General features: G+C 54.9%; 8 protein-coding genes and 1 long non-coding RNA gene across 12 annotated transcripts; 5 read left to right on the plus strand and 4 right to left on the minus strand.

The window, feature by feature from the left end:
- The first annotated feature begins 4138 nt into the window (after positions 1-4138).
- Positions 4139-31814, plus strand: GRK3 (G protein-coupled receptor kinase 3). The gene is made up of 21 exons (XM_063315321.1): positions 4139-4301; positions 10163-10239; positions 16716-16789; positions 20059-20160; positions 20437-20511; positions 20833-20894; positions 21568-21619; positions 22479-22570; positions 23308-23407; positions 24547-24625; positions 24987-25117; positions 25586-25680; positions 25986-26093; positions 26516-26582; positions 27472-27572; positions 28159-28225; positions 28696-28791; positions 29034-29196; positions 29972-30108; positions 30198-30311; positions 30970-31814. The coding sequence occupies exons 1-21, from the start codon at positions 4189-4191 to the stop codon at positions 31129-31131; spliced, it is 2067 nt and encodes a 688-aa protein (XP_063171391.1). The 5' UTR covers positions 4139-4188; the 3' UTR covers positions 31132-31814.
- Positions 27419-176250, minus strand: TFIP11 (tuftelin interacting protein 11). 2 transcript variants are annotated; one of them, XM_063315320.1, is made up of 13 exons: positions 176007-176250; positions 175718-175895; positions 175454-175610; positions 174923-175050; positions 174387-174539; positions 173608-174126; positions 173135-173241; positions 172605-172773; positions 172233-172476; positions 171376-171518; positions 170944-171109; positions 170379-170768; positions 27419-27431 (listed from the first exon to the last, which is right to left on the minus strand). In XM_063315320.1, exons 1-12 carry the CDS (start codon positions 176216-176218, stop codon positions 170413-170415), a joined length of 2532 nt encoding a protein of 843 aa, XP_063171390.1. In that variant the 5' UTR covers positions 176219-176250; the 3' UTR covers positions 27419-27431; positions 170379-170412. The 2 variants fall into 2 exon arrangements, with proteins under 2 accessions (XP_063171390.1, XP_063171389.1); XM_063315319.1 differs by lacking the exon at positions 27419-27431 and having other exon boundaries at positions 170101-170768; positions 176007-176249.
- MYO18B (myosin XVIIIB) lies at positions 40422-103690 on the plus strand. Its single transcript, XM_063315468.1, has 44 exons — positions 40422-40844; positions 42789-42869; positions 44282-44434; positions 44838-45548; positions 46220-46286; positions 47332-47444; positions 47667-47843; positions 47977-48175; positions 48320-48462; positions 48619-48719; positions 49757-49820; positions 49958-50102; positions 54321-54494; positions 56617-56707; positions 58447-58639; positions 59345-59425; positions 60307-60454; positions 60848-61007; positions 62192-62375; positions 62839-63034; positions 63990-64099; positions 65128-65193; positions 65285-65413; positions 65661-65804; positions 66476-66565; positions 72587-72706; positions 73855-73963; positions 75086-75210; positions 75634-75788; positions 76718-76841; positions 76977-77177; positions 77297-77407; positions 77490-77594; positions 78033-78188; positions 83773-83886; positions 83978-84094; positions 84757-84840; positions 85299-85436; positions 85857-86042; positions 91800-91933; positions 94897-94938; positions 95863-96036; positions 100344-101614; positions 103462-103690. The coding sequence occupies exons 1-43, from the start codon at positions 40422-40424 to the stop codon at positions 101611-101613; spliced, it is 7608 nt and encodes a 2535-aa protein (XP_063171538.1). The 3' UTR covers position 101614; positions 103462-103690.
- Positions 135104-149300, plus strand: SEZ6L (seizure related 6 homolog like). Its single transcript, XM_063315469.1, has 17 exons — positions 135104-135176; positions 135426-136058; positions 136407-136540; positions 137073-137262; positions 138196-138381; positions 138469-138634; positions 140735-140901; positions 142888-143082; positions 143170-143308; positions 145677-145873; positions 146408-146602; positions 147154-147345; positions 147498-147692; positions 147809-147841; positions 147942-148056; positions 148421-148523; positions 149225-149300. Exons 1-17 carry the CDS (start codon positions 135104-135106, stop codon positions 149252-149254), a joined length of 2943 nt encoding a protein of 980 aa, XP_063171539.1. The 3' UTR covers positions 149255-149300.
- ASPHD2 (aspartate beta-hydroxylase domain containing 2) lies at positions 155200-159676 on the plus strand. Its single transcript, XM_063315701.1, has 4 exons — positions 155200-155281; positions 157079-158270; positions 159121-159234; positions 159450-159676. Exons 2-4 carry the CDS (start codon positions 157457-157459, stop codon positions 159554-159556), a joined length of 1035 nt encoding a protein of 344 aa, XP_063171771.1. The 5' UTR covers positions 155200-155281; positions 157079-157456; the 3' UTR covers positions 159557-159676.
- On the minus strand, positions 161455-166957 carry HPS4 (HPS4 biogenesis of lysosomal organelles complex 3 subunit 2). Its single transcript, XM_063315541.1, has 13 exons — positions 166783-166957; positions 166616-166706; positions 166344-166487; positions 166027-166134; positions 165125-165241; positions 164887-164981; positions 164564-164636; positions 164350-164386; positions 164098-164218; positions 163586-163766; positions 162997-163129; positions 162756-162864; positions 161455-162388 (listed from the first exon to the last, which is right to left on the minus strand). Exons 1-13 carry the CDS (start codon positions 166797-166799, stop codon positions 162217-162219), a joined length of 1398 nt encoding a protein of 465 aa, XP_063171611.1. The 5' UTR covers positions 166800-166957; the 3' UTR covers positions 161455-162216.
- SRRD (SRR1 domain containing) lies at positions 167269-170042 on the plus strand. Its single transcript, XM_063315470.1, has 7 exons — positions 167269-167396; positions 167593-167633; positions 168015-168238; positions 168325-168423; positions 168559-168710; positions 169094-169139; positions 169445-170042. The coding sequence occupies exons 1-7, from the start codon at positions 167269-167271 to the stop codon at positions 169634-169636; spliced, it is 882 nt and encodes a 293-aa protein (XP_063171540.1). The 3' UTR covers positions 169637-170042.
- A 3038-nt stretch (positions 176251-179288) lies between the features above and the next one.
- TPST2 (tyrosylprotein sulfotransferase 2) lies at positions 179289-189068 on the minus strand. Of its 3 annotated transcripts, XM_063315399.1 has the most exons (6): positions 188979-189068; positions 183462-183545; positions 181852-182758; positions 180877-181075; positions 180543-180593; positions 179289-180006 (listed from the first exon to the last, which is right to left on the minus strand). In XM_063315399.1, exons 3-6 carry the CDS (start codon positions 182688-182690, stop codon positions 179977-179979), a joined length of 1119 nt encoding a protein of 372 aa, XP_063171469.1. In that variant the 5' UTR covers positions 182691-182758; positions 183462-183545; positions 188979-189068; the 3' UTR covers positions 179289-179976. The 3 variants fall into 3 exon arrangements, with proteins under 3 accessions (XP_063171469.1, XP_063171467.1, XP_063171468.1); XM_063315397.1 differs by having other exon boundaries at positions 179289-180593; XM_063315398.1 differs by lacking the exon at positions 188979-189068 and adding an exon at positions 187368-187434 and having other exon boundaries at positions 179289-180593.
- A 76158-nt stretch (positions 189069-265226) lies between these two features.
- LOC134505814 (uncharacterized) lies at positions 265227-267268 on the minus strand. The gene is made up of 2 exons (XR_010068752.1): positions 267189-267268; positions 265227-265642 (listed from the first exon to the last, which is right to left on the minus strand). It is a non-coding gene; the product is annotated as an uncharacterized LOC134505814 (long non-coding RNA).
- Between the last annotated feature and the right edge of the window lie 7634 nt (positions 267269-274902).

A 274902-nucleotide genomic window follows, 5' to 3' on the forward strand; every position in this document is an offset into this window, starting at 1 on the left:
AAGAGGGAGGAAGGGAGGCAGTTTCCTGCCTGCTGCCCTTCCCGCCCCGCTCCAGTCTTGAACTTTGCCTCTGCTGGACTCTCTGGGATTTTGTAAAAAAAACCCACCCCAGCTTCCCCCACCCCCAGATCTCCTGGAAACAAGAGAAGGGTACCAGCCTGGGTGGGGGGTTTCTCCATCTCTCCTCTCAACCTGGCAGGAACCCTGGGCACATTTCCCACAATGCCCAGGGCTTACAGGGAGTGGCACACGTTTGCTTTGCTTCAGGCGCTGTGGGATGCCCACCAGACCTGGGGCTGGAGCTCTAAGGTGGGGGTGCTGAGTCACCCCTCCCTGGATGCTGCCTTGCCCGGCCTTCCCTAGCCCACAGAGCCCAGGAGACCCTTAGGGGAGATGGGGGTCGTAGTCCACCCAGACCGATCTTTTGGAAGGGCCTCGTGGCTGAAGGGCTCAGAGGGGCACGCAAGAAAGACTGCCCTCCCTCCTCCTGGTTCCAGACTCTCTGGGCTTGGGATCTTATGGGTGGGTGGATGCCCAAGGACTTTGGTCACGGGGACCATGGAGATAGCTGGTTTCCCGCTGGAATGTGGGTCCTCCGCTTGGGAGGGGCAGTCTTGCAACCAGTCCTGTCCCTCCCAATTGCGCAGAGGGCTCTGCTTCTGGGCACAGAGGGGCCTCTGAGCAGAACTGGCTCCAAGGCCAGGGATACGGCTTGCCCAGTCCCTTGAAGTCCGGCCCTGAGCACCAGCATGTCCGTGCAGGTTCCTCCAGCAGCAGGCCTTGCATGCTAAGAAAGCCACGAGAACAAGGAGTTTTAAATAGCATTTTAATTGGTCTTAACTTGTATAATGCTCCCTGGGCATGGAAGACAGCAGGGCCTTGCAACCCTCGGCTCAGTCCCGTCACCCACGCGCCATGGCTGAAAGGCAGCCAAGCACCGGGCCCTGCCGGAGAAGCATGGCCAGGAAGAGGCTGGCCTCCAGGCAGCTCTGCCTTCGACAGAAGCACTTGGTATGCAGGATGCATCCATGCCGTCTGTCTGGAAGCAAATGATCCCAGACTGGCAGTCACAGCCAGCGCCTGTTGGGCAGCATCAGCAACTCACACAGACGCTCCAGGTGCCCCTGGAGAGAAGGGCCTTGGCGCCTCCTTGAAGGGGGAAGCAGCCAGATGGCAAGGCTGGCAGGACTCCAGGGAGCCCTTCCTCCTCAGCAGACCGTGCTTCCCTCCCACGGGAGGCCCAGTTCTCCATGTCGCCAAGGGCTTTGACCTGCATTGGCGGGTCAGCCACTTAGTGGGGCAGGAAGCTTTGGGACATCTGCCTTCAGCCGCACAATGGCCAGAGAAAGGCTGACGCAGCTGGCTTGTTAGCAAGGCCCTCTCATGCCCAGCCATGTGGAGGCCTGACAGGATTAACATGCACCAGCAGATTAGTCACTGGAAGGTAAACGGCTCCCAGCAGTTTGTCCCACGTCCAAATATGGCAGAAAAAATATGACCGCTGCAGCCAGGCTATGGGTCACTCTGGGTCCGTTGCAAAATATTTCGATTTGTTTTTAAATTCTGCACAATGGATGGACAGACAGTCTTCCCTGGGCAAGGCGGCCAGAAATCAGCCAAGGTGAGAACGAGCTGTGCTGCTGAACCGGGCAGAGGGAAGGGTGCCCTGATAGGCTTCTTTTTGCCCTCAGCCCAGCTCTGTGCCTGACCGTCTCTTGCTCAGTGGCCAGACCTCCCACCACCATTGGTTTTGCACCCTTCTATGTTCCCTTTTGCACATCTGAGATGCTAGCGTAGGAGGATGGTGGCACGTAGCTCTGGGAAACAAGTTGAGGAAAGGCTGTGCTATTAATTCCCGAGCCTTGAGCTTCTTGGCGGCCTCTGGCCGGAGGAAGGTAGCCCCTGGGCTCTGTTGGAGTCCCATCAGGTTGCCCTTCAGAGGGCCAAGGAGAAGGGCCTGATCCTTTGGCCCTCTTGAAGCTGGATCAGTTCTGGTCCCTGCACGTGGCAGTCGTGTCTGTCCTGGGTGGGGGGGATACGTGGTGAAAGAGCCATGAGCTCCAGGTTCCCTGTAATTTCCCCCAAGAGGGTGGGAGTACTGCAGCTGCCTTGGTGCCCACATGGAGAAGCAAGAGAGCCTGCCAGTTTGATCGCTGTGACCAGAGTTTTTTTCCGCTCCTGGTGGCGTATCTGGAGGTGGCTCTGGCATTGGCAGTGGACCCTTTTTGAATCCAAGGAGAACCTTTGGAGCTTTTTAACCAGTGTACTGGATGCATCTGCTTCCCTCACTCTGGGCCTGCCAGCTGTGCCAGGCTGGAATTGCCAGAGATCCCACCAGCAGAGAATTCTGGGAGCTGTAGGCCAACACTGCTGGGGGAAAGCAGCAGCAGCAGCAGCACGAAGGGAGAACAAAGCCAGAGCCAGGTCCCCCCCAGTCTTGTCTCAGCAGAAAGAGATTTGCTGGATTTTGCAAGGAGCATCCTTTGAGAAGAACACAAGCATTTTAAGGCCTTCAGCCTCAGCTGCCCCCAGAAACGCCTTTGCATTTGCAGAGAGGGTTGCGCTCTACGTCAAGGAAACCCTTTACAGTGAAGGGATCCAGAAAGGTGGTCCCCCATCGTACCCCTTCCCGCGACCCCCAGCAGCCTCCTTCTGACTCATTATTTTAAAGGAAAAAAAATCTGCATGCAGCCAAGCTATTGTGGTGGTGCTGCTGCTGCTGCTAATGGACTGCCGTTTGGAGCTTTTTAAATTCCTAATTGGGCACTACTTTTGATGTTTTGCAAGTCAGATTGGCTATGGTTCTCTCACTGCAAAACATGTTTCTGTAAAGGACAATCGCTTGGCTATTGTTCTGAAAAACTCTTGGCAGCCATTGCCCCCCCGTGGATGCAAAGGCTGAGACCAGAGAGGGAATACGCCCCTCTGCAAACTTGCAATGAAGAATCCGAAATATTTGCCTGAATCGGATGTGAATCTTTGACAGGAATCAAAATTGTAAGCCCTGCGCGAACAGAGACGTCATCCACTTGTTGCGGAGGTCGCTCCCCAGCGGACGCGGCCCTGCGGGAGTCAGCCGGCCTCTGGGTGCGGTGAGGGACTCCCGGCCTTTCCAGGCGGAGCGGGCGGCCCGGCCTCTCGTGGCCGGAGAGAGGCGGCCCGGGCTCTGCCGCCCGAGGCCGGCCATCCGGGGTGGGGTCGCTCTGGGAGGGGGCCCCCAAGCAGTCCCGGGGCCCGGAAGCCTCCCGACCTTACTTGGTGGCTGCGACCTTTTCCGGGCGGGGACAGCCCGAGCGGGCTCCCACGCAGCGCAGTCGTCGGCGAACCGCCGCGGAAGGCTTCCCTCGCCGCTCTGTGCCCGCGCTTCGTCCGGGGCTGCGCTCGCCCTCCGGCCCCTTCCGCCCCGCGGGACGTCAGGCCGGCGGCCCTCGGGACCCCGCTGCGCCGCCCTCTCTCGCTCCTGGCCCTGACCCGGGCCCCGGCCCGCGCCACAGCCGGCCGCCCGGGAGACAGCAGGTGCCTCCGGGAGCTCCTCGGGGGGAGGCTGGCCCGGGCAAAGGGCGGGGCCTGGCGGGGCGGGGCAGGCTCGCCCCTCGCGTCTCCGCACCCGCAGCCCGGTGCCCGGCCAGCCCCCCCTCGGCCCCCCCTTCGCTCCGCCTCGCCGCGGAGACGCAACCCTGCGCCGCCGCAGCCCCGGAGGAAGACGCCACCGCCGCCGCCGCCGGGGCCGGGAGGGGAAGGGCGCCGGGCCGGCGTCGCGAGCCGCCAGCTGAGCGCGCCGCCGGCCAGTCCAGCCGCGCGCCGAGCAGCCGCTGCGCCGGGCGGTTGCGCCGGAGGAGCGATGCTCGGGCCGCGGCGGTGGAGCGCAGCCCCCCGCCGCCCTGCCGCCTAGAGCCGCTTCCCGCCGCTCCGCTGCCTTCTTTCCGCCGCGCCGGCGCTGCCCTCCGCGGACGCCGTCCCCGCCCGCGTCGCCCCGGCCGCCGGAGCCGGGCGCAGGGGAGCGGAGGGCCCCACCGGGCAGCGCCCCCCTGAGAGGGTGCGCCGACGCCGGGGCCGGGGCCGGGCCGCCGGGATGGGGGCCGCCCGAGGCGGGGGGTAGCCGGGCCGGCGGGCGCGAGGGGAGGGGAGGGCGCGGGCCGACGCGAGGGCCCCTCCGGCCTGGCCCCCAGGCCTGCGGGCACCGCCAAGATGGCAGACCTGGAGGCGGTGTTGGCGGACGTCAGCTACCTCATGGCCATGGAGAAGAGCCGGAGCTCCCCGGCGGCCCGGGCCAGCAAGAAGATCGTCCTCCCGGAGCCCAGGTGAGGTGGCCGGGCCCGGCCGGCGGGGGCTCGGCCCCAGGGCGAGGGTCAGGCCAGGCCCCAGGTCGGCCCCCGGCGGGTTTCCTGGTCCAGGGGGACTCCCTGCCAGTGACCTACCTGGAAGGGGGGGGGACCCCTCCAACCCCAGCCCCAACCCGCCCAACTCTCTCTTAGCAGCAGCCCCCTTGCCCTTTGCACACCCCACCTCTGTTTCCTTCCAGCAGCCCCCCAAGGTGCCTCCTTTCTAGGGCCCCCTCCCCAGGTCAAAGCAGCAGCATCCTTTCCCCCTCCCAGTAACCCTTTGCTCACCCCCCAACAAGGACCAAAAGGGCACCATCTCTCTGGTTCTTGGCTCCCCACATCCCAGGGGGAAATCACTCACGGGTTTGATAGTCCACCCCTCCTTGTACTTGCCCCCACCCCAGGACCAGGATGTTGGACTGCCCCCCCCAAAGCAACTGCATCCTTCACCATATCACCAATCTCATTCCTTGACCGTTGCCCAAAAGGGGCTGGAATGAAGGGAGGGGCCTGGGGTGCATGTGCAGTGTCCCCAAAATCCACCTAAGCCATTCCAGGGCCAGCTTCTGCTTCCAGTATTTGTTGGAAGTTCTGTGGCATAAAGGTGGGATCTGGCGCTCATTTCTTGTCCTCTCCTTGGGATGCGGTTGGCTGACACCTGGAATGAATAATGTATGTCTTTTCATTTTGGGAGGCTCAGCTTAACCCCTGGCCATCTTTTCCTCCTCCCGGAGAATGTAAAAGCGGCCTCACTGAGGCCAAGGGCCACCCCAGTGCAGCGTGGTCCCTTCCCCAACTGGCCATCCCTCTCCGCACTTTAGTCGGAGGCCTTTATTTATCCTGGGGTGGCCTCTCCGTGACTGCCCAGTGGTGGAGTTGACCTCTTGCCCTTAGTCACGGCTGCCTGGGTTCAGCCATCACACTAAGCCATAATTTATGGTTTATCAATGGTAATGGCCGGCTTCAAACCCAGTCTGTTAAGCCGAGCCCCGACGATCCTTGCGTTGCGTGTGAATTCTGGTTATGGCCTGGGCCTTTGGGGTTCTTCATCTCTGCAGTGGCCCCCCTCAGTTCTTGGAGACAGGATCGTCTTCTGTCATCCTCAAGGCTGTGATTCTGTCTCTGGATTCACGGCTTATGAGATCCGCGCTGTGTTCCTGGCCAAGCCGACACCACGAAGGGTTACTGTATGAGGGATGCATTCCCCACTTCCGCGGAGACGTCTCCAACCGGGTGCCCGAATGGGGACCACCTTCCGTCCTGGCCCTCTCGCTCTGTTATCTCAGCACCCTCTGGGAACGTTGCCAATGTCATTTCCCGCCCGAGGTTCCTGTGCTCCTCTCTCGGGGGCTCAGGGGAGAGGGGTCCCCTTGCCAGCTCTTCAGTTCTAGAGCGATTTCCATGGCTTCAGTTCTGAAGAACGAGCCATGCCCGGCACTGATGTTTTCCTCTCTGCTGCAGAATGTGCGAAGTGGCGGTGAGGCAACTCTCGGCGCAGAGGTGTGTCTCAGGTGGCTTCCAGGGGCCTCCTGCAGTCCGGCGTCCTGGTGGGGGTGGGGGGGGCTAGCTCAGGCCAAGTGGATCAGCGGTGCCCTTCCTTGGAATCGAGGAGCTGAGAGGAGCTGCTCTGAACTGGTAACACTGGTCCTAATTGTTACTGGTCATAATTGGCCCCCGCCTCGGGAAATGGCTGGAGGTCTCAAAGCCTTTAGAAAGAAGTTTAAAAATGGCGTGGCCGGCGAAAGCATGCTGCTTGGACCGTCCAGGACCTCTGATGTTCAGAATGCTCAGAATGAGCTTTTGGCATCATAGGCCTTGATGCTTGCCAAGCGCACCGCCCTGTCGAAGGGAGGCTGTGCCCGTTGGCAGCTTAGTGGGGCATGTGCAGGAGGACTGGTGCTGCTTGCCCCTCTGCCCCACAGTGCCGTGCTCAACGGGCCTTGGCTCTCCTCCTGCCTTTCTCTCTCTCTGCTGCTTTTGGTGGCGGTTCTACACCGGCAGGTGTGGCGACTCACTTGGGAAATTTATGTTAAAATGTCCCCGTTAGGGAAGAGGCACCGGAAGCCACCCGGAACACAGGTGCAGGACCTCGGAGACTCTGCCAGATGGGGGCTGTCCTCTCCTGCTGCCCCTTTCTCTGAATACGGGCAAGTGCCTTGGCAGTTGGGAGGGCAGTGGGCAACCTCATGGCCTCCAGATGCTTTGGCTCACCAACTCTGCTGACTGGCAGGGTTTCTGGGCTTTGCTTTGCCGTCTCCTTATTTTTCAAAAGAAACCCTGGGCCGTAAATTTGACGGTGCTTTCTCTGAGTGTGGGCCTGGCGTCTGGCAACGAGGCTCCCTTGACATTATCTCCTGCAAAGAAACATGGCTGAGCATCTTGGCTTTGTGCGCCTGGCGTGTCAGTTGGCTGAAGCTGCTGCACCTGCTGCATGCCCTGTTTTCCTGTCCTAAATACATCTAAATGACTTAATTGTGTAAGAAGAAGAATTTGAGGGCCCTTGCCTCAAGTCCGTCTCTGGCACAAAGACAGGGCTCCGTAGCCCGGGAGAGTCGCTTGGGGTGCTGCTTGACCAGGAGAGCAGGGACTAGGCTGGAGTCTGTTGTGCAGCGGGAAAGACTGAAAGCACATGGGGAGGAGAACCGGAGCTGGGGGGTCCAGAGGATCCCAGTCCGGCTGCCCCCTCTTGCCCGTGTCCCTCTCTTCTTCCCATGGTGACGTAGCTCAGCTCTTCTCCTTGAGAATGAGATCAGCCGAGTCCGAGGGCGAAGTCCTCGTGGAATCCCAAATCCCCCCTTCAGAGACAGGAAGGGCGCTGCTCGGTGGCCTTCCCCCACCTGGGGCCCTCAGGCAGGCCTTGGGGCAGGAAGGCTGGACTCAGAGTAAGGAGAGGCCTGCTGGGGGCAGAGCGTGTTCGCCTTTTTGTTTGCATGCCAGCCGGACTGTTTGACTCGGGTGACCTCGGTGGTAGGTCGGGAGGGTTCTGGGTCATGGGGGGGCCAGTCAGAGCAAAGGGCCAAAGCTGATTCTTAGAGCAGAACTGCCCAACCTGGGGCCTCCGTCGTTGCCGACCACTGTGGAGAAGGACGAACCAAGAGAGCGCCATTCTTCAGGAGAACCGGTGTTGCTCTTGAAAGGGAACAGAGAGGCAGAGAGAGAGAAACAGAGGGTGAAAGTAATGGATGACTCTAATCAAGAACTGAAGGAATGAGGCTGGGGGATTTTCAAAGCTCCACTCAGACCAAATGTCCTGCCTGTATTTATTTATATTTTCTGCAGCAAGAGCACTTGGTCTGCTTTTTTCGCTTGCCAGTCAGCAGAACGGGACTTCTTCTGTGGCAGTCTTAGAATAATCTGTATGAAATGAGCATTCAGTCTGATGGCAGAATGGAGGCAGACTAGCTGTCATTTGGCCGGCAAGCACAGTGGTGGGAATGGTGGGCATTCCTTGCTTTGATGGGGTGTGTGTCTGTGTGTAGCTTGTCCATTACAGCATCTGCTCAGCAGTGGGGGAGATGGGCGGTGATAAAAATGTGATTAAATAAATAAGTGGAAAGGCCCCAGTAGTGGGAGGTGGGAAGGCGCTGCTCTTCTGCTTACGGTTTGGGGAGCACCCAGGGATCGGGAGGGGTTCGAGTTTTGTGCACTGGAATTTCTGCTCCAAATTTGCTTCTTCCAGCTCACAGAGAGATGTGTTGGAGGCTGGTGCAGCGCGAGGGGAGCGTGGGAGTGAAGCAGCCCACTTAGGCTTCCCCTGGGGCACAAGGGTACTTCTGCTTGGCTCTGGCAGGCTTAATGACAGAGGACGATGGCGGCATTAATTGACTTCATCCCTCATGCATCCTGTCTTTCTCCCTAATGCTACTTGTTGATAAAGGGACGGCTTAGAGGAAAACATTTATAGTTGCAAGCTGAGAAAGAGGTGGATGTTTATCGAGGGTGAATGAAAGCAAAAATCTGAAAGAAATCCACGCAGTGTGTAACTGGAGGTGTTTGTGCTGGGAGCCACAATAGGTGTGTTTGAGCAGCAGGGCTCACCCGGAAACTAATGCAGTGTAAACTACAAAGGGGAAAAATGGTCCCCTGCCTGGCTTCTTCCCCTGTTTCCAAAAACCTCTGGCACACGTTTGCTAGTGCTCTTAGCTGCCTCTCCTTTTCCCCCCTTTAGAAAAAGGACAGAACTTCGTGAGACTCCAGTCATTATCCTAAAAGAAAGTGAGAAAGGCCTTCCCTGGGGAAATGCCCTCCAGGCCAGGGCTGACGTGCAGTTGTGCAGATGTGCAGATGGCACTGCCTTCTCCCGCTATGCAGAAGAAGCCACTCTGTTTCTGGAGTCTCTTCCAGATGAGCAAGACGTGGTCCGATGCATTGCACGTGGCTTGAGCTGCTGATTTGCTAGACCCGTTTGGACAATGGCAGTTTTTGCCGATTTGGTGCCGGTTGAGCTGGACGACGTTTGCTCCCCATCCACTCCACTCCACGCTGAGCTGGGATGTGCCTTGCCTGGCATCTTCTGTCCCCATGGATGCCTTGTCTGCCCCGGTGGGGGAATTGTACCACCCAACCCAGCTGTCGTGAGAAATGAGTTGTGGTCGGTGGTTTAGTCTGAGTGTTGCAAGCGCTAACAGGTTCTGATCTGAAAGTGCCACGGAAAGGGCCACTCGATTGTGTGGTCTATCAGTCCTCAGCTGGGCCTGTGGTTTTCTCTGGTGCCCTGTGCTGCTTTTTCTCCCCCTCCCCAAACCTGCTCAGCTTCTTAGCTGGCATCAAAAAGATGGATTGTTCCCGCTGCCAACACAGGTGACTAAGTGAGCCAGGCACAGAGTCACCCAGAGGGGGAGAAATATGGCGATGAAACACGCTGTGGCTTTTGATTTATTGGAGGAACAGTATCTTTGAGCACCCTACAGGGAGGAGCGCCTCTCGGGATCCCTGCTGTAAAGCCTTCCCCCTCCACCCATGTGCAGTGGTTGCCTTTGGCAGCCGGCTCCTGCCCCAAGCCCCCCGGAAGGAAGGTCCCATTGGGATGGGGGGGCAGCCAGTCAACCCTCCCAAGCCGTGCTAATCTGTACTTGCTTTCTTATGACTGGAAAACTGTGAGGTGCCAGAAGTCAGTTCTGTTAGTGGGAAGCTGGAGCATCACGGCACACTTCTTGGCTTCCCCCATCGCTCTTCGCTCGAGGCCGGCTGGTGACTTGGTCCCTGAGCTACCCGTCCTGTGCTGCCGTTGTGCTGGCAGAGACGAAGGGCCGCCTCTGCTGGCAGAATGTCGGCCTTCACTCGCAGCGAGGGGCGGGTGGGTGCAGGGAGACGGCTTGGGTGGGGCAGAGGAGCCCCAGGGCTGGACAGGCAGCCAGGGAGGATTTGCCTGCCCTGGGAGTATCCAGTTCAAATGGGAGAACTTACTCCAGTGCTGAGGTGCTTCCTCAGCATTCAGGCTGGCCTGTCGGGGTCAGGAGCAGCCACAGTGGATCGGCTCCACTCCAGCGGGTGGGAAGGGTCTTTGCGCTGGATGAAAGCAAGCAGCTGTCGCCTCTGGTTGGTCCAAGCAACTTACAGGCGTTTTCTGTTTTTGGCTAAGTTGGCTATTCTGCAGCATAATTTTTAGGTTTCGTTATTTTTTCTGGCTGTCCTGAATTTTGTTCTTTTAATTGGGTTAGGATGCGACAGGATCCTTTTAATCATGCACATGCACCCCTGCACCATGCAAAACGACTCCATACAAGGGATGGCCCACGTTCCACTGATACAACATGACTTGGGGGGGTTCATCCATCTTTATTTCCTTTTGGGGCCAGAGGCAGTTAGGAGTAACCCATTTGCTCTTCTTTTCCTTTCAGCATCCGCAGCGTGATGCACAAGTATCTGGAGGAGAGAGGAGAACTGACCTTTGACAAGGTTTTCAGTCAGAAGATTGGTAAGTCTTGGGTGAGCTGAAGGTGAAGCAGGGCAGATGCCCAGCCTGAGTTTGGGGAGCAGTTCAGCAGGTGGGCTTTGCGGGCAAAGCGCTCTTCAGGTGCAACTGGATCATTTGGGGGAATGACAGGCTAGACGAGAAAAGCTGCTGCTTCTACTTCAGGGCTCTACCTCCCTTTAGGTCCTGCCATGCAAAGCCCCAGGGTGGCCATGGTCACTATGACTTCTTGGTGGCATGTGGCTCTCCTGGAAATGCAAACACACCTTCCAGGAGCCCCGTTTGAGTCCCACAGTCTGGAGGCCTCACAGAGTCGGGGAGATGCTCTACGTTGGCCTGTAGCCATCGTTTGGGGGTTTCCCCGTGGATTGAGGGCTGAAGTGACGTTTGCCGCTTTGCAGTCCTGGACTGAAATACCTGCCCTCATCAGACTACTCTTCGGCACCCCACTGCTTTCCGAAAGGGGATAACTAGAAAATTGAGGGAAGTGGCTAGAAATGTGCCCCCCAAGCGAGGAGAAGGGAGTCCCACGAGGCTTTCTTTTGTTTGCTCGCTCCTCCTCCCGAGTTCAGGCTGCGGCTGGCTGAGGTCCAGTGTGAGGCCGATTTGGGACTTCTTATACTCCGGCACCCTGTTCAGGGAGCCTTTTCCGGAGGGCTGTCATGCAAATTTGTTGCATTTCCACGGGGCTTCTGGAGCAGAGCTTCCCGTGGGTCAGATCTGCCCATCTTCCTCAGCCCTGTCCTTTGCCGAATGGAGTAGGAAGTGTGGGGGTGGGCGGCCCACGAGAGCGCCTTTTCTGGAAACCCTATTTTTATCCCTGGCGAAGCTGCCATTTTTGCACTGTGGCTTCCTCTGAGGCCCCCGCCCAGCTGGGGGCGGGCTGGGCGGGAAGCATGTTTCGTGCTCCCTCTGAAACCTGTGAACTCCGTTTAACTCCTCTGGCTGCCCTTGGCATCCTGTTTCCTGCAGTTGGTGGTTCTCCCAAGGAAAGGTTTGCCTGCGTCCTGTTGTGCTGACGGGCCCAGCAGAGCGCGTTTTCTGCCCCGGCCCCGGCATGCGATGTGGCTGCATCAGGAAGCCAGTGCTTCCGAGAGCCCAACGTGTGGGACTACAGCTTCCATTGGCCGGGGATGATGGAGTTACAGCCCAGCACTCCCACAGGCCTTGAGGAATCCAAGGCTGGAGTTAAAATCTCTGGAAGAAACATTAACAATCTCAGATATGCAGATGATACCACTTTGATGGCTGAAAGTGAAGAGGAACTGAGGAGCCTTATGATGAAGGTGAAAGAAGAAAGTGCAAAAGCTGGCTTGCAGCTAAACCTCAAAAAAACCAAGATTATGGCAACCAGCTTGATTGATAACTGGCAAATAGAGGGAGAAAATGTAGAAGCAGTGAAAGACTTTGTATTCCTAGGTGCGAAGATTACTGCAGATGCTGACTGCAGTCAGGAAATCAGAAGACGCTTAATCCTTGGGAGAAGAGCAATGACAAATCTCGATAAAATAGTTAAGAGCAGAGACATCACGCTGACAACAAAGGCCCGCATAGTTAAAGCAATGGTGTTCCCCGTAGTAACATATGGCTGCGAGAGCTGGACCATAAGGAAGGCTGAGCGAAGGAAGATCGATGCTTTTGAACTGTGGTGTTGGAGGAAAATTCTGAGAGTGCCTTGGACTGCACGAAGATCAAACCAGTCCATCCTCCAGGAAATAAAGCCAGACTGCTCACTTGAGGGAATGATATTAAAGGCCAAACTGAAATACTTTGGCCACATAATGAGAAGACAGGACACCTTGGAGAAGATGCTGATGCTCAGGAGAGTGGAGGGCAAAAGGAAGAGGGGCCGACCAAGGGCAAGGTGGATAGATGATATTCTAGAGGTGACGGACTCGTCCCTGAGGGAGCTGGGGGTGTTGACGACCGACAGGAAGCTCTGGCGTGGGCTGGTCCATGAAGTCACGAAGAGTCGGAAGCGACTAAACGAATAAACAACAACACCCCCACAGAGCAGCAGGTTGGGGAGGGCAAGGAGGGCCGGTGCTGAGCAGACAAAATCTGGCTTGCCTCTTCTCCAGGAAGTTGCCAGGTTTCAGGGCAGCCGGTTTTGAAGCGTTTCTCACAAACAGGCAGCAAATGCGAGGCGGGCTGCCCTCCTGAAGGACGGAGCCAGAAGGAGCGAAGAAGTGGAACCTTTTCGGCTGGCTGAGCCTTCCCGGCGGGGGAGATTTGGGGCTGCCAGCAGATCCTTTGGGGCCGGCCCTCTTCCCGGAAGTGATGTCTGGATGATCGAGCCTGGCTGTTGGGGGATTCCGAAAGTCCCTTGCATCGTGGCTAAAAGAAACCGTGGTTTTGCGTGGCTAGGATCACTGGGGAGCAGAAGTCAAGCCCTGCTTCCCAGATCCTCAGGGGAAGGGTGGGGCAGGATCATCATGCCGGCGTGCAGAGGTGTAGCCATGCGGCTGATGAAGAATGGCCTTGCCCTCTCTCCGGCCAGCAATACATGTAGGACCTGTGCAGCTGCTGCCTCTTAGTGGGGCTCAAAGATGCTGCTTGTCAAATGTTCTGGCTCAGGCCGGCATGCTTTGGCCAGCTGCGGTAGCTGCCTCGACAGGCCCGGCAGTGTGCAGAGGGGCAGCTCTCCTGCAGAGCCACAGTGAGGCAGGAGATGGCCAGCCAGACCCTCGCCTGCTCCTCGCCTTCCCAGTTTCTGGAGGGAGCTGCTGCATGACTGTGGGTGCTCGTATTACATGGAGTGCATGCGTGTGTGTGAGTGTGGGTGACATGCAGTGTAGGTTCACCCCTTTCTCTCTGTGGGGTTTGCCTCCAGAAACCTGGTTGGTAGAAATCCTGCGTAAGATCGCCCTTAGAAAAACACCCCAACAGATGCTGAGTGGCTGTGTAATGCTTGCGAAGCCAAACCTGTAAGCAGGGCTTTTTGAATAATCCACCCAATTGCTCCTGGGGTTTCTCTGTATTTACTAATCTTCCAGAGGGAGGATTTCCACCGTTTCCTTCTTGCTCCAATATGATTGTGTTGGGATTTAAGAACTGACAGGCTCACTGTTTGTCTCCTGTGCTGAGACAGTAGCTTGAGGCTGATCGTAGGAAGCTTCCCCAGTCCCTGGAAAAGATGAAGACTTTATCAGTAGCTTAGATTAGGTGCTCTGGTTTGAAAGTGGTCCTTCCTGCAGTTTCCTGTGTGCTGACGATTTTGGGGAGCTGTTTGTTTCAATCAGGGGAGCCCATCACTGTACGTTTATTTAAAACTTGGTTTGGATTTTGAAATGCTTATCATGGTTTTTGCAGCTGGTTGTTAGGGCAGTGGGGAATACGCCAATGGTTAGAGGGTGAAAAGTCAGTTTGAAAATGTTTTACTTAAATCAATTCCCCCACCATTACAATCAGGGGATAGGGGTTCTTAAAGGGATAACATGTTATGCAAAATCTTTTAAAATTAGCTGCTGCTTGCTTGGCAGAGGGTGAAAACTGTTGCAGTCTGGAAAGGTTGAAGAAGAAGCTGCTGAGCATATTTCTGCCTCACTTCCATCGATAGCTGGGTGTTGCCTTGTTGGTTGTGCTGGGTAGCCTGGCTTGTGGGTCCTGGACAGGCCATGTACATAATGGGAAGAAGGAAGAACCTCGAGGAACAGGAGGAAGAGTTGCAAGCAAGACAAGGGTCAGATAAAAGAAACCTGAGTCCGGGGCAGAGCCGTAATCGGAGGAAGCGTCTCAGACTTGGCCCTCCCTGGCTCTCAGGACGATAAAGGGAGGGAGGGGGAAGCGCATTCGGACCTGCAAGATTCTGTTACTGCAACCTTATAATAAAATACTCCTCCCTTTGGGGGGAGATAGGTGGTGGCTAAATTTAATAAAATAAAACAAAATAAAAGTAGCATTAGCATGCCTGACGCCGGTTTCCTAGTCTGGTCTACCTTGAAGGCTGATACATGGGCAGGTTCTGGGCCAGATGCGAGCAACTTCAGTGAGGCTGTGTGTAGCCTATCAGGGAGCACATCTGAGCTGGGCTGTTTGCTTTGCATTCTGGGGAGCCCTTTAGGGCAGCTTCCACTGGGATGCCCTCAGCCCTTAATGCAGGCCATTCCCCATACTCTGGAACGGCAGCTTTCCCAGGAAGCCTGACCGGTGGTGAGGGAAGCCGGCATCACAATTCTGCCGCGTGGGGTGCCTTTACCGCTGATCTGAGACTTACGGTTGTCGGGTCATGCTCCTTCTTGCTGTCCTGGTGGTGGAGACCTGCCAAGGATCGTCCAGCACACACAAGGGACACCAGGTTGGGGAAGAGGAGGCAAGCAAAGGTGCTGAATTTCTGGGCCAAATAAGGCTCAGAAAGAACAGGCCGGTCTTGGTGGACCTGTAGCTGATTGCGGGAGCATCTGCTTGTCTCACTGCCACGTTTTCGAAGGCTGAGTTTGTTCTTCTCTCTGCTAACGTTGGGGCAGGATTGCTTTGTTGTTGGGATAAGAAGACAGAAAACACAGTCTTCTAAAAAAAGACAGCGTAGATGAAACCCTGCTGCTAAATGAAGGAAACAGATGTGAAAATAAAATGGGTTTAAAAATAGCCCTGGCCTTTGGGTAAAGGACACTCGCTTTTCAAATCAAGACTTGTTTGTTGATTAATCAACTGTTCTCCTGTCCTGGCCATAGAAGCCTAGAGCGACCCCGCAGGTCCTCCCCAGGCCCTTTTTCATCAAATGGAGCCCAAGTCTAGGAAATACATTAAAGGACCTTAACCCTCCACTGGCTTTTTCTCTCCAGATGTGCTGGACTTAAGGTCTTACCAGCCCCAGATAGTTCAGCCAGATGGTCAGCACTTGAAGGCCACAGGTTGCCCACCTGTGTTAGGAAAAAAATGTTGCCAATCTGAGATGATTTTTTTTCTGTAATTTTTGTTTTATTCAGTTGTCTCGTTTACCATTTATTGTTTATCATAATGCTGTCATAATATTTTAGATAGGGGTTGCATTGTCCTCTGCATGAATTATTCCATTTGTTAATATGTAGGGAATGCCTTGGGAGAGTTAACCCCAAAAAGACAGCTTACAAATTCAGAAGTGAATAAGTATCCAAGACCAGAGACCAGAAACACTGAGGATTTTTATCAAAAGGAGTCGGGGAGGGTTGTGTTATGTTTACCCCCAGGGCAGAGAAGGCCCTGAAATAACTCAACGGTAAAGGCCAGTGTTAATGGAGGGTGGTATATTCTGTTAATAATTCAGTCCTGGCAAACAGTATATAGCCTATGTTGAAAAGCCTTGCCAAGAAAATTGCAATATTCTCCCTGCAAATATTTGCATTTCCTCTGCAAATAAAGCTTAGGCTGCCCCCAAATCCATCAGCAAATGTCAGACATTTCTTAATGGCATGCTGGCTTATGTCTTTTTCAGTCCTTTACAAAATGAATATATTCTTTGTGGTTTTGTGTCTCTGAGTGTTAATTGGCCATATGCTGAGACTGTGCGAGGCAGGGGTTTGTCTGCCATTTGTGACTCATCAGGCAGAGTCACCTCTGCCCAGGGTGGGTGAGTCAACTGGATTAATGTCCTTTCCATCTTCACTGGTATAGAAATGGGGCCCCCGGGGTGGGCTGCGGGCCAGGAGCAATTGCCATAGGAACAGATCCCTCGCCCTCCCTTTGAATGGGAAAGAGCGGGATCTGGCAGCTGGTGGATGGTCGGAGAAGCCCAGCTGGATCCGGGATCTCCATCATCTCAGCCTTTTCCCTGGGGCCAACTCCCAAAAGGGTCTGAGCCGGGGAGTTAGAAGTAGTGGACTACTTTTAATTTTACCATAATAGAAATTAAGCACAGCAAATGGGCTTATTTCCCATGTATTTGAACGGTGAATTGCTCTTCCACAACCTGGCATCCTCTGGATTTCTCTCTCCATCTGTAGCAGTGTCCTCCTTTTTGTTGCAGTAGTGCCAACTTTCGGTGGTGCTTGGAAGCTGCAGCTGTGTGTGTTTTGGGGACGGGGTACAGGGGACAGAGCTTGCTTCAGGTCAAGGGATGGGGGGGGCCATACCTGCAGACTGGCGTGCCTTGGATGGCCACCCCGGCTGGTGATTCAGTCCATGTGGTGTTTGTGCTTGCATTTAAGTAGGAACATCTCCCCCGTGACTCTTGGTGAACGTTTTTCTGCAGTTTCTTTTAATTCTAATGATGTCTAGGTAGAGTCTCAGTTTTCCCTCTCCTGATGTCTTCTTTGGCATCCCATCTCCTGCTGATGAAAGCTGCTGCTGCTCTTCCAGAACATGCCTGGCTATTAGCAGCTCCATGCAAGCTACCAGCTGTCTCTGTTTTTCATGGCCCTGACTTTTTGGACCATTTAATCCCATTCCTTGAGGGACAGATGCAGAAGATCAAAACTGGTCTCCTGGATGGCTGTAAGATGTCCTGCCTGGGATCAAATTTTGTGCTTCTTTCGTGATCATGACCTTGGTCTGTCTCGTAGGATTCCTCTTGTTCAGAGACTTCTGCCAGACCGACATCGAGGATGGCGTTCCGCAGCTGAAGTTCTACGAAGAGGTGGGACTGTGCGCTTTTCTGGAGTTTTTTTTTAAGTGAGGAAAAGGGTCTTGCTACGTTTAAGTATCTGTCCAGGAAGGAATTGCTTATTCATTCAGTTCATGAATGGTTTGTGCATGTAAAAATGTCTTTTTCTTGGTCATCGTTATATCCTGCATAAATAGCTTTCCTGTTTCGGTTCTGCCTTTTTTTTTTTTTTTGCTACAAGACAGAGCAAAGGAACTGAATATGTTTTATGCTAAGTTAAAAGACAAGGTGGATTCTTTGCAACATTACAACCTATGTTTGTGCTTCAAATTGTGATTGTTGAATTTACTCCCATATTGCATCCATCCATCCATCCATCCATCCTTCAGTGCTCTGGGAGGGTTTCCCTTAGCAAACTGGGACAAATTTTGGAGATGGACATACAACTGCGGAGCATCTCAGTCCAGGGTGGCTGGCCGATGGGTGCAACTTAAATAGGTTTGGCTGTGGATTAGTGACAGCTGAGCATGAGAGAATTGGGATGTAGAAACCACAGTTACGGTTCTGGTGTATTTGTGTCGTGGGGAACGCAAAATCATGGCAGATGAAACTGACTGGGATTGGTGGGGACCCAAAAGGGAGGAAGCCTTTTCCAGGGTGCTCCTGCGACCCTTTTAAAAATTGGGGCCTTTGTATCACCACCCATCCTTGTTTCTGTGCCACCTCTCTTTCTACTCTGATTTCTAGCAACACCAAGGCTATGTTGTGCAGTTCCTTCAGCATCTCAGAGACACGTTTATGCAGTTTTGATGAGAAGCAGATACTCTTAATTTTTATTGGTTAGTTGGTGAATTAAGGGCAGGTTTCTTGACAGCCTGGGATGAGAGGCCGGGAGGAGAGACAAGGACCTTTCACACCTGAGAAATTGGTGCTCTGGCATCAGCTGCTGTGCTCCTTGCAGCAAAGGTGGCCCCATCCATGAATTTATTGGTGGAATAATGGTACATTTAAGCGTAGAATAAATCTGATCAGAGGAGTGTGTTGCAAGAGCTTCCACTCTCAAGGAAACTCATCTGCTGCTCCATGAGTCACAGCAAAGTGTGTTTTGAGGAATGATTCACCCAGCTGTCAGTTAACCTGTGCTTTCCCTTTGTGGGTTTTAAGGAGTTGTGTGGGCTGGGTGCTGAGTTCTGTGAACGCTCTCTGTGGATGTCAGGGCCCTGGAAGATGCTGAGTTGAGGCTGCCAACTGAGTAAGTTCCACTGCACCCCATGGGACTTGCTATTTAGTGAGGCACTGTGAATTGCACAGTTGGCTTCCAGATGTTTCAGTCTTAGTCCTGGAAGAGGAGCATCCTGGAGAAGGGCTGGTGTTTGTTGGCGATTGCTAGGAAGCCTTTGACCCAGGAGAGATCAGAAAAGACACACACCAGGCATTTCTATAAAAATAATTTTATTTACAGAAAACGAACATATTTAAAGGCTGTTTGCTAAGAGGAGAGATTTCTCTCCGCTGCATATTCTCTGCAAGCCTACAGAGAAGGGAAACTGAAACTAAAACAAGTTCAGGCAAGTTCCTCCCTTAGGCAATGCAACCATTAACACGTGAAAAGGGGACAATTAAATTCAACCTCTTCACCTGGCCAAAATGATTAGTTACCATAGTAACCTTAATCTGTAGTAGAAAACATATTAACAGTGTTGTCTAGAAGCAGAAGGGCGGTCCAGGCACAGAATGGCACTCTGGAGAATGTCCAGAGCCATCAAAGGTTGCTGGTGGCACTCTAAAGCCCTCGAGCCCTTACAACATGGGCATTTTAGGTCTTGATGTGCCCTGATTGGTTGGCAGGCAGGTTCAGGCTGCGTGCAGGGCTTCCTCTGCCTGCCCCCGGGACCCAGAGCCTGCGTGGCTCTTGCAGAAGTAGGACTGAGTCTGGCAGCATCTGGTTAAGAAGACATGGCCTGCCGCCTGGATGTGATCAGAGGCACAACAGGCACCACCTGCAGAAAGCCTGCAATGGTGGCTTGGATGGCACCTTTGGAGTGCGGTGGCTGGAGGCTGGTCAGGGATGGCAGGATGCAGGAGCAGAGGGGGCCGCTTCATCGGACTCCCTCCCCTCTGGCTGGAGGGGGCCCTCCCTCTTCCTGGGAGATGAAGCGTTACAGTCTCCCCCCACCACACAACGAAGGAGCCGCCATCTCCAGCTGTCTCTCAGGCAGAGGCCCAGGAGGGCAGCCTCTTGGATGGATGAGTTCCCAGAGGCCGGAGATTTAATTGCTTATGGCTCAGGTTGGGCACTGGGGGGTGGGCTCACAGCTGGGATAACGAGGGATCCATTTCCTCATCAGAGGTTCTTAATTACAAGCTGAGAAATGCAGGAAGGCTCACGGGGCAGCCTGGCTGGTGGTAATGCAGGCGTTCACCAACAGCGGGATTTAAGCCTCACTCCATTGCCCCCCACCCCTTGAAGCCCCTTCTCAGATGTTGGCGCGGCTGCCAACCGGATGTGAAGACCAAAGTGGCTTTTCCATGGAAACCGATTCGAGGTGTAAACAGATGGAGCTGAGTCGGTTTTAAGCCAAGGCGCTGATTGTCACTTGAGCCTCTGCCCTGCCCTGCCAAGCAAGGAGAGCTTCTTGGGTGTTCCCAGAATAGGCCAGATGTGTCAGGAGGGACGACAGGCAAGGCGCTTGTGCGGTGGGCCTGGCCAGCACCAGTGCCCGTCGCTTAGAGAAACTGGAGCAGATGGCTGGCTTTCTAGAAGAAGAGAGAGAGCAATGCGGAGAGGCAGGCAGACAGGCGCTGTTTGCTAAGGCAGCCTTTGGCTGCTCGGTCCCAGTCTGATCTTGGGCCCAGAGAGAGAGAGAGAGAAACACGGAAGAAGACTGGCCTGGTCTTGGAGGCCCTGAGGATTCAAGGTCAGGATATGCACCTTCCGTTCTTCAAGATGGCTCACCAGCCTGGGGTCTGAGGAGAGGGAAGTGCAGATCTGCTCCTCAGCCAGGCTGTTCAGTTCCGTAAAATGCCTTGCAGGCAGCCCCAAGTGGTCCCCCCTCCCTCCCATTAAGGGTCCTTTCCCTCCCTTCGGCTGGCCCTTCAAGGGGGTTTCAGTGTGTCTTGAAACTCATGTCCTAAACAAGTGTGCCGCCTTGCCTGCTCCTCGCTTTTCTCCCATCTGCCCCCAACCTGCAGCCCCTACAGAGGGAATGCCCCCTCGGGCTGAGAGGCGCTCCCACCCTCAGTTAAAGAGCGGCCTCGGGCAAGGCCTGGGCTTGACCTGTTGGCACCTTTGGGCCTTTCAGATAAAAGAATACGAGGAGCTTGACTCCGAGGAGGAGCGTCTCATCAGGAGCCGGCAAATCTACGACGCCTACATCATGAGGGAGCTGCTGTCTTGCTCGCACGTGCGTGTGAACCCCCAGCAAGCCTTGCGGGAATGCGCTTGGCGTAAGGCGGCGGGGACTCCCCGGTTCTGGGTGCAGCTTGCCTTAATGCTCGTCTAGAAAAAGTGGCTTTTGATCTTTAAGCTGCAGTGTTGGTGCAGGGCATTGGAGCCCCCCTGTTCTGCCTCTCTAGCCTCAAAGGGTGAAGAGGGGTGCCCCAGCCCTGCTGCAGATGTTCTCAAGTGTCTTTGGTCCCCAAAATACAAGAATGAGTGCATCTAAGCCTTTTCCCTACAGCCGTTTTCAAAACAAGCCATCAGCCATGTCCAGTCCCGCCTCGCCAAGAAGCAGGTCCCGGCCAACCTTTTCCAGGTGAGCGTGGAATTCGTTCGTGCCTTTGCAGAGTGACAGTTTTAATAAATCCCTGGGCAAAAGTGACTTACTCTGCAGAAAGCATGGAATGGTTAAGACTTTGGTCCAAATGAGAGATGGACTCGGCGTTTAGATCAGCTTTTCCCAACTTGGCATCCTTCAAATATATTGGCATATAAAGCCCATCATCCTCAGCCAGTTTGGGCATAGCCCCAAATCATTCACCAGACTGGGGAAAGTTGATTTTAATCTTGATTTTATGTTATGGATGCCAACATGGTTTTGATAAGTGCAACGTATTTGATTTTTCCGCCCCTGTAGCCCTACATAGAAGAAATCTGTGATAGCCTGCGAGGAAGCATCTTCCAAATGTTTCTGGAAAGGTAGGGGTCGGGTGGCGTATTCCTCCTCTGCAGCCCCCTGCCTGATGGCCCTCGGGGGTCTCTGCAGGATTGGCTTGGGCCTGGCTTGCAGGAAGGAGCAAGGGCCAGCTGGGTGAGGCAGACGCGCTGCGTCTTCCGGAAGGGTGTAAGTTTAGCTTAGCTGTGGGAGTCTAAGCAGACCTTCTCCGACATGGGGCCCTCCAGAAATGTTGGGGCTACTTGCACCTCAGGCATTTCCTGCAAAATGAACAACAGGAACCATTGAATTATACGTGGGGTGGTTCTGCAGACTTTTCAGAAGTAAGCAGGCCTTTATTTTTGTAATTAAAACAAACACGAGTTCTCTGAATTGGAGCGTTCATGTTTTTCCCTCAGGATTTACTTAAGGACTTTTTAGAATGCATTTCAAGTGGGAATCTCAGGGGATTAGGAAATATGGAAGCCTGGTGCCATTTCTGCAATGATTTTACTGGAATCCCTCCATGCCGTTCAGAAGAAGCATCACAAACAACAGCTGCTAAAGTCCTGATTTCAGGACACCAGATTAGAAAAAGTGGCTAATCAACAGAGCTTTCAAAAATCAGAAACGTGTTTTTTTTCCCTAATTAATCTCAGGACAAAGGTTTATTTTTATTGTCCTGGACATAGCTATATCTCTCTCTCTTGTTTCCAGTGATAAGTTTACAAGATTTTGCCAGTGGAAAAATGTAGAGCTGAATATTCATGTAAGTATTTACTTAAGGTCCTTTGGGGCATGTTCCTGACATTTTGCTGGCTGTTCCGTGCACATTTCAGTGTAAAATCGGGGATGGGCAGAGTCACGGTCCAGTTTCTGGTGGACCGTGTAGTGGTGGCTGTTCACCAAGGGTTGTATAAACAGCGTTCATCTTAGGAGGGCTCGATGTGATCCAGAAACGTTCTTTAGCCAGAGTGCCAGTTTGGGATGACACAACAGAGATTAGTTGCGCCTTAAGTGTTCAGAATGTAATCTTGATTTGCAAAGTTTTGATGTCCATTGGCCATGGAATTTTAGTGAATTAACGAAAGTAGGCCACAGAACCCTTCAGAAGGACGGCTTCTTTTGTCTTCTTAGACAGTCCCCTGCTAGGTGTAATCCTGTGTTTGTTGACTTAGAAAGAAAGAATTGCCGCACCCCGCTGGTGAACCCCCCAAAGCAGAGAGAGTTGTTAGGACCTCTTGCTCTCTGGCCCCAAATCCACGGTTCTTTTTAAACCTGGTATGAAGACGCAGTTTCTGAGCATTGTAGGGAAGAGGCGTTTTAGACTGGGACCATTCCCCCCTGCACAGCAGATTCAGCTTTGAGCCCTGGTTCCTGTGCTTGACTGAATCCGCCCCCCCCCCATTTCACATGTGCCCTCTGTTCCCTGAAGCTCTTTGTGCGTCTGGCTCTTGGATCCTCCTCTGTGCCATCTCCAATCCCCGCAGGGATCGCCCCACGGGAAGAGTCGGTCTTTCGCTCAGGTTCTGAAGAGCAAAAGGGCAAAGGGGGCTTTTTCTGAACGCGTCCCTGAGAAGCTGAGCTTGGGAGGCAAATGGTTCCATTTTGCCCTCTTCTCTTTGCAGCTGACCATGAATGACTTCAGCGTCCATCGGATCATTGGGAGAGGGGGCTTTGGAGAGGTCTACGGCTGCCGCAAAGCAGACACGGGGAAAATGTCAGTTGAGTTGCTTGCATACACAATGAGAGAATCTGGGATTGTTCCAGACAAAAGCATTGAAAACAGAGCACTCAGAGGGGGTGGGGGCTGGCTACCACCTTGCGAATATAATTCTCCCAGTGCTCCAGAAGTTTGAAGAACATTTTCTCTTTGAAAGACATCTTGCCCTGTTGTTTGGGTTGTGCTTCAGCTGATCTGGGAAGGGTGGCAGCGTGGGAAGGTGTGTTCGTGTCTGTGTCTGTGTGTGTGGAGTGGTGGCCCATAGGTTTTCTCAACTTTTATGCCCAAAGCATAAAAATGCAACTGAATGCTTAATGGTTGGAAGGATTGTTGCATTGGTGTTGCCCACATGGACTCGCTCCTTCCACTTAGAAGCATGAATCTGGATGAGCTGGACCCTTGCGAAGGAGGTGGGTTGTGCGCAGCTGAATGCACAGCTTCTGAGGGGGCTCCGGTCAGGCATGGTGACCGATCAGGACAAATCAGCATGAACTCTGAATGTTTCTAAACAAGGAATGGGCAGAGCGATTGCTGTGCCCTGAGAAACCCCCGGGTTTAATTCTTTTTGATTCATAAAACAGCAAATCAAATCCCAGACCGAAGGATCTGGGAGCAGGCGAGGGGACGGGCCCTGCCCTTTCCATTAGAGGCTGCCAACAGGGTACTTTCGTGGCCTCTCAAGTGGCCTCCAAGGATTGGGGAGCTCCCCTTAGCCTCATTGTACAACTTTTTAGGTATGCAATGAAATGTTTGGACAAGAAGAGGATCAAGATGAAACAAGGGGAAACGTTGGCCTTGAACGAGCGGATCATGCTCTCCCTTGTCAGCACTGGGGTGAGTGCCAGGTTGGATCCAAGGCTGTGGTGCAAGGGAAAATGGGGAGATCTTGCCTCAAGGGAAGAAGCCACGCTCGGGGAGAGAGACTGGGCTGCCAACCTGGCCAACAGGAGCCAAAGCTAGACTTCCAGGCAGGCTTCTGCCGGGGCAGCCTGAGTCTTACAGTGGCTGCTTTCTGTTTGAGGCACGTTGACCTCCAACTGGCCCCAGTCAGTAGGGCCCAAGGCTGTGAGGGCTGGCAGTTGGGGGTAGTGCCTCTGGAGGGCGGGGATGGCTGCCATGGGTGCATTCGCAGTAGGGGAGGGACAGATCAAAGGGTGCTATTAGCCAGCTTAGCCATCTAGAGCCTTCTGGTGCAGAGGGCACCTGCTGCTTGATGCCAGGTCTGGGGGCCACAGCGTAGGAATTGACCAGCGGAGGAAGGACGTGGGCAGCTGGGCAAGATGGGCCTCAGCCGTGATCCAGGGAGGGCTGGCTTAAGTCTGTCCTGCTCTGAAGAGCCTGTTGGGGAAGGGTGTCTGATGGGTCAGCGTGGCGTGAAAGGACAGAGGGAGGAATCTCTCTGTGGTCCAGAGTCCTCATCCCTCAACTCAACTCAGGCCTCAGAGGAGCAGGGGCCAGGGCAGCTTTTATGCCCTGCTCCTCTGCGTGGGGGGCCTTCTCAGTTTCTAGAGAGAACTTTTTGGAGTGTTGAAAGTTTACAGTTGACTTGGGTGGATTTGCAGAAGGCTCTTGTGGAAAAGCCGCAGCTCTTTTTGAAGCAGCTGGCAAGAGCGGGCCTGATGCGCTTCTGCCCAACTTCCCCGATGTTACTCTTGCGGGAATCTTCGAGGATTATCAAGCTTGTCTATAACTCGGCCATCATTGGGGCCCCCAGCTTGGTCAATCCAAAAGGGTTTAGGCCCCATCTGGAGCTGGGCAGGCGTGTCCAAAGGCAGGGAGAAGAGCTGGCAGGGGCCTTCCTCTCACCGCTGGCTGGCCCCTCATCTTCAGCTTAGAGCCCTCATGGCGGGTGGGGGGCCATGTGTCTGTGGCCCCGTGAGGGGCTCCTGGATGTTCTCCCTGCAGATGGCACAGACACCTTGGGCTGGGAGGGGCTCTTTGGACTGTGCCAACCTCAGTCTCTCCCCGCCCAGGACTGTCCCTTCATCGTGTGCATGACATATGCCTTCCACACGCCTGACAAGCTGTGCTTCATTCTGGACTTGATGAATGGTAAATGGGAGCAAACGGGGTGGGGGGCTTGGAGGGGGGAAGGCGTTCAGATGGCTGGGCAAGTCCAGCCCTGCTGGGCAGAGACCGCCACCCTTCTGTACAGCAGGGTAAAGACAGGTGGGTCTGACTTGGTCTCCTGCATGCCAGCAGTAAGGGAGGCTTGGTGGGTCTCTTGGGCATGTGAAAAGTGGTTGATCCCTGGTGGAGAAGGCCCAGGCTTCTGGCTGCCACAGCAGGGACTCCCCATGGTTGTCCGTAAAGGCCGTCCCAAGTCCTCCGCGCAGGGTGGGGACAGTACGGATTGAACCCAGGGCTTTCTGCACGGAAAGCCGCTGCTGAAGTTGGACCTTCTTGGGCCTAGGTGGAGATCTGCACTACCACCTCTCCCAGCATGGGGTGTTTTTGGAGAAGGAGATGCGCTTCTATGCTACCGAGATCATCCTTGGTCTCGAGCACATGCACAGCCGCTTCGTGGTCTACCGAGACTTGAAGGTAACTCCTGCTGGGAGGCGAAACGGCTCCAGGGAGGCCAAGGCAGGTAGCTGGTGGCTTTGGCAAAGCGGCCTCCCTGAAGGTGTCTCATCCTGGCCATTCCTTGCTGTGCCCTAAAATGGAGGCGGCAAGAGAGCGACAGGATCGTGTTGGAAGAGGTGACTGTCGCCGTTTGTCCGAAGAACACAACAGGCCTGTCTGCCGAGGGAGCTCCTTCTCCAGGCCAGTGTTGGTTGGCACCAAAGTCTGCAAGGTTCTGGGTTTTACAGAAATCCCCCACAGTTGTTCTTGCCTACCCTGTTCCCAGAACTGGAGCTTGCTTAGACCCTCCTTGGGACACCTCCGTGGAGGGGCTTGGCATGGGGTTGTGCTGGTCTGTGACCGTTTGCACCTGCCTCTGGTGGGCTGCTCCATCAGGCAAGCGTCTCCTGGCTGCAGAGTAGCAGCGGCCTCTTGGTTTCTTCCTAGCCAGCAAATATTCTTCTGGACGAACATGGTCACGTGAGGATATCTGACCTGGGTCTGGCGTGCGATTTCTCCAAAAAGAAGCCCCACGCCAGCGTGTGAGTAGGCTGTGACAGGCTCTGCAGGGAAACGCCAACAGTGCTTCCCCTGCGGGCTGAGACCAAGCCCTGAGTTTGGCCCTCCCTCGGCAGCTACCTCTTGATGCTTCCAGTGGGCGATGCCAGGGTGTGGCCCCGGGGCCCCTTGGCCAAGGAACTGGCAGCTCTGCCGCTTCTGCTCCAAGAGGCTGGCCCAGGTGTCAGTGCTGAGTTCTAGACGGTCCTGCAAGGTGACCATGCAGACTGGTCTTGGCCACTTCTGTGGACCTCTCCAGCGACTGACGTCTTTTCCTCCCGTTACCCAGTGGAACTCATGGCTACATGGCTCCAGAGGTGCTGCAGAAGGGGACGGCGTACGACAGCACTGCCGACTGGTTTTCCCTAGGGTGCATGCTCTTCAAGCTCCTCAGAGGGTGAGTCCTGCGCTCTCGGACTGACCGAGCCTTCTCAGTGGGGATGTTGCCGTCGGGTCTGATTTTGAGGTAAGGAATGAGAGGGCAGAAGCTCGGATTTGCGGCTGAGCGAAAATGCAAGTTTTGCAATAGGATTCTGGGAGTTGAAGTCCGCACATCTCAGAGTTGCCACTGTTGAGGAACCCTGCACGAGAGCCGCCTTCCCTCTCCCTCGCGGTAAAGCCGGTGCAAACGCTTTGGTGTGCGAGTCGCTGGGCCCGTCTGTCCGGGAGGGGGAGTCCCCCAGTGCACCGCCTGGATTTACTCTCTGTGCCTGCGAGCCGGCTGCTCTTCCGCCTGTCTCGGGGAATTAGGGCGCTTCCCCCGGTTTTTCCTCCCTGCCCTGCTGAACTGGCGCCTTTACCGTTTTCTCCTCTCTGTAGGCACAGCCCTTTCCGGCAGCACAAGACCAAAGACAAGCACGAGATCGACCGCCTGACGCTCACCGTGGTAAGCGGCGGCCTGAGTGGTTTGTGTTTCAAGCTGGGTCGTGACCCTGTTTCTTTGCACGGACCCCTTTTTGAGTTGGCTTCAGACGTTTCATACGTTGCCTCTTTGTTACGATCGACTTCACCCAGCAGTTTTAAAAACGTGAACAAAAATATGATAATCATCGGCATCGTGCATTTTATTTTATTGTATTCCTGGGCTTAGGAGCTTTTCCTCCAAGTACAGGTAGTCCTTGCTTAACAGCCATAATTGGGACCAGAAGTTTGGTTGCTAAGTGAAACAGTCATTAAGCGAATCTGACCCGGTTTTATGACCTTTTTGCGGCAGTTGTTAAGCAAATAACCACAGTTGTTAAGCAAACCACATAGTCATTAAGTGAACCATGCGGTTTCCCATCGGTTTTGCATGCTGGGAGCTGGCTGGGAAGGTCGAAAATGGTGATCACGTGACTATGGGTTGCTGCGACAGTTGTAAACGCGAACTGGTTGCCAAGCACCCGAATCGTGATCACGTGACCGCAGGGAATGCTGCGACGGTTGTAAGTGCAAGGACTGGCCACAAGTTGTTTTTTCAGCACTGTTGTAAGACCGAACCATCACTAAATGATTGGTCGTTAAGCGAGGACTACACGTAAACTCACAATGTAATTAAAAGCATGAAGAAATTTAATCTGAATGTGCTGCAGCCGCCATTCTCCAGCCTGTGGAAGGTGCTCTGGGACAGGCTTCGGAGGGGAATCCTGTGCCAGAAGCCTTGTGGGGTACACCTGGCCCCCGTTCTGGGGGAGCTGGAGATCCACCGGGCACGCAGGCGGGCATCGGGAAGACCTTAAACTTGGGGTGGAGGCAAGTTCAGCTCCGGGAGCTTTTTGCCTCTGCTTTCTCCGCAGAATGTGGAATTGCCGGATTCCTTTTCTTCCGAACTCAAGTCTGTCTTGGAGGGGCTTCTCCAGCGAGACGTCACCAAGAGGCTTGGCTGCCAAGGTGGTGGGTGAGTCCTGCCTGGAAGGGACTTAAGTGGAGGGGCGAGGGCTGGGGCGGTTTAGTTGCTGACCTGGTTGGATTGGCTAAAGAATCCGTTCCTTCTTCCTGCTGAGGGGGGAGCTGCCTAGACGGGGCTGTGCTCTGCTGGGTGGGGGGCATGTCCCAGAAAACAAGGGGGTCCCAGACTTGGGACTGTGAGGCTGCTCCCAATTCAGGCCCAGAGGGCCGGGTGGCAGTCCTGCTCACCTGTGGAAGGATGTCCCGCTGACCGCTGCCGAGCAGAAATGCACAATCCACCGGCTGCTGTGGACTCTCTAAGGGACCCAAAGTCACTGTATTCCAAGGGAGACCCTTGGTGTGCCCAGCCCACATATTCCCAGAGCCCCCCCTTACCTGCCTGGCATATCAGGTGGATCCTGGCACAGTGGGCACTCCCTCTCCCACACCCCTGGCATTGGTCCTTTAAGAAGTTTACCGTCAGAGACCTCTTTTTCCTATGGTGGGGCGGAATCAGCCACTCTGAAGAGGAGACGGGGCAGGTGTGCGACTTCAGGGCGGTGAAGCTCGTTTTCTGCTTGTGCTGCATCCCACAGTGCCCAGGAAGTCAAAGTGCACCCTTTCTTCCAAGGGATCGATTGGCAGCATGTTTACCTGCAAAAGGTGAGCCATGGCTGCAAGCCTTCATGCCACAGATCGCCAGAGGATCTTCTGGTGCTGTTGCAGGAAATCCCCCTTTCCCCTGCCTTCCTCCTCCTCTGAATTTAACCCCCTGCCGGCCTCCGTCGTCGCTGTTGCCTCTGCTGATTCCTCTCCACCTTTGCTTCTGGCCCTCGGAGCCCACCGGGGACACTCCTGATGCCCTCCAGATGTGTTGGGCAGCCACTCAGCACATCTGGAAGTGGCAGGTCTGGAGCGCGTGAGGACCTCATTACCAGACGGACGATGATGCCATAGAAATTCCGACTGGCAACTTTGCTGGCGCTTCATTGCTGAATTGGAGCACGATTGCCAAGACCCGGTTTACGCCAAGGCCTTCTCCCCAACGCCGCCCTTCTAAGTAAATAAAAACCAGGGTTTTCCTCTCCCCCCCAGGTGGCAGATTTGTAACTCTGCTCCCCTTGCTTTGGCAGTACTCCCCACCTCTGATTCCCCCGAGGGGAGAAGTGAACGCGGCAGATGCTTTTGACATCGGCTCCTTCGATGAAGAAGACACCAAGGGCATTAAGGTGGCCAGGGTGCTTGGGGTGGGGGAGGATGGCTCTGTCTGGGGGCTGATAATGGGCGCCTCATAGAAGGGAGGTGCAGGAGAGGGGGAGGGCTGGTACAGTGCTGGGGCCTCCCGTACCACCTCAGCCTTGCGGGGCCGGGATGAGGCTGCTGGAGGGAAGGCTGGTGGGATCGCGGCTCACGGGGGTCCAAGGCCAGGGTGGCTCTGGAGGCGAGCCCTCTCCCCCTCCTTTCCCACCAGCTGCTGGAGAGCGACCAAGAGCTGTACAAGAACTTTCCCCTGGTGATTTCTGAGCGCTGGCAGCAGGAGGTGGCTGAGACGGTCCATGAGGCGGTGAATGCTGACACAGACAAAGCGGAGATGCGGAAGCGGGCGAAGAACAAGCAGCTGGGCCACGAAGAGGGTGGGTGCTGGGCTCGGGGGCCACTCACGGTGGGCAGGGTGGGCCACTGAACTGCCTCCTGCCCAGGATGGGGCTCTTTCCTAGGAAGTGCACAGCGGCCTGTAGCTCGCTGGGTGTCTTTACCAGACGTGCGTTCTCTAAAAGCCCCCGGGCGGGAAGGTACGTGCCCAGCCTTGGCTATGGCTCAGAAAGAGGTGGGGGCACTGGGGGAAGGGGCGAGCTGGGGGGGGTTCAGAGGACGGATGGAGAGATGAGCCCCTGCCAGGCTGGCAGTTCCAGGTGCCCCTTCGTAGGGGGCACTGAGAGGCATTTGGCTCCTGGGGGCTGCTGGGGCAAAAGTGTGCTGTCTTGGACTGCTGCCAGCAACAGCTCCCGGATCCAGCCGTGGAGGTCAGGAGGGCAAAGGAGCAGGGCCAGTGGGCACTGAGGGGCGTCCTTTGGCGCCCCTCCACCCAAGAACTGCGTCAGCTGAGAACCCTTCTACTGTTGGAAGGGAAAGGCCCCGGAGAGCCCGAGGCCAAAGACTGGCTGCTCCGGCCTCCTGCTCACCTGGTTGCCAGCGGCAGGAAGGCGGCAGGTGCTCTCCTGCTGGGCAGCCCGGGCACTGTCCAGAAGGCCTCCCCCCAGCTCAAGGGTGGCCCCGCCCTGGCCCCCACTTCTGGTCTGCCCTGCAGGGAGCTTTCCAGGCCTTCCAAAGCCCGCACAGCTGGCCGCGAGGAACGTCAGGGCGGGGCCCCTTTGGCTCCACCGCTCACAGTGTGCTTTTCTGCCGCAGATTACGCCCTGGGCAAGGACTGCATCGTGCACGGCCACATGCTGAAGCTGGGGAACCCCTTCCTGACGCAGTGGCAGCGGCGCTACTTTTACCTCTTCCCGAACCGGCTGGAGTGGCGAGGGGAGGGGGACTCCCGGGTGAGTGGGCACCCCTTGTGGCCCCAGGCTGCCCCCGCCACGCTCTGCTCCGAAGGGTGGCAAACCTCTGGGTTCCTTTCGCCCTGCAGCAGAATCTGCTGACGATGGAGCAGATTCTCTCCGTGGAGGAAACGCAGATCAGGGACAAACGGTGCATCTTGCTCAGGATCAAAGGCGGGAAGCAGTTCGTCCTCCAGTGTGAGGTAACCGGGGCGGGCTGGCTTGGGGTCATCTGCCACACCCCCGCGCAGGTGGCACGGAGCTTCCTCCTGGGAAAGCGCCAGTGCCGCCCCCTCCCACTGTGTGGCCCTTTTGCCGCCGGAAAGTGGAGTGGGCCCTGCTGAAAACGCAACACTGTTTTTCCTCCCTCGCCTCTGATCCGAAACCCTTACTAGCTAAAGAGCGTGCTGGGTTTGGTGGGCTTCGGAGTGGAGCCATCGGAAGGTTGGGGGGCCGTGCTTTGCGTGGCAGAGATGGTGGGTCCAGTCTGTGCCAAGCAGCGGAGCTCCCGGGCCACACGTCCCGGGGATGAAGTGCGGTGTGGCCCCACCCATCCCCAGAGCTCTGTGCTCCACAGCCAGGAGAGCAGCAAGTCTCCGGAAGCAGCGTTCTTTCGCTGCTGCATGGCAGCTTCCTAGAATACACCCAGTTTGCAGATGGGAGAACCGAGGCTGAGGCTAAAGCCCTCTGCTGCGAGCCTTGAACGGGGCGCACTGGAGGCCAAACTGGGTGGCACTTCAGCCAGGGCACCACGGATTCTGCCCCCAGTCCTGCCCTTCCCAGGCAGCGGTGTGTTGGCGCATCAGGACCGCTCCATTGCCAGGCTGTGGGTGCTGAAGCGCCGGTGTGTTCCTCTCCTAGAGCGACCCCGAGTTGGTGCAGTGGAAGAAGGAGCTGACGGAGGCGCTCATGGAGGCCCAGAAGCTGCTGCGGAGGGCCCCCAAGCTCCTGAATAAGTCCTGTTCCGCGGGGGTGGAGCTCAGCAAGCCCCCCCTGAGCCACAGGAACAGCAACGGCCTGTAGCGGCTTGTGGGAAGGAGACCAGCTGGCGGGCCTTGGTCACCCTGTGGCCCAGCTGTCCCCTCTTCTGGGCGAAGGGCAGAGCCCGGGGCAGTGCTGGGCAGGGAGGAGTGGAAGGGGCACTCGCCCACCAGGCGACGCAACCCAGAGGGAAAAGCTGCAGCACAGCCTGGAGGAGCCGAGCCATCTGGCCCTGCCATCGGAGGTGGCGACCGCCTGCTGAGATTTGGGGCCCAGGACAGGGATGGCGCTCTGGACCTTCGGGGCACGGTGATTCTTCCCCGGCTGGGTCCACCTGCCGCAGAAGAGGCCTGGGCCCCAGGCCCCACTGGGGTGTTCTCTTCACACGCTCTGAGCAACTGAACCTGACATGTTTCGTGTGGCTTCCAGTTTTGTGCTGCTGCTACTGCTGCTTTTTAGGCAAAAGTGACTCTGGACTCTCGCCTCGTCTCCCACCCATCTTGCCAGCCTCTGCCGCGGGTTCTGCTCCTTTGATCTGTGGCTGGACTGGTGCAAGTAGAAGCTTTGCTGGGGAGAAATGAGTGATTGTGCACTTTTTTGTGTGTCTGTCTGTCTGTCTGTCTTCCTCTTCTTACACAAGTGGTGCCACGGGAGAGGCACACGAGCACTCTCATGACTGTTCGCCGTCTCCAGTGGTTTAGTGGCACTTTAAGAACACGTCCTAGACAAACCCAGTAGTCAGACGTGGGGTGTGCGAATGCTAGACTGAGCATTCGGGCAGCTGGGTGACCTAGCTCGACCCTCTGGCAGTTCCAGGATACATCCTCCTGGTGTTTCCGCCCCATTCCTGGTTCGGTCTTGGGAGCCTGGGGCCTGCTAAGGACCCAGTCGCGGAGAAAGCTCAGAGCAGCTTGCCTGCCATCTGTGGGGTCTGTAGAAGCTGGCCCTGGAGAAGCCCACCCTCCCTCCCTGTGGGAAGATAATCTTGGAGCCCCCTTCAACAGGGTGCGCTTGATGGCCGTGTGTCAGCATTACTACTTGCTAGCTCTGAAACCTGGTTCTTGTTTTGCGGCAGTTTCTGTGGTTTGAACGTTTGAAGAAAGTTGCTCTTGCAGGGGGGCCCCAAAGAGCCCCCCAACTCTAGAACCGGAAGGTGGTTTGAGTGTGAATCAGCTAATGTGACGGTGCTGTGCCAGCCCTCCCCACCTTCTCCTCCTGTGCCACATTTGCTTGGGTGTAGTGAGTTGGCCTTGAGAAGTCCTCAAAGCCCGGTTCACGGCAGGTGGCCTTTGAAAATACTCTCCGAGGGGCCCGCTTGGGAGGCCTACCGTTGCAGGGCCCTAAATGCATGCGCACAAGTCACCACCTCCCTGGTCCTTTCTGTGGAGGGGCTGGAAAGGAATGTGGGGGTCGCTGCAGCCAAGAATCTGGCCACAGCGCCTGATGATCTCTGGCATTAAGCAGGGGACAGAGAGAATGATAGCCCTTTTTTTGCCTCTGCTAGGAACTTCAGTTCAGGCATCGCGAGTGCTGTCTGCTGAACAGCAGGGCTGTGTTTAAACTGCTGAAGACGCTTCTTGAGTCTGTATTTACAGCAAAACTGACATTACGGTGTTCGTTTAAAAACAGGAGGGCCTCCCCTTGGATCATTAGCTCTGTGTCCATCCCGGGGGCCAAGAGTTTGGGCCTGTCGGGATGGCTAGCTGGCAGCCTTCAACAGACCAGGTGGGGCTCGCTGGCTGTTCCCTGCCTCCCCCGATTTCTTCCACCAGAGAGAAGATGTTGTGGGGGGGCTCTTCCATTGCATTATTTAGGAGAGTGTCTTTTAGCAAGCACTGTGCTTTCTAGCCACATTTAAGGTCCCCCCCCCCCCGAGGTTTTTGTGAAGAGGAAGATGCAACTTGTGTGGAAGCAATGAAAGATTGCTTTAAGGGGGTAGGGGGAATCAGCTTTGCAGAGAGGAAGTGTTGCCTGGCTGAGACTCGGATGGACCGTGCTGCTGAATGTACTCCCCTCCTTGTGGCAGAGATTAAGCTATTGTTCAGGTTACTTTAGATAATTTAGATGTGTGTGTGTGTGTGTGTGTGTGTTCATTCCAGAGGCAGCTAAAGGGCACCCTGGGGAATAGCTGCTGACAGAAACCTGACAGACCTACGTGGCTTCAGATCTGCTACACTCTAGGCTGTCCGAGAGGGTTGTGTTTCGTGTGAGACTCTTAGTTCAACTGCTCATATTTACTATATTTTAAAGGATAAGCAAGTTCCCCTTCCCCGGTGCAAGGGGGCATTGGCTGCGTTTAAACCCCAAGGAGGTTGGGCAAGAATTCCTCTTCATTTCCTCTGCTTTGGTGTCAAGAAAGCGGTGTGCCCTTAACTTCTCCCTGGGTATGAGTAACCGTGAGGGAGCTCACGGAGGCATGCTTTATTCGTAGTAGACAAACATTTGGGCATTTGGTTTGCGGAAGAGGTGAAATATATTAACTCCTGAAAACAAAGGCTTGCAAAGCACGTTCTAAAACCACTTGCTCTCATAGATTCCTGGTGATTCAAATAAGCCCAGCCGGACCTTCTGGATGTCTGCTCTAGGAATCCTTGGCATGGCGGTCTTGATTCACTCAACTCATTGAGAGGGCAGCAGACCAGGGAAGAGTGTTTCCCCCTAAGTTGAATTCCTGGAGTCCTTTTCTCCCCTCCCCCTGCAAATGAATTTAAAGCCAAAGTGAGATTTCAGGGGGTCAGCTGTTCTTTGCCAAAACCCGTTTCTGTCAGAGTGATTACGTTTCAGCTAAGGAAGATTATTATGTCTGCCATACTGTTCAGTTGGGTGTTTGAGAGCATTTTTTTAAAGGTAGGCATTTGTTTTTCGTATTTTTAAAGCACAAAAATGCATTTTAGAGCTTCTGATGATGTTGGAAGAATGTTGTCATGATGATGATGATGATGATGATGATATCTGCTGTTTTTACCTGGAATGCATGTATGCGAGAAGGGAGAGGGGTGGCGGCCTGTTTGTGCTGCCTGCAAGGGTCTGTCCCTGGAAGGGGCCTCTGGCTGGAAGGAGCTTTGGGTTCTGTGGGACTGTCACGGCCCCTTCCTGCAGTCGATTTTCCAAGAGAATAACATCTGGCCATCTGCCCTTGATTTGGGATGGGGGCCTAGGGTTGGATGAGTGGCTTTTCCCAGTGTAAACGCTGTATTGACTTTAGTGCGAAGGGCCCCCTCTCCCTTCCAGGGGGCCCAACTGAGGCTGCTCCCAAAAGTGGGAGGACGGGGATGTTGGGTGGAGCCCCAGTTGGTCTCCAGAAGCCCATCTGCGGGCTCTCCAGGGGGCTGTGCAAAATGCTGCTTCGTGTATCTCTTTTAGCAAGTCCTACGCACCCCTGCAAAAGCAGTGAGAAATGTGAAGTGACTGTGATGAAAGCCCCCCCCCCAGTTGGGTTGGCTTGAAAAAGTAGTATTTCCTGGCTCTGGATGCCTGTGGGGCATAGAACGTTCCACGGGGGATTGTCCAGAGTTTCGCACATCATGGCACAACTTCGAAATCGTGCCACCTTCTCCTGTCTGTCTGTAACAAGCTGCAGTTCGTTTGTATGCCGGGCAAAGCAAAATCAGTTGGTCGAGCGGCTTCCTGCAAAACTAGCCCTCCCCCGTAGGATTTGGGCCGTTGTCGTAACCCCACTGATTTGGGAAAGTTTAAGAGCACCTGGAATAGCGCATCCGTGCAGCATCCGTGCAATTTGATGGCAAATTGCAATTTACAATTTTCTTCCCTTCTCGGGGAAGTGCACTATTGGAGATATGTTTTAGAGCACCTTAACTGACTTGGGTTACGATGTATGCATATTCTTTAAGTACACTTTTGGAAAGGAAATGTATTTCGAACTGCTGTAGAGAGAAAGGACTTCTAGTTAAGACCTGATAGGAAGCATTGACAGTAATATACATTTTTGAAAATCTCAAGGTTATATTGCTTACTTTCAGTATTACACAAAAATGGGAGAAATATATCTAAAAACATTGAAAAACATATGTATATCAAAAAGATCATAGGGAACTTTTTGTGCCTGCTACTATATTCCATGATGTAAATATTATGTGGTTTAGCACTACTGAATATGAGCATCTGATAATTTGTTGATTTTTTTTAAGTGTTAAACTAATAATCAAAGTTTTATTTTGGTACCACATTAAGTTACCTTTATCTTCAGAAGTATTAAAAAAAATCCAAGAATTGGGTTTTAACTAAGAGGCATTTTTATGTTATTTATTTTTAAGTCTGGACATTTTGGTTTACTTCGTTCCCTGTACAATTTCTTCTTCATCTTTTGTACATTATTTAAACAATGACAATCCTTTTCCCGTTGGACTCAGTAACTTTTTATTACAGTTTTCATAAACTTGGTGTTTAAACCAGATTTACTTTGCCCTACCATCTCGAATAAAACAAGCTCAGAAAAAAAGGTCTCTTTTCCCCCCTTTCCTCACTTCAGGCATCTTGCGAACACAAGGACCTTTTCACAAGTGGTGCGGTGTTCTGGCTTTTGGCTCCAGCACTTAGAGGACTGCAGATCTGCCAGGCTGGCTCTTGAACGTGAGTCCCCAGAGCTGAGCCTGAGCCTCAGCAGGGGCCAAACCCGGTCAGCCGTGTCTGGGCTTGAAAGCTAAGCAGGACAGAGCCTGGTTAATCCATGGACGGGAGACGGCAGGGTGTCCCGAGGCAGCAGGCAAGACTAAGCAGTGGAAAAACTTCCCAGAAGCAATCAAAGGCAGCCCACTTCCGTGCTGCTGTGGAGAGAACCAGATGGACATTCCGTGCAGTCTTCGAGGGGGGCGGTCAACTGGAAGAAGATGGATGCAATGGGAAATTCCACTTCTGGAATTCTTATCGAAGGAAAATTGCAGGAGGACAGAAAAGAAAGGCCTTTGCAACTCCAGGCCAAAGAATTGGGCAGCACCCTCCTCCTCCCCCACTTTGGAAATGTTGCAGCTGAGCATCTTTCAGATTTGAGCCAGCAGAAGATGGTCTGATCTGTTTGTTTGTTTGTTTTTCAGTAATGCCCTAGGCATGATTGTGAGGCGTGTCTGGGGCTGGATCCCTTTTCTGAACTAGATGAGGAAAAGAGTTCCGTCTTACGCTGAACCATCCGGAGGTCTCCTCTGCGGATTCTTGGCTTTGGATGGCGGCCTACTAACCGTAGAAAGGAGCACCTGAGAGTTTTACGTAAGCTTCCCTTCACCCAAAAGTTCATGTCTGCTGCCATCTATTGGATATTTTTTTAAAACCACATTTTCACGTGCTGCGTGAGGCTGGAAACATTAGAGGACTGGGACCTTAATGACTACATTCCAAGTTCTCGTGTGGACTTTGCACGTGGAGGTCCTTGATGAGGAAGGTAGCTTTAGGGTCCCCCTTAGGAACTTCTTCTGTGGGGCTGGAGAAGTTTGCCCATGTGAGAGGGCTGTGAGTGCATGGTGGATATTCTGCTGCTGCCCTCCATTGGGCCCATGTTCCTCCTGTGTGACTCATCCCGTCGGGGTCACGTGGCCGGCCATTTTGGGACACTAGAGGCTGGACCAGGGAGGCCTTTGGCCTGATCCGTCAGGGCTGTTCTTGTTCCCATCAGAGATCCAGGCTGGCCAGTTTGGTTGTTTTTAGCAGCCAACTCATAGGCTCAGGTACTTTGCCCGTTCTAACCAAACCCCGAAGTTGGCCAATGCCCTGACTGTGAGCATGATGCTTCTAAGGGAGGGGCAACAGCTGGTAGCCAGTTGCACAGTTGAACCAGCTCCCCCTCCCGATGCTTTTGAGGGGCCCGGCCAAATTCCCCGAAAGCAAGCGATGGCTCAGTTTTTCAGTATCTAGTAAACTCAGATGTCATCTGAAACATCCCAGAGAGCTCTCAGAAGCTTAAAGAAGAGGGGAAATGTTTTTGTAAGTTGGAAGGCTAGAAGAGGGAACTTCTTGGACAGCCACCTTTAGGAGGCCTCAGCCCATCACCCTTTCCTTCCTGAGAGGAAAGTTGAGCACTTTCAAGACCGTGTTTACGCTTTTGTCGTACATGATTCTCGCTGGCATTTCTGGCACCTGAAGCGGGGTGGCGCTTGTGTCCGCGTCAGGGCTGTTTCTGAGCTGGGTCACTGGTTCATCCCAAGTGGTGGTCTCAAGGCACGAGCGGCTGCGCTGGGCATTGTGGAAGAGGTGAAGTGACTGAGATGGGCAGTGGAAGCAGAGTGACTCCTGGGGAGTCCAGTCGCACATCTTGATCATCCAAGCAAGCCATTCTCGTTCCCTGAGATTATGCTTGCTCCCAAGAGTAGTGATGGGCGTGGTCTCGAAACGATGAGCTGTGTCACAGGCTAAGACTTCGATCCAACTGCTGTAACAAGCGTTGGAGCAGGGGTCAGCCGAAAGTGTGGCTGCCACACACCGTCTGCTTGGCAGAGGAACCCTCTCTGGCCCAGCAGAAAGGGGCACAGCCGTATTGCTCTGTTCCGGGCGAGGGTGGTCGTGACCACGGTGTTCCTCCCTTGGGATTTTGCTTGGAAAAGCAAGTAGTGTGGGAGTGGGTTGGGCTGTGCCTGGCTGACGGCCAAAGGGGGGCTTTGGAAAAGGACCCCATTTGGGAACCAAACTTCTGGGCCACAGGTGGATCTGGGACCCTGCTTAGCCCTTGGCGAAAGTGGGATATTCATTCCCCCCCCGATGTTCCTGGAGGAAGGAGGCTGCTGGAGAAGGTGGTGACCTAAGTCTGCGCAAACAAATATGAACAGCCAGAGGTCCTACATCTCCGGAGTGAGAGGTGAGACCTAGAAGTGGGGGGCGATGTTATTCGACCTTACTCTTTGCGGTTAATTGCGACCCTTGGCTTGATGGCTCAGAAGGTGCCCCCATGCTGGTCCATGGGGTTCCGCCTGGGCAGCTGCCGCCAGACCCACTTCTGCCCCCCCCTGTTCTTCTTTTAGGGGCCAGGTGTGTGTGTGTGCCAGGGCCATACGTGCAGATGCTGACCCCCAGGATGTGCCAGGGAGAGGGCCCCAGCCCCCACTCCCTGGGCCCAGCTGGTTGGCGGGTTGCCTCTCTCTCTCTGGCTCTGTCACTCAGCCCTGGCAGCCTGACACCCAGGGGTATTTTTAGCCATGACGGGCCCTCCTGTTCAGCTGCTGGCTCTCATCTGGGGAGGGTGGAAGGGGAGGGGACCGCTCAGCCACTTCCCCCCGTCCTTCTCCTCCTCCTCTGTTTCTTCCTGCCTGGTAGGAACCTGCGGCTGCTCCCAGAGCCGTGGGCCGGCTGTGTGCGTGGGGAGCTGCCTGCTCTGTTGTTGGCCAGGTGGCTGTTAGAGGAGGTAGGTGACCCCTGCGGCTGCACGGGGGGCGAAGCTGGGGGGGATCGGGAGGTGTCGGGGTGGGCGTCCGCCTTGGGCTCCCAAATGCAGGCTCAGGGTCAGCAGGTTTCTATTTTTAGAGAGGCATGAAGAATGGCCCGCGGGACCGCCTGAGAGCAATGGCCGAGCAAACCCTTAGCCATGCAGCCTGGGGAATTCTGAACCGGGAGGGCGGTCCCGTCCCATCGTCCTTCCTCCCAGGATGATCGTCCTCCAAAAGCGGACTGGCCTTCTTCTCGTGGCTCTCGATCCCCTTGGAAAACTGGAGGAACCGGCCCAGGAGGGGCACGGCCCTCATTTCCCGAGCCTGGGAAAACAGTCCCAGGAGAGTGCCCTGTGTGAGAACAGACCAGCTCAGATGCTGGAATGTTTAAAAACGCTTTTCCTGAAAATCTGAAAGCTGGGGGGTGGGGGGAAAGGTCAGGTGTTTCTGAAGAAATTGAAATGTTTAAAATTCTGCCTGATTAATCAGAAGGGGCCACAGGATCCGCAAGAGGGCCCTCCCAGGCGCAACGCACTGGCCAGATCATCTTTCAGCAGCTGATCCTAGTTTGGCCTTTGGAGATGTGGGTGGCTGGGGTCCTCCTGGGTCCTGTAGAGATCGACATCATGGAATATTTGGTGTCCAAACTTTGTTTTCCTTGCAAAAGTTACTTTAACGTGTTTTATGGAGGGTGCCTGGGGGTGTGGGCCTTTCTGCACCTCAAATCTGGAGAAGTCAGAAACTGAAAAATGGCAGAGATGCCGTGATTTGTGAAAAGAACAAGGGCTCTGGGAAGAGACAGCCTTGCGGATGGCAGAGCCCCGAGGCTTGCAGTGGGCACGAATTGCGGCAGACTTGTGTTTCCTTGGAGGCTTTTAGGATTTCACAGCAATCGAGTTTGACAGAACACCAAGTTTTGCCTTGGTGATTGTTTGCTTTGCTGCTCCCGTGTGGCAGGAACCCGCAATTGCTGTTAGCATGTTGTATTCCCTGTGGGGTCGTGGCTGATGTGCCGAGCCAAGGAGCATTCGCTCTGGGCTCCTTCGAGGATGGGTGGGAGGTCCTCTTTGCCCACTGAAGGCCCAGATTCAGGAACAGGGTAGCCGAGTTGGGGAAAGACAGGCGGGCAATAGCCAGCTTTCCATCAAGCCCCTTTGCAGTGTTTCTCGCTATTGGTAAATCCACGTGAAAGGCAGAAATACATTTTTAAAAATATTTGCCCCCCTTTAAGTCATGGTGCCCCCTGCCCAGCAAATGGATTTTCAATTGCTTCCCAATTCTCAGCCATGAATTGAGATACGTTGGTCATCTATGGCGCATTTTTAGATTTCCTCCCATCAGAGTTGTACGTGTTTGGAAATGGAAATAGCTGAACCACCTTTTTCTCTTTTCACAAAGGCGTGGATAAGGTATTGTTAATGGGTTAACCGTGTTTTGTTTCTAACTGATATAGATGCCTGGTAAATGAAATAAAATAAGACACTGTTTTGCTCCAAGGAAAGCAGGAAATGCATTCCCGTGAGCTAAGTTGCCCAATATTTTTTCCTGGTGAATTTCTCATGCGGTGTGTTCTGTAAAGGCAGAAAATAGGTTAAATCAGGAAGCAAATACGGTAAGGCCTATTGTACAAACACAATCTGCGTGTGACAGATTCACGCACTGCTCAGAGCTTTAATGGATAATCTGGTTTTGGCTCAAGGCATTTTGTGAACTCAGCCCGTGGTATTTCAACCAGGACTGTATAAGCCCAGTTACTGCGTAATAGCCAATTGTAGTTTAGTCCAGAAGGCAGGAGGAAACCAATAGGGGTGTCAGTTTTCTTTCAAGCAGGAAATAGCGGAGTGGGGAGCTGAAGCCCAGAGTTTGCAAGCAGAGACTTGATTGTGGACTGTGGGGACTCTGAATGAGTCTGGTGCCGGTTGGCCAGTTCAGAGGAATGTGGCTGGACCTGAGATCGCAGAAGTGGCTATGTGCAAGGTCGTGTCCTTGCCGGACTGGGAGAGCATTTTCAGGATGGTGCAGTGGGGGCTTCCCATCCCTGGTTTCTGGCGGGCCCCCCCCCGCCATGGCTGGAGGCCTGGGGTTCGAGCTGGGAAGTCGGTGCAGGTGAAGGAAGCATTTGCCGACCCAAACTCTGCACGACGAGCTTCTCTGCAGAAAAATCCAGCCAGCTGGCCCCAGTCTCCAGGGCAGCAACCGCCAGCTTCTCTCCTGGGAGTGACAGAGAGAGATTGGTTGGGTTTCCTGGAGAATTCTCACCTCTTGCCCTGGGTGAAATCCACCCACCAGGCTGCCAGCGGCGAAGCTCCAATTTCAGGGCCCAGTCCTGCCCAGAGAGGTGTGCTGGAGGTGGCGGCCCGTGGTGGCTTTGCCAAGGGGCGAGGGCAGGCAGTGACCAGGTCGCCATGGGACTTCTTTTTCAGATTTTTATTCTCATGTGTTCTGGCTGTTGCTGCTTTTGCTGTTTGGTATGGATGTGTTTGAACTGGGTTTTTAAAGAGCTTCGTGTGTGGTCAGGGGACCGAGCTGGCCGGTAGTTAGAAATATCTCCGTGGTTATGGGGGGAAGAGAGCCACCAGGAAGACCCGGTGGTCGAAATGTACAGTTTGTTGTGTTGTTTATTCGTTTAGTCGCTTCCGACTCTTCGTGACTTCATGGACCAGCCCACGCCAGAGCTTCCTGTCGGTCGTCAACACCCCCAGCTCCCTCAGGGACGATTCCGTCACCTCTAGAATATCATCCAGCCACCTTGCCCTTGGTCGGCCCCTCTTCCTTTTGCCTTCCACTCTCCCTAGCATCAGCATCTTCTCCAGGGTGTCCTGTCTTCTCATTATGTGGCCAAAGTATTTCAGTTTGGCCTTTAATATCATTCCCTCAAGTGAGCAGTCTGGCTTTATTTCCTGGAGGATGGACTGGTTTGATCTTCTTGCAGTCCAAGGCACTCTCAGAATTTTCCTCCAACACCACAGTTCAAAAGCATCTATCTTCCTTCGCTCAGCCTTCCTTATGGTCCAGCTCTCGCAGCCATATGTTACTACGGGGAACACCATTGCTTTAACTATGCGGACCTTTGTTGTCAGTGTGATGTCTCTGCTCTTAACTATTTTATCGAGATTTGTCATTGCTCTTCTCCCAAGGATTAAGCGTCTTCTGATTTCCTGACTGCAGTCAGCATCTGTAGTAATCTTCGCACCTAGGAATACAAAGTCTTTCACTGCTTCTACATTTTCTCCCTCTATTTGCCTCCCTCTCCCCCTATTTAGCACTTCCCAAATGCCTTAAGACTTGGTACACTTGGTGACAACAGAGATCTTGCAAGAAGCTGGTCTCCTCTCTATTTTCTAGTGCATTGTTCATGACCGGGGTGGGTGGGTGTAGTGCTATTCAAAAGCCTCCTTTTTCTTTATTCTGAATAATAATAATAATAATAATAATAATAATAATAATAATAATAATAATAATAATAATAATACAGTAATATTAATAGTTATGCCCCTGATTCAGAGGCCCACCAGATTCTGGGAGCCTGGAATGATGCCTGATGGGCCAGTGGCCTTGGTGCTACTCCTGGCGAGACCCTTGCCTACCCCTGAGCCTGGCGGTCAAGAGGGAAAACCGTTGGCGCCAACCGCATTTGGGGAGAAGGATACGTCCGACATGGACGTTTAGGTCCACGTTTGCTTGTTTTGCAAGAGTCTCTGGATCATTTCTCCTTCTCTTGACAGAAAGCAAAGCCTCTTCCAGCTCTTAACCGCTACCCTCTCTTTCCAGCTTTAGGTTACACAGTCTCCAGTGGCCTTTTTTCCCCTTTTACCTTCAGCAAAGCAAAACGCACATTCCTCTGAGGCTTCCTGGTGCCCTTAAACAAAAACCTGCCTGATTCCAGTCCTTTAAAAGTAGAATGGCCGGCACGGGGTTGGAAGCGTGGGGCGTGGTCATGGCTGACTGTGGAAGTTGCTGCAGCAGGTCCCAGAGGCTGGTAGCCATTCGTGGTCTTGGGGAGCCTGTGCCAGTCGGGGGGAGTGTGGCGTGCCTGTTCTGAGGACAAGAGGGAGCAGCCGGCGGCTGAGGCGACGTCCTTGCCAGCCTCCTGTTTCCGAGGGCTCTCGGTACAGTCAGGCTTGTCCTGGTAGCCGTTTAAGGACTGGCTGAGAATATTCGAGGCGCCTTTCTCTCTGGGCAGAGGAGTTGCAGGCCCCCAGCTCACAGGATAGGACACGTGCCAGACCAGCGCCTGCAGATGTTCAGGGCTTCCTCCCCACTGCGTCCTGCAGGGGCTTCTTTCTTTAGAGGAAGGTGGAGCTGTGGAGCTTTTCCGCCCCCCTCCCTCTCTAGATTGCCCAAGAGGAGGAGCAACTGGGGCCTATCGGCTTTTCCTTCTGGGTCCGTGCGCAGTGCGGTGACTTTAACGCAGAGGTATTTGGTGGGGGTGCCAGGGGGCTGCAAGAAGCCGCGAAGGCTAGATTTCCAAAATGTCAGCAGGAGAAGGTCACCTGTTGTCTCCCGTGCTGTCCGGGGACCACAGCCGAGACGCCTGGCACTAGGAGAGGAGGGCTGCATGCCCTGGCATGGAGTCCAAGCTCAGAAGCCCTTGGAATACTGGGGAGGGTCCGAGGGGCTGCCTGGAAGCCATGGTGGGTTAGAGCAGAAGGAATGGCTAGTGGATGGGCCTGCCTGGCCAGGGAAGGCCCCTCCAGAGTCAAGGTTTCTCAGGTTGGAGACCTCTGGGGAGGGTTCAGATCAGGGGAAAGGGGACGCGTGGCATCTTTCCTCCTCAGCCGCCTTGTTTGGAAGGGTTGGTGAAGGTTGTGCCTGCGAGAAGGAAGGAGCATCGGCCGCCTAGAGCTCTGCTCCGAGATCCCCCCTCCCCACGGTCTGGAGAGGAAGGTGTGAGAACGAGGGAGGCCACCTCTCCTGCAGTGGGCCTGGGAAAGCAGAAGGAACCCTCCCAGGTGCTCGGCCCTGCCCGGGTCCCTGGACCGAGCGAAGGAATAAGGTGGATCCTGACCAGTCTCTCCTCTTCTTCTGGCCCCGGCGCTATGTGTGTTTCCCACCGGATGCAGGCTGCCGTTCCGCGTCTCCATCAGCTGTCCATCCTTCTTGTCTCCATCTGTGAAGCTCACCCCCCCTCCGGGTTGCCCGTCCCCACATCAGCATGGCCATCTCGTCACGACTGGCTCTGTGGGAGCAGAAGGGAAGTGGAGCTCCTGGCAGACGCTGTGCTGCATGGCTCGACCCGAGAGTGGCATGAGCTTGGGGCAAGCAGGGCGGGTGGGAGCTTTGGTGCCCTCAGAAGACTCCCACCACCCTTGCAGGCCTCAGTAAAAGGTGGCAGGTGCCTGCCGTGACCTCCGTGGCTCCTTTGCTGAGATCCTTCCTATTAACGGCTTAATTTCTCCTCTACATCATTGGCCTCTTTCATGAGCTTCTCTGCTTTTGACTGGCAACTAATTCTAATTTTCCCCCCAGAGCTGAAGGCTGTTGAAACTTCATATCTGGTCAAACAAGTTGGCAGTTTCCTGTACCTTAAAACTTGCAAATTCTGTTTGGGACAAAGGGGTGTGTGTGTGTGGACACAGGGAGCAGTGCTGTTCGGCAAGCATTTTTGGTTCAGTTCAAACCTTTGTCCTTCTGGAGCATGTGCAGACCCACAGTGCATCTGGGGCTTTGGCTGGGTCTCTGAAGCATCTCCTTTGTTGGGGGGGGGGGGCGCTTCTGTTGGTTGGGGAGGGGGGTCTTCCATTCCCTGAGGCAGGGCAGCTGGGAATCTGCTCCCGAGAAGGGGACTTCCTCTTCCCTTGAGTAACCGAACAACTTGATGTCAACAGATTAGGGAAGAGGACCGAAGCCCCCTGCCCACATCCCCACCACTGCCTTTCTCAGTCATTCCTGGGGGCTTCAAGCAGCTGGTGCGGAAGACTGAAAAGGAGTCAAAAGAAGTGAAGCTGAGTGAGAAAGTTACCTTAAATTCCCAGGAAGATGTGAGTACCGAGGAAAGCAAGGGTCCGTGGCTAAGCCGGGCAGTGGCCGTTGGAGCATCGGCCGCTCAGAGCTCTGCTCTGAGGTCCTCCCCCCATGGTCTGGAGAGGAAGGCGCATCACAGACACTGCCTTGCAGGCAGCCTCACGTGGGACTGGGTTGAGATCGCATCCTCACTGGGTGCCCAAGTGGGGCTAACCCGGGTCTGCCCTGCAGTGTGTCAGTGACGCTGGACTCCGTTCCAGCTCTCAGAATACTCGGGGGGCCTCATCTGATTGGGTTCCCTTGCTGCTGCATCCCACCTGCCCCTCCCCTTTGCTTTGCTCCCTGGGGGAAGCCTCTGCCCCCTTTGCGACCAATGGTCCTCTGGCCTAAAGCATTGATGGGCTTTGCTTTGCTTTGCAGCCTGTCATTGGGCCCGTGCAGCAGTTTGTGATCCAGGACACCGACATTTTGGAAGTGGGCAGGGGCATGGCCAGCAGCAAGGGGCGGCTGGTGCAGGGCAGGTTGAACGGGGAGAAGCCTGCAGGGGAAGGGGTGGCGGAGCTCAGGAGGGGCCCCCAGAGAAGGAACGCCAAGCTGTCTGGGCCTGATCCGGTTCTGGCGCCGTGTCCCAAAGCCTTGGCTGCAGAAGCAGGCAAAGGTGCTGCAGAGTCCGGGCCTGCCACCAAAACCACGAAGGGGAGGCCACCCCAGAGCCAGCGCTTCGAAAGCCCCGCAAAGGAGAACGCCAAAGGGAGGACCGAGTGGAAGGGCCTGCTCCAGCAGGGCAAGGGGGCAGAAGGGACAGGGAAGGGGAAGGAGTCAGGGGGAGTCCGAGAGAAGGTGGGAGAGAAGAGGAAACCGACGGAAGAAGGCCACAAGAGGCCCGGAGAGAGGGAAGGGGAGGTGGCTGAAGCCAAGAAGATGCCAGGAGAGGGGTTGGCAGTGACCAGCAGGGAAGGGGGAGATGCCAGGCAGGAACCTGAAGGGATCCAGCAAGCGGACCTTCCATTTGGAGGAAGAAGGGATCAGGGATCCTCCACAGCAGAGGCTAAGGACAAGTTGGAAGAAACAGAAAAGGTGTTGGCGGGAGAGAGGCAAGGCGATCCAGAAGGGACTCCTGATTCTAGCAAGGTGAGGCCAGAGGTGCGTTGGTTGCTGGGCGCCCACCCTTGAACCCAGTGGCCTGGCTTTGCCCGGGCAGGACCATGTGCTCGGAGGGCCTTCTGGGGTCTTCTCCCCAGATTGCCTGGCCTTCGCCCCCAGAGGCTAGGAGCAATGCTTAGGATTCTCCCGGTCCCCCTTTTTCTCCTCTTTCTTTCAAATTCCGCGTGCAGCTGTCCAGCTCCCCATCTGCCTTTCCATTGCTGATGCACACGTTTGCATCAATAAAACGCTGCCCCCCCAACCTCCCCCCCCCGTCCTGCTGGGATTGTAGGTGGGACCTTTTTGTGCAGCTTTTTGCACAGGAGTTAAGAAATGAAGAAATGAAACGAGGCGACGGCAGCAAATGCTCTGCGCTTTGCTCTTGTCTGGCCTTCTGCCTTTTGCACCCGGGCGTGATGCCTCGGGGGAGGCCCCAAGCAGGGGGGAAGGGGGACCCAGCCTCAGAGGTCTTCCAAATGTCTTTAACCAGGGGAAGGCCTTCATGGGTGAAGGGGGCGAGAAGGCGCAGTGGTGGAGATTCCTTGGAGGGCTTGCAAAGGGTCCCTGAGAGGTCCCATTCCACCTTGCCAGAAGAGCAGAGAAACTGTTCCCTTCCCAGTCTGGACCGGGTGTGCTCAGCCTCTCTCCTGCTCCAGCAGGTCCCCGAGGACGTGTGGTATGAAACGGAGAAGGTCTGGCTGGCCCAGAAGGATAAATTCACTCTTGGTAAGTTTGGTTTGCACAACTGAGGGGTTAAGTGGGAGTAGAGGCCCCTCCGGGGAGACCTGGCAGGCCCCCTCCCCGGTGACGTTTGGAAGGACGCGAAGAGCGGAGCGCTGCCGGGGAGCGCTCCAGCCGAGTCTCTGGCTTGTGCCATTTTTTATGCTTCGCCTTTATTTTCTTCGGGCGATTGTTGCTGAGACGATTTATTGTTTTAGGATTTTATGGTAATTTTTTTATGTGTAATGTACCATGGATGTTTTAATTAATTTTTCATATCGTGGAAGCTGCTGAGAGTCTTTGGACTGTTGTGGAATATCAATGCAATAAATAAATAAAAGGCAAAGATTATTCTCACCTTGCTGTTTGCATTTGTGACTGGTAGGGGTGTGTGTGTTTGTGTGTGCGTGCATGCGTGCGCTGTCCAGGTGAAGCTGACTGGAGCAGCTGAGGCAGGCTGGGAGAGGCCATTGTGGAATGGTGGGCAATGATTGGGACGTGCAGGGTCAGTGGGGGTCCTAGAATACTTTCAATTTAGCTGGTCCTGACCCAGAGTTGACCCTGTGTAACCTCCTTGTGGAAGGCTCATGGGCCGGGCACGGCTGCTACAACTGAGGTGGAGGAAGTTCCCTGCCAGCACTGTTCGACCCCCATCTTTTGGAGGCAATAGAAGGCCTTGAGAACAGCTTTCCCGGCATTCTGGAAGTTGAAATTCAGATGTGCTGGAGGCCTGCTCTAGGCTGCCCAAACAGCCTGGGGTAAATAACTGGGGTGTCCTCCTGGCTGAAGGACTCAGCTGCTCTCACAGCATTCTTCACTGATCAGGGATTCTGCCCATTTGCTGGGTTCGCACCGTATGTTGAGCCAGCACACAGAAAGCAACTGAAATTGACACGACCCAGGCTGGTGAGAATGCAGCGGTGGGCCTTCACCCGGCCGGTTCTGCGTGTGGTACAAACCCAACCTTTGTAGGACAGCAGTTCAGAGACTGGGTCCGAAGGACGGTCCACCTCCAGGGCTGTTGGTGTTATCGTTAGTCTTAATGTTGCAGCCACTGAACTAAAGCCAGATGTGGGGACTCTGGAGCTGCCTCCAGGAATCGTGCGGGTTCGCGTGGACGCTGATGGCTCCGTTGTTGAGGTGGATGAAGAAAACGTCCAGAAAGTGAGTTGTTCTATCCCACCGCCCCAACACAACTGGGTTTACAGGGATAATTTTGACAATATCCCCTGCCTGCTCTGTGAAAGCAACCCAGTTGGGGTCTCTTTGGTTCCTTTGGGCTCTTAAGATGGGGGGGAAAAGCAAAGGAGTCCCTGTTTCTTTGGGGCAGGCAGGACTGCTTTCTTCTGTGGCCTGGTGTTTCACTTCCTCTTCCTCTCTCAACAGGCCAATCCATCCAGCCTGGACTACGCTGAGGACCTGGCGGCTCTGGTCAGCCTGAACGAGGCGAGCGTCCTCCATGTTCTCCACCAGAGGTACCAGTCGCAGCTGCTCTACACGTACTCTGGTCCTCACCTGATAGCCCTCAAGCCGCCTTCTCCCGTGGCCAACAGCTCCAAAAAGGTACAGAATTTGACCTGGGTTCCAGGCGAAGGATGGCATCCTTTTTGGGGGCAGACATCGGTTTGTCCTGCAGTCCCTCTGGTGGGGGATCGTGGTGGTTTTGCAAGGAACACACAGGGCCATGTTTTCCCAGGCCTTCCAAGGCAGGAAGGACAAGATGTCTCCACACATCTTTGCCATGGCCCAGAGAGCCTACTGGAACATGCTGATTCAGCGGCAGGATCAGACCATTGTGCCCCTGGGCAGGAGCAACACCGGAAAGACCACCTCTTGCCAGAACATCCTGGAATACCTTGTGGCCACTGCAGGCAGTATGGACAACCAGGTCACAGGTATGACACTGTTGGGGCAGCCTCCCCTGACCCAGCAGCCTTCAGGTGCTTTTGGTGGCAACTCCCAGCCAGCCCAGCCCTGGCCAGAAGGAGGATGGCGGTGGGTCGCACAACTGCGTTCTCCAGCATATTTTGGCTTTGCAGTGGAGAAGATCCAGGCCATGTTCACAGTGCTCAGAGCCTTTGGAACAGTGTCCACTGGCCTTAACAAGGCCTCCACCCGCTTCTCCATGGTCATGGCGCTGGATTTCAGTGCCACTGGGCGTGTAACAGCTGCTCATCTCCAGGTAAGATGGCTAGAGGGGGCACCGGGTGGGAGTGTTGCTGGGGCATTGCACCCCCTGCCTTTGGATTTCCTCACAAGGGGGATGCCCTCTCTTTGCCCGAGTGGAGTTGGCAGGGAGGGACCTGGGTCCGGAGGTCTTTGTTCTCTCTCTTGCCAGACGATGCTGCTCGAGCGAGCCCGCGTGGCGCAGCAGCCCGAGGGAGAAGGCACCTTCAACGTCTTCATGCAGATGCTGGCGGGGCTGGGCTTGGACCAGAGGTAGGCTGATGGGCAGGGGGCAGGGATGCAGGTGGTGAAGTACCTGCAGTGCTGCTGGCAAAGGAGGGGTGACCTTGAGGCTCCCTCAGAAATCGCTGAACCTTGGGCACAGCTTGGAAGGGGGGCACGTAGGTCTCCCATGGGAACTGTGTGAGGAGCAAAGGGTGGCCTTGGCCACCACCTGAGGCCCGGCCTCCTCTGTCTGGTAAGCAGGGCTGCGTGGCTCTGAAGAGGCTTTGGCGTCTTTCCACCCCAGAGGTGAGGCTGATGCCCAGCAGCTCCTGCTCAGCCACGTTGGCAGAGGCACTCCCTTCCCCAGCAGAGGGCGCCAGAGAGCCAGGAAAGGCTCCCAAGTGCTCATGCCCAGGCATGGGGGGTGGGGGCTCGTCCTTGGCGGTGCCCGTGGGCGCTGAGTGGCCCTTTCCTGAGCCCCTGTTGTGGCCCCTCCGTCTGGGGCAGAAGACGCCGACCCGCTCCTAAACTCTTACAGTTCTATTGGGCAGCGAAGCAGGTCAAGAAGTGGGCATGGGGGCTCCCCCGGATCTCTCCCAGCCCCTCTTTTTTCTCAAGGGGAAAGAGCAACACTGGAAAGGTTTTGCGATAGCACTTCAGCAAGAGGGCAGGCGACCCTCTTTTTTGCCTGCTGTGGGGAGACAGCAACAAGAGTGGGGGAGCCCTTTTTGTGTGGCCCTAGTGCCCCTTTTATGCCTCCAATGAGACTGGCTGGTTTCCTTTGGGAGACTTATTTCTCTTCTTAAAGCAATAAGACCCCCTGGAGTTGGGCAGCCAATAAATTAAATTAATAATAATAAGAAGAAAAAGTAGAAATAAGGATACAGCGCCAGGATGCCCCTTGGAGCATCTTTAAATCCTTTGAAGCAAGTCAGAACACGATGAACTTCCTGGGTTCTATTTTACGCTCTTCTCCGACTTCCTCTGTGGAGAATCTGTGACTGCTGGGTGGTCCTCCACTGTGGAAGTGCCAGTACTTCCTGGAAGTGCTTAACTTTGTTCCCCCCCACAACCTCTGCAACTAGGTCAACGTTACATCTGCATCAGATGGCGGAGAACAGCTCCTTCGGCATCCGACCATGCCTAAACGTAAGCCGCCACATTGCCCTGCCTGCCCCCCCCGTCTCCCCTCTTGGCTCGGTGTCTCCTGTGAAAGGCTGGGCTTGAGCATGGCCTGATTGGGGTGGTATACCCTAACTTTCCCTCTTTTCCTCCCTTCCTCCCAGGGAGAAGAGAAGCAGGAGGCGTCTGCTGCCTTCTCTCAGCTCCGAGCTGCCCTGGGGACCCTGGGCATCGTGGCAGCGGAGCAGGAAGCCCTGTGGCGCGTCTTGGCTGGCATTTATCACCTGGGAGCTGCTGGCGCCTGCAAAGGTACAGCCAGGGACAGGGGAACTGTGCGGCTAGCGGCTGCCCCTTGAGGAACGTTGCCTCCCTCCTCGTTCCCTGCCCTGCAGTGGCATTGCCCTGGCCCTGCCAGTCTTTTATTTTGGAAACGACCCAGGATGCGTCCGTCTTCTGGGGCAGAGAAGTCACCTACCCTGGAGAAACGTTGTTCTGCTCTCCTGATCCAGATCTCCCCTTCCAGGACGCCAGTTTTTCCCAAGTTGCTCTTAACAGGCCAGAAAGGAGAGTGGGCTCATTTGCCCATCCATCCATCCATCCATCCATCCGGTCAGGGCTTTTAACCCTTTTTAACCCTTTTTAACCCTGAGTGTTAGATGTGGGTCAGCAAAAGCACTTCCTGATTCCCTTTGGCTGCTCCTTCCAGTCCAGTGAATTGGGGGTGGTGGTTTCTGAGGCATGCAACTGATCTGCAGAGCCCCTTCTTAAAGCCAAGGAGACACGAGTCGCCCAGGCAAGCGGCACCGCCTTGCTGGCTGAGGCTGGTGAAGCGACTCTCCGCCTCTCTCAGGCTTGGGGTTAAGCTAGAGCCGAACAGAAGAGGAGCCGTGGCAAAGGCGGGTGTCTGTCAATTCCGGGTTCTCCCTGGGCTTGGCTGGAGAAGCCCCCCAGCATCTTTCCTGGGTCTGCAGCTGGCCAAATAGGTCCAGCCCGGGAGGTCTCCCATGCCCTGAGCCCTTCCTGGGCAGGGGGAGTCGTAAGTTTGGACACAGCCGGGCTCTAGGAGAGGGTTGCCAGGAGGGTGGCATCTACGCTCAGGATGCAGACATGCGCAAGCACCCGGTTGGTGTGGCATGCGCCGGCTCCAAGCCTCCCTCCTATTTCCGTCTCCGAAGACCCCCAGGTGATGGCGGTCTGGCCTGGTCAGCGATCGTTTCTACTTTCTTCCCTGTTTCTTACTTGTGGGCTGTGTCGGAGTTAAACCGGGAGACTCTTTGGTGGAAACCGTTCTTGTCTGTGAAGACCTCTTGAAATGGTGCGTGTGAGAGAGAGAGTCTGTGATGTTCCTCGTAAATTCTTTGAAGCAGCGGGCTCCCACCTCTTCTGAAGTCAGCTCCTGATGATTGATGCACTTCTGTTCCAAAGAGCTGAGGTGCCCGCGGGGCTGGGAAATCTGCTGGGGCCCCATTCATAAATGTCTCAGTGGCACTCCACCGCACCTTATGCTAATTTCAGCCATGAATCGATGATCAATTGTTAAGAAATTAGGGAAGGGAGCTCCTTGGTCTGCTGAGCACAGGCATTCTGCTCATGCCCGCACCGCCATCAAAGCGAAGAACAGTGGGGAAGTTCTACGAGGGTTGCAGTGTCATGAGTTCACTTTTGGGGACCGCATGGAGTCTCTCTTTTTGGCCTGGGTGCTGCTTTGCTCCCTTTAGCAGATTCGCCTTTATTTTGAGCTGCCACCCAACAGCTGGGTCCTTTTGGGGGGGGTCTCCGTAGCGGGTGATTCTCAGGAAGAACTCCCAGCCAAACCAAGGCTCCTGTGCGGTTGCTGCGCCAGGACAGGGGTTTTATTGGCCTTCCTGGCTGATGCACACAGTTTAGGGTTGAAGCTCTGCCCCCCAGAGCTCCCTGCTGCAGGCTGGAGGGCCCAGGAGGGGTCCGTGGACTTGGCATGTCCTGTGCGTCTCAGGATGCCATCATGTAGCTTCTCATTGGATCTGACCAGGTCCAGGCCTTGGCCCGCTCCCCGCTTGCCCTGTGGGGTCCCCCTTCCCCCCGAGGTGGGGAGTTGGTTGTGGTTGGGAGGGGAGTGACCAGGCAGAAGGCTTCTTCCAAGAATGTGGGGGGGGGGCACCTGCAAGACCGTGAGCTGCTGGGCAGAATTGGGGTCCAGGGGAACAACAGGCTGGCAGCAGAACCCAAACAGATTCCTTTGGAAACCTGAAATGGTTGTGGGCTGTAGGGCTCCAGCATTGCGGGTTCATGCACACTTCAGCAGAAGAGTCCTTCCTGTTGGTTATGTGCGTGCTGGCTGCTCTGCCCGCACTCAGAGGCTCATTGCCCAGGTCCGCAACAAGGTCTTTGCCGCTGAGCCACGACCAGCAGGAAGGCATGTTGGTATCAGGAGCAGCAATCCTGGTTAAAAAGAGGGGCGCTTCCAGGCGATCCGAGACTGCAGCTAGATACGGGGGGGCGGTAATTGGAGTGTCAGCAGAGCTGCTGAAATGGGGGCACGTGGCAGCACCAGGCTGCTCCTGATTGCTGTTTCGCGCAAGGGCTGGGAACTGCCCTCGGCTGTGCCTCCCGAGCAGGCACAGGGGACCTCAGACCAGCTCGCCTCCCTGCCTCTCTGCCACACGGTGACCTTTGGCATCACAGGTGGGGAAATAGCGTCTCCACCAAATGCCCTGGTGGTGGGTGCTGGGAAACCCTTGGCCGGGTTTTTCTTCCATTCTGGAAGAGTGCTGAGCTTTGCTGCTGCTGCTGCAGGAAGTCTGATTTGCTGTCCCTTGCAGAGGGGGTGCACCATTTTGGGAGGGAGGGAGGGAGGGAGGGAGGGAGGGAAACCTCTGGGGCAGATGGCCATCGAGAGGAGAACTGCCCCCGCCCAAGCATCCACTCTGCCTCTATGGCCACAGGGCCCCACTTCTCCGCTGAAACCTCCCCGTGTTTCTCCTTGCCTGCCTGCCAGGGACGAAGATGGCCTTGCATTCCCCGGAGAGGGGGGGGTGGGGGGCGGGTCCACAGCAGGCTCAATCTGCAAGAGGATTTTATTCCTGGAATTGTGACTGATGCTTCCTGCCTTTTCTCTTCTTGGTCGGCTGATTCTGGCCCAAGTTTGCTTGGTTTTTAGCTTAGCAAGTTCTGTGGGTGCCCCAGTCACGGCTGAGGGTCAAATCAGCCTCCCTTTCCCCACTTCCTCTGATGGCTGGAGAATGGGGCCGCAGGGAGAGGGGCTGGCCTGTTGCTATCACCGCTTAGCCCCTCCTGGACTGCTCAGGTGAACCCACTCCCCCTGTCCTCTCGGAGACAGCCCTTTCTCTGCCTCCCCATTCCCAGCCTTTGGGAAAGGCGGGTCTCCTTAAAGATGCCACTGGGGATTTCTCCTGCTTGGGACGAAACGCGTCCCTCTCTGGGTCCTTTCTGCCAGATGTTGGATGAGTGCACAGCAAGTAGGACAGAAAGTATTTCTAGCCAGACAAATAATTGAAGGGTTTGGATGAAGGCATCAAATCCTGCAAACTGCAAGAAGTCAGCCATAAATTACGGGCGGGGTTTGTCTCTATCAGCTGAGCAGAATGCAAAATGAATCCAGCAAACGAGACACCCGAGATGCTGCATGGGGCGACTTCATCTGACGCTTAGCAGAGAGGCGGAATGCGGTTGGGCGATAAATCCCCTCGTGTTCGCTTTAAAAGGCTGCAAACTGTTAGCAAGAGAAAAGATGAGCAGTCTTTTCAAGCAGTGCTGGACTACAGCTCCCCTCATTCCCAGCTGGCATGGTCTCCATGTACTCAACCCTCTTTTCTAATTCCAATGACGTCACCCCTGGTTTCCTTGGAGGAAGGTGGCTGTCCTGGCAGGGAGCAGCTTCACCTTTTGCCAGGGGAAGAAAAACCATTGCTTGGGTGTATCTCCTGCCCTCCATTCGGGACAGTCTGTGAGGAGACCAGCCCCACGGGAGTTGCGATGGATGAGCTCACAGTTCGGCAATTAGCGGTCCTCTTCTGTGGATGCTGGGCTGCCGCTGAACCCCCAAGGGTCTCCTGAGGAGCCCCTGCCTAGATTCTGCCCCCTTGGGGTGACTAAGGGAGGAAGGGTGCCAGCTCCATGGTGCTTTTGCAGAGAAGATCCTCAGCCCACTGCTAATCTTGGTTTGGCGCACTTAGATAGTAGCCCTGCTGGAGACTGAGGTTCTTCTTAGTTTAGTCGGGGTTTGTAGGGGACCCGCTTCCAGGATCCGAATGTGACTCCCCTGAAACTGGCCAGGGGCCGACGGATGAATTTAGCCAGGCGCATTGTCCACAAGGCCGTGGGAGCCAGCGTGGCTCAAGGGCTGAAATGGGACCAGGGGCCCTGGGGCCAGGGCCCTCCTAAGACTCTGGGGAAGCCTTTCAGGGAGAGGGAAGGAGGGGGCTAAGGGTTGGGTATTTCCAGAAGTCTTGAGGGTCGCAGCGGGGACGGTACCACCATCGGTTGAGAAGGTGAAGTTCTTGATGGAAACACTCCCTCTTCCTCTAGTGGGTCGGAAGCAGTTCCTGAAGTTTGAGTGGGCTGACCGTGCGGCAGATGTCCTGGGCTGCGAGGTGGAGGAGCTGACGACAGCCGTCTTCAAGCACCACCTCCAGCGGATTATTGAACAGGTCACTGCTGGAGCCGGCGTGGAGCTCAAGCAAGACCAGGAACCGATGGACGGTATGGCTGCTCCCCGTCCCTTTGGGCAAAGCTCCCCCGAACAGAGTGCCGACATGGGGTGACTTCTCCTTGGTTTACTGTGAGTCAAAATGCATGGGCTTTGGCTGAACGTTAGCCAGTGCTTGGTGTGCAGGGGTACGTGTAAGGTATGAAGCATGGGCTCAGACATCCTGCGCCTTCAGGCAGCGTGTGGCCCCAGGTGGCAGGTTCGTTTTAGAGAGAAATTGGCTGCATCGAGCAGCCCTGAGCCCAGAGTAACTCAATTTCTGCATTTGCACGGTCCTCTGGGGCCTCTTCCCCCTTCCTCTTGCCAGAGCAGGACACGTAGGTGGCCTCTCTGCCCTCGCAGGCCGAGCCTCCTTGACTGAGGTAGGGTCCAAGCTCTGCTCCCTGACTTTTTCCTCTTCAACACAGGAGTTGCGTTTTCTCAGCAAGACACCTTCTTCTTTCTGCTTTTTCACCCCTTCCTGAAACCAGGCTGGAAGGTGGCAGAGCCCCCCACCTTTGAAGGGCAGTGCCAGGTACCTTCAAGCAGGGTGGCACGAACAGAAATGAAAGGACAGGGCAGCCTTTGAGCCCCTCCCAGGCCCCTTGTGCTCCTTCCTGGGCCTGTCCCCCTTCCCTTTTTTCAAGCTGCCTTTTCATCCCCCACACCCGGTCAGGCCTGGCTTCTGTGCACTGTGTTCCAACCAGCCCTTGGGCTGAGGCTTGCCAAGCAGCACCACTTAGAAGCTGCCAATTTGGAGGTGCCAGCAAGCCTTGGTTGGTCTCCTAGCAACCTGACCAGGTGCCAGGTGAGACTTGCTTGGCAAAGAAGAGCTGCACAGACAACCTGGTTCATTGCTGTCCCCTGGTCTGGATTGCCCGGCAGTCTTCTGCCTCCCACCCCCAGGCCAGGCCCTTCTCTTAGGAGGAGAAGGCAGGGGTGTTTTTGCCACATGGGGATTTCTTCACCTCCCTCAAAAAGCAAACGTCACCGGCTGGGCGGCTAAAATAAGGGGGGCAGTTTGTGATTCAGTGCCTGGTGGAGCCTCGCCTTTGGACCTGGCGCATAGCAAATGCAGCCACTGCTTTTGATTAAGCCCGATTTGTCGTGCTGTATGGCCCTTTTGCCGGAGGAAAAGAAGAAGGTGAGGTCTGCACCAGCCAAGCGCCGGAAGGGGCCAGGTTTAATACCATCAAATTATTCAGCGGGATGCTGGCTTGACAGAAGTGTAGAAATTGATAGCTGGTGCAGAGGAGAAAGCAGATGGATTGCCCCCGCCATCTCCCGTTTTATTAGCACCAGTTGTTTCCAAATGAGGCTGAGGGATAGTGTATTGTGTACTGTGTTCATTTGCTTCCTCCGCAGTTCAGGTCATTAATTTATGCATCGTCCCATCAAGTCAGCTGTGTGCTCAGTATAAACATCCGGAGTGCTATTGTAATAGAAAAGTCTTAAATTCTTAGTTCTTATTATGTTAATATGCATTATAATAAAAACTGAAAGGGCCACCTGTTTCCACCATTATATTGTTCAGTTGTATTTTTGACACTTCAGCTTATTATTCTGATGAAAAAAGAAATGTGTCATTACCTTTAACGATTAAGACCAATATGTTTTGCTAAATTCTTGGGATGCACCCCAAACCCGTTTCCTGCGGAGGGAGGGAGAGATATTTGCTGCAGTTACAGACCAGCCACAAAATCAGCACATCATACAGTATGCCACTGACATTATGTGTAAAACAATTTCGGAATCACTCCAATAAATCTTGGTTGGAGGGATCCACTGTTGATGCTGATATGCAAAACTGAAGCTGCCTTGTCCCCTTCAGATATGAAAATATGTTCTTCCAGATGTCTGGCCTTTCATTAGGCTAAAGTAGTGTGTCTCAACCTTGGCAACCATGCTGGCTGGGGAATTCTGGGAGTTGAAGTCCACACATCTTCCAGTCGCCAAGGTTGAGAAACACTAGGCTAAAGTAATGTGCTCAGCAGGGGAATCCCTTTGTGGGTGGGGGTGCTAAGCGGATTCTTAATGTCTTACCTTCCACATGGATTTCACTGGGGCTTGGGGGCAGCACGGCAGGGGGGGTCCCGATGGAGTAGATTTCCATCCCCTGGTCCTTTTCTTCATCAGGTCCGAAGCTGACCGGGGTGGAGTGCCTGGAGGGCATGGCTGCTGGGCTGTACGAGGAGCTGTTTGCGGCTGTCGTGACGCTGATCAACAGGTAGACACCCCTTTTGCACCCAGGATGGTGATGATGATGTTAAGTGATTAAACTTGTATGCTCAGTGACTCTGAGCAGCTCCCAAAAATCCAGTAAAGAAATTACAACAAAATTAGTAAAAGGTAACGATGAAGGCACATAAAAGACAGATCAGCAAGGGGCAGGCACAGTCAAGGAAGACTTTTTGTACCCCTGTCTTGTGCTGCTCCCCAGGAAGACGGGCTTCTGGTGAGCAGCGGAAGCAAAGCGGCCCATTTCAGACACCTTCAAAAGAGTGCGGCAGTGTCTCCTGGGCAGGTTTACGTCGGTGCCTCCTCCTGATGGGAGCCTCCCTTTCTCCTCTTGCCCTGTTCCCTTGCAACGTCGGTTCCGCCCTCTGTGGACGTGCACAAGGGCAGCCTCCCAGTCTCGCGAGGAGCCAGCAGGGCAGCAAGTTAGCTTTGCACGCGAGGTCGGGATGGTAGCTCACCCCCCCGAAGGCAAGCGTGCAGCTCGGGTACTTGAGTCGCAGTTGGCCTTCCTGGCTCATTAACGTGCTCGGAAAGTGCTTTTTCCAAACGGAGCGCTGCGGCCTCTTCTTGGAGGACAGAGGCTGCCGGCTTCGTTCCCCGGCTGGGCTGGTTCCTGCTGCAGATCCCTCCTCCGCCAGGGGCCATCGCCCCACCTGCATCCCGGCTGATAGGTAGAAGGGCTGGGGTGGGTGGGGAGTTGAGACCCAGGCGCGTGCAGGAGAGGGAAGCCGTGGGGCACGGGAGGCAGCCTGCTGGCTTATTAATAATAGATGTGACTTTGCAGGACTGAGGCGAAGGTTACTGGCTTAATGCTGGGATTAAGAATCTGGCTGGGAAAGTCAGGCAGACCCCTTGCGCTGTGGCCCCTTGGCCAGGTTTCCCTTTATTCCGGGGCAGAGCGAAAGGTCAGGGGGAGAGGTTGAAGCTGTCAAGTCTGTCCGACAAGTGGCCAGATGCCGTCCAGATGTGGGCTGGGGAAGATAGAGCCTCTTCTCCCTCTTCTAAGGCTGGAGCCCAACAGGGCAGGGAGGCTGGACAGAGAAACGGAAAGGCCATTTCACGCTCCACTGAGCTGGACGGTGGCATCGGCTGCTGCAAGGCTGTGGGCTGGACCCTTGTTTTCACGGCCTTAAAAGGGGAGGAGATCAGCTAATGGTGGAGAGTGTGGCCAGCAGCTTGGTGTGATGGCTGCGTGTTCCCTCCTGCAAATCGGGGAACAGGAGGCTCTTTGGCATTTACGTCTCCCTTGCGGATGTAATCCCGGGGCAGCTAACGGGCTGTGGGGAGAGCAGAAGGCCGGCCCGATCTCGCCTCTCCTGGAAGGGCCACGCGCCACAGGGCGTGGGCGTCCAAGAGGAACAGACCAGGCTTGGAAGCGTGGGGAGGCGGAGTGTGAGAGCCTTGGGAAGGGGGGCAGGGGGCAGCAGCCACACTCGCCTCTGGAGTCGGCCCCCCGCTGCTCGAGAACACCTGGGGGGCTTGGCCGAGCCCTGTTTCCCCGTCCCCTTGCTGTGGCGCCCCCTTCTCTCGTCCCCAATTCAGAAGGTGGGCAGTGCCTTCTCACACTCCTGGCGCATGGGGTCCATTCCTGTCCACCGAAACCCTGCTGCGGCTTTGGCTTCCACTCCAGTTTCGGGTTTCTCGTGCTGGGTGTCCTTGTGATGGGCTTCCGAGGGCTGGGCTCGCAGGTGGGGCGTAACGGAGCAGCTTTCACCCTCTCTTGCCCAGGTCCTTCTCCTCGAGCCACCTCTCCACGGCCTCCCTGATGGTGGTGGACGCCCCCGGCTTCCTCAGCCCCCGGCACCGGCAGAGCACGCGGGCAGCCACCTTCGAGGAGCTCTGCCACAACTACGGGCAGGAGCGGCTGCAGGCGCTCTTCTACAAGGCTGCCTTGGAGTCCAAAGTGGGGAGGTTCCAGGAGGTGAGGTGCCCCGGAGCCCCTCTGCCTGGCCAGGATCGGCCTCGCAGCGGCGGGGAGGGCCGGACCCTCAGAGGGGGAAGCTGGAAGTAGCTGGGCGAGTCCCGAGGCGAGGAACAGCTGGGAAGGGGAGCCAGGGGGCTCTGGACCCAGGCCCGTTCCCCGGCACGCAGTCTGCCACCAAACAGGTTGCCCTCCATTGGCTGCTGACGCTTCTTCCTCCATGCATCCTGGTTTGCACCCCGCCCCGGCATTTTGTACTCCCCATAAGAAGCCCAGTGGCTTCTTGGCCCCCCAAGCTCGCTCAGTTCCCACTCCTATTTTGGGGTGTCCCTTGGGACTTTCCCCCTAGAAACTTGTTTCTGCCTTGGCAGACCCTGAGGTTCCTCTGCTGTATTTCTCGGCTGCCCAGTTTTGCTCCCTGGGGGCGCTCTCAGGCTGGGAGCAGCAAGACCTCCTGCAGAGCCCCCCACCCCTGCTTCTGAGGCTCGCTGGACCTTGGCCTCACCGCTGGCCCCCCTCACGCCAAGCATGGCTTTGGGGATGGCGGAGATGACCGAGGGAGGGGCCTGTAGATCATGGATGCTCACGGCGTCAGGAAGTGATAGGAAAGTTGGGGGCCAGCAAGAAAGACCATCGCTGTTTCGAACGCAAGGGACTTCCTTCACTGGTCGCCTCTAAGCCCCACCTCCTGCCCATGTTCCCCAGGAAAATGTCGGAGTGCCTTTTGATCTGCCCGAACTCTCACCTGCTGCCGCAGTGGCCCTCGTGGATCAAAACCCGTCCCTGGTAATTAATAGGGCGGGGGGTGGGGGAGACCTCGCTGTGGGTTTGCTGGGGGAGTAAGGATTTTGGGTGCGTGGGTGGCACGAAGCACGAGGGGTGGGCGGGCGGGCAGGCTGTGGAGATAAAACGCACCCAGGGAAGCAAGTCTGGTGGGCAGCACTGGGCGTTTTCCTCCAAGCTCCTGGACGCTGGTCCACCTAGGAGGGAGCCCTCAAGTCAGAGCGGAGCTGCCGAGGTGGACGGAAATAGCCAGGGGCTGTGAGTGCCCTTTCCTGTCTCAGGGAACTGGCGGCCAGAAATGCAGTTCAGACAGGCTTTCCGTTCCCAAAGGGCCAGGATGCCCTGAGGCAGTCTGGTGCCAGTCCGTCCCTCAAAATGGCATCACCCGGTCAGGGCCAAATGGCGGAAGGATGGCATTAACTCACCAACAACGTGCTGCTGCTGCTGGTCTGTGTGGCTGAACTGCCCGGGGGGATCGGTCCTCATGAGTGGCGCCCCTGGGCTGCCCAGTCAGAGGCAGCGCTGCTACCGTGGCCTCCCGGGCGTAGGCTTTTCTCCTGGTCCTGCCGGCAGGAATGTAGGAAGTGAGAAACAGATTTTTTTCTCCCCTTCAGTGACAAAATTATTGAGAGGTGACAAAATGCGTTTTTTGCCCCCCTGAAGTTACAAAATTGTAGGTTGCTGGAAGGAAAATGGAATATTTCCTGTACAGATGGAATTATATAATGATACATACGTGGGCATCAATAAATCAAAGGATAATTGAAAATGAGTAATAACCAGCAATCAATAAACGATAGCTTAAAATCTGAGAAGGACCGGGAGTGTTTGGGGGCGATGTTGTGGGAGGTGGTCTGTAGCTGAGTTGGCCTTTCTGCCTGTAGACGCCTCTCTCTTCCGGGGGCTCGTCCGAAGACCCCAAGGGGCTGCTCTGGATCCTGGATGAGGAGGCCCTGATCCGAGGCTCAGATGACGGCAGGGCCCTCGACCGCCTGTGCTTGGCCTTTGGGAAGGAAGGGGTGAGCACGGAAGGTAAGGCCGGCAGGGGGAAGCTCGGGGGAGGCCAGCATCCTTTCTGCATCGGGAAGGGAATAAGGGTCTCCTGCCTTTGTAAAAGTCAGCCCAGCCTCAGGAGTGGTGCTCCCCCTCCAAAGAAAGGGCAGCCTCGTCCTTTGGATGCAGGCAAGGGGCTTTCCACATCCCCCCTTCGAATGGCATTTCATTTATGTGCTGCCCATTTCACGCCCAATCACGCCTTAGAACCAAGATGAAGAAACAGGACCATCTTGCAGCCTGCATTCAAGTTTAAGAGCCAGGAGGATAAACAGCCAATGTAGCCCAGTAACAAGACGGCTTAGCATCTTGGGGTTCTTCCTTTCTCCCCTTCCCAGAGTAACTAAACTTTACTAAGTCTTTTTGCTGCAGAGGAAGGAGTCCTGCGCAGGTGTGAGCAGCCTCTGCAGTTCGAGGTAGCCCACTGGCTGGGCAAGGACCCCGTCCGCTATGATGCCACCAGCTGGGTGAATAAGGCCAAGTGGAACCTCTCCGTGCAAAACGCCATTCAGCTCCTTCAGCAGTCCAGGATGTGAGTGGGGTGGGGGTGGGAGTATACCCTCCTCCCACTGTGCAGCTAAGGTAGAAGCGGGGCTGCAGAGCCTGGCTGGCTGGCGGGACGGGCTCTCCTTCCGCTGGAGCCACGGAGTGCAGCACAGACCCTCCTTCCTTCCTTGGGAATCCTGCTGTGCCTGCGGGGTTCTTGCAAATGGTGGATGCTGCTGTTTCCTTTTGCAGCATGACAGATTCCCGTTTAATTTGCTTTTAATTAAAAGCACCCTGAAGAAATGATCAGACGGCAGGAATGCAACCTGTTGCCTGAGATAACCACACCAACCCAGGGAGTGCCCAAAGGGCTGGGTGGGTGAACTATCAGCAGCCCCCTGTTGGAAGCAGGAAGCTGGGCGGGGTCCGGTCCAGCTTCAAGCTCCTGGGGCTAATTACTGGTCAGTTTCCACTTCTTTTAAGCATTGGCGCTTCCCATCGTTCTGCCAAGCTGTGCATGGCAAGGAAGTGTGTCTTTGGGGCACGGATGCCAGCTGAGGGTGGCAGTTGGCAGGAGCAGGGGATGATAGGAGCAGGGCCTGGCTTTCCTCCCTTTTTTGCCACACCGGCCTTGCCAGGAATGCCTTTTGCAGAGAAGGGTTTTCGGTGCCTCCTTTCCCAAACAAAGAGTCTTAATTGGAACTGGGACTGGTGATGAAAGTTTGTTCCTGAGGGTACAAAGGCTTTGTCAGCAGAGGGGAAAATAATTCTCTCGGCTTCCCTTCCATTCAGCCAGAAAGAAAGACGGGGGAAGCGAGTGGAAGTTGCCAAGCAAAATTCACAGCTTTTGTTACTTTTTGAAAATGTCACAGGTGGGGTCAACATCCAGTGATGCAGCTCAGCCTGGAAGGAGTGTTTGGTCTAGGGCAGGCTAAATGGAGGAAGGATGAGCTCTGATTACCTGCAATGTCCCGTTCAGCACAGCTGGAAAACGGTGGCCAGAGGGCGAGATTTTAAATGATGCATGTGGGAGGTCTCCTTTCCCCAAAGACCCAGGTGGTCCCCTGCACTCTATTCCCACAACAGCCCTGTGAGGTAGGCTAGGCTGAGAGACAGTCAGCGCTCTAACCCAAGGTCTGAGCAACCTGAGAAATCGAGGTGCCCGTCTGGGTAGCTTTGGGGAGGCCGAGAGGGCTCTCTTGCTGAAGAGCCACCCTTCCTTCCTGACAGAGAAGCTCTGAGAAAGGTCTTCCTGCCACGCTCCGGCGTGCCTCTGGTCTGCCGGTCGGTGGCAGGCTTGGAGGGGCACTCGCAGCAAGCTTTGCAGCGTATCGGCTGCGTGAGAAAAACGTTCACCAGCAGCTTTGCAGCCGTGAGGAAGAAGTCCGTGTGTGCCCAGATCAAGCTTCAGCTGGTGAGTGAGAGGCCCGGCCGGCCAGGCGAGCCGAGCTGAGATTTTGGCTAGGCTCAGAAGCCGCTCCTCGCGAGGAGCTTCCCAGGAGTGGCCAAGGGTTGCTCAGGGCAGCCACAGCATTTGCCTCCGTCAGTTTGCATTTAGAAATTCCCTCAGGGAGAACTGAGTCAGGTTGAGGGCAGGAGACGTTTTCCCTTCTCCTTGGCTTCCAGCAGACCTTTCAGCAAAGAATCCCTCGTGAATGTGATTGACGGGGGAGAAAACATCTGCTTTTCAATCTGAGCGATTGCTGTTGGAAGCGCAGCAGCCTCGTTTCCCAGAACGGCCCACGGTCCTAGAGACACACGCGAAGCCCCTTGGAAACGAGGCTCGGCTTCTCGGCTGCGCTTTGCCGCCTCATCGGGAGGAGGCCAAAAGAGACGAATTGCTCCACGGCCTTTACCAAACCTTCCTCCCATTACAGGATGCTCTCAGCAATTTGGTGAAGCGATCTCAGATCCACTTTCTCCACTGCCTGGACCCGGGAACGCTGGACGAGGCTCGGCCACCCACACAGACACCATCGGAAGCCACCCCGGTGACGGTGTGGGACACTCCTGCCCTGCGCGCCCAGCTCTCTGGCAGCCTGATCCTGGAGGCGTTGCGGCTCTACAGAGTTGGTGCGGAAGGAAGGAAGGAAGGGAGGGAGGGAGGGAGGGAGGGGTTCTGTGGCATGGACAGGTCAGGTAGCTTGCTTTGGCTGCTCCCTGCTGCGTGCAAGGCGCTGGACAGGGCTGGACAGCATCTGCCACGGTTGCTCTGTAGTACAGTTGCCGTGTGGGTGGGACAGACAGAGACTGGAGGACGTAGGGAAGTTAAGGAGAGATGAGGGATGGAGGTCAACTGGGATCTGGCTGTGATCCTGGCTGTGCAAGAAGGCTTCAGAACCCCCCGAGGCCAATGGCCAAGCCAGCTGGGACCCTGGGAGTTGCGGTCTCGAGATCTGGAGGGCACCAGGGTGTCCCCCCTCCCTGTTGCTCGCTGGCTTGCGCCTCCCCAACCTCTTCACTCTGCGAGCAGCTTGTTAGTGTTTGCGACAACAGGCCACCTCTCTTTGCCTGTTTGCTTTGGGGGAATTTATAAACTGTGTTTCAGCAACATGGTTCCCAGGACAGCACACTCTTTAAAATAATAAGTGCAAACACAATGAAATTCAATAAAAGAGCAGCATAAATCTCAAAAACAGCTATAATGTCAATAAAATCCAGCAGAAGCCATCCAAATGACACCATGTACATGCGGTTGGGCAAATTACCATGGATGCTGGCATGTAAGTGTGTTCCCTGTTGCACAAGATCAGGCTTGAAGCAGTTTCAGTGCCTGGGATTCTGCAAAGCACTCTTTCAATCCCCCCCCCCCCCAATTTCATTTCCAGCTGGGGGTGTGGATGGCCTCTGGGGACTTGTCAGGCCTCAGCGCTTTTGGGATTATAGGAACACGTTGAACCACTTTTGATTTTCCCCAGAAATGCACTAGGTTGAACTTGCTACTTTGGGCCTCTCGGGGGGCCTTGCGGTTCAATCGGGGCTTGGGGGTCTGAGCATTTGAGAGCCGCCACCTTTTCCATTTCTGCAGGATATGCGGATCGCATGGCACTGACCCAGTTCCGGCGGCGCTTCCAGATCTTGGCTCAGCCAGAGATGAAGAAGTTCACCTCAGCCTACGAAGGGACAGATGAGAAGAAGGTGAGCAGGTGATCTGCTGGAGAAGCAGTGGATGGATGGGCACAGAAAGACAGCAGCAGCAGCAGTGAACCACAGGGCTTGAGAAGGACTTGTGCTAAATTGTGTGGTGAAAGCAGCTGCTCCCTGTGGATTCTGTGTGCGTGTGTGGTTCAGACTTCAGGATTTAACAAGACGTGCTTGACAGTTGAGAAAGGTCATACTTGCTCCACCACGCGCAGGGAGACTCGTAGGACGAGCATCTGGCTTTGCCTTCACTCTGACTCTTTCATCTGTCCTGGGGGGTCTTGAGTCCTGGGTGGGTAAGTTGCACAAGGAACGCAGAGGGGTGACAGGGAAGATTCTCATGCTCAAGTCCAGTGGCACAGGTGGTTGGTTCAAGCCCTAGTCTCCCCACAAAGGCCAGCTGGGTACCCCAAAGAGCTGTTGCCCAGTGGCAGAACACCAGGACAGCAATGGTGTTCTTCTCTGCAGCACCTGCTGCCATTGTCTTGTCTTCTTAAAATGGCTGAAGTTTGAAGGGGGATTGAGGTTCACCCTGCAAAGACTTGAGGGCAGGCAAGCAGAGGAAATGACCCAGGCACCACCAGTGAGTTTGGGCCCTGCTGGGTGAATTTCTCCCCTATTACATACAAAATCATCCTGGCTGTGTTGGTCCACAAGGAAAAAAATCCAGATCCCTACTTTGGTACTTTTCCTATTAAGACCGATTGAAATGGGACAAATGGATGCTCAGGTTTTGGGTTTTCCAGAAAGAGGAAGTTCAAAACAATTAGTCCAGGTGTTATGTCTGGAAAGTCTTCGGTTTGGGGTCCATCTCTAGGTGAAGTGTTGACTGAACGCAGCAGTGAGAGATATCGGTGCCCTTGGTGCCAATCTGCCCTTGCAGCCAAGGTGGGGCAACACAAGAGCCCTTAGTGGGACTCCTGATGTGGGGCAGCCTGAGGGCTCCTCCCTTGAGGTTTCTGCCGCTTGCTGCAGGTCCCAGCAGGGCTGGGTTTCCTGAACATTTGTGCTGTTTCCCTCTGCAGGCTCTGGAGGAACTCTTCCAGGCCCTCAATTTGGAGAAGAAGAGCTTTGTGGTAGGCCACACTCAGGTACTGGAAAGCTGTCCTGGTTCTTCTCACCGGCCTGGTGGCAGCTCCTTTGGGAAATCAGTGGTTCCACCCTCTTTGCCCCTCTTGGCAGGTCTTCCTGAAAACAGGCGTCCTTCCCCAGCTGGAGAAGCAGAGAGAGAAGCTGGTGTCACAGAACTTGGTCTTTCTCCAGGCAGCCTGCAAAGGGTTCCTCTCTCGTCAGAAGTTCAAGAAATTAAAGGTAGCGCTGCTTTTCAGCAGAGGAGAGCAGCCTTGGTGGCCTGGCGGGGGCACCGTTGGGTCCACAAATGGTGCAGGGACCGGGGCAGGTGGGGGGATCCCCTTTGGGGAAGGAACTAGCAGGGGCTGGGCTGCTTTCAGCAGGAGCCAGCCTGCCTGATTCCTAGGGAACCCAGGCTCCCAGTGGGTAGTGGTCTTAGTCCTGGGCTTGGCTGGCCCTGAGGCTGCCTCCCGTCTCCCGCTTTCAGATCCAGGGTCTGGCTGCCCGGTGCATCCAGAAGAACTTGGCTGTCTTCCAAGCTGTGAAGAACTGGTGGTGGTGGCAGCTGATGTGCAGAGTCCGGCCACTCCTGACCATCAGTGTGGCAGAAGGCCAGCTCCAAGCCAAGGAGGTAGAGACCCCCTTCCATGAGTTGCCAGGAAGAAAAACGGGAACAAGGCTCCAATCCTGCTTTCCTGAAAGCTTTCCCTGAGCTGAATTAGGAGATCTCTAAAAGAGAGATTCTAGCAACTCCCCCAGTCGGGTGCCCCCAGATGTCTTGGCTGCAGCCTCCACCACCCCCCAACTCCAGGGCCATCCTGGCTGGGCTACAAGGGGAATCTCATTCCAACGTCTTAGAAGGATACCAAGTAGGGGAGCTGGTGAGAATGTCTACCTGCTTTTCGAAGAGGTAGCAATCTACCCAATAGCCTTAGAAATCTGTAGTTTTGGTAGTGCCCCGGCCCCGCCCCTTGGCATTCCCCAAGCTCCTGGCCCACCCTACTTCTATTCTTTGGAGGCTCTTTTAATTGGGAAGACTGAACAGGAGCTAGCCTGCTGCAAAGCCAAGCCTCACATTTCCCACAATGCTGTGGATCCCACCAGCATTCCCTGGGTGTGGATTTTCATCTGGTAGGTGGGCGATTGGCCACTCCTCCTTCGTGGTGACCATTTGGTGAGGGTGCCCATGCAGCCTCTCAAAATGCCAAGTTGACTGATTCTCAGCTAAAGGTCTGCAGATGGCGAACAAACCCTGAAGAGAACCAACCTCCCTCCCTCCCTCCCTCCCTTCCTTCTCCTCAGGAGGAACTTGCCGCACTCCGAAAGAAGTTGGAAAACTCAGAAATTTCTCGCCAGGAGCTTCGGCAGAACACCGAATTGCTGGAGACCAAGGTAGGAGGTGGAGCTGTGCCGGCAGGAGGTCTTTGGGGCCAGGAGAGGCTCGGGTTGCTTGTTCGGAGGTGCGCGTGTGAAGGACAAGGAATGTGGGGCTTAACCGTGGGGGGAGTCTTCGCAGCAAGGCTGGCTTTGGTCTGTTCTCCTGCCGGTGGAGCGCTCAATGGGTTGCGGGTTCTCCTGCTCTTGCCCAAAGAGGCTCCGCCTGAGGGGCCTCTCTCCCTCTGAAACCTCAGTCTTTGGGCCAGGAGTCTTCCTCCTCTCCCTCGATGGGTCTCTCCCCAGAATCCTCCTGAGGCCGAGCTGGGTCAGCAGCTGCCACTTGCAGCCGCATCTCGTTGGACTGGCGCTGTGGTCAGCAGTGCCGAGGGGCGCTTGTGCCCCCGGGTGATATGGGGGAGGGTGGGTTTGGCACGTCTGCAGTCACCTCTGGTTTTGGCACGGCAGCATGACCCAGCTGGGGAGCAGGAGTGCTGCAGAACACTCTTCTTGGCAGGATGTGAAGCGGAGGGGAAAGATGGCAGCGCAAATGCAATCTGTTTTCATGACTAAGGCAGTAACAAGTGGGGAAATTACAGCTAAGGACACACACTCCGGTTACGTTCTCTCAGTTACAGTCAGGTTGGCCTCTCCTGGCCTGGGAGGAACCGTGTGGGCTGAGATGGCGCCTAACGGTGGGCAGCAAAGGCCGCAGGGCGGTTTCAACCCTCCTATGGAAACCCATCCCTTCCCTTCTTTCTGCATCTCCTGGTTCCCCAGAAGGCCCTTTCCTGGAGTGCGCAGGCCGTTCCTGACCGCTTGGCTCCCTGCTCTTCCCTTGGTGCCCCTCCCCCCTTCACCTGGGCCTGCCAAGCCCCAGGCGGCGTGGGGGGAGCACTCAGGCCAAGAGGCCGGTGTGGCCAAGGTCTGCCTGAGAGCCTTTCCAGCCACTGGTCTCCAGCAGGAATGGCTGGGGCTGTGGACGGGTGCGCTGTGAGGCCGAGCCAGAAAGACAGTTCCACTGAGCCCATTTCTTGGCAGGCCCGGCTTGCCCGGCCTCTCCCTGCGGTACTGCTGAATGCTGGAGGTGGGGCAGGGGCTCGTCTTCCTCGGCACTCTGCATTTTCCTCTGCTGCAAGCAGGGTGAGATTCAGCACAGAGAAATGCTGTCATCGAGAGAAGGGCTGCTCACGCTTAGGAAAACAGGAGGTGTCGTTCCCCGAGAGGCGTCACATGGCAGGGGACCACACTCCGCGTTCGGGGCCACTCGGGCACCCCTCGGCCCGGCAGCCAGCAGAGAAGATGGGTGGCAGTCGCCGGTTTCCTCCTCTTCCGGCCTCCTGCTTTGCTGGATTCCAGCGCTGCCCAACCGAGGAAGGAGAACAATTTTGAAGCTGGCGTGGTGCCTTTCTAGAACATTTTGTGGGAGTTAAATGGCGTGTTTTAAGCTGCACAGCTGGAGCTGCTGGAGGAGGCCCTTCTGCTCATGCCATTTTCTGAGCCAGATCCTCCTCCTCGGGAACGTGGGCGTCGGTATCCCCTGCACCAAGGCAGGCTGGCAGCTTGCTCGGAGCACCACCTAAGCCGGGCTCGACCTTCAGCCTGTCAGCAGTCCTGAAGGGTGCGCATGGCTTGCGCCTGGCATCGCTTGGAGGTGCTGCCACGAAATGGTGGCTGCCATCCTCATGGGGCTCCAGAGAAGGGCATCCAGCAGAGGGAAGGCCCCAGGCATCTCCACCGCTGCTCTGAGGCTCCTGCAGGGCTGCCCTGGGGATGTTAAGTTGGGGTGGGCTTTGGGGTGTCTCGCTCCCACTTAACCACTGCCAGGAATCGGCAGCATCCTTGGACCTGAACCTGGGAATTGGGCCATGGGGCCAGGAAGGCAGACCCTCCAGAATGCCAGGGATGAGCGAAGGGGGCTTGTCCGGAGCAGCCAGCTAAAGTGCTCTCCCTCTCTGGCTGCCTGAGATCCAGCAGGTCCGGGGGGCGATCTAGGGTGACCTCTACCTCCTCGCAATCTCTCCCTTGGCTCGATCTGCTTCACAACTGACAGCTTTGAATGGCCCTACCCGTTTCTCCAGCCCCGCAGAGAGGAAGGGCTTGGAAGCACCAAGCGGTGTGTGTGTGTGTGTGCTTGGATTCCTGGCCAACTTGACTCTTTTTCAAATGGAGTTACGCAGCACAAAAGAGTTATTTTTTCATTATTTAAAGCATTGTTGTTGTTTATTCGTTTAGTCGCTTCCGACTCTTCGTGACTTCATTGACCAGCCCACGCCAGAGCTTCCTGTCGGTCGTCAACACCCCCAGCTCCCCCAGGGACGAGTCCGTCACCTCTAGAATATCATCCATCCACCTTGCCCTCCACTCGGCCCCTCTTCCTTTTGCCCTCCACTCTCCCCAGCATCAGCATCTTCTCCAGGGTGTCCTGTCTTCTCATGATGTGGCCAAAGTACTTCAGTTTTGCCTTTAATATCGTTCCCTCAAGTGAGCAGTCTGGCTTTATTTCCTGGAGGATGGACTGGTTTGATCTTCTTGCAGTCCAAGGCACTCTCAGAATTTTCCTCCCACACCACAGTTCAAAAGCATCTATCTTCCTTCTCTCAGCCTTCCTTATGGTCCAGCTCTCGCAGCCATACGTTACTACGGGGAACACCATTGCTTTAACTATGCGGACCTTTGTTGTCAGTGTGATGTCTCTGCTCTTAACTATTTTATCGAGATTTGTCATTGCTCTTCTCCCAAGGATTAAGCGTCTTCTGATTTCCTGACTGCAGTCAGCATCTGCAGTAATCTTTGCACCTAGGAATACAAAGTCTTTCACTGCTTCTACATTTTCTCCCTCTATTTGCCAGTTATCAATCAAGCTGGTTGCCATAATCTTGGTTTTTTGAGGTTTAGCTGCAAGCCAGCTTTTGCACTTTCTTCTTTCACCTTCGTCATAAGGCTCCTCAGTTCCTCTTCACTTTCAGCCATCAAAGTGGTATCATCTGCATATCTGAGATTGTTAATGTTTCTTCCAGAGATTTTAACTCCAGCCTTGGATTCCTCAAGCCCAGCTTGTCGCATGATGTGTTCTGCATACAAGTTGAATAGGTAGGGTGAGAGTATACAGCCCTGCCGTACTCCTTTCCCAATCTTAAACCAGTCCGTTGTTCCGTGGTCTGTTCTTACTGTTGCTACTTGGTCGTTATACAGATTCTTCAGGAGGCATGCAAGATGACTTGGTATCCCCATGCCACTAAGAACTTGCCACAATTTGTTATGGTCCACACAGTCAAAGGCTTTAGAATAGTCAATAAAACAGAAATAGATGTTTTTCTGAAACTCCCTGGCTTTTTCCATTATCCAGTGGATATTGGCAATTTGGTCCCTAGTTCCTTTGCCTTTTCTAAACCCAGCTTGTACATCTGGCAATTCTCGCTCCATGAATTGCTGAAGTCTACCCTGCAGGATCTTGAGCATTACCTTACTGGCATGTGAAATGAGTGCCACTGTTTGATAGTTTGAACATTCTTTAGTGTTTCCCTTTTTTGGTATGGGGATATAAGTTGATTTTTTCCAATCTGATGGCCATTCTTGTGTTTTCCAAATTTGCTGGCATATAGCATGCATTACCTTGACAGCATCATCTCGCAAGATTTTGAACAGTTCAGCTGGGATGCTGTCGTCTCCTGCTGCCTTGTTATTAGCAATGCTTCTTAAGGCCCATTCAACCTCACTCTTCAGGATGTCTGGCTCTAGCTCACTGACCACACCGTCAAAGCTATCCCCGATATTGTTATCCTTCCTATACAGGTCTTCTGTATATTCTTGCCACCTTTTCTTGATCTCTTCTTCTTCTGTTAGGTCCTTGCCATCTTTGTTTTTGATCATACCCATTTTTGCCTGGAATTTACCTCCGATGTTTCTAATTTTCTGGAAGAGGTCTCTTGTCCTTCCTATTCTATTGTCTTCTTCCACTTCTGCGCATTGCTTGTTTAAAAATAATTCCTTATCTCTTCTGGCTAACCTCTGGAATTTTGCATTTAATTGGGCATATCTCCCCCTATCACTGTTGCCTTTTGCTTTCCTTCTTTCTTGGGCTACTTCTAGTGTCTCAGCAGACAGCCATTTTGCCTTCTTGGTTTTCTCTTTCTTTGGGATGTATTTTGTTGCTGCCTCCTGAACCATGTTGCCAACTTCTGTCCATAGTTCTTCCGGGACCCTATCTACTAAGTCCAGTCCCTTAAATCTATTCTTCACCTCCACTGCATATTCCTTAGGAATATTAGTGAGCTCATATCTAGCTGATCTGTGGGTCTTCCCTAATCTCTTTAGTCTGATCCTAAATTGTGCAAGAAGAAGTTCGTGATCTGAACTACAGTCAGCTCCAGGTCTTGTTTTTACCGACTGTATAGATGTCCGCCACCTTTGGCTGCAAAGGATGTAGTCAATATGATTTCGGTGTTGTCCATCTGGTGCAGTCCATGTATAAAGCCGTCTCTTAGGTTGTTGGAATTTAAAGCATTACTATCGAGTTCTTTATCAAGCATGGCTCCCAAAACAGTGGATAAGATGGGTAAGAATGTAGAGTGGATGCAAAACGGTGTAGCACAAAAGGAAAGGAGAGGAAAGGAAATCCTTCTGACGGCTTATCCCGAGCAGTTCCTGCAGACTGCTCTTGCTGGAAAGGGAGCAGTTCAGAGGGAGGGGCAGGTGGCACTGGCATTGCCCTGGCTGTGCCCTCTGCCTGGGCCACGGACGAACCCTGTGGCTTCCGGAGCATGGACAGACTCGTGGGCTTTTCCAGAGAGAGGCCTGGTGTGAAATGCAAGGTGGGAGTCAAAGACTCCTGCAGGGGAACATGTCCTGGGAAGGTTGGGGGCAGGCCGTCTCCAGGCAGGTCCCTTGGGCACAAATGGGGTTCAAACTGAGTGCGTGGAAGGGGCGGGTGGAGGCTTATCTGCTGGTGGAAACCCCTGCAGGTTTTCTTCTTGAAGGGTGGGCCCAGAGGTTCTCTGTCCCCCGCACCCCCCCCCGCTTCAGTGGGCTGAGAATCGCTGTCCAGTCATTCTGTCAGCCCACTTGGGTGGGACTCAGCCTTACTTGCACTGGCCTTGGGGGCCTCCTGTGGTAAGGTTGTAGAAGGGGACCATTTCTGCCCTTGGCCTCTGCAGCCCCAAAGGGTCAGCCAATTGGGGACTCTTTGAGTGAAGGAGGGGGAGGAAGAGGGTCCGGCCCGTGAAAGGCGTTCAGCCTTCGGCCGGCTTGCTCTGTGCCCCTCGCCCAGAAGGGTCCCCATGGCCATTTGTGCTGCTCTGTTGCCAGGCCTGCTGGCCCTGCCCCTTCCCTCGCTTCCCATGCAGAGTCTGGAGTTTTGCCAGATCAGCTTCCCAGGCTTTTCTTCCCCCCCTGCACCCCCCCCCCCAACAACTTGGCAGGCATGTGTTGCACATTCGGCCGTGCAGGGAATTAGACAACAGTTGTTTGGCACGCTCCCGCAGAGGCCTCTTTTCAGCAATTAATTAATTAACACTATCATTATGCCCGGAGCACCCGGGAGATTATCAAATTGTCTCAGGTTTCCAATAAACCCGCGGAGAGGATTTGCATGAGCAGAGGAACTCTGAAACAACCATCCTGGTGCTGCATCCTCTCCCAAAGCTTAGGCAGGAGCCATGATGTCCTGGCTGAGGGTCCTGCCTGGGCACCGGGCTGAAAGAAAACGGGTTTTTCCCAAGTCCCAGCCAGCCTCTGGCTGCCACAGCCACCGCTGTGCGACTACTCTGGAAGCCAGTAGATGTTGGCAGATACTTGAAGAGCTGGCGTTACTGGCTGTGTGGATTTAGTGAGATCTATCTTCCATCCATCCAACCATCCATCCAATTGCACTCGATCCACAGAGGGGACCCAAGTTCTGGACAAATTACTCATCAACAGACAATTTTGAACAATGCAGCTTTCCTTATTTTTCCATTTATTTCATCTGTTCCAACGTATCTTTGCTGTAGTGGTGTGTGGAGAAGGCTCCCTCCCACTGCACGTTTCTGCTCTGTTTAGATCATCGACCTCACGGCAGAGCTGTCGGACGAGCGCTTGAAAGGAGACGTCGCCTGCCAAGCACTGCAAGGGGAACGGGCTGAGAGGCTCCGGGCATCGAAGGAGGCCAAGGAGCTGCAGGTGCGTGGGGGGCGGGGGGTGGGTGCAGAGAGACTCGGCAGCAGTCTTCAGCTCTGACCCCAAAAGTGCCCCTGCAGCAACCCCCTCCCCACCTCCCCAGCAATAATCTCCTCCTGCAGCTGCCTGCATCTGCCAAGGCCCTTCTTTCAATCCCCCGGGGTTTGTTCATTTAGTCTGCAGCTTCCTTCCACCGCCTGACTACTTTGGAGACATCAAAGTGGTGCCTGAACGCATCAAATATAAATACTGCCAAGCTCAGAGAATTTGGCCATTTAAAAGCAACAGTGGTGTCGAGTAAAGATTGCCTAGACATGAAAAACCAAAACAGCCATAAAAGAATCCCCTCGCTCTCCATCTTCAGTTTGGAGCAGCTGCTGAAAAATCAATTGAAGCCGGCCGCCTTTTGCAGCGCTGCAGAAACAGAATGATGTTCGTTGGAAAAAGGACTCTGAAAGGAGGAAGCGGAGCTGGCCCATTTCTTTGGGGCAGTGGGTCTGGCGTCACGGCCCCACCACCAAGGAGGCCCTGCTTGGGCCTTTCCCTTCCTTGCAGAGGAAGCAGTGCCAAGGCCTCATATCTCGGTCAGCCAGAGAGGGGGCTTCACAAGTCTTGCTCCACATGACCCGGGGCAGCCCTGGTTGACATGGTGGATGTGGGGCTGGGCCGGCTGAGCCCAGAGCAGTTTTGAAGGAGGCTCCATTTTGCAGCTGGGTGATGGTCAGTCTTTCCCTCAATCATTTAATGGTGGAGCTGACCTCTGCCGGCCTTTTGGAATTCCGCACCCCATTCAGAGGACAATTTCAGCGTTTTTTAAACAGCAGGACTCCCCTGGACTCTCAGCTTTTTCTCTCTGAAAAAGCCCCAGAGGAGAGCAAAGGCCACTGAGATAGGATTGGCAAGGGATGGGTATGGACACGCAGACCCACAGATCCTTGGTCCACCCCCACTTAGCAGACAGGCCAGTGCCACGCTTACTCCAGAAGGTCTCCTCTGGGATGCTCTTCTCCTCTGAAACAGTTTTGGAAAGCAAATGCTCTTTCAACAGATTGGCAGGAACCAGAGCTGCGTGTGTCTCTGGGTTTCCTGGCATTTCTGGGGACTTCATATTTAATAAACAGGCAGATTCCCAAGCATTTCTTTTCTTTCAGAGCAAGCAGCACCAACTTCAGAAACAGCTGGAGACGGCCGAAAAGCAGCTGGAGGAAGCACAACAGCAGCTTCAGCTACACGAGACTGGTGCCAACAGCTCTGGGCAAGGTGGGAGGCATCCCCCTGCCCCCCCAAAGCGTGCCAGCAGGATCCGGGGTGGCCATCAGCTGGCACTGGTTGATGCTGTTTCCTTCCTCCCTCCACTCCAAGCTTCCCTCTCACACCCAACCAGTTTTTGCATCTTGATATTGCGGGGTAACGATCCAAGGACAGTCTTGAACTTGCTCCTTGCCTCAATCTTAACTGGTAGCTTTCACAGAGTAGCAGCACCCTCCCTTCCCCACTGCTATGCTAGGTTGGGGTCTCTGACGGCTCCCCCAAGTGACACCTGTCTCTCCCCATCATTTCGACTGGGGGGAAGCACTGGGACGTGGGGGGTGGGTGGATTGGGGCATGTCAGTTTGAGTAAAGCCACGTAGCGCCCCGACTGCCCCGGAGAATCTCTGCTCCAGATATGTCAGGATATCTTAGGAAGTCTTGTGAGTTGGCTGAGTGCGACATCTAAGGTTATTGCGAACGTGGCATGAAAGGCGCCGAGCTCCCTTTCTCTCGAGACTTTGATGTGCCTGTGAACATTTGCTGAGGGTCCTCCCGGGTGGGGAAACCCAGCCCGGGGTCAGCACCACCGTATTTTAGTCTAGAGATGCTCTGTGCCGCCCGGACCTGGGCACAGGGGGTCCAGGATGCAAGTTGGTCCTTGGGGATGAGCCTTCTCCTAAGGCCGTTTCAGCAAGTGCAGCTCTTTTGGTGAGAAACCAGGCAGGTCCTTTCAACTGCGCTGCCCCCCGGCCTTGCTTCTGCTCTCCGTTCAAACCAGCGGCTTCAGAGGCTTGAGCGCTCCTGGGCTCTGGGGCAGCAGATCTCCCAGTGGTCTGGGGACCTTCCAGGGGCTCCACAAAGTCAAATAAGTATAAGTTCTCAGTTTTGATTTCTAATCCAGTAAGTATCTATAGATAGAGCCCACAGAAACTGAAACTCTTTGGGGTCCTCAGTCATTTTTAAGAATGCCAAGGGGGAACGTTTTTGGCATCCTTCATGGCAAGAAGGGCAGCTGGGGGCCCTGAAACCACCTCCAGGAACTGTGTCCCTGCTGTGTGTGTGCCAGCAGCCAGCGCTGAAGTGGGGCGGAACAGGCGGGCCGTGCAAGTGCTGGTCTTCTTGCGCCGACAGGGGGCGAGTGGCAGATGCGCCTGGACTGCGCAGAGACCGAGATTGCATTTCTGCGGAAAAGGGTCACCCAGCTGGAAGAAAGGCTGGAGCGGGAGCAGCAGTCCAAGGCGGACTTGGAGCAAAAGGCAGGCCACAGCGAGGGAGCGCGCGTGCAACGTGCCTGTGTGAATGTACAGGGAAGGCTGGCCGGGCAGGGCAGAGTTGATGTTTCCCAGAGCGCGGGACGTGTTCACCTTGAGGCCCTCCCTGGGTCTCCCCACCGCTGCCTGGCTGCCGTCCTGCTGTCTTTGGGCATCTCTGCGCGTGCCAGGCCTTGTGCCTTTGGCTAAGCCAGAACTTGCTTGACCACCGAGTCCCTTTGCCCCAGCTTGTGATCCACGCCAGGGACGGTCGCCCACAGCAAGGCTGGCTTTGGCATAGGGTTTCAAAGCAACCCTTTGGTGTGGCGGTGGTGAAGGTGGGAGGGTGTGTGGTGTATGCGGCATGCAGCAGAGGCGGTGGCTCTCCTGCCCGGCCCCTCTTCTCACGTGGGCGCTCCCGCTTGGCAGTTCAGCGAGGCCCAGCAACTCTACGAGGAGGCCCGGCGGACGGCCCGGCGGCTGAAACAGAAGTGTAAGCAGCTGACGTGCGAGCTGGACGATGCCCGGGTGCTGATGGAGAACCAGCAAAGCCGCAACCACGAGCTGGAGAAGAAGCAGCAGAAGTGAGGCCTTGGCGGGGAGGGCTGGGCAGGGCTGGGCCGGGCAGGGGGGCCTCCCAGGGCCGGGGGTCCATGCCCCGTTTGCTGGAGCAAAAGGAAAAAGCAACCCCTGAAGTGCAGAGGGAGCCTCACGAAATGGTCCACAACTGTTGAATCCTGGGAGTAACCTGGGGTGATGCTCCGTTTCCCGCGTGCTCCTTTAGAGAGGAAATTGTGGCCGCAAATAGTCCAAGTGCACAGGGCGGAGCAAGGCGTGAGGGCATCGACTGGGGCCCTTCCCTGCCCTTTCTTTCCCCTGACAAGTAGTGGGGGGGCTCTCTTGCGCAGGTCGCTCTTTTGCGCTTTCACAATTGGCTTGTTTAGGCAACACGTCGGGGGGCGGGGGGAGCCTTCAGCCACATGTTGATTTGTCATGCGTTGAGGGCATGGGAGAAGACCAGGGGTGGCGTGACTCCTACCAAGGACTGCACACCCCAGGGTCCACCCCCCGAGCCCTGCGGCCCCCTGGCCTTACTGCCACCGGCTGTTTGGTTGCCCCGAGAAGGAAGGGTGCTGCAGTGGGAGCTTTGAGACAAAGATGGGTCTTCCTTGCCCAAACTGCAGATTGGGCCCAGGAGGAGGAGGGCAGGTGTGCGGGAGCAAGAATCCAAGGAGAAGGAGGGAGGCCTATTGTGGAAGGGTCTCCCAGGGCGCCTTGCCCCACGGGCTCCCCAAAATTTGGACCAACTCTGGAAGAAGGTTGATTGATTCATTTTCTGTGCCCAGAAATGGCTTTTTGTTCTCAGCACTGGGCACTCAAGCCCTCAGTTCCTCTCTGGTGGGTAGAGCAGCCAGTTCTTGGGGTGCGGGGGGCCACCCTCAGCCCCGCCAGCTCCTGGGCACCAGGGGCCTGCCAGTGCAGATCCACCCCAGAGGCCGCGTTGCCTCGGCAGGTTCGACATGCAGTTGGCGCAGGCCCTGGGGGAGTCGGCCTTCGAGAAGGGCCTCCGCGAGAAAGTGGTGCAGGAGAACACCGGCCTCCAGTTCCAGCTGGGCAGGCTGCAGCAGAGCCTCGAGGTAAGGCCCGGGTGCGTGGGTTGAATCCTGGCGCCAAAATTGGGGCCCGCCAGACCCGTGGCCCCTCAGCCCTGGGATTTAGAAGTGGGCCCCAGCGGCTGGCTTTGCGAGGGCTTTTCTCCCGGCTCCCTGTAGCAAAAAGAGTTGGAAAAGGACGACCTCAGCCGACGGGTGGCGATGCTGAGCTCCCAAGTGGAGGAGCTCAGCTCCTCTGGCGGCCTGGATGCCAGCACCACGGCCGCTCTGCAGAAGAAGCTGTGGGACCTCGAATCCAGAGCCTCGGAGCAGCAGCAGGAGCTGAGCCAGCAGGCGAGCGCCGTGGAGCAGCTGGAGCAGGTGAGGCCCCTCGTGGTGGCACTTTGGCTGCCGGTCTTGGTAGCCGGGGAGGTGGGGTGCGCCCAGGTCACCTGCCCGGGGGATCCCCAGCAAAATGCGCTTCCTGTTTTCCCCTCCAGCTTCACCTGCGACTCGAATTGGAAATTGAGAGGACGAAGCAGATCCACCAGAAGGAGCTGGAGGACAAGGAGGAGGAGCTGGAGGACACCCGCAAGTCCTGCCAGAAGAGGGTAGGGCCTGCCTGAGGGGGTGGGTGTGCGCCCCCTCCCAGCCGACGAGGCCCCCTCATTTCTCCCCTGTGCTTGGCCACAGCTTCGCCAGCTGGAGATGCAGTGCGAACAGGAGTGTGAAGAGAAGCGGACGATCCTGCTTGAGAAGCGGGACCTGGAGGGCCTCGTTGCCACTCTCTGTGAGCAGGTGAGGAAGGGGCAGCTGCCCGGCGGGGGGGGGGGCTCCCTGCCAGCGTTGTGCTTTCTCTGCTCCATGCAAACCTGGGGCAGAGGGTGCAGGGGCGTCCCAGAGGCACCACACCCTGCAGGCCAACTGCAAAAAAGCATGGAGCCGCTGTGGGCACAGAGGGCATCTGGAGTCCCCCTTTTGCCATGCAGGAGGGAGCCCACATTGCTGAAGACCCTCCCCTCCCTAAAAGAGAATTAACATCATTATTGCAAGGGATCCTTGCTCCTGATGTGCTCAGTTTTCTCCTGGCTCTCTTGCTGGATAGGTGGTTGAAGGCTTTGCTTAAAAAAAGTGGATGCAGCAATTTAATTTTACAATGTTTTATGTTATCGCTTGGTTTGGGCCCGCCACATAAAGGCCCAGATGCAAGGCCTCTGACCTCTCCCCGTCCTTCAGATCGGCCACCGGGACTTCGACGTGGAGAAGCGACTCCGGCGCGACCTGAAAAGGACCCGCGCCTTGCTGGCAGACGTCCAGCTGCTGCTGGAGACCTCTGGGGCAGACCCGTGCCCATCGGGAAGTCCGGAGGAGTGGGCCAAGCTTCGCGGCCAGGTGAGCGGCGGCGCTTCCTGGGAGGGCAGCTCGCGAGCCAGACTGTGGCCCCTGCGAGAGGCGGCTGGACGTCTCTTGGCCTCACCTGGAGCCTGTTGGATGCTACCTCGAAATGGAGTCAGGTCTTCCCGTGGTTGGGTGGGGGGTGAAACTGAGCGGGGAGTCCCCCAGAATCAGGGGTTAGGTGACCCAGGCAGCTCCCTCCTGGGACTGGTGGCAAGGGGTCTAAAATGGTGCCGTGCCATGGATGCGTCCTCCTCCTCCTCGGAATCGCCTCAGCACTTTTAGAGCCCTCTAGCTCAGTGTTTCTCGACCTTGGCGACTTTAAGCTGTGCAGACTTCGACTCCCAGAATTCCCCAGCCAGCACATGCTGGCTGGGGAATTCTGGGAATTGAAGTCCACACAGCTTAAAGTCGCCAAGGTTGCTTGTCGGCCGTCCCCATATCTGGCAGCAGCGAGGTCCAAACGTTCTTCCCCCACGGTCGGAAGTCTTCTCCTGGGTCCGCCCCGACGTGCTCCACATCAGGCCGATGAATCGATCCCGGAGTTGAATGACAGCCTGTGCAGAGCTACTCCTCTGTATAGCCTACCAGGCTAAGGAGAGGTGCAGGTCAGAAGTTCTTTACTGAAAATTGAAACCTGAGCCACCGAGCCTGTAAGGAGCTCCTTCCCTCCCTCCCCTTTTAAGGTGTCTTTCTTTGCTGTAGAGAGGAATCCTTCCCAGGAAGTGTTGAGAATTCAATCAAGGCAATTAGTTAAATAGATTTTGTTCACTGGTGTCTGTCTCGCTAGGTGTAATTACCAGGCTTTGCTTTCGGCATCTGTTCTTGGGGGGAAATGGCGTTTCTGGAGGGGTTTGGTGCTTTGTATCCCCCGGGCAGGCCGGGGCTGAGGGGCAGAATTGGGCTAACGCCACAAGAGGGATCTCCAGGCTGACCTGGGGACCCATCAGTGACAGACTGAAGTTGGGGGTGGGATGGTTGTGTTGAAACTCTTGGCAGCCTTAGAAGTTCTTGCCCAGCGCTGAGGGCCAACGTGGCTGTCCCAGGGATGGGCCGCATCTCACCTGAAACGCAAGAATGCCTGTGCCAGCTCTGGACGTGGCTGCAGCCGAGCCGAGGGGCGCCAGGAGCAGAGGGGCGGGGGGAGAGGAGGGGATGCGAAGGCAGCCCGCAGCCTCCCCAGATCGGCCTTGGGAGGGAGGCGCATCCGAGCCCTGAAAGAGAGGGGGCATGGCTGGGGGCGTATGGGCAGGAAGAGTAATTCTGATTTAGTTGCACAAGCTTTTGGAGCCATTCAGTAAATAAACCCCCTTGCCTGTCTCCGTGGAGAACACACCATTCTGGAGACGCTGGTGCAGACGTTTATAATTGGGATAATAATTCTGTGTAAACAGCATCTGTGGGCTGCAGATGTTTCTACCTGGTTTGACAGAAGCAGGCGGGGGATCGCAAATCCCTTGCCGGTCTGCTGCCCTCCTGCCCTTCAGGAGCTAAAGAGATGCTGCACTTTGCGTGTGGGAGCCCTCGGGGGCCGGGGGGGAATAATAATCAGGGAGATGCTGGAATATATGTAAACCTTTCCTCTGCCTGCGGCCCTTCCCTCGGTTTGGCTTCAGGTCTGAGTTTGCGAGGGGGAGGAGCATCTTGCCCTGAAATGTATTTCCCCTCCTTTGAAGCCAAGGCGGGCAGCCCGTCTGGTCCGAGTCTCACAGGTGGCTGCGTTCCCACAGTTACCTGGTTGGCCACCTTTCTGGAGCGGCCCTGAACTGCGGTGCTCTGAGCTGCTTGTTTCCCACTATACGTCCTTCCGCCTCCAGTGCCGCCTTGTGCTGTAACGGTTTGTTCTCAGTGGGTGTCCCTGCAGTGCTAAATGTAGCGTGGGGTGAGGGTGAGGGTGAGGGGGCCAGTAGGGCAGCTGTCAAGAGGCTCCGTTCGCTGCGAGTTTGTCTCCTGGGTATTATCCTGGCTAGAGGCCCTGACCCAGGTCTTGTGCTTGCACGGCCTGGAAGAGCATGGGAATCACCTCGGGGGATGAAATCCCAAGCCCTCCCTTTCTGATGGGTCCCTTTAGATTCCTGCCAGTGGGCCTTGCAGAGATAGCCTCTCCTCATTTGTCCACATGGAGATTAGAGGTATACTGCTTCTGGATGTGGAGGGTCCATTTATTTATTAGGCTAACGTAGGAATGAATCCTAACAGATTCAGATATGGGAATGTAAGAGAGAGAGGGGTGAAAGGCCTGCCAGAGGTCTTGCTGTTACAGTCCTACCTTGCTGAGGTTCAGGGTCATCCCTTTTCCACTCCATCTTTAAGCAAACTGAGAGAGAAATCTTGTTTCAGCCTTTGCAGGCGTTCAAACACATTTAAAATTAATCCCAGCCTGTCTTTTGGGTCCTTTTTGGGCTGTTGGTAACAGTGATGTTCACTCGCTTGCAGGTTGGGTTTAATTAGGCAGTCTGTTGTGGTTTGATGAAGGCTGTGATGAAATAAACGCATGGTTGATTTTCTTAAAAAAAAATTGCAGCCGGCTTCTGTAACCCGGCACGGTAAGCCGTGGGCTTGGGGAGAACCAACACTGCCTGGAAAAGAAACCAGTGTGCAGATGGCGTGTGGTGGCACGTGTCTGTCGGTGGCCAACACTCCTCTGGCATGGGGGGCAAGTCCGTGTGTGCGAGCGCACCAGGGAGCACGTGTGTGGGCAGGGCCTCCCCCGGCATGAGACCAGGGCCCTGACTCCCATGGGGAAGAACCACTGTCCACGTTAGAGGTGGGCGGGAGACATGCCAGGGAAAGCCCAGGCTGAGAGTCGAGCTGTCCCCTTAGGCCCCAGGCCCCTGAGCGCCTCCAATGCTCACCGTAAGTCTCTCGGGCTGTCTTGAAGGGGCCCCAGGGCCCCCCGCAGCTTCTTCAGCTGCCTCCAGAATCAGGCATAAATCAGTGGTTGAGGTCCTGGTGGAAACAGGCCAAGGCTTCAGCCTTAGGTTTCCCCGTTCAGAGGATCATAATGGCACCTCTCCCCAGGTGGGGCAAGTGAGGGGGCCCTCAGGCCGGTGGGGGGCATTCTTGCCAGAAACCGGCAGGAAGAACCTCAGAGGAAAGGAGGAGGGATGCCAGGAATGGGCAGCTGGGGGCAACAGGCACTGCCGCTCCCTGGAATCGGGAGGTGCTCCTTTGAGGATCTGGGGCAAAGCCTGGCCCAGGGGCCCTGGAGAAGGAAGGCTGTGCCGGAAGGACGGAGGTGTGCGCAGCCCCTTGGGAAGCTCCAGTGCTTCTTGGTGTAAAGCTGGAATGGGTTTCAGGGGCCTCCCTGTGGACTTCTTCTCCCATCTCCACCATCCCCAGGAGGATTGAAGTGGGGGGGGGGGTGGCTGGAGGGCCAGAAGCCAGAGGAGGTTCCCCAGGGTAAGGATTAAAAACCAACCGGAAGGTACACCAGAAATGGAGCCTTTTCAGGAGGGAGCCTGGCGAACGTTTAAGAGTGGTATCGAACAGATGGCAGAACACTGCCAGCTCGACACCTTTGATCTGTTCATACATTATGTATCTTTTTTGATGGGAATTTCAGTTTGCTCCCAAGTGGGAAAAATTTATTATGCAGATTTAAAAGGAAAAAAGGAGGAAAGGAGGAAGCAGAAGTATGACAAATCAAGGGTGGGAGGAGAAGGGAGAAGGGGAGGCAATCAGAGGTGGAGGTTAACGGGTCTGTGGGTGGTGATCTGAATGACAAGTGCCGGATGAGAGTGCCCTGGATTGTCCCAAATCTGTCTGCCCTCACATGTCTGGACAAATAAGGCTGGAAACTGGGGATGTGAAACCTTCAGGCGAGACACGGAGGGGTGGCAGGGTATTGTCATAGCCATCGAACAAAGCCTGTCCTTCGCCTTTCAGTTCAAGGCGAAGGTGCCTTCTGGGGACTGGAAGAGGCTGCTTCAGACTGCTGCTACTGAACGAGGCTCACCCGAATGTAAAAAGGGCGCCATTTTCATCCCAGTGGCGGCCAACCAGCCTCCTTCAGGAGAGAAAGGCCCTGCGGGGGCTGCAGACATCTCTCCAGGCTGTCCTCTGCTTCTGGAATAGGGAGACCAGCAGCCTCTGGGAACGGAGGAGGCAGGCAGCTGCCGTGGCAAATAAGGGCTGAGGGCTGCTTCTGCATTTAGTGCCGGTCACCGCCTCTGGGCCGGTTGTGCATCGCACAGCGTCCTCTCTTTCTGCCCTGTCTGGGATCAACTCTGCTTCATTTCCTCTGAGGGAGCCTGCGCAGAAAGATCTTGGCTGTTTGACCATAGTGCTGCTGAACCACAAGGCAGCACTCACGACTGAGTTCCTCATCTGGGGCTCCCTCCAGGCTCGCAGGATGCCTGCGTCTTCAGAAGGGAGGGATGAACTTGCAAGTTCCACACAAAACCCTCTGACCGAAGAAGAGGGTCGCACAGCAGGGAGCTCTTGGTTTGCAGCTCCAGGCTGCAGCCCGCCTGAGTTCCTCATTTGCAGAACTGTCTGCTGTTGTTTCAATCCCTGTTATTTAATATCGCCTACAGCCCTCCCTCCCCAGGCAGGAGACTTTAATTATCGTCTCCAAAGCATTCTGCATACAAAGCCAAAGCTAATTTCAGGGCACAGAGCAAGTCCTTGCGGGGCGCTGAAACTTCGACACTCACTTGACCCTCTTTAAGCCTGCGGGCAAAGGCCCTGTAGGAAGGGTGGCTCTCCTGGAAGGTCCTGAGTTTTGGGGGCAGGGGGGCAGAGGGGATCTGGCCTCTGCCACTTGCCCTGGGAATGATCGGACTCTGGCAGAGATGCTCCAGCAGTGCATTTCTAAGGAGTATTTTCTGGCTGCGCTCCCAGGTGGGAAGGGAGACAAACATGGCCAGGGGTGGCAGGCCAGGGATTGATTGGGGGGCTTTCAGATGAAGCCCCAAGGGGGTCTTTCCAACAGCCCAGCCTCAGGGTCTCCAGTGTAAGGTCCAGCCTAGGTGGGCCAGGCATTGCCCCCATGACGAAGTGCTGGGAAACACCATGTGTGAACAAGAGAAGAAGAAGAAACTGGTCAAGGAGGAGGGACTTCAGGCTGCCCAGCCAGATCTCTCTGCAGATGTGGCAGGGGGCTGATCAAGAGCAGAAGGGCCCCTGCCCTTGCAGAATGCCACCCTGGGCTTGTGCCTGGGATTGGAGTCGATGCTGTTTGAGAAACAGCCATTTATAAACTCTGCCTTGTGAATTGCTTTAATCTCTGCCAATTGGAGGAGAGTCACCTCATTGGCCAATGAATGAGCCCAGCTCTTCAGCTCAACTGCTATGAAAGAAGTTGTGCTGTTGCTGCTGGAGTGTGGCCCCATTTCTCCTCCTCCTAAGTGCTCCCACCCAGGTAGGAAGGGGGAGGAGGAGGAGAAAGCCCCCCCCACCCCCAGGTTTCCCTTGCACTGGTGGCCAAAGCTGGATTTAGCTGTGTGGCAGTGAGGAGAAAAACGGAAAAATGGCAGCAGAGTGTCCAGGAGGTTGCTTAAAAGCGGGAGTGGGGAATGAGGTCAGCCAACGTCTCTCCCCTCTGTCTGGGGGGACTGACCCTTTCTGCTCTTGGCAGTGGGAAGAGAGCACAGCCAGATGTGCTGAAGCCCAGGAGTCCCAGAAGATGCTGTCGCTTGAGGTGGAGAATTTGCATTCGGAGCTGGAGGCTGCCACCAGGAACAAAAACTTGGTACAGGACTGGAGAATTGCATCTTGGCCCAAATGCCCCCCTCCCCGCTAACACAAAGCACGGACTATAGCACTGTTCCGTTTTGCTGCAGGTCGACGAACAGCTGTACCAACTCCAGCATGCGAAAGCTGACCTGCTCAAGCGCATCGAGGAGGACCAGGAAGATCTGAATGAGCTGATGGCGAAGCACAAAGCTTTGATTGCACAGGTGAAGGGGGTGGGGGAGAGGATCCCCTCCCTCCCCGCAACGGGTCTGGTCTTACCGGGGTGGCTGGGCACCCTCACTAATGGGTACGGAGCGGCCGTGCCTGGTCTGCTAGCCAGAGAGCGGCCTCGCACCTTTTGTTCCACTGTCCTCTTTGTGTAGGGCTGCAGGGTCACTAGGCCCTTCAGCCGGGGACCCCATAGGAGCTGGACGACTCATGTGCCCACAGAGCCCCCTCCCCTCCCCTCCCAAGGACCGCCTTTCCTTTCCTGAGATTGCGATTTAATTAAACAAACTACACAACGGGAAGCCTCTGCAACTCCAAGGCCCCATCCCCATTTCCAAAGCCAGAACCTGCCGGCATCACCCAGAGAGTAGCACCCACCTGCTCGGATAAAAGGTAAAGCTAACAGGGATCATCCTGGTGGAAACGAGGATTGAGCAAGCAAGGTTGCCTGCCAACTTTCTGGTAAATGCCTGCTGTGGCAAACATGTCTTGAGAGTACCCGCAACACGCATGTTTAGAAAGATTGCCCGCCCTTGCCATGGGCTGGCCAGCACATCCTACTTGCCAAAGGGCTCCTACCTGTGACCTTTCGCCTGTCTCGACCCTCCACCTGCAGCGGCTCAGAGTCAATGCCCTTCTGCTTTCTCCGTTTCTGCAGTCGGCAACTGACATCACCCAAATCCGAGAGCTGCAGATGCAGCTGGAGGAGGTGAAGAGGGAGAAGCATGCCTTGCAGGAGAAAGTAAGGGTCAGAAATGCGTAGTGCCTAAGCTGGTGAGGCTGGTGTGGGGTGCAAAGAGAGCTGGGGAGGGGAGTGGCTGGGGGGTAAGGAGGGCAGCGGCTGGAACGAGGGCCTTCCTGGGGCCAGAGGTCTCAACTCCTGCCCTGCGACAGAGCTCAACTCGTAGGTGGAGACGTGGCAGCGGTGCCCCTTCCCGCTCCACCTGCTGCATCCTCTGTTCCGGTCTAACTTTTAATGGCCCTTTGCTGCAAGACCACCCCTGACCCCCACCCAACCGGACAACCTGGGGGGCAGGAAGCATGGCACCTCGAGCTACCCAATCTTGTTAATCCTTGCATGACAGTGGATGGAAAGCTGCCCACACGCCCTTCTGGTCTGTGCACCAATTAAAGGCCCGGAGAGTGACTTGGAAAACGGCCAGCAGGGGCTGAGGTCCACATTCTCTTTTCCTCCAACAGCTGCAGGCAGCTCAGGCCCGGTTGTCCTACCTGGAGCAAGCCATGGTGGAGCGGTCCATTGTCAGCCGCCAGGAGGCCTTGATCTGCGACCTGGAGAACAAGATGGAGTTCCAGAGCGTTCAGATCAAGAGGTTTGAGGTATGGGGATGGTCAGCAGCTCAGCAGCCCAGGGAGGGGCAGGGGCAGGATCCCCCTGCAATCCAGGCACCCCAGATTGCCTGCACCGCATGCTCCTCACCACAAGAGTGGAGATATTCCCGTCAGTGAGAACTGGGCAGGCAAGCTGAGGCCTGGGGAGGGTGAGTGACGCGTGCTGCTTTTACTGCCCACTTTGTCCCCAAGAAGGCAGTTCGACCCCTTTCTCGGGGCAGCTGTCCCTCAGCTGGGATGGCCCAGGGGGCCTTCAGCCAGGTGCACCTTCTCAGCCCTGCCATTCCAGGGGATGCGGTGAAGATAAGTCTGTGTGCACATGAAGGGCGTCTTGAGGTCCTTGGGACAGAGGGAGCCATTCCTGGGCTGGCACTGCCCAGCTCCCCTGAGTGACCGGCCTCCCCGCAGGTGCTGGTGCTCCGTCTCCGGGACAGCGTGATCAAGGTGGGCGAGGAGCTGGAGAAGGCGAGGGAAGGCGAGGCACATGAGCGGGAGAACGCGCACTACTACCGGCTGCGGCTGGAGGAAATGAAGGCCCATGCAAGCGAGTTGGCGCAGAGGGAGCTGGAGGCCAGTCGCAAGCGGGTGGACCTGGTAAGGGCGGGGGGGGGGGTCCCGTTCAGTCTCTTGAGCCCCTCCAAGCCTGACAGAGGGGCAGAGGAGAAGGCTGGCATGAACATCACTCGCAGGCTGGATGAGGAGGTATAAAACTCCGTTAAGACTGAAGCAGGCGGAACTCTTTTATTTTTATGGATGACATACGTTGATGCTGCCTTGCGCCATAGGCCCCAGGATGGCTTACAGCACGATGTTTCCCAATAAGTGTGCTTATTTGCCTGAGTACCTAAGGCTGGTTTTTCTTCACAAATGGATGCATAAATCATGGTTCGTGCCTGTCTTGCTCTGCTATTTGGTAGCGGGTGGATTTTTCCCGGCAGAAGGGGCCGGATCCCCAGGCCCGCCTCACAAGGTCCCTCCTGCGCAGCTGAGCGTGGAAGGGCTTTCTGTCGGCAGGGATCTCCTCTGTGCCTGGAGGGACGGCTGCAGAGCGCCTTCCCGAGGGCCTCTTCTCTCCAGCGCAGGACGCTGGGGCCGGCCTGGGGGGCAGGAAGCATGGCACCTCAAGCTACCCGATCTTGTTAATCCTTGCATGACAGTTGATGGAAAGCTGCCCGCATGCCCTCCTGGTCTCTGCACCAATTAAAGGCCCAGAGAGCGACTTGGAGAAGCCACGTAGCTTTAGTGCCAACCTGCGATTCAGATCCGACCTCTTTGTTTGCCTCAAGGGCACTGTGGTGGAGCTGCAAAGGGAAGAGGGATGCTGAAGGTTGCCTGCTAGGACAGGCAAAGAGAAATCCTCCAATTTATCTTAGGCCCCGGGGGGAGAGATTAGAACAGGACAAAGATTAACAAAGCAAAGAAAACAAAGCAGGAAATAAACAACAGTGAAATCCTCCCCTCCCCCCTCCCTCTTGGGCTGCGATGCTGCTGCTGCCATCAGGCCCTTCTGGCAGCAGACATTTCTCCTAATTGCAGGAGCTGTTATCTCAGCGCGGGGGGGGGGGCGCGGGGGGGAAGCAAAGTGCGGTGTTTTCCTCCTTTTCGCCATTCGCGAAAGAAAGCCTCATTTTGTTCTCACTTTGCCTGCCTTAATTGTTTCTCAGCTTTAGCTGCTGGCTTGGTGGAAGGAGCCGCCAAGGATCCCGTGATTCTGTGAACTCCTTGGAAGGGCCCCGTATGTCCCCCTCTTGGAGTGGTGTGGGAGCCTCAGAGGGCCATGGAGTTTGCAGGAAATCATGCCACTGAATTCAGGACAGCTGGGAAAATGGCCAGTGCTCCTTCCCCATTTCCTGTGCAGAAGGAAGCTAATTTTCCTAGGCATCCTGGGGAGGAAACGCATGGGGCCCTTTCGCAGCCCAGCAGCAATCTGTCAGCCCTGCGGATTGCTGCCACGGCCTCCACTCTGAGGACTACTGTTGGCTTCCCTCTCCATCTCACCTGAGCCTTTAAAAAACTGGGAGCTTCCTCATTTCACAGCCAGGGAAAGAGAGAGAAGCCCCAGTGCCTTCAGCGGCAGAAATAAAATGAATCTGAAGAACCCAAACCCATTGGTTCTGCAGGAAGGGAGGCTGTGGGAAGACTTGGCTGCTGAGGATGGATCTCTGGCTACTCTTGAAAGCAGTGGGGCAGCAGCTGGCTGGATGGTTCCTCTGAATCGGTTTTGATTTTCAGCTCCCGCATGGCTCCAGCTCAACATCCCACCCCCATTTTGCTGATGGTGGGCAGATGCTTGGTGAGAAATGGGCAGGCAGCATCTGGCCCGGGCAGTCGTGTAGCTGAAGAAGGGGCTGGATTGACTACATCGCATTCACGCTGGGCGAGGAGAGGGTCTGGGTGGCGGTGTCTGTTGGCGGCAGCTCGCCAGAATGGAGCAGGCGTGGCTCACGTCGCTGCAGCGATGGAGGATGCTTCCTGCAGGGAAGTGTGTGAACGGGCTGTCTGCAAATAGTGCTGCGAAATGGGGCCAAGAGTGGAGGGCAAGAACTTGCGCCATCAGAAGGGAGAAGGAAGTTGAGCCAAAGATCCTGCAGGGACAGCCGGGAAGATTTTTAGGCAGGGTGCGATTTCTCGGTGTTTTTTTTCTCTTTGCTCTTTTACGGTTGTTTCTATAGGTAGGTTGGCCGTAAAAATACCGTTTCTCATCTGATGTCCCTCTGGGTAGGTACCACCTTTCCTTTCCTTTGGCTGCTGCAAAATCATTTCCAACGTCCTCTTTGACTGCTTAGGTTCAACTAGGCAGGCTTGATTAGTGCACCGACAGAATTTATGCTTTTCTAAAAAACTTGGATTGTAAATGGGACTGCTGAAGCGTTTTTACATAAGACACAACCCTAGTCGTCTCGCCACCGAGGTTTGGGAGTGCTGTTATGAAAAATCCTGTTTCCCCAGAGACGGCATCAGTGAAATAATTTGTGTGTAGGTGAACATGACAATGCTGTTGTGTCTCCTTTGTGAAAGGAAGGATGTTTCTCTTCAGCGTTGCTCGGTGGGTGCTCCTTTTTTAAGAAGGATGTTTAGTCTCCCCAGTTTTATAACCAGTCGTTTCCCAGAGGTGAGGGGTGGCCCTGGAGACTCCTCCACCAGGTAGGGGCCCTCCACGACCCGCAGAGAGAAATCTGCCCTTGGCTTTGATGGCGCCTTGCCCGGGGAGTGGGCCATTCGCCCTGGAGCTCAGAGCTGGCAGAGGCACACCCCTTGGGTGGAGGAGGGCTTTCCAGCCCTGGGAGCTGAGATTCCGGATCCCAGGGTGAACCTTGGGCCTGCTGCTGCGATGGGGGAACATCCACCTGGGAGACACAGCTCTTGTGGCTTGCAAAGGCTAAGAAATGTAGCTTCATGGGCAGAGGGCATGAGCTGGCCTCCTCTGTGCCTCTACCCTGCCCATTAGCAGCAAAATGCCTAAGGTCACACTGGATGGCCTCTTTGCAATGGGCAGAAAGAGGAGACAGAAAACAGAGTTCAAGATTATGGCCTTTGAATAACTTTGAAATTTTTTTGAAGGGCAGTTATGTGCCTTTACTTTAAAAGAATGAAAAACAGTAAGGAGTTTGAGGGAGGGTTGAGGTCCCACTCCATTTGCCAGGAAGCACCCTGAAAATCTTAAACCTGGGGTTCGCCCTTCAGCCCGGCCTACCTCCCAAGACTGTTGGGTGGATAGAGCGGGCGAGGGGAAGGGCTATCTCCAATCAAAGCTGATCAAAGCTTGCATGCTGCCCTTGGAAGTCCAGAGGGGTCCTTGAGGCTGAGCAGGTTGGAAGATTTGAAGGTATACTTAAAATAGCGAAGGGTAAAAAAAGAGAGGGAGAGATAAATATGTCTTTAGAAATGTGCAATTATGTCAGCCCCCTCGTCCCATCTCCCTGTCATCGCACGAACGCATCTTGGTGCCGTGCCATTAAAATACCTCTTGTTCGCACAGTGACCGCCTCCACGCGCAAAACGCCGAGTTTCCAAACCACCCGGAGGAAGCGGCAGTGGCCCTGCCGCCTCCCAAACATGAAGCCGCCTGCGGGGGGGGGGGGTGCGCCTTTTCAGAACCAACCCCGATTCCCAAGCCCTTAAAGAGCAACAACCACAACAACAGCACACCACCACCACCACAATGACTTCCGTTTTGGACATGGAAAGAATAAGTCAGAAGATAAACATCTGGTGGCTAGTTCGTCCCCCCTTTCCTGGAAACCTCTCCCACTCAGGCAGGGTTTCATCCTTCACGAGGGACGACCCCTCTCGCCTCCTTGGAGCTCCCTGTGGGGTGCAATGGGGTGGGGAAGAATGCCTGTTTTAACCCTCCTAACAACTGCACAGGGCATGTTCTGTGCTTGCGGTTGCACCTGGCACAGGGGGCTTCAAGGCCAAAGGGAGGATTGGGGCCCCAATGTCCTGGGTCCATGGAGGTTGCTCTGGGCCACCTTCCCCACTTCTGGTAGGTGGGAGTCATTGTTGGTCCCAGGCATCCAGAAGGCACAGGGCCAATCCTGGTGTCTCTCGGGCTGGAAGGGTTCAGCTGGTGGCTGCTGGGAGGAGCCGTCCCCATTGGCCACACCGGGCTGGTCAGAGTTGACCCGAAGGGTGAGCAAAACCCTTGCTGTCCTGGTCATCCTGGTTCCCTTGTTTTACTAGCGTGGCTGGCTGGGGTGGGGTGTAGCTAAGCTGGCCGAGACAAATCCTCTGGATCCCATGGGGTGTGTGTGTGTGTGTAGCATCACCCCCATTTCTTGCAGGTCTGCTCCAAATCCAGCTCTGGCCTGACACCAAATGTGACCTCTGTGCCTCTGCTGGCCATTGCTCAGGCTGTCTGGCATGATGCTTGTGAGGCCCTGGCCTTTTCCTTTGAGGGCGAGACCCCCCAGCAGCCCTGGCCTTCACTCCTTGATCCCAGCTGCAGAGCCCCTGGCTGCCTTCCCTTCTGGGTTCTTCCAAGCTCCTTGGAGCATCTCTGCTTTGGTGGCTTGGTTCACGCTGCTTCCATCCATTTTGCTTGCATGTCCCTGAGACCTTTTGGAAGCCTTCTGGCCCTGGGGTCCCACAGAAGACTGTGACCCGCCCTTCCGAAAGCAGGGACACCACCGAAAGACAGGCAAGCCTGGAGCAGAGGTGGCTTCCCAGAGGAAGGGCAGAGTGGGCATGGCTGGGGCAGCACTGGAGAGTCCTGCCTTCCCTCCATTGCTGGCTCCCGGCTAGGAAAGGAGGCAGGGGCAACGTTTCTGAAGTGGGCCAAGGGATTTTGCCCCATGGTTGTTGGTAGGCAGGAATTTCCGGATGCCAGGAAGAAGGACTGAGATTTGAATTTCTTCTCCTGGAGGACAGGGAGTGATGAAGTTGTGTTTGTGGTGGTGGCTATTGGCCAAGCGTCTTTAGGATCAATAGGCTGTTTGCCTTCTTGATTTTTCATTTGTGAATGGCTAATTATCACTCCTGCTCTCCAGGAAAGCTGGGCTGGTTTTCCCAGAAGAGGCATCTTTCCGTGCTTGTTTGTATCTCTTGGTATAAACGAGGCTGCCCTTCCGCAGCAGGGTCAGCTTTAAAGAGCCGCTTTCCTGGCCATTCCTCAGTGGCTCTTCTGGCAGTAGCAGAAGTTGGGGCAGATGCTCTTCCCGGATCCTGCTTTTGCCCCAGCAGAAGGCCCCCAGCCCCTTCGTGCGCACTCCATTTCTTGTACTATTTTGTATTAAAACAAAAAAAATCACCATCATGTTTTCCTTCAGCTCATCCAGCCCACAACCCTTGGGCCTTCTCGGATTTACTCTCAGGAGCTGCAGGTCTGGGAAGGCCTGCAGCTGCTTTTGTGGGGGGCTAGCCCTCCTGGTCCCCTCCGTGATGATAATTTGATCGCTGGCAGTTTCAGTCAAGTGGAATTGCCAGGCTCTGCAATGCTGGTGACATTCACTGCTCTTAGGGTGGGAGGGAGGGGGAGGAAGGGGCCAAATCCCACTTTCTAAGGACAAGAAACTTGAGATTCGGCTGCTTTTGCAGCATTGCCAGCAGGAGCCGGAAGGACAACTGGCTGAGGCGCTGCTGCTTCAGGGTAGTACAGACGACAAGGTGCTTGTGCGAACCTGCCGCTTTCATTCATTTATGGTCAGCCTCAGGTTAAACTCAGAAAATGGGTTCATGCAGTGAACAAGTTAAGGCATTGTGTGAACCCAACTGAGCGTTGCACTGCTCCTGCTTCGTCATCTCTCTGCATTAATTGCTGAAAGAGAGGCAAAGCCCCGCAGGCCTGTCCGGGGTGGGAGCAAGCCGCCTGTATTGCCTCCGGCTGCCTGAAACCTGCTCCCCTTTCCTCAGGAGAAGCAAGTGGATGAGCTCTCAGCGGTGAGACAGACTTTGCAGGCGGACCTGGAGACCTCGATCCGGCGCATTGCGGACCTGCAGGCCGCTCTGGAGGAAGTACAATCAAGCGATGAGAGCGAGGCAGAGAGGTGAGTGTGCGGGAGGCCGGCTTCCCAACCCCCCACCCCCTGGTCCTGGCTCGTCTGTCCCCTGCGACGGTCTGTGTGGCTTCTACAGATTTCCAGCCATGGGTTGACCTTTCTCTGGGCTTTCAGCTTTCCCAAGGGGTGTAGCCAGCGCATGGCTACATCAGGTGGGAATCTGCTCCAGGGAGCTGGTTGGGGCCTGGTGAACCAAGAGGCGCCATTCTGCCCCTTTGCATTGATGAGGTGTTTTAGCACCATGGACAGGGCCCTGGGACTAGAACTTCTCCAGGTGATGCAAGAACCCTCCTCCTGACTGTTATTGGGGTGTAGTGGAAGTTGCCCCCACCATGTGCTTTTGGGGAAGGTTTGGTAACTGGTTCCATCATCTAGACCAGCCTGGCATTTCCCTTCAGCTGGAAATGTGATGGCGCAGCGACCGGCCCACCTTTGTCTTCTAAGTAGGTTAGAAGGTTTCCTTGGACAGGTGCTGGCCCATGTGCTGCACCCTGGGATCTGTGGGTTAGGGAGTGGGCTTGGGGTTGCGTTTCCCCTCAGGTTTTCCTTTGGCTAGCTCTGACTTCATTCTTTTGAAGCCTCTGCTTAATGCCAAACTATACTCCAAAGTATGTTTGCTTGAAATTCGGTCACTTTCTTAGCAACCGTGATGGCTGCCCTCAGCAGGGGGCTTGGGGAAAGCCAGCCCAGACATAGGGCCTCTGTTTTCCCAGTGCAGCTTCACTGTTTCTCTCCTCCACTGCCCCAGCCTTCCTGTTCTCCAGCTCTGGGGTTTGTGTAATGAACAGGAAAGGGGACTGATCCCAGGAGCCAAAACCACAAAGGAATCTTTTTCAAAAGCAGGCTGCCTAGATTGACCAGTGTGCGTGTAAAGACTGGGTTGATTGTGATCTGAACCTTGCCGAGCTGCGGAGCATGACTGAAATGGAAGCTGGAGAAAGAGGGAAGTGGGGTGTGTGCTGGCCCAGCCCATGTGGTCCTTGCCACAGACAGTCATGCGTTGACTTCCTCCTGCCTGCTTCAGTCAGATTACTTTAGGGAAAGACCAGCAAGCTGGTAACTTGGAGCTGGGGATGGAGGGAATGGGGGCGGTTGCAAAAAATATTGGGGGCCACAGTATTTGGGGTCACGCCTGTAGAGAAGTATGTTATTTGGAGAAAATGCCCTTCCAGTTTGGATGTTTGAGGGGCCAGTAGTTCAGGCCAAGATGCTTCTTTGAGTTGCCAGAAAGAAAAACATTTTCACAATTTACTGGACCTTCCTGATGGCTGTAACAAGAAGATGGAAGAGGAGTAGCTATCTATACCTTCATATCGAAGCCACTGTCCATTTATTTCTCTGATGTGTTGACATCAGTGTAGTTCACAGAATAATTTTCCTTGATAATAGCAATGATTAAGCATGTTAATGGAGTGTTAGCAACTCTGCATGGCAGCTCATTTTCACTCACTTCAGTCTCAAGTTTTGAGAAGAAAAGAGAGGACCACAGGTCAGTTTATCTAGTATTAATAATGCCAACATCCAGTTGTTTATAAATTCTGTACAGAAAAAATCCACCACATCTGAATTTTCAAATGAAAAAAAAAAGCATCATTTTTTTAAAAAAAAAACAGGAGCCCCTTTTGAAATTCCTGTCCCAGGAGAGTCATCCTAGGGCTCCATCCTGCAGGGTAGGATTCCAAGATTTGTTGGGGATGGGTCCATTGCAAAATCCTCAGGGACTGAAAAGCCATCATCGATCCCAGAAGCAGAAATCTACATTCAGGGACTGGGAAATTCCCTCTGCTCTCCTAGCTGAGCCCAGGAAAGGGTCAGGAGATGTTAACTGCTGAGAGGGAAACGTGCCCTTGTCCTTCCTGGCTAATGCTTTCTTGCATTCCCCCCCAGGAGGGCAGCCCTGGGGCAGGCGGGGGCTGCCTGGAAGTTCTGCATTTCAGAAACCCGTGCGGCTTCACAGGCTGTTTGTGCTCCAGCCTCTTCCTGAACGATGCAGCTCCTGTCAGGGTTGCCCTTGGCTATCAAAATGAAATTGCCAAGGTGCCAGCCCACGCCCCCAGCCCCCCCAGCCCAGTTTTCTTCAGCCTTATTGGAAATACTCACCTGGCTCTTCAAAACCAACCTGCCCGGGCATTTCTTGCCCTGACAGCTCCAGGGTGCATGATAAGGCTTCCAGGCTCTGGGCAGGTCTAGCAGAAGCAGACTTCGATGGGGCGGGGCTCTCATCATACAGGCATTTCTCCCCCAGTCCCGTCCTCAGATGTTAAGCCTGGATGTTCCTCCCCGGCAGGAGCCCTTTGCTCAGTGCAGGTGTGGGAAGGGCGCTGGTTTTTGTGGCAGGATCTTGCCTCCCCCCGCAGCCTCCCCCTCCCAGACTCCAAGGTAGTTTTCAATCTGTGGCTTGTGATGAGAAAACTTTGGTGGCCCTCTGGACCTAGATGAATATCTCCTGGGGCCACCTGGTGAGAGGTCAAGGCCCCCGGGGGATTTTGTGCATGAGAAATAACATGCTTAGAACGGGTCTCAGTTTCACTGCACATACGTTGACAAGTGCATGTATTTCAAGAGCATGCGTATAGAAAGCAATTCCAGGACGCTTCATTTTTCTGTGTGAAGCTGAGAAGGCATGAGAAGAATTTGCTCCCACAGTTCTTTTATAGAGGAGGTCATTATGAATGCCTGTTCCTCTGCTGGGTTGAGACAGTTGTGATTTTGCTCCAAAGGAGCTTGGTGCAGGAGTGAAGGTCCAGCCCTGGCTGGCTTGGTCCCACCCAACGGCAGTTCGAGGCCTGGGGCTGTCTGTCATTGATCCCAGGAGGCCCAGGCTCCTCTGGCAAGGCCTGATCCTGGTTCCCCCTGGGTCCTGAGGAGAGGGTGGCTTGCCATTGGGAACCATGACTGATTTCTCCTCCCTCCCTCCCTCCCTCCCTCCCTCCCTCCCTCCCTCTTTCCAGCATCCAGACGGCCCGGGATTCCCTCGGTCCACGGCAGGAGATGTAAGTCAGCCTGAAGGAGGTGCCTGGCTGGGGCTGATGGGTGACCTCAATATGAAGCCCATTGATTAGCAGCTGTGAAAAATGGGGTTTGCTGAGTGGAAGCCAATAGAAAGGAGGGGCGGATTAGCTATTCATAGATTTTTGGATTTATTCCATTTTGGGCATTCAGAATTCACACTGCTCTTCCTAAATGCTCTGCCTATTAGCAGCTTCTCCCTCCTGAAAATAAGCGGAGGAGGGGTTCCCATTCCTCTTGGTAGTTCAGGGCAGAGATGGTTGAGTTCATTGGCCCAGATCTGCTTTGCTTTTTTTAAGGTGCACACTCAGGAGCGTGGTGCACTTCAGTGGCCAGGGACATGTCTGTGGGTGAGGGCAGGTGCGCCCTGCAGCAATTCCCATGCAGGGCAGAAGAGTCCACCTCAGCTGTTATGGGGTGCCATCGTGTAGATCAAGGTTTCTCAACCTCAGCAACTTTAAGCTGTGTGAACTTCAGCTCCCAGAATTCCCCAGCCAGCATGAGGGTGGCCTCAAAAGATACAGCATGCTGACTGGGGAATGCTGGGAGTTGAAGTCCACACAGCTTTAAGTTGCTGAGGTTGAGAAGCACTGGCATAGACGTTCGGTCCGAGGGTTTTTCGCTCCAGTTTGCAAGTCTTTTGCCCCGAAGCCCCTCCCTGCCCATGAGGTTTCTTGGGCTCAGCAGCTTAAGTCATAATCATAATAATTCATGAAATGTGTATGTTGCCCAACTCCCAGCCTGAATTTGTGGAGGGGGATCTTTCAGATGCTGCAGTTGTTAGACCCTGGGATCATCTGCTGCCTACCTTTCCCCAGCTCTGGCTGTGTGGGGAGCACCCTCAGAGGAGAGCAGATGTGGCCAGGAGGGTTGCAGCTTTCCTGTTCTTCTTCCTCTTCCTCTCGCAGGGACAGTCAGTTGAGCTTGGGTTCGAGCTCAACACTGAGCTTAAATCTGGAGTCTGAAGGAAGTGTCGGGTCATGGCTGGAGACTCCATCAGGCTGGACCTCCCCATCAGCCCCCAGCCTGGCTGGAAGCACATCTCAGCTCTCCACCGACAGCCGGAGCATCCAAAGCTGGAGGTGAGGGGCCTTGATGGGTGGTAGGACCTTGGGGCCCTCGTGGCCAAAGGCGGCTTGCCTCTGGATGCTGGTCCTGTGGAGGGGCTCTGGCATCTTCCCCTTGGGGGAAGCCTTTGTTTGGCCCAGCCAAGGGCAGGATCTCGGGCGAGGTCACTTCGTTCTCCGGCCCCCGTTTTGCCCAGAGCCTCAGCAGCCTTGGTGCACAGGGTGCCTCTCTGCAAGGGGCACAAACTGGCCCCTCTTTACAGCTAACAGCCTGAGACGTCTAAATGCGTGGCCTTTCTAGGCTGTTCAGAGGCTTCCCACGTGGTGTTGACTCACCGTGGCTGATATTTAGCTTTGCAAAGGTTGGAAGTCCTTTCAGGAAGAAACACGCTGGATGTAAACTCCCTTAATCCTTCCAGGGAGCCCAACTCAGCAGAGTGCCAAGGCTGCTGCAACGGATCTGCTCTGCGCAAGGCCCAGATGGTTGTTCCTAGAAGCGTTGCGCCCATCACTGGAGCTCTGGAAAGTCCTGGGGGGCTGGGGGCCTCTTGGCAGGTGGCGGCTTCTTCTGCTCATGGCTGGCTTCCCCCTGCTCTCTCTGCACCTTCCCAGAGTGCGCTGGCAGGGGCTAAGGGGGCCTTGGGACCGTTGGGCGTGTACGTTTGCTTCCTCTCTCTGGTGAATATGATTTTGGCACCCTGTCTGGGAGTAGGCTGTGCGAAAGGCAGGGCAGGAGAGAACGACGGGAATCGCTTTCGAGAAACTTCAGCTGGGTTTATCTCAGCCTCTTTATTACGTTCCTAAGATGTGCGGTGCTGTGAACGTTCAGACGGGCGAGTGTAGTTTTGAAAGGTTTGCGGAATATGGATGACGTGTAGGAGATTCTGTTGATGATTCCCCAGTCAGCTTAAAGAAGTGGTGAGTGAGAGTGCCTGAGAAGGGAGGATGCACAGGGGTAATTTTCCAGCGTGGGAGGCATCGGGAGCCTTGGTGAAGAGGCTGGAAGGAGCCTTCTGCAGTGTTCCTGCGGTGGGAGAGCAGAACATCGAGCCTGGGAGATTTGAAAGCAGCTACACTTTTGCTCCTGTGTGATTTGGAGGGGGAATGCCACTGCTCTGAGGGTTCCGCTTCGTGCCTGGGCAGGGCAGTTGGGAGCAGAAGCACATCTAAGGCAGGCTGCTGGAGACCCTTTTGGGGGTGGGGCGTAGCGGCTCTGCCGTTCCTCTTGGAGTCGGTCTTGCGTCTTGCAGAAACCGAAGCCAAACAGTCTTACGAGCCTCTGGGGAAAGGTCTGGCAGCAGCTGGCACACGTGTGTCCTGAACTTTATGGTGCCACCAGAGCGTCGAAGCCGCATCGTATCCCGGGAAATGCTGGCGTTTCTCAACAGCGAAGGCCGGCATTTCTTCTCTCTGGTGTTTCAGCCTGGTCCATCCCTCTCTGCAATTACAGCTTCTATCCTTTTGTCTCTGGACATGCTCTGTGCTTCAATTCAAGTACAGATATTATTGCATAAATTATTTCAACTAGCATAAGCATAATAATCATCCTAATTGCTGTGTAATCTTCACTAATTACTGTTGTATGTCATTTGCTTTGGTGCAGATTGCACACTGCAAAAATTCCATTTGGCTTCAGAATGCTTTCAGATTCTCCGGTTAGACGTTCGCTTGAAAAAAACCGGGGAAGGAAAAAGAGGCCAAAGAAAGCCACTGCAGTGTGTTGTGGCCATGTTTGCTTGTCCCGCGCACTAGGCCGGAGCGCACTGAGCATGTGATGAGGAAGACCTTTCCTGCTTCAGAACACAGGAACCCCTCCTTGGTCACGTCAACAACACTGAGCGAGGCGGGCAAAACTGACCAGCCTGAGGCAGTTGCTTGGCTGTGAAGGATCCCCCTTGTGTTTGTCCAAAGCCACCTGCCTTGGAGCCTGCCCTTACGACAAACCTGTAAGGTGGGAAGGGGCCTTGCTGGGCCACTGAGCCCATCAGATCGTGGGGAATTAAGGCTTTTGCCAGGCAGCCACACCCTCCCCACCTCTTGGAGGCGCGCATCCCAAGTTCCTCAGCTCAAGAGTTTTCCTGGCACTCCTGCCTCCCTCAGCAGCTCCTGCAAGGATTCCCAGTGGCTGGTGGTCTCCCTTGGGGCTGTTGCAGGGGGCAATGGTCCAGGTCCCCTGTGCCCGCCTGCGGATGGGCTGGGTGATGTTGGTCCATGAGCCAGGCAGGAGCAGCATGGCCTTGGCCGGGCAGCCCAGAGACCATCCTGCTGGGGCGTGTGAGTGAGGGTCTCCTTGAGTGCAGAGGAGTGAATTTGGGAGATGTCAGAGCCTGCATTTGGAAACCACGTGCCATCCGTTTAGAAGCTTTTCATAGCAAGGGAAGCCCTGGGCCTCTCTTCTGCCAAGTCTCCCGCTGGTCCCTTTGATAGACTGCGCGAGAGAGAAGATGGGGGATCTGTTCTTACACACACACACGCGCGCATGCACAGGCTCCCTCTTGGATCTGCTGAGGCCTGAACTGGTTTCTAAGGCAACAGAGGTATGGGGAGTTTTCACCCTGGACCTCCTTGGCTTTCCTGAGCAGAGCAAACGTCGCTTGGCCTTGGAGGCCAGACCTGCAGCCAAGCAAAGTCCAGGTCTCCTGGGTTCCCAGAAGGGGCATGGGGGCCCCTGGTATGGCTGGCACTTGTGCAAGGCCCACATCCAAAGGATGGCATCTGAGCCCAGTCACTCCACCTCTAATTGACTCTGATGTCATTTCACACCGCATTGTGATGCTATCCCTCCCCACCACCCCACCCTCAAAGACAGCCAAGGCACTGTGGGAGATGAAGGAGCAGGGTGCAAATCCAGGGCACCCTTTCCTTTACGGTAAAGGTGCCGTAAACAAGTTCTGTGATGCTCAGAGGATGAAGGCAAGGTGGGCAGGAGGATCCAATCCAGGCTGTGTCAGTCTTTGGCGAGGAGGGAGGCAGGAAGGCAAGTGACTCAAGGTGTGAGCAGATGGGGGGGGGGCCACAGGAGGCACATGAGCCCCGCCTCCCCCACCTACAGGTGACCCACCGGGGCCTTCGTGACTAACCGGGAGAGGCTTGCAGGAGCTTTCAAGGCAAAGGCCCTCTGACCCACCCCTCCGCTCACTGGGCCGCCACGTCCCTCTCTCTGACCCGAGCCTGGCTCTGTGAGAGTGCGGGCATGGGGGCACGGCCCTGCCTTAAAGGGGGGCAGTTTGCCAGTAGCGTACCAGGGATGTTTCTTCGTACCATCTCAGCTCCTTTCGTTGGAATGGTAGCCCAATTGTGGAAGGACGGGCTGAATTACCAACTTGTAGGCATGTCTTGTCAGGTAAGCCGTGATTTGACTGAGGCTGGTCCAAGAGTCCCTCCCTCTCCGCCGTGGGTCTGAGAGCAGCCGATGGTAGGTCTGGGCCGCCGCCTCTGTGCGGCAGGCTGAGCTCCCTGTTCCTCGGCAACTGAGGCTGCCCCCTGCGGCTTGGTTCCCTCCCCGCCGGGCTGCGAGGGGCTCCTCAAGAGCTGGTCTCTTTGCCCAAGACTTTCCACAGCCTCCTTTCTCTCCCAGGAGATACGGAGGGCAGGCAGGTGGGCGGGCTTGTGGTCGTGAGAGATTTCTCCATGCAGATTTCATTCCAGGTCAACCTGACTGAGGTCTTGGCTTTGCGAGATTACTGGCTGGTGTAACGTTGCTATGGCAATGGCATCCCTTCTCCTTAGCCAGAAGGGTTTATTGCTGTTGAGGCTAACTGTCTGGAAAGCTGTATTCCTCAAAGCAGAGAGAAAGCGAAGAAAAAGGAAGGAGTCCCTTGCCATCCTACAGCAGGGTCTTCTTGCTTCCTTTCCCCATTTGAGAGGTTTTTGCCATGCCTGCCTTTCAGCAGGAAAAGGTGTTCCGAAATTGAGCCCCCCCCCCCCCCAGCACAAGGGCAGAGGAGAAGGAAAAGCCCCAGTTCCCTGGTGAACTCCGTTTGGGATCAGCACCGTTTGGGGCCAAGCAAGGATGGGTTTGGTCACTTTTCTGCCAGTCCGGGTGCATTTCTCTCTTCCGTTCGTCCTTCAGAGGTCTGTGAGCAAAAGCTGGAGGGAGTGACACGGGCTTTGTACCCGGGATTAGCTGAACGAGGATCAAGAACTGCATTCCACAAGATGGGGAAGCAGCTTCTTCTAATGTCAGTGTTAGGTGTAAATATTGTACTTCCTTTGAGGAACCTGTGCGGAGTTCTTTTTTCCTTTAACTCCAGCAACTGTGGTGCTGGGGCATTTGCTTACTGTCCAGCTCAGAGTTTCTTTTTCAACCTTTCTCCTTGCAGGGTGAGCAAGGATCAAGAGAAGAGCTGGCAGCCAATGTCAACGCTCAATGCAAAAAGAAAGGAATATGGGAGATGTGCAGGGGACTCTGCTTTCAGCAAAGCTGAAAGTCCTTCCACGGGCACTCCAAGGCGTGAATATGGGAAGCCCATTTGCAAAGATGAATTTGACAGCACCCCCAAATTGGATGGTGCATCATCATCGGTAATGAGACAGGTGTCATCTCCAGCAGCAGCTGAAGAGAAGTTTCCAAGCCCTTTATCTCCATCTCTGAACAGAAGAGTATCTCCTTTGGCAGAGGACAAGCTGTCCCGCTCCTCCTCTGCGCTTTCTGAGTACGTTGAAAAGCTGCGGACAAAAAGATTGAAAGACAAAGAGCCTTTGGATGAGGCCTCCTCTTTGCCCATTTACCAAACAACAGGGGCTTCCTTCCTAAGAAGATGCAGGACTTTGAAGGACAGTGAAGATTTTCAAATAAACCTGGATGACCTTGGTGCAAATCCTGGAGTTGGCTTGGTTCGCACCTCCAGTTTGAGAAGCATCTCATCGGATTGCATGGTGCGGCCTTCCCTCTCCCCAGCTCTGAAAAGGGCCTCCAGGTTTGGCTCCTGTGACTCCCTTGTCCAGAACATAGATGACACTTACCCAAAACTTGGCTCTCCGATCCTGGGCGGAGACATAGTCAGCACATCACGACAAAGGCCGTGGAGAAGTTGCCTGGAGCCCTCTTTGGAAGAAAGCATGGATTTTGGGAAAGAACCTCTGATGTTTCAGAGCAAGAGACTGGGTGAGATTCCAAGTGAAGGAAAGGATCCGTTTTCTTGGAAAATACCAACACTAAGTTACGAGCGAAAAACAGATGCTGACTTAGACGACTTTCTCCCAGCCATCCGAAAAGCCCAGTCCACCAGTAGCTTGTCCAGAGGTCCCAAGGAGAGGAAGGACGGACAGCGGCCCCCGAGTGTCCATTTTGAAGACCAAGTTACCCCTCCCCGCACCTTCTTATCTGAGATAAAGACCGTTTTATCTCCGCAGTCGAGATCTAAAGAGGACCCTGGAAATCTCTCTGACTCATCTTCCTCCTCTGGCTCAGGGGTATCTTTCAAAAGCGCTGACAGCATCAAGTGTCGGCCTAAAGCTCAAAGGCAGGAAGGGGAAGGATGTGTTGGGAAAGGAAGCACTGAAGGCACTAAAGTTGACTCCCGGTCTGAGGCTGAAGGGAAAGAAGATGACGTAACCAGTATCATGATGAAATACCTTGGAAAACAGTAAGGTAAAGCGTAGACACCCTGAAAGACCAGCCAGTCCTAGACACCATTTTCCTGCTTGGTGATTGTTGGCTTTTGTCACCACCAAGTGATGAAATGGGTGGGCCGTCCCAACCTCGGTGCCTTCTCCTGGGACCCACGGTGGCAGTAGGGCCACTCAGTGGAAATCCCTTGCTCACGCCGTCATGCTGCTGGCCTGAAGGTGGGTCCCGAGAGAAAGAACGCAAGCAGTGGGACTTGCTTTGCATGCAGGGGCAGCCTGCTTTGATACCCCAACATTTCAAAGGACTCTGGGAAGCAGCACCCCCCCCCCCATTCTTTAAGATCAGCTAAGCTGTCTTCCCTGACCTGGACCCAGAAGAGGCCACCTTCCTCAGCCATAGACTGGAGGCTCCTCAGTTGGGGGGGGGGGTCATAAAAGCAGACCCTCTGCAGCTCTCGCAACTCCCCCCTGAACACCTTCTGGCCCTTCTCAGTTGGCCTTGGTGTGGCTTTCCCACCATGTTGGGGCTCCGATGGCTGTCACGCAGCCTGCAAAGGTCTTCTTACGGGCCTGCTGTTGGGTGCTGCTTTTCCACAGTGCTCGCCCCGCCCAGCCCGGAGAGCAAGTCAGCCAAGGCACAGGCGGTGCTGGGTTTCCTCAGAAATGGGAGGGCTCCAGCAGGGAAGGTTTCGATTCCCTGAGCCAGGTTGGGAGGCTGACTCCTGAGCAGTTACCCCTCCGCTGTCGTTAAGTGCTTGGAACCAGTTAAGGCCTTCTGTGGGGATGCCTCCTTGGACCGACTTCTCATGGGCCCCGCTGTGATCAAATCTGCTCAAGCAGCACCAGGCGGCTTGGATGTGTTAATAAAACATTTCTTTATAGGGGGCACCATCTGCATCCCTGAGGGGGTGGCTTCGGGTCCTGAGCGTTAAATTGGTCCTGGGAAACTGAAATTTGGAGTGTGGGGGGAGCAAGGGAGAGGAAGTGGACAAAGGATAAACTTTGGACTCACTTTTAACTTCCAACCAAGAATGTTGGAAGGAATCACGATAAAATTTTTATCACAAAAGATGATAAAAATCATCTCTTGTATTATTTCTAGTGTTTTTGTTCTCCATGATTTCTGCATTGAGCTTTTCTGCCCCTTCCTCACTTTCAACTGCACCCAGCTCTGGTGCTTCTGACCCTTTTGCACTGAAGGATCCTAAACGGGGAGAAGCCCAGCAGGGGTCCGCAGCAGAAAATAGCTCTGTGCAGCCCACGGACGCGATGCAGCCACTCGGCATTCAGCAGCCCCCTCCTGAAGCTGTGGGCTGAGTTCCCCCTCCAAGCTTCAAGAGATTGCAGTTCCCCCCACTGCCATGAAACATTAAGGCAAGCGAGGGCCCCAGCGTTCACACTTGCAGCAGTTCCCCTCCTAAGTCCCTGGCACACCGTGGGGCGAGTCCACTCCCTTTGCAGCAGCAGCGCTGGCTGACTTTCTTTCGGCCTGCGTCCGACTCCGGCACTTTGCATTTGGTCTGTTCCGCTGACAGGCAAGCTCACTAAGAGCCAATTAAGCAACTGGATGGGAGCAGCTCAGACTTAACAAACGTGCTCTTCGGTTATCTGCAAATGGTGTGACATTTCCAGGATGGCTTTTATCCGGGTAGGTTTCGCTAATCTGGGAGCTTGCCTTGTTTTCTCTCTCAAACGATGTTTGCACAACTTGGGGACGCCCAGAGGGATTGTTCAGAAGTACGCCAGGACGAGGGCCTGGATTGCAAACGAGAGGGAGGGGACTTTTGGAAGACAGGATGCCAGCAAACGAGGGGGGAAAGCAGACCAGGATTTGTTGAGCCTCTCCTCACCCTCTCCTCTTTCTTCCAGGGCTGCATCAGAAGCAGCAAGAAAAGTGGATCTGCAAGCATGGGTTTCTTCTGTAGACAGCGGCGCCTCCCCCACTGGAGCTGCCAGAACCCTAACGCACAACCACCTGTGTGTGTGTGTGTAGGTGTGAGAGAGAGAGAGAGAGAGACTGATGTGCAGGCCTTACTTGTCAGAAGCTGCCTGGGGAGCTCTCTTGGACTTAGGCCAAATAAAACATGTTGGTTCCTGGGGATGAGCCTCTGTTGGCTTTTTTTGAGATCCAGACTCCGATTAGGTGGCCTTGCGGATCCCTGGGGCTTTAGGAATATCTGGTGGATTTTGACAGTTTGGGAGGAAGAACCTCTGCTGGGGTGCCCACTGAGATAAAAGAGGAGCGCTGTGCGTAGGAGGGAGGGAGGGAGGATGGGAGGAAGAGCCGAAAAACAAAGAGGAAGCGCCTGGCCGATCCTTGCCTGTCCACCCTCCCTGTTTCCTCCTCCCACGTGCACAAACAACCCCCCCCCCCCGGGTTTGCCACAGCTCCTTCATCTGGATTCCCTGGTGAATCCTGGCTCTGTCCCCCTCTCCCTGCAGGAGGGTGGTTGCGCTCCTGATTCCGCACAAACTGGGCAAGGGTACTGTTGGAGCCCAATGAGATAATGAACAAAGGGCATCACCGTTGGGGGAAAGCTGCATGCTGAGACTGGAAGGGATGGGCTGGTTCTGTGGGAAATAAGGCCCCTCTGGCTGGGAGGGCCCAGGAAAGGCCGGCAGAGTGCCGCTAGGATTTATCAGGGGTTGGGCCCAAATCAGCAAAGCAAAGATGTCCCAAGTTCAGAGTAAATCACAGGTGGTGTGTGTAAGAGCCTCAGTCGAAACTGACGAGTTGCTAAAATAAGATGCTTTTTATACAATACACAAGCGCTTCCTGATTCACTGGGGCACCTTTTCTCTCAGCTGAGACAAAAAGATGATCCAACTCCAGCAAGTACATTGAACTCCTGGGCTGCTGCTGTTCTGCGTGGTGTCCTCTCATCACCTCGCTGTCCTGTTGTTTTAATCAGGCTGAATTGCCTTGTTCATTCAATTTCTCCCCTGCCTTTACTTTGTACAACTCAAAGGCACTGCGCACAATATTCCTCCTCCTCTTTTCTCCACAGCAAACCCCCTGCAAGGCCGGCCCAAGAGGGAGGACCAGGACTTCACCGCGACACCAAGCCGGCTCCCGTTTGGCTAGCCCGAGGTGGCCTTGTGGGACCTCGGAGGGGTGGCTCGTCCATCCACTGGTGGGAGGGAGCCGAGGGCGGGAGGGAAGGGGGGAGGCCTGGCTGCTGCTGCCCCCCTTCTCCCACCCCTGCCAAAGGCTGCCCAAAGGGGTGCCTTCCAAGGCTGGTGCCCCTCAGCTGTTGGGACAGAGGCTCTGAAGGAGTTAGGGGCTTTAACGCCAAAGATCGGGATAGCAAGTTAGTCCAAGTGTAGGAGGGTCCCAAAATATGAATGAACCAAGCGCCTCCCTGGGGGCTGCCCAGGGGGTTTTGAGAGCAAAACTCCAGGCTGTCTGGAGGCCATCTTGGTGGCACAACACACACACACACACCCCTTTCTGGCTGGGCCCTTTTCTGTGCTTGGGCCGTAGAGAGAGCCGGGGCGGAGGGGGTTGGCACAGCTCCTGTAAAGCAGTGTGATTTAATCATCTCTCCTCTCTCTTTAAATCCCCATTTAAAAGGATTTTTAAAAATTGTTATTTAACTATGATAATTTATTCAAATTCACCATTCTCCTGAAGTAGAAATCCTTCTGCAAACTCAGCCAAGCCTTGTGTGGCCGAGAGCCAGAGAGCCCGCGTGATCCAAAGGGGGAGGAGGCTGCTCCTCAGGGAGGGCTGTGGGTGAGGCTGGGGGCAGCCAAGTGCTCCTCCATGTGCCCAGAACTACTCTCTCCTGGGGCCTTTTCTCCCACTCCCCCTTGTCTTCCTGCCCCACCAGGCAGCCCTCCCACCATTGGGGCACCAAGAATTCAGCCCAAGGGTAGCTCTGGGTGTGAACATTTCCACTGCTCCAAAAACCACCCGTGGCCAGCTCTGGTTTTGGGGCAGAACAGATGCTCCCCTGCGGTCAGGCTCACTGAGAAGTCCGTGCAGGCTTCTAGCCATGGCTGCTCTGGGTCAGCTGGATCGCCATCCTTGGTGGCGCTGGACCTCCACTCAGCCATGGCCAAACACCGCTGACCAGGAGGGGCAGCTGGGGGCCTCCAAGCCCTGCTGGCCACTGGGGGAACTGCTCATATTTCCCTGGCCTCCTTGGGGGGGGGACCCCCAGCCCTTCTGAGAAGCTGGTGCGGGACCCCCCCCCCCCCATGCAGCTCTGAGCCAGAGCGTCCCCTGTGCCGAACTCCCATTCCCACCCACCCCGTTCCATGTGCCTGTTTACATCCTCTTTATGGCTTTATTAGAATGCTGGCTGTGCTTCAATTAAAGGAGTTGCTTTTTCTGCGACTGTAAGCACATTTCATCAGAATAAATGTCATTTGTTAGGCAAAATGGGGTGGGGGGGAGGCTCTTGATTGCAGCTGCTCTGTTGAAATCCAGCTGTTTCTGGGGGTGGGGGGAGTCTGCTGAGGGCCTCCCCACTCCTCTCCTGCCAGCCACTTCTCCGGGGACTGGGGAGCTGCTGCCTTGATCACTGACCTCCAGGACCCTGGCAGCAGCCCACCCTCCCTCATAGGGCCAATGCCGAGAGCCCCCCCACTTCTGGCAACCCTCGGCCATGCCTTTCACACAACTGGTGTTCCTTGTACTCTGCAGGGGCCTCTGGGCCACAACTGACCTCGTCCCCAGGCAGGTGGAAGAATCGGGGTGGGGGGAGCTCAGCAGCCTCCAGTCTTTACCCCTGGCAGGGGCAACCTCGTTCACCCCGGGCCCCTCATCCTTGCTTCCGCAGCCATCATTTCTGCCCCTCCTGCTTGGCTGGCAGCGGGTGGGGGGGTCCCCTCCCCCTGGCTTGGGAAAACCGAGGAAGGGGGATTCTGCCACCACTCCTCTGCCTGCCCTGGAGGGTGCCTGGGTGGGGGCTCCTTCCTTGGAGGTGGTGAGGAGGCGAACGAAGCTCAATCAGAGGCGGCATCTGCATTCAGCGCCACAGATGGTCCTGGCGGCTGGCGCTTAAGACGTGTTCGAACAGTTTGTTCTGAAGCTTAATGGGCTTTGGAGCACAAGTTTGGAGGCTTCTCTCGGTGCCTCTGCAAGGGCGCTAAAAATAGAGCCCCCCGGGCTCTGCCAGCTCCTCAGTCATGTTTGCGGGGGCAGGAAAGCCAGCCAGCCAGGCCAGCCATGGCGTGGCATGGTGTGGCATGGCCAGGTGGCTTTCTGTCAGCCCCAGGCTTCTGTTTACTGCAGCTCCGAGGATGGGGACGAAGCGGCCATCACACCCAATGCGTCTGCACATGAGTTTGGCACTTGGCCGGGCTGGTGTGGCTGTCTGCCAAGGAGCACTTTGCGGGGCTGGCAAAAAGGGGGTTCTTCTTCAGCCAGGTATAAGTTAGGACTGGACTCCCACTGGAATGCAGCATCTTTCCAGCCGCTTCCTTTAAGAGCCTCCCTGGGCAGGTGGTTGGCATCTGAGCCCTTCCTCTGAGGCGCAACAGATGCCTGGCCCAGACCCGATGTCAAGGAGCATCTCTGCTGGTTTGTTCTTCCCCATCGCCCCTCTCCCCACCCCAGCCCCAGCCCCACCATTGCAATCTGAAGCAGGCAAGGACTTTTCTTGCTTGTGCTTGCTTGCAAAGCAGCCTTTCCTCAAGGGGTGTGTGTGTGTATATGCAAGTACACACCCCTCTCTTTCTCCAGTTTGTTGAGCCAAAAGGTGCCTCAGAATTTTGTGCAATGTAGCCACTCTGGACCCCAAGCCAGCCGGTGGGCTGGATCCACCCAACAGGATAAGCCCCAGCCCAACCCGGGACCATCTACCAGGCACAGATCCACCCCCCTCAAGCTCAGCCTCATTGTGGAGGGACTGGAATAAGGCCTTTGGGGGCCCTGCAAAAAGCAAAGAAAGCCGAGGGACTGTCATCGAGCACTTGTCCCCCGTGGGGGCTCTACAAAGCAAGAGGGGGCCTGAGGCTTGCCGCCTGGGGAGACAAATGTCATCAGAGATGTTCTCCGGGCTAAGCAAGGGGGCCTGGGGGGCAGGCTGCAGGGGGCAAGCAGGCCAGAGGAGGAGCAGCAGCAGCAGCCAGCCCTGTGGTGAGAGTCGGGGCTGGCGGAGCCTGGCGGGCAACAATGCTCTTCAGAGAACAAGGCAGCAACTCCGGGGCAGAGCGAGGCGGCTGGCTCCATTGGGTGCCCTTCACACATTGCTCTTTCGAGGGCGGGGGGAAGGCCTTTTTTTGAGACAGGGGAAGGGGATCGCCCCGTGGGGGAACCGGGGAGGTCTGAAGGCAGAGGCAGCTGCACCTGAAGAGGAAGGGGCAGCCGGCGGCAGCATCTGCAGCAGGAGCAGTCTGAGGAACGTCTCTGGGGAGGACCTGCTGCCGAGCCCCCAAGCGGTGGCCTCTCATGAGCACTCTGCCCTCGCTGGTGGGCCGTTCCCTTCTTGACCAGAATTTGGGGAGGCGTTTTATCTCCGTCCCGCTTTCGGGGTTGCTTTTGGACGTTTTCATCGTGTCTTTGGAAAAGGCATCTGTTTCCTAAAGAATAGCTTTAGGAAAGAGACACCCTAACCCCAAGGTCACCACCTCACTGCTGGCCTTCCTTCCTGCCCTGCTGAACTGGAGCAGCCAGCCGCCCCGCTCTGCCCCACCCCGCCAGGCTGGCCAGATCCCAACTCCTGGCTCCCTTCTCTCCCTCCTTGGGAGAGAATCCAAGACACTCTTGGAATGATTCTGTGATGCATCTTCAAGCCATCATGCATTTATTCCATCCTGATGAATAAAACATCAACTCTTACGAAAGGGAACCTCATCGTGCCAGATTTTGGGCCCAAAGCAAGGCACCGGCAAAGATGCAGCTTGACTTGTGCCAGCGGGTGGCAGAGCTGTCCCGCTCCCTGGGGAGGGGGGGGGAGGAGGCTGACGGAGAGGCATCTGGCCCAGCTGAAGCCTGGGAGGAGGCCCCTCGAGGGAGGGTGGTGCACATGGGCCTCCCGCTGAGCCCAAACAGCATCCTTGAGCAAAAACCTGGCGAGAGGCTCAAAGCAGGCGGCTGGAAGGATTGGCGTGTGGATGTGGTGATTTGAAGCCCTGTGAGTGATTCTGCCTGTTGAGGGGGGAGAAAACACACCTCTCCCCTGTCAGCTTGGGGCAGAAGAGGGCTTGGAGAGGCCCATGGTTGAGGTTTTGGAAGATACAGAACATGGGGAGGGAGTTGGAGAGATGTTCCTACCCTGTCCTGACTCAGGTTTCCTGGAAACGTCGATTTCACCACCAAGGGAGCTGGGGTCAAACTAGCTCAGCCTTTGGACAGGTCCAGGCTGTAAATAGATCTCTGTCCAAATCAGGACTTGTGTACCCACTAATCAAGACCCTCCCCAGTGAATGTGATTTTAAAATGTGCTCCGATTTTAAAATCACACTCCTGGGCAGCCCCAGTGGTACGTCCCTTTGCGGGCTGTCGGGAGCACTTACCAAGGCTGTCCCCAGGAACTGGGGGCAGAAGGCCCCCCTAGCCCCCTTCCTGTCTGTCCTGCCCAATTTTGCCACGGGCCCGGGTGCAGAGAGGCGACTGCTGTGTGCGAGTGGCGGCTGAAGCAGTCCAGGAGACAAATGGAGCACCTGAAGCGATGCCCTTTCTTCTCTGTCGAGCTATCAGGCAGTGCTCAAACAGGGTGAACTGCCAGAATGCAAATTGGCTGCTGTGAACCACTCACTCGCCCACTGGGGCTGCTGGGTGGTTTTCTGGAGCAACAAATGGAAAGCACGCACACGCACACACTGCACGCGGACACACACCAGGCTCAGGGTGAGAAGGAGACAAACCCAGGTGACTATGGGGAGATTTCCTGGGTGGAAAATAAAAAGGCCAGATAGGTAGTTTGGTGTAAAGGCCAGCTGGCTCTCAGGGAGCAAAGGATGGACAGCTGTGCGGCCCATCACAACCCTGTGGAAGAGTGGCCTGTCTCCTTTGGGGTGTGGCACGTTTTTAATGCCTTTAAGTGTATCCAGATAGGAGGACCGCCCATGGAGGCAGCTGTGCGGGAGCTTTGAGGTTGCACTGAACTCTAGAGCAGGCACAAGTGTTTTTGTGCTCAGAGAGTGAGATGAAAATAGTCCCTAATCAAGCAATCTCTGCACTCACTTTTTAAAGAGACATTTATTTTATTGCTTCCTGTCAAAAGCAGTCTTGAAGCTGGTTAAACTCTCTGTCCTGCTTCCTTTTTTTCAGAAACTCCATGCATGCATGCATGCATCCTGAGCAGAAATAAAACCTTTGGCAACCTTGTTTGCCCCTTAGAGCAGCCTCCAAATTGGCAGGTAACCCTGCAGTCCTCTTCAACGGACCTTTATTTGAAAGCCTTGCCTTGGGTCGCTTGGAGGCCACCTGCAAAGTGGTTGAGACCGGGGACTCCTTGGATGGCTGAAAAATTTGGATTAGCAGCAAAACACAGTGGAAATATTAGGGGGCTCTTTGCAAGCCCTGGGGGAGGCTTCATCCTTCAGCCGTGTAGGATGCACAGCCATCTTGTTTCCCAAAAGGATGCAGCTGAGGTGAGCTGCCCAGGCACCCGTGGGTTGGATTCTGCCTAGACACTCACCAAGCTGAACAGGGCAGGGTGGCAATGGGCTGATGGCTGGTGCCTGGGTTTGGTTCCTCTTGCTCAGTTGGCCTTGCAGTTGGCAAGGTCCAAGCTCCCCTCCCCCAAGCATTCAGCCAACAGCTTGGTGAGGCCGAGCTCCCAGTTATGCGCCAGATGCGTGGGGAACCACCAGGTGGATCCAAGAGCCCAACTTAGGAGGGGGCCGACCCTGGCTGTTCATGTGGAAGAGAGCCCACTGACTGTGTGCTAGCTGGGGACTTTGGGATGCCCAATCCCCTCTCCTCTTCCTGGCTGGCTGGCTGGCTTCTGGGCGGCCACCCTTTATGCCTTGTCTTCTTCATTAAACGTTTGAGGTGTGAAATCCAGGTTTACAGAGGCCTGTCTTGTCCAGTTCGTTCCTCGTCACCTGCTCTGATTGGCTGGGGGTCCACCCAACCCAAGGGAGCAGCAGCGGGAGCAGGGTCTGGCCACATTCTTCCCTCCTGGAGGGAGACGGGGGCTTTTCCTCTCTTCCACTGCAGGAATCATTTGCTGAGATGGATGGATGGATCTAGAGATGTAGGTGGATGTTTCCACTTCAGAGACCCTTTTGTAGCCCCCTCCCCGGATACAAGCGTTCCTCAGTCATTTCCCCCCCCGCCTGTTTCTTTTTTGTTGGGCCTCAAAGGGGTCTTTCTGAACGAATCTTCCTGCTTATATTTTTAGAAGAGGAGGAGGCCAAGGAGGTGGTGAAGACAATTACAGCAGAGATTCTGCAGCAGTTCACTTGCCATAACAATTAAGCTGATAATGCCAGTGATTACATTCTTTGCTTCTTTTAGGGCCCATTTCTTAGTGAATTCCAAATGGCAGGAAGACCGCAGTGTCCTGTAGCTTCCCATTTCATTCCCGAGAATTTAAATTTAGGCTGCCATTTGCAGAATGAGGCGTTTGGTAAGATTGGAGAGCCGGCCTTCCATCGGACTGAAGAGAGGAGTGCCCCAGGCAGCTGGGTCTGGGTAGCCCCAAAGGGCAGCTGATTGCGTGCCACTGAAATTGCTCCCATTGTCTGTTCACAGCGCAGTGATTTTCTGCATTCAGTGCAATATAATCTCTCCAACTTCAGGCTACACTGTGAGTGAAGACCCCAGGGTCTGGCGGGGTCAACTGTTGGTCACCTGGACAGAGCACCCTGATTCCCCAAGGTAGGCAACCTTTGGACAAATTAAGGGCCACCCTGGGCTCTGCCCAGACCCATGGTGGGTGGGGAGAGCAGGACAGCCAAGCGGCGTATTTAGACGGATATTTCTAAATGGAGCCTTATGCTCCAGGTTTCCTTCCTCTTTCCACTGAAAAAAACACAGGGAATCATGTTGCTCTATCCCAAGGTTTCTCCACCAGGGTTCCGTGGCATCCTTGGGTTCCGCAAGATGTCACTAGGTGGTCCCTGGGAGATAACAATTTATTTAAAAAATGATTTCAAATTCGGGCAACTTCACATTAAAGAGGTAAGTTTCATTCTTTATTTTTAGTTTAAGAACACAGTTAATGCATATATACAGGCCTACACATGAAACAAATATGATAATTTTGTAACTTCTGGCCTCTATTTGTGCCTGAATGTGCAGGGTTCCTTCCCTGAGGCCTGGAAAATATTTCAAGAGTTCCTCCAGGGTGAAAAGGTGGAGGAAGTCTGCTCTATCTGGTTGAATGGGTCCAGAGTGGGGCTCGTCCAAGGCAAATGTCGATGTGTGTGTGTGTGTGCGTGTGTGCAAGAGAGAGCACAAGCCTTTGCTGAAGGACGAGAGTGAGGAGTGAATTCCAACTGTCGTAAATCTCACCTACTTGAAAATGTCGGGTTTGATTGGAAACATCAGCAAATGACTTTGAAATCAAGCCAGGGAAGCTCAGATGAGCTGCTGTTTTGTGTTCCCCAATTATGGTCTCTGCGCTCTTGAAACAGGGTCGGGGGACCAGGTTCAAAAAACAGATGTGCAGATTGTGGTATTGACTTGACACGATTGCTGTAAGATGATGCGACACGGGCCGTAATTAGCTATTGGAAAAATGTCCCTGCTAATCTAAAGGTTAGGGTGGAAGGTCTCCTCTCCACCTGCTCCCCCAGAAGGAATGCGAGTCTGTCTTCAGCCCCTCACAAGAGCGACCCAGGCGGAGGGTTACCCAGCCAGGCTTCCACATCCAGAAAATCTCAAGGCCATTTTCCTTCCCTCCAGCCCTTATGGAGGCCTCTGAGGGCTCAGGTCTTGAGCCTTGAGCAAAACATGGTTCCCATCTCCCTGATTCCCCTCTCCAGCTTTTGGGTAGGGGACAATGGAAAGAGGGGGAGACCCACTGGGGAAGGGCCCCACTTTTGAGGGAGTGGCAGAGCTGGGCTGCCCCCCCCCCGCAACAGGTGCTGGTCGTTCTGATTGCCAATCCACATGGTGATGGGGTTGCCATGGGAACCATGAGTTGGAGTGGTCCTCTTCTATTTGCGGCCCCAGAGCCATGGTGGGCAGCCGTCCGAAGCAGCCCCCGTGTGGCTGCGGAGAGAGGCCGAGTTGTGTGGTGCTCCCCTCCTTTCCGCTAGAGACTCTGCCCACCCAGGGTCTTGGGAGAGACTGTTTAAGGGTTGCATCCCCCAAAGATGGGGGCAGGCTTAGTCTCTTGGCCCTCCTCCAGGTCCTGCAGCGTTTCCCCATAGTGATGGGGTGAACCCAGAACCAGGACCAGAATTCCTTCCTGCATGGCTGCTTTTCAAAAACCCTTGGCTGCACCAGTTGATATCCAGGCTTGTTCCTTTCTCTCAAAAAACAAAGTCTTGTTCAGCTCTTCCGCCTCTCCCTCTTCCCCAATTTCTGGTGTTGCTCAAGGTGTGGTGCTGTCATTCTCCATATTTATAAGCCTCAAATTGGCACCCAAACAGCCCTTTTTGTTAAACAGATTTACCATCCGTGAGACCATCCGTGGATGTCAGCCAGCCCCTTGTGGCCTGCAGGCAGTTCATGTTGGGAAACAGGATTAAGAAGGAGGAAAGGCAAACATGCCCCAGCCCATCCCGGGTTTGAAACGCAATTACAAAACAAGGCTCAGTGGCACATCGTTTTTAGTACCTCCACAGCCACTTCTAAGCACTGGTCCTGGTGTTAACGTATAGAAGGGGAAGAGGCAGCTATTGCAAAGGAGGCTGCCCACAATTCCAGCTTGTTTCTAGTTGGGAATAAGAAAAAAGATCAGGCTTTAGGGGAAGGGGCTGCCCTCCTCCCCTCCAAGCTGCCTTGGAAGGGGCTGTATCTGAAGCCGAGCCCCACCACCCATCGGAGGCAGAGAAGGGGCTAGAAGATTTCTCTGCCTCATGCCCATGTCTTCCTGCAGCTGATGTGCTCCAGAGGAGCTGGACTCCCACCTCCACCATCCCCATCCGGACTGGAGGAAATGGGGAATTGACTCTGTAGCACCCTCAGATCGGTCTGGTGCCTTGTCTCAGGGTTTATTTTGAGAACAGAGGGGCTCCTGTGGGGCGTGTGGGACCTGGCGAGGTGGAATGGCAGCCTTTCAAAGGAGCCAAAGCAGCCGGACCCCCCGGCCAGGCACAGGCAGCCTCCTCCTCCTCCTTCCTTTTGCAGTATCTACCAGCCGCTCCCCATCCTCTGCGCTTTCCTCTTCAGAGGGCAAGTGAGGGGTTAATGGGCCACATTAAACAGCCAACAAGGCAGAAAAAGATTTACCTTTGGTGAAGATGGAAAGACATTTTCCTGTGGGGACACTTCTGTGCAGTTTTCAGTACATTAACTGAAACTATTTTGGTTTTCCACTGTATTTGGCATCATTTCTTGTCCCAGTCACTTGGGTGGGTTGCTCTCTGCTTTCCCCCTCCCTCCCGCCACATTTTGCCCAAGATCTTAGTGGCAATTTTGCTGGGAGTTTAGAAGAAGCTGGCATCCCAAGACATCGTTTTTGTAAGCCCAGCAAGGCTGAGGGAACACTTTAACAGGTTGAACTGCTAAAGTGGGTGCTGGGGAGGGGAAGGTATATTTGCCCACCAATCTTGAAGCCAGGCCTGAAAACAATTAAAATTCCTGGCCCATCTGGCCCTCGAGTAACCCACCCCCTGCTCCTGGTCATTTTTCTTCTTTCTTGATGGTGAAAGCCAAGGGCCTGACCTTTGACTGCAGGGCCTTGCTGACATCCCAGAACCTCGCTGCCAAACAAGGTCATCCAGGCCTTGGGTCTTGTGTAGCCCATCTGAAAGAGAGGCCCTTCCATGGGACAACTGCCGGCCTCTCTCTCTCTGGAAGTTTGCAGCTCCTCCCACCTCCCCCATTAGGATATTATTCTTCTAAAGTGCAAAGTTCTTCTGTTTCATTTGTCTTTTCAACCACCAGCTGACGACCATCTTCAAGGCAGAGTCCCAGCTTTGTAGGGAGGAGGGTTCAGGTTCAGTCAATGCCCAAAACTCTGGGAGATGCTGCCAGTCAGTGCTGAGAACACTGGATGAGTTAGCAGAGGTTCAGTCACGGCAAAATTCCCCTTTCCAGGGGCCTTGGGATGGGGTCTTGAATCTTGCTGGAATGGGACCTTGAGCATTTTAGCCGTGAAGTGTCACAGCAGGGAAGGGAGGCAAGCAGGAAGCAAGCAAGAAGACAGGCAGAAGTCCCTGCCTGTCGTCCCTGGAGACATCTGGTAGATTGATCTGACCTGGCCAAGGTGTGGGAAGCTGGGCAACCCTTGCCCGGGTCCTCTGCCCACTTCAGGCCAGGAAAGGACCTTGTGGCTGACTCTCCAGGCCCTGCAGAACAGAGAGAAGGAGGGGCACACACAGCCCTGGGACTGTTAACAATTGTTTGAAATCCACAGACTCTCTTGCTGGAAACTTCTAACACCACACTGGACATCCTGTCAGGCATTGACAAATGGATCAATTAAGCCGTCAGGTCTTGAACGACACAGAGTCATGCTGCAGAAAAGGTGCGCTTGGGGATGTGGACTCACTCCAGAAAATTGGGGAAACGCTTCCCCATGGCATGCAGAGCAAGAAAGAGCAACTTTTCCAAAACAAACCCCGTAAATTGTGCGGGGGGGGGGGGGCGGGGCGGAGAGCCATGGCTTGACCTTGCGGGGGGAAGACAGCAGACTTTTGAGGGAAATATTTCACCCACACTCTTGCTGGCGCAACGGGGCAGCATGGCCTGATCTGTTGCCACCATGGTCCTTTCCCTTAGAGGCTTCAGTGCCAATGAACCCCCGGAAGGAAACCTCATTTGGGAGCCAGACAGCATGGCGTGCTAACCCAAACTGACCAGACTTTAACAGGTCTCTGGTAGTGTTGTGGCTATGCAGCTGCTCAAAATAGGCAAAAGGCTTCCAATGCTCAAGATTTTGGCTTTGGTGTGGGTGTGGGTGTGGGTGTGTGTGTGTACCTGCAAAAGAGCACAATGACATTTATGGAGAAGGAGAGGGTTTTGTTGCTGTTGTTTCTAAGCAGAAATCCGGATAAAAACCTGTGATGTTACACAATAAAGCAGGAGCCGGTTCTGAAAGGATGGTGGCTGTCAGAATCCCTGGCCTGCAGCTTTGCAGATCACTGGTGAGTCGCCTATGGAAGCAAGACCAGCAGAAGACCTTTCGGACTCTGGGCAATCGATTTACCATCCCCACCAGTCCCTCTTTTCCTCTGCTGGCTGAGTCGGCCGGGACTTTAATGGAGAGGAGAGGCAGGAGGTCTGCTAGTAGAAAGGCTCCTGATTAAGGCCTGAGGAGGCCAAGCAGGGAGCTGCGGTCAGCAAGCCCTCAGTGTCCATGCACGGTAAGGCAAGGAGCAACGTGATGGAGCAAGGGAGAGGGGCATCCCACCCGGTGATTGCCCCCACCCTGGCTGATCAGATGTGAGGGGAACCCTGCAAGCATGGAGGAAGGGCCAGGGAATGAATCCCCCCCCCCACAGGCCCTGCCCACAGCCCTCCTGCAACTCTCTGGATGTTCTCCTCCTGGCCTCAGAGCGACTGACGGGGCACAGGAGGAGGCAGAGCAGCCCCCTTCCCTGGGACTGTTCCTTTGGGTTTGCTTCAAAGGGCCAAATTGAATTTGGAGCATGAGGCCGAGCCCCACTCCCCACCCCCCCGCATCCTTCCCCAGCTCCTGAGAAAGCCACCCAGGGGATCCCCAGCTGCCGGGCACTCGTAAGTGACTTTGCCACCTCTCTTCCTCCAAGTCGTCTTCCCTGTGATCTGAGCAATACTGTTTGCTGTGACGGTGGTTGCTGAGGGGACCAAAGTTGGCGTAATTGCCTTTTAATTTTTTCTCATTCCACAGTGAGAACAGCTTATCAGAATGCAGGGCCAACAGAGCCAACATTCTTAGCCCCCGTCGAGCTCCCTCTTCTTGGCTGCACCAGTCTGGGAAGGCACAAGCTGCTTGTGCCCGTCTCAGGGCTGCAGCTACCAGGAAAGGGTCCATCGGCAGCCCCCCATCTTGGCACCGCTGGGAGGGTTAAGCACTGGCCGGTGGACCCTGGAGGCCCCAGAGAGGTTACTGCTCCAGCTGTCCAACTCGCAAGCAGCCCGGCACCCTCTTTAAGGGAAGCTGACTGCTGAGAAAAGGCCTTTCTGGAAATCCAGCAAAGTGAGGCCTCCCTTGAGCTGATCCAGAAGGTGGTTTTCATTGGTCTTTGACTGCGCCTGGTGCATAAACCCAATGCCTGCAGCTTGGCTTCGCGTCTGAATGGCTCTGTTATGGCCTGTTTTTCAGCAAAGCAGGGTTTGAAACAACTGCCTTCATGTGATGGAGGAACCCAGCCTCAGAACTGATCCTCACCTTGACGTCCAACCCGGGTGCACAGGAGACGCGCAGCAGAGGGGGGAAATGATGCATGGAGCTGCAGGCCAATGTCCTCCACTCAGGCCTGGCAAGGCTACTCTCGGCTGTCTGCCGGACAGAGAGCCATGGAGTGCTAGGCTGAGCAGCTCCTTCTAGGCCTGGAGCCATCCAGATGTTGCCGGACTGCAGTTCCTGGTGCTCCCCCCACCTGGGCAGGTGGCTGATGTGCCTGAGCAGGTTCTGGGCTGTGGTATGGGATCCGCCTGCTGCCCTCTTCCTGTGGGGTGGCGTCCTTCTCCCCAGGGTGCCTTATAGCTCCAGAATTTCCTTGTGGCCTCTCATCCAGCCCTGCTAAGTACTTCTGAGATCAGCTGAGGTGGCCAAGGGCCTCCCCCGTTCAGCAGAGGTCTGGAGGGACACCCCTCCCCCTGCTCCACTCGTGGAAGTTGGTCCTTCTTTGGGTGCAGGTGTGTGTGGGGTGTCCAGGGCTGTTGTGCCAGGGGGTTGGTGGGCAGTCTTGCCATTGCCCAAGAGAAGCAGCTTTGGCTCCTGTGCAGCTCAGGGCCATTTGTTAAGTGCCTTCTGTTTCCCGCCTGCCTGAAGGTGAGTGCCAGCCGGTCTTTGGGGAGGGCCCGCTGTCACTCTGGCCCACCTCTGCCTTCGAAGGCCAGAGTGGCAAGGAGAGGAGCGGGTAAAGGCCGGCTGCCAGCCTAAGACCAGGGGGTGGGAAAGGAGAGGGGCATCCCTCCTCCTCCTCCTTCTCCTCCTCCTCTCTGCACCCCCACCCCCCCGAATAGAGGGTTGAACTGCGGCAGCGGGCGGGGCACGGTATTCTCTGCACGCGCTCAGTGGCATTCTTAGCTCTTCTTCCTCCGACCGGCTCCGCCGCGGAAAGCTCCGGGGGCGCCGGTCCAACCCCGGCTTTTTCCTGCGGGGTGGGCGGGAGGCGGGGCAGAGAGGCAGCCCATCGCTCCCCCTCCCTCCCGCAGCGCCAGCTCGGATTGGCAAAGGAGGGGCTTCCTTGCCGCTGCCGCCGCCGCCGCCACCACCAAGCCGGGCTGCGCGAACAGGGAGCGGCCGGCTCGGCTCGGCTCGGCTCGGCTTGGCTCGGCTGGAGAACAGCTCGTCGCGGGGAGAGGTATCCCAGGATCATGACGGGGCCCCGGCGGCTCGCGCTTCTCCTCCTCCTCCTCCGCCTGCTGGGCGGCCGCACCGAGAGGACCCGCCAAGGTAGGACCGACTGGCGGGGGCGGCGGGTGGTGGGAAGAGTCCGTTCCTATCCTCGGGGAAGCGGCGGCGGCGGCGGGGCCCCTTCTCGGCTAAAGAGGAGCCAGCAGAGCCCCTTCCCGACTGCAGAGTTCCAGCCTGGAGCCTTAAGGAGCGTGGCGGTGGCTTCTGCATGGCGGGGGACCCCTGCCCATCCCGGCGCAAGTTCGCAGGGGATCATCAAAGCAGGGAGGCCAGGCAGGGCGGGTTGGGTCGCTGCCCCCTCCCGGAATACGAGCGCCCCTTGGCTTCGCTGCACTGTGGGGACCCCCGCCCCCCGTGTGTGTGTTTGTGGGGGGCCCTTGTCGCCGCTCTGGGCCGCCTGCTTTCAGCACCACCGCGCCGGACAGCTCCTCGCCGCCTGCCTCCCCCGCCCTCCCAGGCCTGGGTGCCCGGGAACATCCCCCCCGCCCCCCAAACGTGTCCCCGGAGCCCCGCGCGGGGGAAAGCGGCGGGTCGTGGCTCGCTCGAGTTCCGCGCTGGCGCCGCCACCGCTCAGAAGCAAGCGCGGGCGAAGGTCGCGGCTGTGCGCGGTCGGGTTGGGCGCCTCTGGTAACGGGGACTTGCAGGGCCTTTGATCTGGCTGGCATTCTGAGGCGGCGGGAGTCGGGGGCGTCTGGAAGGTGAAGGGGCAACTCCGCCGGTTCTGTGGCTTCCCCGCCCGGAGCAGAAGTCTTCCGGAGCCACAAGGGAGGCCCCACCGCGGCACAGGAGGGCCAGAATTGGCCGGCACGCCCCATGGGAACCACGAGCCTGTATATGCAGGGCGACGACTGCAGGGGGACGGGGACAAAGGCCGGGGCCGGATTCTGCGCCCCCCCTCCCGCCCCCGCTCCCTTTGCCTTCCAGAGACTGGCGTCCAGCTCGGTGGAGCAACAGGCTGATGCAGCTCTGCGTGATTTCCCCCCTGAATGTAGTTTCTGCCAGTGGGAAAAGCAGGATGAAAATAGGGGTGGGAAACCATGGGCGAGTTAGAAAAAGGAGAGGGAGGCCTAAGGACCCTCCACCCTGTTCCCCCCCCCCCCCCACCAACTGGGTCCTTAGCTCCAGGGAAGCAGCTTCCACAGGACTAACAAGGCAGATGAAAGTCCTTCCAGCCCATCTTCTATTGTGTGTGTGCCCCAAATGCCGTGTTGGGTCTGGCATTTCCTTTCTCACATTCCTGGAAGAAGGCCCAGTTCATTCTCAATAAAGAGGGGACAGTTTAAGGCTGGGGCTGGTATTTGGGTGCACCTTCCTCCCCTAGCTGACTTTGCAAAGACACAAACGTTGGGGTGATCTGGTTCCCACAGAATTTCTGCTTTAGTTTCCCTCCTTTTGAGAGACCTTAAGCGCTTCTGTGGTCCTTGTTCTGGCAGGGAAGGTCAGAAGCCCCTTTACATAAAGTTTTTGATGAGCTTAAATGATCTGACATATTTTTAAAATGCATGTTTAATCTCATTATTCTTGTGAGTACTGAGCACAGCAATATTGGGGGGTGGGGAGGAGAATGAAAGAGGACTTGGGGAAGAGAAGGTGCTGATCCCCACATCAGTTCTGCCCCCTTGGGCTTCTTCCTTGTCTTCACCTGCCATTCCTGAGGGGCCAAGCCAGGCAGAGGGATGGGGACACCTGGAGTGGCGCCATGAAACAGCAGCAAATTGCTGCATATTTGTTTGAATATGAGTGTAGTTAAACACAGGTTGCAATGCAATGTGCAGAGGGGTTTTCAGAACGATGTGGCTGGCATCGGGACTGTGATCTGGGGCTGCTGGGCACCACCATTTCCTTAAAGCAGAAAATCATTGCAACATCCAGGGAGAAGGCTCTCAGCCATTTTCCCTGGCACCTCTGAGGTTGGCTTGGGCAGGGTTGAGGGGACCCTGAGCAGTTGGGTGTAGGGTTAAGGCCCTGGGCTAGAAATTGGGAGGTTGTGAGTTCTAGTTCTGCCTTAGACATGAAGCCAGTTGGGTGACTTTGGGCCAGTTCCTCTCTCCAGCCCCAGGAAGAAGAAGGCAAGGGCAAACCACTTCCAAAAACGGGGCCAAGAAAACTGCGTGGATTTGTCCAGGCATGGCCAGGAGTGAAGGCTGACTTGAAGGCACAAAAGAAAAGAGGGTGGGTGGAGACAAACACTGTTCCCAGGAAGAATTGATTCCAGGGCTGCCAGGTGTGATCTGCTGTCCTTCATCTAGGGGGCATTTCCAAGATCCAAGGGGAAGACTGTTCTCATCCCTCATTGTACAAAACCATTTTGTAGGTCTGCAAGGAGATTATTCTGGTTTGATATACTGCCTTAGCCCTGCAAATGAATTGTGTTCAGCTTGTGGCATAGCTGGCATCCTAAATAAACCTGTCTTGTTCATCCCGCAGTTGACATTTTAGCTGTCAGTCCCACCCAAAGTCCTTCTCTCTCCCCTCCTCAGAAGCGATTGGGCTCCACCACAGCCTTCGATGATGGTGGGAAGCCAGTCAGGGAAGGATGAAAGGTGTTCTTCTGCTTCCCTTCCCTTTCAGTTTTAGCCTGATGCAGCTTCCTGGCCACTAGAGTTGTGCTGGGACCACCAGAGTCCTCTGCTTTGGGAGTCCAGAACAGATGAATGAGATGAACACCTATCTCATTCACCCTTCCTTTAGCTCAGATCCATGTGGTTTTCCTGGACCAATGGTTCGATTATGCAAGAGTGGGGTTTTTGAATAGCCTGGAAAGGTTGTCCCAAAGTTTTGAGAATGAATCTCAAGGCAAGGAGCTGGCGCAGACTGGCAGAAGGTCAGCACTGCTTTCCCAGCTAAGCTAGGGCAGAGATAGATGCAGGTGCCAGAGGCAGATTACAAGTAGAGGCTGGTCCTGCACACCTGTGGTGTGGAACAGCTAATGGCAAGGTCTCTAGGAATCTTCAGTTGGAACAGAATATGGCAGCCGGGTGGCTTCCTGGAGCAGCCTTGCCAGGTGAATCTCCATGCCAGTTGTTTTGTAGTCATGACACTGGCTGCCTCTCCACCTCTCTCCCAGTTTAAAGGACAGGATGTGGCCTTTGACCTCTCAGGACTTGGCCCTCTGAAGGCCCACTGGCACAGACGCAAGCTCTGTAGGCTTATAAAGAAGACGGATGGGTACTGCCAATGGTGGCTTCACATCTGTGAAAGTCATCACCACTGTCACCCCGAGATTCACACGGTCGTTGCTGGTTCTGAAGACATTTTGAAACTTTTCTCCGCTTCCATCTGAATTTGATCTCTTGCTGTCCTGAGAATTCTTACTTACTTACTTACTTACTTACTTATTTATTTATTTATTTATTTATTTATTTATTTAGTCAAATTTGTCACTGCCCATCTCCCCCCATCAGAGTGACCCTTATTAGCACCGCTTATTTCAGATTTTATTTTGTGTGTCTGTGTGTGGGGGGGACGTATTTGAGGGAGTGGGTGCCAATGAGCTCCTGAATACCCAAGTCAAGGGGTGGGGAGGAGCAGGAGGGTGAGAAAAGCAGCAAATGTCAGTTTTGGTGGACAAAGCGTGCCAAGATGTGGGAGGCCCACTGCTTCTGCACCAGGCAAGAGGCGGGGCTTGTTTCTCTGGTTTGCCCACCTCCCATTCCTCTGACTGCATGCACAAAAGTTGGGGAACAGACACTGCCGTGGGGAGGAAGAAACACACACGATGACGCTCCCCAGCTTTTAAAATAGGAGGTCCAAGGGAGGAAAGGTGAAGGTGGAGGCACGGGGCGCAGAGGGAGGGCAGTTGCTCATCAGTGGGAGGAAGAGTAATGATGAAGATGAACACTGATACGTGGGTGACCAAACCAGTAATATCTGCCTTCTTTGGATCAAAACACCGCACGTGCAAGAATTCCAAAGTATATTTCTATCTTCCATGTATGCAGGCCGGAAACAGGGAAGAGGTGTAAAAGCAGTTTAAATGAAACCTGCCATGTTTGTGTGTGCGTGTGCGTGTGTGTGTGTGTAGCATCTTTATTTAGATTGGCTCTGCCTGTGGCCCTCTTCTGTTTTCACTGCCGTTTGCTTTTGTCACTGGTTGTATAACAACTGTCTAATTTATCTGGGACTGGATTTCTGTAAGGTGTTGGGAATGCAACGGTAGGAGAGACAGTCGGTCACAGGGGAGCAGGCCGTTGGCTTCCCTCATCAGGATGGCTCCTCTTTCTACCTGTGGTGCCAAATGTTGAACTGGGGTCCGCCCTCTCCAGGGAGCTGCTTTGTCCAGTGCGGGAAGATTCCTCCCGGGATCCCTTCCTTGGAAGTGGGACAGATTGCCAAATTTGGGGGAGGGCCAGAGCCTTTTTACAGGTCCCACTCATGGGTTGCCAGGGCAGGAACCGGTGCTGCCCACTCGGTAGACAGATGCTGAGGAGCACCGAGGGACCAGAAGCATTGCTGTGCCCTTGGGAAGACGCCCTCCTATGCCACCAATGCCAGGTAAATCAGCTTCCATATACATCTTTTTAAGGCCATAGATTGGCCGCCTTCTCTGTGGCTGGAGTGGGGCCAGCTCTGTCCTTAGGCGGAGGGAAACAGTTGCTTCGGGCAGCAGCTCCACTCCGTCATCAGACCATCCTCGTCATTTCCCTCCATGCCAGGATCAAACTCTGTGTCCCCGGTAGAAAGCTGGAAACACCCTCCCCCCCCGACCAGGGATTTTGAAGAGCACCCAAGTCAGCCAGAGAGGAGGAAAAAATAGCCCCCCGCTTTGAGAAGCACCCTCTGATGGCAGAGCTGAGCTTAGGGGCAGGCCCAACTCTCAAAAGCTCTGGATCCTGCAGTTGTGCCCAAAGTTGCCTGGTTTGGAGGGGCCAAGTCCCCTCCCTGCCAAGAGGCCCTGTTCACCCTTCTCCACATCCAGAGCAAGGAGCAGATGCCAGCCGGCCTGGCCTGGCCCAGCGGGGCCCTCCTGACCTGCAGCCAGCTCGGCCAGACACAGTGCTCTGTCCTCGCTGAGGGCCTGCCGGCCTGCATGAGTGTAAATGCTACCGTGTCTATGAAGGGGCATCCTCCAACTGAGGCCCACGAGAGGACCCAGTCCTACCGTTAAGAGCCGGGGAGACGAGGCCAGAAACAGGCGGCAGCGTGCTGGTTCGGGCTGGCTGACTGGCGAGCCTCTTCCAGGACTCGGTCTCAGCAGCGGGGCCAGAGGTGGGAAGAGAAGCAGCGGCTGGAGGAGGCAGGGGGGCCCGTTCTTGGGCTGCGGTTAGGAGGTCGCTAAGAAGGACCAGACCACATCCTGGGTGGGAGGGCAGGGGGCCGCACTTGAGGCGAGTCCTGAGCACAAGCCTTGTGGGCCAAAGAGCGGCTGAGGCCCTTCCTGGCCTGGTGTTTTCCTCTGGCGTGGCCCAGCAAATGCCCCTGGGCTGCTTCTGGAGAGGGGATGGGGGCGTAACGCTCCCCCGCCATTGTGCCGCTGCAGCTGCTCTCTGGAGGGTGGTGCACTCGACCCGGAGGTAGCACGGCATCTCCAAGAAGAACGGTCCCTGGCAGGCCTCTCCTCCTTGGCTCAGCCCGTCCCCCTGGAAGCCATCCAAGGTGGGGGCCTTGTGGCAATGAACTCCACACGTGATTCCATCTTTGAATGGAATGCCGGGTTGATGGAACAGCACAGAACTGATACCGATTACTGGAATGCTGCTATGTGGGTGTGCTGAAACGCCTTTTTCCAAATCGCTACTTCCCCTGCAGAGGGGGACTTTCCTGGCCAGGGAGGTGCTACGCAGCTTCCTGAGGTGGTTGGCTGGGCTGCCTCTAGCCTCTTGCAGGTGGGCCAGTCTTGGCCCAGCCCTTCTCATGATCTGGACGTTTTCCTGCACTTCATTTCTGGCCCTGGGGGCTTGCAAACCTCCCCACCTGCTGAGAAGTCCTGCCTAATGCTGTAACTGACCATTTTGTACTTGGGAGGCAGAGAAGAAAATGCACGGAAGAGGTCTGTGAAAACGTGAGCAGCTGTGGCTGCAATTTGATCCTGTGCTGGTGTGAGCATTCAAGGAGAGGAGCGCTTGTTCCTCCCCACTCCAGGGCCCATTTGTCCAGTCTGCCCATCTGCTCGCTGCTTCCTCTTCCACGTTCTCTGTCCTGAGCAGGCTCCCGGCTGCTGCAGTCTCACAGCTGGTGGGTGTGAGGATTAATTTGCAAACGAGTGATGTGCAGCCTTTGGGTTTCGTTGGTGCAGAGGGTGTTTGTCCCCCAGTGCTTGCCCTGTTAAGCATTCCTTAACCTCTCTTGCTTACCCAGAGACCAAACTTGGCACCTGCTTTTTAAAAATGAAACCTTTCTAAAAAGGTTCTCTCTGTTGCTGGTGCCTGGGTACAAAGCCAGGGAAGGGAACTTCCTGCTAGGAAACGGTCTTCCTCAGGGCTCGGTTAAGGGGGTTGCAAGTGGTGGTGTTAGAACAAGAGTGAGGGCAGACTTGGACGGCTGAGGAGACAGTGGGGTGGCTTCAGGTATTGCGGTAAGCCATGTTTTGTTGGAACAACAACTGACTGGGTTTCTACTATGACACGTGAATGCAGGGAGGGGAGGAGGGAGGAAGGAAGTTGACTTCATGTGCCTGTGAGGGTTTAGGAGATGAAGCTGACTTGAAGGAACCGTGGTCTCCAGAACTGATCACTGCCATGTTCAGTCTCCAAATTTGCCATCATGCTCTGCTCCAAGGAAGGCATCATCGTTTCTTGTTCTCCCTTCCTCCTCCTCTGGCTCCTTTCTTGCTTTTCTATTTCCTAAGCAGATTCCTGCCTGTGTGTCTACTGGTGGGTGTTTCTGGAAAAGGGTGCTCGGCCTCTCTGCCTGCCTCTCCAATCATTTCTTTCTTGCCTTGGAGACCTTCCCGGGGGGGGGGGGACTGTGGAGGCAGAAGGAGGGACCGGGAAGCAAAGACAGTGCTTGGGCTGCCCGGAAGGAAATGAGCCAAGGCTCATTTCTCCACCTCGCACAATGGGGAAGGTGGGCATCTTCCACCAGAAGGCTGTAGTCACTTCTGGCCATTCTGGGCAGGGCCTCCAGATGGCTTCTCCTGCAGCACCCCAACACCTGCACCCAGGGTGCTTGATGGGAATTTGTGTGGGGTTGGCCCTGAAACCATCTCACCGGCTAGATCTGGCTGTGTTTGGCACTACACAAACCGTGGGAATGACTCTCCCGCTTGAGGGAGGGCAAGAACAGCCTTCCGAGGGTCAAGCCCTCCTCTCCCCATCTCAGGCCTCTGGCGCTTGGCAGTGGGGGAATTTTCATTACGGGAGTTCATGCCACAGATGCTTTCCCCTGATTTTATGCTGCTGAGGAAGACCTGTCAGCACACGTCCAGCAGTGGGTCCCTTCTGTGCAAGCATCTTGGCAAGGAGAGAGGTGCCCTCCCTCTGGTCGAGCTCGTAAAGGGCTAAACGTGCATTTCATCACTTCTGCAGCAGCACCAGAGCAGCGGACTAATAATCCAAAGTCCCCTTAGTTCTGTTAATGCGTAGAACACCCTGCAACCATCTGCTTAATAGGTTTTTCTTTTTGGAAGCCTGCTGCACACTGTGTTGTCACTGGGAATAATCCCACTTAGCACCTCTTTTAGTGCATTTGGGTTGTCGCTGGTGTTGTTAGGCCTTATTCCTTTGAACCTAAGACCCCAAAAAAGGCCAGAGAAAGCTTGATCCGCTCTGGTGCTGTTTCCAGAGAGACAAACTGAGGTCCCGGAGATGTCTGTTAGCTGGACTCTGAGTGTAAGACACCCTCCTGCATGTGTTCCTCAGGAACTGGGCAGGAGCCTGTTTTTTCTTCCCCCCCCCTGCAACACTTTATCCAGGGGGTCTTCATCTTAAATGCAACCCTGACTTCAAGAAGAATGGCTGTGAGGAAGAGCAGCAATGTCAGAGGGGGTCCAGCTCACCCAAGTTACTTACCACAATGGTAAAAAGGGACCAGTGGGGAGGGGGTGTTGGAAGAAATAGCTGTGTCCATGCAAAGACCATCAATGGGTAAAAGGCAGAGCATGGAAAGGGGGTGAGGATGGACACACACCCCCGGAAGCCTCCCCTTTGCTTTCTGAACCCCCGGCAGCAGATCTCTTGGCCAGCAGAAAAGGTGTTAAGAGCCAGGGTGAACTTTGCAGGTATAATGCTGGAGCAGACTGGCTGGGGCTCAAAATGGTGTAAAATCGAAGCCGATATCTCTGGCGTTGCCTCATTTTCTCCAGCAGAGTTCTCATGATGAGTGTGATTATCGCTCAGAGATGGTCGGATGGAGTATCGATCAGGTTTCAGCCCTCACCTGCCAGGAGAGGCACCGCTTGCTCCAGGAGGCCGAGCAAGATGAAGCAAGGAGGGTGGGGGGAGGTGAAGCCCACGGGCAGGTGTGATGTGCACAGTGCTGCTGCAGCACAGGGATTGCACTGACATTTCACTTTACCCCCAGAAGTATTTTCTGCAAGCCAGTGGCTGCTCCCTGGGAAGAGAGGCCCACCAAATTGCTTACTCCACATCTGGGTGCCTGGGCAAAGGATCAACAAAATCAGAAGGAGGGGAGGCTTTAAAATTAGCACTGGGGGGAGCCAAAGCCAAGTGCAAGCAGGTTCTGTGTTCCACTGAAGACTGGGGCCCCAGCGAGACCAGGAGGGGAGCCTAGGACTCCTGAAGGGTTCAGTTTGCTCCTTAGCTCCACAGGCGGCCATTGGGGAGACCCGCACATTTTGAGATAGCTCGGATTTCCTTTGAGTAGCAGGCTGAAACTACTTCTGCATGCCCCCCATCAAGGCAGTCCCGTGCCCTCCCTTTTCCCTTTCTTCAGGCAATGTACAAGTGGCACCTCCCAACCCAAGAGGCATAGGATAGTATTTTAAGCAAGCACCCTAATCCTGATGATGATGATGGTGGTGGTGGTGGTGGTGGTGCAGCCTTTTGTGCTGGTGGCCAGGAGGAGGGGATGAGTCACTCTGGACCAGCGTGTGGGAGACCGAGGAAAGATGAGCTGGACGTGGATGGGTGGTGCTGAAGGGGAAAGGTGGCAGGGTGGGGGTGGGGAGAGACCCTCCCCAGGGCAGAACAGGAGCATCCTCCCTTCTGAGTCCCCATCTCCAAACCTCTCTGCCCATCTGAAACTGCTGGCTGGGCCACACCGGCCTTTGGACTTCCTGGGCAGCTGCTAAGCCTGGGCCCAGGATCCAGAGCAGCCCCTTGCTGGTCCAGGGCGCCCTTCTCTGTCTGCCTGTCGGCCCGCCTAAGCCATGAGCCCTGCCTGGGAGAGCCCGGTCTTGGCCAGCCTCCAAGGGCTGTCCCAGCTGGAGATCCAACAGCACTGCCCCTCCTGGCTTCCAGCCTGCCTGGGTCGGCTCAGGGGCCCACAGCAGCCCCTCCACAGACCAGGGACCACCAACCAGGGCCCAGGGCCACCGCCTCCTGCCTCCCGCTTCCATGTCTTGGGGAGCCTTGGCACAGCCCTGCCGTCGCTGCCATTGCTGCATGAAATGTACGCGGCGCTCCCTTGGAAAGGGCTATCATTATCCTTTCTCGTATAATTAGGACCAACTGAGCAGAATAAGAAAGCAGAGGCTGCCGAGGAGGGAGAGTCTCCGTGGGGATGGGGGGGCCGCGGTCATCTGAAGGGGGAAAGGAAAACCACCTTCATTGTCTGAACTTCCGGAAATTGCTTTGCAGGCCTCCTGATTTTGCCCGCTTTTTAAATCCCAATGAAGAGATTGCAAGGAAGAGAAGGTGAAAGTGCCTCAAGGGGAGGGTCCGTCCAAGGAGGCTGGGGGTGAGGGGCTCCCCCACTCTTCAGAAAAGCTTTTCACTTGGAAACGGGGGACTATCTTGGGGGAGTCAAATCTACCCTTTTTAAAATAGGGACTTTTGACAAATGGGTATTCTTCAGATATTTCGACTTCTTTTCTGTGGTCCTTTATTTTAGCATCCAGGGATATCCTATTTCAGTTGTGGAAACAGCCAAGCAACAGCAGTTAGCAACGAGCGCAAGTGTGCAATGGCGCCTGGCATGTGGCGCTGGGTTGTTATGCACGGGCAACCTCAGTTGGAGGGGGCGCCTTCTCCTAATGTTGCAGCCTCTTTAGGTCGGATTATCAGTCTTATGGAGGTTGTGTGAATGGGGGCAGCTGCCTAGGATGGGTGAGGCAATATCCCCCATGGAGTCTATGGATGGGAGTGATGTGGGTGCCCCTGATCTGGGCATGGTGGGTTCTCCATTTGTGTCCACATTTAGGTAGTGGCTGGTCTTTTCTTTTAAAAATGGCATCGAGCTATTTTTTTAGTGTTTTGCTCCCAACAGGTAGGAAGTTGCCCCACCAATTTTTGGCAAGTGCAGAGACAGAGGGTGATGCTGCTTGCTCAGAAAGCCCTTTCCCTGAGCCCTGGAGGAACCGGCGTCTTGGGCCAGGGTGAAGCAGTGCCCTGCCCTGCCACCGCTTGGCCAGAGGCCCCTCCGCCCGGAGAGCAGGTCAGGAAAGCCAGGGGAAGGGGCTGGGGGCTGAAGGAGCACACCACCACCCCTCCCTTCCACCTGAGCGTGCCACGTCCTGACCTGCTGAACGGTAGCTTGCCAGCATCCCGAATCTTCAGAGGGGGCAGGCTTTTGCCCGGAAGGGGCCCGCACCCTCGGCTGAAGGGCAGCCCCTGTGCAATGGACAGTGGCCCACCATTTTGGGGCCCACAAGTGCCCCCTTTTCTTCCTGAGGATTTGGAAGGCAAGGGCTGTGAAGAATTTGTCCAAACCCATTAATCTCCAGGGCTTCCCCAGGGGGCACTTCCAAGGGCAGATGTAAACGTGCAGTGAAGGACTGGCAAGCCAAGGATTTGTGGTTGTGGGGGAGGGAAAAGGGGGCTGCCAGAGAGAAGGAAGGGGGAGGAGTCTCCTAGGGAAGAGCGCACTGGGGCAGGAGAGATGGCGGCACCACATTTTGCCAGGGGAAGCCCAGGCTGTGATTCAGAGACCACCCCTGGCTAGATTTAGAAGAGCCTTCCCCACCGGAGGCCCTTCAGCAGTGTCCAAGCCCACCACCCCCCCAGGCTATGATGAGCCCCAGCCACTTCAGTGGTGGCCCTTTCGTGCATTTCCTTTGGATTACAGTCAAGGAAGGGCAGGAAGCAGCAGCTGACAGTGCAAAGTGAGGCAACTATTCTAATGAGCATCCTTATTTTTGCATCCTCTGACTGGACAGTTTTAGCCTGCCAACCTGCTGGTTTTAATTTGGTCACTGCTAAAAGGGGTTTGTGGCATTTTCCTGTTGCTGTAAGGATTCGTTTTGTTGGTTTTCTGCCCACAAAGTTTTCAAAGCGGATGGAAGTTTTTGTTAAACTGAAAGCAAAATAGAAAGCAAGAAATAAGTTATGCAACATATAAGCAGCGAGATATTCCTAAAATTAGAGTCTGGATGGTTTCATGGAGGAGGAGAACCTTTTTTGGCGATTTGTCAAGAGCTGTTTGTTGTCATAAATGAAACTACCACATTCAGTGGGTATCTCAGCCGCTGAGCAGAAACAATTTGGGAGACCTTTTTCATATCGAGGAAGGCTTTTTTTCACCCTTTAAACACATTTGTCTCCAAGGAACTCAAAAACAGCTTCCCTGGGCTCTTTTCCCTTCCACCTTCAGTACTACAACCCCTTGTAAGGTGGGTGAATGTGAGGTTTGGAGACTGGCTGAGGGCCCGACAGGGGGTGGGGGGACCTGGTGCTGGAAAAGAGCACCAATTCTGCATTTAAAAGAAGGAAATATTGTCTTGCAGTCCTTTGAAAACTCCCCCTTTTCCTGCCACAGGGCGATGCCCTGAGATAATTCCAAGATCAGAATCTTAATCTTCCAAGGCAAGCCTCCCTGTGGACTTCATGTGGTGACCAGAGGACCCCTTCCTTGTTTCCTGATTTTGCAGGGAGGGAGGCGGAAGGAGATGCTGAGATTCCACTGAAGCCTGAGTCACTGGCAGCATTTGCTCATCAGCTGGGATCGGGGACAATTCTTTGCCTCCCCCTCATTACCACTGCCATTATCAAGATAATTAATCTAGCCAAGGAGGAGCCAGAATGGGGAGGCAGCAGGGCTCCTACACACGGCAGGCAGCCGGAGCGGACTGACCCAGCTAAATCTCTGGCAGAAGTGACTTTAGCCCCCTCTGAAGGAAATGAAGTAGGGCTCTGAACACCCCCGCTCCCAGTCATTACCCCAACCTGGAGGGTTGAGTTGATGGAAGTTCTTTGTTACAAGATTGCGCTGTTTTTCTTCTCGTGATTGGGTCTCCTTGCACATGTGGAAGGACCTCTTTCCTTCTCTTCAGGCGATGGCCCTCTCCGGATCTTGGCAGCCAGAGGGCTGGTCCTCAGGAAGAAGGTTCTGGCCCAGGATCCTGATTCTCTCCTGCGCAGAAACAGAGACCAAGGCCAGACTTGCCATCACTGGGTTCTCCACCGCCCAACCCGCCGCCCAGGAGAGACTGGGATAAACTGTGGTGTTGTTCCTCAGAGATAAGCGGGAGCAGAAGATCTGTTACTGGCTTGAAGGCAGAGCCAAGATCAGACACGGCGAGCCGAGCTTAATTATCCCCTGCATGAGCGACGCACTGCGTTTTATCAGTCAAACAGTGGAAGAATATGAGGCTGAGGCTGACCCAGCAGTAGGAGTGCTGCCAGTTTCTTACTTCTGTTGGCCTGGCATTTCCCTTTTTGGCCAGACGGTCCATGTGACCTTTGCCTTCACGTCGTCTGCTGTGCTTTGCCACTTGGCTGTGCTTCCATACTGTCACGCGCACACTTGCCTACCCAGGCAACCAAAGTCAGCGCTAGATCGATCCTTGGAGGATAAGCCATCAGCGGCTATTAGCCGTGTGGGCAAGCAGAGCCTCTGTGGCTAAGGGCAGCGTGCCCGTGAATGCCAGAAGCCAGAGAGAGGCCCCAACCTCCCTGCCTCAGATGCCCAGGTGAAAGGGGTCTTCTGGGATGACAGACCCAGAGGAAGTGCCTCTGGTGGTGGTTCTTCTCAGCCTCCCTTGGATCTCAGTGCCTCCCCCAGCTCGAGCCAAGCTCATCCTGCAGGGCTCAGGCAGAGCGGAAAAGGGATCTGACTCTGGCCTGGCTTTCATTTCATGCCTCGTTGAGTCACGAAATTTGTTTCACTGCTCCTCCAGCCCCCACCCCACCCCTGGGCCTATTGAGGGATTAGTCAACTTTCTAGAGGCTATTATTCTAAAGAGTAACATTCGCTTTTTAAAATGTTCGAGCATTTTCACCTCCCCAGGTGGAAAGCTGTTGTTTAGGTATATTTTTTCCCCACCCCTTTCTCATAAATAAGACCATAAAAGCTTTCCCCCCACCCTTTAAATCTCTTTTAGATGTATTTAGCAAACCACTCTCCAAGGGTTGCAATTTTTAGCAAGCAAAGTGTGGCAGTTTAGCTGTAATTACTTTCCACACCCAACAGAGTAATTGCATGGCGCCCCCTGCTGGCGGTTAGAGAAAGGCTTGGCAGCGTTGCCCCTCCTTGGGCCAGAACTGAGAATGGAAGGCAGCCGAGGGGAGGGCTCCCCTCTTTCCAAGGGTTTTTAATTAAGATGGTAGAACTTGACTTAAAAACAAGGTAGCTGGGTGTGTGTGTGTGTGACCTAGTCAGAAATATTGCCCTTTGCATGACTTTCCAACAACTGGAGAAGTTGGGTTTTTTCCTATGCATAGCTATATTCTGAAGGAAAGTCACTGAGAGGAGCTTTCTGCTATTAACTCCCCCACAACCTAGCTTCCTTCCTTGCCCCCCTCTTTGCTCTCCCTCAGGAAATCTGCAAAGGGCCATCCAAGCCAGGATGGAGGTGGACCTTCACATGGGGAAGACTCTCCCCTTCCAGCTCCTGCAAAGCCAGAATTCCAGCCGTCATTCCATCCTGGATTTGGGCCAACACTGCTGTCACTGAACCATTTTCTCTAAGAAGGACAAACACGCTGTCCCTGCATTTCTCTTAGCAGCTTCTGGCATTTCTAAGGAATGGCTCTGCTTTGGAGAAATGGGTTTCTAGATCTCATTCCTCGCTCACACGTCTCTCCTCCTCAGCAGGTCTGAGTCACAGAGAAATCAGAGAGGATTAAGCACCCCCAAAGCCCCAATTGCCAGAAAACGCCTACCTGGGCCCTAGGGTAGGGGTGAGCTAAGGATCATGCCCCAGCTGCCACGCTCCTCCCTGCCACAGAAATTCAGTTGCCCGTCATCCCCTTCCGCCCAGTTGCATCTGACACCAGGCCGCCTGGTGCTCGGAACGGCTGCACAGAATGTGGGGGGTGGGGGTGGGGAGAGGTTAAAATGGCATCTCTCCTCTTGTTGCTGCGAACACCTGAGCCTTTCTGCTTAATGCAGAAGCATCTCTGAGGAGCCCCCAGATGGGCTGCCAAACTAGCAGACTTCCTGGGTCGTAAACACTTTGGGGCCAAAGGAATTCTCTCCCAGCTTGCAAACAGAGGAGCACAGAAACATAGGGGAGAGGAGAGAATGTATTTTCTTTTGGCAATGCTCTGTGTGTTCCTTTAATGTGCCCCAATCCTTCGGCCAACTTCCTTGCTGGGACTCTGTCAATCTCATCCCTGTTTGCCTGCATTCCAGTTAAAGCCCCCACCCCACCCATGTTTATGCAATTAATTACCATGAGATAGTGATTTAATTCCTGAAGGTAAAACAGCTTTTATTTTATTTTATATTTTATTTATTTATTTATTTATTTATCTTTCAAATTTAATTACCGCCCGTCTCCCCCAAGAGAGGGACTCTGGGCGGTTAGTTTTATTGTGGAGATGGCCCCTCAGTGGGAATGTGGGAGCACCTGCAGCCTCGGTGAGGGTCCCAGTGAGGAGGGCCTGGAAGCTGCTGTCACAGCAAGCCAAGCGCAGCCTTTGCTTGCCTCTGGCAGAACCGTCAGTGACTTCATGCGCCATTGGAGCCATAGCTGGCCCTTCTGCCTGTTGGTGTCTGGGCTAACTTGCGGAGACGGATGGCTTTTGGGCATCATTTGTTCTGCAATGAGAAAGCCCTCAGATGGGCAGGCTGAACACATAAATTGGTGGTTTCATCGACTTCCTTGATGGTTCTGGCCAAGGATGTGGGCTTGGAGAAGAAGCTGGGAGGTCTTGCAGGTAACCAGCCAGCCTCCTGCTTCTTATCTTGCTCCCATTCTGTTTGTGAGATTAGGCCTGGAGAAGGGTAACTAATTTGATTTACCAATTTAAAGAGTTTACTTAAAAAATGAAAGCCTTTGCAGCATGCTTCTTGGCAGAACTGCTGTGGAACAATGAGGAGAGAGAGGAGGGGGAGAAGGAGGAGGAAGAGGAAGAGGATGAAGAAGCAGCTACTGCTGCTGAGCGCAGATTTAGAGTGGAAGGGTGTAGCATGCATTAATTTCTTCATGCTTTGCATCCCAAGGCTGTAGAAAGATGGCTGGAAGTGCCCGGGTTTAGAAGCTTTTGAAATGCTTGTTTTCTCACTCCCATGGAGCCCCTTCATTATAGCATCTCTTTGAACCTGCTCAGAATTCATTCCAGTCAGCGGCTGTCCCAAGACACCAGTCCTCCAGAAGGAGGCGGCTGGGCGGGGCAGTGGGGTGTGTGTATGTCTGCATCAATCCCTGCTGATCTGAAGGACACCTCCTGACAAAATCAGCTGTGGGGGGGTAGATCCCCACAGGGCAACTGGCGAATGCAGGAGCCCAGTCGAAGACCCAGAGGACCAGCACCTGCAGTCGGCTGAGCTTTCATCATTTCGGGTCCGGCCCCGACCCGCTGTGGCTGAGCTTCTGGGCCTGCCCTGCTCTCTGCTGCTTCTAACACGTGCTGCTGTGTCGGCAATGGCTGAGGGGGAACGCGGGGGGGCGTGCAGAGCTGATTTCTAAAACCGCCTCCTGGAGTTCAGAGGCACTGAGATGCTGGCTGAATAATGCCCTCGAGTGGGGCTGGGCGTGCAAAAACTGACGATGCCCCACCGTGCCCAAATGTTGGACGCCCCGGCGAGCAACGGGCGGCTCCGGCAGCTTCCTCGCCAGAGATTTTGCTAAGCCCTCGCGGGGTCTGCTCGCCGGCCACTTCGCTCATCCCCGATGCCCCTCGGGGAAAGCAAAACGTGCGCTGCGCCCCGAGGGAACCAGGCTAGCCGCGGAGGAGGGTCCGCGCTATTACGCTTTGCTGCCCTGGAGGCCTGGTGGGCTTTTCTCTCTTGCCCCGGGTTCCGATTCTGCAGCCCTCCCAGCGCCTCTGCTGGAGTGGCGCGTCTAGGAACGGGATGCGCACAGCTCGGCCGGGCCGTTGAGGAGCGGCCGAGGAGGAGGAGGAGACCTCGGGCTTCCCGGGAGCAACCAGGCCAGGCCGGCCCTGGGCTCAGATTTCTCCCTGTGCCGCCGCCGCCGCCGCCCTCCCCGCTTGTTTCCCGTAGCCAACGTCTCTCACCTCAAGGGCTCGTCGTCCCAAAATAAATCAGGACTTCATACCAATTAATCTCCGGGCTCCAGCGGCAGGGATCAGCCTGCTCTGGACAGGTTTCATTAAGAACCGAATCTCTCTAATCAGGAAAGCGTCGTTGGCTTTCTGCGGTGGAGGCGGGGGGGGGGGGTGAGCGCAACTGAGCCGCTCTCGCCCCCCGCCCGCCGGCCGCCGCCTCCCGCCCTCTCTGCTTTCGGAAGAGAAGCCGCTTCCAGGCAGCGCTCTGAGAGGCTGCCCGGCTTGGATGGGAGAACCAGAATCAGGACCAGGACCCCTGCCTCAGCACGCAGGGCCGCTGTGGGGCCTGGCCGAGTGGACCGTTCCGGGGCGTGGGGAGGGGGAGGCGGCCGTGCTGGTTGAGAAGCCAGAGTCACTGTGGGGTGGTGTGTCTGGGGTTTCGCTGTTCAATCACTTTAAGATGGCCGAGCCGGACAAATGCAAGACGGCCAGCGGGTCAGCCGCAGCCTGGCTCTATCCCTCAACCTGCTGCTCGCTCGGGAATACAGGGGTGAATCCTGCTCCATACCCCACAAAATTCCCAGTCAACCTTGGCTTGATCTTGACATTCCCCAAACACTGGAGGTCCGGAGACCAGGCAAAAACATCTCTGCTGGCTCTCCAGGCACAGAACAATGCCGCCACCGCCCCCCGCCTCGAACCTCCTCACAGAGTGCTCCCCCGCTCACCGCCCCATCTTCCGATGCTGATTTGTCTTCGGTTGACGGATTGCTGCTTTTCTCCCCTTTTTCTGTTACAGGCCTAAAGTTGGTGGGGAGTGCCAGCTCTCCTTCCCACTGGGACAAACTGACCAATAGCACCTTTCCCAGAAAGAGGGTGGGGTCCTCCAGATACCCCACCCTGGAGAGCCCTGAGCAGGTGCCAGAGGAGCCCCCAGATACCCTGATTCCCAAGCTGGCCTTGTCCCCCCAGGGTGCCTTTCCTGGGCCCACAGACACCCCTCATCCCAGCACACAGCCACCCCCACCTGCCAGGAAGACACAGGAACACCTGGGCAGGACACACCGGAGGCCGAAACCTGCCATGAGCAACAGGCCCTTTGCGGACAGCTGGCAGCCTCTGCAGGACAGGGGGGACGTGCTCCCTGGGGCTCCGGATGAGAAGCCCGCAACTTCTGTGGCGGGCAACAGGAAAAGCAGCCACGGCGTAACCAGCCACTCCTTGCTCCAGATCTCCCCTTTCACAGTTCTGCCGGTCACCCGGGGCCCTTGGGCTTCCCCCCAAGGGGTGACAGAGACCCTCGAGGAAGAAGCCAAGATCCTGCCCAGCAGTACCTCCTGGAGCACCGTGGATGAGATGGCAGGGGGGTCCTCCTCCAGGGAGGCCCAAGAAACTACTTCCACCACCATGAGCCCCCCGGAGCTGGTGCCGAGTAAGTGACCTCTACTCTGTATGGGGGCTCGAGCCCCCATCTCACCCCACTTCCCTCCTACCTCTGGGATGCTCTTTTGCTTCTGCACCCTCCTTACTTGTGGGGAAGGGGGAGTCGGGTGCAGCTTCCAATGCATTTTACGTTAACCAGATGCAGCCCTTTGCCTTGGCCTGGCCTCCCTCCTTCCAAGACATGGGCCAGAGCTCTCCCGTGCCCAGCAGAGGGCACTGCCAGCCTGTGGGGTTGCCCCAGCCCTGCTGAGGGGGTTAATCCTGGCTGCGGCTTGGCTGTTCTAGGGTGTTCTGGAAAAGGCCCGATCAGGGAGCTTTAAGCTGGCCTTGCTTCCAGGTCTCTGCAGCATGAATTTCTCTGAGCCGGAGGGCTACATCGACTCGGCGGAGGCTTCGCTGGTGCCGCAGAGCGACTTCCTGGAGTGCACCTTCTGGGTGACCGTCTACACTGGATATGGTGTGGAGCTGCAGGTACAAGCCTGCTGGAGGTCTGGCAGTGGGGGCTGCTGAACCGGGTGGGCTCTGCAAGCCTTTGCTCTTGAACACGCCTGGCTATTAGGGCTGAGGAGAGCGCCCCTCACCACATGCAAAGTGATGTCTTCTCTGGGCAGCTGACCTCCAAACCCAGCTGTAAAATTAAGCCTTGAGGGGTTGCCTTGAGAAATCATGGCTCAATCTGGAGTCTTCCGAAAGGTTAGACTATACCCTCCCTCATCTGCTGCTCAGCCTGGGAGCTGTAGTCTGCTGCACCCAAGCAGATTTGGGTGAGCCTGTTCCAATGAAAGAACCAAGAGGGTTCCTTGAATTTGTGTTTGGCTTGTGTAAAATGAAGTAAAGAAGGAGGTGAAGGGGGCAGTAAATTTAGCTCATTCAAACCGAGCTCCATGGTTTGAGGGATAATTATGCCCACATAGAGGAAATTGTTTTTTTCCAAGTTAAGCAGTTTTGTGAGGTGGAATTTCAGATTCCGCTCATTCCTAATGGGTCTCTCCCTGACATAAAGGTGAAGAGCGTGAACCTATCCGAGGGGGAGGTGCTAGCCATTCGTGGGGAGGACAATGGCCACTTGGTCACCCTGGCCAACCAGACGCTCCTGGTAGAGGGCCAAGTCATCCGCAGCCCCACCAACACCATCTCAGTCTTCTTCCGAACCTTCCAGGATGATCTTGGGACTTTCCAGCTCCATTATCAAGGTAGGCTGGCTGGAACAGGCCCCTCCCTCATCCACAATGGCTAAATTACCCCTGAGCTTCCTTGCAATTCTTCTTTTCTGAGTTTGCTGACTCAGCCTCCTGCCAAGGCACAAACAGGCTCTGGAAGGGTCCAAGACGATTGGAGGTGCCCCATCAAATGTGCCTTCCCCCTCCTCTGGAAGAAACGGGGCTGCCCCAAGACAGGGTCTTCTATGGGGGATGAACTGTGCCCTCTGGCCTGGCTGCAGCAAACTGGCTCAGGCTGCCTTTAGGAGCCTCTGTGCAAATCAAAAAGGAGCTTGTGTTTGTGTGAAAGGGCTTCAACCCCACCAGACTTGCTGGCGTATTTCCCAGAGAGGCTATTTCAGCTCCAGCTCTTTGCCTGTCCTTTTCTTTCTGGCACAAGAGGCATCGGTGTGCTCAGCTGCAAGGGAGGGGGGCGTTCTTTGCTTTTATAGACGGGAGAGGAGCAGAAAGGGCAAATGCAGACATTAAGTGGCCTAAAAGCCCATCAGAGCGGAAGATGCCCAGTGGCCTTCGGAGCACGATGGGCAAGGCTCCGAGATGACTGGTTGAGCCGTGGGGAGGGGGCAGCGGGAGGGAAGCATCCTGGGCCACATTTCGGAGGAAGTCCTGCAGGGCATCCAGAGCAGAGTGGCCCCTTCGGCAGAGTCCCCATGAAGTCTCGGTAGCGGAGGGAGGGAGAGGCGCTGCCCCACCGCCTTCCACCTTTACTCCCTGTTGGTGGGCAGAAGGCAGCCTCTCCTGGTCTTGCTCTGCTGGGTGGACCCAGCTGCAGGAGACGCCCTCTCACCCGGCAGACCACAAAGCCTTCTGAAATCTGGAGAGTCAGTTTGGCAGCATCCCTCTGTTTAACGCTGCTTGGCTCCCCGTGTTTCGCTTCTAACATTGCTTGTGCGCTTTCCCTGACAGTGTTTATGCTCAGCTGCAGCTTCCCCCAGAGGCCCAGCTTCGGGGAGGTGACTGTCATGGGCCTGCACTCTGGTGGCATGGCTCATTTTCACTGCCACCTAGGGTACGAGCTGAAGGGTCCTCAGAGCCTGACCTGCATGAATGCTTCCAAGCCGCACTGGAGTGCCCCGGAGCCCATCTGCTCAGGTATAGCGGGCCGGGAGGCATCCGAGCCCGGGTTCACGCAGGCTGTTGCTTGACCATCTGTGCCCCTCCACTGGTCTCTACTTGCAGCCCCCTGTGGAGGCACGGTGCACAATGCCACCATCGGCCGCATCTTGGCACCAACCCACCTGAGGAACCACTCGGGCGGTGTGGCTTGTGTGTGGATGGTCAGCGCCCCTGAGGGGCAGAAGCTTCATCTGCACTTCGAGAGGCTGGTGCTGGGGGACAAGCAAAGGTGAGGTTTCGGGGGTGTGAAAAGCCTCAGCTGCTGCTGCACAGCTTCAGGATCCCCGGGTGAAATGCCTGGACCTTGGGCCGGGCAAAGATTTGCATTCAGTTCAGAAGTGTGAATTGGGATCATCCAGTTGGACGGATCTGAAGATTCAGTTGAATTTTGCTGCATGCAATTTTGTCAAATCAAATCAACTTGACCAATCAACTCAACAGTCCAGTTCAGAAATTCGACCAAATTGTATACACAGCCTGGATTTGGCTCATCATACACCCCGACTGTACAAAGCTGAAATATTAAAAGTCCCAATCTAACTTCCGGGATAGCTGTTTTCAGCCCTGCCACTCTACTTCCATAGGGCAGGGGGCCCCTGTGCCTGGCCATGCCTTGTCACCCACATTTGCATGAGGTCCAGTGGGGACAGACTTCTGAGAAGGGCCCATTGGACTAGGATTTACTTCTCTGGGCCCCCCATCCATTTTTCTGCCACATTCTTCCCTCAAATTCTGACAGATGGATTGCTGGACAGAAATACTAGGCCTGATTTTACGGAAACACTTTGGTTGGCTTGCTTTGGTCCAAGGGGCCAAGAAGCAGAGCCTTACAGCCTTCAGTCTTCCTTGTCTGAATAAGAATAGGTAAGTAGGCTCAATGCATCAAAGGAAAAGATTCCAGTTGAATGTTTTCAACTGACAACCTCACGTGGTGACCAGAGGAGAGTGTCCAGAGGTTTGGTCTAATTCTCCACTGCTGGAGGGTCTGGAGAGCAAGTGGGAAGCTGCTGAATAGGGTCTGGAGAGCTGGGCTTGGCCCGTGGGAGGAGCTGCCATCCAACATTTCCACCCAACTCTCTGGAAGTCTAGCCCAATGTCTTTGACCACCTTCCTGCCCCGATTCTGCCCCCCCCCCCTGCTCCAGAAGGACCATAGGATCTTCTGCATGGCAGGCAGGGGCCACCTGGAGGCAAGATACATATATTTCATTCCCAATGAAGCAAAGCATGGCTACCTTTCCTTCTCTGAGAAGCAACAACAGTGGCAACCAAAAATACCTTCTGTAAATGCTGTGGTTTGTAACATTAAGCTGTACTTGTGTACTTCAGATAAATGGTGTTGTTTTCTACCAGCTTGCACATCAGATGCCCAGAAATCTGAGTCCTTCCCCAAAACACATCTGGAGCATCTGGAGCATCTGGAGCCCCAGCACACTTTGGCAACACTGTGAGACTCACAGCATTTTAAGCAAAAGGTGCTTGTGTTTAAAGGAGCAGCATTAAAAAAAAAACCTGGAACTGGTAAACAGACCATAAAACAACATTATGAGCTGTGCTGCAATTCCAGAGTAAAATGCCTGTTTATGACCACAGAAAACATGGCAGTTTCCACTTGTATAACCCCCCAAAATGAAGACTTTGTGCAGAGCAGAGAGGTGCAGAGGGAAGAGAGGGAAAGGCATGTTCCAAGAGGGGCTGAAGAGGCATTGTACCCACTCAGGGGAGCTGCCAAGATTGCAGCTGGATGTTTTCCCCAGGGAGGCTTTTAGTCAACCGCAGATGTGGCCCCTGGATCCAGCAAGGGCAATCAGGCCTCAAAGGGGACAGAAGCTTTCTGCTGCTGGGGGCCGATGGTTACAAGCTGGCCTCTCCCCTGGCCTGAGACTGGACCCTGCCATCTCTGCCCACATGGACAAAGATGGCAAGGGCAGAAGGGAAGCTGGATTGGGCTGTGATGAGCGCAGGGCTCATGGGAGATGCCTCTGTGCCCCTGGGCTTCTCTGGGCTCTTTTTGGTGGTGGTGGGGGTGCTCACAGAGGGAAGACTCCTTAGTCCAGCCGTGTGACACCTCTGGAGCTTTTCCTTGTTCTCAGCTGGTGTGCAGGTACAGCACATCAGTTTTTAGGGCATGCTTTGGCTGGATTTTGGCAGCAGATATTTCCTGTCTTATATTGGATGCTCTTGTAATATGACCCCAGGAGCAGCTTCAGAAGTGCATCGCTAGAAAAATCCCCCATGGGACTGGGAGGCCCATCCTCCTGGGCTTTCCCTCTTGTGCTCCACCAAGGTGGCTGCCTCCTCCTGACCTCAGTCTTCTCCTTGCCCTCCAGAATGGTTGTCTACAGCGGGGAATCGAATCACTCAGCAGTGCTGTACGCCTCCCACCAGAACAGCAATGTGCCCTTCGAAGGATTGATCAGCGAAGGAAGCGCATTGCGTGTTGACTTCACCTCGGAGGATCCCGATGTGGACCCAACATTCAACATCCGGTTTGAAGGTGATTCCCCTCATCCTGGAACTCAGCCTCAATGGGAATGCTGGGGCAGCAGTGGTGAGCGGGGGGGTGGGGGTGGGGGGTGCTCTCCACTGCTGCTGAACTTGACAAACTGAGCAACGGGTGGGGATGCGGATTTCCCTGTCAGAAAGCGGGTGGGTCAAGATGCTTGAGGGACGTTCCTCCCGTGTTGGTGCCGGAGATCAGCAGATCTGGATTTGTACCTTAAATTTTTTTAAAAATAAATTGGAAAGATGGAAGTAGAACTGAAAGCAGTCAGGATATGTAAGTCACCAATTACAGCAGGGATAATTGATCTGAAATGCCTGCAATGCCCCTGTTGGGATGTTGCCTTTATTACTTGCTATCCTCTCCTGTTGCAGGATGAAAAGCAAGCAGCCCTTTCTTTGTTCTTCTCTCCTCATACAGTATACGTAAGAGAGATCCCAGGGAATTGATCTCAGATCCAATAACTGCTGCCCCAGGGCTGCATAAGGGGTCCTGCAGAGGTGATCTAGCCCACATCAGAAAAAAATGAGGACAAACATTATTGATATCCCCACCCATGGCCAGACTTCCTGCGCTGAACTAATTAAAGAGGGACATGAAAAAGCAGGGCCAGAATTGTGGGAATCACGGGTGCTTCTGGGGTGTTCCTGGGGGTTCCAAGTCTCCCCCATTCTCTGGGCCACCTGGAGGCAGCTCACTGGGGCATGGGAACAGGTGGATGAATGTACCGAGGAAGCCAAGTTCTCTGTGTGGGGCAGGAGGGTCCGGCAAGGTGACCAGCTTGCTGATGAGGTGATTCTTGAATTCTCCCAAAGGATGGAACGTCTCCTGGCTGGTGGAACAGGATGGATCAATCCCTCTGGTGGGGATGGTTGAAAGAGAAGCCCTCCCCATCGTTAGCCCCTCTGTGTGTCCCAGGGCTCTTTCTGCCTGGCACGGGAAGAGCAGCTCGGCCTTTATCCCCATCATCTTGAGCAAACCAAGCAGGGAGACCCACAGAGAGGGCTCAGCCACTTTCAACCTTCACAGAAACAGGAGCAAAATGTCTGCAAAAGGCAGGCAGAAAAGGCAGGCTGGAAAGCAGGTTGCTAGAAATGAAATGAGGTCATTCCACTTTTTGGATGAACCTGGAACCCTTGGCCAAGGTGTTCTGCTTATGTCTCGAGACCTAGATGTAGAGCGCTTGTTTCCTAGAAGGGCTTCCTAGCCTTTATGGCTACTGATTATTACTTACTGCACAATTATTATTGCTGCCAGTGCCCTCCTTCTTCATCTTTCTCTCTGCATAAATTCTGCCACCATGAACATAATTTGATTTTCCGCTTCCTCCAGGCTGGGCCTCCTATCCAGCCAGCCTGGAGCACCCCTCTTCTTCCCTGAGTTTGCCCAGGTGAGTGCGGTCTCTGCTCCCTGGGCTGCGTCAGGAAAGCTCTGCCACCCGGGTGCCAAGGGCTCCCCTGAGACCAGGTTGCTGCCCTGCAGGACAGCTTGGCAGGAATCAGGACCTTGGAGAGCTCCCTGAATCAGCTGAGCAAGTGCATCAAACCAGTGAGCCTGGATGATTCAAGGCTTTGAACTGAATTGACAGATCAGCTCAATTTCCCAGATCAGATTAGAGTCAAGTGATAAAAAGGTCTGTGCAAAAGACCTTTTTAAAAAAGCTGAACTGGAAAATTGAATCAAATTGATCCTCTTTGACAGTTTGATTCAACTTACGGAATCAGAGCGCTGAATCGAATATTTCTAATTTTCCAGCTCAGATTGGATTCAATTCATGCCCCTCTGCAAAATAATTCCCCTCCCTCCCACAGCCTGCTTCAAGGCTTCGATGGCCCCCTTCTCAAAGAACTAGGAGGGGTTGGTCTGGCATGTTCTTGCACCCAAAGGACACATTTGGGTGGTGAACTGCAAGACCTATGGTAGAAGGGGGGCATCTGGGGTCTGACTGTGCCAGTCTCTGCCTGTCTGTTTCCTTCCAAGCTTTTGAGAAGGGCCACTGCTATGAGCCCTACTTGCAGAATGGGAACTTCACCACTTCTGATACCACCTACAACCTTGGGACAACTGTGGAGTTCACCTGTGATCCTGGCCACACACTGGAGCAAGGGCCGGCGGTCATCGAGTGCATCAACCTCAGGGACCCCTACTGGAACGACACGGAGCCGTTGTGCCGAGGTGAGCAGGGCAGGGCAGAGGGCCTCGGGCCAGCCTCGAAGGAGGCTCCTGTTCACAGTGGGAACATCCTGGCTCTTGATGCTGCAGCTACCTGCGGAGGAGAGCTCTCCACAGCGGCCGGAGTGATCCTGTCCCCCAACTGGCCAGAGCCCTATATGGAGGGTGAGGACTGTGTCTGGAAGGTCCATGTGGGGGAGGAGAAGCGAATTTTTCTGGATGTCCAGCTGTGAGTATTCCTCCCCCCCTCCCCCCCCGCTGGAGAGGCTTCTTCAATTGAAGGCATCTGCATTCAGCACTGGGGACCAGAGCTCACACCTCCAAAAGGCTGTGGAGGGGGGACTTGGCTGACTGCCTGCAGAGTGGAAGTGGTGCTGCGTCAGGGGGACAGACTAGCGCTGGGCAGGGTGGGGGGGCAGGGGGACCTGTTGGGTGGCTTCCCATTCCTGGAGTCACTGGTAAGCCACAGCAGCCAATCCAGCTGCATGACGAGTTTGTGGCTTGCCCCCAGATGCATCCGATCAGTTTACCTGCAAAAGACTGGACTCGCAGCCTTGGAGCACAAAGACTGCCTTTCTGGTTTCTTGCTCCACCCACCCACCCACCCCTCCCTTGACCATGGCCAATTAAAGCCTCACATGGGACCTGGGATCCCTCCCTGCAGAAGCCGTGTCTGGTTCTTGGTCATTTGGCTTGAGCGACAGATACTTTGGTGGTCATGTTTTTTCCCCCACCTATGACAGCACAGAGCATTGGGGGAAATTCTGCTAAAAACTGCCTTCTTCTCAGTCAGCTCTCTAGCAATGTAGGATCACTTCTCTTTGGGGAATTTTTCTCCCCCCCCCCTGCTCTGGCTTAAGATGGATTGGAGTGAAGGAAAGCTGGTGGCCTTTACTGCAACGGTTCCGAGGGGAAGACATTTGCTCTTTAAAAGAGAATGCTATTTCCCTGTCTCTCTGGGTTTGAAAATGAGGCATTTTCCGAGGCTCTTTGGCAGAGCTGCCCAGCTCCTCCTCGCACACCACATCCCTGTGCTCAGAGTGGGTCAGCCTTGGCCGCACTTGGACATTGGCATCTCCAGGAGGAGAACTGGCCAGGAGCATGTCAGTCCAGCATGCTGCCCATCCTACAGGCTGAGGGGCTGCTCAGCTGGAGCCACTGGGCAGGAGGCTGCTGGATTTCTTGGCACAGAAAGGCCCATTGCAGTTAAACAAATGGGCTGATTCCCACAGAGCTCCCAGTGAGCTGAAGGGGCACATAAGGTCAAACCAGTTTGTGTCTGAATAACAAACCACTTTAGCTGGAAACCGCCTCACTGTCTCTCCCTGACCCCTATTTAAGGGAGTTTTGAAGCAGGGTCATCTCTGAAGAGCAGATTGCCCAGTTCTGCTAAGAATCCAGCCCCACCCCTTCTGCTCCCGAGGAGCCGCGTCTTAACCCTACTCCCATTGTGCAAAGGCAGTCGATCAGTGGGAGGGTGGGGCATCACGTTTTGCAGCTTGGCAAGCCAGGCCCACCTGGGGCCAGTGGCCATGATCGGCATCACAGTCCTGTGACTTCAAGTGCCCTTTTTAGGGGGCACTTCATGTCCTGTGCCTGGAAAGCAACAGGGAGGCCCAAAGGAGCACCAGGTGGGAGAGAAGCAGAGTGACCCTTTCTTTCTTTGGCCTGGTGGCGACCCTTCATCTCTTTCCCTCTCTCTCAGATCTGGGCTAAGGAGTGGCACTGCTGGGCTAGCAGTACCCTCTGCTGGCCGGCAGAAGCATCTTGGAACGGAAGGTAGAGCGAGACAAGCAGAGTCAAAGGTTTCTGCTTGCTTGGAACTCCAAGCATCGGTCTGTGCTGCAGGTCTCGTCATCAGCCGAGCTCCGGGTGCCACAGTTGCAGCCTCTGTGTTGGCCTTCTCTTGTTTTCTGGCCAGGGGTGGCAAGGCCTGGGTCCCACCGCTTTGTGAGCCACACATGGGAATGCTGGGGGCTAGCAGGGCTGTTTTCCTTTGCCACCACCCCCAGCACCACCCCGCTTCAGCGTGGTGGTGCTTTTCTCTCCCAGCAGCCGAGAGACTTGGCTGCAAAGCTTAGTCCAATCTCTCACTTCCTGGGGCCAGGATACTCTGTGTGTGTGTGTGTGAAAGAGAGAGCGAGAGACATCCAGGCTTGCTAGTTAGTGTGGCAGAGCTGCAGCTCCCCTCCTGAGACAAGCCTGGCTGAGCTGTGTGGGCATGGAGGAAGAGGGTGCCCTCAGCAGCTGCTGGTGCTTGTGACCTCCAAGAGCTGCTCTGTCCAGGGCCAGTCTATCTGTTCATGGCCAGACCTGGGGAAGAGGACAGGCCCAGGAAGGTGTGCCACCATCTTTCCTATAGGCTTCCCAGGGTCTCCTGGGGACCCTGAAGCAACTGGAGCCATTGCTGGATTCCTTTTAGGTGGCCACCTCCTCCTGCCAGCACAGGGTCCTCCGCTGGAGGGCAGAGAGGTCACGCAGGTTTCAGCCAAGAGAAGCCAGCCAGCAGCTGCTGATCGCAAGGGTGGCCAAGAGATCTCTGCTGTTGCGATCCAGCGGGGCCCCTCCTCACTGGCCTCTTCTCTCTCTCCTTGCAGCTTAAATCTGAGCCAGAGCGACATCCTCACGGTCTATGATGGTGACAGTCTCACCACCCGCATTCTGGGGCAGTTCCTGGGCAGCAGCAGGTCCCAGAAGCTCTACTCCTCCACACCAGACCTGACCATCCAGTTCCACTCAGACCCAGCGGGCCTCGTCTTTGGGAAAGGGCAGGGATTCATCATGAGCTACATCGGTGGGTGAGCTCAGGGTGCCTTGGGATGCCCCACCTTCCGGCCAGGAAGTGGCACATCAGGGAGGCCACAAAGCATGGGGGGGGGGGGCGCTTCTTGGGGCCTGGAAGGGCCAGAAAGGACCCAGGAAAGGTTGGGCACTGAGCAGCTGCTCTCCTCACCACGTGTGGTTGGAGATGGAGGTGAAGTCTGGGAAGAAATGGGGGCGGGGGGCTTGGGTGCCCAAAGGGGCAAGGGCAGGGCCTGGGAATGGACAACCTGTGTCTCGGGTAGAGTTTCCTGGGCTCTCTTGGCCTCTCCGTTCGGAAAGGAAAGAGCCCTCCCAGCAGAACCAAGGGCAATGCCTGGGCCAGCAGAGCCAGTGGGGGTGGGGGGGGGGGCAACTCCCATTCTCCATCCCTGCCTTTCCCTGAACCATGGACATCCAAGTAGGCCCAGGCGAAAAGCTTTCTTGGTCCCTCTGCGTCTGCAATGGAGGAACGCCTGGCTGCCCCCAAGCTGTGCCCATTCCCACGAGAGGTCCTTTTCGGCTGCAGAAGTCTCACGGAACGAGTCCTGCTCTGACCTGCCGGAAATCCAGAATGGCTGGAAGACCACTTCTCACACGGAGCTGGTTCGGGAGGCCAAGATCACCTACCAGTGCGACCCAGGCTATGATATTGTTGGCAGCGACACCCTCACCTGCCAGTGGGACCTCACCTGGAGCAGTGACCCGCCTTTCTGTGAGAAAAGTACGGCCTGGGGGAGAGGAGGGCCTGCCCCACCTCCTCGTTCCTCCCCAGATTTTATCCCCTCCTTGGCTACAAGTTTCCCCAGGGTGCCACTGTCTTTTCCCTGTCCTGCTCCGGTGACTTTAACCAAAGAGAAATGCATTTTTGCAGCCATTCCTGTCCATGGCAGGAGCCGCAGAGCCACTTCATTCCTCTGTCCCTGTCTGCTGTTACAGACATAAGAAGAACAGTTGGCAATCCCGGGTTATACAGGATAACTGGGGGGGAGAAGAAAGGCAGGCTTTCTCTAATCCCAGCAGCAGCCAATAAATCAGGAGTCAGTCTCTCTGATACGCCCCTCACCACCTGAATCAGAAGGAATACAACAGGCTGTGCTTGCAAAGGAGCAGTTGTTGCACACGCAGGAGAAGCTGGTGCTGTAACTGTTTTACAGGGGAGAGTCATGGCTGTCTGGATGGAGATGGGGAGGGAGCGTGGCAAGATGGTCTGGTTCTGGGGCTCGCTCCTGAGTGAAGCCTCCTCCTCCTCCTCTTCCTCCTCCTTGGCCTTAGTTATGTACTGCACGGACCCCGGAGAGGTGGACCACTCGATCCGCTTGATTTCGGACCCAGTGCTCCTGGTCGGGACCACCATCCAGTACACCTGCAACCTGGGCTTTGTGTTGGAAGGGAGTTCCCTCCTGACCTGTTACAGCCGGGAAACAGGGACGCCCATCTGGACCTCAAGGTTGCCCCACTGCGTGCGTAAGTCTGCCTCAGCGGGTGGCCCTGCCTTCCCACGCCTGCTGCTCTGTCCGTCGCCGTACATGGATGACTGGTCCAAGCTGGGAGATGGAGGGGGGCTTCTACCAGTTGCCCTGCCCCCTGCTAATCTGTTCCCGGCTCCCTTCTTGCAGCGGAGGAGTCCCTGGCCTGCGATAACCCGGGCCTGCCAGAAAATGGGTACCAGATCCTGTACAAGCGCCTTTACTTGCCGGGCGAGTCGTTGACCTTCATGTGTTACGAAGGCTTTGAGCTTCTTGGGGAGCTCACCCTCAAGTGCATCCTGGGGCAGCCCTCCCGGTGGAGTGGGCCACTCCCCACCTGCAAAGGTAGCCCCTCTGGCTGGAGTGGGGAGGCTCCTGGGGGACCCCGGGCAGGCTGCTGCTCTGCTTTTCCAAGCCGCCCATGGCTCTGTCCTGCCTGACTCCCAGCTCTTCTCTTCCAGTCAACCAAGACAGCTTTGAACATGCCTTAGAAGGTAAGCTTCAGCCAGTCACCCCTTTCTGCCTGGGGGAGAGTGCTGGGCACCTCGGAAGGGCAAGGGTGGCATGGAGACCTGCAGCCTTTTCTCTCTTTAGTAGCAGAAGCTGCTGCAGAAACGTCCTTGGAAGGAGGCAACATGGCACTGGCTATCTTCATCCCCATTCTTGTTGTTTCCTTGCTGCTGGGGGGGGCCTATGTTTACATCACAAGGTAGGGAGGGAGAGTCATGGCGGCCCTCCCCCTCCCTCTGCCCCTTCCCTGCAAGGCACCCTCCGTGGCTCAGACCCCCAGGGCCCCTGGCCGAGAATGCTGATGGACAGGGCTGGGGCTGGGCCCGCCAGTGAATTTTCTTCATGCGGGATGCTCTCGCTTTGGGTGCAGCTGCAGACGTGGATCCTGATGTGGGGCGAGGGGGGGCAGCTGGGCTTCAGTTCACAGCTGCCTTCTAGAGCCCTTCGGCGTCCACGCACACCCTTCCACAGACTGTCCAGCTTCTGGAAGCTTTTCCTGCTGAAAGCACAGGACGGAAGGCTGGCCCGACCCCACGGAGGCTTTGCTTTCCTCTTCCCTTCAGGTGTCGCTACTATTCCAGCCTGCGGCTGCCCCTCATGTATTCACATCCATACAGCCACATCACGGTGGAGACGGAGTTTGATAATCCAATTTACGAGACAGGGGTGAGTTGCCTTATTTTCTCAGTCCAGAGTCAGGTCTGTTTAGGAGCTAAACGGAGACTCCCAGAACATCCCAGGGCTGGAGGCCAGGCTGGAACTTGAAAAACCCTCCTGGAAAAAGGCAGGCCACTTCCATCCTGCGGCCCAGAAAGCCACTGGACACATCACAAAGTCAGCAGGATTCGGATCTGACCCAAAGGTGGCTTGATTTTGGCTGGGTGGCCCTGCCTCTGTGGCCAGGCCGGGCATCTGACCCAGGTGCCCTCACAGTGGCCAGAGTGGGAAAGGGATGTGGTCATCAGGGTCAGGAGGGCTCTGCTCAAGATCCAGTTGGAATCCCCTGGGCTACAGACTGACCGCCGCTCTTTCTCTGCAGAGCAAAGCCACAACACTGACTGGACCATTTGGTGTCCAGTAGCCAAATCAACATGAATTCCATTTTCCTTATTTTCAAAAAACATTCAATATTTCATACAGTGAGAGAAAACTAAAAAATACAGGATATTTAACCTGCCTTCTTCTTCAGGACAACTTCCAGGCTTGGTTAGGAGCTTACCTCACATTCTGATGCGGTGTCGCCCCCTCCTGGTGACTTTTCTGCATCAAGCGTTTAATTTAAACCTGAGGGGATCCTTTTAAACAGGTTGCCTGCAAAGATTCACCAAGCACCTTGCAACGACTGGGTGCTGTCTCTCTCCCCACAGGAAACCCGAGAATACGAGGTGTCCATCTGAAACAACCCCACCCCCCGCCCGCCTCGATTTCCATTCCCAGGATCTCTCAAGTGACCCTTTTGGAGATGTGGACCTTCCCGAGAGCTGGAACCAGCTGCTCTCCTTCTGCTTTCGATCCATGTGTCCCCACCTCTTCCTCCTCCTCCTCCTCCTCCTCCTCCTCCTGGACTCTCCCAAGGTGGCTTTTCAAGCCTCACGGTGGCTGCTGGACTCAAGCTGTGCTGGTGTGGCACTGAGCCCTACTTGGAGGTTAAACTGCTTGTATGGCTGTTGGCCGACAAAGGAACAGCCTTGGCTGGTCCATGTTCTGGGTCTTGTGGATGTTCATGTTTTGAAAAACTGTGATTGAAAACTGAGGCTGCCTCTGGTGAAGGAGTGAGACTTGACTTGCCTGATGCTGCCAACTCCTACGTCTTGGCAGGGGACTTGCCTCTTGGAAGCTGCAGCCCCCCCCCCCCCCATGCACGGTGTCATGCAACGTCTGCTTCTGCTTGAATCGGGGGAGGAAGTGGACCATCGTGGAGGGAACTCTGGAAAGCCGGCCCTGGGATCCTGGGCCATCCGGCTGGGTGGGTGGGTGGGGGGGCTCGGGAGCCCGGCCAAGGGAAAACCCGCTCCAACGTCGATGGAGGCCAGGTGACCCTTTGCGGGGTCCTTTCAAACTAAGGCTTCCTTGGCCGTTGCCCGCAAGTGTCTTCCTGGCCCTGTTTCTCTTGCCCCGGATAAAATGGTGGGTCTGAACAAGTTTCCCTTCACGCTGGAGAGTTTCTTGCAGGGTTTGGGAGCTGGCAGCAAAGGAAACCTGTGGAACTTCTGCTCCAGAAAAGGACGGAGAGACATTTGGGCTGTCCCAGCACAGAAGGATGCAGATCTTCCCTTTTTGCTTTGCGCGTCTGGAAGGGCAGTAGGTCCCACCTGCCCGGTTCCCTTCGGTTGAGCAAGCAGGTTCCCAGAGGCCTCTGGCAGCTGCCATCCACCCACCAGGTGGCATCAGGAGCCTTCCTGCCTTGTGGTCCCAAAGCTGACTTAAAACACGGTCACCTGGATGAGCTACGGGAGCACCTGTGACAGGCTGACGTAGCCCCCCCCCCACTTGGAGTTGTGCCCAGGACAAAGACATCCCCCACTCCACATGATGATATGGTTGTTTTCCTGCTGGAACGCCTCTGCTCCAGAACAGGATGGACTTTTGAGAGGGAGAAAGAGAGAACAAGGGCCAATCTGCCTCCCCCGTCCCCCGCTGCCATTCCTTCCATGGAAATGTGGCCATGAGGACCACAGATGACTGCTGTTTGCTTTGTGGAAAAGATGTCCCTCCCCTTCCCTCCCTCCCTCCCACCCCCAAGCCCCCCTCTCCTGATCTCATTATGTGGATAAACTGGAGGAGGGCAGATATTTGGCTGCATCTATTCCCGTCTTCGTAAAAACAGTGAAAATGTAACCATGACAATTTTTTAAACATGTCTGTTTAGATTAGAAATCCAGGCTAGTGCATCTCTGCAGTTGTCAAAGCATTTGGGAGTGTGTTTGTTTTTTCTCTCCTTTTAAAAGGGACACACCCCTCCCTGTGAATGTGTATTGTAATTTGCAAAGGTTTGAGAAGGGGGTGTGCCAAAAAGCAAATGTATACAACTTCTCTTCTTCTCCTCCCTCCAGGTCTCTTTTTATAAGATTGATGGGATTAAATATTTTTTGAACATGACAAAACCTCTTTGAGCAGTGCCAGAATTGAATGAGCTTACTGTCAACTGTGCTGTATTTTTAAATGGCCAGAAACATGTTTTCAGTGATTCTGAGCTGCATCCAGATCATGCCTGGCGTAGTCCTAACAGTGGGCTTATCAGGCACCCAACAGCTTAGGTTTCTTGTAGCCAGTGTGAAGACACAGCAACAACAGGGCTTCCCAGCTGTGATCTTTCCTCTTTAGCTGCAAATCCAGCCTCAGTTGCTGTCTACACAGAAGCTTTGCAGCTGCAAGCATTTAAGAGAAAGTGCTTGCTTGGCTTAACTATGCATAAATTTATGCAGCGTCATGGATAGCTGCTCACATGGTCATGCAAGGCACATATCTCAGGCGCAAGAGCATATGCATCTCTCTTTGCTGGTTTAGATCAAAGCCTGTCTAACTGGGAACACTGGCAAACAGGCAGGGCCCCCAAATCCAGAGGTCCTGGATTTGGTGGGGCCCATGGGGCCAAGGGAGGCTCACCAAGCAGGAAAGAGGCAAATGACCCTAGAGAAACTGTGCTGGCTTTTTCCCAACTGCAAGGGGTCTTCTGGTGCCCAGCCTGCTCTCTCTGGAGGCAGAGGAATTTTCCACAGGAAAATTGATGAGCTTTGGGAGGCCAGGGGAAAACTTGCTATCTGACATGTCCATTTCCTAATGGCCTGCAGGCCACAGGAAACCCCTCAGCTCCAGCACGGTCAGATTGCTCTACAATCACACCAGGAGAGCGCCCATCACGGCATTTTTCTGCATGGAGACTCAGTCCCATCCTAACAGCTGAGAAGAGAAGCTACAAGCACCGGGGCCTGATGAAAGTCTGCTGACCTGAACAAGGCTGAGCAAGGAGGGGCGTCCGGCAGCTCAGCTGCCCTTGTCCTGGTGCACCACTTCATGCCAGCCTTGTGAAGGGCACCTGCCTCAAGGAAAGTGCTTGGACAAACATGGGGTGGGCACTGCTCCACTCACCCATGCCCAGAGGGGAGAGACGCTGGGTGGTCTTTGCTGGCCTTAGGTTGGGGGAGGCCTCAGGTCACTGAAGCCACAGGCTTTGCCTATGCTTTTGTCTGGCCTGTCTGCCCAGAGCTGGGGCTGGAGAGAGGTGGCTCCCAGGGCAGGACCTCCTTCCCTGGCATGGACCTACGGGCCAGAGCTGTTTCGCAAAGGATCCCGAGAAGCTTCTGCCTTAATTTCCCTGGCTGCTGCTCCATTTCTACCCGCTTGGCTGCTTCCTGTTGCTCTGGAGAAGCCACCTCACCTCTTTTTCCTGGGCTGTGGGGTGGAGGCACTTCCTGTCCCCCATTTTAAGCAAAAAAACCTATTAACAGTCACGTGCCACCCTACAGCCACCAGCGAGCTTCCAAGTTGAGGAGGGCAGGCTGCTCTTCCAGCTCCTGCAGGCACCCCTGGGTTTGGGCATGCAGAAACTGGCCTCATCCAGCATTACCAACAGGCAGCTGTAATGGGGCGGGAGGGGGGGACAGTGGGGGGGGGTTAATTCTTGTGAGGATCTACTGAGTTTTCAAAGCCCCCACCCAGATTTGTGGCTTGAGGAGACCATCTGGGCCTCTCTCTGACCCTTCTGAGGGGAGCCTTCCACTGGCTGGCATGCTGGGTGCAGCTGCAATGGCCCAGGAAGCCTGCACCTGCTTCCCAAATCCTGCAGAAAGGCTGCCAGGAAGGGGCCGGGCCAGCCTCCAGACAGGCAGACGTGCCTGGCTGGCCGCTCCCAGCCGTTCTGCCTGGATGCTCCCAAACACTCCTGCCTGCCATGTCTTTGGCCACTGCAGGACAGCTGCTGATCCCTGGAGCATACGGAAGAGGAGGAGGAGGGAGCCCTGCACTGTTGCAAGGAGAGGCCAATAGTGAGCACAGACTGGCTGTGCGCCCCCCCCCCCCCCCCAGAGCCACTGCTACAGACACCTTCCTCATGACCATTGGCTTTCCAGCCCGGGAGAGCCTCCTTGGCCGGATGGCTGCAACAGGAAGGAGCAGGTGACTGGAGAAGGGATGGATCTGTTGCTAAGAAACGCAGTCTCCTGGCTCTGGGATGCCAGCTCTCCTCTGACAGCCTGCTCTCTAAGGCCATCTGGCCTGCAGCCCTCCCTCCTGTGCCTGCTGAAAGCAGCTCTCTGGCAGGGCTTCAAATGCCATGTCAGGAAGCCCACCTTGTCTTCAGCTGCTCTGGCTGTGACTCTGAGGGCTGGGTGGGAGGGGGGCGGTTCTCGGCTGCTTCCCATGCCTGTGGTGGAGGGATCAATGCTGGCCTCTCTGCAAAGGTGAGCAGCACCTCCCCACCCCCACATCCATCCTGAAAGCTTTGGCAGGCCATGTGGGACTCTCCCGTTAGCCACTGATCTGGCTGGAGGGCCAGGACCTGGGTCAGGTCTCTCCATAACTGCTCCTTTGGAATATTGGTTTGCTGTCAAGCAGGTCTGTTGAATGGACCCCCGGAGGCCTCAGCTGCCTCCATCTTCCCTCCTTTCAGCTAATCCTGGGGGACAGAAATCCAGACAACCACGAGATAGCGGACAGAGGTGGGGTACAGCATCCCCCGTAGCCCTTTGCTGCTATCGAGCATCTTCTGGATCTTTGTGACCATATCCTGCAGGAACTGCTCCGAACTGAGCCTTGTGGACCCATCTTCTCTGAAATGGGACAGAGCTCACTCCCCTTCGTGTTCTTGCACAGCCCCCAGCTAAGAGTTGGGAAAGCACAGCACAGTCTGAGCTAATGGTCCATCTGGCCCGCAAGGAACAGGCAGCCTGGTGCACGCAGCCTCCAGTGAGCTGAGCCTGCAGCAGGGTCTCCCCACTTGGCCACTGGGACCAGGAGGCCAAACTCTCTTGATGGGAGCAGACACAGTCAGCTGGCCACCAGGAGCCTTGGTGCAGCTTTGGGGCAGGATGAGGGAAGGGGCCCCATCTGGTTGGATGGACCACGGTGGCTGGTCAGAGTTGCTCTCTGGCTGGGACGCATGGGTAGGGTCAGGTTGCTCTGCAAGCTCCTCCCAGCTGAATTCCGTGTCCCTGCCCCTCCCTGAGACTGGAATACAGCCTTCAGTGGGTCTGCCTCCTTATTCCCAAGTAACCAGTTAGGGGCTGGTCTGCTGCCAGCTACGAATTGTCAGCTTTGCAAAATGGTTAGTGCTGGATAAGATGTTACTGCAACAGAAAAAGAAACCAGAGACTTAGAGACTGTGGCCAGTGGAGAGGGCGGATCCAGGAAAGCTCCTGCACTGCTGGCATGAGAAATGCCTCTGCTCACCCCTGCGGAGTTTACCAGCTGCTCCATCCATCTCTGCTGCAGGTGATGGGCACAGAAGGGAGGTCTCTTCATTTCTTCCATACAGATTGACGCAAATCTGTGGGTGCTCTGTGGCATTCTTGATTGGTGCCTCACATGTCCTGGGCATGAGCGTGCTGCCACTTAAAATAGGTTCTAGGCTCAAGTTTGGCTTGCGTGGTCCTGCTAAGGTCTTGACGAGTGACCAGAGACGTTTGTATTTCAGATGGAGTCTTTCCAGTTACTCTGATGCTGAATAACTGCCCCATTGTTAGGGGCACCCCCCAGACAGGGTGCCTCCTTTCGGGGGACTAATAGCTGTTTTTAAAGAATTCCACGTTTCAGCAACCGTTGTCGTATCGGAGGTCCTTCCAGCCTCAGGAGGAAGGCAGGCAGGAAAGCTCACCCTACCCGTTCGGGGCCTCACCTTGCCCGCGGGGCGCACCGTTCCTTCCTTGTTCATTCGAAGTCACCCGTTTTCTCCCAGAACCGCCGCGCGTCGCGCCCACCGGCTGGTCGTGGGGTGCCCCATCGTTCTCCATTGGGCAACCCAACTCTCTCTGGACTGCCAAGCCCAGCCCGGCTCCATCGAGCCCCGCGCCCGAGGCGGCGAGACGCGCCCTGCAAAGGCAGGGAGGCTCAGCTCGCGGAACTCACGGCCACCGGCCGCGGCATCAGCCCCTCTCATCCCTCTGGCCGGCGAGCGGAGCCCCCCTTGGCTCCTGGCGGCGAGGGCTGCCCACGTGGCGGCGGCTGTTGCGCCACGGAGGCGCCGCTCGGCAGCGCTGGCGCCGCCGACCCACCGGCAGATGCGCGCCACCCTCCCCGGCAGATGCGCGCCGCGCTCGGAGAGATCCCTCGCACGCTCCTAGGGCTGGCTAGGGCGCGCGGCGGCGGCGGCGGCGGCGGCCCCTCCCCGCCGGGCCGGGCGGGCTGCTGGGAGTTGTGGTCCGCGCCGCCGAGCCGCCGGCGACGGAGCAGGCCGTCGGTCGGGACGGGCGAGCGGAACGCGGCTGCAGGTTGGCCGGGGAGGCGCCCGCGAAGGGGGGGTGAGGGAGGAAAGGAGGCGGGCGGGGCGCAGGGGTGGGCACCGAGGAGCGGGTCTTCTGCAAGGAGCGCTTGTCCCGAGCCCAGGAGGCGGCGCGTAGCGAGGGTGACCGGCACATGTTGGGCACTAGCCCCGCGGGGCTGCCCGGCGGCGGCGCCCCTGTCCGGCCTGGACCCGGCCGGCTTCCGGCTTTCTTGGCCCAATCTTCCCCAGGCGGGGCGAAACGGAGCGGGCTCCTGTCGGCAGAAAAGCCTTTGCCACATGCGCAGGGGCACGCCTGTCTTGGCTGCGGGGTAGCGGCGTGGGTGGCAGGTTTCCGAGGAAGGAAAGGGCTTTGCTTTGTCGCAGGCCCAGCGCCGGGGCTGGGAAGTGCAGGCCGGGCTCCGGCCATTGGCTCGGCCGAGGGTCCCGGCCGGGCGGGTCCCGGCCCCCGTCGCGCCGCGGCGGAGGTGCCCTCCCGGCCCGCCAGATTTCCCTGCAAGCCGGGAAGCCGCCCCAGTCCGGCACCCGAGTTATATAAGGCTGCTTCCCGCCCAAGAGGGCCTGGGCGGCAGCGCTCAAAAACATTGAGCCCCCCCCCGAAAACGGTACCCCCAGCAACTGCAGGCAGGGAAGACGAAGGCTGTCGGGACCGCGAGCTCGGGGTGCTGCACGGGCCCGGGTTGTGGGGGTTGCTTTGCTGTCTTCTCCAAAATGGGTCCCGTCCGGCGCATCTCGCCCGGGAGGAGTTCGGCAGCGGCGTCTGGCCCCAAGGAAGGCTTGAGGACGCTTCCCCCGGCGCGGCTTTCCGCCCTCCCTTTCGGCTCAGAGCTAGCTTGTGCTGCCGGGGCGTCGGCGCCTTTTGGGGTCCCCGGTGTTGGGTTGCTTTGCGCTTGAATCTTCGAGGAAGGGCCCCTCTTGTGGAGGACGCTCTGCTCCCCCCCGCCCCCCCGGCAGGGGCTGGGGCGGAGGCAGTTCCAGGGGTGGGTCTTTCTTGCCGGCAGAGCTCCCGGGTGCCGACGGGATCCAGGCTGGGGCTGTGAGCCGGAGAGTCGGCCCAAGCATCGCCCTGGCTCTGCCTTTCCCCAGCTGTGGCGGAACTGCAGTTCCCGTCAGCCGGGAAGGCAGAGCCGGGAGGGGGTCCAAGCTTGCTCTTTCACCCTCGCAGAGATGGGTGGTACTGCCCCACCGCTGGCTCAGATACAGGTTTTGCAAGCCGTGGGTGTGACCGGGCGGGCTTAACCCGGCCGGGGGAGACGCTGCATCCCGGCTTCCCGCCTGACCCGGTGGGCCGCATCTGGGCCATCTTTGGGGGCGCGTAGCCTTCAGAGTGGCAGAGCCGGTGACTCACCGGCTTCTTGATCCCTAACAAATTGCTGCCTTGGTGCTAAGTGGGTGGAACAACGTGGAGGGAGGCGGTTGAGGAAAGCAGGCAGCTCAGAAGTTCAGAGACGGGCTTCTGCTTGTGGAAACGTGGCCTCTGCTGAGCCTGCACCCCCCAGGGATGGAGGCGGCCCCTGCTAACCAAAGCTGGAGGCCCAGGCCCAGGGTTGGAAAGGGGCTTCCTTTGTTTCCACTCTGGCACGGGGTCTTGCCTTGCATCCCAAACCCGGGAGATCAAAGGGGGAGGGTTGCATGGCTTCTTAAGCTTCGGGAATTGCAGGAGTTGTGCCCCAAAGTGCCCCAAAGCTTCTCGGGGGCTTCAGCAGGGGATGGGGTGAGGATGGACTGAGCGAAGTGCAACAGGCAGGATGCCTCTCCCCAGCGCCCCTGTGTGTTCTTCTTTCAGGCTTTTCAAGGAAGTCAAGGGGAAGGGCGGATTCCTGCAGCCCGCCTTGCTTGGAGATCCGGGCAGGAGGAGGATGCCCTTTGGGGGGAGGACAAAGGTTCTCACAGCAGCGGCTACCCCCTCGAGAGGCACAATGCTCCGGTGGGAGGCCCCTTTGGCAGGCACAAGGCCGGGTCTTCAGTGGTGGCGAGCTCCACTGGCCTCCTTGAGTGGGATGCTTGGCACTTGGATTCCTAGGAACTGCTTCCCTGCCTGACCTGCCTTTCGCTGATGGGTGAAGCTGCCCGGTCCCGCTCAGTCTTTCCTGCTGAATTCTTCCTGGGCCCCCGAGGGAAGCAGGCTCCCTGACTGCGTGGCTTTGCGCCACCTGCTGCCACGATGTCTCTGGAGGGGCTGATGTGCTGGAGTGGGTCACTTGACCGGCTGAGGGAGTTAATCGGCTCCGCCATCCAGTCTGTGCGGGACTGCAATGCCCCTGCCCTCAGCACGGTGGCCGTCCTGCTGGCCCTGTTCATCTGGTACTGCTACCACGTGGGGCGGGAGCAGCAGCCCCGGCCCTTTGTCACAGTGAACTCGCTCATCCAGGGCGGCGTGGAGGCCGCCGGCCTGCAGAATGGCTACACCCACTGCCATGTGTCTGAGTGTGTCCGCTGCACACACAGTGACGGGCTGAACCAGAAGCTCTACCACAACCTCCAGGAGTACGCCAAGCGATACTCCTGGTCGGGCATGGGCCGGATCCACAAGGGCATCCGTGAACAGGGCCGCTACCTGGGCAGCCGCCTGTCCATCCAGAAGCCAGAAGTCTTCTTCCTGCCTGACTTGCCCACTGCCCCTTACTTCTCCCGGGAGGCTCAGAAGCACGATGTGGAGCTCCTGGAGCGCAACTTCCAGACCATCCTGTGTGAGTTTGAAGCCCTCTACAAGGCCTTCTCCAACTGCAGCTTGCCCCAGGGGTGGAATGTCAACAGCACATCCAGCGGCGAATGGCTGACCTTCTACCTGGTCAACCAGGGCACCTGCGTGCCCCGGAACTGTCGGAAATGCCCCCGGACATACCGCTTGCTGGGAAGCCTCCGCACCTGCGTGGGCGGCAACGTCTTTGGCAACGCCTGTATCTCTGTGCTGACCCCTGGCACCATGATTGCCGAGCATTACGGGCCGACCAACATCCGTGTGCGCTGCCACCTGGGTAGGTTCTGTGGGCGGGACTGGGCCCACCTCCCCACTGCCCCTTTAGTATTCAGGCAGGTGGGATGTTTGTCGTCCCACAGGACAAGCCTAAAGGGCACCCTTGAGCTGGGCACCAAGCAAAGCATTTTGTGGAATTGTTTACAGGTTTGAGTTGCACTGCAATGCCTTTGCCCTAGAATTTTGCTTGCTTAGTCTATGCCTTGCAGATTTGGGGTTGTATGAGGAAAAAGAGCTTTTTCTGCCTCTTTGACGTCCCGTTCCCAGCAGCCAGAAGGTTTCAAGCCTCTGGTTTGGTTGTCTGAAAAGGTGGTTTGTGGATAGTGGTGATGGTAGAAATCAAGTTCTCTGGATAATAGGATTTCTGAGCCTTTCTAAGCTGCACCAGATTCAGCTGATGTAAAGTTGGGGGCCCCATTCTGACAATTGTTCAGGGTTCAAGAAACCCCCTGCTTTGTTATAAACCCACAGGAAAGGCTCGTTTGCATTGCTGGCATAGGCCAGGCTTGCATGCCAGTCTGGGCAGCTGCCATGGCAACTGCAGCAGTAGCCTAATCTGTATTCTGCCAGGCAGCGGTCTGTCTGTCTGTTTGGCCTTTGACTGACTCCGGGCTGTTTGGGGCGCCTTCTGACTCCTCCCTATTTGGGGGCAGGTGCTAGAGATACAGTTGGGGGTGCGTGCTAGGGTGCGCCCTTCTCCTTCATGGCCTGCCAGGAGGATGAACATACTGGGCGAGGCAGGTCTTGGGGTGGTCCAGTGGGGGCGGGGGGGGGACCCTGAAACAGCGCAGGGGCAGCTGCTGTGCCTGGCCCACCCCTCCTCTCTTCCTTCCTTCCCCCCTCCCTTGCAGGTTTGAAGACACCCAGCGGTTGTGAGCTGGTGGTAGGAGGTGAGCCCCAGTGCTGGGCTGAGGGGCGCTGCCTGCTTTTCGATGACTCCTTCCTGCACTCAGCTCACCACGGAGGCAAGTCTGACACCTTCTCCCCCCACCACCAGCCCCTTACCCCAAGTGGGCACCCGTTTTCCTGGGCTGCATGACAGTTGTGCAGCAGAGACCAAGAGGGCATTTATCAGTCCTTTCCCCTCCCTGCGGGCTAACGCCCAAGGACTCCTGCAGAAGTCTCCCTGCCCCTTCCCTGGGGCTGGGGGTGTTCTGGACTAACCTCCTTTTCCCTCCAGGTTCTGAGGAAGGACCCCGTGCAGTGTTCATGGTGGACCTCTGGCACCCCAATGTTGCCGCAGCTGAGCGGCAGGCTCTTGATTTTATCTTTGCTCCTGGACGATGACGTGGCACTCCTTGATGCAGGAGGCTCATCTGGAGTGGGCCCACGTCCCTGCAGAAGTGGCCTGGCCTAGTGTGCGTCCCTGTGCAACACAGGCATGCACACACCCAGCTGGTGCGGGGTTCTCCCCTTGCGCCAGATTTTTTACCCAGGTGTTTTCACCTTGCAACCTCCTCCTGTCATTTTGCTTGGGGTGGCTGCCCCCACTTTTTACTCCATGATTAGGCAAAATGCTGCTGTAGTGTACATCCACCTTGCTACTTGTGTGTTACTATGTCCAGAATCTGCCAGTCCTCTGAGGTGTTGATGAACATAGTTGTGCCAACCTTTCTCTTGTGATCATCCTTAAAAGGCAAACCACCCATGGAAGGGGAACATTCATCCTTGCTGCAGCTTCAGAAGCCACAGTGGCCCTGCACAGGCCTCTTCCATTTCCTCATTTGCTGTCCCAGGACAAGACTGCACCCCTTCCCCTGGAAGGAGTGAGTGAAAGCAAAGAGCAGCAGCCAAAGGCTGTTTTGGGGGTGCTGGCTGAGACTGTCCCTTTTCTGAAGCTTTGCATTGGCCTGCCTTGTGCCTTGTTTCTTTTGCCCCTGCTTGGACTGGGGCAGGCATCCTTTGGGCACTGGTGGGGAAGGGGCTGCCCTGAGCTCTCCCTGCAGAGTGCCAAGTGGGAGAAAGGGGCTTTCAGAGGGCAGAACCAAAGGCAAGCCAGCCCTAACTAGGCAGCTGTGTTCCTTTTCACACGTCAGTTTGAGCGGCAGAAAGCCAGCCCTGTGTGACTTCACACCCCACCTGCAAGTGTGGGGGGCTGGCAACACTGTGGCTTGGTCAGGCCAATGCCCAGCAGACTTTTCAATAAAACACTTGTGCTCAATTCATGTTTGGGTTTTTTTTCTTTTTTGCTCATGGTGGGCACAGTAAGACTTCAGGGTCACAGGAGAAGGTGGGCAAAGTTTTTGCCCTAGGAGCAAGCAACCCTCGTTTCCTTGCAGGTGGAGGGTCAGGATCATCTGCACAGGGCCAGAAAGGGAATCCCCAGCTGGCAAAATTCTCTTTCCTGGGATCCAGGACAATGGAATCCAGTCGATTCTCTATGTGGGGGCTCATAAATGTGAATGCCCTGGCGGCGTTTTAGACCAGAGCCCAGCGATCCCTTGTCAGGCTGCAGCTGACGGGTGCTGAATGCAGAACAGGAGAACATCAAGTGCACCTCATTTGTGTAACTCAGACCACCAGACCCGGAGATGCACCCGAGACCAGTAAAAAGCATGTCTCTTTCCAGGCATTTGCAGTTGGGAACCATTAGCTGTAAAGATTCTCCCGCTTTGGAGAACTTTGATGCTCCCTGTCAGAAACACACTTTTCTGTATAGGACTCAGCCAAGCAGGGCTCAACTATTTCTACCAACTTCTGGGAGAAGAACTGGCAAGTCGGTGATCAGCCCCAGGAATCAGGGTCTTGAGGGCAAACAGAATGGGAACCGAGCCAAATGGGGCCAGGAAGAGCTTCCGTTCCTCGCCAGGGATTGCTCCTGTGTGTTGCTCTACTGGCTGGTGCCAACAGACGGCTTGCACAGATGGTGGCAAGGCTTTTCTGCAGCGACTGCAAGTGCAGAGGGTATTTTCCTTCTGTGCCTCTGTTGCTACGCAAACACTCCTGCCTGGTTGAAAACAGAGCTGCCTCTGGCTCGCCCACAGTGGCAGACTCCCCGGGCCCCAATCTCTGGCTGGGAGTGGCTGGGCTTCCGCCGGGGACATGGAGCTGAGCAGCAGCAGCAGCAGGAAAAAAAGCATGCGTGACGCGCCTTTGCTCCCGCGCATCATGAACACAGGCTGGAAAAGCCGCAGAGCTCAAGTTGGCAGCTTTATTTTCCTGGGCTGAAGGCCGCAGCCGAGCCCAGACGCACGCACCCCCCCCAAAGATGCAGCTTTTCTGCAGAACGAGCTGCTGAGCAGGGAGCCCCCCTTGGCTTGCTAGAGGGAATGGAAATGGGCATCAGCCCATCTCAGGTGGGGGAAGGGGATGGAGACCCTCAGAGAGGTAGACACCCCACCAACAGGAGAGCCTGGCGGAGTGCCATCAGCAATGTGGGTAAAGGCGGGACGAAGCAAGGCTTCCCTCCATGCCACCCTCTGTGACTCAGAAAATGCCTTCCAGAGAGAACGGAGGAAAGTTGCCCACTGAGGCAGACCCTCCCTCTTCTTCTGGTGGGGGGAAGCCTGGTAGGGCTCCGCCTTGCAGTGAAGTCACTCTCCAAGGGCAGAGGCGTGGGGTTCTGTGAGTACAAGAGAGTCCCTGTCTGTCTCCCAAGGTTGGAAGGGGGCTACGTTTGTACTCTTTGGGGAGGGTGAAGGGGCGGAGAGATGGTGCCCCACCAGAGGGCTTCCCCCTGCCGGAATTTGGAACCCACCCAAGGCAGGCAGGGCGTGAGATGTGGCAGCAGCTGGATTGCTTCCTCTGGCCAACAGGCACTGCTTCTTTAGGGCAGAGGCCACTGGCTGGCATACCTTGGGAAGGCCAGGCAGGGGCACCGAGGTCCCGCTCCGTGCAGCGAATGGGCCGGAAGCGTTTGGCAAGGTTGAAAAGCACCGGCGCTGGGACTGAGGAAGCCCTGGCTGGGGCTTGCACAGAGACCTGCTGCCAGGAGCACCCCTCCTGCTTCAGAGCAGGTTCACCCCGTGCTTGAGCAGCTTCTGCCGCGCCTTGCCGGGCAGACTGACGACGCTGTCCTGGGGGCTGGGCACCCCTGAGTTGCGGAGAGGGGAGCCCCTCTGCTGAAAGTAGGCCTCTTGGATGGCGTTCCGGCAGCCATAGACCGCCGTGGTGGCATTCCTGGAACAGACCAACGAACGGGTCAGGGGCGTTTTCTGTCAGGGGAGCTGCGCAGAAAAGAAGCCGCAACACTTGTTATGGCATCTGTGCCAACCGCGCAAAATGACCATGTGGGCAGCTGCTGCCTGGCAAAATAAGCTTGGTAAAACATGAAATCAAAGCAGGGAGCTATGACTGGCTTTAAACCAGCAGACAGGCAGTGAAAGCGCTCAGCCTTTGCCATCGCTCCTGTGCCCGGAGCCCACGGACAGTGGAAGGCCTGCCACTAACACAGGGACAGGCAGCATGGCACGGTCTGGCCGGGGTGACCCACCCCAGCTGCACAGGCCATGCCGAGGCCCCACCTCTCCGCCCAGCCCAGCTGTACCTGAGCGTTAATTCGGATGCAGTGGGCAGCTGCTCAAAGGTGGCATGGATCAGGCCGGTGGCTTGTAGGAAGAGCTGGTCTTCGGGACTGCTGCTCTGCAGGAAGTTGGCTGCGGGGGCAAGTCAAGCCATCAGTGAAGCGATACTTGGGGGCAGGAGAGGGGAGGGACGCTGGGCCTCCCTTTCCGAGCAGTGCTCCATCTTGGCTAGGGGCCACCTCCCAGCCCCGTCCCCCCACTCACTGCTGAGGATGTTCCTGACGGCATCATAGTGAGCAAAGCTGTAGGTACTCCTGGCCGAGGGGGGAGCGCCCTTCGGAAGGGTCTCCACCAGGTGGACCTCCAGGCCGTTCAGGGAAGCCAAGCTGCTGTGGAACTGCGGAGGGAGAGAGACAGAGAGAACAAGGCAGCTGAAGGGGATTGCAGGGGTACCCCTCCTCCCACAAGGCCCACCCCGACCCAGCAGCTAAGGCCCCCCACCAGCTTCCCTCGGCGGGCAGCCACTTCTCTGGCCCTGGATCTGCCCTTCTCATTCTGCACCACCCTACAAGAGTTGATTGGGAAAGGACTGGTGGGCAGGGGCTTATCCCAGAGGAGTTGGGGCTCAGCTGGCCTTTCCCCATTTCCAGGAAAAGCTGGGCTTCCAGCTGGGGGCTGCCTGAGCCACCCCCAAATACTCCTGGATGGGGAGCTACCTCCAGGAGCTTGACCCAGAGAGGGTCCCTGAGGGCAGGGAGACTGGCCTCTTTGTGTCAGCCTCCTGAGGGAGCCTCCCTGCAAGCCTGGCCTGGGGGGCCTTGAGCCGAGCTGGAGAGGAGTCCGGTTTCCTTACCACGTCCTTGATGAAGTCTGCAGAGCTCACCAAGGGCTCTTCAGCCAGGAGCGCCAGCACCAGGCCCCGGATGTAGTGAACGTACAAGGCCATCCTCACCAACGGGGCCACATCGGGTCCATCTGTCCCTCCCTTGGGAGTCTCACCACCTTTGGTGCTGGCCAGGTCTCCCTGGGACCCCCTGTGGAGGCAGAGTGGGACTGCTGAGCCTGGCACCTCCTGCGCGGTCTCCACCTGCCTCACCCCCAAAGGGCTGGCTCACCGCCTCCCTTGGGAAATGGTCGGCTGTCTGGATGGAAGGACTGCCGGAACCGGACATCACTGCTGCCCTCTGCCCATCCCCATGGAAGGCGGCCAGACCCTCTGGAATGGCACAGGGAGGCCGGAGGGCACCTGGGTTGGCAGCAGCAGTGAGAAAGCGAGGCCAGGAACCTACTCAGGTGTCTGATGGGAGTCACTGAAGCCCCAACTGGGACCTCAGCCCTGAGGGACCTTCACAATTCTGGTCTTACCCAGTCACCCACTCCAGAGGCAATTCCCGAAGGGCGGCTGCTTCATCCTCCAAGAGGTAAACAGGTGTGACACAGACCCCTGGTGGTAAAGTCATTGGTGCAAAAGGGCCCAGAGAACCGCCTAGAGAAAAGAGCCATCAAGGATCTACAGGGGCCCAGGCAGGAGTTTGGCAAGTGGGCAGCAGGGGCCCAGAGGCAAGTCACCGGCTCAAGAGATCAGGCAGAGCCATGCCCCAGCCCTCACACGCTTACCCAATTGGAGCTGGGCTGCCCCCTTTTCTGGCCCACTCTAGAATGGAAGCACAGAGATAGCCAGATGATGCAAAACTGCAAAAAAGGCATTTTTTCCCCAGCCACAATTATTTCATGAGCATTCCCCTCCCCCACCCAAATATTATCACACCCAGATCACCCAAGTGGTATCTGCGCATCTTCTAAACCCACCAAGGGCAGAGTTGCAACTTACACTTCCATCCTCTGCTCCCTTCTGCAGCAAAACCCTGGCGGTGAGCTCAGGAGGAAGCTGCGTGCTGACCACCCTGCCCAGGGAAAGGAAAGAGGGATCACCCATGGGAGCCATGGCAGCTGTAACTCTGCCAGCGTTGAAGCACAAGGTTCTTCGGTCCGTCCAAGAGTCTGTCAAGGCTCTGGACTGCTCTGCCACGCAGAAGTGCTCCCATTGGTGTGGGAAGATGGGGCAGAGGGGATCTAGGCCTGATTGGTCACAAGCTGAGGGCATCTGGAGCAGTCCTTGCTTGCTCAGCAATTGCCAGCAGGGTAGATACTCACAGGCCCTTGTAGAGGATACACCCGGCCAGCACGTGGCGAGAACGCTGGCAGCTCTGCAGAATAAGGGCTGCTTTCAACAACAGCAAAGGGTCCACCTGCCAGGGAGGAAGATGCCACGGCAAATGACGCCTTCTAGATCCCTTGCCTTCCCACCCCAGCCTTTCTACTTTTGGCTGAACCATAAAAACACTTAGGAAGTACTTCTCAACAAATAGGATCCAGCCCTTCAGGGAGGCACCTTGGTTTTGTCTAAGGCCCAGAGGGAATTAAAAATCCGGTGGAGGTCAGTGGAGTTTTGCTGCAGATGGTTCAGGTACTGCTCCCACTCCTGGTCCAGATCCTCCTGTGAACGCTCCTAGGAAGGGCACAGAGCATCACAGTCAGAATCAGGGGTTGGTGCTGGTGCAGAGTTCTAGAGCCGAGCAACAAACGCCTACTAAAAGTCACTGGTGATGTAGGAATGCCCCTCAGGATTCCTTAGCTACTACCAGCCTCAACGTATCTTGAGCAGAGAGGGAAGTTTGAGCCAACACTGGAATAAACCACAAAGTTATACAACACTGACCACAACTGCAGGAACAGCCAGACAGGACTTTTCCAAACTGCCTAGGAAGCTGGAGGGGCAACTGGTGCAGGTGCTGTGATCTCTGAGGTTTCAAAACACACTTGGTTGTTTCCCCAGCATTACACACTGCTTGTTGTGAGCTGCTTATCGTTATGCATCTGCTGCCCACAACAGCTGAGCTCCAGCAGCATGATGCTTTGTGGCTTTACGATATGCAGTGATTTCCTACGATGGTTTTGTAGAACCACCTGGTGGCTGTAAATTGCTTGCCATTAGATGGTGCCCCCCAGCAGTCGGCCATCCCAGCTCAGGGGGATGGGAATGGCCATTCAGCAGATGGGGTGGGTGGCTGCAGGGATAAATTACGAAGAAAAATGGTCATCAAGAGAATGAAAAAAACGCAACCCCCTGTAAGGAATCGGTTGAGCAAATGATCTCAGACTGTCACTAAGGGATGCTACACTCCGCCAAACGTAGCAGCCCAGTACCGACCGCCCAAGCATCGGCCACGACCAGGGTTGGGTGCAGCAGGGCCAGGCAAGGAAAGGGGGACAGGCAGCCACGCACCCACCCACCTTGTAAGCCCGAGAAACCGGCCCACTGTAGAAGCGGAAAAGTCCGACCAGCTGCTCCAGGAACCGCCTGCAGCTAAGGTCTGAGAGGCTGGCAGCGCAGCCCAGGACCTGCAGTGAGAGGAGGGCGAGGGCTGTGCCACTGACTAAGGAGTAGCCGAGGCGCCACAGGAATCCCCACCAGGGTTGCCACCCCGCCTCTTTGGCCGCTCGACCAGCACCCGGTGGCCTGTCCGGTGCAGCCACTCCTGAAGAGACTCCCAAACACCCAGGAACCCTGAAGCGATGGGGAGCTCCGAGGCGGAGGCCCCCTGACTCACCCACAGGTAGCTCCCCTCGGTTTCCAGGGCGAACTTGAGCTTCCGCAGCCGGATGAGGCCCGGCGGGGCGCCGGAGATGTCCAGAGCGCAGCGGACCATGCCCGCGATCTGCCCGCACAGCAGCTCCTGCTCGTCCCGAGGGGTCTGCAAGAGAGGCAGGGAGGCCGGAGGGGATCGTGCCGCCCGCGGACGGGGGAGGGAGGAGAGCCCCCTCAACAGGGGATGGGGCACCACGCGGCAACGCCCCCCCCGCCTCACGTGGGCCGCGCTACCTGGCGGGGGTGGAAGCAGCAGATCCCGGCGCGCGTGGGGTCCCCCTCGCCCTGCACCTTCGAGGCGTCGTAGAGGAAGAAGCAGCGCCACCTGCGGGAGAGCGGCGGGCTCAGCGGCCGGGAAGGAGGGGGCGGGGGGGCAGGGCCCTTGCGGGGGGGGCGCGTACCAGGCGGAGGCGGCCATTCGGCGGCGCGGCGGCTCCCGGGCGCCCCCGCGGCGGTGCCCCCGTGGCCTACGCGCGGGGAGAGGGGCGGGCGCCGGGGACCGGCGGGAGGGCCCGGAGCCCCCGGGCCCCGCGCGGCTCTCTGCCCATGCTCAGAGGCGCCCCCGGCGGCTCCAACCGGGCTTGGGGAAAGCAGCTACTTCCGCCCGGAAGTCACGTGCGCGGAAGCGGTCCCCGTCCGGAAGTGGGGGACAAGCGGACCGGGGAGGGCTAGAACGGCCTGCGCAAAAGACGCCGCCGGGGGGCGCCCCGAGCGAGGCTTCCCGCGGAGGAGTCGTGGCCCGGCCGGCTGCTGCTCCCCATTGCCCCGCCTACGGCGGCCTCCGACGGCTGCGTCCCCTCCTAGCGTCTCCTCGCCGGGCAGGGCGACGGCGGCCGCGGAGGGACATTCCTCGCGTTTCGCGCTGCCGCTGTTGCTGCTGCTCCGGCATGGCCGAAGACGGGGAACGCCCGGGAGGGAGGCGGCGGCGGCGGCGGCGGCGGAGGAAGGAGGGTACCGAAGACGAGAACCCAGAGGTGGCGGCGGAGCGGCAGAGGCGACGGCTGCAGGAGGCGCGGTGAGGACCCCCCCCCAAAAAAAGCAAAAAAGGGAAGGTGGGGATAGAGCTCCAGTGGAGCTTCCATAGACCGCTGTAGTCTACCTGCGAGCGTCCAGAGCCCTGCTCTGGCGTAAATGGGCACGGGCGTGCAGAGGACACTTCGCGCAGAGGCAGTCTATCTTAGCACGTTCTTTCTTCTCTCTTTCTTTGGCAGCTCCGAATTGAAGGATTCGGAATTCTGGGACTCGAGCCGAAGTAAGGCTTTTTCTCAGACCGATGCCCTAGCACCACAGCAACCTTAGCTGAGAAAGCGGCCCTGTGCCTTTGCCTGCCAGCCAGCCAACCCTGGAACAGAGGGAGCAGGAGACAATCCTGAAGCCCTCCAAGTTCAGTTTCTGCCTGGCAGAGTTAAGGCCTTGCACCCTCCACCCCAAGCAGGGCAGCGATGGCTTGCAAGGGGGATGGAGAGGCTGTCAGCTGGGACGGTCGAGTGGAACCTCCATGTTCAAGGAGACTCTACCCTGCGCTTGAAAATCGTGGGGAGAGACATGAACCAGGGGAGGGTGTGTGTGTTGTGGTCTTGGGCCTGATCCAGCTCTCCTCCAGACCCTCTTTGACCTCTTCCTCCTGATCCAGGAACTATTTTAAAATCGCTCGGAACCCCCCCAGCAGCTGAGCAGGACGCATTTGCAGCCTTGGAGAAATTGCGGGATGCCCTCCTGGAAGAAGGGGCCCCAAAGGGGCCCAATGGCAGAGCGCCGGGCTTGCAGTGCGTGTGCTATGGCCTTGGAAGCTTTTGCTCTTGTGCCAAGGCGCGCCTCCAGCTGGCCTTCCTGTTGCTGCTGCTGGAAGAACTCAAGGTTGGGGCCGCCAGCTGGGTGGGGATGGGGAGGGTGGGAGACCCTGGTGCAAGTCATGGACTGCCCCCTCTGCTCTCACCTTGCAGATTTCCCCAGAGATGTGCTTTGTGTTTGACCCCATCTTTTCCGCGCTGGAAATTGAGGTCCTGAGTGGCCTTGGCCTCACTGTGCTGCAGTGGAATGAGGTGAGCTTGAGGGGGGGAGCATGCAAGCCAGCAGGCAGAGTCCCTGCCACCATGGCCAGGCCCTTTCCCAAAATGGGGATGGGATGTCAGCATTGATGGTCCCAGCAGTCCTTGGCACATGCTTTGCTTGCCCAGGAGGGAAAACGGAGCATCAGGGGCCCCACTCTCTTCTACATGGTCCACTGCGGGAAAGCGCTGTACAACAACCTGCTGTGGAGCAACTGGTCCCTGGAAGCACTCTCCCAGATGGTGGTCGTGGGGAACAGCTTCAGGGGCTTTGAAGAAAGGTACGGGACCTCCCCACCACCTGGGCAGGAGTGGGCAGGGGGTCTCCCGTGCCAGCCCATCCCCGTCTGCAGTCTCTGCGTGTCTTTTCAGGCCCTGGCCAGGTTTGCTTAATCCTGGCCTGTTGAATCAAACAGCCTGGATTCCCACCCTGTGAAGGCATGAATCATAGCTTGCCAATCGCAGAGTCTGGGCCACATGCCATCCCAAGCTGCTGCCCATGCAGCATATCAACCATTTGCCAATTTGGGTGGCCCCTTTCTTTGCTCACATCCTGCCCTTTGAGGGCTTGGCCAAAAGATGCGTGAGGCTTGGCCAAAAGCAGCCTTTTATTTTTTCCGCTCTCCACGTTTTCTAACTCTCTCTTCCCCAATTCCCATTTTAGACTGCTGGCCAAAGTCTTCCATGAGAATTACAGTTACATTGCCAAGGTGGGTCTTCTCCTGTTGCCTGGGAGGGAGGGGCCTGTCTGCCCCCATTTTTGCAGCGCCCCTTCAAGCTCCTTTGACCAGAGCAGAATTTGCAAGGCTTGCCTTGGAGGACGGAAACCACAGCTGGACAGCTCAAGGCCAGCTGCCTGGGAACCTTCGGTGACTGGTGGCCTTGCATGGATTATGTAATGGGGGGGTCCTCTCCAGGGACCTTCAGTCTTTGGCGGCCAGTCAGCTTTTCTAGCTTATGGCTGCTCATGCACTGTACTCCTGTAACCCCCCCTCCACCGGCTCGCCTGCCCCAGGTGCTGGAGGCAACGCAGGAGGAAGCCCTCCCACCCCACCCGCAGCAGCCGGACGTCTTCAACGACATCTCCATCCACCGCTTCCCCCTGTGGAAACTGAGGGCCCTTCCCCAGGGCTGCTGGGCCTGCCCGCAGGAGCCTGTTTACCCAGAAGAGGACCAGCTGGAGATCACCAGAAACCAGCCCGTGTGACACTCCCACCCCGCAAGATGAGCAGCGATTTCAGAACCCAAAGCTTGGGGAGGGGGGCCACGCAGCAAGTCGGGCACCACAAGCACGGACAGACACTGCGCGCTGAATGACTCTCACTTGCAGAGTCGTCTCTTTGGCCACTGGGCTTTCGCCAGGCCTTGCCCCTTGCTCAGAGCAGAGCTGGGGCGGAGAACACCACCAGGAGGTCTTGCTCCAAGAAATCAGACCAGGACCCTCTCCCCAAAATGCTTTTTTGTTTTTTCTCCTGGTAAGAACTTGGGGCCTGACCTACAAAGCTCACCCGTGCAACAGACCAAGTTTGGTTAGGGTTACATGACAAAGAACCCAGGGATCTGCCAGGCCACCCAAATGCTTTTACAACTTTTTAATTAAAAAAAAAACTCTCCTGAACTTTCTGTGCCTTCTATTACCCAGCAGTTATTCTCCTCTCCTGCCTTTCTCAAGCCCCTTCAGTGGCTTGCCAAAATCAGAGGTGCTTTGCTTCCCGCCCCACCCCACCCCACCCCACCCCACCGAAGGCTTGGTGGCTTGAGCACTTTGCTGGCCTGCAGCCTTTAAACTGCAGTGGGTGAGACAAGCAGCGGAATAAGCCAGATGTTCGTTTACACACACAGGTCTCTTTGCCTGGGGGGTGCTTCTTTCTTTTCTGGTCTTTTTTCACAAGGGGGCTGATGGTGCCCGGAAACCCTGGGCACATCTGCATTTCCTGCGGCGGAGGCAGGGCAGGACGGCTCCTCTGGCCCAGCCCCTTGCGCTCACTTGGCCATGTCGATGAGGCTCTGCAGAGAGGTGGGGACCCACGTCTTCTCACCCTGCACAAAGACCACCCCCCGGTCAATGTAGATGACAATGCGCCCAAACGTGTACAGCTGCTTCCCCTCGTGCCGCTTCCCGATGACGGGCATGAAGACAATGTTGTGCTCCTCTGCTTTGGTCTGGATGAGGTCCTTGAAGTTCATGGGCACGGAACTGGCAGCCATGCCAATCCCGCGCTGTGCCATGTTCTCGGCTTCACGGCGCTCCTGCATGGCTTCGTACTGGAAGTCCTTCCGGCGCTCTGTGTGCGTGAGGTAAGCGATGTTCTCCCGCGCACCAGGCTGCATGTAGCCCCCTGGCAAGAGAGCATGGAAAGGGATGAGGAGGGAGCCTGGGGGTGGGAGCCCATAGCCTCTCGTTCGCACCCCCCCTTTTATAGTCAGCCAAGGCTTGGCCGAGCATCCAGCCTGAGGCATTTCGGGTAGCTGGAAGAACAGCAAGCCCCCGTCCCGCCCCCGCCACACACGCACCAACGCTGGAGGAGACTGCTCGGTTCATGATGTCCAAGGCTTCGTTGAACTTCTCCTTGACGGAGGGGTGGGCCAGCACCTGGTCAGAAAACATAGACTTCCAGCCCAGGTACCACTTGGTGATCTCTTCGTAATTGGGGTTGTTGCTGAGCCAAGAGCACAGCACCTGTGGGGGGAGGAGAAAGGGGGCTCTGCAGCAACAGCCCATCACAAGCTCCGCTGACTCTTGGTGACCCTCCTGCTGTGCCGCTGGCACCCCAAGGGCCCAAAGCCTGCTTGGAAACCTCAGGCCTAGGATGCACTCCTGTGTGAGGGGAGGGCCCGCATTCAGCAGCAGAGTCCAGGGAGCCACGGGGCCCGGTTGCTGCGAGGGCTCCGGCGGCTTTAGGCACGGTGGCTCTGAAGCCTGGCCAGCTCCCGAGGGCCACCCACCTGCAGCCACTTGGGGAAGAAGTGCTTCTCAAGGAGCCCCACCAAGCTGGAGACGGAGATCATCCCTTCCCAATCCATCACCCAGAAAAAGGCATCCATGTGCTGCTGGTGGGGGTTGATGATCAGCTCGTTGAGACACAGGCCTGCGGGATCGGGGAGGGGTCAGCAGGAAAGACAGCCATCCGTGAACTTGGCCTCGGGAAGGGCACGGCACGGCTGTTCCCGCCCGCCTTCTCAGCTCCTTCACAAGCAAACCGACAGGTTGTTCCAGCCTTTACAATACCTTGCGCCTTCATGAAATTATTGCTTGTTTCCTCCCCAGTCCAGTTTTGAGACCCCCATTGCAGCTCCCCAAAAGAGTGATGGGTTTGCAAAACCGAAACAAAATTGGACTGGGAAGGAATGCAAGAGCAACAGCTCGAACCCACAGTTACCTCCTCCCTCTCATGGGAGTGATCCCTGCCTTGCCTCTGAATCTCCACCCAGGGGTCATTGCCTCACAGCTAAGCAGAGCAAAGCTGGCCTTGCTCTGGAGCCCAAACCCTTCTAGCCAGACTGGCCCCCTCCCTGCCCCTTCTTGCTGAAGAGGAAAGCGAGTGGGGGGAGGCAGATGGTGAAGGCTGCCAAGCAATGGCCGCCTCTTACTGAGGCCGGATAGACTGTGGCAGGAAGAGGGGCTCGGAGGTACTTGCCAGCCAGAATCTCAACCTCTCTCCCTCTGGGATTTCAGGGTCAGGCAACCCACACCGCCCACGTTCAATCCGCACCCGTTACCAAAAGAGATGTGAACTGTCTACCCGCCTGGGCAAACTCACTCTCCCCCCTGCTCTGCTGGTGTCGCAGAGGACGGGACTCACCCAGTTTAGGCACAATGTTCTTGACCATGAAAGCCTCCCATGAGCCTGGGGTGAAAACCTCCTTCCAGGGCTGCAGGATCAGCTTGGCCGAGGAGTCGCTGGGGTGCCATTTCTGGAGGGCGTTGGACAGCTTGTTGCGGATGGGCGAGTAGAGGGGTTCAAGCCGGGCCTGCATCAGGGGAAGCCAGGGGTGTATCCACGAGTGGATGGGGACTGTGTCAGTCAGGGGGTTCCAGTTCTCCACCTTAAAGCGAGAGTGGGAAGAAGTGCTGAGGTCGCATGGGAGGCCTGTGCCGCTGAAACAGAGCCCCCCCCCCTCCCAGGTTCACCCTTTGGGTTCCTCACAGTGGCCTAAGGTATCTCCCCTCACACCTCCTTCTGCAGTTTGGGGAAGATCAGCTGGTCCAGAATGTTATCCAGGATCCACACGGGAACGATGTGCCTCCAGCTGTCAAGGAAGTCCACGATCGGGATGCAGTTCCGGGGCTGCCACTGTGCCACGATGTTCCGCACGTACGGCATCCAGGTTTCCCACATCAATCTGAGGATCCCGAGCGAGTGGTTCAGGGCCCAAATCTACCCAGTTTGCTCCTCAAGCAGAAACTGGGAGAGTTTTAAGGGACCACGTTCCCAGTGACGTCTTTTCCCAACTTTATCTCACGGACTTAGAAGCAGCTTGCATCTTCCTTGATCAGACCGAGAGAAAGCTGGGTGGGGCAAGATGCTCCAAGCTGTGGGGTGAGTGTCCTGTTTCCTCTGGGGCTACCTGGGCTGGGATTTCTGGCCTGCCTTGTCACAAAGACCCCACGTAGCAATCCCACCAAAGGAAGGGGTGTAACTGAAGGTTCAGGACCATTTCTTCCTGGGAAGAACCCATCTCTCCTTCCCTGCTGGAGGTTCACCTGTGAAAAGCATCCGAGCTGAGGTCCTGTGCACTGTGGGACAGCAACTGATCATTCTCCAGCAAGGTTTTCCATTTAGCCAGGATCTCTGTGCCAGAAGTGCAGTCCTGCAGAGAGGAAGGAAGGAAGGAAGGAAAGATACGGCCCAAATCACGCGTTTGGGTGAGATAAGCACTAACCCACAACATTGATTTTTCTAACGTTGCTTGCATTTGGGAGATCTGGTGATACAACCATCTGAAAGAGCCAGGAAAGTGCGCAGAGTTATCCACTCAAATTGCTGCCCAAGGCAAAGCTCACAAAACATTTCCAGCACGGAGGGCCATCTTTGCTCCCTGCCCCTGGCTTGGGACAGGCCAGCGGGGAGGAGTGTTTTGCCAGCTCACTTGCACCAGCGGATTGGCAAGATGCTTTCCCTCAAGGCCTTCAGAAGCTCCTTTGGAGCGGCCTACGAGTTACCATGGAAACCCCACCTTGAGAGGATCCCAGTTCTTGAAGTAGTCCTTGACCAGAGGGAAGACAATGGCCACGGCCAGGTCCACACGGTCCGACATCTGGTACTCTTCGTAGTACTTGTCCTGGAGGGTCTCAAATATCTTGGCGCACTCGGGCAGCGTCAGGGGGTCTTTGCAGTCGGGCTGCATCCGCCTCTCACACTCTTCCACGAGCTCCAGCACCTCGCTGAGGTTGCGGATGTCTGCTTCCCCTCGCGAGAGGACCTTGGCCGTCTTCTCGATCTCGTGGGTCAGGTTGACCACCATGTCCCGTTCGTACTGCAGCTGCCGGTCATTCTGGATGATCTCTTGCTCCGTCAGGTCAATGAGCAGCTGCAGGTTGTGCTGCAGCTCTGGCAGGGAGAAGGCCTGGGTCCTGGCGTCCTTGCCCAGGGGAGGCACCTGCTGCTGGGGGCCGTCCTCCGGGATGTTGTGCTTCTGGCCGATCTGGCTGTAGCTGTAGTAGACCTTCTGCTCCCGGCCCGTCATATCAATCACCTTCCAAAAGAGACGCAGCAGACAGTAGGGAGGGGCCATTACAGGCTCAGGAGGGCACATGGAGCAGGAAGACAAACAATTCAGGCTCTTGCCGGTGTCCCTTCCACGCCCAAAGCACCAAGGAGGCAGCTGGCGATATATTAAAGCCAGCAACTCGGTCTGTAGAAAAACATTCCCAGCTGTTTCCCAGCTGGGGCAGGACTGCTCTGCCCCTTCGCCCCTCCTGCCCCCGGCCATCTAGCTACAACCACCCATCTTACCTTGACCTGCGCCAGCTCCTTCTGAGGGGCAGACAACTGCTTGCCCGCCCTGCCCTTGGCTTTCAGCTCCTCCACCGTCTTGTATGTGTACTTCGGTTTTTTCTTGCCCCCACTGGGGTCTTTCCGCCACTGGCTGAGCTCCTTTTGAAATTCCTGGGGGCACAGAAGGTCAGAAGGAGAGGCAGCGCCCCCCCCCGTTTTTTAATGAGATCAAGTAGGGGACTGCATTGGGGTGGGGGCTGCTGTTCCCCCAAGGAGGCAGGCAGCCACAGAAGGTGTCCCCAGCAGCCGGGTATCTTGCTGGGAAGCAGGACATTTGATCTCCCAGGCCTGCTGCCTGCCGGTGTAACAAGCCATCCCCAACTTGCCTCAGTTCCGAAACTTCTGGCATGAGCCACCCAGGGACAGGAAAGACCATTTACCACACAAAAACACAGCAAGATGTTTAGAGAGCCACCCTTGTTTTGCTGCACAGCGAGGAAAGAAACCTCCTCCCACAGCAGCTGCACTGTGGCAAGGAGACCACGGGGCTGTACCTCCTCCTCCTCTTCATCAGAGTCAATGACGGGGAAGTCCTGCAAGGACTGCGTGGTTCGCTCCGAGCCATAAGCCCCGATAGCTGCCTTGCCTTTTCTCTGCTTGGCCTCGATGGGGTTGATGATACCTAGGAGAGTCCTTGAGGGTTAGTGGGCCTCCAGGCGCAGAACAGGGTGCTCAGAAGGATAGCCTGGCCCTGCTGCCCCCTTGGGCCAGGCGACAACTAGCCCTGCGGCCACTGGGGCCGAAGACCCACAGCGACTCTTCACCTCTGAAACAGCCAATCAGAATTCTAGATGTGGCCTGTGTGCGGCTCTCAACCTCTTGCGTGTGGCTGCAGCACCATCAAGGACAGTTTCAATTTTAACAACACATCATACTAAACTCAGAGGTTATGCTGCCAATGATAACAGGTAAGAGCATGGTTTTCAGAGAAGCTACAACACAAAAAAGGGAGGGAGGCAGGCAGGCAAAGCCAGCCTTGAGTTTCGCCAGCCCGGAAAGTCCCACGCAGAAAGAGTCGGCCCTACCTTGGGCGTTCTTCCCCAGGCCTCTGCCCGGCACGTAGCCCATTTTCTGAAGGAGCTTCTGCCCTATGCCCTTGGTGTGTCTCTCCCAGCTGCCGAAATCTGCGAAGGACTTGGTCCCGCCGACGAAGCCCTTCTGGCTGGGCTTAAAATTGCCTCCCTGCATTTGTCAAGAAAAGGGGAGAGCCGCAGGAGTGAGCATCCAGGGGGCGCGGAGCTGGGCTGGGAGGGAGCGGGGCGGGTGCCCCTTCCTCGGCCGCGACTCACCGTCTTCAGCTTCTTCGGCACCAGCTCCTTGGGGGGCTCCTCCACCCGCGCCCCGCCCTCCTCCTCCTCCGAGTCCTCGTCGGGGGCCTCCTCCTCGTCCGCCGCCGCCGCCGCCGCCGCCGCCCCCTTCTTCAGCCCGGCGCTGATGAAGCTCACCGGGGCGGAGTAGTCCCGGGACCTGGGCGGGCACACGGGCTTTTAGGGCGGGGGGCACCGGAGGCGCCGCTGCACCGGGCGGGTGGGCGGAGTGACCCCCGACCCCTCCTCCGCCCCCCGCCCCGCCGCGCACCGCTTCCCGCCGAAGCTGGGCCGCTCCTCGTCCGAGTCGCGCTCGGCCCACATGCCGTAGATGGCCTCCTCCTTGGTCTGCCGGTGCCGCTGCCGGTTGGGGTTGAACTCGTTCTGCAGGTCCCACTCGCTGACCTCGAAGCTCTCCATCTCCACGCCGCCGTCGTCCTCCGCGCCCGCCTCGCCGCGGCCGTAGAGGTGCGAGAGCGACATGGCGCCGGCGACGGACGAGACACGCCGGGTGCCTCAGGCCCAGTCCGCTCCCGCTTCCGCCCTCCGGCGTCTTCCGGGACGCCGAGCGGCCGCTGCGCCTGCGCGGGAGACGGCCGCTCTCTCCTCCCGTCTCGTTGGCGCGGCGGAGCGAGGGGAGGGGGAGCGGGGAGGCGGGGAGAGCCGCGGGAAGACCGCCCGGGAGCGGCGAGGACCTGCGCGCGTGCAGAGCGCCGGGTTGACTTTCGCCTGCTGTGGGGCTGCAGCTGTCGCAGCGTTGTCGTCCGCGTGTCTTCGTGGGCCGCGCCTTCCTTCCCTGGCGCTCCGGGCATGGCAGCGTCCGAGCCCAGCAGGCGCAGCAGCCCCGCGGAGGAGAGCCGAGGGCAGCCGGGCAGGGGCGGCAGCAGCGGCGGCGGCGGCAGCGGCAGCGGCAGCAGGAGGGGAGCCCCGGGGAGACCCCGCTGGCTGGCTCGGGCTGAGAGCTTCGCGCGGGGCTCAGCTGGACGACGGGAATGCCCGCCCTGGGGAGGCGGTGGGGGCTGTGCCCGGCCCCCTTCGCTGCGCTTTCCTTTGGGCCGACGGGCCGCTGGCCCTCGGGGACGCCGCCCGGCCCTTTCGGGGGATGCGGCGCCGCTGGGCCGCCTGACCCTTTGAGCGAAGGAAGGATGCCTTTTGCTCAAAATAGCACATCGCAGAATAACCTTTAAGGCTGCAGATCTGGAAACAAGACCTGGGGCCCTCTTGCAAACAAACTTTGTATATAAGGAACGGAAAATGATTGATACTTTATGGAGTTGGGCGGCCAATACATTTAAATAAATAAAATACATACAAAAATAAACTTCTGGCATTCTGCAAGGGGCCCAGACAATGTCTTCTGCTCACAATTGTCTGCTTCTCTTGGTCCTTTTCTTTCCAGACCTACTTGCGTTCCTTCAGAAGACCCCCTCCCCCCCAAAACTGCATTGTGTTGCTTGAGATTTTGGGATTCCCTGGGGTAGACGCCTCCTGTCTGAAAGTCCTGAAATATCCAGGTATAATTCTGGGGAGAGGAAAACCTCCAAATGGAAAAAAAGAAGGGGATAACAAGTTTACCAAAAGCTTTTGACCTGGCAATCTGCTTGCAGAGCTGCTTCTCTTGGGAAATAGGGGCCCCCAGCCTCTAAAAGTGGGGGAGAGGACCCTGAGCTGAGATTGCCTGGATCAGGCCTTCCGAAGGCTCAGCTGCATCTGGAGTTTGCTTCCTTTCCCCTTCTGGCCAAGGTTAAAGGCTTCCAGACAGGATGAGCAGAAGATAGCAGCCACCTACGATCCTGCACAAAGGCTAGACTTTGGCTTGGTCCTGCCGGGCATCTTGGTTACGCTTCACAACTTTTCGCCACTGACAATTTTGTTACAGCCGACCCGAAGGGGGTTGCTTGGTGAAGCCATGTTTTGGAAGCAGTTTGCAAAACCGTGCTGGCGTTATTTGGAGACTCAGGAAGCCTCCTGGAGCTGACTGGGAGACCCATTTGGTGATTGTGGTTGCTGAGCCAAAAACAGGCTGGGAGTTGGCGATAGAGGCTGGCGCCATCAAATACCTGGAAATCAGTGGGGTGGTCAGGGAGAAGCAGAGTAGGAATCTGAGTCTGTGGAAACCACAGACCTGTGTTAAATATGTAACCCCCGGCCTCTCTCTCTCTCTCTCATTATAAAGTTATAAAATGTTAAGATGAAAATCCAAATGTGTGTATTTTTTTTAGAAAAGGTAATTGTCTAAATGTTGCCAGGGCAACTTCTATGGCTGCAGAACAGATACTGTTAAAAAAAAATAACATTGGAGTTGTGAACTTGACCTTAGCAAGAAAGCAGAATACAGTAAGGAAAAACCACAATTAGCCCTGAAAGTGCTGGAGGTGAATAAAGGAGGAAAGCTAAGCGAGAGCGCCAGTGTGTGTGTGTGTGGGGAGGCTGGGGAAATGGCCCATGGGGTCCTCCAGAACCGAGGATTTGTTTGAGAAAGAGGCTGCTGGAGAATGCCAAAAAAGCAGCATTTACCTTTTTGCTAAATGGCTGCCTCCAGTCCCAGGAGAACCCCCTGCCCAATTTTTCCTAAACTTCTATCTTCCCTGCCCCCCCCCCCTTTCTGCTGGGCTTTCACACCAGAAGCCACCAGGCTTTTACAAGCTCCTTGCAGCTTTTGAACACCATCAAATATTAATGGTCCAAAACATGGGGTGCGGGTGGAAGTGCAAGGCAGGGCCATCCAATATTCATCCAGCCACTGCCAACAGAAGTCAGGAGAATCTATTACGGTGACGAGGTACTTGCCTCAACTGAGTTCATTTCTCTCCAGTGGCTCAGAAGAACCCACCAGAAAAGAGAAATTTAGGGATGGGGGGAAAGAACCATGAGCTTGCAGCTGATCTGTGGATGAGTCTTGCGATTGCCAGATCCCCATCCCAGCTCACCCTTGATCTGACTCGTTTGGAATGGTGCTGGTCATCTAGTTTTCTATGTGTTTTTCTGTGCTTGGAGAAGACAATTCCTACACAAATCAGCCGCCAAAATACATTCTAGCTGTAACAACCACAGGCCTTGCAGGGCAACAGCTGACCTTGCATTTCAAAGAGACGCTGCTCCCTTTCTCCTAAGCTGGACACCCACAAGCTGATATGACAGCACCTAAAAAAGCCAGCTGCGGCTTTGCATTGCAGAATTGTCCCTGCTTGAGCTGGGTGGCCATCCGCCAGGCCAACCCTGAGCTGCCCATCTGGGGTCACTTGGGGGCCCAAGAAGGTCACTGCTGACTACAGCTTCATCAGTTACACGCATGATTGTTAGAGTGACCTGTTTTAAGCATGACTGAGCAAGGCACAATTTTCTGGCTGGGGTTTGGGGCTCTGCTATCCCACCCCCTTTGGGAGGCTGAGAGATTACCAGATCTCCTGTTCTACAACTGTGGAAAGAAATATGCCACGAAAACCACAGGAACATTCCCATTCTAGGGACTAACAAATAGTCATCGGTATTTTAAAAACCTTTTTTAACTCAGTCACAAGAACAGAAGCTGAAGGAGACAACCACATACATGTTTCAGAATTAATAAATAAATCTCTTTAATTTCGTAAATTACTGAGAAGAGAGAATTAAAGGAGACAAGTGCCAGTAAGACCAAAAGCGCTCTAAGGAGGTTATAGGAACAGAGCTAGCTGAGGTCTGCAAATTAGAGAACAAAAATTACAAGATGGTTTTACACAGAGCCTTAAAAACCTCTTCTGCAGACGAGTATAAAATCTCCAGTATACTTTATGGTTCCTTTTTTATGTTCACATATATCACTGCAGAGCAGTATCCAAACTTGGTATGTGACTTCTTTTTCCCAGGAATTGGAAAGTCCAAACTTGACAAATGAATGGCAAAATGAAAAGTGTTTCACAGACAGCACTTGATTTGGCAATATCAGTAGCAAGCAATATGCTTGGATAACAGACTTCCACTGTCTCTGTTTGCAAATTTTCTTCTCTTCAGAACAATGGGAAGCAATTTGCACCTAAAGGAGACCGACAGGAAGAAAGCAGAATTACTAATCATGACATCGACATCGCATTTAAGGGAGGCAAACCATGGGGTTCCTCCTCTGGTGTGAATTCAGGGCAGAGAGGATGACTCTCCCACTGGAGAGCCCGCTCTCCCAGCATTGGGGTGGCTTCTGTGGAACCCCACCTGGGTGGGAGACAAGGACTGCTGGGGCACGCCAAGACCTACCTGGAAATCGCTAGTCAGTGAAAAGCAGTAGTATTCAGAGTCCCCTGCAAAAGTCAAACACAGAGGAAGGGTCAGCAGCTTCTGAGCTGGACAGTTAAGTTTGGTTGGGGGTCTGTTTCTATCTCTCCTTTCTTAGGTTCAGATAGGAACTAAGTTAGTTGAAATATTTTAAAATTTAAGGAACACATACTATTAGATTAACTATTCCTGACTGCAGGAACGATATCTCAATCAGAAAAGTCCCAAACTGATTTAAATAGAGGCAGTTATGCATCTGAGGAGGTGCCCTGGCAACAGTCCAAAAAGAATGACAGGGAAAAGCCACCACCAAGAGAAGATGGCACTGCCTAACAGGACCCTCTCCATGGGGCAGCAATTCAAAGGTGGGAACATTCCTGTTTCAGCATCCTTCTTGCCCCTGCCCTTGAAAACTATCCAGCACCAGAAATAAAAGACTATTGGGGGCAGGGGCAGGCTGGTAGGCCCCAAGGAATTGTGCCTTACAGAAATTAGGAACATTTCTGCAGCCTGGGAGAAGTGGAGGGAAGAGAAAGGCATGGACAGAGGCAAAGAAACTTACCTGGAGGTGCCCCTTCAGGTTGGCAGGTGTTTTAAAGTCCCCATTCAGGACCTGGCAAAGGGGAGCACAGAGTCAGCCAGGGATGTGCCCTTCAGCCCCTTGGCTCTGCGAGGTGGTCAGCATCTCACTGCCAAAAAGGTGGGCTTGCCTGGCCACCTTTTCTAAGAACAAAGCCTGTTTCTCTTGCTCTGAGCAAGGAGGGCTGGGGGGTTATGAAAATCCAGTTTGCATGTGGAAAGCCCCTTTGCTAGGCAGATGGGAAGAAGATGCCAACCAGCCCACAAGAACCTGACCTGAGAGAGAGACCCAGGCCAGTGGCAGCTGCAGCACTCACCCGGTGGGTGTTGTTGATCACCATGGGGTCCGGGCTGCCGTAGTTGGGGGGGTTTGCGTCGGGGTCGTAGCCCAGCCTGGCCAGCATGGGGGCAATGTGGGCCATGTCCTGCACCACGTCTGCTGGAATGTGTCCCAGCCACTTCATCAATGCCTCCATGTTCACAGGCTTGATCACCTGGTCTGTGGATCGCTCGATCCTGCAGAGACCAAGACGCAGAAAGACAATAGGCATGGGGGGTGGGGGGTTTCCTTGGCTTTCCTTCTCAGCTGCAGCCTCCCCAAAGACCCTAGTTTGTCCAGAGACCCTGCTTTTTTCTCCTCACTGTGGCGAGTCTGAGCAACCGGAAGGAGCCTGTTTATAGACCAAAGGGCTGACGGGCCGATGGCTCCATGTCAACACAGGCGGTTTTCCAAGACAAGAGGAACAAATGCCAGGTGGGGGTCATGGTTGCTGTGGCTGGGAACACCAGAGTTCCATATCATCAGCACCACCACCATCTGAAAAGTGCAGTTGCTACCAAGCCAGCCAAAACTTGTCTGGAATGCCCAAACTGGATTTAAAACAGGATCCTGCTGTTGTGTTATAAAAGGAAAGAAATCAGTGCAGTAACTTCATATGCTGCCACCCCTAAGAAGAACAGGAATGGAGTAATCAGGCTGTCAAAATGATGGGGAGGAAGTAGAGAAGATGAGAAAAGGGGAAGCTGCTAATGTGTGTGTAAAAGCTCCTCACCCCGCTTTTAAAACAACTTTGCCTGTCCTGCTGGATCAAGGCCAACTTGATGGCTTGCAAGCTAAGTCTGAAAGAACTTGGGAGGCTGGACTGCAGAACTGTGTCCCATCTGGCCTGGAGGCTTTGGGGGCCCTGCCCTGGCTGTGCACCCCTGGGCCTTCCAAGGAAATTCTGGCCTCCCAGCCAGAGCTGACCCCCTCTTCAGATGGGCCATGAGGTGAGCCCGGACCGGCCACTCACTTGGAGAGGGAGACCCCGCCTGGCTTCCCGATCAGCTCCTCGTGGTGCAGGACGGCGTCGCTCCAGGCAATGTTCAGGAAGTCCATGATGGCCTGCATGGATTTCTGGGGGTGCAGAACCAGCTGCTCGTAGTAGACGGGGAGGCACCGCAGCCGCCCAATCGCCAGGCACTGGGAGTACATCACCTCGATTGCTTTGTTCCACTTAGTCAAGCAATCCCGATAGCTCCGGAGGTCAAAGCCAGCGATGGTGACCTTCCTGGTGATCATGGAGTGGACGGAGGCCCGTCCGTCACGAACCATCAGGAGGAACTTGGAGTTGGGGAAGAGGTGGGAAAGGTAAATGGAGGACTTGAGGGTGAACGGGTCCTTGTTGCAGAGGTACCGGGCCGGCTCCCCGTGCTTGGCGATCACCTCCAGGATGAAAGCCTGCATGGCCGCGTCCAAGACCTGGTCCGTCACCCCGGCTTCGTCCAGGCGCATCTTCTCCCGCCCGGACCTGGACCAGGCTTGGCGCATGGCTAGCACCCGTGGGATGATGCGCGTCTCCTCCCCGCAGCGCACCTCTGGATGTGCGTCCAGCATGGCTCGCATCAGGGTGGTCCCACTCCGAGGGACGCCACCGATGAAGATCAGCGGCATCTCCTTGCTGTAGCGATATTCAACCCGGTTGGAGTCGAGCATCACCAGCTCCTCGCTTTCGGGACGCATCAGGCCCTGGCCGAGGCCCTGCCCCAGGATCTGCTGGCACTGCAGCATCTGCTGGCCCAGGTGGACAGAAACCATCAGGGCAACGGCGAAGCCCACCACCATCAGCACTCGTCTCACGGTCAGCCGCATCCTCGCCCCCTCCGCATGGGACCAGTGATCGCGCCACCTTCAACATCTGGACACCCGAAGGCCAGGCCCTGTGAAGACAATAATGACCCATCACTTCCAGGCACAGTGGAAGATCGCTCAGCCCTTTGCCCACAGGGGGATCTTTCATCGTCGGCTTCTGATCTTGGCAGACAGAGTCCGACCCAGGGAAGTGCCCACCCTGTGGATGGAGGCACCGCCCGCTGCTTCCACACAGGTAGACAGGAGGGCGAGGGGCACCTCAACGGTCTTGCTCCACAGCCCCTGTGCTGCTGTTTAGCACAGCTACAGTGGCTTCCTCAAGAGGGGCTCTCTTGCTGGAATCTGGAGGTGCTCAAATTACTGGGGAGGGGGAAGTCCAAGATGCTAGCCTGGGGCTTAAGGAATTTTGGGCTAGCCTTCTCAGGCCAACACAGTAACGACCTTCGGGGTGGGTGAGAAAGAGGCTGGTGGGGAGCGCCAAAAAAGCAGCATTTACCTTTTTGCTAAACAGCTGTCTCCAATCCCAGGAGAACCCCCTGCCCAATTTTCCTAATCCCCCACCCGCTCCCCTTCCGTTCCTGCTGGGCTTTCATGCCAATAAGCCGCCAGGCTTTTATGAGCTCCTTGCAGCTTTTGATCGCAATCAAATATTAATGGCCCAAAATACGGGGCGGGGCAGGGGGAGTGGAAGTACAAGGCAGGGCATCAAATATTCATCCAGCCGCTGCCAACAGACGTTGGGAGAATGGATTACGGGGACGAGGGGCTCACCTTGACTGGCAGAGTTCATTTCCCTGCTCACTCGTTGCTCCCTCTCAGCCCAACAGCAAGCCCTGAAATCGGGAGAGTCCAGCTCTGGGGGAGGAAACGCACAGAGTCAGTCTGATGCTTGGCAGGTGGGGAGCATCTTGTAGAGCAGCTCCCAGCTTGAACCTGTCCCAGCTCTCGCGATGGCCCAGGAGAGCTTCCTATCTGTGCAGAAGCCCCACCTGCTGCTGGTGGCTGCCCCCCCGCCCCCCCGCGATCAGCTCAGCTTAAAGCGGCATTCCAGATAGTGCTGGAAGAGCATCTCTGCGGCCTGTTTCAGGGACAAAGACTGAGCCTGTTGCCACGACAACAGACAGCCATGCTCCACCAAGCCACGCAGCTCGGGGAGCCCCACAGAGACACCTCCCCTCTGATCAAGGCCAGGTACATACACACAATGCACACACACACAGGGTGGCCTAGATAAAAGGTTGCACAATCAAGAAGGTTGTTCCTACAAAAGAAGGCTTCTGAGTAATTAGCTGCATTATATAAACAGGAAGCTTCTGTTCTGCAAAATCCAAGGGACTTCCTCTCTTCTGTTTGGCTGCATCTTCAGAAGAGCCCAAAAGTGCTGGCTGCACCATCATGGGGCATCTTTTGAAGTGGGAAAGGGGGGTTTTAGGTTTGCTAAGCGGCGGGAAAACCATGCTGCAGTCAGAAGAACAGTGGCTTCTCGGTTACACGTAACACTCAAAATGTTAACATCGCTTTGCAATATACTTAAAAAGTAAAAGGGTGGGCAGAGATGTGTTTATTGGTCTAACAGTGAACAACTGGCACACCTTGGGCATCTGGCTCCTCAGACTGTTCACTTGCTGCAGTTTCTCTCAGTCCAACTGGCTGAAAGGCTGGCTTGTGTTCGGAGGCCAAAGCTGAGCCCAGCTCCCTGGGCCAAGCTCTCAAGTGGAAAAGCCCCCAGAGTACAGCGCACACCTCCATAAAGGCTGTCCAGGGAAGACAGCCAAAGCCAAGTGAGAAGGATCGGGGTCAGGCACCCTGAGCCCCTGGATGGTACCCCCGAAGTGCGGCACCAATTTCCCGAGGGCCCTGCAGAGCAAGCACCTTCTACTGTGGCTGGGCAGGACTTCTGCCCAGAAAATGAAAAGCCAGTAGGCTGTTCATGTGCCAAGCACTCTCCTACCACCACGGCAGCACAAAGGTGCTCTGGGGAAAGGCCCTGTGGTTTCTTGACCAAAGCTCGAGGAGATGTGCTGAGTCTCTCCAGAAAGATACTGGGGTGCTTTTGAAACTGCCTCCTACCAGGATGGGGCCGTCATTGAGTCCTGGTCACCCAATGCCTTTGACAGGAGAAGCCAGGAGGTAGCCGGATCATCCTACCAGCTTCGGCCATCTTGCGGGCAGGCGGGCTGCTTTCATTAGGCTACTGCAGGAGAAGGCTCAGGACTGTTCTCCCACCATGGTGGGTGTCATGGCAGCTGAGCTCATCTCCACAACCGGTACCTCAGGAACCAGGATGCCCCCATCCTCGGGTTTGAGCAAAAGGAGGTGCCCCCATGGATTTGCAACTGGCCGGAAATTGACCAGTATTCTAGAACCATCGGGCTGGTTGCTAAGGGACTGTGAGCCATGCAGCCAGCTGCACCCCCAGGATTCAGGGCCTGTGATCACTCGGCCATCCATGCTGGCAAAAGAGCCCAGCGGGGTGCTGCTTTGGCAGACAGATGCGGCAGAAGGTTCCTGCATGCCTTGGGGAGCTCTTGGGACTCTTGAAAAGGGCATTTCCAGATTTGCATATGGGCCAAGACATTCTGGAAATCGTGATACAGCAGTAAGAACAGGACTCCTGTTGCAGGAGAAATTATATGGAAGAAGGGAGGGAAGAACCGTGAAATGGTCTCAGGAGTAGGATGCTGGCAGACCAAGTCAGTTCCTCTTCCCATCAGCCCAGAAAACTGGAAGGGCTGCAAATAGGAGTCCTGGGACACTGGATAAATGCCTCAACACAGGGGGCTCTAAGGTTTGGGAGCAGCTGCTGCTAGAAGGCTCCACTTTTGTGGCGGACTAATTCTTACCTCCCACCGGCACCAAGTGCTGCCCCCACTGCTGGTCCTTCTCCTGCCCCTTTCCCCAGTCATGGCAATGCTGCCTTTCCCCAAAAGACTGGGCAGCAAAGCCAAACAGACTTTACAGGGCAGAAGAAAGGCGAACTCCAACCTTGACCCCAGCACTTAAGCCTGAGGGACTGGGGATGAAGCAAAGGCCATGTCGCAAGGTCACAGCTGAAAGGAAATGTGGCCAGTGGCTATGGGGACCCAACCATGGCCTGATGAACGAAGAAGGTCTCCAAGGTGAAGCCAGATCAACAGGTCATCTCTGCTGCAGCCATTTCCAAAGGCAAGGACTGGAGACCAATTGGAACTCAGGAGACCGAAAGTAGCCATGCCTGTATTTCTAAAGTCCGGCTGCAATATTTCTCAGGTGTCTTGGAAGGGAAAAGATGAGGGGGATTTCCTGGTGGCTCTTGCCTTCTGCCCAGCTGCAACCAGGCTCTCTTCCATGCCAAATGACAGCTCAGGAGTTGCCTGCTGATGCGGCACCATTTAAGCACCAATGGAAGAACAGGGATGTTGGGCCCCCCAGGGGTGACAGTGGCTTTCCAAAACTCCCTCTTCCTTGGTGAGGGGGAAGTTTGCCTTGGTGCAACTGCTCACCACAAAGGTAAGCAAAGGTTAGCAAAGAAACCTCCATCTTTGCCAAAACATGCCCCAAAAACATGCACACGAGGTGTCTTCAAACGCCACAGATACCACAGGTCACTGGAATAGGAAGTGGTTTCACTTACAGAGAGCCAGAGAACCACCTGATGCCAAAAGGAACCTGCTGGACAGAGCTTGCTGTTGGCATTGCCAGACGCCCCCAAGAGGACCCCACAGGCTGCCTGCTGGCCCTGGGCTGAACCCCTCTCTGAAATCCAAAGCAGTTTGCTCCTTAAGCACTGGGAAGGAGCCTCTGGATGGAAAAGACTCAGGGCAGGTCAGGGAGAAAGAGTTTGAAATGTAGGCAGACCCTCCTGCCCATCCCAGCCAGGAGGGAGACCCTCAGCTCCTGTCCTCCTGCCCCAGTAGATCCCAAGTTCAGCAGCCTCACTACCAAGTTCAAGAGATCCCAAGTTCAGCAGCATTTATTCAGCAGTGAGAGCTCCCCCCCACACCACACACACATGCTTAAATGGAGACCTAGAAGGGGTGTCCACTCAGCTGAAGGCCTGCTACTTAAATGGAGAGTTTCTAGTACAGAGGGAGGAAACGAAAGCTCAAATAGATTCTGCTCTGCACGGGAGCACTGCCCTCCATGCTTGGCTTTTTCCTTTTGCACAGATGCAAACAGAGCAGCCGAAAAATGGAAAGGTAATTAGAATCTCAGCAGAAGGCCTCCAGACAGAGGAGGAGAGGTGAAGAGAGGCTGTCTTGAGAATGAGTTCGTCTCTCCCTCTGCCTGCAACAGGAAGTCAAGAGCTGCATGTCTGGAGCAGCTGAGGAAGGAGATAAAATTAGCTTCCTGTGCCACTTGCAAAACCACATTCGTGGGCTTCGGTCTTCAGTTTGACTCAGCTTTTCCAAAGCAGAGCACCTCTCCTGCAAATGGCCTCCCAGGGTGGCTCAGCTTCTCTTAGGAACTGTCAGCCTGGGGAGCCCTTCTGCATTGATACTTAGCACCCCCGCCAACTCTCCACCGGCGCCAGGCCGGGGCGAGCACCAGGATCCCACCTGCTCTTAAAAGCTCAAGCCCCCTTGGAGACTTGGGCCCAAACCCATCTCTAGCAAGGATCAAATGCAAGGCTTGGGTGAGCGTTGGGTTTGCCTCAGCTTCTCCCCGTAAAATGGCAATGAAAAATGGCGGCCACACAATGAACGCTGTCCAGAGGGTCAGGGAAGCGGATGGCTCCCTGCTGAAGGCCCTGAGGAGCTGCTCCTCCAGACGCAACCCGCCAGACAAGCCAGTGGGGGTCTTTAGAGGCCGTTTGGCCCTGCCACGCTGCCACAGAACCAAAGAACATCCATGCAGCACAATTGGGGCAGGGGGGGATGCCCCTCGGGCTCTGGAGAGGTGGGTGGTGTTGCCTGCCTGTTCCGGAGGGCAGGATGCCATTCAGCTTCTCAGCACTTCACGAATCACCTCTCTTCCTCCCAGCCAGCAACCCAGTCTTTGCACCACCTGCCAGCCAGAGCTACTCACAGAACTAACGATCCATGAGGACTAGAAGCACTGTTTCTTTTCCATAAAAAAAAAAAAGCAAATCAGGTCTGTTGATGATAGGACGAATTCAAATAACCTTTTGACCTGTTATAAACGACAAAGATATCTCTAGGCACCAAACACAATATTTTTCCTTCAAGGTTGCACATCAATTTTACTTCTGTCTTCAGCGGAGCGTTGTAGCGATCAACCATTTACCACGTGGGTATTATGCAGGTTGTTCAAAGCAGCTTACGCACACAAACACAAGTGCACACAGAGGAAAGAGAGGAGGTGGCTGTGGAAGTGGGAGGCCGTCCGATGTCGTGATGTGCATGCCCAGTTGACGCAAGTGGGGCTTTTCAGCAAAGTGCAAAAAAAAAAAAGACTGGAAACAGCACTGGGTGGGTGAGTTGGCAGAGGTGAGGGTAGAGGCCAAGAGGCTGGGGGAGAACCCAGAGAGCCCTCCTCTTGCCCCCAAGGCAAATCAGCTCCTGAGATTTGCTATCCTGACCAGGGGTGGCATCCGAGAAGAAGAGCAGGGATGCCCAGCCCACCCCCACCGCCCTGAGTGGGCCAAGGCCAGCTGTGGTGGGGGATCCAGAATGGAGTTTTGAGGGGAAGGGCAGCAACATTCTGACTCCAAAAACAATTCCTGCTCTCCATCCTCTCCTTTTAAGCAAACGGCATCCTAATGGATGTGGGGGAGGGTATTCTTCCTGCCGGAGGGAGGTTCCATCACAGGCTAACCGTGGGAAGCCTCCAGGGTCAGGAGTACTGGACCCCTGGACCTGGGGCTCATTCCAGACAGGGCTTCCAATGCCGGCAGCTCTCCTTTCTTGGGGGAAGAGGAAACAAAGACTGGGGGGAATCGGGCTGGAAAGTACAGAGGAGCTGCAGGCGGGTTCACGCAGGGTCTGCCCAACCGGCCCTTCGGGAGGGCTCAGGATGCAGGCTCCGCGCGGCGTGGGAAGCCAGCCCTGTCGGTGGCATCCGAAGCCCAGCGGCGAAAGGGCCGGGAGCTGCCTGGCAACCAGCGCGGGTCGGTCACGCTGCCAGGAGAAAGGCTTTCGTCGGAGCCAGGGGTCTCCCCCGTTCCCCTTTGCACGTGGAGGAGGGGGCTCCCGGAGGGCGCCAGGCTGGCAGGGCGACGGCAGCCCAAGGCGTGGGGGCCCGTCGCCTGCCGCGGGGGAGGGAGCGCGCCGGCGGAAGGCAGCGCCCGGTCTGCGGACTCCGAGCGGGGGGGCGCGGGGGCAGTTGCGAAGCGGGGGGGGTACTCACCGCTCGAACCGCGCCGCGGCGGAGTCCCGTTCGGCCACGGAGAGCGCAGGCAGCTCCAGGGCGGCTTCGCTCCTCCCGCTCCCGGCCGGCGCCGAGAGACGTCACGCGCACGGAGGAGGAGGAGGAGGAGGAGGAAGGCGCCCCCCGCCCCGCCCCGCGGCGGCCCTCTGAGGAGCGGCAGTGCCGATCCCAGGCAAGGCGCGGGCGGCGCGGTGCTGGCACGCCGGTTTGGAAAGCCTTGCCCCGCAGCAGCTCTCAGCGGCGCTGGCCAGCAGCCTCCCGCCTAGCCTCCGGGAGGCTCTTGGGCCGCCCCGGCGCGATGATCCCGCCAGCTTCTTCACGGCAACGTAAACCAAGCAGGGATAAGGGCAGCCCGGCAGGGAAACCCGTTTAAAGGCCAGAGGGGTGAGCGGGGCGGAGGGGATCCGCGTCTCCCTCTCTGGAGGGAGGGGGCATCACCAGTTTTAGAAGCCCGGCCGGCCAGGGAGGGGCATCTTTCTCTGGGCCCCGGGCCTGCCGGGAGGAAGGCGGGGTCAGCTCCCTCAAACCCCTTCCCCGGCAGGGGAGACTTAGCAAAGCTGCGCGGGAGGATGGGAGCAGCGCAGCGCGGACTGCCGGGGAAGGGGGAGCCCGGCATTTCTAGCTGCGCTGCCTGATGTGTTTGGCACACTGACTTCCTTGGAGGGGAAAAAGGGAGAGGGCAGGCCAACTTTCGCTGTAGCCACTATGTCAAGAAGCGGGTGGCCGAAGCACCCCATCTCAAAGAAAAGGAGGTCTCCTGGCACCCGAAAAAGTTAAAGGCGAATGGTGAACCAACAAGACCCCAAAGGAGGAAGGCGCAGGGGCCGCGCCACAGCTTTCGGCCCCCTCGAGACCCCTCCCGGCCCCCGACAGAGTGGCGCTGCGCTGCGCTCCGCGACGCCTCGGCCCTCGGGGGCGCCCAAGGCACCTGCCCTTCCCCGCCTTCGGGCTGTCCCGCTCAGGGCTGCCCCTCGGCGGGTGCGTCCCTCTCATGCAGGGGCGGAGGAGGACAGCCACGGCGAGCTGATCGCTGCCCTGCCAGGGAAGGGGCTCTGCTAGGCCTTGCGGGCGAGCCACTTGCTGGCGGAGGGCTGAGCCAGCTGGCGCCACCTAGTGAGCGCCCAGGCTTCAGGGACGTCCCGAGCACCCTTCCCGGAGCAGCCGGCTTGCTTTCCGCGGCGGGGCTGGGGTCTCCGACCTTCCTCCAGCAGAGACGAGCCTCGCCCCGCATTGCTCCGTTCGGCACGGCGGAAACAGCGGCCAGACGGGCATTCGCCTCCACCTGTCCGCACCCGCCGGCCGGGCTTCTGTCCGGCTCCCGAGCCCTGGCGCGGGGGAGAGACGCCTTTGGGCAGGAGGGCCGAGAACGATGGGAGCTGGTCCATGCCCTGCCCGGGAAGACGCCGGCTTAGGCAAGGAGCGCAGGCAGCAAATGCAGCGGGGCTGCAGCTCCACCGCGTGGCCGCCGAAAGGTTGTGCGGCCCCTCCCAGAACGTGCCCTGCCCGCAGGTGATAAGGCCTCCCCACCGGGAGACTCCCTCCCAGAATCGGGCCCCCAATTCCCAGGCTGAAACCGCAAACAGAGCGTCCCCACTCACGCACCCCCGCGGAACGCCGCTAGTCGATTCTGGGAAATGTAGTTTTCAGAGGCAAGTGGCAAGCCCCTTGCTAAGGAACTACATCTCCCAGAATGCCCCGGGAGCTTAATACTTGGGCTGCCGAGAAAGCTGGAGCGCAAACGCGCACGCCGCCAGGGCGCAAATCGGTGGGGTCGGCGCGGCTATCGGCACGCCACTTTCGACGCTCGGAGGACCCGTTCGTCCCACCGCGCTGCGCTGTTTTGAGAGCGGCCGGGGGCGGGGGGCGGGTGTGTGTCTTGGAGAGTTAAACCGGGACTTCATTTCCCATCCCTCCCAGCGCGCACGCGGCCGCCAAAGCATCCTGGGAGTTGAAGTCCAAGCTCCGCTCCTCGCTGGAAGCCGCGAGCGTGTCAGGACAGCGACCCCCGCCGCGGCACCCGAGTTCCTCTCAGAGGGCCACCCAGGCCCCGGACCTCCCTAGCGCGAGCAGCTGCAGTCTGTGCCGCGTCTCAGTCCTCCCCTCTCCCCAGTCCTGAGCGAAGAGTTGGGGGCACTGGAAGCAAGGCGGTGGGGCTTGGGGGGGGCGTTCTCCCTTTCCTCGACCAACCCAGCCGCCTCCTCTTCCCTTCCTCTCCGCGAGGAGCAGCCAAGACGGCCGGCGTTCAACAGCCACTTTTCGTCAACCCCTGAATGATCCCGTAACACCCCGAACCCTCCGTGCACCCCAGGCCGAGCCGTCCCAGCTAGTCCGGGAAGCCGAGCCGTCCCAGCTAGTCCGGGAAGCCGAGCCGTCCCAGCTAGTCCGGGCCGGGCTTCAGTGGCCCGGCGAGGCGCTTCCCCGGCTGAACCTCGGGGGTGTCGAATGAACGGCAGCCCGGCGGGCGCTCGTAGGTCTCGGGGCTCCGGTGAAGCATCCCCTTTACTTCGGGAGTGCTCTGGCTCCACCCGCTGGGGGTTCCCTTTCTCAAAGCGCCGAGGAAGGAGGGGGCCAGCGCTGGGAAGAAAGAGCTGCTGCCAGGCCCTTCAGGCAGCAGGTGGCGACTTCAGCCAGGAAACCGCTCGCCCTCGCCTGGCCCAGCTGAGGACCCGCGTCCTCCGGGCTGCAGGGCTGCTGGGGCCACGAATAAATGCCGATGCAGCACCCAAGGGGGCACTCTCCCCAAGCTCATCCTCTGGCCAAATTAGAGAGGCTTTGCCTGAGCTGCAGTTCACGCACCACAACCAGGGGTGAGCCCAGCCCCAAACCCCCAGCCTGTGCCCGTCCTCCTCTTCCTCATCCTCATCCTCATCCTCATCCTCATCCTCATCATCTGCTCATTAATCCCCCCTCCCCCCAAGCCAGCTGGTCATAATGAGATGCTAACTGGATTTTCTGTAATATCGGGTCAGAGAAGGCCAGGAAGGTAAGGCTGCAGTCAGCGTATTGTTATTATCAATCAATAACCTATTTATTTTCCAACACTCCTATTAACCTCGGCCAGCCAATCACCATTTCAATTTGAAAAGACTTTGCAGGACACTCTGCTGAGTGGACAAGTCGGGCTGAGAAAGGAGTGGGGCCTGATTCTGAAGGTGGAATCCGATTTGAGTCATTTTCATTTGGAGGTTAATATCTGTTAACACGCTCTGCATCCCTCACCTTAGCAGAAAGGCAGCTGCAGAGCCTGCGCAAGTTGGGGCATTCCTGGATTCCTCCCTTGCCCAGGGCTCCTTGGTCAGCAGGCAGAAGGCGTACTTTGGGCAGAGAAGGTCCAAGGCTCAGCACTTTCAGGAGGGGCCCCCAGAGTGCCTGCCCAGAACCGTGGGGCGTCCCAGGTGGCCAGCACAGGCCGGCTGAGTCAGAGGGCCGTGTCCCAGGAGTGGGATCCTTTGGACCATCGTTTTAAACAGCTCCACCCACCAGCCAGGGAAGCTCCCCCACATGGGCAATTCGGCAGTTGGTTTTCTCAAGGAAAAGAAAAGATGAGGGCGTATTGGTCCCTGCCCCCCTCCCCCATCAGGAGAGAGATGTTTGTGTGTGGCCATCCAGAATGATGGACACATAATACTTCAAAAGTTATGCCTCTCTTATGGGTAACTCAGACTTCCCATGCCAACTGATGCTCTAAGTAAGTGCACAGACTTGATTTGGAGTAAACGGGCAGTACGTTGTTGGGGAGAATGCACACGGGTAGAAGACATGTAGGTGCATGTGCGTGTGATAAAGATCAGCTAATGCTGTTTTGAAGCCCTTGCTGCCTGTGTGTCTGTGTGTGTGTGTTTGTGCAACGGGGGAGGGGGGAGAGCAAAACATTCCCACAAGCAGGGAACTGTAGCCCCCCACCCCCCACCCCAGTGTCCAGGGCTGCCTCTTCCTTCCACCCCTGCCAGCTGCAAGGTCTCTGTCCAGTTAGGACCATCGGTGGGTCAGTTTCCTGCCAATTTCACCAGGCAACCTGCTGATAGCATGACCCCCCCTCCCTGTCCCTTGTAGGCCCCAGGATTCCCGACCCCATGGCTGATGGGACAGTGCTGGCAGACCATCCGAGAGGCCGGGCTGGGAGCCAGCGGTGGTGGGTGCTGGCTCTTCATTTTGAGGGCGGTGGACCCTGTGCAAGCCCAGCCCCCTCAGCCCTTGTGCCAGGCCCTCTCCACAGCCTGCTGGTGCCCCTGAACCAAAGGGCGGGCAGGCAGGCATTTTATCCACCTCTGGCAGGAGGAGAGGGGGAGACGCGGGGTCTCCAGACTCTCAGCAGAGGCTGGGTCCTCCTCCTCATGCAGGAGCCATTGCTAATAAAAGAGCTTCAATAATAGCAAGCTTAAAGTCAGCTTTATGGTTTGCTGGCTGCCCTTTCCTCAGCCGTAAAAATCACCCCTCATTCATATTCATGGCTGTTCATTAGCAAATCGGGGGGGGGGGCAGATAGGCATTGTCATTCTGCTGCTGGGTACCTGTCCCCCTCCGCCATGGCCCGCTTCCTCCCTGATTGCCAGCATTAAAGTGGCTCCCCGCACAGGTTGGATCAGGCCCTTTTGCGCGTGTGGCATCAGCCCTCCCTGGACACTCTGCTGATGTCTCTGGGGATCCCTGTTAACTGAACCTCAGCACTTCCCCTGGAGGGGCTCCTTACAAGCAGCCGCAGCAAGATGGCAGCTCTGAGTCGGAGGCGGCGGACCTTCCTCTTAGCCACGGCTGCTCAGGTATTCTTGCACTCAGCCCTTCTCGTCCAGGGCAGAGAGCTCTGACTGGGTCACAAAAAACCTGGCAACTTCTTTGCACAACTCTTTCTGGGCAGAGAGAGCAGCTTTTGGCATTGACACACTGTGTGGTGAAGCCATTCCAAATTCTCCAGAGTGGGCTCATATTTCCTGGATGCTGTGTCTTCCAGATGGGCACGATGCTAAGAACTGTCTGGGAGGGAGAGAATCCATCCCTTAAGCTCCGCTTTATGGCACACGGCCCAAAAAGTTTGTGTGTGCAAGTAGGTATGTGTGCACGCACACACACATGCAAACTGTCCTTTCTGTTTCAAGGGGTTTTTGCAGGATTTCCATATTGGAAGGAAACCCATAGTGGTTGGGCGGGGGAGAATGGAGCACTGGCAGGAAAAGCCTGTTGCTAGCCCTGAACTCAGTTTCACCAATCAGTCGGTCGTTGGACAGAAACATTTCAAAGCGCCTTTTCCAAGCACTGTACTAAAGCGCTTTCCACTTGCCCTTAAACTGGTGGAAAACTCTACCTGTGTGACATTTGCTGCCCATCCCTCTCCTGCCCTTTTTTTTTTAGTATGATTTTATTGAAAGTTTTAGAAACAAGAGTAAAAATTAACAAAATTATAATAAGAAGCAAAAAAGGAAAAGGAAGAAATAAAAGAGAAAGTAAAAGTGTGAAAAGGAAATAAAGGTGGAAGGAAAATAGAAAAGAAGGAAAAAAGATGTAAAGAAGTGGCTTCTGAGCAGTTATAAGTACAACTGTAGATTTATCTCTTTCTCTAAAGTTACACCATGACTCTCTTCTTTCTATAATCTGTCCTATCTAATCATCAAAACCATAAGTCGGAAGCATTTTTTTTCGTTTTATGCAAAAAGTCCATAAGGGGTTACCAGTCAGCAATAAACATAGGTGCTGTCATCTCTCTTAAGACAATTTCGCCATCTCAGCAAGTTCTAGCCTCTGTTCTGACTCTCTGTGAATGGGCTGTCCTGACTATGTGTGTGCAACATGGGATAAACACTGTGACTGGCTGAGGCCCCAAGCTTGGCTGCCCTCCCTCTTCCACATGCACCAGCCAGAAGGAAAAATGTCTCCCAATCACAGCTGTTGGTCAAAATGAGATGCGTCTGCTTTCTGGACCCCAGGCTGCTTCCATGCCATCCTCTTACACTCCGTTCCCACAACACGCTAAGCCAGGGAAGACGAGCCAAACTTCATGTTGGCTAAGATTGGCATGTGGTGTCAGTCCCGCCCATGCGCTGCAGTGCTAACCCAGGACTGGGGAGACCCAGGTTCAGTTCTGACTCCTGCCACAAAGCTCCCTGGATGATGTTGGACCAGTTGCTATCTCTGTCCTCACCTTCAAGAATAAAAGCAGATTTGAAACTTGTGGGCATCAGCCCCACCAGAGCCTTCAGAGGTAGGCTAGCCCCGAAGCTTGTCACAGTGGTCTCTGGCCTCCTCGGAAGGGCCACTGCGATCCCAAGGCTCAGCTATCACTTATGAGGGGGACACAGATTGGCTGTGACCTGCTTCAAATCAAATCACTGATCTGATCTATTTTGACACTTCAAATTGATCCAGAGAATTGTTTTGATTCGATTTTCCAACTCGATGCAAGGGGGAAAAAAAGAGGCTTTTGTGCATGTGATTTGATTCAATTTAACAATTTGACTCAATTCAGAGATTTGATCGAATTGGCTTCAAATTGAATCTCTGAATTAAAGCTCAGCCCAGCCCTATCAATGCCCATTTTTACAATTATTACTGATGTTCTACATAAGGGAATGTGTTTAAATGCATTAGCTGGATGCATTTCTGTGCTCACGTTCTAGATGGTGAAAGGATGCTCGGCATGGGGCCTGGGGTGGGGGCTCCTCCAGCATTTGCCTGTTTTCCCAGGACTTGGCTGTTTTCCTGCTGCCCCCTGCCCTCCCCACCCACCTGGCCCCGGGACCCAAAAGAGGTACAGTAGGCCAGCCCCCAGTGCCCCCCCCCCACTCCTTCTCCTCCTTCTCCTCCTTTTACGCCATAAACACAAATCCTTTTATCGCATCTCTTTGCTGGATTTGCTCTTTGATTTAGTTGCATCCCGCCCCTCCCTCTGGCTTCCATCAGGCCTGGTGCTCGCTGGCTCACTTACGCACTGGCTCGCTCGGTATCTCCCACCATTTATCTCTCCCCCAGCCTCTGCGCATTTCTTTGGCCCTGATCAATATGCCGGCTGGCCGCGTGGAGGCTGGCAGCCCCTCCCCAGAGTGGCAGGCATGTAGTTTTTCTTGTCCAGCATTTCTCGTTAAGCTTCCATCTCAACTTGTTCTTTTTCTCATTAGGGTTTTGCACAAGGCTAGTTGTATTTCTTATGTGGCTTTTTCCGAGCTGCTCTCCAGGTCTCCGGCCATTCTTAAGAACAAGACTTTTAAAAGTTTCATTTAACTCGAGAGGACTCTGGGGCCTCTTCAGTGGAGATGGGAAAAAGTAAACGGCATGACATTTTGATTTTCCAGGGGGAAAAAGGGAGACCCTTGGCATTCTTCCCAGCCATGCTTTTTTCAAGCGAAAATAGGCAGTGCAGAAAATTATTTTTTTATTCCTTTTGGTTTGTTTGCTTTTTCTCCCCAAATAATAAATTTAGAGAGACAAACAGGTAGCTTAGAGCATTGTTGAACAAGGTTATATTTTTTCCCACAAAAAGGAGACATGTTCTGGGTTTGTTTAAGCCTATAGGTATAGGGAGGTAAGGAATAGCAAATCTTCCTCCTCTGATAAAAGGCTAATAATGTGGGCACAAAGCAGATTTGGAAATCGGCAGATTTGGAAATCTTGGTAGGCACCCAGGGGGGAGGATCTGGACTGGTGCTGGGCTCAAGCCCCTCCCAAGCCCTTCTTTGAGCCCAGGACCACCCCCCAGCCCACTGCCTGGCCCCTTCCAGCAGAAGGCAGCCTTGGTGCATGGGGGTGGTGATGCCCCCTGCTGGAAGGAAGCCACATCCCATCCTGCCTGGGTGCAGAGGCTGTTTTCATGCGGACAATCCTCCCCTCTGTGCCAAGGGAAGGGGGGGAGAAGCCCTTCAACTGTTGATGAAATTCAATCTCACCTCCAGCCTGATTATGATAATTTGCAGTGTGCCGAGAAAAGGTGAATTATTATTAAATGCAAATAAAGTTAAATAATGCTGTTTGGGAACCGCTCAGAGTGACAGAAAAGTCATAAATTAGGAGGAGAGATCTGAACTGCAGATGATATATCACAGAATGAGTAGTTAAGCGCCAGTGAGGGCCCAGCCAGATCAGGCCTGCGCAGCTGCTCTCTCTCCAGCCAGAGAGGCTGCTGATCCTGACCGGGAGGGCCAGGCTGGGCCAGTTAAGGCGGGCAATGCGGCACCCACCTGGGGAGCAGAAACACCTGCCTGCCACCTCCCATTGGTGGGGGATGATGATGATGATGATGATGATCATCATCATCCTCTGACTGCTGCTCCTTCCTGAGGAAGAGGTGCTGTGGCTCAGCCTGAGGCAAGAATGTGCAGAGCAGAGCTTGGGGACAGACCTGTGGGTCCCGCTGCAGGATACACAGGTCGCCAGGCAGACCTGGGCTGATTCACGATGAAATCAGTGGACTGCTCAGTGGACGGAGTGGTCTCAGCCTGCGAGCACAGAAACCAGAGAGAAGCGGAGAGGCCCTTCCTCTAAATGTCCGTGTTGAGAGGGCCCCAGAGGAGGACGTTTGCTCCTGGCAGTTTCTCTGGGAAGGAGTGGGAGGGCAGCGCTCCAGCGGCTGAAGGGAGGGCAGCTGACCACAGCCATTGGCCATCTCCACCCCGAATGAATGCAGGGCCATGCAGGCTGCCCATCACCCAACCCTTCTTCTCCCAGAAATCTCAAAGGCAAAGGGAACCACAACTGGTGGACTTGCTCTGCCCAGATGCTGATGTTGCTGGCAAGGGAGGGAGGAAATTGTTGGCTGCAATGCTCAGAGATTAAATCTGCTGGACTGCGCAATTGTTGTGGAGCATGGCTTGGAAGTGCCAAGGCATGTAAGTGCCCACAGTTCCACAAGCAAAAAGGATGTGCGGGGCTGAGCTCCACCATCTGATGCTCAAGAAGGGCCCATGCTCATGGTTCTAGATGCAAAATGTGTGCAGTGCACAAAGGCTAGTGAAGGACTCCCCCACTTTTTTTCAACTTTTTATTTTTAAGGAAAAAAGCTTTTGTAGGAAGACCTGTTTTCTGACTTCTGTATGCATTTAATTTCTGAATAACAACTGCAGCTCACAATTTTTATCAGCAAGACCATATTCAGGATTCTTTCAAGGGAGCTCAGTAACAGAAGGTAAATAAAGCATGGAAATATTACATTTCATATATTCTAGATGCATTGTGTCTTTTTCAATTACCAGATTTGGAATCTGTGTGACATTTTAATTTCAGCTCTAACAAGGCTGCAGGACACAGATTTGTGTAAGCCGCTTCGTGCCATGCATCTCCTGAAAGGAGTGAAAGGGGTGCTGGGACCTTCCTGGTGACAGGATCATTGTCTGTTCGTCTCCAAACAACAGCTGAGCTCCAGAAAGTCTGTCCTGATCTCCAGAGGGAAGTGCCCTGCAGCTTTCTGCTGTTTCTAAGCCCTCCCTCCCTCCCTCCTGGGGCTCCCAAGGAGCAGAATCTCGGAGGCTTCCTTGTTAATGTTCAGCATAATTCTCTAATGGTCCTGCTACTATTATGCCACTAAGGTTTTTTTGCAATCTCTTATCATACCAAATCCCCTAGCGAGTCCTCGGTTATGTCCCGTTTTATTAAAGCACCATTGAACTATAGCCTATTGATTTAGATTTCACAGACAATTGAAATTTAAATTGACTCCAAATTGAATGCCTCCCTACAATCCACGAGCTCGGAGGAGGAGGATGACAGACACTTCTTTTGGGTGACAGCAAAGCATTTCTACCTGCCTAAAAGAAGGTTGACTGGAATATCGGTGGCCTTTTGATGAGGCTGCTGCAGGATTGAAGAGGGCAGCCTTTTTTCCCCTTCCTGCAGCAATGAAGCTGAATGAGGAATCACTATTCATTATCCTACCCATTTCTCTCCTTTTTTCTTTTTAGATCTCCCCTGCTGGTTAAACAGACCTTGCAGGTTTTATTTCACAAACCTGATTGACCAGAACAATGGGATTTCCCCGCAAAAAAGTACATGTGATGGGAAGTGAATGCCACACTCCTCCATAAAAACTTTGCTCACCTGTGGCCTGTGATTCTGAGTGCCTGAGACTGCCTTTTCTGGAATAACCACAAGAGAGTTGTAGCTTAAAGAAATGGGCAAGAGAACTGGCACAAGGCTTTGGAAAGGGATGGCCCCAGGTCTGGATTGGGGGAGGGGTAGGTGGGCTCCATTCCTACCTTGAAGGGAGGGGGAGTTCCCAAGGTTGCTGCCCAGGGAGGCATTCCTGCTGGAAAGCCTCTAGTTCCCAAGCAGCTGTCATCTTTGAAGGCATTCCAGGCCCATCCCTCTTGCCCACCTGGCATCTGGGCACAGGGAGAAAGGACGCAGGCACCTTCTGGCTAAAGGCCAGCTCTCAATAGGCAGGAGGCTGAGGTCTACCAGGGGATCTTTAAAGCCTGTTTTCAAATCCAACCCAACTCTGTCTGCCAGGTGGGATCTGAAATGCCCCCAGCACCCTTTGGACTCTCTTGCCTCCCTCTGCTTATCAGGAAAGACTTCTCTGAGGTGGGCAGTCACTGGCCAAAGGCTCCCCCTTGCTCAGGGAGGGGTGAAGACTGAAGACAAAGCATTCCTGGATGGCCAGCACCATGAGAGAGCGTGGCTTATGCACTGCAGGAGGTGCCAGGGGTCAGAGAGCAGCATGCTCATGCAAGTCCCATCTCCCCAGTCCAGAGGAAGGATTTGAGATGGTTTTCTTGACAACCCATGGGAAGAGGGGGAAGACAGAAGGGGAGGGGTTTCCTTGAGTCAAAGGCCAGGTTTGGGTTCCTCAAGAGGATTCACCCTGGGAGTTCAACCCTACTGAAGGTCGCTGGGGAGACAGGGGGGACCACCCACCAGCCAGCGGCTTGTTGTAGCAATGAAGACACTGCTGGAGCTTCCCTGATCTTGGTATTCCTTCCTCTCCTTTGGGGGGAAACCAAGAGGGAGATGGCTGGTTTTGCCATATGCAGTCTTCCTACCAGGAGCTTTTCCTGGAGTCTGGATAAGGACTCCCTCCCCAGCACAGAGACCCCCTGGCTTGAGGGAAGCTGAAAAAGGGGGTCATGGCCCCTTAAATTAGCCTGGGTGGCCTCTCTTCCCAGCAAGAAGGCCCAAGTGTTGCCCTGCTAGGTGTCTGCCTGTCACATGCAGAAGCTCCCTTATCATGGTGGTGTCTTGGCAGGGCAGGACACAAAGGATTTAATAAAAATAAAAGTATTCTCCACCAGCAGGCTTGAAGCTGGCTGTACTTGGACCACGCTGAAGCAATGCAACTGCCCTTCCAGTTCAGGACACCCCAGGACACCTCTTTCCCTTCCACTCCCTGCTATGGAGCCTACCTAAACATCCCCAAATTCCTTGGAAGCCCCAGTCAAGGCAGAGAAGTTCATCTCCAGAGTGGGCAGGTGTGAGCGTGTAAGTGTGTACACCTGCTTGTTTGCTCACTGTCGGCAGCATCTGGGAAAGTACACTCCATCCAGAATTTTGTCATGATTGCATGTCCTGTTATTCGGACTCAGCATTATTAGCCTTGGTAGAATGACATATTTTTGTATTAAAGCCCCAAAGTGTCAGCCTAGCAAAGGTGACAGAATTAATCCTGGCACCGAATCACCTTCCCAGGACTTATTTCAATGATTTCTCCATCACTTGGGCCTTTATTACAATCATATTTACGTATCTAATGTTCCTAGTGTGGTTAGATACACAGGTTGTCTGAATGAATGCAGCAATGAAATGGGTTGTGGTCCTGGCAGGGGGTTGGCAGAGAGCAACAAAGGACTGGCTGGCCCTGGGGCTGGAACCCAAGTGCATCTCCCAGGTGCTGGTGCTTCAAAAGTGAATGACCCGAGGCTGCCCGTTTGGGGGTCCTGCTGCAAAATGTGGGGTGATTCTTAAAGCAGATCAATCTCTTTGAGGCTCAGGACCTGCCTACTTAATGCAGAGGTTTCCCTATTATCCCCCATCCATTGTGCTCTGCTTATCCAGGGAGGGAGCATGGCCAGAGTCTTCCAGGGTGGGGCCTTCTCTCTGATGGCCCCCCTGCTGTGGACTTCCTCTCCAGGGACGTACAGACCTCCACCCCCCTCCACCCCCGATTGCTTTTAGACATCATTTGAACACTAATTTTTATAAGCTGGCATTTCTGTGCTGAAATATACTTCAAGTTTTGCAGTAACAGCTGTTATAATAATGTGATATAATGGTTTTATCATTATTTCTTGGTTTGTTTGTCTGCACTAAACATTGCATTGTTTGTTGTACTTTGTGGTAGGCTGGCTTTGCCAGAAACATGGAGGTAGACATTTGAGGAGGGAGGAAGGGAGGAAGTAAGGGCTAAAGAAGTTTGGGCAATCTTGAGAGAAGGAGGAGGGTAACATTTAGGTATGTCCTGCACATCTTCTTCAGAGGTTTCTGCTTGAACTTTGACCAAGGAGCGCAACGCAGCAGAAGGGAGGCAGCTGCTGGTGCCCAGGACCTTGGAGAGCTCCGGGTGGCTCCCAAGCCCCTGGGCTGATGTGCCCTTGAACTTGTAGCCTCTGATGATGGCCAAGTGTCCATCCTGGCAGAGACAGATCTTGAGGGAGGCGAAACTAAATTGGAGATGCTGTAGAAAATCTCCCCAAGAAGGGGAAATCCTTCTGGCTGATGGAATGCAGCTGGCACAATCTCGGATTTTCAGAGCAGCCGAGGAGAGTTCCTCTCCCAAGCGCCCTGGCAGAGAAGAAGGCATTGCCCAGGAGAGCAACCTGCCAGGCAAGGCACACTTCTGGGGAGCTGGTTACGTGAATGTTAGAAAAGTTCAACTGGAAAAAGAGTGAGACAGTTCATCGGCCTACTACTCTGTAAAAAAACTCTCATATTTGTGGGAGTTCACAAACAAGTGTAAAATTAATAAGAGCAAAGTATGAAAGCAACAAATAATATGTCAAGGGTGACAATATGTCTGAAGACAGAGCTGTAACAAATCCATTGGGAAGAATTGTTTAAAAAGTCAAGTCTGTCTAGATAACAGTTGAGGCGTAACAAGTCTGGGATTAATTTAAATCACGATATTTATCATCATTGATTCCTATTGTTGCTGGTAACCAGCGAGAGTCTGTGAACAGACCAAGGTGGGGATAACTGCTATGAGAAGAGCTCTTCGGTGTCCAAAGGGCCACCAGCAGTGGGGATGTTTCCAGCCACAGCGAAGAGTTGCCCCTGCAAACCCTACCTGGTGGGTTTGGCCATTCTGTGGAGAGGGGGTGGCGTCTGCTTCCTTCCATCCCTCCCCACCTGCCTCCTGCTCGGCCATGACCCTCCGGTGGGGGGAGCCAAACAGCATCTCCCACCAGCTGCCCCTTTCCACTTCCACCTGCTCATCATCTCTGGATCGGCCTCCTCTTCTTGAGAGGAGGAGACCCACAAAGGAGCTGGGCTGCAAGTCTTGACGTGTGGTCCAGCCCCTTCCTCCTGGTTCCCCCTGCTGCGACTCTCTGCTGGCGCCCAACCAGGGCTCATTTCTCACTGTGAGCAGCTGGGATGCCCTTGGCACTGCCTTCTGTGCCACCCCTGCTCACAGGCAGAGAACAGGGTTTTCTCTTCAGGTTCCGTCCTCCTGCCAGAGCCGACCCAAGGGAATTCGACATCTGGGTGGAGGCTGAGCAGCATCAGAAGAGCATGACACATCTAACTCCAAGAACGGAGCCAGAGGGCTCCCCAACTAGCTGCTGCTTCCTTTGATGCCCAGCTGGCCCTGGAGATGGGAAGGCTCTTGTTTTTCCCATTGAGAGAGTGGGAGGCAGCATCTCCAGCAGGGTCCCCTCTGGTGGGACCTTGCCAGACCGTGTGGTCTTTCTCCCAAGCCAGGAAAGCCTCTGATTTGGACTTTCAGATCTCTCTTCCAGTCTTCATAGGTTGGTCCACTTTGGAGAAGAGTCAAACCAACAGGCCTCCCTGCGGTCTACCAATCCCTTGGGTGGGTGGGGGTTTACAGCATTAGAGTGTGTCGGGGATAACAACCCCCCCCCAACTGTTACTTCCCCTCTTGACTCAGGAGGCATCTACTCTTGTGAGCAGAGGAACGGCCTTTGGGAAATCAAAATGTCAGGCTAAGGTGGCCCCTGGCCTGATCCCGCAGGGGTTTTCTTACATTCCCTGGGGAGACCACAGGACTGGGCAGCACAGGTGCCCAAATGCAACTCAATGGTTACTTTGGGAAACAGTGACCTGCCTCTTCTAATTACTTTAATCTCCATCCTGCTAAAAAACAGGGAGGGGAAATTTTCTTTACATTCCAGGGTCTTGAGGTATTGAACACCTCAACTTTCTTTTCTTTTGGCAGTTAAATTGCTGTCTTGGCTCTGGAAGTGATCCGGACCTCAAAAAATGCTGGGGACCAGGTGGACCAGCCTGGACATCTAGTCCACACGAGACTGTCTGCCTTGCCATCGGGGGTCCTGCCAGTGGGGGAGCTGGACCCTTCTCTGCTTCAAGGCCCATACTATTTCCAGCTCCATCATTTGTGGGAGGATCACCTTGTTAGTCTGGGAATCTTGAATGACAGACAGGCATTCCGTAGACATGCAAGTTTCTTTAATCAAATGGGCATCGTAATATGCCATCATGCTCATCCTGTTCAGCTGTATTTCACCTGCATCATAACACAATTCAGTGTGCATTGTGAGCATGCATTATGCACAACGACAGAGATATTGTGCCATAAATGTGCCGTGCCTCCCGGGTTAAAAATTGCCAAAGTGTTCTCTAGCAATTGAAACAATTCAACCATCTCAGCCATTACTGTAAATAGTGGATTAGTAAAAAGATGCAAGAAAGAAACCTGCTCTTTCAAATTAATATTTTATGTAAATATGACATATTTGCATTCCAAATGCCACTTCTTTTCTTTCTCTTTCCTCCCCACCACCCGAGATTTCTACCAACCACAATCACAATTGTTCTCTTTGAGGAAATTGGTTGAGATCTGCAACAGTATTTCAGAATAATGACATCTATAAAGGACTAGATCACTTCTTACTGAACAACTCACCAGGCACCCAGAAACAGTTAGAGGTCAGGCAAAACCGGAAACAGTTTCTGCAAGAAAGCATTGCTCAGCTGCCCTTTGCATGCCGACCGTCGCAAGAGTCTGCTGAAGTGAGAAAATAGCTGTGGCTGGGACATTTTATGATTCGGTTGCCAGTGTTTTCAACTACCTTGCCTTAAGCCTTGGTGTTCTGGCTGGCCCTCAGAGATCACCTATTTGCCACACCTGGAATCTCTAAAAGAGTTTTCTGGCTTAAAAACGGTGAGGGAGCCGGAGGGGAGAGCAAGGGGAAGCTATATCTTCTGGTTGCAGACAGGCAGACGACATCGGTGCCCCCTTCTTGGAATGCCTGATTTTAAAGCGTTCCTCGCCGTCGGGGAGCAAGCTTGCCTTCCCTTGAGCAGAGTGGCCTGACCCTCCTCCTGATCAGAGGAAGGGAAGCCCAGTGCAGCAGCTCCCACGGACAGGATGCAGGGGAGGGCCTGAGCAATCTCCCTCTGGGAGGGGCCCTCTTCTCCAACCCATTTCCTGTCTGGAGATCAGCTACTCTTCTTGCCTCACCCAAGAGGCAAGTTTGGGCTGGGGAGTACTGCTTCAAAATGCTACAGCACATCACACCTCCTTGGGAGAAGTGACCACAGATGGAACCTCTGGCCACATTGCTCAGGTGTGCACTGAGCTTCAGAGCACCACTGGATGGGCAAACCTGGGCGAGGAAGCCACAGCAGCTGGGAAGAAACATAGAAAGATGGCAAAGCCAGGTTGTGGCAACTCAGTTGACCCAGCTAGGAGCATTTGGCCCCTGCCCAGGAGCAATCTCCTTGTCATCACAGCCACCGCCAGGGGTGGGAAGCCCTTGGCCCTCACCCCCCTCCAAATATTGTCTGCTCTTCCTCCCTCTTGCAACCCTGCTAAATGATTTGTCTTTTAACTATTGCAAAGGCTTTATTTCTTTTCTCTCTCTCTTATAAAAAGCCAAATCTTGTTTTATGCAGGGATGCAAAAATTATTACACGTAATTAGAGTCATTTTGATTCCAATCTCGGCTTGGGCCTGACATATTTTGCATACTTTGCTGGCATATAACAAGTCTGCTCATAAAAATGCAGTCAGCTTGCAAGCACTGTGCAGCTCGGGCGAGATCGGAGGTTGTTTAAACGGGCATAAAAACTGCCTCTGCTTTGGAGTGGGGCAGAGGAGGGGGGGACGACACGGTGTAAATTTATTTTGTCTCATTAGGGAGAAAAGCAGAAGTGAAGCTCGGCATTCCAATCAGGCTGTGCTTCCTTCACCCGGCGAGGAGCACATGACATCCCCGGCAGAGACGTGACTGTCTTCCTGTCTTGAGTCCCCCCCCCGCTGGGTGGCAGAGGGAAAGGGCAGAGCCACACCACGCTTCATGGAGCAGCCCTGCCCCAGTGCCCAGGGCCAGCCAGCATCCAGCACCAGGGCTGAGGACAGTCTCCACCCCCAGGAAAGGGATCTCCCACCTCAGATGCAAGGGGAGCAAATGATAAGCCGGAGAGAAAGGTGGTGTTGCTGCCATCTTTACCAAGGCTCAGATTCTGGGGTGGGAAGCAACCCCGGATGGTTTGCAACTGCCTCCCTCTCCCATCCGATCCGGGGCTAAAAGTGAAATTCCAGATTCTGCCTGGAGCAGCAATGCAGGCTTAGGGGGTGGGCTTGGGGAGGGGGCCTTCTTGCTGCTCCTTCTCTCCAGCTCTTCTTCTCAGAGGAACTGGGTGCAGGGATTCCCACATGAAGGGTGCTCGGGGTTGCTAGTTCAACTCAGTGTGTGACTGGCATTTCTTTGGCCCCTGGCGATCAGTTGGCTGGGTCAGTCGACGTCTTTGTGGTTTCCTCACACGACACTGATCTTGCCACTGTGGACCCGGTTCAGGAAGTTGTGTGAACAGGGCCAGGCCTTAGCAAAGCACATTAAATACTCTTTTCGGCATCCAGCTCCTCCTTTCTGGACTCCCTGGTGACAGATCTGCTTGTAACTATCAGTTGGGATCCTTTGCTGATTCCTTTCTAGACCAAATGCAACATATTAGTCCAAAGGGCCCCCTTTCCATTTGTCTTGCTTGAAAACGGCATTTTGTGGGAATCAATCTTTTTCTTTTTAACCGTAAGATGGATTGCCTGAAGCTAGAGACGAAGGTGATGGGAAGAGGAGGGATGATGGATCGTAGACCAAAGGAAGGAGGACATTTTCCTATAGGGGCAAACCTGCTTTTCAAATGGCATTTTCCTCCCATGCTGGGTCAATTTACATGACCCAGCTTTGAGGCTGAGAAGGTTCTGCAAAGGAGAAGTGCTGAGGCTTGCAGTGAATGGCCAGCGGAGAACAAAGGAGGCTGCCCTTCCGGATGCAAAGGCTGGGGCTAGCATGCCCTCCCTGCATGCTCCCAACCCAGAAACCCTCTGGGGCACACTGAGCAGGTGAATCCCCCAGCAGTGTTTGCGTGACTAGGCCATGGGAGTGGGGCTGCTGCCATGAAAGGCAGCCCCAAGGTTTAACTGCAGGGTTAGCCAGCATCCCTCCTCAGGGATGTCTGGAGGGCAGGGGCCTTTGGCTAGAGGGAGCATTGGCTAGGCAGCGGAGGGCTTGGCCCAGCAGGGGCGGCACTAGCAAGGGCTAGTTATCCTTGGGCTGCCATGTGGCACGGAGACCGCCGGAGGACATGCAGGCAGCCACGGCCATGCTGTGCTGTGCCGTGTGGTCGTGTGGTTGTGGAAGCTGCCATCCAGAACAGTGCTGGGCTCGAGATCCTTCCCCTGCCTCATTAGCCCTGATTTACTGAATGTGGCAGCAGGCTGGGCGTCCTCTTAGCAGGCTGCCCAGATTGCTCCTTTGCCCCCACAGAGGATGGTGGGGCCCCCAAGACCAGGCGGTGCTGAATTATGCAATTGAGGAAGTGAGCGGGTGGGGGCGGAGGAGGCCCCCAGGCCCCTTTGTGGGTGGAAACCACTCCACATGCACAGGCAGAAAGGCTGCCCACCTCCCTGGCTGAGGAGGAGGACAGGCAGGGGCAGCTGTGGGGATGGAGGGAGGGGCTGTCAGATGGCACAGCAGGCCTCACGCAGGGGCTTCTTGGGTGCTTAGCCAAGAGGAGCAGCCCAGGTCCCAGCATCCTTCCCTGGCCAGCAAGTCAGAGGGGGGCTGGGGTTTACAGCTGCTGGAAAACAGGTTCAGAAGGAGGGCATTGGCAGGGGGCTGCCCTCACAGGCCAGGTTTGGGAACTTGCTCCGGGGGCTCTGGGGATGCCCCAGGAGAGCAGCAAGGGGCATCAGTGGTTTTCACTTCTTCCCATTGCATTCTGGACTTCCAGTTAAGATGAATCGGGCAGCAGCACTGAGGGGCAGTTCAAGGTGAGAAAGGGAACATAAAGGCAACTCTCTTCTCTGCAGAATCCACAGAGCAGGCAGCTTTAATAAACAAAAAGCTTTGGAGCCAACGCTGCTGCATCCTGTGCTGGGCAAACAGGTCTGTGCATTTATCATTTCCCTGGCTTTGTCTTGTGCTTTTAAAAAAGATTCTTTCAGGCAGCAGGAAGTAGTAATTTGGGCAAAAAAATTCAGAGTGGTGGGGGGAGTCCCAGAAAATCCCACAAATGCTCAGGGCAGGAAAATGAAGGAAATGAAGTCAAGATGGTTGGCCAAAGGTTGACCCTAACCCAACCTTGTCTGGAATTAGCAGCCAGGCAGCCTGGCTTAAAAAGATATTTCTAGCCTTCCTTTCATCCCTCAAAGGGTTCCCTAGAATGATGCAATTGAAGCGCTGCCTCTTTGATGGTCACTGAAGGGGTGATGGCCCCGGAGAAGGATGGGGAGGGGGGGAGGGGAGGGGCTGGCCATTGGGAGCCTTTGAAGCCAAGGGTGGACAGCCAGGGGCTGCTCCAAGGGAAGTGGTGGGCCACAGGAGAGGATGCCTCTGCCAATCTGCACTGTCTGCCACCCTCAGCTGGAGAAGGCAGGATGCCCTGAAATCCGAGGTGGTGGGATTTGGTGGCTGGGTCCTGGCTTGGCATGATTCAGGGCCCCCAAAGCCTCCCAGGCTGAAAGAGCAATGGGCTGCAGCTGGGAGGTCAACCCCATCTCTCTAATTAAGGTCTGGTTACAAAGCAACCCTAACCCTAACCCTAGGTGCCAGTTTGGTGTCGTGGTTAAGGCATCAGGCTAGAAACTGGAGACTGGGAGTTCTAGTCCTGCCGTGGGCACAAAGTCAGCTGGGTAACCTTGGGCCAGTCACTCTCTCTCAGCCCCAGGAAGCAGGCAATGGCAACCCACTTCTGAAAAACCTTGCCAAGAAAACTGCAAGGACTTGTCTAGGCAGCCTCTGAGAATCAGACACGATTGAACAGATTAAAAAATAAATAAATAAAACAAGGCAAACAGGCAGTTTCTCCTCCTGGCCAGCTCTGGCATCCCTCAGGCGGAACGGAGGAGAATGGGCAATCGGCCTCTGAAGCTGGGTTCTGACACAGTTTTGTAGTGTGCCTCGGCTGAAAGACTGTGAGCATTAGACCAAACGGGCCATGTTTCAGGTACATACCACTGCCTAGGGCTCTGCTCTGAGTCCAGAATATAAATAGAGGAAAGGAACTCTGCAGAACCTTAGCTGGCAGCTCTAGTCTAGCTAAAGCCCTCTTCAACTAAGAATTCTGATTTGATGTAACTGCCTGGACTTGGCTGGCCTGCCTGTAATTAGCTTGTAAAGGAGCGGTTTTTTCCCAGAAAAGTGCTTGGCATCGATTGAGTGAGTGCAATTCTTGAGCAGCTGACCTTGGTGGTCTACAACTGCAGCTGAGGCACAGAAAAACGTGATGAGGTCTGTTTTCTGGTGCAGAGAGGAAACCAAGGGCCTGTCAGGCAGTGGGGGCGGGCTGTCCCTAACTTGCTCTCTTTGTGCACCCCCTGTTGAATTTCCACCTGCCTGGCAGCTGAGAGCCCTAATGAAATGGTGAAATGGCCTGACCAGATTTTCCAAGAGAAGCAGGTTCCCAAGGGCAGCAGGCAGGCAGGCAGGCAGGCAGGCAGGCAGGCAGGCAGGCAGGCAGGCAGGCAGGCAGGCAATGTGGAGCCCTGAGCATCTAACCACGTGCAGATGCCAATTCAGCTCTCCAGCCTGTTAGTGTTCTGCAAATCTGGATGGCTGCAGGTGAGACCAGAGGCCAGCGCCTCACGTTTAGTCAGGCCAGGAATCTTCCAGCCATTAACCTCCCACACGACACCCTTGCCAGGGCTGCCCTTTGGTCCAAAGAATTTTTCCTTGCATGGAGCTGTTAACAAGCAAGGCGAAAGCCTGATCTGCCAAGTGCCACCCCTAGAGATGGGCCGGGTGGGAAGATGAGTTCTTTCATCTCTTGGGGGGCTTATTTCTGCTCCCTGCCAAGCCTCAGGCCCCGGGGCCTTCTGTCCTGGGCTGGCCACCGGGAGAACTTCCATCACTCCCAGACAGCACTTTTTTCTTTCCCAAAATGTCCTGTCTCTCTGTTCTGCTGCTCAGCTGGAAATCCAGTTTTCTTTCCAGCTCCTGGAGGCTCCGGTCCACAGTGGTGTTTCCAGGCCTCTTGGTGGGGTGAGACCTGAGGAACCTGTGAAGCCTATTTTTGGGAGATGGATCAAATGGGGTGCAAGCTCTCTCCCTAAGATCTGCCCAGGAAATACAGCCAATGTCTTCGGGGAGACCCCCTCCTCCCTGCCCCCCGGGCTTTCTGAGGTGGGTTGGGATGATGTTGAATTCCTGTGCCCTTCCCTGCTGTTGAGTATCCTCTGGTTGAAGAGACACCCAAGGAGATGGTCACACAAGCCAACAGCTGGAGGGAAGAACACCAGGCTCTCCAGAAATACCGCAAAGCCACCTATTCCCTCTTCCTGTTCCTCCTCTGCTGTGCCTGCCTGAAATGACCTGCCACAACTGGTGCTCAGAGCAACCCCCCCTGCTTAAGATCTATGCTGACCCCTCCCCAAACCAAGACCGAACTGCCCACAAGGCCCCTGGGAGGGGGGCCTCCAGGACTGGGTCCAAACCAAGGTGGCTCAGCCCCTGGGTAGCTCCCCGTAGCACAGCTGAAAAAGGGATTTATTCCTTGTTTGTGATATTATTTTTAAAGGATGGCACTCGGGAAGCTTTAAAAATGAAATAATAGTGTGCAATAAAGAAGACACACATAACACAGGCATGTACTCAAATTATCCAGCAACAGTAATGTTCCAAGTTCATAAATAAACATCCCTTATTAACCCTTCTCTTAACCAAGAGAGAAGGGTTCCCACATTCCAGGGAAAGGCTGGTCCTCCCGGGACTAATTGGGGCAGCCCCTTCAGCAGCGCAAGTTGGACGGGGGTCAGAAGGGTTGCCCAGGCAGGTGCCAGATGTCAGGCTGCCTTGCCCCTAGCCACCCATGCCATTGGGATCCCTGCCTGTGGAAAGAGCAGCAGTCTGCCCCGTCCCTGCCCCTGCCCCTGCCCCTGCCCCTGCCCCTGTGCCTGGTGCTCAGTGCCTGGGGAGCCCCAGGCAGGCACTTAAACTTCCCTGGGACTTTTTCAGCCCACAGTCTCTTTCTTCACATTCAGGGGATGCCAAGGGGCTTGCACAAGGCGACCCGGAGGATGGTTTCTGCAAAAGCCAATCCCCTGCAGGAGCGAGCAGAAGGCCAGTGGCCTCCCAACCTGCTAGGCTGGATTCCCGGTCACCAACTGGCCTGGCCCAGCCCAGCTCAAATGCCGGGAATGGGCAAGGGAGGCGCCCGAAATGGTTTTGCCCCTACCCAAAGGATCACAAGGTTTGAAACCTGCCGGGCCGAACCAATGGCTCCTGAAGCCTCCTCCCGGTTTGCTTAAACCACCTTCCTCCTTAACCAGCTTCCTCCTGAAGGCTGCTTCGTAGTGTGACTGCCTTCCTTTTCCGAATCATGGGCAAAGTGCCAAATCAATCTGGTTGCAGATTTAAGTGGGAAACAGCTGTTCCATTAGTGCACACTAGATCTCTCCCCTCCATCTCCCCCCCCCCTGCAGGATCCTATCCCCAGCTTCAATAATTCTCTTTAAAATTCTTGAGAAATGTATGCTTAATTATATTTGCATATGAAAAATTGGGTCTAATTAGTGTGATTGATTATTATTTTAACCTTAATGACATTTTGAATATCTGTCCCCCCTAATAGCAAAAGTATCACTAATAAATCAAGGGTTTGGTGTGTAGCAATGGTCTGTTGAGCTGCTTTATGAAATATATTTTATTAATGTACCAGAATGTATTGAATCTGAAACAAGTCAAACAACAGCTCATTTATTAAACCGTTTAAATGTCAGCTTTATACAGGCATAATATTACAGAAAATATGTTCCTGTGAAAGACATATGCAGGCCAAGCAGACTCAAAATATTAGTTATTTCACTCAAATATATGAAGGAAATAAAAATTCAATTATGTAATTTATGGCACTAAATAAATTTATATCGGCTAACATAACTGTTTTGAATTAGCAAGTGTACTTTTCTCACAAAGTCAAGAGGGTCTGCATCCAACTGCCACCCGATCGAGCCCACAAGGAATGTGGAGACTCCGACGTCTTGCCAGGTGAACCTCCCTTGGAAAGGGAGCCGGCAAAGGCTCGCTGCTTGCCTCCCGCTGGCTGATCCACCACGTGCGTGCCGTGTTGGCATTTCAGCCTTCATTAGAAATTAGGATAGTCTCATTGGCAGAGTCAGATTAAAGATGATTAGCAAAGCAATGCAAGAAATAATTGAATAAAATGTCTGTGCCAAGAGTGCTGCTGATCTATCACCAACTGGGGTTCCTCGAGAGCCCTTAATTGACGCATTGGGTCAAAATGGCTCATTCTTGGCCAGGAAGGAGCTTCTGCCCAGCCACACGCAGGGCAAGTTGGTCAGGTGAGCCAGCAAAAGCCCAAGGCACTATTGTGCCAGCCTGGCAGGAAGTTGGTAGCTGTACTACACTGATGGAGGTCCAGGCACGTGGTCTGGAAACGCCACCATCAACCAGGGAGGGAGTCAAGGTTTGCTGCGTGCAACGTGCGACTTGCTGTGCAACCCGAGGGAACATACCCACCTTTGAGAGGGTGGCTCTGACAGCCCTAAAGAAGAAGGACGGCAGTTGGGAAAGCAGAGGCATGTTTCGGAGGAGGTGCCAAGCTGTGGTGAGAGGAGGGAGCAGCTGAAGTGCGGTCCTGGATCCCCTGCCAGCTGAGCTGGCCCTGGAGGGGAAGATCTAGTTCTGCCTGGCCCTGCACAGCTGGGGGTGAGCCTCCATCCCTTTGCCACTCACGCTGGCCTGCATCTTCACCAGGTGAGGTCCGGTGCTGGGAGAAAACTGAGAAGGATGCTCAGAGGAGCAGAGGGAAACCTGAGCTGGTGGAGTCTGCCTCTCTGCAGGCTCCCTTTCCGCTGCTTTGACTGGCAAGTGGCCTGTTGGGGAAAGAAAGCAAAATGCTTTGAGTTCTCCCTGTGCTCTTTCTGCATAATTGAATTCCCTGCCACTTTTTTCCTTCCACTCCTCCTGCATGAACCACCTTTGCATTGTGTCACTCATTTACTTCTTCCCAGACAAAGAATTCAGAGGGGTTACCATTCTCCTCAGAAGGAAACCCCAAATACTTCCAGATGTGGGGGATCTATCTCCTGGCTGCTTGCCAGCCTCTTATTATAACTCCCTGCAGGCACTGAACAGCTGTGGGGGGGGGAGAAATGCCCAAGCCCCCATGAAGCGTCTCCAGGACATCTCCCCCTGGAAAAGAATTCTCTGCATCTCAGAGGGTAAACTATCCTTGTCTTTGCAGAACAGGGTTCACAAGTGCTCTGAGGCAACATTTGGTCTGCCTTTTTGCAGGGCACAAAAAGGGAGATGTGGCTGTACAGGGGTTGGGCTGGAAGGAAGATGCCAGCCCAGGGGCTGGTCCAGTGACCCAGATCCCATTTTCAGGCGATCCCTGCAGGTGTTCCAGCCAGCCTCCCTGGGGTCTTTGATGCTGCAGGGGAAGGGGCTAGTCTGATCCAGCCAGGGACGGTGCTTCTGCAGAAAGTGCCCTTCCTCTGCATAGTTAGCTTTCCTCTGTATCCTTCTCCTTGCCTCTTCCACTTTTCTGGGAGGGAGGGAGGGAGGGAGGGGGGGAGGGAGGGAGGGAGGGAGGGAGGAAGGAAGGAAGGAAGGAAGGAAGGAAGGAAGGAAGGAAGGAAGGAAGGAAGGAAGGAAGGAGCTTGAGAATTGACACAGAATTTAGGAGAGATCTGCTGGATATAAAATCCAGACCCTTTATATCCATGATGTAAATTTTTTATTACAGGAAGTGACCCCCATTCAGAGGTGGTTTTTTTTAAGTTAAAAAAATGCCTTAAAATGTGGTGCAAGAGAACTTCCTACAGGTTTTTGCTTTTGATTTGGAAATAGAAGGGGTGAATTCTCTGACAAGATCCTGCAGTTCAGCCCATTTTGACAGAACAGAAAACATTCCTATCAAAGTGTAGAATGTGCTGTGAACCCCCCAAGGACACTCGAGGCTGCTCTGCTCCCCCAAACACACCTTCCTATAGAGGGGCAAAGTCCCACTTGTGATGTCGGACATGGAGAGCCTCCTCTTATTCTGCTAACCTACACAATCACCATCCATTGTGCCCCAATTATTCCCAACTTGTACCTGTTTTTCCATCCTCAGAGATATTTTGCTCCCCTTAATTCCTCCCTTTTCATTTGGCCTTCAGCAGAACCAAGGGTGGGAAAAGGGCTGGCTGTGCCCCCAGATTCCAGCGCGTCAAGCGGGGTGGCATGGCTGCCTCTAAGCCAGGGACTGACCTCTCGGCTGCTCCTGGAGGAGAACACCTTGCTCAGGAATCCTCACCCATCAGCAGCTGGATCTAATCACGGCACACTTCCTGACCCTTCCCGTCCCTTCATGCCATCCCCTGAATTGGGTGGGCAGGCCACCTCCCGAGGGCTGCTGCATCTTGAGGTCTGCTTGATGGAGGGCGGGCATGAGGTCCAGAGGCCTGATGGCCGAGTCACAGGTGAGCACTTCAGAGGAGACCCCCACCATCAGGGTGACCTGGCTGCTCAAAGTCAGGAGGGCCATTTGGAAAAGGTTTTGAGCAGCGGCCAAAGGTTGGCCAAGAAGGACTTGTTAGAACAGAGACTGGGTGGGCAGCCTGGACCTGCAGCCCGACTCTCCTCTTATGTGGAGGAACCAGTTGGCAGAGGTTGAACTACCTCTGTTTGGCACCTGCTGCCCAAGGGCAGGGGTGCCACAGAAGGGGAAAAGAAGTCTCTGCGAAGGAGAAGTGGACAGCCGCCCTCTGCCAACAAGAGCTGAAAAGTGCGGAAGTGATGCCCGGACTGGGAAAAGTGCTGATTCTCTTCTTTTTTAGCTCGAAAAGGATAGCTCCTCCAGGGCTATTCCAGAGGCCAGGTTTCCTCCCTGGCACCATCCTGCAGTTGGGAATTTATCACCTCCCCCCGAAAAGACAGATTGCGCCAGCTGCCCCACCGGAGCGCTTTCTGGAGCTGCGACGCTGCGGGCTTGAAGGACGTGGGGGCGGGGGAGTGTCCCCCCAATTCGGAGCCCCTCTGTGGCAGAGGCCTTATCACTTTTATTCAGGTAATAGAGATGAAGTCACCGGGCCTTTCTGGAGCATCCATCTAGAGATTTATTAACCAATTTAAAATACTATTGTCTTTCACTTCAGTGGGAGATTGAGGTGTGTTGTCGGAGGAATATAAAGCCACAATCAGCAAGGCGCTGCGCCGCCAGACGCCACTACCTGGAACTCAATAGATATTCATGAACCCGCCCGTCTTTAGTGAAGGAAATAACTTAATGCCGACAGAGTCGATGGAATAATGGCCGCTTCCTGGCTGACTTGCAGCCCTCAGAAAATGAGATTGCACCTGCCTTCATTTTTCTTGTCTTTTCCTGGTTTCTTGCAGCAGAATGCACCACCAACAGGGATGCGCCGCGCATTCCTAATGAGATGCAGGAGGAGGCCTCCATTGCTTGCAGAAGCCGCGTTCCAGTCCCAGCTGGCAACACCCCTTTCCCCTCCTTCTGGCCAGGTGGGGTTCATCTCACGCTTCCTTGGGTTTAGAGGAGGCAGAAGGCCATTCCCCATCTTTTAGCCATCTCCTTTGGGGCTGATGCCCTTCCCTTCCCTTCCCTTCCCTGCTGCAGCTTCCACACAGACCCCTCCAGGATGATTTGCCCAGGAAGGCAGCTTCGGGGGCAGGGGGCCCTTCTCTTGCAGCTGTTTGCACCAAAGACGTTTTGCCTGAAAACTGCAAGGAGGCCAGGACCCAGGACGCTTTAAGCACAGTACACCTCAGAGGAGGGGGCCGAGGAGAAGGACCTCTTCTCCAGTATTGCGTGCATCGGGGAGCAGCTCTGGCCTTGAGGCGCTCAGGGCGGCTCGGCAGCTGAGCCCCAAGGTGGCTCTGGTGTGGGCCAGGCTGCCCAGTGGCACTGCCCCCCAAGTCAGTCTCTGGTCCTCCTCTCCTGATTTTTCTTTCCCAAGTAGCTCTGTGGCACAAGCAGAGCCAGCAATGGGCATCTTCATATGTGCATTGGAAATACATGATTGGGTGGTTGCATCACCATTATTGCCATCATCACCATCACCATCACCATCACCATCATCACTGCAGGAGGCCACCACGGGGTACAGAGCAAAAAATAAACTGGAAAAGCCAAAGGCAGGCCTTTGCCCTCCTGGCACTACAAAACCTTCCATCGGCCCTAAAAACCCTCCCTTCTAGTCTGAAAACCCTCTCCCCAGAGGCGCTGTTCCTCTGTGAGTGCCCTCTGAGCTGCCCTCTAAACTGGGGCTGTCCTCCCTCCCCAGGGAAGGGGTCCATAACTGGGGCCCCCTGGGGGAGAAGGGCACCTAGATCCCTTGTTCCAGGGGGGAGGTTTGTGCGTCTTGGCCTCCCTGCATGCAGGAAGTGACCAGTGTGTGAAAGCAAAGGGCATCTCCTGGACTCTTTGCCAGGCTGGCTCCCAAACAGGGCCCCGCTTGGCCCCTTTTTGCTCCAAATGCTTTGGGCATTTCCCTTTTGGAGCCTGGAGATCTGCTTGTCCATCTGAGTGCAGGGGAAGGCGCTCCTTTGGACTTCGTCAGGCTCCTGGGATGTGCCTGACCGGCAAGTGCCTCCCTCACAGCCACTGGCCGCAGCTCCCTCCTTGCTCTTGGGGGTGGGTGGGTGGGCAGGCTGCCACCTCCCAGCGGTCTGACAAGAGCCAGCAAAACTTGGTGACAACGATTTATGGCCTACAGTATTGAGTGAGGCTTAGCCTGGGTCACCTGCAAGAGACTCCTGTGGCTGCGCATTTCCTAAAAATGCCACTTCTAGCAATAAAGAGGACAAACATCAAGGGGTTCACAAACGTGATGGGGAGAGTTTCCTTTGAGACTGCTGTGCTGAGAGGCCCCCCACCCAATGCGTTCAACCCCGTCCCTCTGCAAATTGGTGCATTCCTTCTGGGCGGCTGCCTCTACCTGCTCGACTATGAAAGAAGGACCCCGCCCCAGGACAAGCGCCACCTCCTGACCCGTCATGGCCTCATTTTGAGCTCTAGCAGTGGAGCCCCAGAGGGGGGAGCAGAGGAGGCATCCAAGAGGCCCTAACCCCAGATCCCCCTCTGCTTTGTGCAGGTCAAGCCTGCCTGATTCAGGCCTTCAGAGAAGGTGGCTTTCAGAGGGAGAGGCCTTCAAGCAAAAGCTCTTCCAAGATGTCTTCTCCAGTGACATGGCAAGGAGGGGCCAACTTCTCTCTGGGAAAGAGGTACAAGAGGGTCTTGTGGGTGGGTGTGGGGCAGTCGGGGGTGAGGTGAGGGAGGCCTCCAGAGTCCGTTCAACAGTCCCGGTTGGAGGGAAATTGAAAGGAAGTCAAAGCAGACCCACAACCATCCAACACAGAGGGGCCCACTGCCCTGCCCTGCTTCTCCAGTGCACCGACAGTGTCTCCTCCTGTCCTGCTTCCTCCCCACGCCAGCTGCCCGCTGCCCGCTGCCCGCTGCCCGCTGGCTCATCCCTGGAACCAGGCTGCTGCTTCTTAGCAGAGAAGACGGAAGGTGTGAAGAGAAGAGGTGTGGGGGGGGGGGCTTCAGGAGAGGAAGGCTTGGGAAGGGGGACAGCTCTGGCCCTATAGGAGGCCAGCCCAGCCAGGCAGGTGAAAATGGACATGGGGGGTAGGGGGAGAAAGGAAGCATGGGGGGGGGGTTGAACTCCTGTGCTGGCAGGGACCCTTAGGTGCGGGAAGGAGAGAAGCACTGCATTGCTATGGTAACCTAATCAGGGAAGACCCTCCTGCTTAGCTCACTCCTGCTCCTCAGTGTGGGGGGGGGAGGAGAGGAGTGAATTCACCTGAGCAAAATTGGCTGATTAAATTAATAGCTACGGATGACTGGGGCTCTATTTCAAAAGAGCTATTTTTAAAAAAGATATGCATAATTTTAATTACACATTGACACATGCTCTACAGTATTCCTAATGAAGAAGGGCTTGACTACAAGGGCAGGTGCTCTTAATTAATGGTTCAGGAGAAAACAGCCCAAGAATGTGGGGAGGGCCCAGGGTTTGCTCCCTGCAAAGTCTTCCTCCCCACCCCGCTTTCATTAGCCTCAGCAAAAGCTGACCACATTGGTGGGACTCCCAGGCCCCCTGAAATCCTGTCCTGAGTTCCAGCAGAGCACATTGTTGGGGGAGAAGAGATATGGTTCGTCCAAAGTATTGGGGTCACCCCTCTTCCTCTGTCTCTGGGGGCACCCAAAGACACACCCATGTACCTTTCTCCTCCAGCTGCTTCCCCTGCAGTTCCACTGATGGGTCTCCTGAGGTCTTAACAGTTCCTTGATTTGCATCCCTCCATCCCCACCCATTGGGCTTTCAGTGCAGCTGCTGTCAGACCTGACTCGGATATTCCTCCTTATTTATTGCAGTCAAATTTGCCAAATCTGGGATTTCAGCTCCATGGGATGCCAAAACCTTCCAGAACATGTGTGTGCAGGAGGGGTGGGGTCTGAGAAGGAGTAGCTTCTTCCCGCCACAGCCCGCCCACTCCAGAACCTTAGGTGGAGTTTTGTTTGCTGTTCCCTGTTGGCATTGTGAGCCAGTTGCTGCTCAAACACCCCAGAAATGATGGCAAATGTGTTTTAAAATTTTGTGACAGTCCATGCACAAATCACCAATTAAGGGCTCCCAAACCACCCATTAACAAGATAAGTTATAACAGCTCCAAAAGAGACATTATTGTTTATCATGTCAGCGACCCGTAGATTAAGGGCTCCCTGGGTGTGCATTGGCAGCCCTGCACCAACAGTAGCAAAGCTGTGCCTCTCTCTGTATTGTGCTTGTGATCTGTGGGGAGGAGGGGAGGCTCTAATTACCTCACGCATGTGGCACGCACAAGGGAAGCTCCTTCCTTCCTTCCTTCCTTCCTTCCTTCCTTCCTTCCTTCCTTCCTTCCTTCCTTCCTTCCTTCCTTCCTTCCTCACCAGGCCTTCGGTGGTCAGAATGGCCAAAAGGGGAGTAGGCCAGAACAGAATGGCCACAGAGCCTTGGGGACATTCACCAGAAAAGCCCTGTTCAGGGCAGAGGTCCTGGGGTCATTCAGACCTGCCATCTCAAGGTCAAAGCCCGCCTGACGCTGAAGGCAAAGCAGTTCCCCCCATGGGTCCTGTGAGCCTCTTCCTGTCCATTTGTCCATCTGTCCCTGGCTCCCAGAGGCCTGCAGCCCCGCCCGCCAGCCTTCCTGTGTTTTTTCTAAGCTGGGTTAGGATCGGTGGGAGAAGCAGCCCCACTAGAGGGGCACACCCTGGCACCACAATCTGAGATTTGGGCAAAGAGGAGTGAGCCCTCCTTCATTCCGGTGAACCCCCTTGATCTCCTGGAGCGGAGCCCCCCCAGCTCTCAGAGGCCCTGGAGCAGTCTAGCCCCAGAGAGATGGAGGAGCCAAGGAGGAGGGATGAAATTCTCCTGCTCCGCACCCTCAGAGGAAGGATGGGAACGGGGAAGCGCGATGGCACATTATCAGCCCGTCTGCGTGCTAATGACTGCGCCACAACAGGAGGCCTCCTGTTTCAGCAACAGTTTTCACCACTCCCAGAAGATTTCCACTCAGTTGCTCTGGCACGGCCTGCCGGGCACGTTGCAAGGAGGAGAAAGGGCCCTTTTCCCTCTTCCTCGCAGCAGCAGGTCCACCTGGCCCCTCCAGTACAGCCCCTGGGAGCGCTGTTCCACCCCTCTGGAAACAATTGGACCTGCCTTGCTATGAATAATGGCCCAGAGTCCCTTCTTTGGCAGTGATGGGCAGTGATAAAAATTTAATAAATAAATAAATAAAAACAATAAATAAATATTGCCAGCACATTTATGTGCTCATGTACATCTGGGTCTTTCCACCTGCCCACCATCCCTGCCCTGATTCTCATGGCAGCTTCTTCACCTAAAAAAGATGGCAGATTCGGCTCTGGGCTCTGTACAGCACCTTGCACTCTGGGGCATGAACTACGCATCTGTCTGTAGGGAGAAGAGGCTGTGCCCCTTTGCTGGACTTGGCACTCACCATCCATGTTATGGGAGGAGAAGTCGGGGGGCCCAGGGTGGGTAAGGCTGACCGATGACCAGTATCTCCAGAAATACTGTTGCTTCCAACCCCAGCAGCTTAAAAAAATTGCAGCCCCTGCCCCCACCCTGCAGTGAAAAGGATTTGGGTGATTCGTATACTGTATTTTCTGTGCAACATACAATGTTACCTGCTTAGCTTTGATGCACACTCTTCTGACAAATGAACCAAGGGTGAAAACTAAACACAGGTTCCCTGAGGACCATGTTTAAATCTGCTCTGTTTCTTCTCACTTTTAAATCTGAGTGTTCCTTTCAGCTTAAAACAACAACAAAAAAGCTTCCTCTGCACACTCTCTCCTGGTCAAAGTGCATTTGTAATCACATAATTATCCTCCTGCTAAATTAATATATTAAAATGTTCAAACAGTTGTTCTAGTAATTAAACAGATATTGGGGGAAACCCAGAAATATATACATATTTTGCATGGCCCCCAGAATATGCCAACCTTTCACCTTTTTCAAACTGCTACTCAGATGGAGCAAAAATGTTTAGTTAATTGGATGCTTCATGTTCCTCTGAAACCATCAACCTACAAGGAGGAACAAGTCAGTCCAAAGTTTATACTGAACCATGTGCAGTTTCATTAATTAGATGTCTCTCCCTACTTCCCAGCTTCTTTCCATATTCATCACTGAAATTTACAAAATGATTGTCTATGATATTGATCCAGGTCATTCCAGCTGCAGAAGAGAAAGAGGAAGTTTCATCTTGCTCCTGCTGCTGGTCCTGCCAGTGTGTGATTCGGCCCCAGAAGGGACTGGCCAGATCCAGCTCTGGCCCCCTCCAGCACCAGGAGAGCTAGAAAGTTCTTTGTGGTGGCAGAAGAGGCAAGGGGGGGGACAGGGTCAGTTTCCCAGCAGGGGCAGCATATTTATATTGGGCATTATCATGTTTATATTTAACCGTTGCCCAGTCAGACATGGATGTCCAAAGCTCATCTGGAAGTGTCTCTTTAGCCAACTGCAAAATCCCAGACTTCCTCACCTTCTCTAATGCGTTTCACTTGTCAAACGATTTACTTTCAGGTGCTCTCAGTCATCACTGCAAACTGCTCCTTAGCTAGTAACTGTTGGCCACCTGCTCCTGGCAGGGAGCCTCTGGTAAAGCGGGCAGGCGCAGAGGGCCGGGTCGCTGAGAATCAGGACCACGGAGAGCTCCCCGACCAGCCCGAACACCAAAGCTTGCAGCGAGAAGGGTCAGAGTATACCTGCGGCTGTCAGAAAGGCCACATCCACCCAGGGTTAGGGTTAGGCCCCTCTGGCCACTTGGGAGATCTCGGGTAGCTTCTGGGCAGCAAAGGCACCGTTGCTGGAGCGGAGGCTCATCTCTCACACTGCAGATCCAAGAGAGGGAGACCTCAGGCTGTGCCCATGTTGCTCCCCTCTAAGAGGTTTCCGTGCTTTTCCCAGGAAAAGAAATGTCCTCCTCCCTCCCTGACTGCTTTAATTTCAGGTCAGAAATTGTGAGTGTTCCCCTCCCCACCCACCACCTGTGAAGGGGTGAGAATCCGACAGCAGGCCACCTCAAGCCTCCCTCTTGCAGGCGTCTTGCCAGGAAAGGGGCTGCCCTTTGCATGTGGATCACCCACCTTTCAGGGCCTCCTGGGAGCAATCTGGGAAATCTGGAAGCCAGGCAGAGTCAATAACCCAGCATTCTCCTCCCACTTCCTCCCACCGGTATTACAACAGCGTTCCCTCAGTAAATTAATACAGTGATCCTTTCCATCAGCACTATCTCTGGGACCAAGAGACCAGCTTCCTCCCTTGGATTTTCTGGTATGGGGAAGGGGCATGGCTGGCCGGTGCTGTTTGTTCTCCAGTTACAGGGCAAAGGGAGAGGGAGGCCTGCCAAGTCAAGACTGTCCATTTCAGATCGCTTAGCCAAATCAAGTGATTACGGCCAACCTTCAATATGGTTTCTCATCATGTGTCCAGCCAGAGTAGAATCCAGTCAGCCAGAGAGACCAACATTCCGGGGGAGCTGGAAATGATGCTTTGAGCTCCACCCAGCTATTGGAGGCAGAGCACTGGTCCCTGGTCTGCAGACTGGTGTTCTTGCAGGTGCCCAGACTCCTTCCGAAGGGTCCCTTTAGAGCTGACCTGCGGTCCAAAGGCCGGGGATGGAGACTATGGGAAGCTCTGGTGAAAGCACAAATTCCCTTGGGTCTGAGGGTGCCATGAAACTAGGCTGAAGGTGGCGCATATTTAGCAACATAAATACATTTCACAATGCTCTTCTCTTTCACTTCAGGAAACACTGGAGGAAACGCTTCAGGAATCAGCCCAGAGAGGGCTCACATGCACACACTCACACACACAGACATACACGTGTGTCTCTGTGTATGTGCATAGGAGCAAACCAGAGGTGAGTGAGGGAAGGGATATTGTGGGTAATTTATAAGAGAAGCAAATAATAATTTTCAGGTAATTAATAGGCCAGGAAAGTGTGTAAGGTAGTGCCAAAGCAGAAATAATTATTGGGAGTGATTAATAGGGGAGCCATCCATAATTCTGTTAGTGAAACATCCTTTCCCCCACTGGCTCCCTCCCACCAAAAATCTCCATCTTCATTGGCTAATTTGATTGAAGAACTAATTTGATAGAGATAAATTTCTAGATAAATGAGCTTCATATTTATCAGATGGATACAGCTTCCTCCAGAAACCAGGGGGAAAACCCCTCTGGAACCCCCAGGTTCTTGGGGAGATGGAGATACCTCTTCAGTGTTGCTGGTTGGACCTCAGTTCTTAACCCCCTTTTGCCCTGATGACTCAGAACAGGCCAGCTTTTGGATCATACCTTCAAACCATGATGTAAAAGTGTCTCTGGACAAATTTTGGAGCCAGATTGTGCCTCACTCCAGACCACTGATATGTTGTCCAGAGTCAAAGCTGCAATATCCCTTTGCAAAGGACTCAGCCAACCCAGCTGACAGCTGACCCATAGCAAGCTCTCACTCCTTCTTTCTTACCTACTGCTGTTCCCCTGCCATTGCCTTGAAATTAAAATGTGGTCATTTGAATATCACGCATAATTGCCCAGGTGGAGGAACCAGGGACGGTGGCCTCTTTGTTGGGGCTCCAACTCCCAATTCATGGATTTTTACAGGGTTATGCCAATCCTTATGCAAAATGGTGGCTTGTTGAACTATCACCATTCACATTTTTTTAGCATTAGAGCCTCTGGCATGCTTGAGTACTCTTGGGCAACTTCAAGAGCAGAAAGCATGAGCTATGAGGCCCTGATCTCCCCAGCAGCCCCTCCCCCAAATTCCATATCACCATTGCCCATTTGTGCCATTACACTCCAGCCATGAGATCGGGGTGGGTGGGTTGTCATTTGGGACTTATGGGTGGGCTGCCTCAGAATGCTCCATTTTCCACAAGGGGTGCATCACACGGTTGCCCTTGGAGCAAAGCAGGGAAAAACATGTCTCCATGTCCAACAGGCAGATTGGGGCCCTGGCCTCAGCGGCTTCCCTTTTATTCATCCTGCCTAATATAGGGAAGCTCTTTGTGGGGTGCATCTTCTCCACTGCAAGGGCCTGATGGCTCTTAGTGAGCAGGGCCAGTTATCCTGTAAGAACATTATTTGGTAACCGTTTTAAATTCATCTTTCCTACCAGATGGAACATAACAAGAGCCAGTTCTGAGATTATCCGGTAACGTTTTCAGACTTTTTTTTTTAAAGCAAGACACTAGTTTACAAAACATTTTTCAAACTGTGCATTATTGTGTATCAGCAATAATGCTTCCCAGGATAAAGTCCTCAGACAACGCCAGTCAAAGTTTACATGACTCTCTGAAATTTACCAGTTGCTAATCCACTTAGGTGTCCTTTACAATCAGTACAATTGTGCCTTCTGAGAAAGGGCAGACTTATGAAAGCCTGTTTAATATACAGTTCAGTAGTTTAATATGCAGATTAACACAACTTGAGATATCAATTTGTAAGTGGCAATGTAAACAAAACCTGACTACCAGACTTTAAAAGCTCCTCGGTGAACCCAGGTAAAGATAGTTGGGCCTTTTCCTTGTGTTTTAAGGAGCATGTGCTGCAACCACTCCAGAGCAGCCCTGTTGGAAAGTGGAACTGGGCTTCATCACCCAGTTTGGTCAATCATGCAGCTTTCAGATGAGCACAAGGAACATTCCCATTCAGGGTCTGATCAGGCACGTTGCCTGGATGCATAATGCCCTTCCTTTCCCCCTATGCCCTTTGAGAGGGGAATTTTTAAAATATAGATCCTCCAGTGTGCAGCCTGCATTATGCATAGATGCTCTGAATAATGCACTGCTACCACCATGTTAAGGAGGGCTCCCTCCTTTAAGGAGAATGTGAGTGACAGGAATAGGAAGGAAGTGGAAATTAAGGAAAAGTTGCAGAAGCCCATCAGTCCCCAAGGGGCAGGGGGAGAAGGAAGATGGGATCGATCCCCAGAGACGAGAGATGGGCTGGAAGTTTCCAATGGGCAGTCATGGGGAGGAAGCTGTCCTTCAGACAAGACCCACCAAGCTTTTTTGCTCCACAGCCTCTTTTTCCAAAACCGCAGGAGGAAGACTTCTGCTGCACGTTCTGCCATAGGCGAGCTTCCAGCCTTGAGGTTCTGTCACGTGACAGCCTAGGTTATGGGCCACAGCAGAAGAGGGAAGGCCCACTAGACCAAAGGGTAGGCCCACTATGGCAACGTCAAGCAGAGAGGGTTCCGTTTCAGAAGGGGAAGCCCAAGGAACCGAGGTGGCCGGGTTCTTGAAGGGCAAGCTCCAGGAGGGTCTCATGGGGCAGGGCCACCCCAGCAGGACAAGCGAGCCCAGACCCCTCACCTGGCTGGGGGGCTCCAGCTCTGGGCCCGGCCCCTTCAGTAGCCCTGGGCCTCCATGGCTCAGGGGAGAAACGGCTCTGCCTGGAGGAGTCTCGGGTACTGCAGACGGGCTTGTAACTCTACTGAGGCGGAGGAGAAACCTGAGCCGGCACCATCTCAAGGAGCAGACGCCTCCTCCTCCACTCTGACATGACCTCCACTCGTCCCCACACACAGAAAGCCTGGGCCACGCTTTGGATGGCCATCAGGCGTGGGGAGCCCTACCTCAGGGGCTCTTTCCTGCGGACCACCTGCAGAAACCCTCCCTTGGTTTTCTCGCCACCCTTCAGGATTTCCTTGGAGAATCTCAGCCTGCTCCTGGCTTCCTCCTGTCCAAAGTTGCCTTGCAAATAGACTCTCTTTCATGTCTGAATAGTTTGATTAAAAATGTGTTGAAGTACCTGGCAGAATAATGAACCCACTTTGTTTGGCTAATCACAGCTGCCCATTTCCCACCGGCAGACTGCCGTATGCGAAGCAGAGCTGTGTTCTGCGCTCACATTAGGGTTTATTAAATTCTCATTCAAACATTAGCATATTAGGTTCCTAATCCCATTACAGCCAATTAGCCGCCCCTCCATAGATTGCCAGCCTGGGTGGGCTGGACTTGGCAGCTATTTCACGGGGAGAAAACGGCTCCCAACAGGGTTGGCGTGCTCGGCTTGCTTCCGTTACGCAGATTTAGCGCAAAACTGGCTGGAACACCTCAGCAGAAGGGAAGAAGTGTCCTCTTCTACAGGGGCCTTCTGGGCACCAGTCTGGAGGCAGAGACGGTGGCCCCGAAAGGGGGCCCTGTTGCATTTCATTTGGCAATCGTCTGATATTTTAATATTCCAGCTTTAACCCCAAAGCACAGATATGCCAGGTGCTCCAGGTTTCAGCTCCCCACTTTTAAAAAAGCAAATATAAGTTTCCCAAGGCAAATGCTCGCTTACCCCCCTTAGCTCCCAAAGTCCCTAGAAGAGATTTCTGGCTTCTTTGTCTGGTGCATCTGCTGAACCTAGGTGACCGAATGGCTTTGGGTCAAAGGGTGCTCTCAGCTCAGATGTTTCATGAGCTGCCTCCAAGGATGGCCTGCTTCTTCTGGCTGGAACTGGGGTCTGCAGGAAACAGTTCAGCTCACAGGACTGGCTTGCTCTGGAAGCGTTTTACTTGCACAACTGGAATGCCTCCCGGCCCCCACCTTGGCCCATCCCAGTAATACGTTCCCCAATTTCATAGTGCAAGTCTGGAAAGGGAAAAAGCATGCAGGATGGGAGGTGAGCACCACCCAGACCCCACCCAGGAAAGGGACACACACAGGCGCTTGAAAGACTCCTGGGGAAACATGCCGTGGGTATCTAATTTGTGGATTGCTGGCACCCAAGCTCACCTCCTCGTTCCAGGCTTCATTTTCATGGCAGCATACGAGGGAGTGACTCCTTTGTTGGTCCCATGAATCCTCAGACCCCCAGAGATCCCCATCTTTCTTGAGGACAGAGAGATGCAAAAAAGACTTTGCCTCTCTGTGTCATGGTGGAAGCGGTTCTCTGAAGAAGGGCCTGCCCACTTGGGGGCACTGGTGCAATCTAAATAATAAATTATAGGCATCTGCTGGGAAGGCCCCCAAATGCCCAGCCCAGCCTCATCCCGGGGGAGATGGAGGGCCCCTGTAAAGGGAAGCAGGTGGGTGGGGGCGGGGGGCGACCCACAGCAGCCAGGTGCTTCCAGGGCTCTTCCAGTCTGTCCACTTTTCCTGGACAAAACACACTTTTTGTGGGCAAGGGATGGCAGATTTATAGGTTAATAAGCATTTGCAATTTGTGGCTGAAAAAATCTACACAGGTAGACAAGGATGATTCATTCCAATTAACTACAAATTAAGATCAAGCCAATTTAAGCCTATTAAAATGGAAATGCTCATTGTCTCCCCTTCAGATGAATTTGTACTTGATACAAATGGAAGAAATTCAGAAACTTTTGAATTTTTTTCTGATTTGTGGCATTCAGCAGAGCAGGGTAGAGGCCAGGCTTTCCAAAAAAACAAGACAAACAAACAAACACCAGAGAGAACAGAAGGAACAATAATTAGTTATGTAAATAATGTGGCATTCTTGTTTATAATTAGTTCAGGAATAAAATAAAATTCACGCATGTCACCGGACTAATTTTCGTATGCAAATGAACAATCAAAATTATAAACAGTAATAATGCAGTTTGGGAGAAGGTGGCATTTCCAATTTATTAGCAGGCATGCACGAGAAAGCTGATTCCAGCTGACGTCTGGAGCTTTCTAAGGTAGCCAGGGGCAAGCATGGAGGGGGGAGGAGGAACTGCCAAAGCTGAGTGACTGCAGGAAATTGGGGGACCATGAGCCACCTGTCCCCCCCGCCCCCCCTCCCCCAGCAATCCTGTTGATGTGCTTTGCTTTGGGAAATGGGCCTGACAGCGTGACTTTCCGTTTGGACTGGACAGAAAGTTTTGCCTCTTTCCAAACACAGCATGGCGTTTCCTTTTTCTGCACCCATGTTGCAGACCAGGGCATGGCTGGGATGATGCTTGGCCTCCCAGTCCGAAAGCAGCCACACAAGCCACCTGCTGAGGGTTTCCTGCTAAATTAGGGTTCTCCCCCCCCCCCCAGGAAGTTGGGTTCCTGGATCCAGGAAGTCAAGACAAGAAGTGGTCAGGAAAGGCACCAGTGGTCCGCCGAGTATCTGAGCCAAGCCTATCAGGGATGCGCTAAATGGGTGCTCCTGTGGAGCAGGCAGCCCCCCTCCTCTCTTCAGCCCTCAATTCTCTGGGTCTTTTGCTCAGCCAGGAGTCCCTCCCTCCCTGGCCAGGATCCCATCCGAGGGACGGGCAGTTCCACCTGCTGGATGAATGTCCAAGTGGAAAATCAAACTGTCCGGAAGTTAATTGTTATCACTTTGAGGGGCAAAGATGAATGACTAGGCCTATTAATTCTGTCAAGGTTTTTTTCCACATATTACATTTTATATTTTGCCCATCACAGATCAGATCTGTTGGAAATGCAGCATTGAGGGTGGGGTGGCTCAACAGTTCTCTTAGAAACAAAAAACCCTAGGAGTTAGTTAAAAAGCCAAAAGAAAGAAAAGTCAGCAGCATGAATTTGTCAATGCATAACCCTGGTGCATAGCAATGGGAAACCCCTTTTTGGGAGAAAGACTGGCTTCAGCTGAGGGAGGGGGTTCTTGTGGGGAGAACAGCTTTACATGGGCAGGGAGAGGAAGGGAGATAAAGAATATCATCCAACACGCAACATGCCTAACCTGGCTATCAATGGACCCATTTTCTGGGTTTGTACTAAAAACTGGTCCATCAGTGAAGTGGGCTGGCTTCATTCAACCCCCTCAGCCAAAAAAAAAAAGGGGGGGGGGCTGAGGGAGCCACATCAAAGCTGAGGAGTCAGGGAAGGACTGGCTGCTGGCGGAGGTGAGGTTGAATTTCAGAGTTGGTTCATTCGGATCTTCTAATTGTGGGCACATTGGACTGGCAGCCAGCTTCCCCTAGGAAAATGGTGCCCCTGGCTGGGAAGTGGAGTTTCTGGGCAAGGCTAGCAGGGGAGCTCCATGACAGGGGGCTGCTTCATGTGCGACAGTCCCAAACTGAATCTCCTTCCTAAAAGCCCCCTTTCCCTGAACCCAAGGGGAATGCCCACCCGTGGGGCAGAGGCAGCCGTCACTCCCAGCCAGAGAGGCTGACTGCAGAGGATGCTTTGCAGTGCCTAATTAAAGCTCCATTAATATCCAAATAGGCAAAATTAGCCAGGGACAGGATCAGGTAAGTGATGAACAAGAGCAGAGTCATGATGTGCAGGGGGCATTAGTCACCAAGAGCTTGGCAAGTTTGTCTATATATCTCAAAATGCATAAAGGCTACTTGCTAATTACAGCCCCCCCATCTGCTAAAAAATGCTTTAATTCATTGAAAGAAAAGCTCATAGGGCACAGATGATGCAGGAGGGAAAAGATTTAAATCTCGCAGTCCTCCCCTCTTTGGTGCTAATGATCTTAAGGAGGTTGAGGGAAGGCTGGCAGCCGCTTCTCTGCATTCTCTGGCTGGCCTCTCCTGAGCTCTCATCATTTGTGGTCCCAACAAGGTGGCCATTCCCAGAAGCTGTGTTCTCACAAACAGCTGGCAACTGAATTCCTCCATTGGGGAGTTAGCAGAGCCTCTCTGGATTCAGGTGGCAGCTAAGCCGCAAAACCCGACCCGTCTTGGCAGATCTACATGTGCGGTGGCTGGGTCTGCAAATGGCAGCTGGGAGTGCCAGCCTGTGCGTCTGGCCAGACAGTCCTCTGTTGGCCGGAGGGATCATCGGCCAACTTGGTTCCAAACACAGAGCTGAAAGATAGAGCCATGAGTCTATGTGAGGCTGGCCCCAATCCTGATTCCCAGGAATTCAGTGTTGGTTAAGTCTTGGTTGCAACAGGAAGCAAGCTGGGTGAGGACATACTTAATCTCAGGGTGATGGGGAAAGAAGCCACACAGCTGCCCCCATCCTTGCCCACAATCTAGGGGGGGGGAAGGGCATCAAGCAAGGGAGCCATGCCAAGCCCAAAGAGGCTTTCCGAGCTGCAACATCCCAGAAGCAGACTTTCCACTGAGGCTCCTCGCTGGTGGCCCTCCGATGGGCATTTAGCTTGGAAGCTGAGGACCTGGGGACACAGGGTGCCCACTTGCTTCCCTCTGGGCTCACCTGCAGCTGCCAGTGAGGGAAAGCAGCAGCTGCTGCTGGACACCAGGCAAGATGGCCAAGAAGGATGGGACAGCTCGCTCTGACCTCAGACGGGGAGGCAACTGCCCTGCATCTGCGGCTAAACAAACCAAGTAAATCATCCTGGCAGACAGATAATTAAATAATTATCAGCCACTTAATAACGAGGAGTGGGTGTTCAGCATTAGCATATTAGACAGTGTCTTTAAGGGCTAATTGTTGCATTACATCAGAGTTACTCATTCATTATTCCTGTCATTTCGGGTGGTAATTTGCACTTTAGAAGACAGAGACAATTTTAGCAGCAATTAGAGGCATGTCAGCTTTGGCCTAGTGAGTTACTGTCACAATTAGAAGCAGTTTGCTTTTGCTGTTTTTTTTTTTTAATCTGGGCATCCTCATTTGCTGGAATGTGTTTAAGGGCAGCCGCTTAGCAAGAAAGCAGGAAGATGTTCTTGGAGAGGTTCAGGCAAGATGGTGCCTGGTGGACTTTCTTCCAGGCAGGAAATCCGGCCCCACTTGCCAAAACAGCGCTGGCCTCCTGCTGCAGCTTGCGGGGGGGGGGGCAGGGGGGGACCACTGAGCAAGATGTGCCTCCAGGCCAAGAGAAAATGGGCAATAAAACCCCTTTCTGACAAGACACTTCTGGGGTAGCGTCTTGGAAGCTGCCTGCTGCCCACTGCCCCAACTGCACCCGTTGGCCGGGAGCAGCCGAGGGCCACCCAGAAGGGCAGCATTCGCCCAGGTGATGGAGACCAGGCGGGGCTGGGAGGGAGAGATGCAAGGCTGGGAGACAAGGTTTCTGGTCAATGCACAGCCTGCCCACGGAAACTGGAAATGGGCACCCCCTCTCTGCAGCTAGCCGCCCTCGTGCTTTTCAGAAAAAGATGGGCCAATTCCCCACCCGCTTCCCTTTCAGGGAGAAAGAGCAAGAACTGACTGAGAATTATTGGAAAGATTAAATATTTCTTTAACTATAATAGAAGAGGGGAAAACAAAATATGTATGCCAAACACCATGGGAAACATGCATTATAAGGGTACATATAGTCAAATAGAGTTAATTAAGCTAAAACCACAGTAAATCTGCCAGGTTTGTATTAATGTGATGGTCAAATTTGGAGGAAATATAGTATTTTGTATAATAAATTGTGTCCCACTGCAGATTTATGCTGGCATCTGCATACTTACCACAGTTTTACAATAATCATTGATCAATCAAACTTTTATGACAAAACTATAATTTTTACTGCATTTTACTTAGTTTCTGAGTTTGCTTAATTCCCAGAATGTGGCCCAGTAAATCTTGTGCTCTGGGCTATAAAGTAGATAATAAGAATGCCATGTAAGATTTGCTTATATTTTAAGCTGTCTTTGCAAATGATTTATAATTAGGACAAAATCTAAGACAAAACATTATTAAAGACAAACACCACTGTGTAAATCACTTGAGTTTGCTTACGTCTTTGGTAATTTATCAGAGAGTTTTGCCAATGATGGCCACAGACTTACATGTCATAAGTAGAAAATATTTATGATTGGGAAAACAGCACGCAAAATGCTATTATTCCTCAGTGACCTGGAGTTGCAAAAACCTGTGCTCTGGCACTGAGATTAGGACCAGGTTCTGGAACAGAAAAAACAGAAACATTGCAAAATCCCTGTTGAAGCCATGGCCTTTTGGATTTCTCAAGGGAATAGGTGGCTAATTCATAAAACTAGGAAAGCCACCTGTAAGCCAGCGAAAGAGCTAATAGTTCAGCTGAGGAGAAGCAAAATTTGAGCTGAGAGCAGAGGCAAAGGATAGATTGGCTGAGATGGTTTCTGAGCTGTGCGCAAAAGGCAAATATTCACCTGCCCTTTCAGCGGCACCTATTTTCAACTGTCAGCCCTCAAACACCAGTAAGATTTTAAAGAATATACCCTTATGAGATAAATTTTAAATACCAGTAAATATATAGGGTTTTTGAGAAGTTGGCTTTTGACAAACTAAGGGTCCCTTTGAGGTAGATAGATTTAAATGGATACACTAATTTTAAGCAGCTGATTGTTTCCCTTGCAGCTAAAATACGCAGGGGTGGGGGGGCCAACGGGGTGGTGGTGGTTGCCTCTTACTTGGGTCCTGGAAGCCCTGCAGTTCCATGAGCCAAACTGCCTCCTCCACAGGCTGGTTATAAGCTGGACTGGGAAGCAACTCATCCAAGGTCTGCAGAAATGCGAACTAGTTCGAGGAAGGAGCCCTCAGTGGAATTCTGAGCAATCTGAAATACCCAAAACCTGGGGCTGGGGCTGGGGCGGGGGCGGGGGCGGGGGGCTGGAGAGGCCGCTGCAAAGGAGAGGGGGGAGGCCTCCTAGTGAGCTGAGCCCGAGGATGCGCCACGGCGGGTCCTCCGGCGCTCTGCTTCTTCCTCAAACGGCCCCGCGGAAACGGAGCCTCTGATGGGGAGCCTCAGCCAGCCTCGCAGCGGCACTCCCCCCCGCGCCCCCGCAGACCCAGCGTCGTCGTCCGGCTCCAAAGCGGGGTTGGGGTTAGGGTCAGCGCGCAAGGACGGAGCCCCCCCTCGGAGTCCGCCTGGCCTGGGAGGCGCTGGGGGCGCCTCACCGCTTCGAAGGCTCCCGGCTGGCACAGCGAGGCGCTGGCAGGACCGGGGAGCCCCAGCCGCGGCGTCTCGCCAGCGCCTTCCGCCCTCTTCCCCACCGGCCCTTTCCGGGCACCGGGAGCCTCGCGCGAGAGACAGCGGCCGGCCGAAGGCTGGGCAGCCCCGCGCCGGGAGAGGCGGGGCCGGGTGCCTGGCGGGGCCCCTTCCGCTCCTCCCCAGTTCCTGGCCTGAGCCCCTGATTAGCCTATTCTTATCCCGGTTCTTGGGTCACCCGAAGCAGAAAGTGGGGGCGCAGAAGGCGTTTTCTCTCCCACGAATCTCGGCTCCGCCCGCTTTGGCGTCCCCGGGGGGCGCGGCGGGAAGCCGTGCTTTGGCGCTGGTCCTGCCGCCTCTGCCCTCCTCCCCCGGCCGAAAGGCCTTCGCCCGGCCATCGGCGCGCGGCCCGCTCCCGCTGGAAGCTCGGTATGGGCCGGGGAGTCTCTCTCCCCACCGACCGACAGGAGCCCCGGGAGGGGCCGCCCAGCCCGATTTCCCCGCGCCAGGAGCACCTTTCCTCTTGGCGTTGAACTTAGGACGCCGCCCAGCAGCCCGTGGATTTCATGCCAGCCCTGGATTTTGTTTCACCTGACTGCATGCGGCTTTGTTGCCTGCTGATGGGTTCTTCCAGCCCTTTGTTAGCCGATTGTTTGCTAATTAATGTCGGGGAAGATTGATTGGAACTCCCTCGGGGCTCGGCCCTCCTCGCCAAACGAAGGAGAAGCAGGGGCAGCCGGTTCAGTCTTCGGGTGGCCCAAGAAGGCATGCCCAGGGAATGACCCTGACATCTTCCTTGTTCCTTCTGGGATGGTGGGATGCTGGCAGAAACTGAAGCAAGACTGAATTAAGGCTGGGTTATCTAGAGCAATTAGGCAGTTGCTTCACGGATCACAGACATCTGAATTTTGAAAGGAGGTACAATTAAAATGTGCCCTTTGAACGGGACTGATGGTGGCGAAGAGATCAGCCATGCACTTCTGGACAAATGCTACTGCCACCTCCCTGGCTGATACACTGCCGCCTGGCTCACTTGTTAGGTAGTTAGCTTGCTTTGGGCTTAGAATGTTGGGTAAACCCAGCCATGGTGGCTTATGCCAAAGAATGGATGAAACAAACGTGGTTTAAAACAAGGCCCCCAGATGAGCATCTGGCCCAAATTCCTGCTACTGGGGGAGGGAGGGGAGGAGTTCAATGAGCAGTAAGACAAAGTTTTTAGTAAACCCCCTTAGAATCCCCATGTTTCAGTATTAGGGAGAGGGTGCTCCATTTACCCGTGGACAAGATACAGCAGACCAGGGACAATTGATTATGACCCAGTCTACTGCAACAACTGGGCACCCCCCTCCTTCTTCCCCGTCACTTGATCCAGCGTCTTGTGAAACTAAGGCCAGTGTATAGCGTGGAATCCAGGCCCTTAGTTCTAACTCTCAGTTGAGCCTACTTGTTTCTTGCCTGCATCTGCACAGACTTGCCTTCTGCATAGCAGCAAATCTGTAGGCACAATGCTGGCCCCCACGCTTCTGACAGTTGACCCCACGGAGGTCAACCAAGAGGTGGAATTCAGTTTTTTTCCTTCTTCTCCCAAAGCCTCCTTTATGTAGACTGATTTATGGAATGGCAGGAGTGGTAGAAACCCACCCAGGGTCCTAGGAAGGCCTCTGCCAGGCGGTGGTCAGCTTTCCAGACCTGGTCTCACCAACGTCTTCCCAACACAATTTGAATGTGATTTGCTCTGATGCATTATGTCCTGAAACCCTTCCAAATTTACTTTTAGGGTCCATATTAACCACAGGTGGCATTTTAGGGTCTTTATGTTCTGCTCCCCAGATTTATCAGCACTGGACATCACAGGTCACCAAGCAAGTTCTAACCTGGGACTATTTAAATGCAAGGGGGGATAAGGTTAAAGAGAACAAATGCACCCCACGTTTCCACTCAAAGGCTCTCCCACACCCCCACCTCCAGGGTGAGAGAGGAGGCAGGTCCAGGGCATCCAACTTCCTTGGCAAGCTCAGCTCATGGTTTTGGAGGGGGCAGCCAGGGTGCTCTTGGGTGGGGGCTTTAAGAGACCGTCTTTCAAAAAACAGAAGGCAACGGCTTCCTCTTGGGCAGCTGAGCTTGAAAAACCAGCGTTTTATGCCACCTTGAGTGGCTGTCACTGAATCAGTAACCTCTCTGGCCTAACCAGGCAAGGGAGTTAAGGGGCTGCTGGGAATCTGGGGATCCTGCGGTGAACCAAGTACCCCAATTTTTCTTGCTGCAGTCCCCTGTCTGTGGGAGGAGGTGTCCCGCAGAAAGCATGATGCCACCTTTCCCCGTGGCCCCACCCTGAGGAATCCAATCCCCATCCCAAGGAAGGGGGCAGCTGCGCCAGAGGCCCAGCCGGCTTCCTTCTCAAAGGAGCTGAGCCGCCCCGGGCCAGCTGATTCCTCTCCCAGCTCTCCGGCTCCCCTCTTCGACCCGCCCCACCTGCCTCGGTTGCTAATCACGGAGAAGGCATCCTCCTAATTGGGCCCCGCGAATTTCGGATCCCCATCTCCTCTCCACCGGGGCTCCTCGGAAGCACCAAACGCTGGAGGCGCTTTCCCTTCATTACCGGCCCAATTGGCTCATTGGTTATTCATGGCCCCTTTGATGGACCGCCGCGGCCCTGCCCTCTCCTGCCTGGCTCCTCCCGGCCCTCCCCCCCGTTTTTTTCAGAGGGACTGAGACGGGAGGGGCCGTGAAAGGCAGAAATATGCAGATGAGGCCATTAACATTTTATGGGGATTTGGGAAAGGAGCTCTGCTCGGTGTTGACTCCGTGACGCAAATAGGTACGAAAATCCTGGCGAGGCGCTTCATTGTTGCAAAAATCAAATGGCTGAACAGCCACTAATGAGGCAGACAAGAGCTGCGGCTCGGCCTCGGAGGATTTGCAGCCGCGGAGAGAGAGAGGAAGGCTCTGCATTATTCATGCCGCCTTGTTTGAGTTTCCAATCATAGGAAATCACAAGGAGAGCGGGTTTCATATTCGGCTGGTGACTGACCTTGCTCGGGAGACGGGGATGCGGTGGGGGGTGGGGGGTGGGGGGTGGGGGGTGGGGGGGGCAGCCTGATTCCAAATTCTGCTCCAGCCCGGAGCCCTCCCAGCCGGGCGCCCTGCAGAAAGGGGGGGGGTTGCGCCCGGTTTATGCCCCTCCGCAGATGGGCCCCAGATGGCCCAACCCATTTGTTAGCGCAGACTGTGTGCTCGGGCAACAGCCTGGCTCTTCGCGGGGGGGTGGCGGGGTGGCGGAGAGCTTCACATCCGCCCCGTGGTGGCCCAGACGCCCTTCCCAGCATTCCTGGTATCCGGTCCTTTTCGAATGACCTGGGACGATGGGATGGGGACGGTTCAAGGCCACCCAAGCTTTCAAGGGGCAAGGAGGGCAGAGATGCTGCTTCTGCCAAAGGGCTCTCCTGTGTTGGGACCCGGTTCCTGCTCACTGGCCTGCCTTTTCCTGCCCTGCCTGGGAGGGTTCCCAGCTGGTCTTCCTGGCCAGAGCAATCCTCCTGCCCTTCAGGCTGCATGGTCGGTCCTCCTCCCGGGGTCTGGGTGTCCCGGCAGAGGCCCTCCACGCGCCAGGAGCTGGAAACCAGGCAGGCCTGGGGGAAGTTTGTACTGGGAAGGATCTGTGACTTTTCTCTCCCTTCTTTTGGTTTGGTCTCCCCACACCCCCGCCAAAGTAAAAGGGTTGATGTTTAAACCTGAATTCTGGCTTCTCCCATAGAAAGCCACTGTTGGGTCTCCAGAGGCACTTCTTTTAAAAAGCCTAAATGCATTTTCCTTTTAAGATTGAAAAGTTCCTCTTGACCCCTCCCCAGGCCCTTTACCTTCCCTTCAGGGGTTGGGGCAAAAGTGAGCTGAGGAGACCTTTTCAGGAAAGGGCCCAAAGGAGGGGGTGGAAAACGGGGGAGGGGGGCTGGAAGGAGCCTTTTTTTCTACAGCCCCTGGGGCTTCCATTTCTCAGTCTGCCTTACTCAGCCTGCTCAACTCAGGGCCTGCCTGCAGGGGGGTTCTGCAGGAAGCTGCTGTGTGTCTTGGGAAGGGAGGAGAGGGCCTTGGGCCAGATGGGGAATCTTTCAGGATTACCTGCCTTGTCCAAAGTGCCAGGGACCCCCTTTCCCAGAGGAATCCCCCGGGAATCCTTCCTGATAGAACGCCAATGTTTTCAGTGCAGAATTAATTTCTCTCCAATACAAAAGAATGACAACATACATAACTGATGGCTGCATTCAAGATAATTTAACCTGCCTCCAGGTTTGTCACAGACCAATCTTCAAGAATGGAAGGCCGGCAGCTGAGTCACCCTCTCAGGGGTTTCGATGGGCAGGGGTGGGCCTGATCCAAGAGCCTGATGAATGGGGCTGCAGGGCTGGGTGGGGAGAGCTGCAGCAGGGAGCTCCCATGAGGAGAGTCACATCCCAGATTCCGGGGCAGCTGGCCTGGGAAGATGAGCCTCTGGAGGCAAGTGATCCTGTCCACAGCTCCTAGCTGAAAAGTGGGGCCTGCTCCTTGCCTTCCATCCTGCGTGGGCACCTCAGCACCCTTCAGAAGCCCAGAGCAGTTGTTTCCTGGCCTCAGGACTGAACTGAGCTGCTGCTGCTACTTCTGGTCCTCATCTGGGCATAATAAGCCACAGCATTTGCTAACGCTTGAGTCAATGGCCTAGAAATTTATCCTTGATCTGCATGCACGAATCAGGTTCGCCGGTCAATCTGAGCAGCAGACCATTGCTGGCACCTGCAAAATCCACCCACACTCCCTAAATATCCATCGCCATGAACAGATGCTACCTGCCTCACAAGGCCACCTTTTTGATACTGCTAAACCGTTGGGGGCCAAGAACCCTGTTGGTCACCTGCAAGGCCAGGGAGCCTCCGAGCCTGAGTTCCTGTCTCCTGGCTCACATAACCAATGCAGGCACTTGGAATTTTACTCTCTCTCTGCATCCGCTTGGCTTTGGCCAAGACAAGAACCGTTGGCAGACAGGCTGTGCCAAGGGAAAAGGCATCAAGGCTGGGAAGAAGTTGTGATTTTTCAGGTGGAAGAAATGGCTTCATCTTGGGTGAAGAGGACAAATCTGGCTCAAGTTCCTCTGAGTTTGCACGAGCTAACCCTTGGTGAGAGGCCCTCAGGTGGAGTGTTCAGGTGGCACAGCACAGCTGGCAGACCAGGGCATTCTGAAAATGCTCCAGCCCCCAGGGAGAAATGCTGCAAGGCCCACCTGCCTCCATGGCCTCCCTTTCCCACCATCGCATTTTCCACATAGGTGAGCCTTTTAATTTCTGCTCAGCCTGCTGCATCCCTATTATTTTTATACTCATCCAGGGCTTTAATGATAGATTAAATATCAAATAGCTTAACATTTGAAAAATGACATTTATTATACAGAGTAGTAAATAGAGAGAAGTGGGGAGGAGAGGGGAGAATTGCTCTAGAACAGTGTCAAGCTACCCGAATGGGATCACTTTGGTGTATTGCCTGTGATAATGTCAGTGCTAACAAGCAGATAATTGGCATCAGGGAAATAAATTTTGGCACCTTCTGCAGAGAGGAAACTACACTGCATAATTATTTTACCTAGGAATATTCTTTATTTAACAGGCCAATTTGCATAGCAGCTCAACCTTCCCTCCTTTCACCCCACCCCCAAAGCCATAAAGGGTCTTTTAATGGGCAAGTTTGTTTTAGCCACAGAAACAATTGTTTATTCATGAGGGCTGGCACCTGAACACTCAGCAGTTAAGTGCCCGACCTGGAGGAAGGGCCACTCAGTTCCTCCTTCCTCCTCCCTGCTGGGCACCACTCACGCACTGCTCCCCCCACTTTAAGGGGGAGGGGGGCTCCCTTTGGCCTCAGGGCCTTCGTTCTTTCTCACCTGGGGGAGGGGGGTGGGCAGGAGGGTCCTGAGGAGCCCACCCAGCCCCACTGCATCTGGCTGCAGTGGGCTGAGAGCCTTTGGGGCCTGAGCCGCAGAGAAGGGGCCTCTCGCAGCCCGGTTCCTTCTCTTGGCAGAGGCAGCATCTGTTGCTTCTACCTGCTTTCCACCTGCATGTAAATTTGGGGGCTAGATTGTCTGCCTGCCCAATGATTGCCAACATCTCTGGCACAGCACATCCCCCCTTGCCCAGTTGGCACGGGCAACCCCTGGAGCCTGCCAGCACTGAACGCTCACTGTCTCCAGCAGGCAGAAGCCATCTGCTGCCTGAACAAATTGGAAAAGGCCCAGCCCATAATCAGCCCTGAGAAGATGGCAGGAGGCGGGAGCTGCCCCACCATCCCTCCCAGGAACTGGCACCGTGGCAGGAGCAGACGGCTGTGCCGGGTGCTGGCCAGCCCCCCTCAAGGCTTGTCCCAGCTATGACCAGCCCCCGCCAGGCCTGCCCCACTTTGGACAGATCCCCCAGGCCATGTGCCTTGACTGGGCCAAGCATCCTGCCCACCCACCCCCCATTTCCTCTGCTTCCTGGCTGGCCCAGCCTCATCTCAGGATGGACCAACCTTGCTGCCCTCTCTTCTGCCCCTTGCTGCAGCCAGGAAGGAAATCCCCCTCCATCAGCTGCACTTGGCCAGGCTGGACCCCAGGAGCAGCAAGGCCTGAGTGGGAGGGAGGGAGGGCACTTGTGGGGTGCAGGAGCTCTGCGGAGGTGGGAGAGCCCAAGAGCGAGACCCACGGTGCCCCCAAGATGGGGGATCCAGCAAGCTGGAGGGAATTTGCCTGCTCGCAATTCTGCTGACCTGCTTCCTGCTGTAGCAACAGCTACAAATAAACTGGCCACCAGATCAGGAAGGTTCAGGAGGGCACAGAAGACAGGCAGACTTGCCTGTTTTCATCCCTAGATTGGGTCCAGGCAGTCAGAGGAGACAATAAAGGAATGCAACTATGCAATGCAACCATTATATTTATTAAGAGGGCTTTTATCTTTTTATCTGTTGTTTTTAGATTGGCCGTTTTATTTGATCATTGTATGCTGCCCAGGGTTGCTTTTGGTGAGATGGGCAGCTATATAAATTTGCCATAGATAGATAGATAGGTAGATAGATAGATATAGATAGATCTACGAAAACAGCATAAAACATTAAAGTTATGCTCAAAACTAAATGTAGATGGAAATGCCTATTTTTGAAGAGGGATGCCTTGACCCTTTTTCTGAAATGCAGGGAGGCTAAGCACAGATTGGCATCCTAAAGACGTGGCCTCCCATCTGAAGAAGAGCAACCCAACAGGAGGGCTCCTGTGTCTGCCAGGCCCCAGGCTAGCCCCGATGGGTGCCCTGGCCTTGTGGCTTTTAATGGCCAGGCTGGGTTGCAGAGGGTTGGGATAGGGAACCTGCCCTACATGCTGGAAGTTTCTTGTGTCAAAAAAGATGCTCTGTTTTTGGTTTTAAAAAGACCCTCCTCCATCAAAGTCAAGATCCAGATTTAAAGTGCCTGAAATGTCCCCTTGGATCTTTTGCTCAAAGATTTCTCTCTTGGGCAGCTCCAGGTTCAGCTCAGAGTCTCCCCTGTTTGATGCCCTTCTCCCCTCTGCTTGACTGGAAGGGAGGATGGCCGGCCAGTCAGCCCGTCGGAGGGAGCGAGCGGGGAGGCAGCCTGGGGGCCCTCTTGAGCTGTTCCATGCAGGGGCTGGAAGGAGCGTGGTGGTGGGGGTATTTGTCCCTCTGAGAGCTGAAGAGCATCGGGGTCTCCCGGGGCATTGCTGCGGTGACCCCAGCAGCCTCCTTCCAAAGAAGGTCAGGGATGGCTTTTCAGGGATGATGCAACAGTCATGCTGCTCCTTTCCTTTGGGGAGCACGGGGCTGTTTTTATCTTGCAGAAGCCGATCGTGATGGGCCAATTTCTCAGCCAAATGGAAAACTAATAAGCTCAAAGTTACCTTACTGAACAGCAGAGAGTCCCAATGTCTTGGGGGAGGAGAAGGGTCAGGAATCAGCGAGCACCACTGCAACCCCAGGCATAGCCAGTGAGCAGGATGTGCTCTGGACCTGGCAGAGATGCAGTGGGCCAGCCCATTTCCCCAGCAGTCCTGCTTCTCCTCCAGCCATTAAGCTGCCAGCACACATGGTTCCTCAAAGTAGCTGCCTCTTGCCAAGTCCTGCCAATGGGAGGGGCAGCCCCCCCTCGGACTGTGCTCAGCAGCGCCTTTCCCAACTGTGCTGGCAGTTACACACCATCCCAGGCTTCCCCCACAATAGGGGGACACGTGGGCTGGGCTGGGGGGAGCAGAGAGCCACACCGGCTTTAAGGCTGAGCTGCTGGGTTGCTCTTCTCAGATGGTCCAGTTCATTCTTCTTGTCTGCTCTTGTTCCTGGAAAGCCCCCACCCACCCAAGAATCTGGCATTGAGCTGTGGCTGGTGCATTTATGATGCAGGTGCCAAATCGCAGGGTCCCCTGGGTCAGCTTCATCTCTCCTCCCTCCGAGCCAGTCCCTGCCTTTGACCCAGCCAACTGTTTGGAAGCTGCCTTGGGGCACTGGATGGCAAGCGGTGCCCTGCCCTGGGGTGAGGGGCAATCTGGAGCCTTGGATAGCCAGTGGGAAAGTGCACCCCCTGGCAGCTGCCACCCCCCACTTGGGAAGCAGCAGCTCCCTGGAAGATCCTGCATCTGTCTCTGAAGCCTCCTTGAAAAGTCCTGGTCAAGAAGGCCTCCAGCAGAAGGACTCCTTGATGAGCCCTTGGCCACCTCTGGCATCTGGATGGAGGAAGCCTGGCCCTCTCCCCTAGCCCCCCCCCCCACTTAGGTGATGCTGGTTTTGTTTGCAAATCAGGGTGGGGGGGGGAGACTGGGGGAGGGGGAGGCATCCCTGCCAGGTCAGTTCAAACATCCCAGCCCTAAATCCCTGCTGAGGACAGCAGGCAATTTAGGCCTGAGAGCAGCAGCTAATTAAATCAATATGAGATAATGAGGAGCAATTAGAAGTCCAGCTAGGCACATCTTCTCTTGTAAATACTGTTCCTTTCCCAACGGGAATCTCTTTTTTAATAATCTGTTTGTGTTTCATTTCCAGAGTAGTAATTCCCAAAAGAAGCAATTTGGGGAAAGTGATTTGTTTGTCTGCATAATTGCCAAAGAGTTTAGTTAGGTGTGGTTTTGGGGTCTTCCCCCTCCTGCCCCCTCCAGCTTGCGCTTGGGGACCACGAGGAGGACCCCCTCTGCCCTGCCGGCCTCTCCCCTGCCCAGCCCACTGGGACAGGAGTCCTGAATCCCACACAAGGGCCTGCTGTGGGGAAGTGTGGAGTGGGGCCCTCTGCTCCCCCAGGATTTGTGCGACAGGCTGGAGAGGAACTTTGGGGCGGAGGCATTCTTTTTGCAAGGGGGTGCCTGCCTGGCCACAGAGCAGAGAGGGGGTCGAAGGAAGAATGAAGCAGCTTCCAAAATGGCCCCAGCCAAGAGGGAGGGGGAGACTCTCAGATCTGGGGCGGGCTGTAGGCCCCAGGAAGGAAGGAAGCAGGCAGGCAGTCAGGTGCTGGAAGATGAGGGCCCCCAGATGCTGGAAGACTGTGCTCAATCTGACTTTGCTCTCCTGGGCCTTTCCTTCAACTGTGCTGGCTGGGAGGCCTTGGGCTAGATTACAGCAATTTGGGGGCTGGACCTTAATTCTATTTATTACTCAAATTTAGTACTCATTTCTGGGTTTCATTCCAGAAACAAAAACCCTGTATATTCTCCCTGAAGGTTGGTGCAAAAGTGAAATAAATAAACTGTTTCAGTCTCAGAAGGTTATTCAGTTCTTTAGGAGATGAGGCAGCAGCCCCACTTGGGGAGATGGCATTCCCACCCCCTGCCACACCTCTAAGAACAGGGCAGCGGCTGGCCTGGGGGTCCCCTTGACCCAGGTGGTCCACACGGAGTGTCTGGCCGTGGGGCTTTGGGGCAGCCAGGATCTTCTCTGCACAGGCCCCCCCTCTGCCTCTCAGCCACTCACCGCGGGACGGGGGAGCAAAGGGCTGCAAGGCCGTGGCATTGCCTTGGCTTCCCCAGGGCAGTGGTGCTCTCTGCTGGCTTCCTTGCATCCTTCCTTCCTTCCCAAGCAGAGCCACAGCCCCATCTTATTAAATTGCAATAACCTTTCAAATTAAGCTGAGCACCTTGTTTATTAGCCATTAAATGCTTCCCTGGTCTCCCAGCTACCAGCAGGACAGAGGACACTTGGTGCGCAGCTCCCTAATTGGATAACTGTCCCCTGTTTAGTCTGGAGCCAGTTACACCCAGGCGGGTCAGCATCCTTGCACGGCCAGAATAAGGCCTGGCTCCCTTCTCCTGTGCTTCTGGGCAGCCAAGGGCGGGCCGAGGGGCTGGTCCAGGGGAGGCTGCACAGGCCCGGCTCTTCTGCCAAGGCGCCAACTGGCCTTCTCCAGAAAGAGGTTCTCTTCCCGCCCTTGGCCAGGGAATGGGCTCGGGGGTGGGGTTTGGTTTGGGTCTGCCAAAAAACTGCCCAGAAGCCGCCTCCCGTGCAAAAGCTGGGAGCATCGGGCACACACCCCAGGCTGGCTTTGCACAACCGGCTTCACTGGGGAGTGAAGGCTGAGCAGTTGCCTGCAGCTGCTTTTCACCTGTGCTAGACAGTGTGTGTGTGTGTGCGTGTGCATGTGCATGTGTATGTTTACGCGTGTATCTTGGCATGTTCTGGTTGCTTTAGATTCAGGGCATTGTCTGAGCCCAAGAAATAGTTATTTGGGTAAGGGAGTCTGGTGCCTCCCTTTTTCTTTTGTGCTTTGCAGGAAGGGAATGTTTATTGTGGAAACACAAACTCAGGCTGAAAACTTAAAATCCTGAAGGTGGCAATCAGAATGGGGTCAGCGATCCCAGATTTGCCCTTCAGCCAGGGATCCCCCTCCCTTGGATCTGCCCTCCTCACACCCACCCTGGCCCCTTCCTGGTCACCCTGTTGGAAAAGCAGCTGCTCCGGGGGGCAGAATCCACCTGGGGGGGGGCACCGGGGAGGCCGAGAGGGAAATCAAGTGTGTGTGTGTGTGTGCGTGCACACACACGAGCATATCCCACCCCAATCTAATGGGACTTATCAATTATTATCTCGGACCATATTTCTCAGAGCGGTGATTGTTTCACACAGGCTGACATCTCATACAGCCTTAAATTACTCACAAGCAGGACGGACGGCTTACAAGATAGCAGTAAAATCAGCAGAGGATTGGCCAATGTAATTATAGTATGGAAATGATGTTGATCGTTCAAGCAGGGAGCAGACCTTGAATCGAGTGGAAGGGAAGGGGGAGAAGGGACCGCTTGCCCCCCCGCCCACCCCTGCCGTCACTTGGCCCTGCAAGGGGTGCCAGGTTGAGGGAGCCTGGCATGCCCAGCGGGGTCAGCGGGAGGACCCCTGTAAAGAAGTGCAGTGGGACTGAGGGCAGGGGCTGCCTCAGTAGAGCACCATCTTGCCTGCCTTAGCCCAGGCCGATGGGGGTGGTGGGGCGGGGAAAGAAGACCAGACCTGCCCCTGAGCCACAGCAGGGGGCCTCCTGGTCAGAGCTTTGGGCCAGGGCCAGCTCCTACCCGGCCAGCACCCTGGAAATCCTCAGGACTTTGCAGGGCTTAGCTTGAACCCAGGGTGCACTCCCCCACCCCCCTTAGTGAAAGGAAATCACTTTCATGCCCAGTTGCTGCTTGCAGAATTCCTGTGGAAGTTCTCCCCACGGTGGCTCCCCGTGATTTGGAAATGTGTGTAATTATTTGTGGGCTAGATTTCAAACCCTCCTCTCTCCAGCAACTCAGGATGGCACCTGCTGCATTCTCTCCTCCTATTCCACCCCCACCCCCCCAGCAAGGACCCTCTGAGCTAGGCTGGGCTGAGAAGGAGGGGCCCCGAGTCCCCCAGGGAGCCTCTCTGGCTGAGGGAGGATTGGAACCCAGGACACTCTGCTGCAGTCAGCGCCCCTTCCCCACAACACCTCAGGCTCTCTGTGTTTACATAAAGCTTCCCTGTTTGATTTATTATTTTGGCTGCACTTTCTTGGTGTCTCTGCAGCTGCTTTACATTCAAGAGACTTTTTAAAAAAATGCTTTTGCCACCTGCTGCCCATCTGGGTCCAACTTTTTCTCCCCTTTAAATATTCCACCACTACCACCATCCCGGGACTTTCTTGCTCCTCTGCTAGAGCCCAAAAGAGACTCCCCATTTTTCCAGCTCTACCAAGGAAAGTCTGTGAAAGTTTGGGGGCATTTGGAGGACATTTGGAACAGGGGGTAGAATTCACTGGGCCTGCCCCCCCCATTTCTCTCCCACAAGCCCTGGGGAAAATGTCACTTTCATGTGAGCCTCCCCCCCCCCCACACCAATTTCAGGTCTGTCTCCCAATGTGGACTCAAAATTGACCTGTTTCAATTTCATCTGAAGGCTGCTGCAATTTCCAAGCGGATTTCACATTTACAAAGCAGGGAAGGATTTCCAAGCTCTTAACAAAAAAATTGACAATGCCAGTATTAAAAATACCTCCTGGCTCTTTCATGGCAGAGGGATGGAAATGGAGAAATGAATTTGGCTGCGTGAAAAAGCTCTGCAGAAAGATGTTAGGTCCCTTGGAGAAAAAAATGCAGGAGAGGAAAGAAAAATGGAATTGGAAAGGATCAGGGCGGCCTGAGTGGTGAAGGGAGCCTGGCCCACGGGGTCATCAATATGTAATACATTGTGGCACCAGGGCCAGGCAGCACCTTAATTGCCAGGCCTGGCCAAGGGGGGGGGGCAAGGGGGGGCTGCCAAGGCACAGCAGGAGAGGGAGGAGGCCCCCTGAGCAGGTGTGAGGGGCAGCTGGTCTTGGGCAGCCTGTCATTCCTGCTCTCATTTGCAGGGACCCAGGGGGTGCCATGCCTTCCCTGGGTCAACTGTAAAGCTGCTCCTGCTCCATGACCTTTGAGGAGGATGGAGGCATAGGGAGACCCCCCAAGTCAAGCCCCTACTCACCCTGGCACAGGGGGGCCCTTTCAGCCTGCTCTGTCTTGCAGGATTGACGTTGCTAAATGCTTCCACCATTTCGCTTTCAAAGAAAACAGTGACGCAGACAGATATACATAATGCGCACATAAGTATACAGACACCCATTCTGAATCAGAGATGCTCTGCATTTGCCACAGAGTCTGTCCCCACACAGTTCCCAGAAGCAAATTTTGCAAAACAACGCAAATATATGTAAATGTGTGATGTGTGACTCAGTTTTTTTCCTCTGTACAGAATCCAGAGCATGGCTGAATACAAAGTTTGTGCTTTTTCCTTCCATCCCTGTGTGTGGTGAAAAGGGGGGTGGGGTGAAAGCAAGGAGGCTTTTTTTGGTGGGGGCGGGAAGATGGCTCAGGAACCTCTCTGGCCTCAGCACTTCCTTCCCAATAGCCAGATTTCCATATATTTGAAAACCTAATATAAACAACAGAATGGGAAATTTGCATTTGAGGCAGCGAGGAATGAAAAATGGGAGGCAGTGTAACATATTGCCACTCGCAGAAGAGGAATGACCGTGGAAAACCGCCTGCGTGCGACAACCCCCAGTCGGCTTGTGGCAACCTCCTTTCTTAGCAGAATATATAAGGTTTCATCTGCTGGAACATTTCATGGGCATTGAAGAAAGATCGCTTCCCCTCCCTTCGCTGCAGATTGAGAGCTTTCGCTCTGGCCTTATTTCCACCATTTTATTAAACCTTTTATATAGTTTTAATATAATACACGCTATTCCCCAGAACATAGATCTCCTCTCCGGCCCTTCTAGATTCTCAGAGTTTCTAGCCGCTAGGTATGTTTCAGGGAGACTTGCTATGTGTGACAGGAGAGGGATATGCACAAGGAAATTGCCTTCTGTGCCCCACTGTGTGAAAAAGGGGGGGCCTTATGGGGCTGTGGCAGAGGCTGAGGCTGATCCCCCTCGCCAGGTGAGCCTTCAAAGGGTGAGCATGGCTCCGGCACACTTGAGACAACTACGGAGCATGTGCTGTTCAGTCCGAATGGCCCAGACTGCTCTTCTGCGAATTCTTCTTCCCTCCGGCAAAGCGCAGTGAAGGGGCTTGGGGACCAGGGTGAGGCTCCCTCTGGACTCACTTCAGGGCTAGGGCTAGGGTTCTCCTCTCTTCCTTGACTGGTTGGCCTGAAATCCTCCTGCCTAATCCTTGGACAAAGCAACTGCCTTGGACTTTTCGCCCTCCAGCCTCCGGGGCTGGGATGTGTTCCTCACCCAGAGGAAGGGATGGCCACTGCACATTGCACATAAGACTCTGAGTAAAGCCCCCCCCCCCGACTTTGGGCTGTGCTCCTGGGATTAAAGGCCCCTGGGCTGCATCAGGCCACGTACCTCCCTCTGGGGCCACCCAACAGGCCACCCCCATCCCCTGCAGCTAGGATGCCAAGGGCTAGAGGCCTCACGAGGCCTCTCCGACAGGTCACTTTCCCAGCCTTGCCAGAGTTTCCCTAAATGGTAGTGCTGGGGAGAAGGCACCAGGGCTCTGCGGCCAGAGAGCCACCCCCTCCCCACACAAGGAAAGGGCTCCATGGAAGGCTTTAGGAACTGAAGCGGGGCAGGGTCAAGCTTTGGCCGGAAATGGATTCAATTACACTGAGCGCCACAACCCCTTTGCAAGACTGCTTGGAATTCCTTCAGCTTAAGAACTCAGCCAGGAACTTCCCTGAGCGAATTCAAGCGTGATGAGGGAGATCTTTGCACCCCCCACCCTGCCAGGCAACTTGCTTTGAGAGAAGAATTCTCGTTACAAGGAGGGAAACAGCTCTGTGTTGATTTTGGCCCAGCTGAGGGGAAGGCCGCTCTCCCCCACTCTCCCTGGAGAACTGATCTGGTGCAGGTGGTATGGGATAGAAGAGCTCAGGCCTGGGAAGGAGTGTGTCTGGATGGGTGTTTATTTCCTGGCTGAGGCTAACCTGCCCTTAACAGCTCTCGTGCCACTCGGAACACCACACTGTCCCAAGGTGTTCCCTGGAGAAGAGAGGAGGGTGTGGCTGCTCCCGCTTTTTAAGCAAGCTGGGGCCTGGCCACTCTGTGGAAGAAGTGGCAGGATGATGCCAAGGGAGGGCCAGCCTCCCCAGCCCAGAGGCCTGAGCATCTTAGGGGCCACGCAGGAAAAAGAGAGAGCTTGCTGGAAGCAAAGAAGCCCCTTGCTTGTCCTTGGAAGGGAACGCCGTCATCCCGTGGGGCTCCTCCGAGGTGTGCGGGCAAGACACGGGCCAAGGAGTGACAGGACCCAGAGACCTCTGGTCTGTGCTTGGCTTCGGCTCAGGAGAGTGCTGAGATGCGGCCCCCACCCCCAGCCTTGGAGATGTGTTTAAACATTTAAGTATTTATGCAGTGGGAACAGGGATGGCCAGACAACTCATTCTCGAGTCAGGTATTTCAGCTTCTCTCACCTTGTCAAGAGAAATCAGGAGAAGTGACCCAGTTTGTAACAGGTCTGGGGCTGGAAGTGAAGTTAGATGCCATGCTAGGATTCGCCCAAGTCAGATGAATTTAAGAATGTCAGACTGGCCCTGCTGGATCAGGCTGCAGAAGGAGGAAATACCATGCCTTTCACGCCAGCTTGGTCGTGCGTGGTGGGGATTGCCCCCCCCCCCCGCAGAATCAATCTTCCAAACTTTGTTGTTCTGGCCCGCTCAGCCCCTCCCACCCCAGCTGAATTCCTGGTCTCTCCCCCCCTCTCCATCCTGCCCCCACTTGCCCCACTTGCATTTCTTCATTGTCTCTGGATTCTTCTTCCTTTCCCCTGAGGAGAAACGTTTGCTACAAAATCAGCTGAAGTTATAAAAATCTGGGCCCAGTGATAAATGGGAAGAATGTGAGCCTTTTATTAGAAAAGTGCTGTCTTTCAAATGTTTAAGAGATTTGTAAAAATAATTTCTCCAAAAGGTTACAGTTCCACCGAATTCCATTAGGGAGACAAAGCTGCTAAATCATGCTGCCGGCTGGGGGGGTTAGGGGGGGCTGAGCAGTCCCTTCCGCTGCCGCCGCCTCCTCCATGTTTCTGGTGGGTGGGCTCAGCTCCTCCGCTGGGGGCTTCTAGGGGAGGGATTCTTTCACACACACACAGAGTCCTTCAGGCTCACGCACAAGGACACAAGGCAGGCACAGAAAAAGAAGGCCCTTCCCCGTGGAGCTGGGGAGTGCTCAGGCCGCCGTGGGAAGGGTCCTCTCCCCGCTCTCTCCCAGGCGCCGGCCTGTTGCGTGCCAAGCGGAAAAGATCGTATTTATCACCTGTCAGGGTTTGGTAGAGCTGAGTTACGTGGAGCAGGACAGCATAAAATTATCATACACAAGCATGAAATTACAAAATCGCTTGGAACTGAACAACAAAATTAGTTCATTTTGGAGGGAGACCATTCCATTTTTTAGCCCTGACACCTCAGCTGCCAAACTTTGAGCAGAAAATTGAGAAGAGGGGGGCAGGAGAATATAGATATGAAGAGAGGCGAAGGCATGTAAATGACCCGGGCAAATCCCCCCTCATTAATAGCCCCTGAAAATTCTCACCGGAGAACTGTAACTAAATAAATGCCACGTGCCCCCCATAACTCAACTCCCCCTGCACTGTGGGAAATGAGTGGTGTCCTGGTGGGAAGCCGGGATTTCCGGATGCCTGGTGGACGACCTGCCTCCTCACCGAGCCCCCTTCGGATCCTTGTCCTTGGGAAGAAGGAAGCCCAAGGCGAGCCTTAACCAAGGTGTCGGGCTGAACCCCACTCCCGCCCAGTCCCCGCTTCTCCCACGTGCTGCTGAGACAATGCATGGATGTGCCCACCGGAGCTGAGCTGAGCAAACTGTTTAGCATCAGTATTCCTCTTTGGCCTGTGCCTATGTCGAAGCCCACTGTTAGACCTCATCTTCCCAGCGTTGGGCTGAGAGCGAGCAACTCGGCTGAGGTCACCCTGGGAGTCATCCCACAATTCATTAGTCTTTTCCTAATTAATCAGACTTTCAAAGGAAGATGTTCCCCTCCCAGGGATTCTCCAAGGCCACTCAGTGGACTTTGCTCTCTTTCTCTCTCTCTCTCTCTCTCTCTGGGACCTCTGTGGACTGGGGGGTTTCTGGGGAGGGTGCCTGGCCAGAGCAGACCAGCCCACTGCCCAGCCTGCTCACGGCTGCATCATCAGGTCAACTCGTGAGCAGGTGGCAGAATCTGCCACCATTCTGCAAGGGGCTGAGACTTGCAGGATGGGAGACCTGAACGAAAATCTGCCTAACAGGGACCCTGATGCAGGAGCTGAGTATGGCCTGGAGTTCCCTCCTGAGCCTGCAGGGACCCTTGCAGCCAACTCTTTGGAACTCCCCTTGAAGCCAAGCCAGCTCTTCGGACACCCCTTCCTCCTTGGCAAACAGGAGACTTTTGCTCCTGCCCTGGATGCGCCTCCTTGGAGCCCTCACCCAGGCCTAATCCAACCTCCAGCATCCACCCAGTGTGGCTTTGATGCTGCCCCCAATAACCCTTTGTCACCTGGCACTGATTATACAGGTAAGACAATCCTGGTTTCTAATTCAAACCAGGGAAATGCTTCTGCATGTCAGAGGCACCGCCTGCCTGTCTTCTCGTCCAGAGAGACGCGCCCCCCCCCGAGGAGTTTGCCACCCTCCCCTGCCATGCCAGCTCCCCCAGACCCTCCGGGGGCTGTCTGCAAACAAAGCCCGTTCTCCGGTGCTGAAGGGGTGCATGGGCCTTGCCTCTCCCCTTTCCCTGGCCTGAAGGGGGAAGCAAAGGGCTGCCTGACTAGCCAGCCCCGCTTGTCTCCATGCCTCCACAACAGCCTTGTGAGGCAGGCCTAGATAGCGCTTCTCCTTTTACAGCCTGAGAACCGAAAGAGAAGGCAAGCTGATCTGGCCACAGCAGGATGAAAAATCAGAGGCTGGACTTTGGGTTTCAGAAGCCCAGCCGCTTTGGACCCGAGCTGTTCCTGGCTTGTGGCTCAACATGTCTTATTTTCTGGGGCAAACTCAGCTGCTGAGAGAGGGGCAGATTTTCCTTCTGCCTCACATTGGGCATCAGGTGGCCAAAAGGTGAAAGTGGCACTTGGCATTTCCCTGGGATTTGGGATGCATGTTTGTCCCGCACATCCACGGTTGCATGCTCACAATCTCGCAACTTCTGGAAAGGTGCAGATGTGGGCATTGCGCTGCAGCTGTATGCATGTAGAAACATGGAAGAAGAAAGCAGAAGGCACTTTCTGAAATGGGGGCTGAGCCAATTTCCTCCTCCTCCTCCTCCTCCTCCTCGCTCAGTTTCTCTGTCAAATGGGGCCACCCAGCTGATTGGCAGACCAACGAAACGCTGGACGTCTGTCATGCTCCTTGCCAAGGAAGCTGCTGGTGGAGCAAGAGGCAGCAGCAGCCCCCAAACCCACCCCCCAGATGGGCTCTTTTGTGCCTTTGGCGCATCACGAGGCACAAGGAGAGAGTCTGGAAAGAGTTAAGCGCCTGCTCTGCCCGGCTGCAAATTCTTAGCCATTCGTTCTCCCACATGCAGCCCCCAAACAGCTTGACATTTTCCATCCTTCACGAGAAAGACAAAGGCTTGAAGATATTCCCATGATCCCTTTCTGCATGTCTAACGGTGAGCTCAGGTGCAGGCAGCGTTTGCCCTGGACCGGCCTCATCAACATGAAGGGCGAACTCATCGCTTCTGCATCTTTCCTCGCCACGGCTTGATTAATTGGCTGGCGAGGACGCCAGCTGAATGCCTAATGCTGCTCTCCTGTCCCTCTTCTTCCCCCCAGCCTTGGGCTACATTTACATATACTTTATATTCCATAATTTTCACACACACACACAAGTGGGAGCCCATCTCAGTAATTTGATGTAATGACGGCATGTCACCCAAAAAAAGAGGAATTAGAAAAATCTGTAGGTACTTAATTTATTCTTGGGCTGGTTTCCCCCCACCCTCTCTCTCTCTCTTTCTCTCTCTCAAATATCTCTCTGAGAAAAGCATTAATATTCATGCACAAAAGGGGGAAAGTGGGGGGAAGGAGTACACTCTCTAAAAGAAAATTCCTGCATTTTAGCCTTAAATTAAAGGCATTTCCAAAGAAACAATATTTAACTAATAATGTTTAAAGGCAAAATGAATGCAAGAAGCCCTGATTTTTAATCCCCAAGTTGAAGTTTGCTTGCCTCTACTTGCTAAACAGAACCCCAGCAGGAAAAATAAAATGATCAGAATAAATGTGGGGGTGGAGGGAGAGAGAGAAGCAAGCTGCATTTTCAGAAAGGGTTCAGAAGAACGTGAGATTAAATTAAAACCCCTCAATTTATGCCAGCTGTGGTGTTTGAGCTGGGTAATATTTCAGTAATGACCAGAAGGTTTTTCAAGCATCCTACAATGATGCTCCAAAGGTGCAGCCGTCCCAAGCCTTCATGCATGGCAGAACTGAGTGAAAAATCGGCGGGGGAGGCGGCGGCTCTTCTCCAATTAACTCATAGGAAGTCCACAAGGAGGATCGGGGATGCGACGGAAGGGGGCAGGCGATGGAAAAGCCTGGCCAGTCAGTCAAGGATGCAATTTGATTCTCTTCAACTCCCAGCTCCCACCGCCCTTTCTCCAGGCTGGGGTGGAGATTATACAGACGCAGACAGCGAGATCAGGAAGCCTCAGTGGTGTGAGCGGAAGGGGCCAGGAGCTTTAGTCCCACCCCAGATGCTTGAGAGGGGCAACCATGGAGCACTGAAGCCAGGCCAGGCCATGTTTAAATCAGCCTTGGTTGGTCAGTTGGTTCAAGCTTTCAAGCAGTATTTGATGGCATATAGAAAAGCCATCAAATAATTTGGAACGGGAAAAGCCCATTTCATCTGCGCTCCAGGCGTGTCTTCCTGGGCCTGCACAGATTTGCACACGTTCTGCTGGAGGTGGTGGGGAAGGACTCCTTTTAGAATGGGCACAAAGGGCTCAAAGATTGTTTGGGATCCAGATTACGGGTTCTCTTGGCATAAGTGGCACAGCAAAATGGATTTAAAAAATAAGGGGATCCTGGCTCTGGAAATAGGGGCTGCAGTAGAGGAAAGATGCTTGGAAAGGTTCCGTGGAACAGTCTTGGGGACCAAGCCAACTCTGGATTAATTTCCTAATATCCTTTTGGGAGCAGAACCTGCTCTCTGGAACTGTCTCTTTAGAAACAGTGGTAGTAGAGGCAGTAGTGGTCGTCATCATCATCATCATCCCCTGCAATCTTTGGAGGTCTATCAGTGTAAGCCAACCAACCAGTATTTGAGTAGCTGAGTTCCCTGATTGTCTCTGTGCAACAAAATGCAAAGCTGTGCAGCACGGCTGTTCTCCAAGAGCACGACGCTCCCATTCCTGGCGGAGAAGCAGGGGGACCCTCTGCAGGATATCTTTGCATTCCTGCTCGGAGCTTCGCTTTAGGCATGAACTGGAAAAGAGGTGGAAGGAGGCCTTGGTGTCAGACACTTTGCAGACCCCTCACAACAACTTCATAAAATCCTTGCTGCTCCCACTTTGCAATTAGGGAAAGGGGACTTTAAACAAATCGGTTAACTATCTGTTGCTTTTTGAAGTAAAATTAATTCAAAGTGATGCTGTCCAAATGCACAAAAATGAAGCAGCAATAAAACCTTTATTTTATTGTGCTGTTATCATATATCTACAAGGCAGAATATGTAAAATTAGATGAGGGCAGAAAGAAAAACAGGGGAAGGCAGGCATCCTGGAGAGCCACCCGAAGCAGCCTCCCAGGTCCTGGGCCAGAGTCTGGTTTGAAAGATGGTGCCTGCCTGCCTCTTGGTAGGCCAGATGTGGGAAACACCAGGAGGACCCACAGCGAGGGTTTCCTCAAGCAAAGGCCCAAGAGACAGGAGAGGGAGGGCGTGAAGAGGGAGAAAGGGGGCAAAGAGTTCTGGGGCACACCTGACTCCTGGCTCAGATGCCAAGCACCACTGGCTCAGACCCCCTGGGGGTGCTTCTTGGTTGGGGTTCAATCCCACGAGTCCGGGAAGGGGAAACAACAGGGCAAGGACCCATTGCTGGGTGCAGGAACACTACAGGCTGGAGACAGACCAGGAAGAGCAAAGACTCGCACCCTTGCCACCACCGGTAGAGATGGGAACGCATGCTGCCACCGGCTGCCAGCCTGCCCATCCACGCCAACTTGGCTCCTCCACCGCTCAGCACCAGATGCCTGTCCGAAGGAAGCTGCCCAAGAACTGGCATGGCAGCATGGCAGCCAGGGCCCCAGGGAACACAATGTGGCAGCCCAAGGTGCCAGACGTCAGCCCAGGAATGCCAGCTGGCTGTCTGCAGGGAGTTGCCAGTCAGACTGCCCATCTGCTCAGAAAGGGCTGTGGGAAGCCAGCCTGGCCAGATGGGCTCTCGGGCTCTCCCCACCAGGCTGCGGGTTGATGGGAAGTGCTCTGAGCTGCCAGATCCTACATCCGCCAAGAGGAGCTGGCTCTGGCCTGGTGGGCACAGGTCCTGGTGCCCGCTCGCATCAACTTCCCTCCCCCTTGTGCTACCCCCAGTCCTGAGCTATGAGTCTTGGGTGTGTCTGAAAGGCTGCTCATTTTCCTCCAAGGAGGGTCTTCCCATCACCAATAAATCTTTGGAGACTGGAAAAAGCAGGACTTCCCCCCCACCCCCTGCATCCAGCAGGGAAGCATCAGGGCCTCAGTGCCAGCAGAGTGTGTGCCCACATGCCACCCAAGAGGGCTTGGGTTGCTCCAAAGGACCCCATGGCAGCACAGGCCAGAAAGGGGCTGTGGGTGCCATGGCCACCCAGTCCTGCTGCCTGCCTGGCAAAGGGTGGCCAGAGAGCTGGCTGGAAATGCCTGGAGGGGAGCCCCCCAGGCCCAAAAGGAAGACCTCTTAGAAGGCGGGGAGGGGCAGGGGGGCCAGCCAGGCTCTGCAAGAAGAGTGCTCTTCCCCGCCCCAAGCATCGCCCCCCTTTGGCTGCCCTGGCACAGCAGTGCAAGAGGGGCGTGGCTGCCTCATTCCCACCTGGGAAGGTCTACAGCCTGCATAAAAACATCAGACATAAAAACCTGGGGTAACCTGGTCAAGCACCAGGCTGGATAGAGCCCTGACAACCAAGCGGCCTGAAGAAGTGGGGGCGGGGGGTGCTCTGGGAATTCACATGGCTCAGTGCAGATGAGGTTCTTCTTCCAATGAGTGTAACCCTGGCTGAATCAACAGGGCCCTCTGGATGAGGTCTCCCATGAACCACCCAGAGTCCCTCTTTTGGGGGAGATGGGCGGTAGCAAAATTTTAATAACAACAACAACAACAACAACAACTGTGCTCTAGAAGGCTGGTGGATGTGCCTTCCCCACCCCCACCCCTTGAACACCACACAGGGAAGCCAAGATTGGGAGAAATCAGTCTGGAGAACTTCAGACACTGAGATCTGCTTGTCCGTTCATATTTTCTGGTCAGACAGTTACAGATGTAGATCTGTAGATATGGAAGTATATATTCTGTGTGTGCCTGCACGCATCTCCCTCTCTCCAACTGCTGCTCTTGGCAGCTTGGCACGCCAGCTATGAAGCCTCGGGAAGAAACGGCTGGGTGGCACTGCACCTCCTGGAGGCTGGCACCTCTCACCCTCTGCCTGGGAGAGACCCTGTTTCCCCTTTCAGGGCTTATTTCCCCTTTCAGGGCTTATTTTCAAAGAAAGGAAGGGGAGGTGGGGTATATGTTGGGAGGTCTATAGAAAAACATTGCCTTAAAAAAGAGATGCCTGCAAATCCTGCAGAGCCAATGACATCAACAGATGGCATGAAACTGCCTCTGGCAACGCAGATGGGAACTACGGATTGTATGGAAATATCTGGGCTTCAGGGGAGGTGGTGGAAAATCAACATTGAAAACAAGGTTTTGGGGAGCAAGTCTCACTTTGGCCCTCCTTGGAGCCCCCCCCCAACAGTTCCCCCACTCTTCCATGGAGCTCAGTAGCGACTGCTCTGACTAGCAACTGCTCTGGGGCCTCCCAGATTTTCCCTTCCAATGTTGTGCTGAAATCTCTCCTCCAGGATAACAGATCTTTCCCTCCCCAGATCATCATCCAAGACCCACAGCTGACAGAAGAGCTAGGGGCAGATTTGAAACTGGTTTTGAAAGGATGGACAGAGAGCTGGGAGGGGAGTCCAACCCTCCCTCTTACGCAGGTCCCTCCACAATTGAAGGTCCCCCCTTAAAGTTGCTCCAGCCCAAGGGGCAAGTTGACAGGTGCCCTGCCCCTCCCGGTGCATTTGTGGAGGGGCTGGCAATGGGTGGAGTCAGACACAGTGGACCAAGTGTGGTGTCAGGTGTCACTTCATTTACATTTACACTTGATTAAAATCAAAGGTTCTCAACTTATAATCATGTTACCTTTCTGTATGGCAAATTGATTACCTGTTTTGGGTTTCTGAAGGCCACCCCCAAACCTTTTGGGGGGCAAGCAATCCTACAGCCTCAGTCTCTGCACCTCTGATTTCTGGGTGCCTGTAGGCTTCCCCCCACAAATATCAGGAGAGGGGAGGGAAGACTCAGATAAGAGCTTCCCAGCCCCAGCAGCCAAGTCCCACCAGGGTCTCCTCCTGAGCACTTCCAGAGCTGGCCACCCCCCTCTGCTTTATACAGAGTCAGACTCTTGGTCCAGCCAGCTAGCGGTCCGCTCTGACTGGCAGCAGCAGCCCCACCAGCCTTTCACCCAGCTGCTCTCCCAGGCCTGGCTGGAGATGAGTATCTTCTCTAATTGAAGTATTTATATGTTGCCTTCTACCCAAAGGGGCCCCACGGAGGCAGCGAGACCCCAATCAAAACCATCACAGGAAGAACAAAGTGGTCCACCTCACAACATCTGGGGAGGAGGTGTCCTCCAAATATCTCTGCTCCCAAATGCTTTAGAACAAGGGACAGTTCCAGTGCCCCAGAAAGGGATCCCGTTGCCTCTTGGCCAGATCCATTCCAGAAAGATCCTCACCAGAAAGCAGCTTCAGATTCCCAGAAGGGAGAGAGTGGTGGGCCTGTTTCAGTCAGGTGGCTTCCCTCTGGCATGCAGCGTTGGTGCCGAAGTGTGCAAGGGTGCAAGGGTGGGTGTGTGCTTGCAGACTTTCCCCTTCACTGCCTGGCTGACCCTCTTGGCTTTCCTCGTTTCACCCTTTGCAACTGTTTTGAATGTTTGCTGTTTTACGGAAGATGATACTTTCCTGGCAAGGCCCCTTGAATTTATGGGAAAAGCTGAGCTACAATGTTTCAAAGAAATACAACAGAAGGGAAGGCTCTTGAAAACAAAAAGTTCTCAAGCACCAGAGTTGTCGGTTTCAAGAAGAAGCTAAAAACAACCAGGAGCAGTCTCCTTGAAGGAAGATTAGACAGAGGGATCCTCCTTAGATGGGATAAAAAGTGCTTTGTTAAGGTGGGCGGGCAAAGAACCCCACAAGGCAGAAAATGCACAAGTGCGGGCGGGGGCGCAGATGGTAAAACCTGCAAGAGATCCATGGTTGTGACTTCAGCTGCCGGCCCAGCGTGCCATTCAGCGTCATGAAAGGGGCACTGTGAAACGGCTTTTGTGCAAACACACACAGACAGGCCAGGCATTGCCTGAGTGGCCTGTAGTCATCTGGCAATGTGGGGAAGTCTGCTCCTCCCACCTCAGCCAGGAGTCGTAGCAAGAAGGGGTGGGAGTGGGGGGTGCCCGCACGTGCAAAAAGGCCTACACCTGTGTGGGGCATGTGGGTTTTCCCATCAGAACAGCTTTTGTTTGGCTTTCCTGGGAGGTCTGGTGAACCCAGCCAAATGTGGCTTGTTCAGCAACCCTGTTGAAGAAATCCTGGCTGTGCACAATGTGCAAAGCCAACTTGGTATCCTTCCTGCCCCCACCCCCCACCATCCAGCAAGCCTTCCTCAGAGGTGGGAGGAACAGCGGATGGGGGGGTTGAGGCTGCTCCCCTGGCCTTCAGGTGCTCCCGTCAAGTGAGGGGACCCTCAATGGGTCCAGGGGTCATCTGGGGCAGGCGGGCCGAGGTTTTCTCATGCTGTGCCCTGATGTGAAGGCTGCAGTCCCTCGCAGAACGAGAGGACGGGGCTGTGTTCAGCCTGACAGCTGACTGACATTTCAATTTAGACAAGGAAGATGTTCCTCTCTTAAGTACCTGTTCATGCCCAATTGCGCCGTCCCTGCAGGGCCTGTGTCTGGCTTGGCATTAATCAAAGCAGGCCTCTCTCTGTGGCTCCTCCCACGCCTGCCTTCCCTGCAGGCTCACCATTTGGGGAAGTTGAGGAGCAGGCTCCCCGGAGGGCAGAGGGCCTCATCCAGGGCTGAGGAGACCCATCCACCTGTCCATTCCCTTAGAAAGAGAAAGTGGGTTGCTCTCACTTTACCCCGAGCTAAATCACACAGGCCTGAAGAAAGGGCTCTCTCTGGAGCCACGTCGGCAGCGCACCACAACCTCCCAAACAAACCATGGAGACATCCATTGAGGAGTCAGATGTGCAGTCGGACAGGCCAGGAAGGCCCAGATGTGGCCTGGGACCTTTGCTGTCCTTTCCAGCCTATTCTTTCCTCTGCTGTGTGAGTCTGTCCATGGCCTGGGTTCACACGTCACACCCAGCCCAATGTGAGGAAACGGAATTGAGTTCTTTGATGGTTGGAAGTGGTTTTGCAAATGGTCATGAGGTTGGAGAAACCTCTAAGCTACAAAGGGAGCTTTACTGAGCTGGGTAGGGGTTGGACTAGGTGGTCTCCAAGAACCCTTCCAGGCTTTCCACTCTGTGATCCTACAGGTTACATTAAAAAGAAAAAAAGAAAACCAACCCAAAGAATTTGATATGGATGAAGTTGCTAAATATAAACAATCATGCAGCAGAACTAACATCTCTCCCATAGAAGAGGAAAAGAAAATCGCCAGCCAGTAACTTTCAGCAGCTCTCACAGAAAGATTTTCTTGGGGCTTGAAAACTAGTATGGAAATGGTAAAGGCTGCACAGAAAACGTTGCTGTTGCTGTTGCTTCAATAGCATGATTAGTTGGGCTTACTTTGGTTTTCATAATCCCATTCTACAAATGTCCTGAAGGCAGCCAGAAAGAGAACACAAGCACCCTTTTGATTTTCCTTAGGCATTCCGGTACTGTGCTTGATTCAGCCGATGCCACACACGCTTCTCTCCTGCAGGATAGGAATCGGGGACCTGACTCTCCTTTTGAGACCGAGAACCCTCCCGCAGGGGCTGAACTGGGACAAGTCCCTGGCCGGTCCCCCAGGAGACCCTGAGGTGATGCCATGTCCACCTCTTCTGAGTAGCACTTCCCTTGGTGCGTTAGGGAACATGAAGGAGGCACTTTCAGCCCAAGGTGGCTCTGAGCCAGCGGGATTGCACAGCTGGGAGAGCAATTGGCTCGAGTGGGTGGGGCTTTCCACTGGCAACGGCAAACACATATCCAGAGCCAGACTGTTCTGGCTGCCCCCTGGGGGAGCCCTGCACTCTGCTGCTGCATGCCAGCCCTGCGAGGGAGCTCGCTTTTCATCCCACTGGCAGGGAACGAGGCCAGTCTGCAAAGAGTGAGGAGACAGAGGTTGGGCCAGACTGCTGGCAGCTCCTCCGATACCCATGGGCACAGTTTTCTGGGCCCAAAGAGCTGAATTGTTCAAGGCAGTAGGTGTTTCCTGAGGGGCCATCAGACCTGGCCAAGCGAATCCCTCGCCACGCTCCTCCCAGGCCAGGGTGGGTTCCTATTTACAGTCTCCAGTTTCCCTGCTGGAGATTTCAGCAGTCCACTGACCAAGCCAAAGATGGCAGGGGTGGAGATGAAATATGCCCCTCTAAAGGGCTCTTCCTATTGGAGAAGCCATAAAATGAAAAATCTTTCCAAATGTCATTCTTGGGAGACCATTATTTAGGGCCTGCTGTTCATCACCAGCATGACGTGTCCATAATGCAAAATCCCGCCCCCCGCAGAAAATGACAGCAGCCTCCACGCAATTCTCTCTCCGGGAAATCAAAGCCAACAGGCGCGAGCCACAGGGACGCTCGACTCAGGTGGGCAGACGGAGCCTCCTTCTCAGGCCTTCCACACTGGTGGGTTTTGTGCATGTTTATGGTGGCTTTCTGCTTCCAAAACATTCAGAGGGGGCCCGTCCCTACCCACATCTTTTGCTGGGAGCCTTTACAAACTTGCTGTCTGGGCTTTGGGGTGGTTCTGGCCTGGGGGTGTCAGCCAAGGGTCAGACCCCTTCTCCTGGAAGTCCAGAACCCATGGTGGTCCGTTGAGCACCCCTCATTACAAACATTTCCAAACCCGTGTTGAGAGACTGAAGGAAGTGGAAGAGCACTGATGTCTGGTCAAGGCAAAGGCCACCGATTCTCAGGAGAAAGTTCTTCAGGCAATTTCTTCTTTTCCGTTGGCATGAGAGGGGCCCCATCTCAGAGGCAAAGGGCTCTTCGTGTGAAGCTCTGCCCAATGAAGCCCACGGCCCCACCCCCACTCACCCGACAAAACCCCGGGCTGGCAGAAGACCCACTTCTCTTGCCACAGTGGACACCCCACAAGCAGCAGCCTTGCCTGTCCTGCCGGCCTTTGCTGGCTGACTTGCCCCCTGTGCCCACCAGTGAGGCCCCTTTACCTGCAAGACCCCAGCAGGCTCGAGGAGGAGGAGGAGGGAGCCCAACCTCAGCCCCCCTTCCGCCATTCTCACTGTCTTTTCTTGCCCCCGATTTATCCCCCAACAAAGAGCTCTGCATGTAAAAAAGCAGCATATCAGGGAGAGGAGTTTAGTTGGTTTTCTCCCTGCGTGTCTTCCACTTGGCCCCTGTGCAGTGTGAGGTGCCCAGGCCTTCCAAGGAGCCCCCTTCCAGGGCTGCAGGGGCTCCAGTTGGGGGCAGGACTCTCCAGACCTGGGTCTCCTTTGCTGGGCCAAGGGACCAACCCCTGCTCGCTAAACACCAGGCCTTTGGCAACGCCAGCGGGAGACTTTCTTGCCGATGCGTGGAAACTGAAGCAGAGGGAAACGAGGCAAAAGGACCATATCAGAGGGGGTCCTGGATGAAAAAAAGTAGAAGCCAAGTTGGGAAGCTTTGCCTTGAAGTTGGAAACAATGGAGGGTCGATAAAGGGCAAAATGGCTGGAGGCCCCTTGCTTTCCTCCCGATCTCGATCCCGGGGACCCTAACCAATCAATGTGAGAATCTCCGAACTTTGGGGATGCTGGCTCACCTTCAGTTGGCATGCGTGGCCATTAGTGCCCTTTCTCTCAGCTGTGTCTTTGGGATTACTTCTTAAAACATTTACAGAGTCAGCCTACCTGTAACATCTCGGCAAAAGTGGGACCCTCTGCCTTTCTCCCCCCATGCACATGTGCACAAACACACACACACACGGCCACCCAGGGAAAGGCTGTCCCAGAAATCCTTCTCTCATGGACTTCAAAGGGCTCGAGGCCCCACAAGAAAAAGCATCTCCCAAGCAGCCTGGTGCCAATCCCAGCTGAAACAACTAACTCTGGTGAGGACAGTGGGCCGCAGAGACCAAGACGCAAAGGCAGCCCCAGCTGCTGAATTATGCATTTTCCCTGGAGGCGATTTGGACCTGCAAAGGTGCCACTTCCTGGAGTGACTCTGGATGACCTCCTGGGCCCCTTCTGCCTGGGCATGCATGAGCTCCTCCAGCATCTGGATCCCTCTGAGGGGCTGTCAGTGAGGGGCAGCAGAAACCAGGGACACAGGAAAGATTGAGAGTAAGTCCAAATATTTTGGAGGAGGTGGATGGAAAGAAATGTGCAGTGAAGCGGATCGGTGGAAAAGGGCTGAAAGCAGAGCTGAGGGGAAAGCCTCGAATTCCTAGACGACAGCATCATGTTTTGAGAAGCCGAGACTTCTGGCAGGTGGGGGAGAGGATGCTCTAAATTCCTGGGAGCCAGCGGCATCAAACAGAGGGGTCCTCAGGCAAGCTCGGCTGTTCCAGGCCAGCTGAGATGCAGCTTGCCTGCAAAAATGCCTGCAGGGACTGCGAGGGGGGAGAAACAAGTGAAACAGATCAAGTGATCGGGACAATTAAGCCCTGCCTGCCTGGAGACCACAATTCATTCACAGATTAGATCCGCCTGGTGCCTGGCCGGCTCCCCCTCTGCCTTGCTCACCTTCGGCCTGCTGCAACCGTCTGGTCCTTCACTGGCTGCATCACACGTCACGCCACGGTCACAAATGTTAAGCTTTCCAGCCAATTTTTATTTTCTTCCCTGGCAGGACGCAGCCGTGCCTCCAGGCCAGGTACCTTATCTTTGTCTTTAAATAAACATGCTTTTGTCAGGTTTATGAAAAATAACCCAGCCCGTGATTTTTCATAAGCCTGGACTGGACTCCTGACCTCCTTTTGGCTCAGCTCCAGCCATAACCCTGGGCCTCCCTCCCGCTAGATGATTTCCCTCTCCCACCCCCACCACTGAGCGCAGGGAGGGGGAGGAAAATGGGGTGGAGGCGGGGCCGGCCAAGGTTCCTGGCCGATTGTTGACACATTAAAAATATAAGCTATCGAGCGAGAGCTGGGATAGATTTGCAGAGCTGCTGTCCGGAATCTCAATGAGATTCTTGAAAGTGCACCGATCAATACTGCTGCGATACACCCTGGGCAGTGCAAAGGCAGGCCGGAGCATGAATAATGCAGGGCTGGCATCTGAGGCCGAGCCCCTTCCCCTCTGGGTGCCCATTCTCTAAAGGCGGACAGCAAGCTGGCGCACCCCGGAGGCTGTGGCTGCTTTGGGCTGGGTGAAGAGAATGGCTCAGAAAATGCACACCCAAAGTGTGCTCTGCACATGCTCGGTGATGCTCTTATTACCGCCCTGTGGCTGCACTCTGCTGAACAATATTCTTTAAGGCAACATGCATCCTTTCCCCCCGGTCTAAGGCATGGATGGTAAGGCACCACCGTTTCTGATCCAGCAGTTCTGAAATGCAGGCTGCCTACCCCGTTTCTGGGCCAGGGGCTGCTTCCTGCCTCAGCCCTGCATCCCACATGTACAAGCAGCAGCTGTGCTGAGGGAAAGGGGGATCTCGCATCCTAAGCCAGCTCCAAGGGAAAGGTGACAAGGACAACCTGAAAATGGGCCTTCTGGGGGCAGGGGGTGCTCTTGCTGGAGCCTTGGCACTCCACCTTTTCTGTAGAAGAACTTTCTTGGCCAGTGAGTTTGTGCAAAGAGCTGGGGACAGAATATAATCCAAGTGGTAAATAAACACTTTGTTTTGGATTACATTCTTGGTGCAAGAATTAGCTTTAAAAGGCCTTTAGAAGTGGATGGGATGATATATGCACACGTGCCCATAATTATGCTCTTCTTCACCCCAAAATGTGAACCTCCATGCTCTTAAAGATGAAATTTGTAGAGAGGGGGTTTGTATAACTGGGTGGCCCTTACCTTTGTTGAGACTTTATGCAGAGGTCTTTGACTGCAAAAACTTTAAGGAACCCTACACAAATCAGGGAAAGCTGCCATTTCATATTTGTAAAAGTCCATTTTTTCTGGCTGGAAACACACCACAGTCAACATCGTTTCAGTGTGTGGTGAATTGAAGCATCCAATGCTCAGCTTCTTACTTCTCATCAAGATAACTGATAATTTTTTAAATGGGGTTACATGAAAATTATTACTGGTTCAAGATAATGAACGGCCACAGATGTCTGTGTATTTAGCCAGAAGTTACTGGTGGCTTTGGCGATTCTTGAGTTGAACTGGCAAACGCCAGCAGTGATCCTGCCATGAAGCTCCTTCTCAGCATTAATGTGCAGAACGCAGCCGGTGTAACCCCTTCCAATCTCTGGTAAATAATGGATGTGAGGATTATATTTCATCACTGACTGTGCCACTCAGGGTCCTTGAGTGCAATTTATTTATTTATTACCGTGTTTATCCCTAACCCCTTCTATCTCAGACATGGGACCCAAATGCAGCTGGCAGATAAATGTCAGCACTGGATGGCAGTTCCCATTTCTGCTTTAGGCCTTAAGAGGGGGCAATAAGCAGCAACATTCCCCCAGTTTCTGGCATTTGCTGTAACCCAAGCGTGTCTTAGTCAGGAGGACCGCAGGGGCAAGGAAGCCAGAGGGCCAGTGAATCCGGACCATTGGGGCGAGTGAACGCTCAGCGGCTGGGAGGAAAATGGCTTTCCCAGGAACAGGAGAGGTCCCCAGAGAAGCTGATTCGGGGGAAGCTGCCTTGTGCCCCGATTGGCTCTGCCCCTGGGGAGGCGCCTTCTCCCATGGGCTTCTGGTAAAGGCCAAGGCAGCCTCGCAGCCCCCTTGCAAGCATCACACTACACCATGGCTGGCTAATTGCTGCAGCTGGCCTGGCTGGCTCACAACCACAGTGACCAAGGTCAAGCCAAGATCAAGCAAGTCACACCACAGTGGAGCTTCAGGCATGTGTTTGACCCCCCTGCTCGGGATCTTCATGGCTGAACCAAGTTTTGCCATTTACATTTACTTGGCTTCCTCACACTGTGTGAATGGATTATAAAGTTAAGAGAGTTGCATTCTGCTAACGTGCATTGTGCATTTCCAGGCAGGGCTGGGAAGACCCCACCAAAAGGCTTGGATGACAGAGGACGTTGGCAATGCTCTAACATGGCTAAAGGGCCAGCACCCCCACCCCAGCCCCTTTAACTTTGCTTTGGCCACGTATTCCTTTCCACCAGATTTAAAAACACTGCATGCTGTGTCGTGCCAAGAGATGCCTTGCCTTTCCCATTTTACAGAGGGGAAGGTGAGGCAGAGCAGTAGGGGATGTGAAGCCATGTAAAAGCTGCGGGGTCCATGTAAGCGAAATTTAGCTCTGGAAACAGGGAAGCCAAGACTGAAAAGCACTCTCGCTGTCCCAGCTGTCCGAGAAGGCTGTGAAAGGGTTACAGAGAGAGATGCAGGCTGCAGTTCCATCGTGGTTGAATGTGTGCAGCAGGCCCAGGAGCCCTGCTCTCCAGGGACTCCACCAGTCAGATCGCTGCCTGGATGTTGGAAAACATTGATGTCGCCTCCCCAGCAGAAAGGCGGCTCCACGGGGTTCTCTGGGACTTTCTGATCGACAAGGTCTGCTCCCGGCAGCTGTTTCAGAGACAGGAGTGAGCCTGACAGCTGTGCGCCACTCGAGAAGCTGCCAGGGATGGGGTGCTGGGTTGTATTATTATGGATGCCTTCCTGGCCCAGGAACATGAGTTTGCACACATCTCCAGGGACCCCAGACCTCTCGGGGCAGCTCACACTGAGTCCCAGTTTTGCACACAGATAAAACTGCAACAAGTTCTCCATCACTTTTTGGCAGGCAGATATATGCCGCCTCACTTCCTGGCAAGACCAAACTTCCCCTGACAGGGTCCTCCCAGAAACCTTGCAAATTTGGCCAATTTACCTCTACGGTGTGGTCATGTGGACATCTGCAACCATAGCTAAACATTCCTCACGGCAGGGTTGCACATTTGCGTGGTTGTGCAAACTTGCATTCTTGAAGTTGCAATATAACTGATCCAGTTTATTAGGGCATACTGGCTTTTGAGGCCAATGCCCTCCATGGTGAAATTTTAATTAAAAAATGTAAGCTCTTGGTTTTAGCAAATGTATTTAAACTCTTGGTTTTAGGAAAAGTGATGTTCTCAGTTGATACAGATCCAGCATGACAGCTTTAGGTTTCTGCCCAGCCTCGCCTCAAAGCCTGCCTGGACACTGTATTTGGGGCCCAGCCAACCAGACCAGTCCCCTAAATGGCCCAAGCTAAAGACTGACCACAGAAGGTCCCCCTCCTCATCCCATCAGCAAAGAAGGGGAGGCTCATCTGGCAGGCCAGTTTCCCAAGAGGTCCTGGGATTGGGCTCCTCAGCATAGACATCGGTGGGGGCTCCCCACTTCCTTTAGTGGTTCAGCCCCCTGGGGAAGAAATCCCTGGATTCCAAGAGGCCGGGAAGAAATCCTAGCTGGAGCCGTTCTTCTAGTAGCAGCTTGGGAGAAGGGGCGTCTGCTAAAATTCTCCCTCTTGCATTTCTCTGGAAGGAAGTGGCCACCTCAGTGCCCCCTCCACCACCACCCCCTGCTGCCCCTGCCCCCGCCTGGCCATCTGTGGCCTTGCATGTTCCCCCCTCTGGCCTGAAAAGACTTGCAAGGACCGCCTGCAAAGTGTAAGCATCTGCCTGGCTTAATTGAGGCCCCCATTCTCTCCTTTGTGCTGCAGGGCTGGAGAGGCCGGCGGAGAGCCCGCCTTCTTCCTTGAGCCAGATTGCTGGAAAGAGACCCCAAGGCGAACGTCCCTGTCCGCAGCCTCTAAATCCCTCCAGGCACTCTTGCCAAGCTACAAACTCATACTACGGCTTCATTCGTAATGAATTAAATCAGGAATGTAGACACAGCAAACAGCTTAACTGCGAGGTGGTATTTTGAAGGTGAGGGGCAAGTCTTAAGTAATATTCTCCTTTTTTATTAAAAGCTGTCACTGCAGATCCAGAGCAGGGAAAGGTTTAAGCGCTGTGCAGCTACTAGTGGATTCATTAAACTCGCTCCAGAGCAGCTATAAAAAATCAATTTAGTTCACCAGGCAGCTTGAACTGCTGCCAATGGCAGCGACGGACTCCCGGATGAGCAGATGCTGGTTTTTTTTCCACATGCAGCAAAGACCGTTGCATCGCTAGGCGATGACAGCTGATTGGGGTGGCTCCAGGGAGCAGAGGCCACGTGGGTGGAGGTCCCGGGGGGCACCTGCTGGGGAGGTGCCTGTCAGCAGGAGCATCTGACAACCCTGTAGGGCTGTAGCTGCCCCTCCCTTAATCTTGCTTTTGCAGCCAAAGATCCGGAGTCTGGAAGTTGTGCGATTCTCTCCATCTGCAATCAAAGGGGGGAGAACAAAGAACCACACTGACCTACCTTACAGGATTGTTGACTAGGAAAGAGAAGAAGTGCTCTGAACCCTTGAATGTGTCACCCTGTCACTCTCCTCATGGAAGCTAGGCCAATCTGTGGTATGAAGCCTGGGCTGTCCCTGGAACCTGTCCCGCTGAAATTGCCATTGCTTCCCCTCATGTGTCCGGTAAGGAAATGGGCTTAGACATTACTGATTTTGTTTTAAAAGGTCACATAAACTCTTTGGAAACTTTTAAGCATGGCGTGTTCCTTCCGGGCTCACATCCCCCTAGCCAGCCCCTTTGGTGAGTGCTGCAGCCTGTTCCCCGGTCCTCTGAGGGGGGAGCCAGGATGGCATGGCGGGGGGACTGCTTATTCTGGGCAGGGGAGCCAGATTAGCCTGGAGGAGGGGGAGGCCCAGTGGGAGGCAAGGAAGGAGACCACACACTCAGGAAGGATGTGCCCTTAGGATCTCTCGCCTCTCCAGCCTTGCACCTCTGGGAAACAGAATCTGCCTAGCACAGCAGGCTTTCAGACTCTGAAGCACTGATCTCCCCAAAGCTGCCAAGGACCCTGCCAAGAAGGGTCTCCTCTTTATCCCCACATGGCAGGCTGGGCATTGTGAGGCGGAGGGACAGAGTCTTGGCTGCAGAGAGCTTGGCTCTTCGTGATGCTTGGATTCGACCCCGTGCCATGTAATGGGCCAAGAAGCAGAATGAGGGCTATGGGGGAGCCCCTGGCACCACCCCATTTCCATCAGGGCTGAACTGAGTCCTTCCCAAGGAGCCCTTTCAACTTTCTGGGAGGCTACCCTGCACCTGTCCCCAAGGACTGCCTGCTTCGCTCAGGACCCCTTGCCTTTTGATGCCAGCCTGCCTGTTTCTGCCTCTTCCTTCTCAGTCTCACCCCCCCCCCAGTGGCAAAAGGGGGCTCTTTCTGAGCTCCCCAAGGGTGAGAGAGGCATTTTTTGGAAGGAGGAGGTGCTTTGGAAGTGCCTCTGTCGCATCGGCCACCATCACCTTAGCTTCCCAGACCATGCCAGCTTATCTATAATGGATGCCTCTAAGTTTTGTGTTCCCACGGAAGCCCTCCATTTTTTACACCGAGCAATGAGAACTACTAAAAGATGAATTTTTTATATGTTTCCTTTGTTACTTTGAATTTTTTATAAACTTTGCACCCTTAAGGATGTGGGTTTTTTTACAGCTGGCCATAAAGTATATTAATTTTGTACACAGAGGGAAAGGCTCGCTTGCTGTTTATTAAAATATTCCACATGCACATCCATGTCTAACCCCCCTCCCTCTCCTTGCATCTGCTCCCCCCCAGCTGAGCCCATCGTGGGCAGGGCATGGGGGCCATGGGTTGTGGAGGAACAAACCGGGGCCTGACAGATGCCCTGATCCGCAGGGCTGGGCAGAGATGGGCTTCCACATGGCAGCTTCATTCCTCTGGGCAGGAGGAGCAATGGATGCAAAATCCTTCCCTTCCAAACTTCTTTCAGCATTTCTGGCTTCACAACTACCATTACAGAGAAACTCTCCAGGATGGGAAGGAGACCTCGGTGCCACTCTGCGCTGAGGTATCACCAACAGAGGGCTGAGTACCCTCTCCAACCCAACGGCATGCAATGGGGGCATCAGGCTTCTTCCTCACAGTTTCATTTCAGGACTCCCGAATCTCAGGACCTGCTGTCAGCTCCCTCAATGCATTTCCGTCTCTCTTCCCTCAGCTCGGACACAACGTTGCAGGGACACTGCCCTGCAAAAAGAGAAAAAGCCGCCTGCCCAGGACTGTAGCAAGTTCCAGAGTCCGGCACACGGAATTACTCACCACCGTTTTTTGCTTCCCCTTTGGTTGTGCCGCCGTATCAAGTTGGAATAACAAGAGTTTTCGGAGGGGAGGTGGAATTGCTGTAGGAATCATGATAAACTGCGCATGCTACAAATCTGGAAGTCATTTTAGAAATCCCCCTGAATTAAGCCAGCATGCAGGAGGCATGGAGTGCAGGATTCCCTGCAACAAATGGAAGCAGCGGCGGGTGTCTGGCGATCCCTCGGCCAACCCCCCAGCTGGGCCTGGCAGGGAGGGGGAACCTGGCCCCTCGGGTGGGGACTGGCTTCCCACACAGAACCTGCCTGGCCCCTCCAGCCACACAGAGCCCCCCCCCCCATGCCCTCTGCTGCGGTGTGTGGAGGCCTCTCTGATGGCAGCAGGCTTTGCCCTTGACCTGGCTGCTTTTCAAGGCAGGCTTTCAGAGAAGGGGGCACTGCAGAGAAAGAGCCTGGCCCTGCCAGGGAGGATCTCCATCTCCTGCCCTCTTGGCGGGGAGGGGGGCACTTGCTGTGTTCCTGAGCAGACAAAGCCAGGGGCTTGCCTCCTCGCACAGCCCACCCCCCCACGCTCTGATTTCTGCCCCCTCCCCACCCCCTCCCACAGCCGGGAGAGAGGCTGCCAGCTCCCATCTCTCCAGCTCACTGCTCAGTCTGCCAGAAGATTGTGTGTGTGTGTATCCTTTCTCCAGACCCAGGGTGGGAGAGGGGATGCAGGCCTGGCTAGGGCAGCCTCCTAGAAGCTCTTTCCCCACCGATTTCTATAAAAACCATCCTGTCCTTTAAATGTGTCTTGGAATCCATATTCTGAAAATGTATATTTTTTTTCCTCACATTATACAATTTATTTTGGTATATTTGGTTTTGGAGCTGAGAACACCCCAAAACAAGCAACTTTGTGAAAACGGTGGGAAAACCCATTTCAAATCAGATGTTAGCCGAGGCTGTGCCAGTGCAACCATTTCATGATGTATTTGAGTTTGCAGAGGCCAAACCCCTCACACGTTTCTATTGAGAGTCAGACCGGAAAGCAGAAATCTGTAGGGGCCAGGGTTTGGGGTGTGGGGAGGAAAACCAAGAATGTGACATTTGGAAGAAGAGGGAATATTGTAATGCATATATTGGATCAGTGAAGAGGCTGCAGAAATCCAAGTTTGCAGTCCACACAATAATCTCAACTAACATTAGGCAGCAAATAAAACAGTGTTATCTCCCCTCCCCCTATTTGGGTCCCATGCTAGGACCCTTTAGTATAGATTACAATTTTAACTGTCCCTTTGGGGTGGAGATGTCAATTACTAGCTTCTTTGCAGTAATGACTTAGTTTGTCCCATGGGGTCCAACCAAGTCTTTGAATTAAAGATACAGACATTTTTAAACTTCAAAGCAATTTGCCATAAACTGTTAACAATGCAAAGGGATTGTTTTAATGCTGCTAATCAAATCTGGGGAGGCAAGATTTTAATTTTGCCTGTGTGTGTGTGTGCGCAACACAAGGCTTAGAGTCTGTCATCTTAATTCCCTGTATAAACTGAGTGGGAAAAAAACCAGAATTCCAGGGAAATGGGTCAGCAGAGAAGCATCTGGCCACTCTCTGGGCTGCCCTGGAGCAGAGAGACGGGGTATGTGGGGAGCCTTAGCACCCTAAAAGGAAAGGCAAGTTCTAGTCTTTATGGAAAAGCCGTCCAGTCTTGGAATGGGGCTTGGTATTTTGCCTGCCATCTGTGTGCCCTTTTCAGGATTTTATTCTTCTCCACTAAAAATGAACGAAAGGATTGGGGGAGCAGGGAGTGCACCCACAAAGCTTACCTTGAGCTGGGTCTTTCCTGCCTTCCAGATAAGGAGTGAAAGGGGTTGTTGCATGGTACATTGTGCCCCCCTGCCTGAAATTCTACCTTCTCTGGCCAAGGCGAAGTGCCCTGCTGTGATTGGGAGGGGAGCCATTGCCCATGGCCGGGCAGGCTAGCTGGAGCAATGGCTGCAGTGCCCCCCCACCACCTGCCCACCATCCTCATAAAGCAGGGCCAGTTCGCGGAGGGGGGAGTGAAAGCTGCATCTCCCCCTTCGGACAAGCAACCAGCGAAGCTGTGACATGTCCTCCGGTGAAGGCTGCTTGTCCGAGAACATAAAATGCTAGAACAAGCCGAGTGCAATCAAGGGTGACAAGAGGCTCAGCTTCTCCCTCGTAAAACACCGGAGTGAAGGCAGGGAAACATGAATCAGTGCGCAAGGAGCTGGCGTGTCTTCCAGCTCCGGGCCTCTCCACCAAGCCAGCACCCTAGCAGCAGGAGAAGCCTTGGCGGTTGCCTGGCCAGACCCTCCCCTTCTTCCCCCGGGGAAACTGGGGGAGGCCAGCAGCCTCTGAGTCAGCCACCTCGTTTTATTGTTTAAGGCAGCGTTTCTCAACCTTAGCAACTGTAAGCTGTGTGGATTTCAACTCCCAGAATTCCCCAGCCACCAGGGCTGGCTGGGGAATTCTGGGAGTTGAAGTCCACACAGCTTACAGTTGCTGAGGTTGAGAAACAGTGGTTTAAGGACTGCCCTAACGGGGTGACCCTCCAGGAAGGGGAGCCCTCTCTGGCAGTGGGCTGGCTTTGCCTTCAGGGATGTCACCCACCCTGACTGCCCAATTAAGGGGATGACATCAGCCCCCAGTGCTGCCGCCCCCTTTTCTAGCAGTTGGGCCAAAGTCTGGCCTCTTCACTTCAGGCCTTTTCAGAACTGCACCCATCCCCACTAAGACACCCCAGCCACACCCTGATGGTTATTCCCAACTGACACTCTGGATCCCCGATGCTTAATTGTCACAGCTTGTCCCAAGCCTGTTCCCCTCACCTTGGCATCTCTGGGGCTTTGCCCTCCAAGCGCCCAGAGGTCAATTTTCTACCTTTTCCCCTTCCCAGACTTTTCAGTGAAGGGGCTGGACTGCAGGCATGGGGTGATTCTCTAAGCCTGCCTCTAGCTTTTCCACCAGGCATCCTAAACAGCCAGCACTATTTTACATTCAGGAGGAGAAGACCACACCCCACAGCCATGCCCAGAACATCACTGTGGGAAGGCCCAGTGAGGCGTCCTGCTTGTTGCCAGTTGTGGCCCGTTTGGAGAAGCTTCTGGTTTGGAGAAGTTCACCTGAAGCTTTCTCTGGCCTGGGAAGAATTGCTCTGGCTGGCCATTCCCACAGCTTCTCTGCGGGGCAAAGAGGAGGCCCCCTTGCTGTGGCCTGCCACTTTGTCTTTTCAAAGCCAGTGCCCTGGAGGAGGGCTGCCCAGTTGCCTGGAACACTGCTTGGCCAAGCCAGTGCCAAATGCACACCCATCCTTCTGGGAACTGGCCAATCAGTGCCATGTGGCCTGAGGAATTAAATGCCCTGACAGATTTACTCCAGAGTGTGATCCTGGAGAAGGACAGTTACACTTGAACTGAGGGTGAGAAGTGCACTTCCAGAGAAACAGCCACACTCAAACAACCTCTCAGTATCTTTAACTTAGTCCAAGTCCCTTCCATTTTGCTTCAGCTAAAGAACATCAGGGCAATGTGTTGCAAACATAATTCGCCAATAAATTGAGAGTGCATCCATCACTGCTGTGGAGGGAGATGGTCTTGATTCCATAGCTGTTCCTGGTAAATCAAACTCCATCACATCCATCTTGGGCCTTCCTTGACTGCACAAGCTGACCCAGCTGCTAAACGTATGGCGAAGTGGGAAGAAGCAGCAGGGGGCTTCTCTCCAAGGTGGTCTGTTGGAGGACCCCAAATCTGCTCTGGTGTAATCTTCTCCTACTCTAATACCTTATCTCACATTTTCTAGTCATCTTCCTTCAACCAAGGTAGGCTTATGGAGTTGGCAGCACCTGCTGTTGAGGACAGCATCAGGACAATTAGGAATAAATACCCAAATAGACATAACTGGCTATTCTAAGCCTCCCTCTGGCCTTCAGATTCTTTGGAGGCTAGTTTCCCTCATGGCTGCCTGGACCTGCACCCAAGAAGGGACTTATCTGGGTGACTAAGCGGGCTGGATCCCGAGGCGGGGAGACACCAGAGAGAGAAACCTGTTGTGGGAACAGGATCAGGGAATTAAATATTCTCTCCTCCCCCCCAGCCAAAAACCATTAAAAATGTCACCTGAACTCCTCTTAAGCCTCTGACTACTTTATCAAGGGTCTTTTTTACCACTGATCATCCAAACCATGTCAAAGCAGTTTTGCCCTTGCTGGGAATGACATCCATCTTAAGAAGCAGCACCAAAGGCAGAAATCTTGCAAAGGTTGCCTCCCTGACATGGCATCCATCAGCCAGCCACCTCTACGTCCCTCCTGCAGCTGGGAAGGGTCCTGCGTGCCAGCCTTTGCAGGGACACCGCCTCTTCTCTGTCCGAGCAGCTGCAAGGGCATTTATTGTTTCCAGGTTATAAGGCTCATTAGATCTTGATTGAAACAGTGGTGACGCTTTGCAGTTCAGATGATCTCAGATAAAACATCAACTCTGAACAAAATCAGAGTAAATATACAAGTAGAGATTTGTTCAGAACGTCATCCCTCACCCCCACCCACGCTCCCCATGAAGGATGCCTGGACACATGGGAATGATGGGGGACCACGGGCTGAGGGGGGAATCCCATCCATGGCTGGGGGGACCACTTCCAGGCCCCCAAGGAAAAGCGCCTCCTGGTCTCCAGCTCTCTTGCTTGGCCCCGGGGCCCTTCTGGGAAGGCAGCACCCACTATTCTGATTCTCAGCCATGCTGGCCAAGGTGCCCGGGCCCAACTGCTGCCTGCCCTCTCTCTCTCAGGCAGAGTTGCTGAGATCCGGGATTTGGACAGGTGGATGCAGCTCTCTTAGAGCACTTTGTTGAGTTTACCTGGGAATCACAGCCCCATCTCAACTCTTTGTAGGACCAGCCAGTTTTTAAGGTGCAGGAAGCTAAAACGCCCCCCCCCCCGATTACCCACGCCTCTTCCTTCAGCATTGATTTTGTATATATGCAGTGCACAAAAACAGAGCCAGCAAGGAACGTGTGCAGCGCAAAGTTGATTAGTTACGAAAGCAAGGTTGTTGAAGCCTAAGTCAGATTTAATACTGCACTAATTTCAGGCTTATCCTTGATTAATTGGCAGAACTCAGACAAATCAAAGCAAAGCCCAGAAATTGCACGCCAGGGGAATCAACCACCAGGCTGAGCTGCCCCCCCCCCCCAAAGCCACTCAGAGAGTGTCTGCGGTTGCCCTTCTCTTTCAGCACCTGCACCCTTTTTCCCTGCTGAGGCTGCTCTGCTTTGAGCTGCTTCTCAGTCAGCCACGCTGCAGAGTCACCCCCTTTTTCATCAAGGGGACACCCCAAGTATGAGGGGAGTCCATGGATGGGCTGATTGAAAAGGCCTATCCATGGAAGCCACATTGAGGAAATGTTGGGATCGCTTCCCTGGTTCAGTGAGAGGGGCAAAGAAGCCAGGAACTGAGGCTGGGGCAGAGGAAGGAGGTGAACCCCCGAAGGCACCTCTTAAGGTACCTCTTAAGCCTCTGAAGAGCAGGAGGGGGAGGAAGAGCCCCTCGCCTTGCAACTCTTTCAACAGTGCGCCTGGTGAGTTGGTGCCGGTGCCTTTTCCAGCAGGTTGGGGGGTAAACACAGTGCCAGCCTCCCCTGCTTGCTCTCCTTGATTCACCCAAGGTCCTCACTGCCCTCTTGGAGAGCAGAGCACGACACCCACTTGCCGGACATGTCTTCATCGCGTGTCTTGTGCGAGTCCCCCTCGGGTGGTTCGGGGTGTCATGGAAACCCAGAGAATTGGGCCCACTGCCCCAAGGGCCTCCATGCAGCCATCCTCCATGGGGGGCCCGGCAGCCTGCAGGCAAAGGGCTGTGAATAGAAATCTGGGTGGGGGGGGATTGGTCCCACATTTGTTATGCTACTCGCATTACTGATTCCTAACCCGCGGCTCCTCAGTTGCTGCATCAGATGCCCTTTGCCCCTTCCTCTCTTTCTTTCCACTCCTGGTTGCATCTTTGTGGCATTTGGAGAGTGAACCCCCCCTTTGGAGGATGCACCCCAGGACAGTGCCATAGTCAGGCCACTCGGGCTAGGGCTCACACACACACACCCAGCCTTGTCTTTGCACAGCCACCCCACAAAATGAAAAGGGGGGGCTTCTGCATGAGCGTGCAGAGCAAGCAGGCATTGGAGGGGGGCTGGCACAAATCCACCGTTTTGTTCTGAGCCATTCAGAGCCAAGGGAGGCCCAGTTAAGCCGTTTGCACTTCCGGCCTGCAGATGGAGCAGTGGATGCTTCCATGCAACTGATCCTTAAAAGTTCTGTTTTGAAAAATCAAAGCAATGTGGAGAACGACTTTGTGCTTCATACTCTAATTCTAAAACCACCCCTTCTCCCCCCCATTGGAAAAAAGTTCATACCCTTGAGGCTTTCCCCTTTCTTTGGATTCGAAGGCCTCTCTGAAGAAAGGTGCTCCATTTGAGGCCCTCTGGCTAATTCCTCAGCCTCTGTTTTCTCTTCTTAGCATTGCAGGCACATGGAAATAAAAGCACAACTTCTCCTTCTTTCCCTGGTAGAGAATTTGATCTGTCTGGAAATAGTTCATTCCAAAAACAGAAATTCTGATGCACGCAGAAATACTTTTTTGAAAAGAAAAGGAACTGCTCATCTGGAGAAGCTGCTGTGGGAGGCAAAAGCTGGAGAAGGGATGTGCCTGGGGGCTGGGGGGGCACTCAGCTGGCTCTCTGTGTTGGCTGCCTGGTGGTTTAGTGCAGAGGGGATGCAAGTCACAGACTCTGGGCAGTGTTACTTCCACATCCAGAATTCTAGGGCTGGGAGGGACCTTGGAGGTCTTCTAGTCCAACTCCCTGGCCAGGGCCAGAATCCTCAGACCATCTGGACAAATCTCTGTTCAACCTTTGCTTGATGGAGCACTCGCCCCTCCAGGAGACCAGCTGGTCTGTGCTCAGTAGCTCTCACCGTCAGGAGACTCGCAGGTGAGGCAAGCTTCTGCCTGTGGGTTCATGTCCTACCCTCGGGAGCTTTGCAGAATTAACCCTCGTCCTCCTCCCTTAGGCAGCCAGCCCTTCGGGGACTGGGGACTGGGAGACTGCTATAATGTCTCTTTTCTTCTTTAGACCAAAGACTTCTCGTAGGATTTAGCCTGCAGGCCTCCAACCCACACGGCTACTTCTGTATTAATCTGTAATTTAAAGAAAAATACGTGGACATTTACTGGATCCATTCGTTGGAATGTTCACTGCCCAGCACGAAATCTCTTGAAATCACTGTTCCTCAAGCAACCAGCTACCTCTTCAAAAGGAGAAGAAAGGAGAATAGAATTCATAAATGCAGGAAATGAAGTTTCAGGAGGGCTGGTATATAAGACAGTTCTGCCCCGCTGCCATCCGGAAGGGG

The sequence above is a fragment of the Candoia aspera genome, chromosome 15, assembly GCF_035149785.1.
Source record: "Candoia aspera isolate rCanAsp1 chromosome 15, rCanAsp1.hap2, whole genome shotgun sequence".
Lineage (NCBI taxonomy): Eukaryota > Metazoa > Chordata > Lepidosauria > Squamata > Boidae > Candoia > Candoia aspera.

Excerpts from the sequence above, each read along its gene's own strand:
- TFIP11 (XM_063315320.1), bottom strand. The coding sequence starts at position 176,218 with ATGTCGCTCTCGCACCTCTACGGCCGCGGCGAGGCGGGCGCGGAGGAC. Across the intron at positions 175,051-175,453 it reads CCTGGGGAAGAACGCCCAAG|GTATCATCAACCCCATCGAG; the intron begins GTAGGGCCGACT and ends GGACTCTCCTAG. Across the intron at positions 171,519-172,232 it reads GAACATTGTGCCTAAACTGG|GCCTGTGTCTCAACGAGCTG; the intron begins GTGAGTCCCGTC and ends CCGATCCCGCAG.
- HPS4 (XM_063315541.1), bottom strand. Across the intron at positions 165,242-166,026 it reads CGGTTTCTCGGGCTTACAAG|GAGCGTTCACAGGAGGATCT; the intron begins GTGGGTGGGTGC and ends TGCCCTTCCTAG. Across the intron at positions 164,637-164,886 it reads TGTATCCTCTACAAGGGCCT|GGTGGTCAGCACGCAGCTTC; the intron begins GTGAGTATCTAC and ends TTCCCTGGGCAG.
- GRK3 (XM_063315321.1), top strand. The coding sequence starts at position 4,189 with ATGGCAGACCTGGAGGCGGTGTTGGCGGACGTCAGCTACCTCATGGCC. Across the intron at positions 20,512-20,832 it reads TCCCGGCCAACCTTTTCCAG|CCCTACATAGAAGAAATCTG; the intron begins GTGAGCGTGGAA and ends CCGCCCCTGTAG. Across the intron at positions 29,197-29,971 it reads GCAGCTGGGCCACGAAGAGG|ATTACGCCCTGGGCAAGGAC; the intron begins GTGGGTGCTGGG and ends TTTCTGCCGCAG.
- SEZ6L (XM_063315469.1), top strand. The coding sequence starts at position 135,104 with ATGCAAGACGGCCAGCGGGTCAGCCGCAGCCTGGCTCTATCCCTCAAC. Across the intron at positions 146,603-147,153 it reads CCCGCCTTTCTGTGAGAAAA|TTATGTACTGCACGGACCCC; the intron begins GTACGGCCTGGG and ends CCTTGGCCTTAG. Across the intron at positions 147,693-147,808 it reads GCCACTCCCCACCTGCAAAG|TCAACCAAGACAGCTTTGAA; the intron begins GTAGCCCCTCTG and ends CTTCTCTTCCAG.
- TPST2 (XM_063315397.1), bottom strand. The coding sequence starts at position 182,690 with ATGCGGCTGACCGTGAGACGAGTGCTGATGGTGGTGGGCTTCGCCGTT. Across the intron at positions 181,076-181,851 it reads GGCGGGGTCTCCCTCTCCAA|GATCGAGCGATCCACAGACC; the intron begins GTGAGTGGCCGG and ends TGGTCTCTGCAG. Across the intron at positions 180,594-180,876 it reads TGATCAACAACACCCACCGG|GTCCTGAATGGGGACTTTAA; the intron begins GTGAGTGCTGCA and ends CCCCTTTGCCAG.
- ASPHD2 (XM_063315701.1), top strand. The coding sequence starts at position 157,457 with ATGTCTCTGGAGGGGCTGATGTGCTGGAGTGGGTCACTTGACCGGCTG. Across the intron at positions 158,271-159,120 it reads CCGTGTGCGCTGCCACCTGG|GTTTGAAGACACCCAGCGGT; the intron begins GTAGGTTCTGTG and ends CCTCCCTTGCAG. Across the intron at positions 159,235-159,449 it reads GCACTCAGCTCACCACGGAG|GTTCTGAGGAAGGACCCCGT; the intron begins GCAAGTCTGACA and ends TTTTCCCTCCAG.
- MYO18B (XM_063315468.1), top strand. The coding sequence starts at position 40,422 with ATGTGCAAGGTCGTGTCCTTGCCGGACTGGGAGAGCATTTTCAGGATG. Across the intron at positions 65,414-65,660 it reads AGAAGTTCAAGAAATTAAAG|ATCCAGGGTCTGGCTGCCCG; the intron begins GTAGCGCTGCTT and ends TCCCGCTTTCAG. Across the intron at positions 84,841-85,298 it reads AGCATGCCTTGCAGGAGAAA|CTGCAGGCAGCTCAGGCCCG; the intron begins GTAAGGGTCAGA and ends TTCCTCCAACAG.
- SRRD (XM_063315470.1), top strand. The coding sequence starts at position 167,269 with ATGGCCGAAGACGGGGAACGCCCGGGAGGGAGGCGGCGGCGGCGGCGG. Across the intron at positions 168,424-168,558 it reads CTGTGCTGCAGTGGAATGAG|GAGGGAAAACGGAGCATCAG; the intron begins GTGAGCTTGAGG and ends TTGCTTGCCCAG. Across the intron at positions 168,711-169,093 it reads TTCAGGGGCTTTGAAGAAAG|ACTGCTGGCCAAAGTCTTCC; the intron begins GTACGGGACCTC and ends TTCCCATTTTAG.